Below are 221,516 nucleotides of genomic sequence, written 5' to 3'. Positions count from 1 at the left end.
CAAAGAGCATTCAATGACTCTGCTCACAAGGCATGCAGAAATGTGATAGACCCATGGAGAATGATCTCCCAACAAGTGTTAAGTACAACCGTGGAAAGTGAGCTCACAGTCCTCCAGCTACATCAGACGACAAAAGATGGGGAAGATGGAAATGGAAGCAGAGGCGAATCAATCCTGTCCTTTCTACATCGATTCTTTACTGGTGTCAGTTATGGCAAGGGCACCCGGAGACCTATTTGTGGTGTTTGGCACGTTTCCTGTTTTGACGAATATAGCTTTCAACTCACTGCCTTGACAGGGTTTACCCAGTTCCAATCATTTCTTTGCATAGCTGTTAGAAATCTCTAGAAGCTCCAAAACTCCACAGAAGAGAGAAGGGTGCATCCTTCCAAACATTATTTGCTTCCAGGAGATCATGTATGCTGGGCAAACCCATGGTGGCCACACTGCAGTCGTGTGGGGGACATGCGCCGATTTCTTGTATCCCATCCGTCTATACCTATGGATATTTACTATACCTAGTAAATGTGGTGAGGTTTGCTTGCCACTGTGATGCAGTCAGCGAGACCCCTGACTCGGTCTAGCCTCTCATTTGAAACCAGGACTAGATGGGTCACCAAGTCAGGCTTTATTTGTCATGTGTGCTCCATATCTGAGGCAGGTATTTTGTATCTATAGCCAAGACCCAGAGTTCCAGGCCTCTGACTGACAGGCCTCAAGTCAGCTCGTTTTTGTTTTTGTTTTTTTTGTTTTTTCCTCTGCCTAGAGGAGGATGAATTCCGAGGGTAAAGGAAGGACAATGCAGCTCAGGACGGGAGCTCATAGTCATTGTCAGAACCACATCAGGACCTGGGATAAGGTCCACAGAGGGATCTTGTGGCATTCCACTGGTCCTCAGGCTCTTTGCAACCATATCAGATGGGAGTTAACCAATCAACCGGAATCAGGCAGTGAGAGCCTGGCAGGTGAGTCAGTGACAACATCCTCTAACTAGGGGCAAAGGGCAAAAATTATGTCAAGAAACCAAGCAAAGCCCAACACTGCCCAATAAGGGCAAAGGCCATTCAAGTGGGTTAGCCTTGGAGAGTGATTCTAAAAGAATGCTAGAGGGACCACAGATGATCCAGTTGAGGTGATGGGCTGCTCTAAATATAAATGCGATATAAATATAATTTAGAGCTGGCCATGCAAAGTGGTCCTTCCACTTCATTAGGGAACTCTATTTAGAATTACGAAGTAGAAGGGGATAAATTGGAGAGCCCATGGGGTTTTCTGCACTGTTCAAGCAATCCACGAACTACAACTTTACACAATTCCTTGGAGCTGCTGTGAAGAATTTTAGTTTGTGAAGATCCTCACAGAGCCGTAGCTCCCTATGGACTTGATATACTGCCACAGTATATGGTGTCTTGTTGTTATCCCTAGATATTACTTCACCCAGGAGAGGAGGACTTCCTTCTTCTCATAAGAAGTCATGAGTCCCAAAGCAATGTCATAAATGTCTAGCAACTTCTTGGCCTGAGAACTCAAATGACACCACCCATGTTAGTGCTAGGACTGATGTCCCAAGGGCCAATATATATTACTGGCAGACGATTGTGTAAGGACTTCCTCCCCACTATGCAGTGAGCTCAACCTTTGAGCTGTGCACGCCAATAAATAGTCACCTGTCTCAAACAGGAAAAAGAAACCTGTGCGGGGTGATTGAACTCTGACCTTGCTGGCCAACCTGGATCCCAGGAATGCTGTGCACATTGCCTTGACTCTTGGGTTGGTGTTTTTCTCTTCCTTGTGAAAAGAAAGATTCATTTACAAACTCTGGGTGGTGGTATAGCCTTGCTGGGGAACTGTGGTCATCAAACGCACAGAATTTCCACAGCAGCTTTTCACAATCACCTCCGTTTACTTTTGTTAACCATTTTTCTGTTTGGCCTCCACATTGTGGCCTGTTAGCATCAACAGTTATTAAGTCTTGAGAAGAAGTTCTGAGGAATGGTTTGTGAATTGGAGTTCATCACTAAGCAAGAGGACTGCATACAGATTGAACTTTGAAGGTACTGTCTTTGAGTATCTAGTGGCCTGTTACTTATCATGGGACTTTGCCTAGCCCCAGCCAGCCAGCCTTCCTTTTCAAATTGTAATCTGAAAACTGAAACTCCTGATACACAATGTAGCACATGCATCTAATACAGGATGCAAAGTTACTTCCCAGAAAACACACATTTGGAAAATGCCACCTCATTAGTTTTCTATGTCTCTTGTAACAAATTACCACGAAATTGGTGGCTTCAGACAACACAGGCTGAAATGAAGGTGTCAGTATGGCTGCATTCCTCTCCTGAGCCTTTAGGAGAGAATCTGTTTCCTTGCCTTTTCCAGCTTCCAGAACCACCCACATTTATTGGCTCATGACCCCTTTTCTCCATCGTCAAAGCCAGCAATGTTGCATCTCTGGCCATTCTCCCATAGTCATAGTCACATCTTCCTCTGACTGACTCTCTTCCGTCTTCCTCTTCTTCCACTTCTAAGGATCCTTGTGATTCCACTGGCCCATCCTGACAATCCAGGATAATCTCCTTATTTTCAGATCAGCTAATTAGTAACCTTAATTCTATTTCAACCTCAATTCCTCTTTGTCATGTAACCTAATATACTCACGGGTTCTTAGGATTTGGACATGGACATTTTGGGGACAACTATTATCCCCTGCTGAATTACATCTGGACAATCAGTGGTGAGGAAATGAAAAGGTTTGCTCAGTGTCTATCTTCCCAGCTGGCCTGTATAGAGGGGTCAAACCTTTTCATCTTAAATGAACGTTGTATAGCTGATTTGATTCTCTCCATGAGCTGATGGTTGGGGGAATTTATAACGGAGTGTCCTGTTTAGAGGTCTCGGAGACCTGTGATATCCATACAGAATCCTTTTTGTTGGTGAATGATTTAGTTATTTAACTGACACTTAACACATATATCAGAGCTTTACAAACTAATTTAATTCTTACAACAAACCTATCAAGTGGGTAAAGTTGTTATGTCATCCTCATTTTACAGATAAGGAAACTGAGGCATAGGAAAGCTAAGTAGGGGCTCCTGGGTAGCTCAGCCCATTAAGCATCTGACTCTTGATTCTGGCTCAGGTCATGATCTCACGGTTTGTGAAGTTGAGCCCCGTGTCAGGCTCTGCTCTGACAGTGTGGAACCTGCTTGGGATTCTATCTCTCTCTCTCTCTCCCTGCCCCTCCTCAGCTCTCTCTACCTCTCAAAATAAGTAAATAAACAGTTAAAAAAAAAAAAAAAAAAGAAGAAGAAGAAAGAAAGAAAGGCTAAATTACTTGTCCAAGGTCACGCAGCTAGTATGTGGCAGAAGTGGGACTTGAAGCCAGGCAGTGTCTGTGCGGTCCAGAACCCTTGTTCCTGACCACCATGCCAAGCTGCTTTGTCCTCTTGGTTTCCACCTGTCCCCAGGCCTCTGCTGCCACCAGCTCTGGTAGGTGGCCTTGTGGTCTACAGCAACACCCCCAGCACTGGCTTCTCCCCTTTGCAACTTGCTGCTCATCTCCCTCTGTTCTCAGTGGTGCAGACCCATGATCCTCCCCCGAGCTTTGCCACAGGTAGTCTTGCCCCACCGGGGCAGTCACACAGCAGGCTGTTTGCTCACGATGTGACATCCATGCCATGTGGGAATGGGGACTCAGGAATGCTGAGCCTCAGAGCCTCTCTGCTGACCTAGGCTTGATCACCAGGGTCACTTTGACATAACCTATCCTGCTTTCCTCTAAGACCTGAAGAGGAGGAAAAGCATGATGCCTTTCTGACCTTCCTCTCTCTCCTCTTTCTCCTTCCTACCATCTGACCCGATGGAAAGGGGGTGGGTACTCTCTCACTGCCTTAGAGCTGGCTTAACAGTCCTGGGGGGGGAAGGGGTCTGGGAGCTGGTCCTTCAGGCTTGGCTTTGATTCACTAAGGGAGGAGAATTTGGAAGGATTAAGTCACGGCTAGTTCCTTCAACTACACAACGGGACAACACTTTGAGGCCAAGCCCGTCATAAGTCCCCTGTGTACAGGGGCATTTATTACTCTCTAAACCTAGAACTTTCACGCTTCTTTGCCTGTGTATAGGGAATATGTTTTACACTGTGACCCAGACAAATATGTACATATATATTACAAACAACCAAACCAAAAGCTACACAAACAACACTTATTACTTAGTACAATGCATGTGATCATTTTTAACGTAGTCTTTTTTTTCAGAAAAGGAAGAACACTGGTGGCAGCCCATCATTCCTGTCCCCAGGCAGACTTACTTGCTTCCTTCTCTGGGATCTCACGGTGCCCTGTGTGAAGCTTCTCATGTCACACTGTAATTTACATGTCTTTCTCTCCCACTAGGGAGAGACTTTGTCCCTTTCATCTCCGCATTCCTAGCACGGCTACCAGCAGACATCCAGGAAGTGTTCATCGAAGGAGTGAAGGAAAAAAAGGCCAGTGGTTTCTCTTTTCATGGCACACGTCCCCTAGTTCTGGGGTTGGAGAGCTTGGACCTTGTCAGTGAGAGACCTGGGCTCAGGGTGGGATCCCTGTGGAAGTTAGTTCATATACCTCCCGCAGAATGGACCTCGGTGGGCAAAGAATGAAGACCAGAGACTTTATTTCCCCTCCTTTGATTTTTCTCCGAAGCTGACCTGTTGGCATCCCGGGGCCAGAATGCCTTTGTGTTCTCCTCCACAGTAATTTAATGCCGTAAAACTGACTGCTGCAGACTCAAAAATCCAGGGCACTCGGCGTTTTTGCAAAGCCAGGCTCTAGGAAATATTCCCGTTGCTGAACACATTGGATGTGGTTTAGGTAGCAAAGCAAATGACCTAACAAGGAATATATGTGCTGAGCCTAGTTCCTGTTAAATTAATAGATTCACGTTCTGGCACATCCGCAACCTCACAAGTCATAGCAACCGGATGACGGCATGGCAACACAGCAGCTGTGGCCACTGCACGTGAGAAAAATCAGAGCCGAGTGTCTCTGGAGAGAAAACAGAAATGGGCTCTACGATCGCCAGCTTGTACGTGACTGGCTGAGGCGGGGGTGAGGGGGCAACCACAAGTAGACGCCTGCCCTAGTTAGGGATGCAGGAGTGTAACATCTCTCCCGCTTCATAAAACTTTGTTTTGTGTTTTCAAAGTAAATAATTTGCTCCAGTCAGAGAGGAAATGATGTTGAGAGAGAGATACCATCACGTGGACAGAATGTTCTTTGTAGCCCTGGAAGCAGTGTGGAGGTGATTCTTATCGGGGATTGTCCACGACTTGCTCTTCAGCAGCAGGACCACAAGCCTTTCTTTCTAGTTTTAGACCTGCACTGAAATCACTTACCTCTTCCGGCTGTCAGGCTCCAAAGCCCTTCTTTCCACCTCTTCTTCTAGGACCGAGGTTGGACCCCACCGCCCCTGCGTGTGCTGAGGCCTCAGGACCAGGATAGATGCTCTGAGGAAGAGGAATAGGACACCTGGACAGATGTCGATTCTTGTTCAACAAAAAATATCTGCATGTACTATCAGGATGGTGACGCCCAACGCCAGGGCTGCCTGGGACTCAGCAGCAGCAGCCCACACCCCCTGATCTTGTTTAAATTCAAGGGTGACCCTTGCTCTGCAAAGAGGTGAAGGCTGGGCTGTCTGTTCTTAGGACTCATGTGTTACCCGTAGGTCTGCCCCTTCCTCCATGTTCTGCTTTCCAGGTGAGAGACCAGGAAGCTGGGCAGGGTTGTCATTGGGCCCACACTGACTTCTCTTTTGTTCTGTGAATTAGTTACCTATGGCTGTGTAGCAAATTACTACAAAACACAGCAGCTTAAGATAATAAACATTCAGGAGTGCCTGGGTGGCTCAGTCGGTTAAGCGTCTGACTTTGGCTCAGGGCATGATTTCACAGTTTGTGAGCTCTAGTCCCATGTTGGGCTCTGGGCTGACAACCTGGAACCTGGAGCCTGCTTCAGATTCTGTGTCTCCCTCTCTCTCTCTGCCCCCCCCCCCCCCCCCGTCGTGCTCTGTCTCTCTGTCTCTCTCTTTTAAAAAATAAACAATAACAATTAAAAATTTTTTTTTTTTTTAGTTTTCAATAAGACCACAAACATGTATTACTTTACAGTTTCTGTGGGTCAGGAATCGAGGCAGCTTAGCTGGATGCTTCTTCCTCAAGGGCTCTCGTTGAGGCAGCTGCTGGCTGGGGTTGAAGGTCTCATCTGAAGGCTCGATTAACATAGACGAAGGGGGAAGTATCCCAAGCTAACTTATGTGGTTGTTGGCAGGCCTCAGTTCCTCTTCACAGGGCGGCCTTCGGACATGGCAGCTACTAGCTTCCTTACAGTGAGTGATCCAAGAGAGAGCGAGAGAGAAAGAGGGCACCTAAAATGGAAGCCACAGTTTTTTTATAACCTAATCTCAGCAGAGACATCACGTGATTTTTGCCATATATTATTTGTCGGAATCGAATCAGTTAGTCCAGCTCACACCCAAGGCGAGGGGATTACACAAGGGTGTGAATACCAGGAGGCCGGGGATCACTAGCAGGGGACTGTCTTTGAGACCACCTACCACAGCTTCCACACCGTGGTCCTCCAGCAAATGCCACTCTACAGAGGAAAAGCAATGCATGTGTGTGCATATATAAGTGTCAGGCCTTCACACATTTACACCATCTGCTAATTATTCCTGGGCATGCAGAAATCCTGAATATTCATGAAATTGTGACTGAGAATTCAGAATCACAATCCCGAACAAAGAAATACTCTGCTCTTGTCCTAGCAAATACGGAGTATCACATGGTTGTTTTTAGAAGTCTGGGTGACATATTCGCTCTACTCCCCTTGATTATATCATTGCTTGCCGTAAGGAGAATACACTAAAGAATTACTTCTATCTATCCCAAAACAGAAGTGGGCAATCCCTCCACCATCCCCCCACAATAGTATGATGCAGTAAAAATTTCAGAAAATTGTCATTATTAAGAGTCTAACAATGCATGTGTATTTCTCAAAGCGACACTATTTTTCTTACGTGGTACATTTTGTATTTATAATGTGCCATTAATAATGTCTGGGTAGAAGTCAGAACTAGCACATACGGGCTGAAGTGTGGGGGATTTCACGTTGCTAGGAGAGCCTCATCTGCATACTCCCAGTCTTGGGAGGATGATTCTGCATTTGTGGCTTCCCATTAGATATGAACGCAGAACTGGGGATCATTTCCCAGATGTCACTTTCCATCAGTTTCACATCCATCTTTCTGGACAAAGCCTTTACTCTAGGGTTTCCTATGCTTTAGTAAAAAGATGAAGCATTAGTATGGGAGATTCTATGATCTGGCCAACGTGCTAGTAGAAGCAGCATTTGGGGAAAAAGGGAAAATTGTTGAGCCCCAACCGATGCTTTTGAACCACCTTTAAAAAGCTCCCTGTTTTCCGCAACAAGCTACAATGAAGCTAATGTTTCTGTTATGAAAGCCCTCCACTGCAGTTTCAAATGTCTGCTTTTTTTTTTTTTTAACCACTGCAAGGGCTAACCCGGTTTTCTCTCCAGCTTTGGAGAGAACTCTTCCCTAAAGATTGCTGTTTAACTACTTTGTTGCTATTTATCAGAAACCCAAAAGGTGGCTTTTTGTTGCAGTTTTTAATACGGCGAGCGAACTTATTTTGGGGAACGATAAATTTAAAATGACTTGCCTGATGCTCCTCTTCTCGGGACTCCACCCTACCCTCTAAGTCACTTTTGGCCCGTGATGAAACGCGGAATGCATCAGGCCTCAAAGAGATCTGTGAGTTGAGAGTAAAGGAAGAGGTGGAAATCGCGGGGGAGGATTAGAACAGAAACCATTTTGCAACCCCTACTTGGACGCCGAAATAGCCCCCTGAGGTGTGAGATATGGTAGCCGTCCTGCGCGCCTACAGCGAGTGGAAATGTCGAAGGACGAGCGTGCAGACCTTTGGAGGGAATGTGGGGCGAGGAAACCCGCGTTTGAAGGCCCAGCTTAGGCATTATTTGGCAAAACACAAGAGCATTCTGCTTTCTGACAGCACCTTCTAGCCTCAACGTGAAACTGAAAAACTTTCTCTTCTCCTCCTCCCCCCTTTTGTTTGTGCGGTGGGTGTGTTTCCCCTGGAACCCCAGCTCGCCGGGGTCCCTGAACCCCAACGCCGCCTTCCAGACCCAGCCTGAGAACACAGGTTCGGTCGCAGTTCTTCGGCGCGGAAACGACCCGCAGGGGTGCAAGCTCGGCGGACGACTGGACGCGGGGCCCTGGCAGCCGTGGGCGAGCCGAGCTGGGGAGTCGGCGCCGGGGCAACCGGGGCGCGCAAGAGCCGGGGGCGCGGGCGGGCGGCTGCAGGGCCCGGCGCGCCACCGCGCGAGCTGCTGGGTCACAGCCCGGGCCGCGCCGCCCGCTCCGCGAGGAAGTGACGACTGCGCCGTCCCGAGAGCAACAAAGTTTGAGACTGCGGGCCGCGCTCGCCTGCGCCCAGCGCCCCGCGCCCCTCCGAGCGGCCCCGGGATCGAGCGTGCAGGTGAGCCGTGGGCCGGGCGCCCCCTCTGCCGCCGGGGCGCCGGCGTGGGGCTCGGAAACGCGTGGGATGGGGCTTGGCCCTGCGGGCGGGGATGTGGGGGGCCGGGTTGGGCCCGCCGCGCCGGGCGCTGGGGTGCGGGCGGCGCTGCAGGGGGGAGGGGGGAGGGGAGGGGGGAGGGCGGACGCTCCGTGGCCGGGGTCGGAGGCCCCAGGCTGCGCCCCTGTTGTGGCTGGTTTCCCGCGGGAGTTAAAACAGCCGGGGCTGCAACCGGGCGGCCCGTGTGCTAAAGGAGGGGTGCGGGGAGGGGCTGCCCGCGGCCTGCGTGCGGGGCTAGTCGTCCGCCCAGCGTCCCGCACCCCCAGAGGCTGGGCGCAGCCGTCCCCCAGCCCTGCCCGGTGCTTCCCAGGGGGACGTGTTCTTCCTCTTCGCAGCCTTCGGTGAGGTTGCAGGAAGGAAGTTAAAGAAACTTTCCCCCCACTTTTCTTTTGCTCGGCCCTCCAGTGACGAAGAGCAGAGCAACTCGGACTTTTGGGAAAACAACCCTGCTCCTTTCCAAAAAAGCAAAACCAGAATTGCCCCCAAGCCCCCTTTCAACAAATCGCTCCTGACTCCCCCACTCTTTCTCCTCCCACACCTCGTCCCGAACCTGACAGTAATCCCTAAGGCCTAACACTTTGCAATTTAGCCATAAAAACTGTCAGCACGCCCACGTACATATGTGAATGTTTTCTATATAAAACTCCGAAACCCGCTTCCAGTGGACTCTGTGGCATCTCAGCTCTCTTCTGTTTTCTAAAACTGCTAGGGCTGCAGGATTGTGCTTGTGAACTTTACTGGTGGTTCCCGCCGCCCTCGGTAGCCTCGTGGCGCAGGGCTTTTTAAAGAACAGCTGAGAAGTTTATGACATCCCTGCAAAGTAACTCAGGGCTGGCAGGCCGGCCGGCCGGGCGGGTGGCGGCCAGGCTCCCTGGCTTGGAGACTGCGATTGTAGCAGCGGCGGCCCGGCCGGGGCAGCGGCGGGACGGCGTTGGTGTGCCGGAATGTACGTCGGTGCCGTGGGGACTCCGACATGGGATGTCTAGAGGGTGAATGGTGCAGTTCCTAGCAGCAGCTTCCTGCCGGCCTGTAATTACGGCGTGATTGCACAGTCAGGCATTGTTGGCGTGGATGTTTATACACAGGCTATTGTGCAAGACCTTGGTGGCAGGGAACAAAACGCAGATTTGCATTGCAAATGCCCAGGACAGATCTGGGCTTGATCTGCAGTCACCAAGTTCTTTTTTGGCCTTTAGTCTTAGCTAGGTGATTTATTTCCTTGCCTCTCCCTTAACCTCCAGAGAAGTGAAGGGGACCCAGGAGGGCAGACCCCTCCACTTCCACCTTAGGCAGCCTGAAAACTGTCCCGGGAACTGTGCCCTTATTTGTGTCTGTAGAAAATGTGGGATGACGTCAGCAGGAAAAGGAGATGGGAGATGGCTATCAGCCTCCCTAAACGGGAAAGCAGTTTGAATTAGCAAAATTGCACGGTCGCTTTGGAGTGGGGCCTGGTTGCAAAGAGGACACGTCAGACATGTGTGACTGAGCTGGCGAGCTCGACTTTGAGCCTTGAAGTGTCAGCTGCAGAAACTTAGTAGGTGGGTCCTAATTCCTTTATTGTCTTCTGGGCAAGGGAAAAGTGCTGGGGCTTTGAGACTGTGTGTCTGTGATGGTGTCTGGGGTGGGTGGGGCAGCACCCGCAGGGGGGGTGCCTCAAGGACATTTTCTCCAGGAGAGCCCCCTGGCCCATTTCCTGAGCCCGGTCTGCAGCGCAGAGCAGGATGGGGGTCCTCATACCTCCTGAGCTTCTGCGCTGCAGGAAGGGAGCCAGGCCTGCAAGTGTGGAAAGAAGGCAAACAGGTTCTTGAGGGCCTCAGATGTGCTAACTGTAGTAAGAGGGATGTAAAAAACAGTCAGAAAGCTTGTACAGGATACAACCAGGGCCATTCTGTTCCTACCCCATATCTTTTTTTTTTTTTTAAAGTTTATTTATTTTTGACAGAGAGAGACACAGCATGAGAGGGGGAGGGGCAGAGAGCGGGAGATACAGAATCCGAAGCAGGCTCCAGGCTCTGAGCTGTCAGCACAGATCCTGACGCGGGGCTTGAACTCACGGACCGCGAGATCATGACCTGAGCTGAAGTCGGACGCTCAACCGACTGAGCCACCCAGGCGCCCCTCCTACCCTGTATCTTAACCCACTCTCCCCATGGCGTAGGTGGAGGACTGTCACGGGGCACCTCTCAGCCTTGCACCACGGTGGGGGGGTGCTGTGTGACCCTGTGGCACCGTCCCACCGCAGTGCTGGGGCTGCCTCTCCGCTCAGAGCGCCAGGTACTGATAGCGCGGGCACACTGCAGCTTCCCCATGCCTGGCCTTCTCCCCAACCCAGTAACTGAGTTTCACCTGAAGGAAAAAATGCTGTTTTGCAGCCTCATGCCAGCTGTGTGTCATGGGCACAGTGTCAAGCTGTCAAACCAAAACATTAGGGCACAGTCCCTGGCAGACACCTATGTGCTTCCAGAGACTCGAGGAAAAACATATGAAATCAGGACGTTTCTAGAAAGTCTGGGACGTACAAGCACAATTGCCACAGGGGAATGAGGTTTAGCGCAAAAACACCACCATGGTAGGAGTTCCTGAGTTGCACAACCTTCTGTTCTGGGTACATTTGTGTTTTTACTGAACTTGACTGTCAGGGTTCTGGTTAAGCTGCATCACCCGATGTGGTTGCTTTAGTAGGGACCTACTGGTGCCCAGCGCTAGCCCTGAGGGGCAGAGGAGGGGAGCATTCCCTTCTGACCCCAAAGAAAAGACAGTTTTGAGTTGCAGTACTTAGTGTTAATTTAGAACCTGCAGAGACTGAAGGTGCCCGAAGGACCTTAGGAGTGTGGGCAGGAGAACAGAGGAGAGGGACCCCTTGCAAAGGCCAGAGGAAGAAGGAAGCGGATTTCCTGGAGTTGTGGCCCCACCAGGCGTTAGTTGCCTGCCCACATCTTCAGCTCAACCTGGCTGATTTTTGTGCCTAACTCAGGCCCTTCTCCTGGCTTGCCTGGAGTTGTACATGGCCCAGGGTAGGACCGGAAACATAATCCCGACTTCCTCTCCCACCTTATGTAAATGCTGATTTATGGCCTAAAGTTGCTGCCCAGTTCATGGCCCCTGAGCAGCCCTGCTGCCTCACTATGCACGACGAGGAACAATATTGAAAAAGCTCTGCATCGGAACCCGACAGATTTTAAAAATCATTTTGTTTTAAGAGGAGAAACTGTTGGAGGTAATTAGCAAACTCAGCAACTCTGGCGAAAACCCCCAGGTGCCACTGAGAGAGGCAGATGAAGTCCCTTGCAAGAAGCTGGGCTCAGAATGAAGGCCTTTTATGCTCTCCAGGCCTGATATATATATTTCTGTTCATCTGCCTCCTCCCAGCTGCCTCACTCCCTACACCACAACCCAGTGTTTTGACACCACAACTAACCTCCAAAAGAGGAGGCAGAACACCCCCAGCTAAAAGAGGGCATGCCCGACTCTGAAGAAAGTGCTACAGTTTTCCAGATGCCTGGCAGTTCTGTCCTGCAAATTTGTTTCCTTCTTTAAAATGTTCCCCCCTTCATTTCTCGCACTCAGTGAAGCATCTCTTTGTAAGACCCTTAAACCTTTTTTTTCCTCATCTCCGTGACACAGGGCCTTGCTTTACGGCTTTCTGACTTTCTGCACCAAGTGCTCCTTGAAATATACACAAGGCTTTGCATAAGCCTCGGATAAAAGGCTCTCTGTAATGTCACTTAAGATGCCTGGTTGCAAGAGTCACCCTCTTGCTCAGCAGCCTTCAATGGCTCCCCACTGTCTGCATGGTAAGGATCAAACTTCTAGGCTGGCAGTCAGGGCCTTCCACACAGGGGTCTGGCCTCTGCTGATCTCCTGCCCTAACCCTCTGCTCTGACCCAGTGACCCACTCTGTGTGTTTGTCCAAACTGCTGGTGGCAAGCATTCCTACCTCTCATGCTTCCCTGGAAGCCTGGAATGCTTTTTTCTTCTGTTCTGCTTGGCTCAGAACAGAGAAGCAGAACAGAACAGAGGTTCCTGCTTTCCCTCTAGCCCTGTTCATGTTTCCCTCTTCAAGAACTTCCCCTGTCCCGTCCTGCGGGGCATCCCCCAGGGACTCCAGTAACATCCACTGGGCCTCTGGACTGAAGAAGACCTTGAAACCTGGCCTAAAGGATTTTTAACATTTCCTTTGGCCTTCACTCATACCCTTCATTCAGCTCCTTCAATGTGCCTTTGTGTGGATCACTTTTATCCCTTTTTAACTAAACTGGAAGTCCCTGTTTTAAATCTATTTGTATCTTCAGGGCTGGTGCTCTACTCACAGCAAGTCCCAGTGAATATTTGGTGATGAGGATAAAATGACAACGGCTATCAAATATTGTCCGTTTGTGTGTAGACACACACAGCCACGCCAAGCACCAAGGACCATGTTCCTGGTCTGTATTCTAAACGTTTCCCCAGCCTTGCCTCCTCCTGCCCGTTAGCCTCTCTGGCGCCTCCTGGCTTTGCACTTCATTGTTCTGTTCCATTTCCAGTACCTCTTCCCCATGGGCGCCAGATGGTATCTGTCCAGCTTCCACACTGGCTCCTCCTTGTCCTGATTTGAGCCCCGTTGACCTGCCTGCCCCACAGTGTCCTATGCCTGAACGGCAGCTCTTAGGGAAGAGCATTTGTCATCTGGGTGGCCTGTCCTTCCAAGAGAACCAAACTGTTAGAAGGAGGTGGGGCCAACTCTCAGGCAAGACTTTTGAGGAAGACAGAGAGATGCTTCCCGGTTAGCTGCAGGTCTGTTGTGCACAAAGAGGCATTGAACCTATAAAACTAGGCTAAACTATAAAACTGAGTCTCTGGGAGATCCTGGCTAAACCCTAATATTGGCCTTGACTGGGAGGATTCTGTCTCCACCCAGTTCTCATGTTGTTAACCTCAACCTTGCCATATAAGCTAGATGCCTTCTTTTTGAATTGAGCTACAATTCACAAACCATAAGATGTACTCTATAAAATAGATTCCTTAAAAATTTTGTTTTCTATAAAAATGAAATCTGGTAGATTCTCACTCCCATCCCAACTTTCTATTTAAAAAGGTATAAGTATGGTTGAAAATTCAAAAGAGATGTTGTAGAGTATAAAGTTAGTCTCGAAAGTCATTTCAACATAGAAAAGAGATTGTTGTACATATTATGCCCACATATACAAATGCAATAGAATTAGAGAAATAAATATCTACTTTAACCTTGAGGGAAGGAAGCCCTTCTTAAGAAAGATACAAAGCAGAAGCCATAAGAAAATATTGATAAATTTGATAACCTGAAACTTTGAAAAGATAAATTTCCCAGTCTCTAATGTTCCCATTTTTTCAATCCTTCACTGTCCCTGTCTTAGGCAGCTACAGTTAGTTTGTCATTTTTCAGCCGTGCTTCCAGATGTAGCCTCTGCAGATTAAGGAAAGTATGAATATATAAACAAATTCTGGCATACTATACACAGGGTTCTGCCTTCTGTTTTTCACTCAATGTGTCTTTGAGATTATTCTACAACAACGCACGTAGAGCTGCCTCATTTTTTCCAATGGCTAGTACTCCACTGTAGGAAAATACCCTCATTTAATTAAGTAGTCTCCTACTGGAGAGCATTTGGGCTGCTTCCAGTCTTTTGCAACTACACACAATATTGCAGTTAATAACGAATGGACTTTTAATTGGAAGTTTTGAAGAACATACGTGGGTGAAACTAGAATTGACAAAGAAAACTATTTCTGAAAAGTTATGTGTAAACCACATTTAATAAACCAATAATTTCTAGAATCTGCTGTTTCACTAAACAGTCAACTTTAAGAGCTGACTAGGACTTCAGGGACTGTTTTCATCCAGTCCCTGTTTTATAGTAACTGCAGTAACAGCATCTCAGAGAATCCTGAAGTTAAGCATGTTGGGGCTCCTGGGTGGCTCAGTCGGTTGAGCATCCGACTTCAGCTCAGGTCACGATCTCGCGGTCCGGGAGTTCGAGCCCCGCGTCGGGCTCTGGGCTGATGGCTCAGAGCCTGGAGCCTGCTTCCGATTCTGTGTCTCCCTCTCTCTCTGCCCCCCCCCCCCCCGTTCATGCTCTGTCTCTCTCTCTCTCAAAAATAAATAAGCGTTAAAAAAAAAATAAAAAAAAAAAAAAGAATGTAAAGCTAGGAAGGGCACCTAGAATAACGCTCTCATTTTTAACTAAGATTCAGAGAGGATACGTGGCTTCTCTAAGGTCACACAGCTGCTGAATGGAAGGGTCAGGGCACAAACCCCATATTATTCCATTTCCTTTTGCCATCCTGCATGGATCATCATAATCATTAGTTCCAGCAAGTCTCTCTGTAAGCCAAGGACTCCCATCTCTTCAGTTTCCTTACGGCAGTACACAAAGATATAAAAAGAAGAAACTTACAAACAACAATAAGCAGTGGGAGACGGGAGGTCTTTTGGAAGAGAGTGGGATGTTTTTTGAATAGACTTCTTGCCATTATATTATGTTATTATAATCTTAATTGATCTTAATGGCTATCAACCTGTTGAGTCCCTAAAAACTCCTAACCAGACTCATTTGGTCAATAAGATTACTTAGTATTTTCAAAGCACAGAAAGTGGGTTGAGTTAACACTACAGAAATGGAGGAATTCTCCCAGTTCCTAAGATCCCAGTTCCTAAGATCCCATGAGGGACCCAGGGGAAGGCCCAGGAATGCACTTTTCTCTGGCCTAAGACACTAGCCCTCTAGCCCTCTCTAGCCACTCTCCTCTGTCCCCTCCCCAGTCTCCCTATCACGGGCCATCGTAAGGGGCCTGCAAGGGACATTCCACACGAGCCCATGTCCACTTCCTCTGTGGCTTGCCAATAGCAGGTGTTCTGTGACAACTTAGGAGTCAACAGCCACTCCCAACCCCACTTCCACTTGCACTAGACATGGTGAAAGGCTCAGCATTTCCTCCACCATCTCTCCAGGGAGGCTGTGCTGAACCACCCAGCTGGCATTTAGGATCTGACTTGTCCAGTGACAGAGAAGAAGAAAACCGGCCAGAGCAGTAGCAGAGGTAACTGTGCCCAGTGTGGTTTACAGGGTACTTTCCCTCGCGTTCCTTTTTTTTTTTTTTTTAAAGGTTTATTTTATTTTTGAGGTGGGGGGGAGCACGAGTGGGAGAGACAGAGACAGAATCTTCAACAGGCTCCAGGCTCTGAGCTGTCATCACAGAGCCCAACATGGGGCTCGAACCCATGAACCGGGAGATCGTGGGACCTGAGCTGAAGTTGGACAGCTAACAGACCGAGCCACGCAGGCGCCCCTACCTCACGTTCTTGATTCTTTTACTCACTCGTGCGACATGCATTTATTGAATCCCTACTGTGTGCTCTGTGCTAGGTACTCGGCATGCAGAGATGAAGAAGATCCAGCCTCCCCCTTCAAGGTGTTCATGGTTTGTGAGGGAGACAGACATGTGCAAAAGCCAGAGCAATTAATGACACGCTGTCACTGTCAATGTGCTCAGGGGTCTGCTGGGCTTAGAGGAGGAACTGGTCACTTCTTCCAGGCCAGAGGAGAGAGGAATGTTAAGAAAGGTCCAGGGTGGCCCCGGTGCCTCTCATGGTACCTGTGCTTGGTGAATGCTGTGGAATTAATGAATGAGAAGCTTCCTGGAGGACCTGATTATGAGCGGAGTCCTAAGAAATGAGTAGGCGTCCACCAGGTAGCAAAGAGACTCAGGGCATTCTCGACATGGGGAGCAGCTCAGGCAAGTGCAGTAGAGGCATGACATGGTCCCCTCGGGAACTGCAAGCAGCAGGGTGTGATGGAGCACTGGTGGGACAGAGTGTTGAAAGGGGCAGGCAGGGGCTGGGTCATGTGCCAGCCTTTTGTGTCGGCTAAGAGGTTTGGACCTTAGGTGAGGGCAGTAGGAGCCACAGAGGACTGGCTGTGTGTGTGCGTGCGTGCGTGTGTGTGTGTGTGTGTGTGTGTGTGTGAGAGAGAGAGAGAGAGAGAGAGAGAGAGAGAGAGAGAGATTTTCATTTTGAAAGATCATTCATTCGGCTGTGATGTGGAGGCATGACTGGAGATGGGGAAGATGGGCAGCAAAGAGACCAGTGAGGAGGTCACTGCAGTCATTGGGGCAAGATGGAGGAGTCTAAGCCAGAGTGGTGCAGGAGGGAGGGGCTGGATTAGGAAGGCATCAGGGAGTTGGGTGGACAGGCCGTGAGGACCAATCAAATGTATAGAGCAAGGGAGAAGTTGAAGTGTTTGCTCAGGTTTCTACTTGAGACATAGGAAGAAGAACAGATTTTTGGGGAGAGACAACGAGTCTAATTTCAGACATGTTGAGTTGGAGGTACTCTGGGACATCCGAGAGAGATGTCTAGCGGGCAGTTGGACATACGGGTCTGGGGCAGGAGATCCCCAAGAGATGGCGATGGAGGGTGTTGCCCTCTGTGAATCCTAACTAAGCCATCCCAAATAAACGTCATTTAAGTAAAAACGATGACTTACTGTGTCAACTTCAAGACGAGTTCCAAACCCGATTACCTCCCTTCAACCCCTCTGTCTGTCAGACTTTCTGGAGCAGACATTTGGGGATCCCCGGAACATAGAAGGCACTTGGAGATAGGGAAGCTGACGGCATCATGGAAGCTGATGGCAGCATGGAGAGACACCGTAGGAGGTGAGGGGATCACCATTGAAGAGGCACGGTGTAAAGAAATCAGCAGTAGAGACTGAGAAGGAACCAATGGTGAGGGAGGAAGAACCCCAGGAGAGCACGGTGTCATAGAAGCTGAAGGAAGACAGAACTTTGCATTTGATGAAAACAGGGACCATGATTTTGTGCACCTAGTATGGCATGTGGCACATAGAAAGTTCTCCATAAGTATTTATTAAATTGAGTTGAAATCCATCGACTGTTGGCATCAAGAAAGAGAAGACTGAAAAGAATGATTGACTTGGGAATTAGGGGCTAATGGGGCTGTGCCATGGGGGCTTCTCATTTGGTCTCACCTCCCTGTGAGATTGGCAGGGCGGGCGTCACCTGCCGCAGGGTTGCAGTGGCACTTGCAAGTTCTAGAACCCAGGTTCCTGCCTCCACATCCACCTGGGTAGAGAAATAGGGAGGCATCCAAGGGAGCATCAGCGCCTTTCATTTCTGATATTAATGCCCCAAGCCAGTAGAACCAGGGACAGGGAGGCTGTTAACATTCAGCATTTATGGCATTTGTCCGTATTTGTGACTACTAGGTGGCTGCAGTCCTCTCGGATGTGTGGCTATTTAAGTTAGACTCTTTTCACAGAGAAGACAGAAGCTTGAGTGTAGGTGTTATATTGGGGGGGGGGGGGCAGAGGAAGCATTGTGAACATGGTGGGGCGGTCCAGGTCTCAGGACTCGGCTACATTAAGGAGAAAAAGAATGAACTGGAAGGATACGTGGTGGCTCCCTGAAAGCCTGAAGAACAAAGGCTCAGAAATCAATCGAGACCTGTGGGCAATTGGGTGGCTGGCACCAAAGTGGAGGCATCACTGCTGCCGGCTGAGCTGGACGCTGCCACCCCCTCCGGAGTGAGTTCTGAAGTCTCCTTGCCACTCACTCCACTGGCAGAACCCAGGCTGAGCGTCTGGCTGTCCAGCTCAGGTCCCATGCCCATGTTCTCACTGCTGGGCGGTACTGAAGAATGAGGCCCTGAGGTTCCAGCTTCCCTAGCAGCAGGTGGAACTCTGCCTGCCACCAGGATTCACAGTGACACGTCCCTGAGAGTGGACATGGGAGGGGGAGACGGAGCCTCCCCCTTAGGCCACTGAAAATATCTACATCTTGATCTTAATCTTTCTTGACATTTTTCTGACTCTTTTCGCCTCCAGCTAAACTGCAGGATTCTTACATGCTCCGGAGAACTAAGCACTTCATTAGCGATTGGATTTCTCCTCTGGAGTCTGAATGATTCCAGTGGAAAAGAGAGGTCATCCCAGCATCTGGGTCCTCCCTGCACATTTGATTCCACTTGGAAAACTTCAGCGCTGCCTTGTGAGGACAGAGTCCAAGGCTTGGCTCTCGTTGGCTAACAGGCAGTTACAGCTTGAATTCTGTTTCTCCTCTGGGCTGGGGCAAGACTCTCAGGGCCGTGAGGTATTTGGGAGGTCCAACCTTGCTTCTCAGAGTGGAGGTTGGAGTTCTGGCTTCAGGCTTGGTTTGTGGAGTGACTGAGGTCCCTGGTGCCCAAGCTGTCCAAAGCAACAAGACTGGGCACCTCTCCAGTCCTGAAAATGTCAACCCTGTTGAGATATTCTACCCAGGATCCTGCCTGAGAGAGAGAGAGAGAGAGAGCTAAAGGAGCGAGGGCTTCGTGTGCCGGGGGCTGCTGGGTCTCCTCATCCACACAATGAGAGCATGTTGGGTTAGGGGAGCACTGACTCTCTTCTTATCCTCAAATCCTCCGGTCGTAGCTCTTTGAAGCAAGGGCACCTTGACTGAAATCTTGGTCATTCAGTTCCAATAGCCTTAGACGAAGGAATTAATTTCCTTTAAAAAGAAAAAGGGGCACTGGGGTGGCTCAGTCAGTTGAGCGCCCGACTTTTTTTTTTTTTTTTAATGTTTATTGATTTTTGGAGGAGAGAGAGAGAGAGCACGCGCGTGCGTGCGAGAGAGCATGAGCGGGGGAGGGGCAGAGAGAGAGGGAGACACAGAATCTGAAGCAGGCTCCAGGCTCTGAGCTGTCAGCACAGAGCCCAATGGGGGGTTTGAACCCACCAGCCATGAGATCATGACCTGAGCCGAAGTTGGACCCTTAACCGACTGAGCCCCCCAGGCGCCCCTATTTATCTCTTTTAGTATGAATACGCATATGCTTTGCTGCAGAAATCCAAACTAGTGAGTTTGATTACGGGTGTGCTGCCGCAGCAGACTCTTGATTTTGGCTCGGGTTATGATCTCACGGTTGGTGGGATTGAGCCCCGTGTCGGGCTCTGCACTGACAGTGCAGAGCCTGCTTGGGATTCTCTCTCCCTCTCTCTCTGCCCCTTCCCTGCCCCGTCTCTCAAAATAAATAAATCAACATTAAAAAAAAAAAAAAAAGAAAAAGAAAAATGTAGTTTTGAACTTACTGGGCTCAGGCTGTGATGACTGCCAGCCTTCTAAGAGTCTCTTTCCTGGTGCCTAGAAGTGGGAGCCTGCTGCCTCCACAAAGCTGGATGTATCGTGGGCTAGGTTCTTACACCTGGAGTAGAGGCGATTCCAAGGGGGTCTTGGTCACCAGTGTGGGGTCAGGATGGCCCTTGGGAAGGACAAGCTGGGGTGTCCCTGGCTAGTACTCTGGCAGGAACTAGAGTTGATACTGACTTGTGCATTTTTGTCCCGATGAAATGAAATCGTGTTACGAGCAACACCGAAATGGAAAAGCGGGCTTGAAGGACCTGGTTATTTTACTGAAACACAGCTGTGAACACGTGCCCCCTCTTAAAAACCTTTGAGAGCTGCCAGGTCCTGCAGGAGAAAGCTCGGGATGGCACGCGAGGCCCACTTTGGAGGCCTCGTCCACCCTTCCACCTCTTCTCTTGCCATTCCCTCCGCCCTCCCAGCGTGGCCGGTTGTGTTCTCTCTGCTGCTTAATGCACTTTTGCATTTTGCTCCTCTGTGCCTTGTGTGTTGTTGCTTCCTTTCCCTGGAATGTCCTCCCTGGCCTTTTCCTCCTGGCAGATGCCCACAGGATCCACCAGAAGTCACCTACTTCCCTACCGCTTTCCCGAGCCTCCACCTTAGCGTCGGCAGCGGAACTTCCCCGCGGTAGGACTGGCATCCACTGCAGGTGTGCGTGGCTCCTCGCTGGTGCAGAACTGTGCCTGCACACAGTAGGTGTCCCATGATGGGGCTGGAAGGACAGCCTGAGGGGATGTGAGAGAGCAGTGGGCAGGCCCAGGGCCTGGCGTGGACGTGTGTGGTGGGTGAACTGTTTGTCTACATGGAAGCCTCCCTTTGCACCTACTGGTGGAACCACTGCTTTGGTGGCTTTGCTATTCCACTGAGCCTGCCCACTAGGCCCTGGTGAAGGGTGGGAAGGGGATCTAGGGGCACAAAGCATGGCTTCTGGGTCCCCCTCACCCTGAGAAGGACTCTGAGGAGGCATCTGTGAGAGGAGATGGTTAAAGGTGACACCCTCCTCACTGGTCCCAACCCGTAAGAAAAGGATCAATACCAGCTTCCCTTAGAGGATTCCTTAGTTTCCATGGCTGGCACTGTCTTCTGGCTTTGCACAGGGAAGGAACTAGGGAAAACAAGTCAGCAGACCACGAAAGAAGAGACTGAGGCTCTTTAAAATAAACGCCTTATTTAATCTGGTGACAGGACCAGCCATGGCTCTTCCTGTTGTGGGGGAAGAGGAACAGATCCTCCTGGCTATGATTGCAGCATACAGTGGGAGCCCCAAAGCCGGGACTTGGGGTCTCAGTTTGTCTATGAGAGACTTAAATTACATGTGGTTCTTTCCCGCTGAGAAATTCCACAACAGTTGTCTGGGGTCTGCCACTTAGAGAGCTCCGTGGAGCAGCATCTTCCTGCCACGGCGGACGAGGTGGACTTTCTTTCTTAAAGTTGAACCACCCTTAGGGCTGAGCCCACACGTGCATGGGTCTGCTTGACCAGTGATGGGTGCATGACTTATATTGTTTGCAGAATATGTTTCCAGAACTTAGAAGCACGTAGTATTTCTAAGATGTCATTTAGGAATCCATTGAAATGTGTTTTTGTTCTTGGCTCCTGGGGAGGAGCTTGGGTGTTGGAGTGGGTTTGATGTCTAGGAAAGTACTGGCTTGTTTTGGAAGGGACAGCATGTGGGATTTGCCTTTGTTTCTGCCTCCACGGGACCTGCTCCCCCCTCCTGTCCATCCCAGTTCTCTACCTTCCTACCTACATCTCTCTGTCCTCCTTCGTCATACTCCACAGCAAATTGATTGAGTTACCTCCAACATTCAATCCTAGGATGTGTACTCCAGATGCCAGACCCACTGGGGACTTAGGGAAAGCAGATTTTAAGAGTAGAACTTGATTGCTAGGATTGAGAGATATTGTCAGGAAAACTATCTTGGAAAATAGGCAATCCCAGTAACTCACATACAACAATATATTTTTAAAAAGTAGAACTTGAAGCCGTTAAAAAATGTCAATTTCCTTTTACCTATCAGTATTACTCTTGGCAATTAATTCTAAGGAAATGATTCTAAAGAGGAAAAGAGCTATAGGCATAAAGATATTTATAGCAACATTGTTTAAAATAGCAAAATTAGGCTGTTTAAACAGCCTAAATGTTCCACATGGCTATATAATTCATGAATTCATGACACCTAGATCCAGTGGAATATTGTGCCATTGTTAAATGAATATGAAGGTGATCTTAATTCACAGGAAAATGTTGATGAATTTCGGTGAAAATGGTTTCTGTTTTAACAGGCAAAATTGCACACATACTTCAGTGGGTAAGAACTGATTACATTGGTCATGGTATAAATTGGCATAAGGTAAATACTGGATTTAGGTGAGTGGTTATGAATAGAGTATTTGTGTGTTTGCAATTGTTTTAGTAATGTATGTAATTTATATACTTTTTTTTTTTTTTTTTTTTTTTTTTTTTTTAAAGACCTTAAGGTAGCAAAGACTTTGGATGTGGGTGGGAAGGCCAGGGGGAGGAACCTCCAAGCCTCACATCTGTTACCACGGGGGAAGACAGAACTGCTGTGTCTTATCAGCCACCTGCACTGCAGGGGCTGGAGAATTCAGATTGGCTAACGGAGTCTTTTAGTAATGGAAGGCCTGACTTCACAGACTGACTGTATAACTCTGGGGCTCCCGGCATGGACTCTGCCTGATGCAGGTGACCCCCCCCCCAAGTGGCCTCAGAGCCCCCAGACGATTCTTCACACCTGGTTTTCCAGGGAACCAGCCCCATGAGTATGTGTGGCCCTGAGGCCCGACTCTGAGCCACCCACTCACCTCTAAGCTGCCCGGTCTCAGCCACAGAGGGAGGAGGCCTGTTCTCTCTTCTGCAGTTCCAGCAGGCAGCAGGGAGGGTGTGCTTTGCACACTGAAGCCCTGCCTCACCCAGGTATAGAGCCCTAGTGAGTTAGTGTCTTGGGTGTTTACAGTATTGCACATATTTATTAAAGTACTGAAACTCTGAGTTGCCCTTTATTGCTAGCCTCATAAAGCCCCCCCCCCCACATTTATCCAGTCTACCTCTGGCTTAGCAGTCAGGGCCCTCTGAACCCCCATCTTGCCATGAGCTCTGCTGGGACTCGCAGCTGCAGGTGTGGCCTTGTGGCTGAGCAGCTGACCTTCTTCTGACCACCTTCTCATATCTCTGGCATCTCAGAACCTTGGGACTCCAACACTCCCCCTTGGTTTTGCCTCTCTGCATGCGCGCGCGCGCGCGCGCGTCTGTGTGTGTGTGTGTGTGTGTGTGTGTAGCCATTTCTTCTTAGTGGGGAACTTTCTTGACATGTGGAGTGTCTATTTGGAGGGCCTGCAATCCTCCTTTCCCTGTGACCAGTGTGGTTCAGGGCAGGAAATGGAGACTCCTCGGTGTTGTTTGGAGTCTGAGGTGGGTGGGAGCTGGAGAGCCCTGGGCAGACCTTGTGCGGGCAGGTTGGAGCCTGCTAGAACAGAAGCCACCACAGCAGTGCACGTGTGGAGAGATGTCCAGGCCCTGCTGGGGCCCTGGTGATTTATCTCAAGCACCGATCTGCTAAAACCAAATTCCAGAACTGTCAAAGATTTGGAGTTTCTTTGTTCTGAGATCAGACTAAAGTGGGGCCTTGTGGCTAGAGGTTTGCCAGGGTGAGGGAGAAATTGGACAGCACGTGGGCTCAGGGCTCACCTGGACTCTCATGAGGGGTACTGAGGCCAGTTTCCAGTCTTCCGCCGTGTGTTTGGAGGTGGGGATAAAGAATGTCCACATGCTTCCCTAGAATATTAGGTACATTCCTAGATGCCGTGGTCCCATCTCCACCCCCTACAGCGACCTGGAGCCTGCTCTAATGGGGTCATTGCTGGTGGTGTGTGTATTAATTACCACAGAATCTAAGTAACAAGCTGTCTTCCTGAGCCCAGGACCCAGCAAGTAGGGCTCGTCTCAGTTCCCTAATTTAGAGACCACGTGCATGCCCCAGGGTTGTCAGCAGCTAGACTTCTTGAAGCTTGAAACACATTTCCATAGAAACAATGCTATAAATGGCGATTGGGTTCCTAGGCTAGCCCGCAAAGAGCCCTGGTGTCACCTCTGGAGTTGCTGAAATAAGGTATTAGTAAAATTGAGAGTGAAAACGCAGCACTAAGAGCTAGCACCCAGGACGTTAGAGGTTAAATGGTGTGGGTTTATTTGTGTGATTTTGTTTCTTTAAAGAGAGATGTCGTTCAGAGACCTCCTGGTAAGGGAAGCTCTGGGGCGGGCCCCCTGCCCACAGACATAGCCCTTTCCCTCCCAATTTCCATCCCTTTTTCCTTCCTCATCAAGCTGGCAACCTGGGCCTACCTGCTTCTAGGGAGTTTGGCTGGGGTATTTTTATGGTGACTAAATCCTGTTCAGTGGTCCTTACATCATTGATATCATCATCATCGCCATCACTGTTATTTAAACCATCTTGATCAAGTTAGAATAAACATTACACCTTAGCAATTTATGTTGTTCAGAGTCCTCTTCTGATTGCTGCTAATGTTCCTGGGGATGTTTTAACATAGTTTGTGGGTCCACCTTTACTATTTCCTTGTGCTCATTTTGTCACCGTAGCATGATTTCATCAAGTGTTTTCATCAGATTGTTTCCATGTGCCAGCCTTTTCATGTTTCCTTCTGTTACCATACCACAATCTGAATGGATTTCATTCTTTGGGTCTATATACAGGTGCCATGAGCCTCTCTTGTAAAAACTCCTCTGTGATGGCATTTTAAATTATATTCATGGAATCTGGTCTCCCAACCGTAATTACCTGATCAAGGTCTTCAACTCTTGCAACACCATGCCAAATCACATTCTAGAAAGGTCTGAACAGCTTATAGTGGCCCAGCAATGTCTGTGCAGCTGTTTCCTAATGGCCCTGCCATCAGCAGCTTTCTTGTTTTATTTATTTATTTGCACGTGGACTCCAGGCCATGATGGGTCCTTAATGGTGTTTTAATTTGCATATCTTAAATTGCTGCTGAGATCTGTACATTCTTTCTCTTGACGATTTACTGTTTGTGTTTCCTCATGTGTCAACCTGTGTTCATCTTCCGTGACTGCCGGAACCTCCCCACCTTCTTCCGTCTCCTTAGACTGCTTTCCTATTGGGAGACACAAAACCCTGCCTTCCTCACTCCCTCCCTCCCTCCTGGGTGGGGCTCCACCCCTGGCCTGGGCTAACCCGTCTGCACACCTGCCTGGCTCACCCCCTTGCTGACTGGGACTGATGCTCTGGGCGTGGAGGGAGGAGAAATGGAGAGGGACAGGCACTGGGGGCCCAGTGATGGAAGCTAAAGAGGGGGTAGGTGTGAGACAGGGGCCTGCCTGAGTGGTTCCAAACTAGGTTCATACAGTGACCTCCTTGGAGGGGGCTGCTGGGGAGATTCTGGGAGGAGCCACACACAGGCTGTCAGGGCTGGAGAGGGCATTGGAGTTCATCTGATTCAAGGGGCACCCACTCAAAGGCCCGTAGGGAACAGGGGCGTTCTCAATAGGAAAGGCTGGCTGGGTATAAGAAAACAGCACAAGTGAGGTGGTCAGTGGCCAGGGAAGGGATGGAGAGTTACGGTGTATGAGTCCCACCATGGCTCTGCTCCTACCCCGGTGTTGCTCTCTCATAACGCTATGCTATTCACCTCATTGAGCTACTCTGCTCTGCCTCCAAGAAGGAGGGCTCGATGTGGCCAGTGTTCCAGTCTTTTTCACGACAAACCAGAAATCCTGATTTTTCGTTTAAATCTCCTGATTAGAAAAAATGTTAGTAGCAACTGTAATCCACTTCAGATCAAATGCATTATTATATGGGTCAAATAAAACCTATCTGGGTGTGAGGATGGATTGTGAGCCTCCAGTCTGTAACTCCTCGTTATTCAGCTTCCTTACTGGGAAAACATATAAGTTCAGAGACATCTGCTCATAGAGCAGAGGGAAGGGCTCAGAGAGTCCAGGGATTGAATTCCATCTGTATGACCTTGGAAGAGCTGTTTCACCATTCTGAAAGTCAGCTTTCTTATCTGTATAATGGGGACAGTGGCTTACTCTCTGGGTGCTGGGTGGATCCAGTGGGCTCACATCACATCGAGCATTTAGTAGATCTTCAATAAACATGTTGATAGAGCCTGCATGGGATCATCCAGAAAACTAGAGGAAGAACCAGGCTTGGCACTTTGCCCTCCTGACTCCCAGTCCAGAGCTTGTTCCATATCACGTTGGCCTGCGTCCATGGCAGTTTCTGGAGGCATCTGGAACAGGGGTCCTTCTGATCCCTGGGAAATTGTAAGTCACTTTATGAAAGCTTGATTGCCCGACAGCTACTGAGCTCAGGTAACGGGGTCTCTCAGTTCTGTGGACTTCACCTTGCAGGCTCCAGAACCCAGGAGACTGAGCCTCAGTAGTCGTAGTTGTGGTAGCAGTAGTATTGAACCTAAGAAGCCAGTACTTATAAGCTGCACCATTATTTTATGTACAACTAAGAAAGAGAAAATGCTACTGATTTAACCACGACGTGCTATCACTTACAAGACGCGTCCTGATTTCAGAGATGTTAAATGTGCATTTGGAATGGAAGAAATAGTAATAAAAGTCATAATGATAATGTTACATTTTATTGCTTACATCAAATTCTCACATATATGATTTTTATTTGTGCATTGATCAACAGGCACTTACCGAGCACCCACCATATGTAGGCACTGTGTAAGTGCCAGGGATCCAAAGTGATGAAGACCTAGGCTGTGCTCTGATCCTAGGAGGGAGATAGCTCTGTAAGCAGCACGATGTGTAGAACAATGCATCAGGATGGAGGAAAGATGAACAAGGGCATACCATGGGAGTTTAGGGGAGGGAGTGGCCACTCTGATTCTTAGGAGCAGAGACAGAGACAGTTAGGGGTGCTTGGGATTGACTTAGGAAGTGTCCTTAGGAGGAGGGGAGTGAAGGCTAGCCCAGGCTAGCCCAGGCTAGGGCTGGGGGGGAAGCTATGCAAGGAAGGATGTGTTGCAGCTGGAGCTAGCTTCAGCCAGACCCCACAGGGATCCCAGAAGGGTGAATTGCACCAGCACAGGATTGGTCTCACCTTGAGGCAAGGGGCCTGACCTTTTGGACCCATTCCCCTGCCCCACCCCCTAGTCATTCATTGGCTGCAGTGCTCTCTGGTAACAAAGGCTCCCTTTGATTTTTTTTTTTTATCTTTATTTTTGAGAGAGAGAGACAGAGTGTGAGCAGGGGAGGGACAGAGAGAGAGACACACACACAGAATCCGAAGCAGGCTCCAGGCTCTGAGCTGTCAGCACAGAGCCTGACGTGGGGCCCGAACCCATGAACCGTGAGATCATGACCTGAGCCAAAGTCGGATGCTCAACCCACTGAGCCACCCAGGCACCCCCAAAGGCTCCCTTTGAAAAGGGGGTGGCCAGGGGCGCCTGGGTGGCTCAGTCAGTCAATTAAGCATCTGACTTCGGCTCAGGGCATGATCTCACGGTTCGTGGGTTCGAGCCCCACATCGGGCTCTGTGCTGACAGCTCAGAGCCTGGAGCCTGCTTCGGATTCTGTGTCTCCCTCTTTCTCTCTCCCTTCCTCGCTCTCTCTGTCTCTCTCTGTCTCTCTCAAAAATAAATAAACATTTAAAAAAATTAAAAAAAAAAAAAGAAAAGGGGGTGGCTGTGAGCCCTTAGTAGCCAACACAGGCTTGATAAAGGAGATCTGGGAGGGCTCCTGCAGTATACATTCCAGCGGCCTTCCTCTGCTTAGAGGGATCAAGGAAGGCTTCCTGGAAGAGCTGTCATTAAGCTCAAGTCTAATGGGAGACTGGGGTGTGGGTTTACCTGTGGATGAAGGTGGGGGGAGGAGGAGCATGTGTGAGCTAGCAGGCATCTTGGAGCACTTCAAGTTGCTTGGCTGTGTGGCCCTGGGGCTGGGAAGTAGGGCAGGGCTAGATTGTGCCTGAAGTGTATACACCTAACAGTTTGGCTAACGGTCTCAGCTTTTTGCAGTAGGATGCTGGGAACTGTTGCAAAGGGATGTGATCACTCTGATGGCAGTGCGGATGGTTAAGTGTGCAAGACTAGAAGCAGGGAGATCCATCAGGAGATGAGGGAAGATGATAGCCAACAGTTATAAAAGACTTCATATGTGCCAGATACTGTTAAGCTCTTATCTCCATTTAGCAGATGGAAAAACCAAGTGGTTAAATAACGCGCTGAAGGTCATCAAGCTCACGTGAGGCATGATTTGGATTCAGAGCTCAGCTTTTGCTCTTAACCTGTATTCTCCCATGAACATGAATTTGGGATTCTAGTCCATGATGTATCAGTATTTGTTTTCACTTAAAAATGATGCTCCAAAGCATACCCCATTGCACACACTAGATCTTGTGGGTCCCGTTCCTCCTGGCCCACTGCCACAGGGTGGGGAGGCTGAGCTCCAGAGAACAGCCAGTCAGGGAGTCTGTCTGCGGCTGGCTCTGCGGGAGGCACGGCACTGTGCTCAAAGGAGACCTTTGGGGAGCCGGCAGCCTGGGCTCTGTGAAGAAAGGGTGTTTCTGCCCCCGTGGCCCTGCTGGCCCGCCCTCCCTGGCAGCCACACCTGTTTTGTCCTTCTCCCTGCACCCAGCCAGACGGCTCTCCCAGAGTGACAGCAGCAACTGGGGACATCTGCGGAAGCTCCCTCTCAGGCCTGACAAAGGCTCTCAGAACCTGGCTCGGGCCTGCAAGAGAGAGAGGTGGAGGCGAGGGTAGGTGGGAGGGCTAGAGGCTGCGGACAGCTGTGGGCTGGTGTGGCCCTGCCCCAGAACAGGTGAAGTAAATGTGAACTGAGGAGGTGGGTCCCCTGGGTTTGCAAGGGTGAAAGAGAAGACGGTGCAGGGACTTCTCAGCACACGCTGGTTTCACTTAATGGCTGGGGTGGTTCTGAGCACCCTGTCCTCAGAAAGGACAAAAAGCGGTGAGGAGAAGCCATGGCCGTCAAAAGATTCCGGCTGGGTGGGTGGCGCTGTGGACGAAGTTTGGTGGAAAGGACACAAAGAGGGACTGGGAGAGAAGCCTTGGAAGGACACTCGGATGGAACTCGGTGTCACTGTTGGAAAGCGTCTGGGCAGAGCCCACCCTGAGGCTGGCAGGGGGTGGATCCAAAGGCCTTTTCAGGGGGAAAAAAAATCTTGCCTGAACTAGGTTGTTGAAAGGAAGAAGCTAGTTTTAGAAGGGGACATCGGCTAAAACAGTTAAAATAGTAACACTTGTAACCCCTTATGTGAACATAGCGTGACATAGTCATAAAGCGGGGTTTTTTTTTTGCCCTTGTGATTCTCCCAAGCCCTGAGAAGGTGGGCACTCTTTCACTGTTGACGTAACAAAATTCAGTACATCCGTTATTGGCCAAAAAAGTGAGGCTCAGAGAAGGCGTCGGTTTTCCTAAGATCACACAGGGTGTTAGCTTTAGTTAGGCAGAACCCCAACTCTGTTCTGGTTCACTGTTTTTTTCCACAACCTCTCTTTCTTCTTCTTTTTTTAAAAGTTTATTTACTTATTTTGAGAGAGAGAGCGCATGAGAGAGGCATGGAGAGGAGAGAGAGAGTCCCGAGCAGGCCCTGCGCTGTCAGTGTGAGTCCGTTGTGGGGCTCGAAGCCATGAACCATGAGATCATGACCCAAGCTGAAGTCAAGAGTCAGACGCTTTACCGACTGAGCCACCCAGGTGCTCTAAACAACTTCTCTTTCTTCTGTTGAGACTGTAGGTAAAGAGGTCTTAGAGGTAGTACCTTTACTCTTGCAAAGGGAAAAGGCAACGAAGACATAAGGAACATAAGGAACCCAGTATTGTGGATTTGTGATTTCCCCAACTGTATTCGTACCCTCAGTTCCCCACATTCTAGTAAAGGTTGCTTATTCACTAAAACACATCATGTGTGCTGGCCTCCACAGAAAGATCCTGACACAGAACGGACAGTGGAAAAAGGACAGGAATGCAGCCATGGGGCTTGGGGAGAAAACCTGTTTTTAGATAGTGACTGATGGCAGCAGAAAGTTAATGGAGCTGGGTAGGTGGAGGAAGAACCTGGCTTCCTTGGAAGCTTTTAATTTTTTTCCTTAGCGACACCTTTATTGGAATATAATTCATATACCACAAAATTCACCTTTGGGAAATTTTTTTTTATTTATTTTTTTTAACGTTTATTTATTTTTGAGACAGAGAGAGACAGAGCATGAACGGGGGAGGGGCAGAGAGAGAGGGAGACAGAATCGAAGCAGGCTCCAGGCTCTGAGCCATCAGCCCAGAGCCCGACACGGGGCTCGAACTCACGGACCGCGAGATCGTGACCCGGGCTGAAGTTGGACGCTTAACCGACTGAGCCACCCAGGCGCCCCTGGGAAATTTTTTTTTTAAAGTTTATTTATTTTGAGAGAGACAGAGGCAGTGCGAGTCAGGGAGGGGCAGAGAGAGAGAGAGAGAAAGAATCCTAAGCTGGCTCTGCACTGCCAGCTTCGTGGAGCCCGATGCAGGCCTTGAACCCACAAAACTGTGAGATCATGACCTGAGCTGAAACCAAGAGTTGGACAACTCAACCGACTGAACCACCCAGGCGCCCCCACCTTTGGAAGGTTGTTAATGGTCCCAGAGATGGACATTGCTGATGGCCACTCAGGGCAGTGATGGATCACTCACTCTGAGCTGAGTCCAGAGAGCTGATGCAGTCCCAGGAAGCCTCTGCTTTCACTGGGACTCAGAGTTTGGAATCCTGTCAAGGGTGCTTTATTTCCTGGAGTGTTTCTCAGCAGACGCACTCACTGGGAACTGGAGCTCTGTGCTCCTCTCTTCCCATGCAGTTGGTAAAGGTCCATGGTGGAAAAGAGCCCACTCTATGGGGAAGGTCCTGGAACACGTTCTTTTTTTCTTCTCTAAAGGGCATCCTTCTTGGCTGCCCCAGAGGTTAGATCTTCTAAAACCAAAACTTTCACTTCACATGTCAGTGATTCTGCACTGTCATATCTGCAGCAAAACCGACCTCCAGGGCTTTCTGGAAGAGCTGCAGCTGGCTGTGCACACCCTCCTCTGCCTGCCTGTGGGAGGCAGGCTTCTCCTAATAGGCAGGGGCCATCTGAGACTGCCTGGAGCCCTCCTCTCTTGCACATATGCCCCCTTCCTTCCTCTCTTCTTTCTGAAGTAGCCCGAGTTTGTTAGTGTAGTTGGGTGAAAGGATGTTCTGTTCCAAGATGAGCAGGACCCCTTCAGGTCACTGACTTCTGTTTCTCATGCACCCTGCCACCTTCCCCTACTCCTCCTGCTGCTTCCTGGGCCAGGCCCAGCAGCCGGCAGCAGCAGCAGCAGCAGCAGCAGCAGCAGCAGCAGCAGCGTGGAACAGGGAGGAAGTCCTGGCGCGACAAGGTTGAGTGGGGAGTGCCCTCTGGAGTGGCTCCCACTTACTCCCTGGAGGCTGGGCCCTGGCTCCATGGTGGCAGGCTCTTCTAGGAATGTGTTCCCCAGCTGGGTTTTCTGGTTGGTTGGGAACATCCCTGGGCTGATCTGCACTGGCTCTCAGGGGCTGGCTCAAGGCTGGCTTGAAGCCAGAGTTAGGGGTTAGGGGGAGGGGATGGCCACAAGCCTGCAGAGGAGGCCACAAGCCTCCAGAGTCAGGGGTTAGGGAGGCCCTAGGGGGAGGGATGGGATGGCCACAAGCCTGCAGAGGAAACCTGGCAGCAGTGGGCACTGAACACGAAGTGGCTTTGCTTTTGTTTCCGTCACTTGGATGAGGTGTCAGTGGGGAAGAAGAAATGGGACAAATGGAAAAAACAAAAAGGCTTTACACTGAATCTCTGCCAGGAGTCCTGAAGGTCTAGCCTCTACTTAGGGGCCTGCATACCTGAGCACCCCAGTCCCTCAATGGCTCACTGTCTTCCTCTCGGGGAGATGGGAAGAGGAAGAGAGAAGTGACAGATGATTGGCTTGCCCTGTGATCTTGGGCAAGTCACTGAACCTCTCTGAACCTCAGCGTGCTCATCCATAAAACAAAGGGGGATAAAACCCTCACACACACAGGGTTGTTGAGGAGGCTGTGTGTGGGACGTGCTTTGAGAATTGTCAGGAACAGTACTGTCACATCAGATGCTAAATCCGAGAGCCTGGGCTTTTCTTTGCTGGAGGTGGTTTCCCTGGCTCCTCCATTCACTTTTTACAATCACAGAATCATGGGTTTTAAACTGGAAGGGATTTTAAGAGGTCATCTGATCCAGTCCCTTGGTATAAGTATCTTTATTTTGAAGATAAGTCTGTGTTAAGGTGTCATTATTTTGACATATGTATCCTACTGTGGCACACGAATAAGCCCTTTTCCTCCTGGGTGAGGTGTGAGCTCCAGATGCACACAGGTGCTTCGGCCAGCAAAGGGGTGGCCTAGGAAGAGACAGGAGTGCTTCTTAGGAGGAGGGTGGGGGGGGGGGTAGGTCTCTGTCGTCTGCTTTCTGGCGGCAAAGGCCCTTGCCCTGCAGGCTCAGAGAGGGTGTGAGAATCCCATTCTGCTGCCTCTCCCCTTCTCCCTGAGACAGCAAGAGATTCACTTGCTTCTGAGGACTGGTCACAGGGAGAAGCAGCAGCCAGGAAAGAGTGTATTCTTCAGTGTTTTTTCCTTCAAGGGCAGAGTTCCTTCTGACCCATTTCTTTGGGAAACACAAAACCCCAAAACAAATGGAAAGAATCTCCCTTGGACTTTCTCCTGGCCCTGGAGCTTCAGTTGAATGTGGGGGCCGACAAGAATCTCCAGAGCAGCAGAAATGTTTCTCATCGTCCCACCAGCCAGGGGGCCTGGGCGGTTAGCTGGGAAGGCAGGGGAAATGTGGGCAGGCAGTGAAAAGCTGCCCCAACTGTGCCCTCAGTCGCCAGAGTTAAACCCAGGAGCTCTTCATTACCTAAGCAAGTGGCTCTTTTATAGGGGCTGGGGCCAGTTTCTCAATAACCTTTGTACCACCAGGATCCTGGTGAGCTAAAAGCGAAACTTGGGGAAACTTAATGAAGTGGCCTGGGAGAGGGCTGTGCATGATTTACCGTATCCCAAGCCAGAGTTTTCTTTGTGGAAGAAAGCGACTTGTGTCCTCCCCTAACATCACATACACACTTTCCTGGCAGGCCCGATGGGTTTCCAAGCATTTCGTCACCGTCTCCTTCTGACCTTGGTGTGAAAGGAACGAGCCGCGTGGCCTGTTGGTTCCAGCAAAGCCATCGGGGGCGCCGGCCTGGGCTGAGGGAGGAGGGCGACTCACTCGGGAGTGGAGGTGAGGTCTGCTGGAAATCCCCAGCCCGGACAGCCGCCCGAGGTTTGAAGACGCCTTCTCCGGCCTTATTTGGTCGCAGGAAGTAGGCGGCGCTAGGCCTGCTGGCTGCGAGGCCGACCCGAGACAGTTGTGCTGATGAAGTGGTGGAGCTGGTTCCTGCTCGCCGCCGTGCCGCGCGCGCCGGCCGGCCGCTGGGCGCTCCGCGCTCCCAGCCCGGAGTTGTGCAATCCTTTGTAGCACGCCAGAGAGTCCTCCTCCTTCGCTGTTGCCTCTCGCCCTCTCTCTCTCTCTCTCTTTTTTTTTTCAAGCTGTGAGCTCAACCGATGAGTCAGAGCAGTGCAATCCTGACACTGCATCGCAGGACTGGGGGTGACACGGAGGGAGGGAGAGCGATCGCGAGGCAGACACCGCGGGCGCGGGGTGCGCCGAGGCTCCTGCGCCGTGAGCGAGGGGTGACAGCCCGCGCGTCCCGCCCGGGCCCTGCCAGCAAACTTCCCAGCCTTGGGAGGCGCGGGCTGGCGGAAGCCCTGCGAGCGCCGCGGGGAGGCGACGGCGCCTGTTTGTTTTTAAAATCCGGGAGTGCGTGCAGGCGGCTGGAGCCTGGGAGGCGACCGAAGGCGGCGGCCCGCGGCGGAAAGGGGACAGCCGATGCTGGAGCCCGGGCAGGAGCCGGGTAAGTGGGGTGCTCGGCCGGCGGCCGAGGCCTGCACGCGGCGAGAAGCAGCCCGCCCTGGCGGCGGCGGCGGCCCAGGGACCCCGGAATGCGCGCAGGCGGTGGCGGCGGGGCGCGCGGGCTGCAGCTCTGCAGGCGCGGCCGGGAGCGGGGGCGCGGGACTGCGGGGGGCGCGGCGCGTCAACTTCTGCGGCCTGGGCGGCCGGGGCGGGGTGTGCGTGTGTACGTGCGTTCGCCGCTCCGCAGCCCGCGCGTCCGTGGCCCGCACCGCCACCCCGCAGCTGCGTGTGCTCCGCCAGCCAGCCGTGTTTGTGCAGCTACGCAGCTAGCGCGCGGCCCCCGCCCACCCGGGCGCGGCCCCGGTCGGACCCCCCTCCCCCCACGCCGCCCCGATCCGAGCCGCCGGGTCGGTGGCCGCGCAGGAATACGGCTGCTCCTCCCGCCGGAGAGAAACGTGGTGTCCGCAGGGAGCGGCTTGCGTGACCGAGCTCAGGCCCGGGAGGCGCCGGGAGGGGCTCGCTCGAGCTGCAGGAACTTGGCGCGGGAGCCCCTTCCCCTGGTCCTGCCAGTGTGCACGGCAAAGTGGACCTGGAAGCTGTGCCCGCGCCGGGACTTTAGGGGACAGACGTGCAGGGGCGGCAGGGAGCTGGGGCAAGTGCAGCGGCGGCAGGGAGCTGGGGCAAGTGCAGCAGAGGCCTAAGCTGGAGCGCTTAGGGCGGGCAGGCGGCCTCACCCCGCGCTCCTCTGCGCTGCTGGCGCACCTAAGATCTGTCATCCCTCTCGGCCGCCCCCGCACGCTCGCGCCGCTGCGGCCTGCCGGGCTCTCCGCACACCTCATCGTGTACTGTTTGGGGGTGCCCGTCCGGAACTCGGGGGCCCGGGGTTTGTCTGGACCCTGCACATGGCCGGCTTGGTGGAGGTGGTTTGACTCTCCCCCCCCCCCCCCCCCATCCCAACTCATGCTTACAGGAGCGTGTGCACTAGGTTGCCCCTCTTGAGGGCCCCCATCGAAACAAGCCTCTGGATCAGGGCGTGGTGCCGCCCTGGGGTTTTCAAGCCTCAGCCGCAAGGAAGGCCAGTCTGGAGGAGGTACCTGCCACTCAAAGTGGTGGCCACTGGGTATTCCAGCCCAGCCTCCAGAGCGAGCTGCTGGAAAGATGAAAGGGGAAGTTACTCGCCCCATTTAAAACTTTGTTGGTCACAACTTTGGTGGCAACTTCCTGCTTCCACCATCCCACATCGGATTTGTGTGCCTGCCTGTGGAGCCTGGGTGGGGGGCCGGTGGGATCAGAGAAGAGCTGGCTGGCCAGGGCTGACTGTGGAGGCCACCCAGGCACGTGTGTGCAGGGGATCCCTGTTGGCAGTTGTGGCTGGGGGGAGGGGAAGTCTGGCTGGCTCCAGCAGGGGGAGCCTGGCCTGGTGGCGGCCTGGAGGCCTGGCCTCCTTGTCCAGGCGGCTTCAGGATTGAGACTGGAGGCCTGGTGAAGGTGGAAAAACTGCTGTTCTGAGGAGAAACCTCTCCTCCCTTGTGGGGCCCCGGCTGAGGAGAGGAAGCCACCTGCTTTGCTCCAGAACCTCCCAGGGATGATGTGGCACATGATCAAAGAAATGCACCCTTTCCACAGGTAGTTAGGTAGCTTCAGGACTAAGGGGAAAAAGAGACACCTTCCCAGGTTGAGAATTTACGGGTCCTCTTTTTCCTACTGCTCTGGACGTTGAATAAGAGGGGTGTAAACATTCAATTACTGTGATAAACCATCTCATTGCATGGCCCTGGCCCAGTCTCCATTCTAACTGGATCGATCTCTGGTCTGAGTAGCTCCTAGGGGACAAGGTGGTGAAGAACCTAGAAGGTCCTCCCCCCCGCCCCCCACCACTGTACAGCTTGCTTTGGGACAGTCTGCCCACTGCCAGTGTGGCTTTTCCAAGTAGCAGGCAAAACTCTCACTCTATGCTAGGAGAGGGTGCCCTGGAATGTCCATGGGGATGAGAATTTAACTTTTAAATGTGGGATTTAAAAATAACCCAACTGTTTAGCCCTGTGGGCTGCTGCTTGTAATAAATGGAGAAAAGAAGAAAAAGGAAAAGATACAGTTACAGATTCAGGTAAGGGCTGCCCATGACTGCAGAATCCAGGCAAGGGCTGCCCAGTAGAGCCAGGAAAAAGAGGAGTGGAAGAAGGCGGCCGGGGGGGGGGAGGTGGGGGGGGGGTGGGGGAGGTGGGGGGGGGGTGCCACATGGAGCACAGTGTCTTGGAAGGGGAATGGTCCCAGTCCAGGAATCTGGCCTTGATAGCCCCTCTCCTGCAGTTGGGTGTCCCAGATGGAAACTTTGCTTACTGTGGAGTAGGGATGGCTACAAGTAGCTGGGAGATTCCTGCTGATCCTTTGAGGCCTGTTTCAAATGCCACTTCTTTTGAGTCTTCTCTGAACACTCATTTCCACCTTATGTAGTCATTTGTGTACATTTTGCACCGTGGCGCTCAAAACATAAACTCTGAATCTCTGTCCCGCCTTCAAACAGTTGCAGTGAGGATTCTGAAATGCAGCAAGTACGTTTCAGGATCACCCTAGCCTCTGCTCTAATGTGTGCTACTTACTGTTCTCACAATGCTTGGCTTCCAGTAGGTGTTTAGTATATGTTAGTTGAACAAACGAATGAAAGATCTCCATCAAGAAACTGTGGGCTTGCATGTGGTGGGCCCAGGGAGTCCTGCTGCCGGGACTCATAGTGCACCTTTGGTTTCAAAGGGGTTGGTCCATGAGTGATTCGGGTGCTGGTGAACCCAGTTTCTTGGCCCTGCCCTGCCGCTGGTCTTCTGGCAGACAGAATGTGTCTGGTCATTCTGACCCCAGTGGGACCTCAGGGTGAGAGTGTGAAGCCTCCTGCCTGGGAATCTGCTAACCTGGGCATTTCCTTTGGCCAGGCCAGTTTGGCACCGTGTGTGTGTGTGTGTGTGTGTGTGTGTGTGTGTGTGTGAGTGTGAGCGTGCGCATGCGCGCGCACTCGTGCACGCAGGAAACGCAGCTAGTGGTTGCATTCCGATAGAGGGGTTGCTCCTACACAGTAGAGACTGACTATGTGGGGCTGAACTAAATAAACTGCACGCAGGTCTGGAGCTAGGTGGAGTGTGCTGAAATCTCCACTTACTTAAGGGATCTGCATTTGCATTTGAGACAACATTCAGGATACCCTGAGACTGTGAGCTCATTTTATGAATCAGAAGCATTACAGCATAATTTTGTGTTGGAAACTTCTATTTGGAATCCAGATCACCCTCCCTCCACCCCAACACATGCACACTTACAGGGGCGCTCACAGTCACACACTTGGGAGTGATGACAGTTAGTGGGGCATCAGTTCAGATTCCAGAGCCATCAGGCAAAACTTGTCCACACCCACTTCCGCCCCCATACTCAGATCACCATTCCTGGATGGTGTGGGGACAGTAACCCCGGGCAGTGACTGTGAAGGAAGCCTGGCAGGTGCACAGGGATGAAGACTGGGCAGATGTGGGTTCCTACTCCAGCTTCTTTACTTCCTGTGTGGCTTTGGGCATTGCTTAACTTCCTGAGCCTCAGTTTCCTCACGTGTGAAATGAGGATGATAATAGGGTCGCTGTGAAGTTTAAACAAGATCATGCATGCAAAGTGCCTGGCACACAGTAGGTACTCAACAGATGATGGCTATCATTTCACTGGTTCCCCCCAAGTCCAGCTGTGTGCCTTTTGCTCCTCCCAGGGAAGAGGAAATGAAGTCTGTCCTGCTTGTGGTAGGAGGGCCCTCCTCCAGGGCATTGGGGCTTGTGTGAATGAAGCTCATTTTATAACTCCCTAGGCCGTGAGTATAGCTGTGTGATCCTCCGTCATCTAGACCGGCCCGGATCCTGGTGCCTGTGTGTTTTTGCTAGGGATTCCGTCCCTGCAGCCCAGGGTTAAGGGCTCAGCTTCCCAGAGATCAGATGGTACTCTCAGGAACCTACCCGCCCAGGCCTCAGGCAGAACTGCTCACGTGGGTGGGAGGAAGGCTGCTCTCTCAGCCCAGGAAAAAGTCCCCTTGTCTTTGCTTCACCTGAAGCCTCCCAGTGTGACCTCAGTGGAGGTTTGGGTGGAGCTGAGGGTGGGAGTCGTCCCTCTAAAGAGCGCCTTGGCTCTTTCACCAATTGAAATAGCAGGGGTGGAGTGGGGGAGGGGGGAGACACCAACATATTATATAAGAAGTTGCCACATGTCAAGACAGAGCTGGGGTTTTGCTGGGGCGGGGGTGGGGGTCTCCCCGAGGGACCTGATTGCCTGCTGTGGTTTGCGGGGTGGGGGTGGGGGGCGGATGGGGAGGAGGGGCTGGGGGCCTGAGGCTTCCCTGGCAGTGGTTCTCGCTCTTGCTCTTCCTGGAACGCAGCCCGGTGCTGTGGCCAGCTGGGGAAGGTGCTCCCTGTTCTCTCTGCCTTTCTCTCCAGCCGCAGGGAGCTCGTGGGTTATTTTTTCCAGGCAGTGCTGCTGCTTCCAGGAGTCTCAGGGAGGGGGGAGGGGAGCAACCAGGGCAAGATTTGTCCACACCAGAGCTTGAAGAGGGGGAAGTATACCAGGCTTGCACCCAGAAGGGGGTTCCCTGTGAGGCTGCCCAACTTCTCTGGGGAAATAGGGTCCAGAGAAGAAGGAAAACGGTGAGGGGTTTTGATTCCCAGCTTTTTCCAGCAGTTGGGCAGGCAGAGGCCCCATCCAGCCTGCTGTTGCCAGAATTTGTCAGTTCCTTGAAGGGGAGGGCCCCAGAGCTCAGAATTGCTTACGTGATAACTGGCACCCTGAGAGTGCGTGTACCGCTGGCTTTTCTCCCCCTTTCTTCCCTTCTACCTCCTCCTCCCTCTCCCAGCCTTCTGGCAGCTCCTGGGGAGTGTACCTGACTGCCTGACTGCCGCTCAGATCCCTCTCCCCACCTGATCTTGCTCTGACCTCCCTAGCTGGCACTGGGTCAGAGTCCTGGGCTCCCCAGCTCCCAGGAGTCATCCCAGAGCTGGAAGGAACTTTGGGACATCTAGTCCCAACTCTTTCTGTTTCAAATGGGGAAGCAGAGAGGCAGTGAATTCCTTGAGGTTCCCCTCCATGCCCCCACTCTCACCTGAGGCGGGTAGGAAGAGGAGCTGCCCCAGTGTCCATCCGGCCCCTGGCCCCTGGCCCCTGCCCCTCCCAGTTCGGAAGGTGGGAGGGCTGCTTCGGTGCAGGAAGAGCCCAGAGGAGTACTGTCCCTGCTCCTGGGTGTGGCTGAGTCCCCAGCTGGCTCCATAGTTATTTATTTGTCTGTGTGTGTGTGTGTGTGTGTGTGTTTGAGTTCTGTGGTTGGGAGACTGGATCTGAGTGAAAGCAGAAGTACCCACGCTATGTCAACTATGTGGTGGGCAGATTGGACCTAATAGGGACAGTCAGGAGAGGAAGAAAGGGGGCAGAGGCCCCCTCTGCGCAGTGGCCGCTGTGCTCTTTTTGTCCCTGCATCAGTGCTTGCACACTTGAGCATAAACAGCCCTTCCATGTTGCTAGCAGCTGCCTTTCCTTGCTGGCTTTGGGCAGAAGAGGTGCCAAAAATAACCAGGCGGCACTTCCACTTGTGGGACCTTCACTGTGGTCGCCTTGGGGCAGGCTGACTTGCTCTCTGCAGGCGTCCCTGCTCATTTGTCCTCTGGCCACCCCCTCCCCAGCTTCCCTCAGGTGATGGCACTTTCCCTTTGAATGCTCTTCTTAGAGTGAGCCCAGGAGGGGGGTGGCAGCTCCATTAGGGGCCTGGAAGCTCTGCCAGGTATTATGTGGGGACTCTCGTCTCACCATGTCCCTGCAGGCCCTGCTGGGACAGCTGAGCCCAGGCAAGGCCTGTGCTGGGTGTGCGCCTCCTGGGTCCTTAGGCCAGAGGCCCTGCCTGCCTGCAGAGCCCCATACTATTGCTGGGACCCCTCATCCCCTTGTCCTGCTCATGCTGGCCAGCCCTGCGCTCAACCAGCTGCAGAACTGAGTCGCACCATTCAGTTCCTCCCGAGGTGTTGAAGACTGACAATGATGCTACTCCCGCCCAGCAGAGGGGAAAGGAAAGCACATTTCTTGAGCCTTTACTTTGTGCCGGGCACTCCACGTATATATCAGCCTCATCTAATCCCACAGTAACTATGAGGTGAAGATGGTGTACCCATTTACTGACAGAGAAACAGACCCATAGAGAAGCTGGTGATTGGAGAAGCCCAGGCACATTTTGTCAGACCCTAAAGCCCTGTCTCTTTTTTACCATGCAGCTCACACTCTTCTGGGCTCTTTTCATGTGCAGAGGGAACGGTGTTTTGACCCTTGGAATGAAGGACTGGTGTTGGGAATTCAGGCACCTTTAGACTGGCTGATTAGGGAGATATTCTGAGCTGGGCTGGGAAGGGTGGGGAAGACCCCTCTGAGGCTTCCCTCTCCGAACACTGCACAAGGCAGTCAGAAGCCCAGCCTGAGCCACGAGGCCCTCCTGTGGAGGGCAACAGGCACATGAGGGTCAGCTGTGTGTGTGTGTGTGTGTGTGTGTGTGTGTGTGTGTGTTGGGGGCGGGGGGAGGGAGGTTGCTGGGGGAGTCGTTCATGCATGGGAGGAGTAGAAAGGTTTAGTTTTGGCCTCCCTGAGACCTTCCAAGTGTCTCCTCCTCCCCAAACATGCCAGCCTCTGTAGTCACACCTGACATCGGTTCTAGGACTTGGGTCTCCCTTCCTGGCTGTGAGGTCTGACCCTGGGGTCCATCGTTCCAGCTGGCTTGGCCCAGGTCTCAGAGAATCTGGTTGGTGTGGACTTGGGGCTTGGGCTGGATGCTCTGCTGGTGCCTAGTGCCAAAGGCCTCTGGGTGTATTTCAGGAACAATAAAGAATAAATCAACACAGGAAAAAAAGGCCCCGAAGCAGCTGCTCAGAGACTGGAGAAACGCAAGGAATGTGTGAGCACTTGGCAGAGGCCCTGGATCTTGACCAGGGCCTGAGAAAGGGCGCGGCATTGACTGGATGGTTGGGCAGATGAGGCAGGCGGCTCTGTGCCCACCTTGTAGTTCATCCAAGAGGCCCAGGCAGCCATGATGACATCCCCTCTGCTGACAGCAAGTTTTTGTGCTTCTTGGTCACTAGCAGATATTGGGGAGCCATATTGTCCCCACTCTTTTGCTCCAAACCAGCAAGACACCCCCTCGCTGCCCACCCTGTGCCACCCGGTAGGCCTTGGCCACTTCTGGAGCTGACCACGCAGGAGACCTTGGGCTGATAAGGACACCACACATGCCAGACCCCCCCGTTCTGCCTCCCTGCCGAGGGGGCATGAGCCAAACATCAAGGACCTGGCATTGCCAGGGAGTGCTGAGTGTAACACCTACCTGGGGAGGCCCTGACCACACCTCCACCCAAGGAATCAGCTGCGTGTCCTTGAGCAAGTCACTTCACCTCTTAGTTTTATCAGTCATGAAATAGAGATTTGGACCAATGATCTTTGGAGGGGGTGGGCACTATCTGTCTCCCTTAATTAGTACGTGCAGGCAATAGCCCATATTTAGAAATTCAAGTTCTTGAGAGGAAACCTTTCGGAGAGCCCTGTGCAGAGAGGTGGGTTGCTAGGGCTGGGGCTGATGCTCAGTGCCCTGGGTGGAGGCCATCAGCACTAGTAGGAACCCAGTCACAGAGCTGACTTGACCCAGACTTCAGGGTGCCAGGAAGGGACAGGAGCCTGAGCCCCATTGGGATTTAGGATGTCTGAGAAGCAGGGGAGAGTCAAGTCTTTATTTGTAAAAGGCTGTTTGTCAACTGCGGGTGTGGGGTTGGAGAGTATGGGAGGGGTGTGGCTACCTCTTGAGCAGAAAATGTTGAGCCTTCCACAGGTTGTCCCCTGTGGTGGTGATCACCAGTAGCCTCTTCATCTTCAAAGCCATCCCCTCCCCAGGCCTCTCTCAGCCACCACCTTACCTGACCAGCCATGCTTACAGAACACCATGGTGGTTTTCAGGCCAGCTGGAGCTGCTTCTCCAGGGAGAAGATGTGAGCAGTCCAGAGGCTGCTGCCATCTGTCCCAGCCACTAAGCAAGACGTTGAGCCTGAAGCCCTGGGGAGGAAGTTGGCAAAAAGGACTGTGGGTTCCAGTCCCTGTCTTGCCTCTGTACTCCTGTGGCAAGTGATTTGACCCCTTGGACCTTCAAGTTCCTCATTGAAAAAGGGGGAGAGTACTAATACCTACCTCGTGAAGGTGAAACAGTGCCATGGGCTTAGCACCATGGTAGTGGCACCCTCTGGAAGTGTTGGAGATGGCGATGGTGGTGAAGGAGAAAGCCTTATTTTTTGTGATGTTGGGATTTCACCTTGGCTCCAAGCCTGCTCAGTGTCTTGCCAAAAGGTGTGGCCTAAGTGGAGGCACGAAACATTGTTATTGGAATTCTTGGTTCTGGGCCCTGCTCTGCTTCTGGATGTGCATCTGCAGGCTAATTTCTTTCCTTCTCTGGGCTGCTTTGTGGAACGAGGAATTGGACTGAGTGAACACTGGGCATCCCTTAATATTTGGAATCTGTTCAGCTTCCCCAGCTGGGCCCCGCTTTGCTGGTTGGCTCTGAAGAGAGGCACAAGCCACCTTTCTCCCTGTGGAACGGAGTCTCTTGTTCCAGAGTGAGATCCTACTGACCCTGCAGCTCCCAACTCACCTCTGCTGCCCTGCCCCCTTACCTCAAAACCCCATGGGCTTCCAGGGGTTTAACAGATACCCCCAGTCTTTCGAGGAGCCTGTTTCTGACGGACTAGGGCTGGGATTATGTCTTGGTGGGAGTGTTCTATACTGTGCTCTGCTTAGAAGTGCTCCCAGGAAAAGCAGCAGCTGGGAGGGAGCAAGAGGAAGGGGGGAGGTGCCCATATGAGTGGGGTTCTCCTGTGTAGCATTCCTTCTGAGGCCCACAGCAAGTGTGGAATTGGGATTTTTTTGGAAGAATGATGGGAAGACCAGGGACTTTGAAGGCTGACAACAGGGATTTGAATCTTGCTTCTGCCTTCTTAACGGCAGAGCCTCGGTTTCCCTCTAGAATGCAGACAATCAGATGCCCAGATGGGAAGTTTGTAAGCATGGATTCGGGGTATGTCAAGGGCCTGGCGTGGGGGGAAGTGCTCTATAAATGTTTGCTTCCTTCTTTTGGATATTCTGTAGACAGGCAGGGGGAGTGAAAATATTTGCCTGTGGCCTTTTTCCCCCGGGGAGAAACAGGCTGCATAACAAACTGTTACAGCCCCACAGGCCTCGCCCTCCCACAGCTGTTTTGATTCTGGGGTCAAGCTTGGGGTCAGGTTCAGTGTGTGTCCGGTGTGGGGGATGGGAGGAGGGCTACCCAGGCATTTGCAAAAATCTGAGCTCTGCAGTTTCCTAGGGCTGTGGAGAAGGTGTAGAGACCATGGTCTGAGGGAGTGGCAGTTCTGGGCTGGGAGAACTTGACAAGTTACTTATAACCTTCATTTCCTGTAACTTCCCCAAATTTCCTTCTGTTATTGATTTTTAATCCTATCTCATTTTGATCGGAGAACATGCTTGGTATGGTTTCAACTCTTTTAAATTTATTGAGACTTGTTTTATAGCCTAATTTATGATCTATCCTAGAGACTATTCCATGTGTTCTTGATAAGAATGTGAATTCTGCTGTTGTTGGGTGGAATGTTCTGTAGATATCTGTTAGGTCTAGTTGCTTTATAGTGTTGTAGTCTTCTGTTTCCTGTGGATCTTCTGTTTAGTTGTTCGGTCCATCATTCAAAGTGGAGTATTGAAGTCTGCAGCTAGTATCGTGGAGTTGTCTGTTTCTCCCTAACATGCCAACAGTTTTTGGTTCACGAATATTGGGGACTCTGTTGTTAGGTGCATATATGTTTATAATTGTAATATCCTCTTGATGGCTGGACCCTTTGATCATTATAAAATGCTCTTCTTTGTCTCCAGTTGTCTTAACGTCTATAAGCATAATATTAGCATGGCTGATCCAGCTCTTTGGTTACTGTTTGCATGGTCTATCTTCTGACTTCCTTTTACTTTCAACCTGCCTGTGTCCTTGAATCTAAAGCGTTGTCTCTTGTAAACAGCATATAGTTGGATCAATGGGTTGTTTTTTATTTTTTTAACCCATTTTCCCAACCTCTCCCTTTTAATTGTAGTGTTCAGTCTATTTACATTTAAAATAATTATTGATAAGTTTGGGTTTACGTCTGCCATTTTGCTATTGATTTCTGTCTTGTGTCTTTTTTTGTTTGTTTGTTTCTCTGTTACTCCATTACTGTCCTCTTTTGTGTTAAATAGATATTTTTGAGTGTATCGTCTCTGACTTATAAAATGGGACCAAGAAGAGCGAGGGTTAAATGAGATGTTGCCAGCAATGCATTTAGCACTATGCCTGACAGATAGTATGTGCTCAGTAGACAGGGCATTCATCTGGGCCTCTGGTGCTCTAAGAGCTGTGGTCAGCCCTAGGGCTAACTGAGAGCAAAGTCCATCCAGGGCTCCATGGGACTCCTCCTATCTCCTGGGCAGGGTATGGCCCTCTGGCAGTCAGCTCCTTTAGGAGGGAGGAGCAGTGGGTCCTTGGAAACCACACTGTGCCAGTCCCTGACCCTCTAGTCTTCCCCTACTCCAGCATCTGGGCAACACGTGGGCTGCTTATGAAGCACTGCATATTTCCACGGCCCTCCCCCCGAGGCCTCACCAGACCCGGGAGCCCATCGATCGCTTAGGTAGGTTTGAGAACCACTGCTCTCCATAGCTGGGCAGCAGGGTCTGATAGAGATCTGGTTTGGAGTTGGCAGGCTTGGATTTGAATCCTGGCTCCTCATTTGTGTCCTTAGGCTGTGACCTGGAACAAGGTACTTTTCAGAGCCGACCTTTTCTCATTTCTCAGATGGGAATAGTGGTTACACAAGTGAGCAGTACTCACACACATTGGGCATGTGGTCAGTGCTGGTGGCTAACATGTCATGTGGCAGTTGCTGGTTACAAAGGTGTTTCTTAGTTCTGCCGTGTCCCCCCTGCCCAGCCCAAAGCTCCTAAGTTCCTCAAAGGCAGGAACCAGTGAGCCGCAGCTCCTGGACCAGACACCTGGTGATCTGACAACCAGCCCACTGCACTCTCCATTGGGCCCAGGCCCTGATCCTCCCCAGTCTTGGTGCAGAAACACAAGGAATTGAAGAAGCCTTGTGGGACAGTGGTTACTGTGAATAAGAGCATGAAGATTCAGAAGGGGTGAGAACAGTGTGTGCCAGAGGCTGCCTGCAGGAGGTAGGCCTTGAAGAAAGGTAGATTGTCAGAGTGGAGGCAGGGCTTCCAGGCAGAGGGAACAGCTGCGGCAAAGGCTCAAAGTCAGGGAACTCTCCCCAGGTTACATGTTCCTTGTATTTCTAGCTCCTGCATGGGCCACTGTGCATTATAATCAGTGTGTGTTTCTGTGTCTCTCCTCCATGAGACAGGGAGCTCTGTTCGGGTAGGGACTGTGCCCGTTCTGTGTCTCCCAGAGCCTGGAGGGCTGCACAGGTGTTGCGTATGAGGAGGGGGGGGGGTTGTTAGCTAGGCAGGGTGAGGCCATGCCCCTGTGAGAGAGTTCCTCTGTGTCTTGGCCTGTCTCGGGCAGAGTCTGGCACTGGGGCTCAGACACAGACTCCAGAGGGCTCTGCCCGAGACCTGCTGGGAGCCCTGCCTCTCCAAAGGGAGGGAGGGGTTGGAGCAGCCTCCGGTGGTGTGAGTCCCTTAGGGCATAAATTTATAAGGAGACCAAGGGCCCCACCCATCCCCATGAGGCCCTTTCCAGAGGTTTAGCTATTTAAGGAACTTAAGGGATATTTGCTGTATCTCTTCTGCCAGTTTTTACCTTACTCCCCTGGGATTCCCAAATCCTGTTGGAGGGGATTTTCCTGGGCTGCCTGTGATTATTTGTGGCCCTTGACTAGGAGGAAGGCAGCCAGTCCCCTTAGTGTGGGCAAAATCTGAGCCTGGAGGCTCGATCCTTTCCTGGCTCTGCCTGAGACTCTTTGCTTCCCCCCTATAAAACAGATCTGGTTATCCTGGCCTCTCATGGACATCCTGACTTCCTATGGACTTCCTGAGGGTGTTTGCTGGAAGTAGAGGAGAGGGACAATAAAGGTAGATACCTGAATGAAGCCCTGAGGGTGGCTCAGAAGGCAAAGGAGTCTTCTCTCACACATATCCCTTTAAAAGCATCTCAGTGTTAGCATTTTTTTTTTAATTTTTTTTTTTAACGTTTATTTATTTTTGAGACAGAGAGAGACAGAGCATGAACAGGGGAGGGGCAGAGAGAGAGGGAGACACAGAATCTGAAACAGGCTCCAGGTTCTGAGCTGTCAGCACAGAGCCCGATGCGGGGCTCGAACTCACGGACCGCGAGATCATGACCTGAGCCGAAGTCGGACGCTTAACCGACCAAGCCATCCAGGCGCCCCTCAGTGTTAGCATTTTTATGGTCACAGCTCAGACTGCTGCCAGCTCAAACCCTGGCCAAACCTTCCGAGCCTGACCAGCTTGGTGGCTGAGACCCCTGAGACTCTATGGGCATGGGCTCTGCATTTCAGAGCTGAAGTTGAATCTGGAGAAGTGCTAATCTGGGGACTGTCTGGATGGGGAATGGGCAGAGCATAGGGCCTGCTCTCTCACGCCCCCAGGGGCGTATCAGAGGCAAGTCCTTGTCCCAGTTGCTGGTGTCTCCTTCCTTACTGGTTTGCAAACTCCTTTATAAACAAGACTTATGTGTCCAGGGGGTTGGAGAAATGGGGCCCTTCAGCCTGGTGTGAACTTGCAGTTAGAGCAGGGCATACAGCACAGCAGATGATTGCACTGTGTCCAGAGGGAAGGCTTATGTAGGGCCTGGGCAACTCTAGCTAGCCCAGGATGTCAGTTCCAGACTACTTGCTCAGTGTGGTTGTAGCCACAGGCCCCAGAGTATCTGAGAGAGAACTTTCCAGGATATGAGTGTGGGCTGGAGGGCCAGCTGGGCCATGCTGGGCTCCTCTAAGAAGGGAGGGCTCCTCACCCCCTGGCATCCTAGCCAGATACCTTGGTGTCTTAAGCCCAGCCATGTCAGGGCACGAGGTAAACAGATCCACAGGCTCATGTCTCTGGCTGTGGTCTAGGTAAGGGTGGGAAGCCATGGGGAAAGAAAAATTGGACGGGACAACAGAGGGGCTGGCACTTTCCCAAGTTGACCTGCATGTGGTGTGGGGCAGCAAGTGGCAGTCAAGGGGCAAAGTAGCCTGTGGGCCAGCAATTAGAGAAGAATTTGTGCTCAGATGGGTTGGAGAGGGCCTGAGGCGACTGATGGGATGGGGTGGGATGGGGTTAGGAGGCGGGACCTTTTCACTTCATCTCAGCATCATGGAGATCTCTGATGTGCATCAGGGAGAGAGACTGGAAGTCAGGGCTGGGCGGGAGCCCAGGGTGGACGTGCGGGCCATGAGTCGTGCCTCTGCCCGGGCAGAGCTCTGACTCACCTTGGGCGCAGTCTTGAATGAGCATCCCAAGAGGCAGATACAAGCTAAATGCCAAGGTACAACGGTCTGCAAACTCTGCTCCATGGAGCTTGCAGTCTGCTGGGGACAAAGAAATAGAAATAGGCACCTGGAATTTAGTGTGCTGAGTGTTGGCGGGGGGGGGGTGGCGGGGTGGTTGGGAGGTGTTGTGGGCTCATAGTGAAGCTTCTGGCTAAGCCTTGGGGTGAGGGAGGACTTCCCAGAGGAAGCAGTGTCTCAGACCTGAAGGACAAGTAGGACCTGGCCAGATGAAAGGGTGGAAGGTGTCCTAGGCAGAGGTGCTGCCTGGCCAAAGACCCGGAAGCAAAGCAGGAACAGCACTGAATGACGGCTCAAGCATGGCAGGTTGAGAGAGCTGGCAGGAGCCAAAGTCTGCAAGACTCGTGGGCAGGATAGTTTAGACTTTGTCCTAAGATAGCCTGTCTGGTGCTCTGGGAACTGGCTGGCCTAGAGATTTGGAGCCTTGTTAGATGCTGTATTTAGGTCTGTTTTGCCTTGGTTAGGGATGCATGAGCTCTGACTCCCCGTCTTCCTAGTGCTGACTTGGTGGGGTGGGAAGTGGCCTCGGTTGTAAGAGCAGCAGCGAGGAGTTTTAGCAATAAAGGTCAGGAGGGACTTCCAGTCAACTCTGATCCCTGGGTCAGAGCTGAGCCCCTGCAGCTGCTGGGACAAGCTAGTCCTGGCCTGTGGAACCTTGACTCACAACGGTCTTGTCTCTCAGATGGCAGTATGCAGTATCTCCAGCTTGGGAGTGGCCCTGGTCCCCTCTGCGGGCATGTGGCAGGGCTGGTGAGGGTACTCAGGGAGCTGTATGTGTTCTAGTTGCCCTCCCTGGAGGGTATGGTGTCACCATCAGCATAGAACTCCCAGAGGCCTTTCCAGCACCTTCTCTCACGTGTCTGCAAAATACATATGTGGGTTCAGCACTGTTTCCTTTTCTTGGTGCACATTGCTTTCTTCTATAGAGAAAAAGTGCTTTCCACCACAGATCTTCCTGAAAGCCTCATAGGTTCCTGGTCACTGATGTCAGACTCTTGCCTTGTCTTCTGTCCAGGGGTGTATCACCGGGTCTGGTTAGGGATTGGTTGCAACAGTGCAGTGCCCAGCGGAAAGGAGAGTGAATACAGCCGGGACAGACAACCAGACTGATAAGAGTGGGTTGCACTGTCTGGGGCCCCTTGGTGACTGTGGGTTTCCTTTTGCAGTGTTCCTGCATCCGCTGTTAGAGACCCTGCAGCTGGTCCCAGGGTGAGCTGCCTACAGAGGTTCCTCGTTACACCCTCTTCCCTGCACCTTCAGGGAGTTGGCGCACAGGTCTGCAGCCTTCGGAACAGATGGCGTCCTTCCTCTTCCTCGCTGTGAGGAAGGACAGGCCGACTTCCACCTGAGGAACAGAGAAGTGGGGCTGGGGCACAAGAAATGAGAGGAAGTGGCTCAGTCTTGTCCAGCGTTGCGGGCTGTAATGTACGCGTAGGGTATGAGAGCTGGAAGCCCCACCAGCAGCAGCTAGACCTGAGGCAGGGGTGAGCTTGCAGGGGCTGGAGAGGAGGTTAAAATAACAATGCTTCATGCTTGGGCTTCATGCTGATTTACAGTGCTGTTGTGGGAACTGGACATATGCAGAGCACTTAGGACAGACCTGGCACAGGTGCATTTTATTATCATCATCATCATCATCATCCTACTACTACTACTATTATTACTATTATTACTACTACTTAGGGCCCTGCTAAGTAGTAGTAGACACAAGGCAGTAGACACACCTGCCTTGGTGTGTCCTTTCCCCACCTTCCTCTAGGAGTCCCAGGCATCTTTCACTCTTCTCCTCATCACCCCAGATAATGACCTTTCTGCTCTGTGGGTCCCAGGTCTGGGTCTCTGTGCTTTTGGCACTCTTAGCCTTCCAGTAGGGGTGACGGAAAGGACTCTGCAGAAGCTTCTGGGGTGATTCAGCCTCCCCAGAATTTGCCCCCTTGGTTTCTTATAAGCAAGTTCCCAGCCTAGCTTTAGAAACCTATTGTGGTGTCCTGAGTGATCGTCCTTCATTGCACAGGGTGCAGGGTGGGAGGAGGCAGACCAGCCTCACCAAACAGCTGCTGGTGAGCCAGCGTGGGGCCCAGGGCAGGAGCAGCCCTGCCCTGGAGCATTATTCACAGACTCCGCCTCCACCTCACCCAACCCAGTGTGCAGAGCTTCCCCTCCCCCAGGCTCTGAGTGGCCATCCCCCCGCGCCTGGTGCCTGGTACCCTCCACAAGGTGCACACTCGCACGCACGTACACCCAGGCTCATCTGCCACGTGGGCCTTCCCTTCCTCCAGTCTCCGAGCCCATGCTGTGGCTCAAAGGCAAGAGGGCTGTGACTGGGGTAGGAGAGCAGTCTATGCCTGTAGGACCAGGGGATGCACAAGTGCATGTGAGCACCTGAGGGGTTCTCAGGTCCCCTGGAGGCACATGGACCTTCCAGCTCCCCCTCAGTGCCCTCCCCTCAGCACATTCTTCCTTCCTCTGCCTTGCTTCTGCAGACACATACTTCTAGTTTGTTCTTGCTGCTGGGCGAGGCAGAGCCTGACTCCCGTAGCTAGGACAGTCCCAGCCTGCAGCTTCACCATGGTGCCGGGGGTTATTATTTTCATTGAGGGGGGCCTGGCTTTTGGGTCTTTGCTCTGAATTGGGTTGGCCGTCAGGGAATGAGAGTTTAAAGGCAAAAAAAAAAAAAAAAGGAGTTTGTTCTAAAGCTGGTCCTCTGAGCTCCCACTGCTCCAAATTGTCCCCCTGCTACCAGGGCCAGGACCTCTTGGATGCCCACCTAGTCTCTCTCCCTCCCCAGGCTCGCATAAGTGAAGACAAAGGGGGTGCTAGCGGGAAGAGTCTGTCTGTCTGTCTGTCTCTCTCTCTCTCTCTCTCTCACTTACTTCAGGGCCCAGAGCTGAGAAAGGAAATGGAGGAGGAAGTTCCTCCCCTTCTGGGTGCTGGTGAAAGTGAAAGGCAGGTGGTGGGGGGGCTGGAGTGAGTCACAGCCACTCAGGAGGGGAAGGGCTGGGGAGCTGCGGAAGCCTGTGAACGGGTGATAGGAGGCCTCACACTGCAAGCCTGCTCTTACCGCCCGGCCCTTCTTGGCTGGGTTGATTTCCTGGGAACCCCTGGGACTGCTAACTAGGACCTGGAGCTTCTAGGGTCTGAGGTCTGAGGTTGGTCCGGACCTGCAGATTTATTCCCCAGGGCTTCCTGAGCTCCCCTCCCTTCCCTTCCTGGCCTGACTGGCTCGGGACCAGAATCTCGTGGGGAAGAAGTAGGCCATGTAGCTCCCACCCTCACCAACTTCCCAGGGAGGGGGAAAAAAAAAACCCTCTCTGAAGAAAGACAAAGTCTTTGAAAATACATGTAAGTTATAAAATACTGGTCTTCATTTTGACTGTCCTGTAGCAGGATAAATAGAGCAACGTGTTTTGTTTTGTTTTTTAAATCAAGTTAGAAAATAACCACAGACACTCTGAGCACTCTAACTCACACTATGTCATAGGAAAATTCCTCCAGATCTAAATTCTAGCAATCTGCATCCCCTCAGTATCGTAGTTACTCTAGTCCTTTGATCGGGAGCTCTTTGGCAGTGAAGGAGGAGGGTAGGTGGAGACGGCTACCAGGCTGGATCCTGCCTCCAGCCAGCCAGGGCTGCAAAACAGGTTCTGTGCTGGTTTAGGGAAGGCTCTGGCAGCCACGGTCCCACCCTGCAGCTCCTCCCAGGGGTGGGGCTAGAACTGCACATACCCTTCTAGGGCCTCACCTACCTGCCTCAGTGCAAAGGACGTGAGCCTAGCCCTGGGCCTTGGACTCTGCAAGGACTTGGTGGGCTCCCACCCCGGAGCCACATGGTTAGTTAGGAATGACCCCTGTTGTCTCTACTTCCTGTGCTTGAGATAAGCTCAGAGCATCAAAGGAGGCATTGGCTGCATAAAGCTCCTTCTAGGTCTGGTGGGGAGGCTACTGCATGGACAGATGTGCTCGAGCAACTGGGCAAGGGGAGTCAACTGAGATGGGAGCTCAACGTGGCCTTTGTCACTCCTTTTCCCATCTTGGCTACAGGGGCTCTGACTGGATCTCAGCCCCACTTGTTCCCAGGGTGGTGCCTTTGTGCCGGGTACAGATTACACAACCAAATGCTGCAGGGTGAGGTGGTGGGACACAGAGAGTCACAAAGCGCTGCCTTCTGGTAGTTCCCCCAAGGTTCTGGCTCCTGCCTCACCTGTGCTGCTCTGTGAACTTGGGTCCATCTCTCATACCTGTGCTAACATCCGGGGCATCCTGGGAGGCTATGGCTGACACTGTCCCTATTCTTCTGTCTGCAGGCTCCAGGGTCCTGTGGAACATCATGAACTGGGAAGAGTAGAGGAGCCCAAGAGCCATCCTACAAAGAGCAAGGAAGAGCCAACAGTTCTTTCGCCCTGTGCCTGACCTCACCCCCCAGCACTTTCCCCTCCCCCTGTTCCGCCCCCACTGGCTCCTGGACTAGAGCTGGGCTTCCAGCAGAACATCCCCACAGGGGATGGGCAGCTGGTGAAGTAGGGCTCACTGCCGGGGCCCAGTTGGCCACACCATGAACCTCCAGGCCCAGCCCAAGGCTCAGAACAAACGGAAGCGTTGCCTCTTTGGGGACCAGGAGCCAGCTCCCAAGGAGCAGCCCCCACCCCTGCAGGCCCCACAGCAGCCCCCAGCCCCTCCACAGTCCACCAGAGTGAAGGAGGAGCCTTACTTTGGGCACGAGGGTCCAGCAGGGGCCGCCCCTGTCTCCCAGCCTGTGGAGCTACCCCCTCCGAACAGCCTGGCCCTGCTGAACTCTGTGGTGTATGGTTCCGAGCGGACCACGGCGGCCATGTTGTCCCAGCAGGTGGGCTCGGTCAAGTGGCCCAACTCTGTGATGGCTCCAGGGCGGGGCCCTGAGCGTGGAGGCGGTGGGGGTGTCAGTGACAGTGGCTGGCAGCAGCAGCCAGGCCAGCCTCCACCCCACTCGACATGGAACCGCCACAGCCTGCCCCTCTACAGCGGACCCAAGGGGAGCCCTCATCCTGGCATGGGGGTCTCTACCTACTACAACCACCCCGAGGCACTGAAGCGGGAGAAAGGAGGCGGACCGCAGCTGGACCGCTACGGAAATGCCGTGCGGCCGATGATGCCACAGAAGGTGCAGCTGGAGGTAGGGCGGCCCCAGACGCCCCTGAACTCTTTCCATGTGGCCAAGAAGCCCCCAAACCAGACACTGCCCCTGCAACCTTTCCAGCTGGCGTTCGGCCACCAGGTGAACCGGCAGGTCTTCCGGCAGGGCCCACCGCCCCCCAATCCCGTTGCGGCTTTTCCACCGCAGAAGCAGCCGCAGCAGCAGCAGCCGCAACAGCAGCAGCAGCAACAGGCCGCCCTTCCCCAGATGCAGCTCTTTGAGAACTTCTATCCCATGCAGCAGCCACCCTCTCAGCAGCCCCAGGACTTTGGCCTGCAGCCGGCCGGACCCCTGGGGCAATCCCACCTGGCTCACCACAGCATGGCGCCCTACCCCTTCCCCCCCAACCCTGATATGAACCCAGAACTGCGCAAGGCCCTCCTGCAGGAGTCAGCCCCACAGCCTGTGCTACCTCAGTCCCAGATCGCCTTCCCCCGCCGCTCCCGCCGCCTCTCGAAGGAGGGTGTCCTGCCTTCTGCCCCTCTGGATGTGGCTGGCACCCAGCCTGGACAGGAGCCCACCAGCAACCTATTCCTACATCACTGGCCCCCACAGCAGCCACCACCCGGGCCCTTGGGGCACCCCCATTCTGAAGCTCTGGGATTCCCGCTGGAGCTGAGGGAGTCGCAGTTGCTGTCTGATGGGGAGAGACTGGCACCCAACGGTCGGGAGCGGGAGGCTCCCACGATGGGCAACGAGGAGGGCATGCGGGCAGTGGGCACAGGGGACTGTGGGCAGGTGCTACGGGGTGGGGTGATCCAGAGCACTCGACGGAGGCGCCGGGCATCCCAGGAGGCCAATTTGCTGACCCTGGCCCAGAAGGCAGTGGAGCTGGCCTCACTGCAGAACGCAAAGGTGAGAGTGGCATGGGATGGAGGCCTGGCCTGGCAGAGGGCCGGGTGAGCTGTGTCTGCGGCCAGGGGCAAGCAAGTGACTCCAGGTCTACGGGGTGGTTTTCTTCTTCACTGAAGGAAATGAAAGAACCCATATGCTTCAGGAAGTTCTAAACTCCCTCCATGCAAAGAATCTCTACGTAGGTGCATTCATACCTGAAGGAAAGATGAAAGGTTTGCAGGCAGGAAGGTGCAAAACACTGTCATGGGTTGGCTTCTTCATTGGGCACATGAAGGATTGGGAGTTGAGGAAGGTGAAACCATTGCCAGATCCAGTATCCTAAAATGAGACAGTGGCAGTGGTTTCCACAGGTGATGATACTTGCCAAAATGCATCGAACTGATGACAAATAGGTGCATTTTGTTGTATGTGAATTTTACTGGCAATAAAGTTGATTTAAAAGAAAGGACAGTAACAACAGGGAAGAAGAATGAATAGAATTTGAGCACCTCTCTTGTACGTGGAGTTTCTTACACTTGATCAGAGAAGTAATTTATCATCAAACCCTACGACAGGGTGCTGAGGCCCATGGAGGATTTCCAAGGTTATAAAGCTAAGATAAAGGCCTGGCATCTGACTCCAAAGCCAGTGTTTTCCCCTCCTTCACTGGAGGTTTCAACCCCTCCCCCCCCCTCCCCAACCCCCAATGCCTACAGCAAGGCTGGCATGTCAGAAGCTACAGAACTTGACTTCAGGCAGTTTCCAATGGGGAAAAGATACAAAGACCATCATTACCTTGTAAAAAGTTCCTTGTTTACTTTCTTTTGCAGAGATAAGTTTTTTTGTTTTTGTTTTTTTTTTTTTTAAGTTTTTAAAATTTATTTTGAGAGAGAATGAGTGAGGTAGGGGCAGAGAGAGAGAGGGAGAGAGAATTCCAAGAAGGCTCCACACTGACACAGCACAGAGGCTGACATAAGGCTCGAACTCTTGAACTGTGAGACCATGACCTGAGCCGAAATCAAGAGTCAGAAGCTTAACTGACTGAGCCACCCAGGCGCCCCTGCAGAAATAGGTTTTGAATTTAGATACTATTGCACGTGCCACACACTGTGCAGGTCAAACGAAACACATCTGTAAGCCCCTTGTGGCCCAAGATGGTCATCTGAAGACCGCTGCACCAGGCCAGGATTGGAGGACCTGGCAGAGGGAGGTTATGGAGAGTATTTGGGAGTGTGATGAGAGAAAAGGTATTTAGGGAAAGACCATTGGGAACCATTATGGGTTCCTGAATCAAATGCGACTAGGGGTCCTGGACTTATTAGGACTTATCTTCTAAGTCTTACCTTCATTCCCCCTCCCTCTCCTTCTCCAGGATGCCAATGGCTCTGAGGAGAAGCGGAAAAGTGTGCTGGCTTCAACCACCAAGTGTGGGGTGGAGTTTTCTGAGCCTTCCTTAGCTGCCAAGCGAGCACGAGAGGACAGCGGGATGGTACCCCTCATCATCCCAGTGTCTGTGCCTGTGCGGACTGTGGACCCAACTGAGGCAGCCCAAGCTGGAGGTGTTGATGAGGATGGAAAGGGTCCCGAACAGAACCCCGCTGAACACAAGCCGTCAGTCATTGTCACCCGCAGGCGGTCCACCCGTATTCCTGGGGCTGATGCTCCAGCTCAGGTATGAGGGGGTTCCCCATGCAAACACCTATAGTATCTGTGTGCTCCTGGGGGCCTAGTACCCTATGGGAAAAAAGAGGTCATGGTAGTATAGGAGGGATTCAAGCAACCTGCAAGATACTGTTTATATTTTCCAAGCCAAACTTATGGATAAATGCACTTAGGGGAGACAATGAGACAGTTTTATACTTGAAATTGAGACTGCTTATGAAAATCTAGGATGTGTGAATCTCTTTCATTTTAGGTCAGCAAATTTTCACCTCTAATATGGGTCAGATTTTGTGCTAGGCATTGGGATATAGAGATGTTTACTTGTCCTGTCAGTACAAACATATATATGTTGAAATCTAAGGTTGGGGTTTTATCTATTTTAGTTTTTTGTCAGTATTTGTTTTACACATTTTGATGCAATGCATACTCATTTAGAAGTGGATTAGACACTTCATCATTGTGAAATGTTTCTTTTTATCTTTACTAGTCTTTTTGCATCTTTTTTTTTATTAAGAAGAATTTTTTTTAACGTTTATTCATGTTTTGAGAGACAGAGACAGAGCGTGAGCAGGGGAGGGGCGGAGAGAGAGGGAGACACAGAGTCTGAAGCAGGCTCCAGGCTCTGAGCTGTCAGCACAGAGCCCGACACAGGGCTTGAACTCACTAACTGCAAGATCATGACCTGAGCCGAAGTCGGACGCCTAACTGACTGAGCCACCCAGGCACCCTGTTGCCTCTTTGTTTTTGGTGTTTATTTATTTTGGAGAGAGAGAGAGCACGCGCATGTGCGTGAGTCGTGGAGGGGCAGAGAGAGAGGGAGACAGAGGATCCATAGGAGGCTCTGTGCTGACAGCAGAGAGCCCAATGTGGGGCTTGAACTCACAAACTGTGAGATCATGACCTGAGCCGAAGTCGGACGCTTAACCGACTGAGCCACCCAGGTGCCCCTCTTTTTGCCTCTTAAAATCTACTTTGTGAAATATTTTATTTTATTTCATTCCATTTCAAGAGAGAAAGAGAGAGCATGAGTGGGGGGAAGGGGTGGGGGGGCAGAGAGAGAGGGACAGAGAATCTCAAGCAGCCTCCGAGTTCAAAACATGGAGCTCGAGGGGCGCCTGGGTGGCTCAGTCGGTTAAGCGTCCGACTTCGGCTCAGGTCATGATCTCACGGTCCGTGGGTTCAAGCCCCGCATCGGGCTCTGTGCTGACGGCTCAGAGCCTGGAGCCTGTTTCAGATTCTGTGTCTCCCTCTCTCTGTTACCCTCCCCCGTTCATGCTCTGTCTCTCTCTGTCTCAAAAAGAATAAACGTTAAAAAAAACCAAAAACAAAACATGGAGCTCGATCCCACCAACCATGAGATCATGACCTGAGCCCAAACCAAGACCTGGATGCTTAACTGACTGAGCCACCCAGCTGCTCCTACTTTGTGAAATATTTAGATTTCTTTTGGTTAGTGTTGTGGGGAGAAAGATGCGATGTGTATCTTTTCCATCTTTTTACTTTTAGCGCTTAAGGTGTATCTTTCAAGTGGCATATAATTGGTGTTTGTTATTACCTGTTCTAACAACTTTTGTCTTTTAGAGCATTGATACAGTTTACATTTAATGCAATTACTGATATACTTGGGTTTAAATCTGCTCTCTACTTTTTGCTATTTATTCCATATTGCCTCTTCTGTTCTTCGCTACCTCTCCTTTCTCCCACTTTGGATTGATTGGGTTTGTCATTCCATTTCCCCCCTTTACTAATATATTCTTTATATACTTGTTTATTCCTTATTCTTATTTATTTACTTAATTATTACTCCTTTAGTAATTACCCAAGCAGCCTTTCTTACCTGGATTAATTGGAGGGAACTAAGCCCCACAATAAGGAATTTGAGTGACTAGTTTTGCAATTCACTGGAGGATGGCACATAGCTCGTACCCTTTCTAGATGCACAGGCAAGAAGCTAAGTCATTACATACCGTGAAAACTTACATTAGGCCTTAATTCTCTGGTTGAGAAGAGCTACTAGAGAGTAAAATATGCATTCTTGGCTTATTGAAATCTAATGTAAATTCATATTTTACCTCTTCTAGAACAATGCAAAGTTCTTACAACACTTTAACTCTGTTTTCCACTAATCTCTCACTTATAGAATTATTAACATGTATTTTCATTCTCTAAATATTTTAACATCACCAGGATGGTATAACATCATTGTTTTTGTTAAGTTTTAAATTTTAATCCCAATATAGTTAACATATAGTGTTATATTAGTTTTAGGAATACAGTCTAGTGATTCAACAATTCTATACATTACTCAGTGATAACATTATTGTTTTGTTCAGTTGTTGTCCATTTTAGCCTGAAAGACTTACTGTATGTATTTGTTGTTTTTCATTTCTTCTCATATCTCCAAGCTTCTATCTCAGATCATTTATGTGCTGCTTGAAGAATATCCCTTAGTATTTCCTTTAGTGCAAGTCTGTTAATGATGAAATTTATTAGTCTTTGATTGTCTGAACATGTTTTTATTTCTTCATTTTTGAAGCTGGGTAGAGAATTCTGTTGTTGGTAGTTCTTTTCTCTTAGCACTAAAAGGATATGTCATTCTATAGTCTTCAGACTTCCATTGTAGTTACGGTGTTGGGAAATCACCATTAGCCATATTGTTGCTTCTTTGAATTTAAGCTTTTTTTTTTTTTTTTTAAGTTTTTAAACGTTTATTTATTTTGGAGCGACAGAGTGCAAGTGGGGGAGGGGCAGAGGCAGAGGGAGACACAGAATCCAAAGCAGGCTCCAGGCTCTGAGCTGTGAGCACAGAGCCTGATGTGGGGCTTGAACTCACCAACCGTGAGATCATGACCTGAGCCAAAGTCGGATGCTTAACGAACTGAGCCACCCAGGTGCTCCAAGCTTTTTTTTTTTTTTTATCTTGTTGCTTTTAAACTTTTTTCTTTTTTTTTGGTCATTGGTTTTCACCAGTTTTTGCTGTTATACCTATTGGTTTTCTTTGTGTTTATCCTGTTTAGAATTTGTAGTCTTCCTTAAATATTTCTTCTGTCCTATTTCTTCTCTTCTCTCCTTCTGGGACTCTAGTTACACATTTGTAAGAGTTCTTTACCATATCCCCTATTTTGTCTGTTATGCACTTATCTGTGTTTTCCATTTTTCTCTTAGCCTGGACTATCTTTTAGTTTACATATTCTCTCTTTAGCTGTATCTAATATGTTGTTAAGCCAACTCACTGAGTTCTTATTTCTAGTTATTTTTTTTCAGTTACTGAATTTCTATTTGGTTCATTTTTAGAGTTTCTAATTCTTTGATGAAAACTTCAACCTTTTATTTTATTGCATAACCTAAGCATAGTTTTCTTAAAGTTTATGTCTGATAACTCCATTAATGGGATCCCATGGGTCTCTTTCTGTTACATTACTTCTTGTTTTTAAATCACATTTTGTTCTGTTGTATATCTGGCTAGTTTTAATTGCATGTCAGACATATATGAAAAATTGTTGAAGTAATTAAAGACTCTGGATGTTTTTCTTGTCTTCCAGAGAGGACTTATCTTTGCGTCTGACGGGTAGCAAAGGGCATTAGCAATCCTGAATTATTTTAATTTAATCAGAGATTGAAATGAGATGATTTTAAGTTGGGCATTATTCCACATGTGGACTAATCTATTTCTGATTCACCTTTGTTCTGAGGATATAGCCCTTTGGAGTCCCAATCCAAAGCCTGGGGGATTATCAGGCTCTCCTTCCCTGGCAAGCCCTAAACTCCATTTAGTTGCTCAGCTTCCCACTTACCTCTTCCAGTAATGCACCCACCTCTAGGGAAAGCACAACTCCAGATGCTGGGCTCACTTTTTCACTTTCTTTCATTTCCTGTATCTTGGCTCTTCAGGTCTTTGACAACTTATTTGCTCTCTGATACCTTCAAAAATGTGGTTTTTATATTGAGCCTGAATTTTCTAGTTATCCTCAGCTGGAGAGTTAGCCTGTGATTCTGTCCTCTGTAACAAAAAGGGGAGCTTTAAGATTGTCATGAGCAGCACAGTCTCTACTCTCTGGGGTCTTATTCTCTGGTTGTGATAGAGGTTGGAGGCTAGAGGCCTCAGTTTATCCTGAGGATGGCAGGAAGGAGCCTGAACAACTACACAGCTCAACATACCCATTTCATAGTTGAGGAAATAGGTCCAGAAAAGGCCAGAGACTTACCTATGTTTATACAGCCAAGTAATGACAGAGGTAGCCCTGGAATTTGGATCTCCTGCAACTCCCACCTGTGAGCACTTACACTACACCAGGCTTAGGAAGATGTTTATTTTTTTGGTTACTTTTTTTATTTAGTTATTTGTTTTTCCTTGTACTGTAGATATTTCAATCTTGCACAAAAGTATAGGGAATGGTAAATTGAACCTACATATTTAGCCATCACCCAGTTTTCATGGTTTTCAAAATATAGTCAAATCATTTTTTATTTGTATCTCTACTTTTCCTTACCACTGTTTTTTTTTTTTTTTGAAGCAAATCCCAAACATCATATCATTAAGTTCATAAATATTTAGGTTTATATCTGAAGTACATTATATATAAGATTCCTTCCTTTTTTCCTTCCTTCCTTTAACATAGCCTCAATATTATCACACCTAAAAAAAATGAATACAAAAAATATTGTCAAATATTCAAAATAGTTTAATTCCATTTCCCTTATTACAAAATTACAAATCATTACGGTTAACTGAGTTCATATTGGATTTCTTGTCTAACAAGTTTGGGGCCTTTGGTTCCACTGCATTTTTTTCTGTGCAATCATCTTGTTCCCCTAAGGGAGAAAGAATGAAAAATTTCATTTCTTCCTAGTCTATAGAAAAGGAAAGAGGGCACAAGTGGGTAAAGGACACGGCCAAGACCTCATGGACAGTCAATGCCCTCTGCTGAAAGGTGTTGTGGGAGCTGGACACGGGGAGAGGGGGAAAGCCTACTCTTCCCAGGTCTACTTAGTCAATGTGGCCAACCTCACCTATGGGCCAGCTCTGTACTCAGGGAGATGATCTGGATATTGCTCACCCTCATAGGGTTCCATTCTCTTTTGAGAGGATAGGGATGGAGCAGAGAAAGGCTTCTCTTCCCTTACAGCTCTACCCTCTATTCTACATGGAGACCCATGAGGCATATCGAGCAGGGAGAAGTGTAAGCTAGGAGGGCTAACCTTTGACAGCATTAGTAGGCTGGTCTGTTATCGTAGGACTAATTTTATGAGAAAAAGTGCTGCAAGGACAGGACTGTCTTCTTCCTTTTGTGGTCCCATGCCCAGCTCAGGTCTTGACACATAGTAGGGACCTCCATCTAATATACAGCTTGATAGCAGCCAGTATTTATTGAGTAATTACTACATGTCAGTTACTGTTCTCAGTGATTTCCACATATTAATTCATTTCTCATAGCTAATCCATTTGGTAGGTACTTACTATTCCCATGTTAAAAATGATGATGCACAGAGAAGTTAAGACATTTTAAGTGATAAGTAAAGGGGGTAGAGCCCATTCTAAGCAATCTAGCTGCAGAGCCTGGGCCCTTAACTACTACAGTTCTCTGTCCAATAGCATACTTCACATTAGGTATTGGGAACTATGGCCTGTGGGCCATATCCAGATGTAAGAATAGATTTTACCTTGTATCTTTTTTTTTTTTTTTTTTAACATTTTAAAAGGATTATTTAAAAAGAGTGGGGAAGAGGAGAAGAAGAATATGTAACAGAGACTGGGTGCAGCCCACAAAGCCTACATTTATTATCTGTCCCTTTACAGAAACAGTTTGCTGACCCCTGCCCTAGTGGAGACATTTGGACCTGTTCCCTGTCTCAGGCTTGCGTTGGTGGGTGTGGTGGGCAGGCTAAGTTCGAAAGGTGAGACTGACCAGCAGTGGTCAAGACTTCAGTTTTCCCAGCACATAAGAGTCTGAGCTACCTTGGTTCTGTTTCCTTCTCCAGGCTGATGACATGAATGTCAAGTTGGAAGGGGAACCTTCAGTGCGGAAACCAAAGCAGCGGCCACGGCCTGAGCCCCTGATCATCCCTACCAAGGCGGGCACTTTCATTGCCCCTCCCGTCTACTCCAACATCACCCCATACCAGAGCCACCTGCGCTCTCCTGTCCGCCTAGCTGACCACCCCTCTGAGCGGAGTTTTGAGCTACCCCCCTACACCCCTCCCCCAATCCTCAGTCCTGTGCGGGAAGGCTCCGGCCTCTATTTCAATGCCATCATGTCAACCAGCAGCATCCCAGCCCCTCCTCCCATCACGCCAAAGAGTGCCCATCGCACCCTGCTCCGGTCTAGTGAGTGACCCACCCTCAGGGGCCATGGGGGCAGGGAATGTGGGGAGGGAGGGCAATGGGCAGGAACGAGACTCTGACGATAAGGCTGCTGGGGATTGGCTGGAACACTGGGAAAAGGGGCTCCACTGTCTCTTCTCTGAGAGAGAAAAGGTGGTTGTCTTGGTTCAAGAACAGGCAGGGATGGGGTAGGGGGTATCAGCCCAATTGCTTGGGTTCAAATCCCAATTCTACAATTTACTGTTATGTTCCCTGTGCAAGTCATTGAAACTCTCTGGGCTTCAGTTTCTTTAGTATTTAATTGAGGATATTAGTAGTACTTGGTTGTTGGTGAAATTGCCAATTTAATCTATTTCTGGATCCACAAATAGCAGTTTCCTATGTTCAACCTGATAGCCAACTCACGGGGTTGTGGTGAGGTTCAGAGGCAGCAACAAACGTAAAGCACTTAAAACACCATGCCTGACACATCATGTTTGCTCTTAATATTATGTGGTAGATCCTGCCTCCTGGGGCTCTTAAATAGTTGTTTTGGCCAAGAGCAGACATTTTGGCTGGCCCGGGTGGTGAACTGTTGAAAAATGTGGGCCACTCCACAAAAAGATCCATTTCCTTTGAAAAATGGGATAATCTTATCTCGTAGTGTGGTGGAGGATTAAGTGGGAGTAAACACCTCCAGAGGTAGTAGAACAAGGGTGAAGCCTCCCATCACTAGATTACCCTTTGACCCTAACCTCCCATGCCCTAGCTCTCTGGTGCCCCCTGGTGTCTGTGGGTGAGAAATGGCTCACTCTGGGCTGGCCTTCCATTCCACCCTCCCACGTACCTTCCAAGCTTCTCTCCGTGCCTGGGTTGCGCAGGAAGAAATCACTGTAGAGACCAGACTGGCAACAAAGAGAGGCCTGTCCATCCATGAGCATTTATCGAGTACCTGGGTGTAAAGCATTGAACTGGGTCCTGTGAAGGCTCCAGTAGTGTATGGGACAGCACCGGTCTGTCAGTTCTAAAGAGAGTACAGGGTCATTAGGGAGTTGACATGGAAACCTGGGAGACAGAAAAGCAGAGGTTCTGGGCACAGTGGGATCAACAGCCAGTGAGTGAGGGAGACCCTAACCTCCAAAGCCTGCAGAGCCTACTAGCCTGGGGTGGTGAGAAAGCCTCCAGGAGAGGGTGGGGCTAGAGCTAAGAGCTTGAACCTAGGAAGGAGGTGGGGAGGGCATACTCGGCCCCGGAATGAGTGGTGGAAAGGCCTGGAGGTAGGACCGTGCAGGAAGAGCGAGGAGCCATGAGTAAGCAGTCAGCTAGGTTCCAGGGTCCGGGCAAGGGGGTGGTGGGAGGCATAGATGAAAGGGGAGCTGCATGAGTGAGCCGAGCTGAGGAGTTGCAAGTTGCAAAGGGGGGGAGGTCAGCAAAGGTTTTTGGAGCAAGGGAGTGCCTCCATGTGGGGCACTAAGATTAGTTCAGGAGAAACTGAGGCAGAGAATCCAGCATGGAAGTGAGGAGATATAAACAGGGTTCTCCTTCACTGCCTTGCTAGTGTGCCAAACGTTTCAGCTTCTTTACTAGAGCAAGCATAGTTTAATGTTGGAGCTAATTCTGTAGTATGGGAGCTCCTGGGGCAGGGACCCAGCTTTGGGTGGTGGTAGTAGTAGTAGTAGTAGCTAATATTTATTGAGGGCGAGGCTTTGTGCATGATTTCACTCAGTCCTCGCATTAACCCTAGGAGGTAGGTAGTAATAGCCCCTTGCAGCAGGTGTGAAAACAGAAGCACCCACGTGCTTGGCAAAGTCACAGTTAGTCGTCACAGTTGCAGGCTGAGGAGCCAGGATTCACCGTGCCTGATTTCCAAGTACGAGTCTCTGTGAGTCACTGCCATGGCTCTTGTGCAAACAGAGCAGCCATGTAGGGTGGGGTGGGGGAGGGGCGGCTTGCTGAAGGCAGGAGGGTGCCGTTCACCGATGTGCCTTTTGTCCCATAGATAGCGCTGAAGTCACCCCACCTGTCCTCTCTGTGATGGGAGAGGCCACCCCAGTGAGCATCGAGCCGTAAGTGCAGCCCTTCCTCTGGCCTATGGTACGAGGGTGGCCGATGGGGTCCAGTGCACGCAGGCCCTGTGAGGAAGAGGAGGGTTGTGTGGGGCCCACAGAGGGCTGAACAGCCTCTGAGATTCTGCAACTGGCTCTGGGCTTTACTGTCCCCACCCTAAAGGAAAGGACCAGCTCGGTTTGAATTTGCCTCTGAGTATCGGCAGGGCAGTCCAAGAGACTCTTTCCCTATCTGTAAACTTGAAGCTTCTCCCCTTTCCAACCTCTGGGCCTGGTCTTTCTGGCACTACCAGGTCCTGTTTGCCAGGCTGTTCTCACGGAAGCCAAATTCCTTACACTCAGTTGAGGTCTTGCTGTGCTCAGCGTCTGCGGACTACCCCCTGCATCTTCTCCCATCCCAGAGAGAAAGATTCCCTGTGCCCGCGAGGTGAGGCCTCACTCCCTGCCCTTTCCACCCCTGCAGACGGATCAATGTGGGCTCCCGGTTCCAAGCGGAAATCCCCTCCATAAGGGATCGTGCTCTGGCAGCTGCAGACCCCCACAAGGCCGACTTGGTGTGGCAGCCGTGGGAGGACCTAGAGAGCAGCCGGGAGAAGCAGAGGCAAGGTGAGAGGGAGCCTGCACCAGCAAGTGAAGGTGGGCTGTTGGACAGGTGGGTGGGTTAGGCCCTGAACGAGATTTCTTCTCCTCCCCTCCCACGCTTGCTCCAGTGGAAGACCTGTTGACAGCCGCCTGCTCCAGTATTTTCCCTGGAGCTGGCACCAACCAGGAGCTGGCCCTGCACTGTCTGCATGAGTCCAGGGGAGACATCCTGGTGAGACGATGGCCCTGGTGGGGGGAGGGACCCTGAGGGAGGCTGGCATGGATCCATGTCTGCTGCCCAGGAGCCAGGGCTGCTGGCCTACTGATTGGAGGCAGGCAGGAGGGTCTGACCGGGTTGGGGGTTGTAGGGGCTCCACCGAAGGTAGTCGTAGTTCCAAACTCCAGACTTTGCTGCACAGGGTCCTCTTGTCCACCCTAGTCCCTGATTCTGGGTCAGTGGGTCCCCGCCCTCAGAAAGGCTGTCACTGAGGGCTTTCTCCACCTATGGCTGTCTGTCCTGGGGGCCACATGTTCTCTCTTAAGAGGCCCTTGGCCTGGTTCCTGAGCAGCTCCACCCTCCGTGATCTTGCCATCCTGCCAAACCTCTTGCCCCTCAGCAGTTACACAGGGTAAAAATAAATGCCCACCTTACTACTCAGAGGGTTGAAGAGGCCTTCTGAATTGTGCCTGGCACCTAGGAGGCTCAGCCTACCACTGAGACCCCTGCAAGGCACTGACCTTTTCCTCACTTCCCCTTCAGGAAACGCTGAATAAGCTGCTACTGAAGAAGCCCCTGCGGCCCCATAACCACCCACTGGCAACTTATCACTACACAGGTGAGCCTGGGACCTGGAGCCTCAAGGTCTCAGCATCAGCGGGGCCCAGCTTGGTGCTGAGTCACAGCCCTGGATGGGGTGAGGAGGTTGGGGGCAGATAAGCCAAGAGCCGGAGTGAAAGAACTGACACCAAATATGGGGTAGTTCTCAAGGGGCTTCCTGTGCCCTGAAGGGGCAGAGAGAAAGGCGTGGGCAGGTGGGAGCCCATGCAGGCAAAAAAGTCCATGGCAAGGTGCAAGGGACAGGAATCTGGGGAGTGCCATCCCAATTGGCATCTGGTGCTTGGAACTTAGACAACCCCTGGAGTGCCGTGTCCCATCCTGGGCACTGTGCTTTTAAAGGGACAGTGACCAAATGGCATAATCACAGCAGCCACCGATCCCTGTTGAGTGGTACCTCTTGTGTGTGCAAGGCAGAGCAGCAAGGGTTCCACGTGCATTATCTCCTTGAGTCTGCACCACAACTGGTGAGGTGGCTTGTGTGACCAGGTCCCAGTTCCCAAGTGAGGTGATTGAGGCTCAGAGGCTAGTAAGTGGCAGAAGCAGAAATATGGATCAAGCTCTGAATGGCTGCAGAGACCGTGGACGGATGACTTCACACTTTTCTGCTGGTCACTCACAGTCCCATCCACCTCACTAACCCTGGCTCCCGCTTTGCCTTACAGGTTCTGACCAGTGGAAGATGGCTGAGAGGAAGCTGTTCAACAAGGGCATTGCCATCTATAAGAAGGATTTCTTCCTGGTGCAGCAGCTGGTGAGCTGGGGCTCTGTTTCAGGTGCAAGAGGCAGCCAGGGGCCGGCTGTGTGATTTGGGGCTCCCTCTGCTGGTGGTGGCCCTGCAGTCTCTCTGAAAAAAACAGTCAGGTTAATGCCACTAAGTATTGTCGGAGAGAATTTTCTAAACAAAACAAGGGGAGAAGATTGGGCCTTTCCTCCCCTTGGTTCCGAGTCTTCTTCCCTCATGTTAAGGTAGTATGGCCATGCTGGGGGTGGGGGTGGGGAGGTGGGGGGGGGGGTGGTCTCAGAAGGAGGCCTGAGTGGGCAGACCCAGTGGTGTCAGACTTCAGAGTGTGACTTGCCTGAGGCAGAACAGGAAGAGAAGGAAGGCTGCAGACTGAGGTGAGCCATTTCCCAGGGGGCTGGAGTACTTCAAAAGCCACAATCAGTATGTAGAGGAGAGGTCACCCTAAGATGAGGGGAACTGAGAGCCAACAAGTGACTGTATAACAGACCGGGCTGGGTGGGGGGGGGCCCACTGCCTTCTTCCTGTCAGACCCAGGGCTTCCTTCCAGTAACTCAGCTGACCGAGCAGAGGAGGCCAAGTTGACTTTTCCTAGATTGAATTTATCTTGCCTCTCCCCATGTTCTTCTGGGAGAAGATTGTTTTGCTAATCCAAGTACCTGCATCTTTCCAGCAGCCCTGTCTCATAAAATCTCAGCTGTACAGACCACCGAGGGAATGGGGTTTCCAAGAATGTGCTCTTTCCTCCTGGAATTTAATTGTAGATTGTGTCAGGACAGCTCTGGGGACTGGGCAAAGTGCGGATGAATTCTTCTACAAGGGCCCTGTTGTGAGGACAGTCATTTGCTGGGTTTCAGTAACATTCCATTCCCTGATTGGGCAATATTTCTGCGAAGTACCCGCCTGTGAAATTCACTGTGGTGCCCCTAACGCCTTAATGAGAAGAGCAGACTGTTAGTCACACAGATGATCAGAGAGAATTGACAACAAAAGTGTAAACAGGATCTAATTAGTAAATCTGTGACTTGGCCATTCCTGTGAGATACAGCGTATCTGTTTTCTCCTCAGGCGCAGAGAACTCACTGACCCCTTGGGCTCTGTAGACAGACTTCCCAGCTCCCACTGCAGCCCAGCAGTTGGCAGAGCAGTCTGGGAGCCGGGGGGGAGAAAGGGCAGAGTCAGAGCAAAGAGCCTCTGTGTGTGGGAAATCTGTCCGGAAACTAAACCCAGTAGCCAGATGGATTTGTGAAACGGGAGCACTAGGATTTCAGATCTTGGGAGGCCCTTGGAAGTCATCTTACTTGTGAAGAGACTTGCCTGAGGTCACACATTTAGTGGCAGAGTTAGGAGTGAGACTTAGGCCTTCTGCTTCCTTTTCAGGTTTTTCCAGAGCTTTCTTGTTAGTCTCCCTTGAGTGCCACTCTGATTTAGGACAGTTTAACATTCTTCTATCCTTACTTGTCAGTTGCTGTTCCCTGGGAGGAATGACAGTGTTGCCCAGATTGATGAAGGGAGTCTGTGTTGCCGGGTCTGGGCTGGCTCTGAATGGGGATGGTGTCCAGACTTTTTCACCCTTAACTGTTTACTTTGAAAAATTTGAAACTTACAGAAAAATTGAAAGCATAGTACAGTAAACACCCACGCATTCCTCATTTAGATTTACCAATTGTTAACATTGGTCACACTTGCTTTCCCTCTTTCTCGGTCTATACTTAAATTTATATACACGCTTATTTCATTTCTCTGTGTTTTAACTAGTCATTGAAAGTAAGTTACAAGCGGTCCCTAGGTGGCTCAGTCGGTTGAGCATCCAACTCTTTTTTTTTTTTTTTAATGTTTATTTATTTATTTTGAGAGAGCAAGAGCAGGGAAGGGGCAGAGAGAGAGAGACAGAATCCCAAGCAGGTTCTGCATTGTCAGTGCAGAACCTGATGGGGGGCTCGAATCCATGCACTGTGAGATCATGACCTGAGCCAAAACCACGAGTTGAATGCTTAATCCATTGAGCCACCAGGGTGCCCCAAGTGACAAACTCTTGATTTCGGCTCAGGTCATGATCCCAGAATCTTGGATTGAGACCCATGTTGGGCTCTGTGCTCAGCATGACGCCTGCTTGAGATTCTCTCTCGCCGCCCCCCCCCCCCCCTTTCCCTATACCCCTCTCCCCTGCTCATGCTCTCTTAAAAAAAATTTTTTTAAAGGTATGTTACAGACTTGATCCAAATATCTCTTAAAAACAAGGTTATATATTCTTGCAAAACCATAATACTATTATCATACCCAAGAAATTTAAACTAATAATATTCTCTAATATGCAGTCCCTATTCAAATCTCCCCAGTGGCTCCATGTGGTCCTTTTTGGCTTTTTTTTCCCCCTTCCTAATAGTGCTGAAGTGTTGTTTAATTGAATGTCAGTGGTTTGTTCAGGGAAGGCATTGGAGAAATGCTTGCATTTCTTGGGTTTCTTGAGTTTAGCATTTGGGGAGGAGGGGACATGCATGGATGGGAAAGGCTGGAGAATCTCCAGGCAGATGAGCTGAGCCAGGAACTCTGACCTCAGTTTTGGCTTCAAATCAGATCCAGACCAAGACCGTGGCCCAATGCGTGGAATTCTACTACACCTACAAGAAGCAGGTGAAAATTGGTCGCAACGGGACGCTAACCTTCGGGGATGTGGATACAAGTGACGAGAAGTCGGCCCAGGAAGAGGTTGAAGTGGATATTAAGGTGACTCCCTTCCCAGCCTCAGCTGCTTAGAGTCCTGACTGTGTCTGGGGCCGAGGGCTGAGTTGAGAGCCTGGGGCCAAGCTCTCTGGAAGCCCCTGGAGGGTAAAGAGAGCAAGGCAGTGTCCCTGACAGCCCCAAGGAGCTGATGTCCTGGGCACTGGACCTAGCCCTTTAGGTCCCCCTGTCTGTCTGTCAGCGTCAAGGTAATAATACATTGTGTTGATGCAGAACATTGGGGAATTTTCCCACAATATCTGCATGAGCACTGACCTCCTGTCTCCTCATAGCACACCTCTAATACTGTCGCCCTAACTTGAGGCATTCTTGTACAACCATCATGAATATGTTATCTCTGCATCCTACCACATGTCAACGTTACTGTTTCTACGACATCCGCATACCACCTGGGCTACTACTTCATATTTTTCTTTAAGTCAACTCAGTTTTTACTCAGAAGGGAAATGTTACGTCCCAATCATAAACAGAAAACCAGTACTGTTTGCCGTAGAAGGCACTAGCAAAAGTAAATATATATGAGAGTCAGTGTTGTTAAAATCCAGGTAGATACTGTTACCTGCCAGGGCTCTGAGTCTCAGACCTGACCTTTGGTTAATTAAGTCTGGGGGCTTATTCTGGGGAGTGTGCGACTCTTGATCTTGAGCTCGTGAGTTCGAGCCCCACGTTCAGTGTAGAGATTACTTAAAAATAAAATCTTTAAGGGGCACCTGGATGGCTCAGTCGGTGAAGCATCCAGTTTAAGCTCAGGTTGTGATCTCGTGGTTTGTGAGTTCAAACCCCACGTCGGGCTCTGTGCTGACAGCTCGGAGCCTGGAACCTGCTTTGGATTCTGTGTCTCCCTCTCTTTCTGCCCCTCTCCTGCTTGCGCTCTCTCTCTCGCTCTCAAAAATAAATATTAAAAAAAATCTGAATCACAGGAAAAATTATTAGGGAAGCATTAAATAGAGACAAGCAGAAGTTTAAAAAAAATCTCTAAAAAATAATAATAAAGTCTGGAGAAGTATAAAAGACACATTTAGACCTAACTCAAAACTTTATGTTTGACATAATCAGGATAGAAAAGAGAATGCTATTTAATTCTGTGTCCACATATCCATCTAACATCATGTTGGGGTTATAACTCCATACTTGCTGACATGCTGCATGAAGACAGGGAGTGGTTTGGTCCCTCTTTTACAGACGGGGAAGTGGGCGGAGTTCCCAGAAGCATTACAAAGACAGTTTAGAACTGGAGCTAAGGCTGCTGTCTGCTCTTCCAGACCACCTTGCCGAAGGATGTGTCTGTCTCTTGGACTGGCATGCTCCCTTCCTGCCCCGAGCTCAATCTCAAGTGCTCAGTCTCTTCCTGAGGGCTTTCAGGGCTCAAGACTCCCTCTTCTTTCCCAGGCCGACTATCTGGGGGAGGAGATAGAATTATGTAGTGCAGGAGGCTGGCTGGGCCAGGCCAGGCAAGCAGGATGAGCAGGGACTAGTCGTCCCCGGCTGGGTCAGAATCGGAGCAGTATGGCTGTGTAACTAGAGCTCCAGGCTCACTGCCCTCATTCTTATCCCCCATAGACTTCCCAGAAGTTCCCAAGGATGCCTCTTCCCAGAAGAGAGTCTCCAAGTGAAGAGAGGCTGGAGCCCAAGAGAGAAGCAAAGGAGCCCAGGAAGGAGGGGGAGGAGGAAGTGCCAGAGATCCAGGAGAAGGGAGAGCAGGAAGAGGGGCGAGAGCGAAGCCGGAGGGCAGCGGCTGTCAAAGCCACACAGACACTACAGGCCAATGAGTCGGTAAGTGTGACCTCCACTAGGGGAGCCCAGGGCCAGGAGGAGGGCTGGAGCTGGGCCTGGGGGTGAGGGAGGGAGGGCAGAACAGGAACATGGTGATGATGATCATCGCCATAATGGCAGGAAATGTACTAAGTACCTTATGTTTTTAACTTATTTAATCCTCATAACCCTATGCGGTAGGTACTGTCATTATTCCCATTTTACAGATGAGGAAATGGAGGCCCCTAGATAAGACAGCTGGTAGGTAGCCTGACTCCAAAATTCTGCTCTTAAGTTTTTATACTATACTGCTTCTGTACCTGAGACTGAAGAAGAAGGCTTTGTGAAAACCCAAAAGGTGTGTGGGACGTGGCAGAAGCATCTATGAGTTGTAGCTGTGGCAGGTTCTCCATGAGAGAGCTGTGTCCCTGACAAGAATATCTGACAAGAATGAGCTGAAACATTGGGGTGCCTGGGTGGCTCAGTCGGTTAAGCTTTGGCTCAGGTCATGATCTAGTGGTTCGTGAGTTCCAGCCCCTTATTGGGCTCTGTGCTGTTGGTGTGGAGACTGCTTGGGATTCTCTCTCTTTCCCTTTCCCCCACTTGCATTCTCTCTCTCTCTCTCTCTCTCAAAATAAATAAACTTAAAAAAAAAAAAAGGGCTGAAACAATGAGAATAATAACAATGGCCCCTCTCATAGGTTCTCTGCAAAGTGCCTTCCTTTCCAGTATCTCATTAATTCCTCACAATAACCCCATAAAGTGTTAACCCCTACCTCAAAGATAGACGCAACTGAGTTCAGAGATGATATGTGACTTGCCTGAGTTCCTGCCTGCAGTCCTCGTAGTGAAGTCCTCTGTCCGCCATATCATAGACCAAGAAACAAGACATACCACCAGAGGTGTTCCTTGTCAGGGAGATGTCCCCCCAAAGAGAGTAGGGATTACTATGAGAGCCTTGCAAATTTTTTTGTGTGTTGTACACTTAGGTTTGCAGGAAGACTCCAGACTGTTTGCTCCCTTCTGAGCCTGGGCTGTGCTCTTTCTCCCAGAGCTGTGCTCTATGCGCAAGCTTCATCAAGTCCTGCTGACTTTTGGGAATACTTCCCTAGGAGGGTCAACCCCATGCACGTACTTATGACTCCTAGCGGCCATCTGAGGCTCCCCTAACCCAAGGCCTGTGATTCCTCCCAAGCACCTCTCCAGGTCTGTCCCAGGTGTCCTCCACTCTCCATCATCTGCTTGGCATTTCTCGTGGTGACTCATGCTGTCTGTCCCTTTCACTAGATTTCAAGCTCCCTGAGAGCAGGGGCTCCTGTCTGTCCCCTCTGTATCCCCAGCATATGGCACCGTCACGTGGATTTGAATCTGATTTATGGAATTAAGGCATGAATGGATGGACTAAATGACTGAAGACGTGAAAACATTAATTGAGACACTGAGACCCCCTTCAGATAGATGCATGGAGACGTCTTCTGGCAGCTTGGGCTGTCCCACAGGATTACTGTACCAACAGCTTTGTAAAGATACAGTTGGCCAGGGGCGCCTGGGTGGCTCAGTTGGTTCAGCGTCTGACTTTGGGTCCGGTTATGATCTCGTGGCTCTTGAGTCTGAGTTGTGCATCCGGCTCTGTGCTGACAGCTCAGACCCTGGAGCCTGCTTCAGGTTCCATGTCTCCCTCTCTCTGCCCCTCCCCAGCTTGTGCTGTCTCTCTCTCTCTCTCTCTCTCAAAAATAAATAAACATTAAAAGAAAAAAAAAAAGTTGGCCAAAGACCCAAATGGGCTGGCAAAAAGCAGTGAGTACCTTGTCACTGAAAGGATTCCAGCGGATTCTAGAGGACCGTTTGGCAGGAGCATCTGACCTTTAAGAGCCCTGTGTTCCTGAGATGCCAGAATTCAGGAACCTCTCTTCCCCAGATCTCTCACCTCTCCTTGTTTGATCCTCTCCAGGCCAATGACATCCTCATCCTCCGAAGCCATGAGTCTAATGCCCCTGGCTCTACTGGTGGCCAAGCCGCAGAGAAGCCAAGAGAGGGGGCAGGGAAGTCACGGAGGGCACTACCTTTCTCGGAGAAGAAGAAAAAACCGGAGACATTTAACAAGACCCAGAATCAGGAGAACACTTTCCCTTGTAAAAAGTGTGGCAGGTAAGATGCTAGGCCCTGCCTCCCCGGGGACCCAGCAGGGTGGCCACGGCTGGGGGCCAGGAAGTGTGCTTTCCAGGGGAGCTTTCGCGTTGTCATCTGATTGGCTCCGAGGGTTTCTAGGGCAGTGACGTCACTTGGCAGCTCTTGGAGCAGGGGGTGACAGCACTGGATCCGGAACCCTTCAGTTCCCTAGGTGGAGGGTAGAGCCGGTCGTGTGGCCCAAGCCAGTCAGGCGGGGCCGGGGACCCGCCCGCCACACAGACGCACCCGTGCACGGGCGCGCACACGCACACTGCCCAGACACACGCGCACCCGCACGCACGCTCTCTGGTCTGGTGGTCAGGGGGTGGGGACGGCCCTCTTACTGGAGCCCCTCCTGCCCGGCTGCAGGGTGTTTTACAAGGTGAAGAGCCGCAGCGCCCACATGAAGAGCCACGCAGAACAGGAGAAGAAGGCTGCTGCCCTGAGGCAGAAGGAGAAGGAGGCCGCTGCCGCCGCGGCAACCGCAGCCGCCGCCTCTCCGCACCAGCCCGCGCTGCGCGAGGAGAGCGGCGCGGGTGAGAGGGGCTGACGCCGCCGGGGCTCAGGGGCCCGCCCCTCGCCCTGGACCCCCGGCCCTCCCTGCACCAGCCTGCCCAAGCTCCTGCGAGCACCCTGGAACCTCCAGAGGGAGAGAGGAGAGATCACGTGGACTTTTCTCTGAAGAACAAGACAATAAAATAAACGGCTCTTTTATTTATAAAGGCCCCAGGAGCAGTCGTCTAGGCTGCAGGATCCAGTTCTCTTTGCATTCTGTCTGTCGGAAGTAGTCCTTGCGCGTTCCTCCAACTGCACTGCGAAGGCCCCTGCTGGCTGGGGCTGCCCCTCCGGACGGGCTCCAGCGCCGCTACTGCTGCCTCCCACGCTGGGACCGCTGCTGCCGCGCAGCCTCTTCCGGTCCTCCTGGTTCCCCCTGCTCCCCCTCGGCCACCATGGAGAGCCAAGCAAGCACAAGCTCACCCTCCTTGCAGCATTATTCCCTGCCCCCCCCCCCCCCCCAGAGGACCTCAAAGGCTGCACAGGCCCTGCCCCAAGCCCCAAAAAGAGGAACTCCCCTGGAGGGATTGTGGTGGCCGTCTCCGAGAAGGAGCTCAGCCTGGTACCTGTGCTGTCCCCTACACGACAATGTCCAGGCCTAAGCTGCTCCGGTGACCCTGTCCTCAGGCCACCACCTATGGGAGGAAAGCTACCAGAATGCCTATAGGGCAGAGGACAGGTACCTGTCCCTTTGCTGCTTGCTAGCGGCCTGCTAGGTCTCTGAAGTTTTCTCAGATATTTGGGGAAGGGGCCAGTGTTGGGTCTCAAGCTCTCAGTCTGCTGGAAGGAAGGGAACTGTGCAGAGGGTGGAAGTTGTAGGGTTGGGCTGGAGAGAACTTTTGATAAGCCCTGGCTCTTCCTGCTTCCCACCTTTTTGCCAAACACTTTTGGTCCCCGACGGCTGCTAAGGGGGCTTATTCTGGGCCCAGCCTGTTCCCTCTTGCGGCAGGTTCCTTGCCTGCGTATGTCCTGCCCTTGGCAGCTGCTTCCTCACCCCATCCCACCTGGTCTAGCGTGGATATCCACCACCCAGCCCCCGGTCCTACATGCTGGAGATTTCTGGATCCTTCCCTGGGAGGGGGAGGTCTCCTAACCAGATTGGACAGGAGCCTTCATTCCTCGACTTGTGTCATTTGGGAGCTATTTATTTATTCTTAATATTTAATTTTTAACATCCTCTCAGGGACCAGGGGCCTCTTGCTTTCCAGAGGCCCAAGTGCATTTATCCCAAAATAAGGCACCTTCTTGGCATCCGCCCCCCCCCCCCCCCCATTCCTAAGACCCTAAGGTCCCTCACCTCATTGCTCTGGAAGCTGTTGCCAGTAGGAGTGATTAGTAGCACTGAAAGAGGGTGGAAAGGTGGAAGGTGTCACCAAAGCCACACAAAGACCAGCAGGAGCAAGGGAGATCAAAGGCAGTTCTTATTGCTACCTCTTCTCTGGCTATATTTTCAGATTGCCTGAGGGGATTGACTGGAAGCCAGAATTCTAGTTCTGTTTCTAGTTTGAAGAAGCCATATTTGGCATGGAGTCACTGAAGTGAAGTGCTAGAAGGTTCCAGAGGCCTCCCTTGCCAGTCCCATAGAGGGCTGAGTTATTTTTCTGATCTTGCTACTCAAGTTTAGTTGTGTTAGAAGTTCTAAGTGAATGCAAGTATGTTGCAAGAATGCAGGTCAGCATGTTAGGAAGGAGCCAAAAATTCTACTACTCTTCTTACAAGATAGCCTAAAGGCGCCATGTTGGTAGCTAAGAGTGGGGAGGGAGTTTTGTTTCTGAACTATGCACTAACTGGTGTTTTTCAGCATTGATTTATGCATTAATATGGTTCTTCAGGACCCCAGATATGGGAGCAACATCTTTCTCCCCGCCAGACTCCAGGATCGCTACATAGATCTTCAACTTCCCAGTTAGTTTCCTCCAAAGGCTTCTACAAACTCAATGTCCCAAGATCGCAGAAATCTGGTATACCCTCCAGAAATAGAAGGGTAGCAAATTTAGGCTGCCTGCTAAATCACTTATGTAATAAGAGTGCCTTCGCAGCTTTGCCCCAAAGTGCTACTTATGTTTCCCAAGGTTTTTTCTATTTAAATATAATTTAGTTTCAGGCCCCTCTGTGGACACATGGTAACAGGAACATCCTTCGTTTAGAGTGATTCTCCTCTTCTAAGCTCATAGAAATCAGACTAGGTGAAATGTTGGTGGAGAAAATCAAGGTGGTACCTCTGTATTAATTCCACCAGACCCTGTATTTTAGAAGCGTTCATGCTCCAGGATGGATTTATATCTAGAATATAAGGTGAAAGTTAAGATGTTTAGAGGGCAGATGCAATTGTTCCAAGTGACCTGCCAATAAAGTAGGTGCAGCCATAGGAGCTGGGATAGGTATATCCTTTATGGTGCTTTCTCCCTGTGAACACATTAGGCTCGTCTTGTTTGTTTTTCTTCCTTTTTTCTTCTGTTCAGAGCTGTTTAAGAAGTTAAATGACAAACACCTCCAGCTTTATTATGCCCTCCCCACACCATTTCACATAGCCATTTTCCAGTCTCCATCTACACTTTGCTAAGGGCATGAAATTAACCTAGTGCCTGTGTTCCAGACCGTTTCTGAGGTCTCTTACCCACCCACGGAGTCTGTGCTTCAGTGCACTGGCCTCCATGCCTTCAGCAGCCCCCCTCACAGCTAAGGTACACCCTCATCCCTTCTGCCTCCCCACCTCCACCCCTGGCACAGAGGTCGTGTGCTGCTTATGTCTAAAAGAAATCCCCTATATTTAACTGCCTCAGTGACCTAACCTCTTTCTTCTCATGTGCCAGATGTTAAGATGAAGGAGGAATACAACACATACTCAAGCCTCAGCTGTTTAAATATATTTTCTCTGGGGCTCTCTTTTTTCGAACGGTATTTATTACCAGACTAGCAAGCCTAACTCCTTAGGTTTACAGGAAGTATGCATATTTTTATAAAACAATTGTATGTCCTCCCCATATTTTGCTGTGTTAATATTTGCCTCTAACAGTTTGCAGCTGTTTCACCTTTTCCTTGTTTGTCTCTAAGTTGAAGGCCTTGTTTGGAGGGGACAGCACAGGAACAGCCTTGACAGTCTGTAATTATTGTACAGATATTTTAATAGCATATAAATAAGTATATTCCTTTTATTTTGGGGAAAAAACATCAGACACTGCCTTTTGTGTGTTTGCTGCCTGTGGCACCCTTTTTAAAAGACTGTTACATATTAAAATAGTGTGTATATATATATATATATTACCTCTTTTGCTGTACAGTTGTGATAGACCAGACTGAAGATTTTATTTTTTGTGTGCTTTTTATAAAAAAAAAAAAATAACACACTAAAGTAAATCTTGCGGATGTGATTGTAATGTACCTATGTAACTTATTTACTTTTGAATGTTCTTCTGTATCTTTAAACCTTTTATTAAATAAGGTTTTAAAAATTCAGAGTTGAAGGCTGTGTTCTTTTGGGGAGATTTTCACCATCTGGGATCGACTAAGTAGGCCTTGTTTTGCTTGCAATGTATTACTTGACATTTGGAACCACAAGGATTCTCTTTTCATCAGGTCTTTGTCAGTGATGCCGGAGAGGAAAAATAACACGCTAGTGTTTGCCTGTTTCAAGGATGACTGAATAGACACAGATCTTTTTACATAACTTTAGACAAGAAAAAGTCTCAACTCAGTGTCTCACACAAAAATATGTACACGGCACACTTCCAACGTGTTAGTTTCATTGACCTAAAGTATGGAGGGTACAGAATGCCATCAGGTGGCACAGGGAAGTCGCGGGGCTAAAGATGGTATTTTCCTATGCAGCGGTAGGCCAAGTTTGCCTTGGATGCATTTTCAACAATATCACCTTAACTTCACTCCAGAACTGTATTACCTTTTAAACACGGTGCTTTGTTAGAAAAAAAAAGATCCGGAAAACGTGAAAAAGGAAATGCGCCATCAAAATAACGCCTGGAGACCCTCGCTAGCCCCTTGGCAACCGCTCGACCCCGAGAACCACGGGAACTCGAGGAACTCAGGTAGTCAAGGCCACCGTTGCCATGGTTACGCTCCGCCACGGGGGCGGGGCGGAAGCAGCTCACTGGGCCTGCCCCGCTCCCCACTGCGGCAGTAACGCCTTCGCTGGCTGCGGATCCCAGGACCTGGCAGAGGAGCTGCGCCACACCGCCGCCGCAGCCGGCGCACCGCCACTCCTGCCCGCCCTTGCCTCGCTTCTCGGTCCTCCTGGCGCCTCCGCTGCCCGTGTCGTCGTTCCTCGGCCACCTCGCCGTCTGGAGCCATCACTAGGTCTGCAAAGAAGCCACTTGCGGACTGGCCCCGCCGCCGCCGCCGCCGCGACCTCAGAACAATCTCTTCCTTCGGGGACTGCGCAGCCCTCGTCTGCAAAGCAGCCGCTCCTCGCCCAGCTGAAGGCCGGGCTCCGACCGCGAACGCCGGATCAACAGGGGGAGCAAGCAGCGGGTGCCCGACGCCCCAGCTGCCGAGAGAAAGCGGCCACGCCCCGCGACCACACCCCGGCGCCTCTTCAGCCCCGCGGCTCCAGGCTTCGCCACCCGCCGTCGCTCCTCGCCTTCTGCGCTGCGACACGACACCCTGCCTGCGGGTGGGAGACGCGGGCTGCAGACCCCGACCCGAGACGCAAGATGGCGGCGGACGCGTGACTGACTGCCAGAGCATCCCAGAGGCTTCGCTCGGAGAACCAGCCGAAGGACTGACTTTGCGGGGCAGCGAAAGGACAAGAGGAGGACTCTGGTGTCATTTGTTAATTGTGATCGCGTGAAGCTTGCCTCCCTCGGGCATATTGGGGGGAGTGTCTGCTGCTGTCCTAAGTCCCAGAGCACAGGGAGCCACAGCCTAATCCTTATTTGTAGAGTTGGGGCCCTTGACAGTTGGGAAAATGGCGATGACACTGTTGGAAGACTGGTGCAGGGGGATGGATGTGAACTCCCAGAGAGCCCTGCTGGTCTGGGGGATCCCAGTGAACTGTGATGAGGCTGAAATCGAAGAGACCCTCCAGGCTGCGATGCCCCAGGTGCCCTATCGAGTACTTGGGAGAATGTTTTGGAGGGAAGAGAATGCAAAAGCAGCCTTGTTAGAGCTCACTGGCGCTGTCGATTACGCCGCGATCCCCAGGGAGATGCCGGGTAAAGGAGGGGTCTGGAAAGTGGTCTTTAAACCCCCGACTTCCGATGCTGAATTTTTAGAAAGGCTGCACCTCTTCCTGGCGAGAGAGGGGTGGACCGTGCAAGATGTTGCCCGCGTCCTTGGGTTTCAGAACCCTGCTCCGGCCCCAGGCCCAGATATGCCGGCAGAGATGCTAAACTATATTTTGGATAATGTTATTCAGCCTCTTGTTGAGTCCATATGGTACAAGAAGCTGACGCTGTTCTCTGGGAGGGACATCCCGGGGCCGGGGGAGGAGACCTTTGATCCCTGGCTGGAACACACTAATGAGGTCATAGAGGAGTGGCAGGTGTCTGATGTAGAAAAGAGGCGGCGGTTGATGGAGAGTCTTAGAGGCCCTGCCGCTGATGTCATCCGCATCCTCAAGACTAACAACCCTGCAATAACCACTGCTGAATGCCTGAAGGCCCTTGAGCAGGTGTTTGGGAGCGTCGAGAGCTCTAGGGATGCGCAGGTCAGATTTCTGAACACTTACCAGAACCCGGGAGAAAAGTTATCTGCATATGTCATTCGACTGGAGCCTCTTCTGCAGAAGGTGGTGGAGAAGGGGGCTATAGATAAAGATAACGTGAACCAGGCCCGCCTGGAGCAGGTTATTGCCGGGGCCAACCACAGCGGGGCCATCCGAAGGCAGCTGTGGCTGACGGGGGCTGCGGAAGGGCCTGCCCCTAACCTCTTCCAGTTGCTGGTGCAGATCCGAGAGGAGGAGGCCAAGGAGGAGGAGGAGGAGGCTGAGGCCGCCCTCCTGCAGTTAGGCCTGGAGGGGCACTTCTGAGGCCCAGGAAACAGGCTGTACTGCAGATCTAGATCACAGCTGCTTTCCTTGTCTCCATGCTATCTTACAGGTGTCTCTTAGTAGTAAAGACTTAGCCATGTGCTGGGGGGGAGGGGGTTTGAGAGCAGGGAGGCAGCAGGCCTGGGTATTCATGTAACATTAGTACAATCGTGCAAATGAGCACCCTGAGCTACTTACTATAAGTGAGTCGTACCTAGCTGCAATGCCAGGTAAAGACTTGTGCACCAGTGCTCAGTGCAAGCTGTCGTTGTGGCAATCATCAGTTGTAAAACGTGAATTTGTGACACTTCCCATTGAGGTAATTGTGAAATTGCATGTTCTGATGTTTAGCGCAGGACCTGGCAAACACAAAAAGTGTTCAGTAAAAATGATGAGCCGTTATTACTAATATCGTGAATAGTTCTGTGTTTACAGTAAATTGTTCCTAATTTATATTAATGGAAAGAAATGTGACTTAATTAGATACTACCAGTTATTCAACCATACAAAGCAAATTTCTTATTTTTCATCTTGAAACGTCTGGATCAGTTTAATTGACAAGTGTTCTGAGACTATGGAATGGGGTGTTAGGAAACAATTCTAGAACTGCGTGAATCAATTTTTCTCTGTACAAGATACAGATATAAACTGCATGGGAAGGTTATAAAGAACCAGTTACAGTATCTAGTTCCCCACTTCAACTCTGTCATTGAATAGTAGTTCTTGTTCATGCTGATTCTAAGTGTTCTAAATTTCAAGTTATCAAAATACATGTATATGAATAAAAATATTTTAAAAATTCTATTGTCTTGTTTTTCTGACACATATACAAAATTTAAGTGTAATTAAGCTCTATGGTCTCTTAGGAAGACTTCCCCATGCTGCTAAGAAAATCAGACTTCAATGATTTTATCTTTAAACTTCATGTCATACTATGCGAGTTTAAATTGCAGAACCTTTTGGTATTTTCAACTTTTGCATGTTTTCTACAAGGCAAGTGTTAGAAGGCTAAAAAGACCTACGTAAATATTAACTTACTGTAAAATGTTAGAAATTCCTGAAATGGGGCTCAGGATGTCATCTAGCAATGCTTTCTCTCCCCTTTCTAAATCCTTTTTCAGCTAAAGGTGTTTATTTTGCTGAGGAATAATTCCTCAGCTTAAAATGAAGGTTTCAGATTTATAGCAGCCATTTGATATCAAGAGGGTACAAATAGGGAAACAGTTTAAAAACACGTTTGACTTCAGAGCTTTAGTGACCAAAGGTGTCTTGAGATCCTAGTAAATCCAGAAGTGGTTACATGAGCATAAGAGTTCAGTGGGGTTTTCCCCTAATAACAAGGCTTTAAAATTACAGCCAACCTATTTGACAATCATCAGGTAAAAATTTATTTATAAAGGCTACTACTGGTGTACAAACATTTTTCTGTACACTCATGTCATCTGTTCCACCCTCACACGCTTAACACACACATCTCCAAATGTTTGATTCTCAACAACAGATACGCAAGTCTTTGCTTCCCCCAGTAAACATGTCCTCATTCCTCTACTCCCCAACTCACATAGCTTCCCTCTCCATCGCCATTGGCATGACAGCATGGCACCGGGTACACGCCCCCCTCACTTCTCAGAATGTTATCTGTACACATTCACTCCCACCTTCCCCCTGACACTCTCATAAACACACTCCCTCCTCCCACCACACGCGCACATGCACACACACACAGACCCCCACGGACACAAACACACACACTACAGCAGTCTCCCATCCCAACCATACAATCCTGTTTCTCCACACATGCTCCCACTGCCACCTCACACCAGCCAGCCACATATACACACACATTCTCACTCCACGCAAGTTACGTTCATAACGAAAACAGTGGGTTTCTCTCACCCGATGTCAGAGGCATCCTTCAATGTCTGTACATAGAGATATACCTTCTTATAGCTGCAGAACTGACTGCATTTTAGGAAGGAGGGTTATCACTTCAGATTCTTTTATTATATGTAACGGTTATATATCGACATATACATACATATGTATTTGATTACATATATATGGTACACATGTAAGGATTCTAGATGTCCATCCTTTATTCTAGAAAACTAAAAATAATGAGCTGTTTCTTATCTGAATTAAGGGTTTCTCTTTATAAAAGGCTCAAAAATTAAAATCTGCTTTTTAAAGGAGGACAGCAGCAAGAAACATCCTTAGAACCAAAGAACTGTGGAATAAACAAGTAGAAACTGCACCACAGTCCCATTCTGAGGCCAAAATTATATTTGGTTGATAGCACAGAATATGTGCTGAGACAATGTGTAATGTTACAGCTATTACTAGGCTATCTTGTTTCTTGTGGATCAAAAAGGGGCTGGCCAGTGTCAGGTTATTCCAGACCACAAATCAGGGGCCTATCAATCAACCTTAAACTCGTATACTACCAGTAAGGAGAGGACTAGGAATAGTCCTTCCGGTTCCGGGAAGCACTTTGCAGGATCCCAATCATTTGGAATGGTGCCCAGAGGCCTTCTAGTGAAGACTTACAAACCTGGAAGAGGAGATTATCACTGGTAGTGAACTACAGGGGGAAAAAATGGCATAAAGAAATGAGTCAGGCTCTCTCCCTGTCTCATACACACTCACACAAGCTGTGTCGAATGTTTGATCTAAAGGCCAAATTTCTTCAGAATTGAATGTGATTGGAAGTTCACATGGTTGCTCTATACTAGCTAAAGCTAATGGCCACATAACCAAAAAAAGATACAAATTAATTTTTTTTAGAAAATAACACAATTTATTACTATTTTAAAACAAGTTTCACAAAATAACATTCAGAAACTCAACATTTCTAAATAAGTTAACACAATAAGTTTAGTCATAAAGTCATGCTACAAAATTCCTGCATATAAAAGATTATTATCAAAGTATTAATAGATGTTAAAATGTTCTTTAGAATGGAGTTGGTTCTAGAAGCCAAAGATTCTGGAATGATGCTCGTTATCATGACTGACACCCTGGGAGAAGCAGCTAGCTGTATGTATATTCTCTACCACCAGTCTTTTGATGGGATTGATCCCTCCAGGCAATAGCACCTCAGAGGCAGGTATCCTGCAGATCAAAGAAGCAAAGAACTTCCCACCCTTGTCACATTAGCCACAGCTTAATTTAACCAACATCTAAATTAACTGTTGAAATCTAGACGTGGGAAAGATAACTAACGCACAAAGTTTCTATTCTGAGAAAGAGAATTCTACATGACACATTCCCCAGAGGGATGACTGTCAATGTAGCAGACATGGAAGATGACAACAAGGAGGGAAATAGGGAAATCCAGACTCTGATTATGTCAACAGACAACTATTGCTCAGGTTGGCTTAGAACGAGCAAGGATAAGTCTGATTCTCTAATATCCACATGCAGGCTAGGTATTTACCTATCTGCCCTTTGGGAGTCCTGTCTACCAACATCCAGTTCATAATTTTAAAGTGCAAATCTATGGCAAAATAGTTTACTCTCCCCCATCCCCTTGTTAAATTTGCTAGATCATAATTTGGTTGGCTGGTTCCCCTCTAATCTGCCCAATATGGGAAGTAACTAGAATCCAGTTATGACTTCTCCAAGTGGCAAGTGAAAATGTTTCTTAGGTTAGAAAAAAGTAAGACTCAGTCTCATTTTGACTTTCAGTTTTCTTCCTTTGCAGTCAGTTATAAAAAGGTAGCAACAGAGATTTCGATGTGGGATTTCTAAAAGTTCAGTGATTTTTTTTAAGACATACTCTATTTTTTTTATTGCACCTATTTTATGGTTTTATGAAAAAACCAAAACCAAAACCAAAACCTTATGCTAGAGTGAGGATAAAGGAATATGGTCAAGTTAGCTGTGTCAGAAGCACCAACTCTGCTACACTGAAACTTGTTTTATATTTAATTATTCACAGACATATTAAGCAGCCTAAATAAAGAAAACATGTGCCGAAGGGATTAATTTCAGTTAAAAGATAACTTTCAGTTCAGCAGTTAGTTTTCTCCCTTTACCAACAATTACAATGTAAGGTCCTCACAAACTGACAAACTGCAGTTAAAGAGACACTACTCGTGATCAATACTTTGACACTCCCCACCCCCCAACACACCAATTTTTAAAAGTTAATGATTAAGTCCAACCTTCCTAGACCCTACACTTTTTCCATTAGTCCTAAGAAAAACCCAGGTGGAAGATTCTTGGTCACAGAGATAACTACCTTCAACTCCACTTACACATCACCAATTCTGAGAATAAGTCAACAGTTAAGATTCATTTTTTATTCCTCCTTACTCTACTTCAGACCACTGGTAAAAGAAGAATCTATTCAAGTCAAAATTCTTTTTCCACACAAGAACCACATTTAAGTGTCTAATAACCATACCAAGTAATACCAAGTTAATGACCAATTATCATGACATCCTTCTGATCACATCCAAAATTGGTGTCTACACCAGCTAACTTTCACATATGATTACCAAATTTTTCCAAATTTTATACAATATTTTTCTGTATTTAATGACTGCTAGCGTCTGGAAAATCTATGCATTAGTGGACAATGAACAAACATTTAAAGAATGATCCATTTTCTAAAAGTACACTCAAAATGTTCAAAGATAAAGCAAAATCTATCATAAAGTTGAATTCTGTTATAGTAAGAGAGAGGTAGGTTAACAATCACTGTCCTAAGATAAGCAGGAATACTAAGAAATAAAAGTTGAGACCCTGCTGAAAAATGTAAGTTGAACCTTCCAGCCCTGAGTTTCTAATGTTATATGACAATTATTAAAATGAGCATTACAAAAAAGCAAAACACCAATGACCATTTTCCTTCCATCCATAATTATTAAATACATCACCTTCTCTCATACAACAACTCAGGAGGCATATATGGCTAGAGTGAAAATAAATGCACCTGGACAAAAGGAATGTTAGTATAAAGCACTGGTTCTTAACCAGGGACAAATCTGTTCCTACCCCACTGCCAGAGGGGACAGATGGTAATGTCTGAAGACATTTTTGGTTGTCAGAACGAAACTGGGGATTCTACTGGTATCTAGTGAGTAGAAGCCAGAGATAGTGCTAAACATCCTATAACACACAGGATAACATTATCCAACCCAAAGTGGTAATAGTGCCAACACTGAGAAACTCTGGTCTAAAGGAACAAACTCCTATGAACACAGAACACAAAAACCTTTCAAGGCCTGACCAGGTAATACAGACATAAACTTACAGTTAGGGAACACAGAAAAGTTGAATTCCTTTGCAGACTAAAATCAAGTTACCTGTGGAAAATTAAAATACTGGATGGATTCCAGAGCTCTACCATCATTACAAGAATAGAAAAAATTTAGATGAGCCACTAAAATGGCATAATGCTTTAAACCAAGAGCACAGAGAGAATCCATCCCAATCTCTGAGAACTATCAGTGATTTAAAAATATTAAGAAACAAGGAGAAGCAGAGAAAATGTTTCTATATTATAGAATTCAGAAAACCAAATGCCAACACCATAAGCCATTTTAAGATTCAATATGAAGTTATTCATTCCCTATTATATTCACTTCCAGAGTAACTTTTAGAAAATATATCCATACATAGCAAAATGGCTTCAAGCTTTCCTACTGGATGACATGCAAACTACAAGTGAAGAAGATCATCTTCCCTCCTAGTTTTGAAGATTTAAACATCACCAAGGGGAATACTCATTGCCTACAGTTCACAAAAGAAATACCCAAAGGCTTTGAATGTGTAAGCCAGAGTAAAGATTTCTTCCTATCAGATTATAAGGAAGAACTAAAAGGATGCAAAAAGTGTTGGACTAATTTTTCCTCTTGCTGTTTGTATTCAGAATTGATTGTCAAAGCAGTGGTCCCTTTAGATCAGAGTGACTCAGAGAAATCACGTAATTCCTACTTAAATGATAGCTGAAAATTTCTGAAGCCCAGGGGTATTTATGCAATCACTTAAAACAAACCAAAATGACACTCCCCTCTTTGACTGGTTTTACACAAGTAAATGGGGAAATAAGAATCAGTCTCTGGTTGAGGGACTTTAGGCACAATTTGGCAGAGCGCCTCTAACTTCTTTTCTGAAATCCGTCAGTGATTCAGTCATGGCCTGCTATGGACTTCATCATCATATGGTTACTGACTACTATATCTTGTACTTTCCAAAAAGACTTTTTTTTCTTATATGATAAATTCTAAGCTCTGTCTCCAACTATTGCTTTGCAATTTTAAGGTTAAATCACCTACCATCCTTCATAGAGAAGGCAATCCTTAAAAATATTGCCATTTGCCTGCAATCCCATAATGAAATATCTCTTCTCTTTTCCCTCCACAATCACTTACATAATTCATTTTAAGAGCTGTTTAACTCAGAAACATTCTAAAAATATATTTCGAAATTCTAAATTTAACCTATTGAAAGGTATCAGATGCAGTCTTTAGGTTCTATATCCTTATTTATAGCAATCATTTCTCCCAACGTGAGGGTCAAAAGAACAAAGTTATTAGGGAAAATTTTGACATATATGAATGGCCAACATTTAGGCTAGTAATTCAAACATAACTATTGTTTACATACATTTCCTTATATAACATATAAGGGACTATAAACCAAAAAGTGTGCCTAAAATCAGGTCCACATGAGTAACATGACCACAGTACCAGTTAAAGGAATGATCATGGCAGTCATTTCAACCACTGACCTGGATCACAGAATGGCTGACTGTGCACAGTGACTCAAGTGGCCAGGCATGTAAACACAACCTAAATTCCAGTTGACATTGCACACATTTTTGGAAAAACAACTAAATATAACATGGGCTATAAGGCCCCCAAGATATTAATTTTTCCTTTTTTCACCACAGCTTTTCCAACTGGACTTTGGGAGTCTTGGTTCTAGGGCTGCTCTGCATTTCTTCTAAGAGGAACTCTTCCTGTCACTGTGCTGCCTTTTGAACCAAAGGCATCACATATTTGTGCTTCTGAATCATAAGGACATGGACCTTCAGGAAAGATAGTCTACAGACTCAAAGGTTAAGTATATATATTTAAATGCCTGGTCTAAAAAAAAAAAAAACAACTTAAATTGAATAAAGAACCGTATTTGTTATTCCTTTTTGTTAAAAATGACTAGTCTATAAAAAGTTTCAGTAGATGGGGCCACGAAGTACACAACTGGGACTAAAGACAAAAATTGAAAATCTGAATTTCTAAAAAAAGTACTAGAATATATGAAGTTGGTGTTACTGTTACTATTTGGGGGGAGAAACACTAAATAGGTTTAAAAAAAGATAGGAATGAGAGATTTGTTTTATCTTAATAATCTTTTGCCCCACACAGAATCTTTAAAATAGACAATTATACAAAACTTATCTATTGTTCTTATGACATTTAAATAAGTTAACATGAAGCGGAAAACATGGTGTTAGTTATCTTCTTCCTCGTCCTCTTTAATTACTGGGGTACCTAAAATGAAAAAGAAAATTATTTCTGGTCATTCTAAACAGATTTTTTAAATTCTAAATGAAAATATTGTTCTGTTAACCAGAGACGCTATGAATACCAGGAAGTGTGCCATAATAAAAATAATCTCATAAAATCATCTCTTTGATTTCAAATTATCCAAAAAGCTCCTCAGGAAACTTCTCAAATGGATTAATATAAGTATTTGTGAATATTTAGCTCCCCAAACGCAGAGTTGCAAATAAAAGTGCCTACAGGTGGCAGGCAGAAAAATAAAGCTCTATATACACACTAAAAACTGTATATGTTAAACACAGAGAAATATTCTTCATTTTTCACAATAAAATATGCAATCCCAGTGTTGCCAGAAATCTGAATTTTTATTTTACTCTCCCAAATATTAAACAATGGGAATAAACTTGAAAAAATAAAAATAAGAAGAACCAAAACACAGAAAACAAAACACATCTGCAGGCTATCACTGGGCCAAGAGCCACACATTTCTGAGCACTGGCATTTGAAGCCTGCCCACAATTTGACTCCAGTCCCATGTTCAGTCTTAACTCTTCAGCCACTCACCTTCTGCACCAGCTAAACTGATCAGTTCATGGTCTACCAAACTCATCTTGCACACTCTTATCTCTGGATCCTTGGTCAAGGGTTCCTCCATTTTGGAATGCCCCCTACCAACTCTCCTTCCATCTAAATCCCACCCTTAATTAAAAACCAGCTCCAGGGGCACCTGGGTGGCTCAGTTGCCTAAGTGTCCAACTTCAGCTCAGACGATGATCTCACGGTTTGTGGGTTCGAGCCCCAGGTGGGGCACTGTGCTGACAGTTCAGAGCCTGAAGCCTGTTTTGGATTCTGTGTCTCCCTCTCTCTGCCCCTCCCCTGCTCGCACGCTGTCTCTCTCTGTGTCTCAACAATAAATAAATGTTAAAAAAAATTTTTTTTAAAAAGAACCAACTCCAGTGCCTCTTCCTCTGTGATTCTTGCGAAATGAACATTTATGTTCTTTACAGTAGTGACTAGAGTTTCACCTCTCTGTACTCTGCACAGCATCTTTTCACAGGGGGAGAGTGCATAACATACAAAGTACACAAATTATGTAAGTGTACAAATTGATAAATATGTACAAAATGAACACATCTGGTAACCAGCACCCAGATTAGGTAGAGAACATTATTAGAAACCCCCCCAAAACTTCCTCAAGCCCCCTTCCAGTCACTATCCCCCCACAAAAGGTATATTCTATCCTAATGTCTAACATCATAGGGTATTTGCCTGTTTTTGAAATTGATATGAATGGGATGGTGTAACATGCACTCTGTGTCTGGCTTCTTTTGCTCAACATTATGTTTGCGAGACTCATCTATTTGTGTGAAATCTGTAGTTCATTCATTCTCATTGCTGTTTAATATTACATTGTATGAATATGTCATAATTTATTCTATTGTTGATGGGCATTTGGGTTGTTTCCAATTTATAGCTATTAAAATAGCGCTGCTATGAACATTCTCATACCTATCTTTGGGTTAACAGATATATCCTTTTATTTGGGGTCTGTAGCTAGGAGAAAAAGTGCTGGGTCATAATGGATATGTATGTAGACCTTTTACAGATAATGCCAGTTTTCCAAAGTGGTCATACCAAGTTACATTACTACCTGGCAGGGTCTGAGAGTTCTAGTTGCTCCACATCCCACCAATATTTGGTATTGTCTTTTTCATGTTAGCTTTTTTTTTTTTTTTTTAAGTAGGCTTCATGCCCAGCCACAAAGCCTAATGCAGGACCTGCACTCATGACCCTGAGATTAAGACCTGAGCTGAGACCAAGAGTCGGATGCTTCACCAACTGAGCCACCCTGGCATCCCCATTTTAGCTTTTTAAGATTCCCCAGTTTTGCCTATAAGCGACAGAAAAGAAGCAAAAGTAGGCAAGTTAGCAGCTGTAGCCATCTCTGTCCTGGTATCCTAACTAGCAGGATGGTTCTTTTGGGGCTGTTCAGATTGGTCTGAGGTCAATGCTTGGTCCAAAAGGCTATAATGTGGCTTGGTCTATTCAGGGTCTACGTAAGGGGTCCATGTTTAAGGGAAGGGTTTTACTTCCTGTGTGCAATGCTGAAAGAAATAAGACAAATGACTTCAAATGGTTCTACAATCGAACCAAAAGTGAACATAGAAAAGCTGAAGTCCAAGACTCTAATGTTCCTACCCACTTTTTTCTATTTTATTTTTTAATTGTGAAATATTCATTCATACAAATACAGTGTAAATAATTTAAGGAATAACAAAGCCAGTGATTCTATACCTACTACCAATTTAGGAAAGAGAGCATTACCAGTATTTTAGAAACCTGTTTGCCTCTTCCCAATTATTCCTATACCTCTCCATAAGAGATAATCTGCTGTCATTTTACCCCTAAATATGCATCCAGGAAAAAAAAAAAAGAACATTCTGCATGATTCCACTAATACAAAACTCTAGAAAATTCAAACTAATCTATAGAGACAGAAAGCAACCACTAATTACCTTGGGAAGGATGATGGCAAGGAGCAGGAGGGAAGGATTACAAAGAGGCACAAGGATACTTTTTGGGGTGATACATATGTTCATTATCTTTTCCTCCCCAGCTTTACTGAGATATGACTGAGATAGCATTGTGTAAGTTTAAGGTATAAACATGATAATTTGATATACATATATATTATGAAATGATTACCACAATGTTAATTAATACATCGATCACTTCACATATTTACTTGTGTGTGTGTGTGTGTGTGTGTGTGTGTGTGTGTGTGTGGTGAGAACTTTTAAGATCTACTCTCTTAGCAACTTTCAAGTTGCTATTAAGACAGTATTGTTAACTACAGTCACCATCATATGTTCACTATCTTAATTGTGGTGATGGTTTCAGAGGTGTCTATGTATATCAAAACATATAAAATAATTATCACTTTAAATATGTGCAATTAATTGTGTCAATTATACTTCAAGCAAGCTATTTTTTGGTGTAGGAAAGTAGATAGTTAAGAGCTTTTTACATCAATAATTCTCAACTGGAGGACAGGTGAGCACATACCTAGGGAGGCAATTGGAATCACCTATGAAACTTGTTCAAACTACAGACACCGCTTCACTTTCTCCCTAGAGATTCTAATTTCTTTTTTTTTATGTTTTATTTATTTTTGAAAGCAAGAGAGACAGAGCATGAGTGGGGGAGGGGCAGAGAGAGGGGGAGACACAGAATCCAAAACAGGCTCCAGGCTCTGAGCTGTCAGCACAGAGTCCGACACCGGGCTCGAACTCACAGACCGTGAGATCATGACCTGAGCCAAAGCCAGACGCTTAACCGACTGAACCACCCAGGCTCCCCTCTCCCCAGAGATTCTAAACCATCCCTCCATAGGGGTGCAGTCCCATTTAAGAACAACCACTGCAGTAAGCTGGAATGGATAAAAGAATTGTGTACTGAGGCTTTGAAAGAGTTGGTAAGAGAGAGATGGAGAGACAAAGAATAGGAAGGATAGAATGACAATGCAGCAGGGGTGGTGAAGAGAGAAGAGAAGGTTTGAGGGACAAGGAAGCCTAAACCACAGACAACTAAGCCTTTTGTTTTGGATGTGAATATCAGTATGAGTATGGTGATGAAGAAAGTAGAGCAAATATGTGTGTGGTAAGTGATGATGACAATGATAATGATCATGTAGCTGGATATTACTTATTTGTTTCTTCTAAATATTTTCCTTTCCCTTCTTCAGTCAGGTAGCCTAGTCAGCTCTATGGATCACTGCTTCAGGAGCAATGTCGAAAGCAGAAAAAGACCATCAGACTTACTAGCTTTTGTCTCTGAAAAGCCTAAGAAGATCACTGAGAAGACAATTTGTGAGCAGATGCAGAATGATGTGGAAAAGAAGGAGGGGGATAGGGATTCTCCTCAGATTAGAAAGGTTATTTCTCTGGGTTGGCAGAAAAGAGAGAAATCTGTAGGTACTGGAACATCTGGGATCCTAGTCTGGCTTCCTGATAGCACCGCTAGGAGGAGGTAAGATCCCGAGAAGTCTGGGACTATTATCATTTCTAGTTTTTAGATACAAAAGAACAAGGTTTGATGACATTCATTAACTAGCACAATGACAAAAGTCTACTAAGTGGTAGAATTGGAACTTGAACCTAGTCAGGGATATCTACTGACTTTGACACCTATCTTAAATATTGGTTAACTAAAATTAGGTGTGGGGGGAGGGTATAGAGAGAAAATGACAATTTTGATACAGCTGTGAAAAAGCAACTGCTTACCATTTATGTCTAATTATTCTGCAAAATAATACCCTTGTGACTTGAGAAAAGCCTGGCTTTCTTAAAAGTTTTTGGTCTAGGGATGATCTTACACCAGTCTAAGTATCCCAGGAGTTTTTCATCTCACCCTGGCCCAAACTCAGACTATAAAATTTCCTATGGAATGAAATGGCTTTGGAGATGAGAGACAACCTATCTTTTTTTTCAGTTGTGCTCCTTTTCATAATTCCATGTCACAAATTCAATTCTTATGCTTAGAAATCATTGCCCCAAGCTGGCTCAGGGTCACTCACCATCCAGCTTTTTCAGTTTGGGAACTCTCTTGGTTGCTTCTTCAATCCAGTTCCCCTCCGCAGAATGTTTCTCTTCCAAGGGATTGCCTACAAACACCAGGTCTTCCAGGCACGGCAGTTCGGCCAGCTTCACAAATTCAGCTATAAGTACAAAGAATACATTCCATATGAAAATGGCAAGTTTTCCTGTTATGATTTTTGGGATTGAGGGGTTGAACTCCAGTACCAGTAGCCCTCAGTTTGTGACTATTCAGAACAATTTATTTAAGATTTTGAAAGAAGTAATAAGGCAAGCTATCCCATATGAAGTCTTTCTCTGAAGACAATATGGAAAGGGAGGGAAAAAGAAGACATACTTCCTCAACCTTTATGCTAGGCTACAGGTGGGATAAGAAAAGGAAATGAGGTTCAGAATCACAAAGAACAAACTCTCCAGTGATAGGGCTTCTCTATGCTGTACAGTATGGGTTAAGCCAAACTGCTGTTGTCTCTACCCATTCCCTCATCTGTGAATTTTTTTTTTTTTAATTAATTAGACTTCACACCCAACATGGGGCTTGAACTCATGAGCCTGAGATCAAGGATCACATGCTCTACTGACTGAACCAGCCAGACACACCTAATCTTTGAATTCCTAATGAATTCACACCTCTAGTGAAGAACTCATTACAAAGTTCTATAGTTATTAGCTTATAAACTACTCTTTTCCACTAAGTTGTGAATTCCTTGAAAACAGAGACAGTATCTTATTCAATTATGTATGTTAAGAGCCTGGCATAGTTCATAACACTTAATAGGACTTTAGTAAATGCTGAATGAATAATATATTATAAAAAAGCAAAGTAATATAAATGGCAAATACATCTTCCACGCAAGATTATTAAATTAAACCTGATTCCTTTCAGCCTTTGGACAATAATTTACATTTTTTTCATGATGAATAATAAGACCAGGATCTATTCAGTTATAATCATTCTAAGTAAATATTTAAATGTAAATTTCAAGCATTTAGCATAAATATAGGAACTCCTATAGCTATTTCCCTGTGTGCTTAGAAAGAAATGTCCCCATTTTGCATCTCATTCTGTTTATTTTCTACAATAGGAAGTAGAAGGTTAACAAAGAGCCAGCTTTGGCTTACCCCAGTCTTTCACCAGGTTATTAGACATGTAGAGAATCTTTAATTTCTTCATTACATGGATCCCTTTCAACTTCTCAATAAAATTGTAGGAGATCCACAGTTCTTCTAATGTGTCCCCTACTGCTTCCTGAAAAAGAAAGCAATTTGGTTTATAAGCTTATTTTTCAACTTTTCCTTCTGTCCCCTTTCCTTATAAAAACAATGGCCTTCGAGAGAACCGAAACCCACCTGTTTACGGGCAGAAGAGCTGCAGGTTGTGTGGGAGTTTTTTCTCATAAAGAAAGGCAAATAGAACATTTTCTTCCTCTCTTCAAACTGATCTGAACTAAAATAGCTACTGAAATTACCAAAAGGGGAAACAATAGCACTATTTTATCCACTTTTATTGAATGGCATAGATTTCAAATTATGTCTCTATACATCATATGGTTTGATCCTTATAACATTAAAGATAGGTAAAGCAGGTAATTTGATTTCTATTATAGAGAGATTAAAGGCATTTTCTAAGATCACAATGCTATCAAGTAATAGAGCTAAGTCTAAATTTCAGGGGTTTTGTTTCAATATTTATTATGGAAACTTTCACACATAACAAGTTGAAAGAGTATTACAATGACTATCTATATATGTTCTACCTAGATTCTACCATTAACATTTTACTATCCTTTTCCTATCACATATCTGTCCATCTATCCATCTGCTATCTATCAAGTCCTCTTATTTTTTTGATGTATAAAACTCAGTTTAAAACTCATAGTCTTGAGGTACCTGGGTGGCTTAGTCAGTTAAGCACCTGACTCTTAATTTCGGCTCAGGTCATGATCTCAGGGTTCATGAAACTGAGCCCCAAAGTCGGGCTGACAGTGACAGCATGGAGACTACTTGGGATTTCTCTCCCCGCTCTATCTGCCCCTCCTCCACTCCCGCTTGCATTAGCAAGCTCTCTCTCTCAGAAATAAACATGAAAAAAAAAAAAACACCCATAGTTTTTCCATTACAGTATAAAGATTGTATCATATTGGCTCTTAAATGCTGGATATGATCAATGGTGGTACAAAGATTCTTCCTTCTTTTGTAGACATAAGACATAATGAAATGATTATTTCTTTTTTTAAAAAACAAAAGAATGCTAGGCAGGATCAATTAGATGCTCAATCCCCTCTTAGTCTAAAGAATTTACCTATATCCACATGGTAACATCTAGAATGTGGGGCCTAGGTCTATGTGCTGGTAACTGTCCTTTCAAAGACCATAGAGAGAATAAGTGTACCGGGACAAAGAACCTTAATACATTTTCCATACTGGTGGAACCAGGGGAAGCTGAGAAGGGAGTGGCCTGAATTAGTCTGTGTGTCATTCCAACTCCCACAATTCATCATAGTTTCAACTTTCTGAATAAAAGAAACAATTTCAAAGTAAAAAAAAAAAACAAACCTTTTATATCAGTCCATTCTAGCACTCATATATCAGAACTTAGTGACTTTATCAAACCCTCTCATCTACTATTCTGATATCTTCTCCCAAAGGATCTAATTAATATGTCCTATATAGCTTTCAGAAGAGGGGAATCAGGCATCAGATAATTTAAACTTTATTACATACATTTTAACTCACTGCATCCCCATCCATTTCATGTGTCAAATTTAGAAAGTGTGAGGTAGCAGGGAAAATACTGATTAAACATGGATTAGAAGATTTAGACTCAATTCTGGGTCTGCCGCTTAGTGTTGTTTTACATGTATATATGGGGCTCTTGGTCAATTTCACATAACCAATTTCACCAATTCTCCAAATAGCCAATTTGCTGAATTTACTCTTTCACTGATTTATTGAAAAACTGTTTACTTACAAATTATAGCAATTTGTTTTAGATAGGATAGGATAAGATAAAACAGGATAGAAATTCCTTTAGATAGGATAACTTTTGAAGATGTCTGTGATGTTTTATTCATTCATCTGAGTACTAATTTAGTTTTAGTTTCATTTTTAGCCATTTGGATGTAGCTGTTTTGCCATTGCCAAATTGCAGTGCATTTGGGGACTTTCTTCACTTGGCAATATGACTTTGTGGAATGAGAATTTCTTATGTATACTAACTTACAAATGTACACATTTTGGATGTCCAGAGCGTAGTTCTTTCAATACATTTCAATCTCTTCCACGGTCTTTTGTACTTCCCTAAATGTAAGGATTCCCTAACCACTTTAATTAGATTACTATTTTTATGTGTTCTAATCACTTGAGAAGTGATTAGTGTCTAAAACATGAGGGGCACCTGGGTGGCTCAGTCGGTTAAGTGTCCAATTTCGGCTGAGGGCATAATCTCACAGTTCGTGAGTTCAAGTCCCACTCGGGCTCTGCACTGACAGTGCAGAGCCTGCTTGGGATTCTTTCTCTCTCTCTCTCTCTCTCTCTGCTCTTCTCCCACTTGCATGCTCTCTCTCTCTCTCTCTCTAAAAATAAATAAATAAACTAAAAAAAAAAATGAAACTGATTCTACCAAGATGGACCAACAAATCCAAAGCTGGGATGAAACAGCTGCAGTAAAATTAACACTAAATAAAACCTTAAAGAAAAAATTTAAAGGTGTTGAAACCATTCCAAGCAACACAATTTTTATGTATTTCTAAGAAGGTAATAAAGATAAGATTTTGGTGAAGCAATATGGTGACTATCAATCAGTAAAACCTGGCTAAGTTTGTGTAAATCAGTTCAGTGAAATCTGTCATTCAATAAATAATAAATTGGCCCTTTGGAGAACTGAACATTGAGTAAACAGACATTTAGCAAACTGGTCTGCTTCTGCATATGAACAAATCACTCCTCCTCCTAGTTTTTTACTCTGTAAAAGGAGGAGGTTGGCATATTGAGATACCATCTCACACTCATTAGGATGGCTACTATCAAGCAAACAAAAAATAACAAGTGTTGGCAAGGATATGAAAAAATTGGAACCCTTGTGCATTAGTGGTGGGGATGGGATGTAAAATGGTATAGCTGCTACAGAAAATTGGTGGTTCCTTCAAAAATTAAAAATATATGATCTAGCAATCCCACTTCTGGGCATATACCCAAAAGGATTGGAAGCAGAGTTTTGAAGAGAGATTTGAACACCCATGTTCACAGCAGCATTATTTACAATTGCCAAAAGGTGGAAACAACCAAAGTGATCATTGATGGAGGAAGAGATAAACAAGATATGGTATATACATTCAATGGAATATCATTCATCCTGAGAAAAGAAAGACATTCTGATAAATGTTACAACATGAATGAACCTTGAGGACATTATGCTAAGTGAAATAAGTCAGTCACATGAAGACAAATACCATATGATTCCATTTTCATGGGGTACTTATGGTAATCACATTCAGAGAGACAAAAGGTAGAATGGTGGTGCTAGAGCTGAGGGGATGGGACAAAGGAGTTATTGTTCAATGGGTACAGAGGTGCAGTTTTACCAGCTGAAGAGAGTTGTGGAGATGGACAGCAGTGATGGTTGTACAATGATACAATATACTTAATACCATGGAACTGTACTTAAAAATGGTTACCATGGTAAATTTTATGTTATGTGTATTTTACCACAATAAAAAATAAAGGAACAAAAATGAGAAGGCTAGACAAGAAGTTCTCTAAGATCCCTTTCAGCTATTAAAGTTTATGATTCTTTGAGGTCAACAAACCATTATGAATATTGAAAACAAAAAAAATAAAAAAGTGTCTGTTCTGTAAATAATATTACATTGGAGGTTATAGGAGTGGGAAAGGTTTAAGGGAGTGCTGTAAAACCTCCATTTTGGACCACATAAAATGATGATTATTGTTATTGTTTGCCTTTTGTATAAAGTAATGAATTCAGATATCATAATGTTGCTGAAAGTCTTTAGGAAGATCTGATTCACAAACAGTTAAGAAATGTTTGTAGGCAGTTGATTATAAGCATACAAAAACAAATAGATTTTATATTATAAACAGGAAGTCATTAGAGAGAAATTATTTCATTCATCATAGCAACAAAAACTATAAATTACTTAGGAATACATTTTTATAAGAAGTGTACAGGCCTTACAGGAATTGAAACTAAAATTCTACTTAAAGTTTAGACATAAAAAATCTGAATAAATCTGCCTGTAAGGGAAGCCTCATTATTATAAAGACCTCAATTTTCTCCAATCAATCTATAAATTCAGTGGAATTATAAGACTTCCAGTCTTATATACTTTGCTTTTTTTTTTCACTTAACAACATACCTTGCAAATTATTCCATCCAGCATGTATAGGTAAGTCCTACCTCATTTTTCCTCTTGATATATTTTATTTATTTATTTATATTTATTTAGTTAGCTATTCTACAATTGATATACCCCAAGATTGTTGACGTTTTTTATACAAGCTTTGTTGCAATGAACATACTTGGTCCAACATCTTTGTTCATATATGTGAGGATGAAAAAGTCCTAGATATAGAATAGTTGGTACAAAGTAAATACACATTGAAGACTGTGATAGCTATTGACAAACTTCTGGTCTCAGCAACAATATTTAAAAGTGCCTGTTCACTATACTTGGGCACTTTAGATAACTACCTGAGCCCGAGTATCTTTATTCTGAACTGAGGATTTTTTTAAATCTTTAAATGAGGACATTATCTACTTGTGAATTTCAAATGAAACAATGCATGTAAAGAGTCTGTTACATAGCTAATAAATGTTAACAACAGCAATAATAGTAATAATATTCTCAACAATGGATAATTATTAGGAATATTGATAGCGCCTAGAATGCAATAAGAAAAAATAAAGCCAATAGAAAAATGAGCAATAACTATGTTTGGTCAATTACCAAAAGAGGAAACATATAACAAATATATAGGAGGACATTCAAGGTCACAACCAACTGAAGAAAACAGATTAAAACAACACAATACTCCATTTTTGCCTATCATATTGGCAAATATTAAAAATATGGATTGGGGCACCTGGGTGGCTCAGTTGGTTAAGTGTCTGACTTTGGTTTGGGTCATGATCTCGCAGTTTGTGAGTTCGAGCCCTGCGTCAGGCTCTGTGCTGACAGCTCGAAGCCTGGAGCCTGCTTGGGATTCTGTGCCTCCGTCTCTCTCTCTCTCTCTCTGTCCCTCCCCCACTCACACACTGATTCTCTCCCTCTCTCAAAAATAAATACACACTAAAAAAATCAAAACATATATGGATTAAAGGGGCACCTGAGTGACTTAGTCAGTTGAGCATCCAACTCTTGATTTCAGCTCAGGTCATGATCCTAGGGTTGTGGGATCCAGCCCCACGGTGGGCTCTGCGCTGAGCATGGAGCCTACTTGGGATTCTCTCTCTCTTTCTCTCTTTGTCTCCCACTCCCCATCTCCCCCACTCTCTCTCTCTCCCCAAAAAAGAAATGTAAAAATATGGATTAAAAAATATGGATAAATGGGTATTGAGGGTGGAGGGAATAATCCTCATCCATATACCATAGATGGAAGTAGAAACTAGAATTAGCATTGTGAGAGCAATTTGAGGCACCCATCAAAAATTTAAATGCATGCAAATATCCTCACCATTTCTATTTTTAGCAATCTAGCCTCTATCAACATTCAAATAACTAATGAAGGTTATATGTGTGAAGATGTTCATTGCAACATGATTTGTAACAGCAAAAAAAGAGAGAGAGGCACACCTTCCACAAGAAAATAATCTAAATGCTCAGCAGCATAGGAATAGTTAAATACATTGTTATATAAAAAAGAATGCATTAAATTTGCATGTTTTGACATGGAAGGATATTTATGATATGCTACTGAATGAAAAAGTAGAAAAAATATGGCCTGTATATTATCAGTACAAACATATATAACATATATATACATACATACACATGCACACAGATATCTATAGGTAAAAAGAGGAAAGACTTTCAGTGTATTGCATATATTTATGAATTGCTTGACTTGTTTTTTATAATTAACATGTATTACACTTAGAATTGATAGTTTTTGTAATTAGTAATATATTGAGTCACTCAGTATATTATTTACAGAGTGCCTCTTACATATATCAAGCACTAATGTATATGTTCATGAACAAAACTAAGGTACTCATTAGGATTTGTGTGTGTGTATTTGTGTGTGTGTGTGTGTGTGCATGCGTGTGACATGACAGAAAGAGACAAAGAAAACAAATAAATGAGAATTTCAGATAGTAATAAGAAAGTTGAAAAAAATTATAAGTGGCAAGAGTTTTTGCCCAGAGGGCTACTTTAGATATATGGTAGCTGGAACACTGTTGTGGAAGTGACATCTAAGCTGAAGTGTGAAGGTTAAGAAGGAGTCAGTAATGTAGAAGTCCAAGGTAATAGAGTTTTTAAGGCAAAAGAAATGGGAAGTAGAAAGGTCCTTCAGGTGGGAACAGACTTGGCATGCTCAAGGAGGAGAAAGACCAGTGGCTAGAGATTACCAACTAGGAAGAAGAGTAACATGGAATGACATCTGAAAGGAAGTCAGAGGCCAGATCATATACACAAATGGGCTTGCAATGTATCCCGTCAGTTTTCCTAAGTAGTTTAAAATAGACCCTTTTCCTTCAATTTTACATTCCATGTTTCAGGCAGCTGAACACTGCCTCCTATTTGGCTATTACAGCTGCCTCTGTAATGAGGGGGTGGCTATTTCAGCCTGTGTGGTTTGGGAGGTTACTGTTGAGAAGCACTGCAGTTTCAACCCCACTGGTTCTTGGGAAGCACAAGCTAGGCTTACTGGGGGTGGGGCTGGGAGTGGGGAGAAGGCCAGAGTCATAAAAACATTGGGAATGTTTATAAAATTATTTAACAATATACACTTTTTAAAAAATTATTATCTGTTTGGGAACAAATACAAGAAAAAGACATTAGCTTTGTCATTCCCAAAACTGCCTAATTTTACAATATTGTTTCATCTCAACTTCTCTGCAAGGAAATTCAAATGGCCAAAAAATTCCCTGTCAAAAACTTAAAAAATTTTTAAATGCCCAAGTTTGATAAAGGGAAATGGGAACCCTTATACATTACTGGTAGGAATATAAACTGTTAAAACTTTCCAAAGGGTAACTTGGTAATATGCCACAAAAGCCTTAAAAGAAATTCATACCTTTTGACCCAGCAATTCCATTTCAAGGAATTTATCCAAGGAATTATTCATAGATGTGTGCAATAATATAGCTAAAAGGAGATTCATAATAGCATTGATTATAATAACTCCAAACTGGAAATAAATAATGAGTAATAAGTAACTGATTTAAAAAATTATGGTATATCAGTAAAACAGAATATTATGCTATCATAAAAAAAGGGGTATGGTTGAAAATTATTTTAAAAACTTAAGTTACATCCTCTGATCAAAAACCTCCAGTGGCTTTGTAAGCCATCTGGAAAAAAAAATCTAAAATCTTATCATTACCTGTAAGACCCAATGTAGCCTCGTTCCTGGCTCCCTTTCCAAGCTCACTGAGGGCAATTCCCTACCCTCATTCAACTCTTCTGCTCTAATTCAAGCATATGGAGCAGCTTCAGTTTCAGGACATTTGCACTTGTCCCACTTCAGTCCAAGTACCTGTCCCTTGGTCAGCCCTATAGCTTTTTTCCTCATTTCCTGTCAATCTATGTTCTCGTATATGCCTTGCTTTTCTTCATTGCATTTATCACCACCTGTATTATACAATGTATTGCATATGCATTATACAAATATTTTCTAGACTGTCTACCTCTACTGTAATAGAAGTTCTAGGAGAGCAAGGACTTCATTACATATTCTTCTGTATCCCTAATGCCTAGAACAGTGCCTGGCTTAAAGTAGGCATTCAGGAAATATATTTGAATGATTTTGTTAAATGAATGAATGACATGAAAAAAGTGATTTTTACATATTAAGTAAAAAAAGAGAGCAAAACAATATGTATAGTATGATTTCATTTTCTACATACCCATCAAAGAATAGAAAAAAGACAAGAAAGATATCAATCAAAATGTTAACAATATTTACACTGTCAGTGGCTTATAGGTACTTTTTATAGTTGCTTTTTGATTTTGCAAAGTTTCTGCAATGAACAAATATTACTTGTATATTAAGGGGAAAAGTGCATGCTTTTTTTAAAGAAATAAATAACAACCTACCAGTCCATTTAAGTTCTTTATGTTGTTTCTTCCTAAAGATAATATTCTCAAGTTTTCTGTAGTAGAAAAAAAAAACAATTTTTGTTTATGAGAATCATATTACAACTGTTGTAAATCTAGTAAAATAAAGTGTTAATAACTTTTATATAATAAATATACTGATCTAATGAGTTAGAAAGGCTGTATTAATAAAGTGGTGATCAAGTAGGAAATAACATTGACCTATAATCTAAGGTAAACACTATAATTTCACATCATGACAATATTAAATTTATAAATGGTTAGCTATTTGGAACACATGGTTTTAAATTGCTGGCAAGTGGGGCGCCTGGGTGGTACAGTCGGTTGAGCATCTGACTTTGGCTCAGGTCATGATCTCTCGATTGGTGAATTCGAACCCTGCATCGGGCTCTGTGCTGACAGCTCAGAGCCTGGAGTCTGCTTCAGATTCTGTGTCTCCCTCTCTCTCTGCCCCTCCCCTGCTCACACTCTGTCTCTTTCTCTCAAAAATAAATAAACATTAAAAAAATTAACATAAACAAACAAACAAATAGCTGGCTAGTATAAATATTATAGGGATAAAATAAGACTAAAGAATATTTTAACTTCATCTTTTTTTACGTTTATTTATTTATTTTTGAGAGAGAGAGAGAGCACAAGTGGGGGAAGAACAGAGAGAGAGGGAGAGAGAATCCCAAGCAGGTTCCACACTGTCAGCTTAGAGCCTGATGCAGAGCTCGAACTCATGAACTGTGAAATCATGACCTGAGCCAAAATCAAGAGTCTGACTCAACCGACTGAATCACCTAGGTGCCCCAAGAAGCTCTGAACTTAAAATTTTTGAAGCATATATATATTTCAAATCTACTATAGTATGAAGACTCACGCTAGAAAATAAGAACATATTTATGCATAGCACACCTCACTCCAAAAAGGATTAAAAGTGAAATCAGGGGTGCCTGGGTGGCTCAGTTGGTTAAGCAACTGTTCATGAGTTCAAGCCCTGCATTGGGCTTTAGGCTGCCAGTACACAGCCTGCTTCAGATTCTCTGTCCTCCTCTCTCCCTGCCCCTCCCCTGCTCACATGTGTTCTCTCTCTCTCAAAAAATAAATTTTTTTTAAAAGTGAAATAAAATGAATTAGTATTTTAAAAATCTTTTGCTTGCAATCTTTTAAAAAATTAGGTTGTGATTTGGTTTAAAAATGCTTATTTGTATTTTTTAAAAGGTTGGTTCTATTTATGTATCTATAAGCTATTTCTGGAAGAAAAAAAGAAAGTAGAAACAGTGGTTGCTTTAGGGAACTGAGAGTCTATGGTCAGAGGAAAATTTATTTTCCACTGTACCCTTTTTTGAACTGTTTGCATAAAACCATGTGCATGTATTATTTTTGAAAATAAAAAAAAAGATTCTAGCAAAGCACAGGAAACCTCATTTCTGTTCTAAAAAAACTGCTGATTACTTATTTATAAGTTATACATTTAGTTTTCACAACTTAACCTTCTATAACTATGTTATCCAATATGGTAGTTACTACCCATGTGTGGCTATTTAATTTAAATTAATTAAAATTAAATACAATTTAAAGTTCAGTTTCTCAATCAAACTAGCCACATTTCAGGAGCTTAATAGCTGTATGTGGCTGGTGGCAACTCTATTGGGACAGTGCAGACAGCTCTATTGGACTGTACTGTTCTATGACATCCATAATTCAATGGTTAAGAACAAAAATTCAATTAACTGAGTTCCAATCCCAACTCTCTAAGGAAGCAACCAAACTTCTTTGAATCACAGTTTCATTATACATAAAATGAGGAAATATAATATCTGACTTTTAAGAATATCAAGATTAAATGAGATTAATTGTCTAAAATATTCAACATAATGCTTAATCCATGTACGTACACAATAAATGTGTGTGTGTGTGTGTGTGTGAGAGAGAGAGAGAGAGAGAGAGATCAGACATATATGGCTATATAAACTTTGTTTTAATTTATTTAATTTAATTATTTTATTTTTTTAAACAATGGAATTTTTGTAATGTTTACTTATTTTTAGAGAGAGAGAGTGCGCGCACGTGGGCAAGCAGGGGTGGGGCAGGGATAGAGGAGAGGGGCAGAGATAGAGGGAGAGAGAGAATCCCAAGCAGGCTCTGGGCTGTCAGCACAGAGCCCAACACAGGGCTCAAACCCACAAACCGCAAGACCATGACCTGAACCGAAATCAAGAGTTGGACGCTCAACTGACTGAGCTACCCAGGCACCCCTAATGAATGATTTCAAATTCTGTTATGAGAAACACTTAACTTTCAGGACAAAGTATTTTACGAGTGATCTAATTCATGCAAAATGTTTTAACTGTTGAAACAAGTCCCCTGGTTATGGACTGAATTGTGTCCCCCGACTCCCAAATTCATATGTTGTAGTCCTAACACTCAGTTCCTTAGAATGTGACTGTATTTAGGGGCACCTGGGTGGCTCAGTCGGTTGAGCGTCTGACTTCGGCTCAGGTCACGATCTCATGGTCTGTGAGTTTGAGCCCCGCGTCGGGCTCTGTGCTGACAGCTCAGAGCCTGGAGCCTGCTTCGGATTCTGTGTCTCCCTCTCTCTCTTCCCCTCCCCTGCTCATGCTCTGTCTCTCTCTGTCTCAAAAATAAAAAAACATTAAAAAAAATTTTTTTAAAAGAATGTGACTGTATTTAAAGATAGGGAATTTAAAGAGTGAATTAAAGTAAATGTGATCATTTTAGGTAAAATTCAATGACTGGTACCCTGGGGCACCTGAATGGCTCAGCCAGTTAAGCATCCAACTCAATTTCGGCTCAGGTCATGATCTCACGGTTGGTGGGTTTGCTTGGGATTCCCTCTCTCCTTCTCTCTCTACCCCTACCTCATTCTCTCTCTCTCTCTCTCTCTCTCTCTCTCTCTCAAAATAAATAAATAAATAAACTTAAAAAAAAAAAAGTGCAATATGACTCCTGCCCGTATAAGAATTATAGGAACAGATTAGGACACAGAAGACAGAAACAGAGAAAAGACCTTTAAAGACCAAAGGAGGGACACCTGGATGGCTCAGTTGGTTAAGTGTCTGACTTCAGCTCAGGTCATGATCTCACTGCTTGAGTTTGAGCCCCCCATCGGGCTCTATGCTGACAGCTCAGAGCCTGGAGCCTGCTTCCAATTCTGTGTCTCCCTCTCTCTCTACCCCTCTCCCACTCACGCTCTGTCTCTTTCTCTCAAAAATAAATAAATGTTAAAAAAAATTATAAAGAGGGGAGCCTGGGTGGCTCATTCGGTTAAGTGTCCGACTTCGGCTCAGGTCATGATCTCACAGTTTGTGAGTTCGAGCCCCACTTTGGGCTCTGTGCTGACAGCTCAGAGCCTGGAGCCTGCTTTGGATTCTGTCTCCTTCTCTCTCTGCCCCTCCCCACTTGTGCTTTGTCTCTCAAAAATAAATAAATGTAAAAAAAATTTTTTTTAACTATAAAAAAAAATTAGAAAGAAAAAACAAAAGACCAGAGGAAAAGATGGCCATCCACAAGCCAAGGAGAGAGGAACTCAACCCTCCAAAACCTTGATCTTGGACTTCTCACCTCTACAGCTGTAAGAAAATAAATTTCTGTTGCTTAAGTCATCTAGTCTGTGGAATTTGTTACGACAGCCCTAGCAAATTCATACACCCCATATAACAATATATGTGTGAAAATTAAATATTTAAGAAAATCATATAATCAATTATTCTTTAAAGCTTCTTGATATGGAAAGATCGCCATTTTATTTTGTCTATTCCATGCAGATTGAAAAGCTTATTCAAACAGTTATTCATTCAACACATAACTATTGAGCATCTACAATACACCAGGAACAGCTATAATCACTTGCAGTGATTAAAATATACTATATGATAATACAATAGTGAATAATATAGATAAAAATTCCTGCTGTCATTGAGCTAACAATTTTCCAGATAATAAACTAAATAAGATACTGGGGCACCTATGTGACTCATTCGGTTAAGTGTCCCAAGTCTTGATTTCAGCTCAGGTCATGATCTCACGGTTTGTGAGTTCAAGCTCTGCATTGGGCTCTGCGCTGACAGCGTGGGTCCTGCTTGGGATTCTCTCTCTCTCTCTCTCTCTCTCTCTCTGTCCCTTCCTGACTCTCTATCTTCTCTGAAAATAAATTTAAAAAACTTAAAAAAGAAAGAAAGAAAGATAATAGGTCTTGCATAGGATGTGTGAGAAAGGAGTTAAGAAATTACCAGGGAGTTTGTCCTAAGCAACAGGAAGAATGGAGTTGTTGCTGTCTGAGAAAGACACATAGGAAGTTGGTTTAGCTGGGGCTGGGGAAGGATATCAGTACTCAGTTTCGGAAATGTTAAGTGTGTGATGTCTAGTAGACATCCAATGGAAATACCAGGCAACCGACTGTGCAAATCCGGAGTTCAGAGGAGATGCCTGGGTTAGGGATACAAATGTGGGAACCATCAGCATATAGATGATAAAGCCATGACCTAGATGAGATAATCCAGGGAATAGGTGAAGACAGAACAGAGAAGAGATCCAAGAACTGAGGCCTAGAGCACTCTAATACTTAAAAGTGGGAGACACGAGACTGGGAAGGAGCAGCCAGAAAGACAGGAAGATCAGGAGGGCACAGTGTCCTAGAAGCCAAACATTGAAATTACTTCGAAGAGGAACTAAATCATTCATGTCAAAATATGCTGCTAGGTCAACTAAGATGAAGACTGAGAAACAACCTCAGAAACTGAATATAACAAATATAAAATATATGTAGCTCTTCCAAAGATAGTATCTAAGTTAATATATAAAACTCTCTTTTTTTTAAACACCTTTAAAAAAAAAAATACAGGGAGGAGAGGGAAGATGGTGGCATAGGAGGACTCTGGGCTCACCGCGCGTCCTGCTGATCACTTAGATTCCACCTACACCTGCCTAAATAACCCAGAAAACCGCCAGAGGATTAGCAGAACGGAGTCGCCGGAGCCAAGCGCAGACGAGAGGCCCAGGGAAGAGGGTAGGAAGGGCGGTGAGGCGGTGCGCGCTCCACGGACTGGCGGGAGGGAGCCGGGGCGGAGGGGCGGCTCGCCAGCCAAGCAGAGCCCCCAAGTCTGGCTGGCAAAAGCGGAGGGGCCTGACGGACTGCGTTCCGACGGCAAGCGCGACTTAACGTCTGGGAGGTCATAAGTTACCAGCTCTGCTCAGAAAGCAGGAAGGCTGGAGGACAAAGGGAGGGAGAGCTGCTGAGCCCCCGGACGACAGAGCTCAGTTTGGTGGGGAACAAAGGCGCTTGCCAGCGCCATCTCCCCCGCCCATCCCCCAGCCAAAATCCCAAAGGGAACCAGTTCCTGCCAGGGAACTTGCTCGCTCGGCACAAACGCCCAACCCTGTGCTTCTGCGGAGCCAAACCTCCGGCAGCGGATCTGACTCCCTCCCGCTGCCACAGGTCCCCTCCTGAAGTGGATCACCTAAGGAGAAGCGAGCTAAGCCTGCCCCTCCTGCCCCCGTGCACCTTGCCTACCCACCCCAGCTAATACACCAGATCCCCAGCATCACAAGCCTGGCAGTGTGCAAGTAGCCCAGACGGGCCACGCCACCCCACAGTGAATCCTGCCCCTAGGAGAGGGGAAGAGAAGGCACACACCAGTCTGACTGTGGCCCCAGCAGTGGGCTGGGGGCAGACATCAGGTCGGACTGCGGCCCCGCCCACCAACTCCAGTTATACACCACAGCACAGGGGAAGTGCCCCGCAGGTCCTCACCACTCCAGGGACTATCCAAAATGACCAAGCAGAAGAATTCGCCTCAGAAGAATCTCCAGGAAATAACAACAGCTAATGAACTGATCAAAAAGGATTTAAATAATATAACAGAAAGTGAATTTAGAATAATAGTCATAAAATTAATCACTGGGCTTGAAAACAGTATAGAGGACAGCAGAGAATCTCTTGCTACAGAGATCAAGGGACTAAGGAACAGTCACGAGGAGCTGAAAAGCACTCTAAACGAAATGCAAAACAAAATGGAAACTACAACAGCTCGGATTGAAGAGGCAGAGGAGAGAATAGGTGAACTAGAAGATAAAGTTATGGAAAAAGAGGAAGCTGAGAGAAAGAGAAAAAAAATCCAGGAGTATGAGGGGAAAATTAGAGAACTAAGTGATACACTAAAAAGAAGTAATATACGCATAATTGGTATCCCAGAGGAGGAAGAGAGAGGGAAAGGTGCTGAAGGGGTACTTGAAGAAATTATAGCTGAGAACTTCCCTGAACTGGGGAAGGAAAAAGGCATTGAAATCCAAGAGGCACAGAGAACTCCCTTCAGACGTAACTTGAATCGATCTTCTGCACGACATATCATAGTGAAACTGGCAAAATACAAGGATAAAGAGAAAATTCTGAAAGCAGCAAGGGATAAACGTGCCCTCACATATAAAGGGAGACCTATAAGATCGAGAGATCGTGACTGATCTCTCTTTTGAAACTTGGCCGGCCAGAAAGAATTGGCACGATATCTTCAGTGTGCTAAACAGAAAAAATATGCAGCCGAGAATCCTTTATCCAGCAAGTCTGTCATTTAGAATAGAAGGGGAGATAAAGGTCTTCCCAAACAAACAAAAACTGAAGGAATTTGTCACCACTAAACCAGCCCTACAAGAGATCCTAAGGGGGACCCTGTGAGACAAAGTACCAGAGACATCACTACAAGCATAAAACATACAGACATCACAATGACTCTAAACCCGTATCTTTCTATAATAACACTGAATGTAAATGGATTAAATGCGCCAACCAAGACATAGGGTATCAGAATGGATAAAAAAACAAGACCCATCTATTTGCTGTCTACAAGAGATTCATTTTAGACCTGAGGACACCTTTAGATTGAGAGTGAGGGGATGGAGAACTATTTATCATGCTACTGGAAGCCAAAAGAAAGCTGGAGTAGCCATACTTATATCAGACAAACTAGACTTTAAATTAAAGGCTGTAACAAGAGATGAAGAAGGGCATTATATAATAATTACAGGGTCTATCCATCAGGAAGAGCTAACAATTATAAATGTCTATGCGCCGAATACCGGAGCCCCCAAATATATAAAACAATTACTCATAAACATAAGCAACCTTATTGATAAGAATGTGGTAATTGCAGGGGACTTTAACACCCCACTTACAGAAATGGATAGATCATCTAGACACACGGTCAATAAAGAAACAAGGGCCCTGAATGATACATTGGATCAGATGGACTTGACAGATATATTTAGAACTCTGCATCCCAAAGCAACAGAATATACTTTCTTCTCGAGTGCACATGGAAAGTTCTCCAACATAGATCATATACTGGGTCACAAAACAGCCCTTCATAAGTTTACAAGAATTGAAATTATACCATGCATACTTTCAGACCACAATGCGATGAAGCTTGAAATCAACCACAGGAAAAAGTCTGGAAAACCTCCAAAAGCATGGAGGTTAAAGAACACCCTACTAACGAATGAGTGGGTCAACCAGGCAATTAGAGAAGAAATTAAAAAATATATGGAAACAAACGAAAATGAAAATACAACAATCCAAACGCTTTGGGACGCAGCGAAGGCAGTCCTGAGAGGAAAATACATTGCAATCCAGGCCTATCTCAAGAAACAAGAAAAGTCCCAAATACAAAATCTAACAGCACACCTAAAGGAAATAGAAGCAGAACAGCAAAGGCAGCCTAAACCCAGCAGAAGAAGAGAAATAATAAAGATCAGAGCAGAAATAAACAATATAGAATCTAAAAAAACTGTAGAGCAGATCAACGAAACCAAGAGTTGGTTTTTTGAAAAAATAAACAAAATTGACAAACCTCTAGCCAGGCTTCTCAAAAAGAAAAGGGAGATGACCCAAATAGATAAAATCATGAATGAAAATGGAATTATTACAACCAATCCCTCAGAGATACAAACAATTATCAGGGAATACTATGAAAAATTATATGCAAACAAACTGGACAACCTGGAAGAAATGGACAAATTCCTAAACACCCACACTCTTCCAAAACTCAATCAGGAGGAAATAGAAAGCTTGAACAGACCCATAACCAGCGAAGAAATTGAATCGGTTATCAAAAATCTCCCAACAAATAAGAGTCCAGGACCAGATGGCTTCCCAGGGGAGTTCTACCAGACGTTTAAAGCAGAGATAATACCTATCCTTCTCAAGCTATTCCAAGAAATAGAAAGGGAAGGAAAACTTCCAGACTCATTCTATGAAGCCAGTATTACTTTGATTCCTAAACCAGACAGAGACCCAGTAAAAAAAGAGAACTACAGGCCAATATCCCTGATGAATATGGATGCAAAAATTCTCAATAAGATACTAGCAAATCGAATTCAACGGCATATAAAAAGAATTATTCACCATGATCAAGTGGGATTCATTCCTGGGATGCAGGGCTGGTTCAACATTCGCAAATCAATCAACGTGATACATCACATTAACAAAAAAAAAGAGAAGAACCATATGATCCTGTCAATCGATGCAGAAAAGGCCTTTGACAAAATCCAGCACCTTTCTTAATAAAAACCCTTGAGAAAGTCGGGATAGAAGGAACATACTTAAAGATCATAAAAGCCATTTATGAAAAGCCCACAGCTAACATCACCCTCAATGGGGAAAAACTGAGAGCTTTTTCCCTGAGATCAGGAACACGACAGGGATGCCCACTCTCACCGCTGTTGTTTAACATAGTGCTGGAAGTTCTAGCATCAGCAATCAGACAACAAAAGGAAATCAAAGGCATCAAAATTGGCAAAGACGAAGTCAAGCTTTCGCTTTTTGCAGATGACATGATATTATACATGGAAAATCCGATAGACTCCACCAAAAGTCTGCTAGAACTGATACATGAATTCAGCAAAGTTGCAGGATACAAAATCAATGTACAGAAATCAGTTGCGTTCTTATACACTAACAATGAAGCAACAGAAAGACAAATAAAGAAACTGATCCCATTCACAATTGCACCAAGAAGCATAAAATACCTAGGAATAAATCTAACCAAAGTTGTAAAAGATCTGTATGCTGAAAACTATAGAAAACTTATGAAGGTAATTGAAGAAGATTTAAAGAAATGGAAAGACATTCCGTGCTCATGGATTGGAAGAATAAATATTGTCAAAATGTCAATACTACCCAAAGCTATCTACACATTCAATGCAATCCCAATCAAAATTGCACCAGCATTCTTCTTGAAACTAGAACAAGCAATCCTAAAATTCATATGGAACCACAAAAGGCCCCGAATAGCCAAAGTAATTTTGAAGAAGAAGACCAAAGCAGGAGGCATCACAATCCCAGACTTTAGCCTCTACTACAAAGCTGTCATCATCAAGACAGCATGGTATTGGCACAAAAACAGACACATAGACCAATGGAATAGAATAGAAACCCCAGAACTAGACCCACAAACGTATGGCCAACTCATCTTTGACAAAGCAGGAAAGAACATCCCATGGAAAAAAGACAGTCTCTTTAACAAAAATGGTGCTGGGAGAACTGGACAGCAACATGCAGAAGGTTGAAACTAGACCACTTTCTCACACCATTCACAAAAATAAACTCAAAATGGATAAAGGACCTGAATGTGAGACAGGAAACCATCAAAACCTTAGAGGAGAAAGCAGGAAAAGACCTCTCTGACCTCAGCCATAGCAATCTCTTACACGACACATCCCCAAAGGCAAGGGAATTAAAAGCAAAAGTGAATTACTGGGACCTTATGAAGATAAAAAGCTTCTGCACAGCAAAGGAAACAACCAACCAAACTAAAAGGCAACCAACGGAATGGGAAAAGATATTTGCAAATGACATATCAGACAAAGGGCTAGTATCCAAAATCTATAAAGAGCTCACCAAACTCCACACCCGAAAAACAAATAACCCAGTGAAGAAATGGGCAGAAAACATGAATAGACACTTCTCTAAAGAAGACATCCGGATGGCCAACAGGCACATGAAAAGATGTTCAACGTTGCTCCTTATCAGGGAAATACAAATCAAAACCACACTCAGGTATCACCTCACGCCAGTCAGAGTGGCCAAAATGAACAAATCAGGAGACTATCGATGCTGGAGAGGATGTGGAGAAACGGGAACCCTCTTGCACTGTTGGTGGGAATGCAAATTGGTACAGCCGCTCTGGAAAGCAGTGTGGAGGTTCCTCAGAAAATTAAAAATAGACCTACCCTATGACCCAGCAATAGCACTGCTAGGAATTTATCCAAGGGATACAGGAGTACTGATGCATAGGGGCACTTGTACCCCAATGTTTATAGCAGCACTCTCAACAATAGCCAAATTATGGAAGGAGCCTAAATGTCCATCAACTGATGAATGGATAAAGAAATTGTGGTTTATATACACAATGGAATACTACGTGGCAATGAGAAAAAATGAAATATGGCCTTTTGTAGCAACGTGGATGGAACTGGAGAGTGTGATGCTAAGTGAAATAAGCCATACAGAGAAAGACAGATACCATATGGTTTCACTCTTACGTGGATCCTGAGAAACTTAACAGAAACCCATGGGGGAGGGGAAGGAAAAAAAAAAAAGAGGTTAGAGTGGGAGAGAGCCAAAGCATAAGAGACTGTTAAAAACTGAGAACAAACTGAGGGTTGATGGGGGGTGGGAGGGAGGGGAGGGTGGGTGATGGGTATTGAGGAGGGCACCTTTTGGGATGAGCACTGGGTGTTGTATCGAAACCAATTTGACAATAAATTTCATATATTAAAAATAAATAAATAAATAAATAAATAAATAAATAAATAAAAATAAAAAATAAAAAAATACACACGAAAATGGTGATGGAAAGCTAAAAAGATCTTATTGATTACTGTATAGGGACATAAATTATGGTATCAAAGTTAATAAATTAAATGTTCTGACATAACACAACGATATATGTTTCAGAAGTAGAAGGTGGTACAGAAGTAGAGCACCACTAGAAGGAAAACACTGTTTTTTTCTTCATACAAGAAGAGTCCTGGTGAAAATCAAAAGTGTTAGAAAGTTCTGTGTTTATTTAGTAAACCTAAGGAGAAAAGTATAAGTTTTTACCAAAGATACAAGGCAACAAAATTTATGTTCTAATATTTGGTATGAGATTATTAATATTCATATTGTACAACCTTTTAGTCACAGTTTTCAACATAGTCCAGGTATGCAGTTTTCTAGCCACAGTTTTGCTACAATAAACATAAGTTGTCATTAGGGTTATTCTGCCTTATAAACCCCCTGTTAAATAGGAATCCCTTTTTATTCCAGATCCTGTCATCACAGTTTAACAAGTGAGACTATAGTGCTCATGAAAGGGAAGGGGTGAGAGACAGGCTACAGTCATATATTCAATCCTTCATAGGGATCAGCAGTGTCTTTTTGCTTTATAGTCACAGATGATGTGTATTCCCCAGTGACCGGCTATAGACTATGGAAGTACTATTTGTTGTAAGCACAACTAAAATGAGGTGAATCAAGTATAGCAAATGTATGGTACAAATGCTTATACTGTCTCAATCCATGTCTACATCAGACATCATAACTGATCAAGCTATTCTTTCTACTGAATTTTTGGTACTCTTATTAATTAATTAAATTTTTCTGAGAGTCACTACCAATCGACCAAAGTTAGATTATAAGTTAAAGTCTATTGCCAGCCCTGTACAGAGGTTATCTATTTTCACTATTGTCAGAGTCATGTTTTTAATGAAAAGAAAAGCATGTTATCTGTATTGATAAATAATACATCATCAGGATGCTTGGGTGGCTCAGTTGGTTAGGCATCCGACACTTGATTTCAGTTTATTTATTTGAGAGAGAGAGAGAAAGAGAGCAGGAGAGGAGCAGAGAGAGAAGGAGAGAAAGAGAGAATCCTAAGCAGGCTCTTCACTGCCAGCAAGGAGCCCTCTGCAGGGCTAGAACCCACAAACCATGAGATCATGACCTGACCTGAAACCAAGAGTTGGATGCTTAACCGACTAAGCCACCTGGTGCCCCCCAACTCTTGATTTCAGCTCAGGTCATATCTCAGTGTTTGTGAGATAGAGGCCCACGTCAGGCATGCTGTCAGCATGGAGCCTGCTTGGGATTCTCTCTCTCTCTCTCTCTCTCTCTCTGAAAATAAACTTTAAAAAAATATCATCAATTTAATCTCATTAAAGCAAGTTATTTCAATTATAGACAAAGTGTCTGTATAATTGTTGAATAACACAGGAGTTAGGAATGCCAACCCCCAGGCAGTTGAAAATCTGAGTGTAAATTTTTACTCTCCCAAAACTTAATGACTAATAGCCTGCTATTGAGCAGAAGCCTTGGTCAACAGTCCATTAATGCACATTTTGTATGTTATATGTATTATATATTATATTCTTACAATAAACCTAGAGAAAAGAAAATATTAAGAAAATCATGAAAGAGGGGCGTCTGGGTGGCTCAGTTGGTTAAGCATCTGACTTCGGCTCAGGTTATGATCTCACAGTCTGTGAGTTCAGCCCCACATTGGGCTCTGTGCTGACAGCTCAGAGCCTGGAGCCTGTTTCAGATTCTGTGACTCCCTCTTTCTCTCTCCTCCCCCCCTCATGCTCTGTCTCTCTCTTCTCAAAAATAAAAAAAAAAGTTTAAAAAAAAGAAAATCATAAAAGAAAGAAAATACATTCAAGAATGAAAGGAAAATAAATTTATAGTGCTGTAAAAAAAAAATCAGCATGTAAATAGACCCACACAGTTCAAACCCATGTTGTTCAAGGGTTAATGGTAAAGTGAAACATCTCAAATTGTTTAATGAGTCAGTGAAAAACAAATATACTGAGTCATCTTATGCACAGCTCTAATAGTAAATGCTTCTTCTCCAGGACTACATAAATACTGAATGCCAACTTTGGGTAAGGTCCTGGGAGGAGGATGGAGATTTGGAAGATAAGATAGTAAGATGTGATGTTTACACTCAAGGAGCTCATTATCTGAAGAGACAGAACATATTCTTCACTAACCATAATAATAGCTAATATTTCTTGAGCACTTATATGTACCAGGCACTATTCAAAACACTTTATATATACTAACTCATTTAATCTTCACAATAACTGTATGAAGTGGGTATTTATTATTATAATCCAAGACAGTTATTAATATTCCTAAAGAAAGAGTAATAATGGAGGTGCCTGGGTGGCACTATGAGCACAGAGCCCACATGGAATTCTCTCCCTTTCTCTCTGCCCCTCCTCTGTGCTTTTTCTTGGTCTCTCAAAAATAAATAAATAAACATTTAAAAAAGAGAAAGAATAATTATGACAATCACTAGAGAAGTCTTTAGAGGGAGAAATGACATTTAAACTTGACATTCTTAATCTTAATTTTGTTTTTTGCAGGATTTTCATGTTGAGGAAGGGGCTATTCTCAAAGGAAAAAAGCATTGCATTAACAAATGCACAGTCATAAAAAAGAATGATGTATTCAGGTGTGAATAGGGTGGCACAGATTTTAGATGACTTTGAATGCAACATTAAGGCATTTGGTCTTTACTAGGCAAAGGGGAACCATTAAAGGTCTCTGATCTGGAGGAATGATAATGAAAATAATATAAAAAAACATTTTTTTAAACATTTTATTTTTTGAGAGACAGAGAGAGAGACAGTGTAACCAGGGGAGGGGCAGAGAGAAAGAGAGGGAGACACAGAATCCAAAGCAGGCTCCAGGATCTGAGCTGTCAGCACAGAGCCCCATGCAGGGCTTGAACCCACGGACATGAGTCAGATGTTCAACCGAGTCACCCAGGCGCCCCAAGAATAATATTTTTAGAAAGAAAACCCTGCTATCAATGTTGAATGTCAACTGGGTGAAAGGAGACAAAAAGATCAATTAGGAGGCTATCACAAAAGTCATAAGGCAGTGTTTTTCTCTTTCTTTTCTCTTTTCTTTTCTTTTCTTTTCTTTTTTCTTTTCTTTTCTTCCTACCTTCCTTCCTACCTTCCTTCCTTCCTTCCTTCCTGTCTTTTTCTTTCTTTCTTTCTTTCTTTCTTTCTTTCTTTCTTTCTTTCTTTCTTTCTTTCTTTCTTTCAAGAAAGAGAGCACATAAGCAGGGGAGAGGGGCAGAGGGAAAGAGAGACAGAATCTTAAGCAGGCTCCATGCCCAGCATGGAGCCCAACTTGGGGCTGGATCTCACAACCCTGAGATCATGACCTGATCCAAAGTCAAGAGTCAGATGCTTAGGGGCGCCTGGGTGGCTCAGGTGGTTAGGTGTCCAACTTCGGCTCTCGTGGTTCATGGGTTTGAGTCCTACATCAGGCTCTCTGCTGTCAGCACAGAGCCTGCTTTGGATCCTCTGTTGCCCTTTCTCTCTGCCCCTCCTCAACTTGCACTCTCTCTCTCTCAAAAATAAATAAACATTAAAAAAAAGAAAAAAGAGTCGGATGCTTAACCAACTGAACCACCCAGGCACCCCATGGCAGTGTTTCTCAAACTATAGGTGATATGAAATCAGCTTAATGGGTTGTGACAAGCATTTTTAAAATATGAAATCTTTAAAAAACTTATACTGGAGGGTGCCTGGGGGGCTCAGTTGGTTGAGCATCCGACTTCTCATGGCTCTTGGGTTTGAACCCCGTGTTGGGCTCTGTGCTAACAGCTCAGAACCTGAAGCCCGCTTTGGATTCTGTGTCTCCCTCTCTCTCTCTGCCTCTTCATCATTCATGCTCTCTCTCTCCTTCAAAAATAAACAAACATTAAAAATAATTTAAAAACTTACACTGGAACCTATGCTATAAGGGTAAATATTGTTTTACAAACCTATTCCACTTCACATGTGTATGTATGTATTTGATATGTATGTTCATATGAATATATGTACTGAGTCATGAATTCACATGTATTCCTTACTATGGAAAAGTGGTAAAAAAAAAATGTTTGAAAATACAAGGGGGAGATGATGTGGGTCTTAAATAAAACCATAGCTTCTGGAAATGGAAAAGCAACAAATTATTTAAGAGCTCTCTCAAAGAGTAAACAGGACTCAGTGATGAACTCAGATGTCTTAAGGGAAGTAAAGGAGGAGCATGGTAGGTTAAATAATTCCCCACCAAAAGATACCTAGATCCTAATCCCCGGAACCTGTGAATGTTACCTTGGGGGGGGGGGGGGGCGGGGAGTACTTAGTAGATGTCATCAAGTTAGGGATCTTAGGGAGAATAGCCTTGATTATCCAGGTGTTCCCTAAATGTAATCACACATATCTTCTTAAGAAGGAGGCAGAGAGTGGTGCCTGGGTGGCTCAGTCAGTTGAGCATCCATCTTTGGCTCAGGTCATGATCTTGCAGTTCATGAGTTTCTGCCCCACATTGGGCTTGCTGCTCTCAGTGCATAGCCTGATTTGGATCTTTTGCACCACCCCCTGACCCTCCCCTGCTCATGCTCTCTCTCAAAAATAAATTTAAAAATATTAATAATAAAAAAAGAAGGAGGCAGAGAAATAAATATGTGACACAGATGAAAGAGGAGAAGTCAACATGACCACAGAGGCAGAGATTAGAGTGATGTCCTCACAAGCCAAGGAACGTGGCAGCCATCAGAATCTAAAAGAAACAAGGAACAGATTCTCCCCTAAAGCCTTCAGGCAGTGTGGCTTGGTCAAAACCTTGATTTTGGCCCACTAAAACCAATTTCAGACTTCTGGCCTCCAGAACTGTTTTTGTTCTTGCTGTTGTTTTTCAGAACTATTGTTTTAAACCACCAAGTTTCACCAAACATAGGAAATTAGCAGGAGTCAGAAGCCTTGGCAACTGGGATGGTGGCAACATCATTAACACAGATAAGGAACACAAGAAAAATGATGGTGAGGAATTAAAATTTAAATATAACAAGTATTGGGGCACCTGAGAGGCTAAGTCAGTTAAGACTTTGACTTTTTTTCTTTTGTTTATTTTTGAGAGAGAGACAGAGAATGAGCAGGGGAGGGACAGAGAGAGAGAGAGGGAGACACAGAATCGGAAGCAGGCTCCAGGCTCAGAGTTGTCAGCACAGAGCCCAACGTGGGACACAAATTCACAAACCATGAGATCATGACCTGAGCCGAAGTCAGACACTTAATCGACTAAGCTGCCCAGGCGCCCCAAGCCTCTTACTCTTGGTCCGACTCAGCTCAGGTCATGATCTCACAGTTCATGGGTTCAAGCCCCATGTCTGGCTCTCTGCTAATGGTACAGGACCTGTTTGGGATTCTCTCTCTCTCTTCTTCTTTCTCTGCCCCTTACTCACTCTCTCTCTCTCCAAAATAAATAAATAAACTTAAAAATAAATAAATAAAAAGTTCCAGAATACCACCTGGAATTCTTAAAAAGAAAGAAAGAAAGAAAGAACAAAAGAAAGAAAGAAAGACAGACAAGACAAATTTGAACAAAATACATATAATAAAAAATCTCATTTTTATATTTAATTCTAACTCTATAAAAGCTTTAAAACATCTTTAAAATGTTTAGGTCTTTTGTTCTCTCTGATTTTCTTTGGATAACCAAATTTAAGACACATGGTTTATATATTTTCTCTGTCATCTGACAATTACTGTGGTTAAAACAGGTGCTAGCTTCTGGGATTACATAGTGTCTCTAGAATGTTTATTCCAATAATGAGAAAACCCAAGAACCATCTGTTACTGTGGATCACTTACTTAAGCCATTGAGGTTGGCAATTTTTTCAATGCAGTTTGTAGACAGTGAAAGCTTCCTTGAAAAGAACAAAGGAAAACTTGAATTAATATGAAACAATTTTAAATGATGTATCAGAAAAATAAATAAATGGTTTATCAGAAATTATTCCTCAAGTGCCCATAGAAGATAATATTTAAGTCATATTTTCTTTTTATACTAAATCTTTTTCCCCCTCAGACATGGCATGTATTCTTTCATTTTGAAATCCTCATCCCTTTTTTCTGATCACAAAGTTAATACATATTCATTGCAGAAAATTAAAAAAAAACTTTTTGAAGGTAATTTAGTATTATTTATTAATTTTTTTTAAATGCATGTGTTCTTTGACCTAGTAATTCATTTCTAAGAATAAATCCTACTGAAATACTAATACAATGCCAAAAGATATATAAGCTAGATTATTTATTGTATTATTGTAATAGCAAAAAATAGGGAAAAATCTCTAAACATCTAGCAACTGAGGGATAGATAATGAAAAACTATACTGTCACTAAAACAAATGAAATTAGGCTCCAGATACCAGCTTGGGAAGACATCTATGATATGTGGTCAAGTTAAAAAACCATCTAGCAGAACAAAACATTTTATGTGATCCCTTTTGATAAAAAGCAGAACTATATTATATGCATGTGTGAAGATATTTATCTGCTCATGTGTTAAATCATTCAGAAATGTATGCTGAAGAAGTCATAATGTAATGCTAACCATTCCACAGATATCCCCAGAGATAACTACTTTTAATGGTTTGTATACATTTGTCTAGGTTTTTTCTACTCATAATTTAACTATATAAAAATTTTAAAGGGAGCATAACTACACATTCTTAGTCTTCCTTTCTTGACAAAAGTTTTAATATTTCAGTACATTTCATGCAAAAAATGTAATAAAAGCTAATTTTATTGAACACAACGTGTGCCCAGTATTCGTCTAAGTACTTGTTACATAAACCGGTTTTGTTTGTTTTAACCATCACAACAATCCTGTGAAATAAGTATTATTATTATTATCTGCATTTTACAAGTGAGGAAACTGAGGTACAAAGGTGTTAAGCAATTTGCCTAATATTACACAGCCATAAAGGGGCAGAGCCAAATTTAAAACTCTCCAAAAACTGACTCTAGAACATGTGATCTTATCCTTTATGATTTGACTTGAAAAAGAATTACTCATTTTTTTACAAAAGCAATTACTGTAGTGTAAATTATTGATCAAATCTGTATATTTTCTAGCCATCCCCAATTCCTGACAACTCCCAGTGAAAAATGGAGTGCCTTAAATCTGGGAATATGACTGGGATGAATTCTTTAATTGTTGTTTAGGCAATCTGCCCAAAGAGATTGTCAGCCAAAGTATGAACAGGCTGACTCCTTCCAAGCAGTTCCAAGATAATTTGGTACCAGGTACAAAACCTTCCCAAACATTTGCCTTTGAGATGGCTTTATGATAAAAAGATATTTGACCACTTTGAAACAGTGCTCTTTGGAATCATGCTTTTAAAGCCAAAAAAAAATCTAGGGTGGATTTTCATATAATACACAGTGCTCTTATCATAAAGGACAAGTTGCATACAATAACTAAATATGTTTGCTTCTCCCTTTCATTCCAAAGACAGATATTAGTCTAATGCATGGGTTCACAAATATGCATAGAAGAGTCACTCAAGCTGCTTATTATAGATTCCTAGGTTTCATCAGTAGATACTCTATTTCTATATATTTGGTGTGGGGCTTACCTCCTGCATTAGGAAATTCTTATGTAGGTAGTTAGTGCGCTACATTTAGAAAAACACAGACTAAAGAAATCAGGAAGAATCCCAAGTGATCTATAACAATCTACAGCTCCAACAAGACACTGCAGCCTGAGAGCATGGTCACAAGGTGTCATGGTATAATTGCCTCAAATTATCCACAGAACCTTGCTAAAAAAGTATGTAGAGTATTGAGAAAATAACTTAAGAGGAATTAATATAGGGGTGCCTAGGTGGCTTAGTCAGTTAAGCATCTAACTCTTGATTTCGGCTCAGGTCATGATCTCCTGGTTTGAGCACAACATCAGGCTCTGCACTGACAGCACAGCACAGAGTCTGCTTAGGATTCTTCCCCACTCTTTCCCCACCCATGCTGTCTCAAAATAAATAAATTAATTTTTTAAAAAAAGAGGAATTAATATAGATCTGATACTTAAAGTCATGGGAAAATAGGATTATAAAATGATAAGTATAATTTGATCCCAATAAGGAAAGAAAAATTAGAAGGCTCTGTATCAACATGCTAACACTGATTCTCAAAAGATGGTGCAATTTTGGTTGATATTAATTCCTTTCCTTTGTGCTTTTTATATTTTCTAGATGTTTTAACAATGCATTTTTACAATTGAAAAAATTTAAAGCAGTATCTGTTAGGCCTCTAGTCTGTATAGTACTGACTGGCTAATTTTACAAGAGAAATACTAGCTTTTATAATAAAGTCTTATTGTATTACTTAGTTATTTAGTTTCTCCCAAGAGACAAGAAAAATTCTATTTTCCAGGCACATTATAAAAATTTTACTGAAAAAAAAGTACTATATTGGGGCACCTAGGTGGCTCAGTCAGTTGAGCATCCAACTTCGGCTTAGGTCATGATCTCACAGTTTGTGAGTTTGAGCACCACATCGGGCTTGCTGTTGTCAGAGCAGAGCCTGTTTTGGATCCTCTGTCCCCCTCACTCACTGCCCCTCCCCTGCTGGCACTTTCTATCTGAAAAATAAATAAACATAAAAAAAAAGTACTATATCGTTCAGGGTTACTTTATTACTAGTCCCCCATAAACCAATAATCTTTTATGTTTGGCTTTGCCAAAGGGAGAATTATATTAACCAAACCAACAAACAAAAAGAAACAAAGATCACAGAAAACACTTTTTTTCTAGTTTATGTATGTTAAAAAGGAAGGGGAAAAAACACAAGAGAACTTACTCGCAATTAGCAAGTGTGGACAGAGATGCATCCATCTTCTCTATAGGGGGAATCTGAGCATAAAGCTTTATCTCTTTGGCTTCAGATGGCTTCTGACTGGTTTTCTCTTCCTATGATAAAAATTAATTTGGAAGAAAGTGATCCCTGATTATAATACAGAACTAAAGTCCAGAATTTTGCAAGGCTTTTCAATGTTTATTTCAAAACAATTATCAGAATTTTGTAACTCTGTGCATTCTTTACAGTTCACTTAATGAGATTTACTAACTAACCCTGATCACCAGGCTTTTACATGGCTCATTCAGATAATTGTTAGATTCCAACTGAATGAAAGGAGGAGGAAAGAAAATAACTTTTATTTCTGTAACATTTAAAATTCTTTAAGAGTCTATCAATGAACAAAAACAAAACACGACAACATTTTCTTGGGAAGAATTCCTTGTGGCTAATCACCCTTTTCTTAAATATCAGATTTAGATCTGGAAGATTCAACTATTTTGCATCTCTTCTTGCAAATCTTTTGCTATACATGGTTCAGTCTGAGATAGAACCCCAGATACCAAGAATTTTGGAAGATACCATCTTTACAACACAGCTGAGGTCAAAGCTGTTTGCTCTATAATAATTTACTACTAAATTCTACCTTAGAGGAACTCCTGGGTGGCTCAGTAGGTTGAGTAACCGACTCTGGATTTCAGTTCAGGTCATGATCTCCCGATTCATAAGGAGGTGGGCTCTGTGATGACAAGCTTGGAGCCTGCTTGGGATTCTCTCTCCCTCTCTCTCTGCCCCTCCCCAACTCACAAGTGCACATGTACTCTCTCTCTCTCTCAAAATAAATAATTTTGTTTCAATTTTTAAAAAATTTATTTTGAGAGAGAGAGAGCAAGTGGGGGAGGGGCTGAGAGAGGCAGACAGAGGATCTGAAGCAGGCTCTGTGCTGACAGCAGAGAGCGTGATGCAGGGCTTGAACTCACAAACCATGAGATCATAACATGAGTCACCCAGGCACCCCTAAATAAACTTAAAAAAAGCTTTAAAATAAATTCTACCATAAAGTTTAATTTCAGTACTATGTACACAATTTAAAATTTAATTATCAATATATACTGCATCATAATATTTTCTAAATACCTCAATACTTAAAGTCAGTTCTCTCCAACAAAACAGGAAGCTCCTAAGGTGCAGGGACCATTTCCTTTGCTTTCCTATGTTTTCTATAACATAGTGCAATATAAGACACATAGAGGCTTATTTTTAAAAGTCAAATAATAAGATATCAATACTAGAAAATATACGATCAGTTGAAAAAAAAAGATCTAATACACATCCACTTGGTACTTATTTTTGTGCCATACATTTGTAGGTTAGGGGAACAGAAACACATACCTAATAGACCCTCAATAAATGTTAGATTAATCAGTGAAAGAGTGAGCTTAATGTCTTCAAATAATCTTAAAGTCAAAGATTTATGGCCACAATATGATCTAGAAATAGAACCGACAACCCAAACCAAAAAAGCAATTACTTATTATCATAAGTAAATAAAGTCCTAAAATCTGATTCAAAGAAAATCTAATCTAATAACAAGCCTATTCCATATGTACTTTTTTCTTTAACAAAACAGATTTGGGGCACCTGGGTGGCTCAGTCGGTTAGGTGTCCAACTCTTGATATCAGTTCGGGGTCATGAGTTCAAGCCCTGCATTGGGCTCCATGCTGGACACAGAGCCTTCTTACAATAACAAAAAACAAACAAACAAAACTCCAGATTTTTCATTAACCAAACAGAAATGAATTATTTAATCAATCAATTAATTAATTTAAATGTTTATTTATTTATTTTGAGAGAGAGAGAGAGCATGCAAGTGAGCGTGGGGAAGGGTCAATGAGAGAAGAAGAAACAGGGTCCCACGCAGTCTCCAAGCTTGTCATCACAGAGCCTGATGCAGGGCTCGAACTCATAAACTGTGAGATCATGACCTGAGCTGAAATTGAGAGTTGGATGTTTAACCGGTTGAGCCACCCAGGCACCACCAGAAATGTGGTTTTTAAAGGCAGAGTACAAAGAAGTTTATAAACACTAAAACAAGAATTCAAGAATTTTTTATTCTATCCACCCTATTTTCCCTAGACACCATCTCCTGAAAGACTTTTTATTCAAAGCCTAGCTACAAAAGCAAAAGATGCATTGTTATACAAAAAAACTATTGATAACATTGACAAAAAAGCTATCACAGGGCATAGAAATTGAGGAGCCATCTCTATACTCTGTGGAAAGTATATCTATAATGCTGAATTACTACTGTTCAAACATCTATAATGTTGAATTACAACTGTTCAACATTCTTTATAGAATGTTATATTCAAAATATTTATAGTTTATATTTAATGCATGTTTTTTACAATGCAGTTTCTAATGTTAGTATCTGCTTTAGTATGTTTTCCAGCTTTATTGACATGTAACATTGTATAAGTCTAAGGTGATGATTTGATACATGCATATATTGCAAAATGATAAACACAATAAGATTAGCTAACTCATCTATCACCTCACATAATTTTTTTTTTAGTGCTGAGAACATTTAAGATCTACTCTCTTAGCAACTTTCAAGTATATAATACAATATTATTAACTATAGTCACCATGCTGTATATCAGATGCCTAGAACTTGTCTTATAACTAGAAGTCGTACCCTTTAACCAACATCTCCCCAAGTCCCCCACATGCCAATCCCCAGCAATCAACATTCTATTTTTTGTTTCTGTGCGTTCAGCTTTTTTAGATTTCACATATGAGTGAGATCATAGAGTATGTCTTTCTCTGTCTGACTTATTTCACTTATCATAATGCACTCAAGGTCCATCCATGTTGTCATAAATGGCAGGATTTCCTTTTTGTGGCTGAATAATATTCCATTCTGTATATATATACATTTTTAAATCCATTTATCCACTGATAGACATTTAGGATACTGATAATGATATAACCCACTGATTTTAATCAGATTTTCCCAATTTTGCTAGTATTCATTTATATATGAGTATAAATGCTTTTGTATGTGTGTATTAAGTGTATACAATTTTATCTGTGTAGGTTCATGTACCAACCCCCACAGTCAAAATAGCTAAATAGCTCCAGTACCACAAAGATTCCTTGTATTGAATGATCAGATTTAAATACCTATCCAAAAACTCTCCTTGTATGGTCTCTAGAAGAGGTAAAAATTCATATACTCACCCATCTGGCTAGAGCTTCTTTGATTGTTGTTGCTTTTGCCTTAAAAAGAGAAGAAACAAGAGTGTCTTTATTGGTATGATTTGTTGATTCAACTTTTATGCAGTAATTATTAGCCTTGGCATCTACTATTGAAAAGATTAACTTCTTTCTTTCAGACTTTATAGGCAAACAAGCATGTTTTAATTTCCTGGAATCAGAATGATTTACTTAAATACCTTTCAGAGGTGCACCTGGGTGGCTCAGTCAGTTAAGCATCCAACTTCAGCTAAGGTCATGATCTCATGGTTTGTGGGTTCAAGCCTCACATTGGACTCTGTGCTGAAAGCTCAGAGACTAGAGCCTGCTTCGAATTCTGTGTCTCCCTCTCTGTCTCGGTCTTTCCCCCACTTGCACGCATGCTCTCTCTCTCAAAAATAAATAAATAAACATTAAAAAAAATAAATACTTCTCAGATAAATTAAGGAAATCATGGTGTAATACCCATATACTTCACTCCACTTGCTTTACAAAAAAGATATACCTTTTAACATTTGATATTAAAATATATCTTATTTCACTGATTCTAAGATCTACATCTTTTACATTTTGACATCTTGGAAATTTGGATGCATTTTACAACCAGGAACAATTTACAATTACTGTGGCCAGGTGGCAGTGGTAAATATCTAGAAAAATATTAACCATTTTATTTCATATATTTATATTCCTTTTTATGTTTGTAGAGAATGATATATGATAAAAATTTACATGCCCAAATACAATTAAAAAAATTTTTTAATGTCTATTTATTGATCTTTGAGAGAGAGAGAGAGAGAGAGAGAGAGCGCGCACACAAACAGGGGAGGGGCCAAAAGAGAGATGGAGACACAGAAGCTGAAGCAGGCTCCAGGCTCTGAACCATCAGCACAAAGCTGGACAGGGGGCTCGAACTCACAAACTGTGAGATCACTACCTGAGCCAAAGTCAGATGCTTAACCAACTGAGCCACCCAGGTGCCCCCCAAATATATTTAAAAGAACTCTGTTAATAAGAACAAAATAAAAATTCTAAAGGACAGGAAATTACCTGTCAGGGTTTAATTCCAATTTCTTATTTTTCTTTCTTAGAACATAAAATAATGTTGCACTTTATAATCAATAGTATCTCAGATTCAATTTAATATGACACAACTTTAAATGTGAGAAAAGGAAGACATCCTTTGAATTATTGCTAGAGTTAATTAAAAAAAGAACAAAACCCCAAACAATAACAAAAGGAAAAATGTTAAAGTATAGTTGACCCTTGCACAAGATGAGCATTTAGGGACACCAACCTCTCTCCCTGAACAGTCAAAAATCTGAGTATAACTTTTGACTCCCCCAAAACTTTACTAATAGCCTACTGTTGACCAGAAGCCTTACCAATAACATAAACAGTGGATTAACACATATTTTGTATGTCATATGTATTATATACTATATTCTGACAATAAAGTAAGCTAGAGAAAAGAAAATGTTATTAAGAAAATCATAGGGAAGAGGAAATACATTTATAGTACCACAGTGTATTTAACTGAAAATAATCTACATAAGTGGACCAGTGCAGTGTTGCTCAACATGTATATCCTCACAATGGCATATACATGCCATTATGTCTAGAAAGTAAAGACATAGTAATAAATAGCCCTTGAGTTACAAAGTAAACTATAAATTAAAGTAAAACTAAAGACAAAAAATATTAAAATTTAAGGAATATAACATTTAAAAGGAGACTTACGGCTTCAAATACATTTATTTTTTTTTCAAAATGTATATTTATTTTTGAGAGAGAGAGACAGAGCATGAATGGGGGAGGGGCAGAGAGAGGGAGACCACAGAATCCAAAGCAGGCTCCAGGCTCTGGGCTGTCAGCACAGGGCTCGAACTCATGAACCGTGAGATCATGACCTGAGGTGACGTCAGACACTTAACCAACTGAGCCACCCAGGTGCCCTCAAATACATTTATTAAAATATAAGAGAAAACACTGAGGAGGGCACTTATTGGGATGAGCACTGGGTGTTGTATGTAAGCAATGAATCATAGGAATCTACCCCCAAAACCTAGAGCACACTGTAGACACTTTACGTTAGCCAATTTGACAATAAATTATATTTTAAAAAATAAGAGAAAAATAAGAGACACAAAACAAATATGCTAAGCATTCAAGACATTTCAATAAGCACATCATTGCAAACACAAAGAAAGCTGAAAGAAATACAAAGGAAGAAGTTGATGAAAACAGACCAGAGGAAAAAAAGATGGACATAACTAAAAGTTGGTTCCTAAATTTCTAGCAAGCCTAGCTAAGAAAAAGACAGCTATAGAACAAAAATATAGAATCAGAGGAAATAATATAGATACCATAAAGATTTAAAAGTAAAATACTGGGGCGCTTGGGTGGCTCAGTCAGTTAAGCATCCAACCCTTGATAATGGCTCAAGTCACAATCTCATGGTTCGGTTCATGAGAAAGAGCCCAAGTCTGGCTCTGAACTGACAGTGTGGGGCTTGTTTGGGATTCTCTCTCCCTCTTTCTCTGCCCCTTCCCTGCTCACACACTTTCTCTCTCAAAATAAATAAATAAACATTAAAAAATAAATAAATAAGGGGTGCCTGCTCAGTCAGTTGAGCATCTGACTTTGGCTCAGGTCATGATCTCATGGTTTGTGAGTTCCAGCCCCACATCAGGCTCACTACTGTCAGCACAGAACCTACGTCAGATCCTCTGTCCCCCTGTCTCTACCCCTCCCCAGCTTGCACTCTCTCAAAAATAAACATTTTTAGTAAACAATAAATAAATAAATAAATAAATAAATAAATAAATAAAGTGAAAATAAAATTTTATAAGCAAATATGTGGTAATAAGTTTGAAAACCTAAACAAAGAATGCATATTTAGAAAAAACACAAAAGTGCTGAACTGTCACAGGAAGAATCAGAAAACCTGAATAGGCCAATAACTATTTTAAATGTTAAAAAGATAATCAGGGCACCTGGGTGGCTCAGTCGGTTAAGTGTCCAGCTCAGCTCAGGTCATGATTTCAGGGTTCATGAGTTCGAGTCCCGCATCAGGCTCTGTGCTGACAGCTCAGAGCCCAGAGCCTGCTTCAGATTCTGGGTCTCCCTTGCTCTCTACCCCTCTCCCATTTGCACTCTGTGTGTGTGTGTGTGTGTGTGTGTGTGTGTGTGTGTGTGTCTCTCTCTCTCTCTCTCTCAAAAATAAATAAACATTAAAAGAAATTAAAAAGAAAAAAAAAAGATAATCAAAGGCGCACCTGGGTGGCTCAGTCGGTTACGCATCCGACTTCGGCTCAGGTCAGGATCTCCCAGTTCACGAGTTCAAGCCCCGCATCAGGCTCTGCGCTGACAGCTCAGAGCCTGGAGCTTGCTTCAGATTCTGTGTCTCCCTCCCTTTCTACCCCTCCCCTGATTGCGCTCTCTCTCTCAAAAATAAATAAAAACATTAAAATAAAAAAGATAATCAGAGATTTGCCTTCATTCTCCTTTCCTAAAGCTCCAAGCCTAGATAATTTTACAAGTAAATTCTGCCAAATTTTCAAGGAACAGATATTCCCTGTTATAAAAGTTGTTTCAGAAACCAGAAAAAGAGGGAAAACTGCTAATTTATTTTATAAGGCTAGAATAACCTTGATGCCATAACCAGATAAGGGCTCCTCTTCTCAGCATAGATTTGAAAATCCTAGATACAACAACAGATCTCCAAAGCCAATGGGGAATAATAATCGTGATCAAGAATGGCTAATCCCAGGAGCATAAGGATTGTTTAACAACAAGAAAGCCTATAAATATAATTTACTAAGAGTTAAAGGGAAATTGCCTATCTAATAAAAGCTACATACCAAAAACCTAAAGCAAATGCCATATTTTATGAAGAAATTCATTCATTTTAGCAAATATTTATTATCTACTATGTACCAAACATTCTTTTACATGCTTAGGACGTATCAATGAACAAAACAAAGATTGCTGCTTTCCTGAAACTTACATCTATTGGCAGGAAACAGATGAAAAATAATATATTTAATAAATAAATTATATAGTATATTAGAAAGTGACAGTTATTAAGGAAATTGGCTGCTTAACCAACTGAGACACCCAGGAGCCCCTAGAGTATGTTTATTTTAAATAAGATGGTTAAGGAGAATCACACTGGAAAGATCGAAAAGTATATAATCAGAGGAGGGGTCCGAGATGGCAAAGCAGCATCAAAGTTCTCTGCTTCTCATCCCTGAAATGCAACTAGATCAGCATCAAACCACTTTGCACACCCAGAGAATTAATCTGAGGATTAACACAGCAATCTGCATAACTTAAGCCACAGAACTCGGCAGGTATTCGGGATGGAGAGGTGAACTGGGGAGAGAGAATCTGTGGAGGGTAGGGAGTGGTATTTGCGGAGAGAGGACAGAGAAGGGGGGGGAGAGTACAGGAAAAGCACTCCCCTTGAAAGTAGCTGGAGAGAGGGGCGCCTGGGTGGCGCAGTCGGTTAAGCGTCTGACTTCAGCCAGGTCACGATCTCGCGGTCCGTGAGTTCGAGCCCCGCGTCAGGCTCTGGGCTGATGGCTCAGAGCCTGAAGCCTGTTTCCAATTCTGTGTCTCCCTCTCTCTGTGACCCTCCCCCGTTCATGCTCTGTCTCTCTCTGTCCCAAAAATAAATAAATGTTGAAAAAAAAAATTAAAAAAAAAAAAAAAGAAAGTAGCTGGAGAGAAAGAGAAAGAGTGAAAGCACCCACAAGTACCTAAACAAGAAAAGAAGAGGGAAGAGGGTTTCAATGTCATTAGGATTCTATAAATAGGGCAGAGTAGCATCAGAAATTCTGCAGCCCAATACCTGGAGGTGCTCTGGTGGGAAGGGCAAATCCCCAGAGGCAGGCAGCGAGGTCTGAGCAGTCCATGGGCCACACAGGGAGAAGTGGTTCCCCTGCTACCCTGCTAGGAGGGCATTTGGTAGAGGCCATGCAGTCTGCCCACAGGCAAAGGTCCCAGCAGACCCCCGAGGACATGACTGCTGGTATTGGAACAAAAATGCCAGAGTGTGGTAAAACCTGGTGTGGGTTGTGTGTTGTGATTTACCATAATCCCTGAAACACTGCCACTATGCCATCAGATGAACTTAGACTGGGGCAAACCAGCATCCAGCCACAACCTCTCATCCTCTACAGCAGCATGATCACAAGGAATGTCCCCAGGGGCAAGCAGGCATCCGGCCATTGCTCAGCAAGACCCTTCCTCAGAGGGTTGGAGCAGGTCTAAGCAGCAGGGCCCTCAGAAGTGAGGGGTTTGGAAACACAGCCCCATCTGAGATAAAATTCAGGAGGGAGGTGCCATCTAAGCTGACGGCTTGGACACAGACAGTGTAGAAATAGGGAGTGGATGGAAACCAGAAACAAAGAAGTTGTGCTTGATTGCCAGTAGGGTAGAGCAGAGTTCTGATAGTAGAGACGGAGAAGCTGGATGCCATTTTCACCTCTGACACATGCACACAAACACGTGCACGTGGGCCACACTGATCCGCTCCAGTAAGCTAAGCAGCGCCACCTAGCGGAGAACAGAGTCATTACACCACGACCTGTCCAACTGCACCAACCAAGCCCTAGAGAAACACCATAAGTCTCCACCTGATTAGCGGACGGGCTATAAAGTGCTTCATAGTTTGACTTCTAGGGGAAACCAGATGTAATTTCATTCAGAATTCATTCTGTTCACTGGTCCATCTATTTGGGGTTTTTTTGTTTGTTTTGTGTTTTTTCTTTTCTTTTCTTATTCTTGGATACAGAAAGAGAAAAAAAATATTTTTATTCTCCATTGTTATATAATTAAAAAAATTTTTTTACTACATTTTTTGGAAATTTATTTTTTTATTCTATTTTACCTTCTCCAATTCATTTCATTGTATTTTATTGTATATCTTTTTTTAATTTTTAAATTATTTCTTACTTTTTTCTTTTTCTTTTTCTTTTCTTTTCTTTCCTTTTTTCTCTATGAAATTAAGCTTCTTTCAAGGATCTAGGATCAGCATGTCAAACATACCTAGGATCTAGCTTCCTTTATTTGATTTTTTGGTATTGTTTCTAATCTTTTTAATTTTAATTTTTTATTTTATTAATTCTTTTTCTTCCTCCAAAATGACAAAACTAATTAATTAACCCCAAAAGAAAGAATAGGAAGAAATGACAGTCAGGGACTTATCAACACAGATATAAGCAAGATGTCTGAACTAGAATTAGGAGTCATGATAATAAGAATACCAGCTGGGGTTGAAAAAAAGCATAGAATCCCTTTCTGCAGAGATGAAAGAAGCAAAATCTAGTCAGAATGAAATTAAAAATTCTATAACAGAGATGCAATCTCAAATTGTTGCCATGGCTGCAAGGATGGATGAAGCAGAGCAGCGAATCAGTGACATAGAAGACAAAATTATGGAGAATAATGAAGCAGAAAGAAGAGAGAAACTAAGGCAAAAGAGCACGATATAAGATTTAGAGAACTCAATGACTCACTAAAAAGAAATAACATCCAAATCATAGGAATCCCAGAAGATGAAGAGAGAGAAAAAGGGGTAGAAGGTTTATGTGAGCAAATCATAGCAGAAAACTTTCCTAACCTGGGGATAGACATAGACATTAAAATCCAAGAAACACAGAGAACTCCCATTAGATTCAACGAAAAGGCATATCATCAACAAGGCATATCATAGCCAAATTCACAAAATACACAGATAAGGAAAGAATTATGAAAGCAGCAAGGGGAAAATAGTCCTTAACCTATAAGTGAAGACAGATCAGGTTCACAGCAGACCTATCCACAGAAATTTGGCAGGCCAGAAAGGAGTGGCAGGATATATACAATATGCTGAATCAGAAAAATATGCAGACAAGAGTTCTTTATCCAGACAGGCTGTCATTCAAAATAGGAGAAATAAAGAGTTTCACAGACAAACAAAAACTAAAGGAGTTTATGACCACTAAACTGGCCCTGCAAGGAATTTTAAGGAGGACTCTCTGAGAGGAGAAAAGACAAAACAAAACAAAAAAGACCAAAAGCAACAAAGACTAGAAAGGACCAGAGACCACCACCAGAAACTCCAACTCTATAGGCAACGCAATGGCAATAAATTAATATCTTTCAGTACTCACTCTAAATGTCAATGGTCTAAATGCTCCAATCAAAAGATATAGTGTAACAGAATGGATAAGAAAACAAGATCTGTCTATATGCTGTTTACAAGAGACCCATTTTAGACCTAAAGACACTTTCAGATTGAAAGTAAGGGGATTGAGGGGTACCTGGGTGGCTCAGTCAGATAAGCGTCTGACTTTGGCTCAGGTCATGATCTCACAATTTGTGAGTTCAAGCCCCACTTCAGGCTCTGTGCTGACAGCTCAGAGTCTGGAGCCTGCTTAGGATTCTGTGTCTCATTCTCTCTCTGCCCCTCCCCCACTTGTGCTCTGTCTTTCTCTATCTCTCAAAAAAAATTTTTTTAAATAAAATAAATAAGATATTTTAGGGGCTCTTGGGTGGCTCAGTTGGTTAAGCATCCAACTCTTGATTTCAGCTAAGGTCATGATCTCACAGATAGTGAGATCAAGTACCAAGTCGGGCTCTGCACTGACAGCTCAGAGCCTGCTTGGGATTCTCTCTCTCCCTGCCCCTCCCCTGCTTATGCTGTCTCTCTCAAAATAAATAATTAAAATTTTTTTTAAAAGATATTTTGGGGCACCTGGGTGGCTCAGTTGGTTTAGCATCCGACTTTGGCTCAGATCATGATCTCATAGCTCATGGGTTCAAGCCCCTGGTCAGGCTTTGTGCTAACAGCTCAGAGCCTGGAGGCTGATTCAGATTCAGTCTAGGTATCTCTCTGCCACTCCCCCACTTGCGCACTGCATCTGTCTCTCAAATATAAATAAACATTTTAAAAGTTTTAAAATAAATAAACTTTTAAAAAAGTATATTTTGGGGCACCTAGGTGGCTCAGTCGGTTAAGCTTCCGACTTCATCTCATGTCATGATCTCCCAGTTTGCAGGTTCAAGCTCCACGTTGGGCTCTGTGCTGACAGCTCAGAGCCTGGAGCCTGCTTTGGAGTCTGTGTCTTCCACTCCCTCTACCCACCCCCCCCCCCCAACTCATGCTCAGTCTCTCTCTCTCTGTCTCTCTCTCTCAAAAATGAATAATCATTTTTAAAAAGTTTTTTAAAAATGGTTATTTTTAAAAAGTATTCTCTTTAAGATTCCAATACATCAAAGATACCTACTATCATTCCTACTGTTTAACATGGTATAAGAGATCTTTGTCAATGTTATAATAAAATACAAATTAGAATGATTAAAAGGAGGAAATAAAACTCACTATTGGCAGATGATCATCTACATTAAGAACAGTAGAATAAATTGACAAATATTAGAACAAATGGAGTTCAGTAAGTGAAGAACACTATTGAGAAAGTTAACAGAAAAGTTGTGAGAAGATATTTTCAATATAAAACCAACAAAAGACTAATATCTAGAATGTAGGAGAAACTCCTAAAATTCAGAAACAAAAAGGAAAATTAGAAAAATTTTACAAGAAATATAAACAGAATTCACAGAAACTGAAATCCAAATGACTAACAATATCATGAGGTATTCAAACTCACTGAAAATCAGAGAAATGCAGAATAAAACAATGCGATACTAAAATACATCCTCAGCTTGGCAAAAGTTAGAAATTTGGTGCGAAAAAAGAAGAACTCTCATGCATTGCTAAAGGAAGTAAAAACTAACAGAGCCAAGGGTGCCTGGCTGGATCAGTCCGCAAAGCATGCAGCTATCAATCTCAGGGTGTGAGTTCAAGACCCACATTGGGGGTAGAGCTTACTTAAAAAACAAACCAAACTAGCAGAGCCATTACGGAAAGTAATCCGACAGTGCCTAAGGAAATTAAATATGCACAGGCCCTCTGACTCTGAAATCCCACTCCTGGGTACATTTCCCAGAGAGATCCTTACATGGGCCCATGAAAAAAACACACAGAAGAATACTTTCAAGTTGGAAGCAATCTAGTAGTCTACAAATTGGTTTATAAGGTCACTAATTCCTCTATAGATTGCAGGAGTCAAAAACAGAAATGCCTAAAGGACCAGTGGATAATGGATAAATGGGTAAAAGTGGCCATATAAAGATGTTAACCTTTACTCTAGTTCTAGAAAACAATTGGCAGGTGGGACTTGATTTACCCTAATATCACATTTCTTCAAATATTAAAACTCCATTATTGAAAATAACACCCATGGGGTGCTTGGGTGGCTGATTCGGTTAAGTGTCCGACTCTTGATTTCAGTTCAGGTCATGATCTCATGGTTAGTGAGATCGAGCCCTGTGCCAGGCTCTGTGCTGATGGCGCAGAGCCTGCTTAGGATTCTCTCTCCCTCTCTCTCTGCCCCTCCCCTGTTCACTCACTCTCTCAAATAAACATTTTTTAAAAAACCACCCTTATTTGGGGGCACCTGGGTGGCTCAGTCAGTTAAACATCCGACTTCAGTCCAGGTCATGATCTCATGGTTCATGAGTTCGAGCCCCATGTGGGGCTCTGTGTTGACAGCTCAAAGCCTGGAGCCTCTTTGGATTCTGTGTCTCAGTCTCTCTCTGTTCCTTCCCTGCCTGTGCTCTCTCTGTCTCTCAAAAATAAATAAACATTAAAAAGTTTTAAAGAAAAAACACCCTTATTTTATGTACCAGTAAGAGAGAAAAGATGTTGCCAGGGCTCCTGGGTGGCTCAGTCGGGTGAGTGACAGGCTCTTGATTTCGGCTCAGGTCATGATCCCAGAGTAGTGGGATCAAGCCCCAGGTTGGGCTCCATGCTCAGCTCAGCTTAGCTTAATATTCTCTCTCTCTCCCTCTGCCCCTCTCCTGTACTCTCTTTCTATAAATAAATACATTAAATTAATAAATAAATAAAAGATGTTGCCAATTATATGACACCACCATATTTTAGTAATACAAAAATGGGTGTAAAAATATATCCAATGGGGAAATATGATATTTCTGATTTTTCAGAGAGGCCATAAATCTGGGTTTTGATGTGAAATATGATCATTTAAAGACATTGGAAGCTAGTGTTTTTTAATTAAAAAACCATGTGGGCCTGATTTCTGGAGGGCTCTAGAACCACCAGTTTCCAGTCTCAGCTAGCTTCCTGATTCTCTATTTGAAGATTTTCAATAATTCTCATGGTACATGCTTTCAGAATTATTTAGAGCTGATTATTTCTTCACCTGAACATAAACCTAGGTTCCACGGGTGCCTGAATGGCTCAGTCCATTAAGTGTCAGACTTCAGCTCAGGTCATGATCTTGTGGTTTGTGAGTTCGAGTCCCACATCGGACTCTGCACTGGTGGTGTGGAGCCTGATTGGGATTCTCTCTCTTTCTCTCTCTCAAAATAAATAAACTTAAAACAAAACAAAAACCTAGGTTCCAGAACTTTTTACTGTCTTTGGTAGTGTTTTTCAGCTACATGTCTGTGGAATAAAGTAAGGAAAGCACAGAGAAAACTACTTTTAAAAGAGTAGTATTTAATCTTGTGGTTGAGGGCAGGCATGAATTCGTTATCATTTCAATTTCCTGGGCTCAATTTCTCCCCACTTAAACAGCACTGGAATCACAAAAAGAAGACAACTAATTAAGGATGCCTGGGTGGCTCAGTCTAAGCATGAACTTCATCTCAGGTCACTCAGGTCATGATCTCACAGTTCGGGAGTCATAGTTCGGGAGTTCAAGCCCTGCCTAGCAAGGGCTCTGTGCTGACAGCGCAGAGCCTGGAGCCTGCTTGGAGCGCTGTGTCTCCTTCTCTCTCTGCCCCTCCCCTGCCCCTTGTTAACACTCGGTGTCTCTCTCTCTCTCTCTCAAAAATAAACATTGAAAATAAAAAAGACAACTAATTATACTTATTCTTCATAAACATCTCCATCTGGCAGGACATACATTGCTAAACAGCTCTGACTGGGTCTGTAACCAACCAACAACATTCCTTTTCAAACTACTAGCTGGATCTACCAAATCTGTAAGCAAAACAGTGCATACTTTAAGTAGGAGTTGAGGAACATCAGTAGGTAAAATCACTACTTCGGAAAGAGCTTTGATTGGATAGACCACTGATAGATTTCAAATCCAAGGTAGTGGTACTTCGCTAAATGTGATGGGACACCCTTCAATTTTAGAATCACTTGACGTGCATTGCTGAAATGGACATTCCCGAACCCCATCATATTAAAAATTCATAACGTGCATTCCAACAAGCTCAATCTTGGGCCGCCTATACTTATGCATACTTAAATTTGAGAAACGCTATCCTAATATATTCTATCAGAGTGGGCTTTCCAATGCTACCTAATAACTGCACTTACAGTCATTCAGAGGGCAACTTGGGCACATCACAGGTTAGGAATACTGCTGCACTCGGTGTTACACACATTCCTCTCATAACTAGCTCCCCGAGCCCCGTCTCGCCAGAGAGAAAATTACTTCTATTTACAGAAAAATCCTTATTCACACACTCTGCCTTCCATCACCTTTCCCACTCTCGTCCGCTCTTTTTCGAGCATTTCCTGTCCTTTGCCCTCCTTTTCTCTGTCAGAGTCCGATCATATTAACCCAACCTGCAATCCGCCCCAGGCCGCCCTCACTCCAGACCACCCGGTGGCAGGGCTTCTCTTTCGCCTCAGGCCTCTGATTCCTGAGCTAGCTAGCGTCGGTTACCGGCTTCCTTCCGCTGATCGAGGACCCCCCCCACCCTTAACACGCCACAGTCACCCTTTTCCATTTCCAATCCCTTCTCCTCTTTGGCTACGAGGCCTAGAGGGTACTCACCATTCCGGCCGTTGCTACTGTCACTGCTCTGGTTGCTAGGGCCCGCCGAGGTCAGTGCGCGTGCGCACTTCTCGGAACCCTCCGCGGATCCCAACCCTGGCAGCGGTACTTTCTCCCCGCCCCCCCGGTAGCGTGAGCGGGGCATTGTGGGATGGCGCGGCGGCCGCTTCGGTCCTCCCGCAGGGCTGCAGCTCGTCTCCCGGTCGCTGTGGTGGGGCTGCTGGTGGCCTGCGCGACGTGAGAGCTTAACGGCGCAGAGTGGTCCAGAGATGCTTTTTGCCGAAAGCAATTTCAGCTAATCTGAAGTGATGTACCTGCCTAAGTTTAAAACTTTAAAACCTTGCTATAAAATTCCCTTCCCCTGCAGATTGCCCCTCGCATCCTTCTTTTTATCACCTTCTGTAATTCACCTTGGCATCCGATTGAGACTATATTCAGCAGAATTTCCTCGGTTACCTTCCCCCAGCCCCTCCAGAGGAGAATGAAAGCATAAAATGCTGGTTTTATAAAACCGAAGTGTCTTTGTCCCCTCCCCTCCTCTTATTAAATTAGACAAAAATGGTAAAAATACTGAGTTGCTAAGGGCATGGAGAAATGGGGACGCGTATATACCTGTTTATAATGACACAGCCTTTCTGGAGAGCTGTTGGCAATAGTATAAAAAGCTTTAAAAACGTGTGCACCTCTGTGACCCAGTAGTTCGACTTCTAGGACTTCATCCTGAAGGAATAATCAGACAAGTGCAGAGATTTATGTTCAAGGTTTTAATAGCAGAAAGATAAACAACCCAAATGTAAACAAAAACGAATTGGTATTACTGAACATCCGAATGATGAAATAATATTCTTCCATTAAAAATGCTGCTGAAATGCATCTGCTCACATGCAGGCAGCCATGATGTTTGAATTTAAAATGCAAGTTATCAAACAAAACAGCTGGTATAATCTTCTTAAAAATTGTATACTGAACACACATTTATACATACCTATATCTTAAAGAATATTATGAGGGTCTATTGTTTGCTGCAGATTGAATTGTGTCCCCCCCACCCCCGCAATTCATGGGTTGAAGCTCTAACCCCAATGCGACTGTTTGTGGAAATAGGGACTTTAAGGAGGTAATTTCAGTTAAATGAGGCCATCAGAATGGGGCCCTAATGCAATATAACTAGTGTTGCTATAAGAGGAATAGATACACCAGGAGTGGTGGTCACAGAAGAAAGGCCATCTGAGGACACAGTAAGAAGATGGTCACCTGGAAGCCAACAAAAGAAGCCTCACCAAAAACTAACACTGTAGGCACCTTGATCTTGGAATTCCAGCCTCCAGTACTGTGAGGAAATAAATTTCTGTTGTTTAAGCCACCCAGTCTGTGGTATTTTGTTATGGCAGCCTTAGCAGACTAAAGTGTTCATTTTGCTTATTTTCTGGTTATTCTATAATGTGGCTATTTTAAATTTTGAAAAAACAAATTTCATTTTGAAAAAGGTAATTTAACCATAGTTATTTAAAAATAGGAAAAAGTAAAATGTGTATTAAAGAAAATTAAAATGAATATTTATAACATATGCAGCCTTTTTTCTTGTAGTGTTGTTTTGTTTTTGTTTGTTTGTTTGTTTGAGATCTCCACACCTCTACATGTCTCCAAACTAGAATTTTTCTTGGCTGCCAAAATCTTTGCCAGTTTTGTTGATGGGGTTGAAAGGGGAATCTAATCCTCAAACAGATCTCATAACAGAGTATGCCTCTTACTCAAAACTGTGGATTACATCATAAGGCATTGCATTAATTGTGAAATATCATTAGCAAATTAATTTTATCTTCATACTTGCTCAGAATGTTACTTTTACTTCTTGTCATTGGAGGAGTAAACTTTGACCATGAATATGTTTTATTTACCTCTATATAAACTATTTACCAATATATAAGCAAAAATTTACTGGTCTCTGAAAATTAATTTATAATATCATGCAACATTTCCCATCAAGTACATTTTGAGTTTCAGATTCTCAAAGGTTAAAAACATTCACACAGGGGCGCCTGGGTGGCTCAGTCGGTTGAGCGTCCGACTTCAGCTCAGGTCACGATCTCGCGGTCCGTGAGTTCGAGCCCCGCGTCAGGCTCTGGGCTGATGGCTCAGAGCCTGGAGCCTGCTTCCGATTCTGTGTCTCCTTCTCTCTCTGCCCCTCCCCCGTTCATGCTCTGTCTCTCTCTGTCTCAAAATAAATAAATGTTAAAAAAAAAATTAAAAATAAAATAAAAATTAAAACATTCACACAGGAAAAGAATGAAGAATTATATACTTTGGATCCTTTCTTTGTTCTCTTAAATCCTGGCAAAATAGATCCCAAAAGCTGTTCACCAGAAACTATGGCTTTGGATCTACTTGTTGCTGCAGGCCTAGGAGAAAGATAAGAGAAAGATTAAAAATATTATTGAAACAGTTTCCCCAAATTCAGAAATCACCAGACCCATTGAAAAGGGACAGTAAAATAGTGTGAAATGATAGCAAACCAAATGTTAAGGAAACTTTAATGTTCTAAACAAGAATGTGGGTTGAATAAAAGAAAAATCATCATGTTTAACAGCTGATTAGAGATTGAGCAAAATAGCTAAAAGTTGTATACCCTAAAATAAAATTTTTTAAAAAAAACTTAAAGCCTGAGAGAGTCATTAATTATTTAGGTTATTTATATAGTCAAAAAGTTTATCAGCTCAAATTAGAATGAGCAATGTAGCAATTTTCAATAGTCCACTTCCCAGATTATTATTCTCATTATACTTATTTGGTAAAAAGCCAATTTCTCCCCTATGTTTTTGGTCTGTTTTTTAAAAAACATCATTTAGGGATGTCTAGCTGGCTCAGTAGGAAAAGCATGCAACTTTTGATCTCAGGGTCGTGAGTTTGAGGCCATGTTGGGTGGTAGAGATTACTTAAATAAACCAAACTTAGAAAACAATCTTTTAAAAATCTTACATGAATAACCCCAAAATCTGGAAGTAATACATATAAACACACACACATATATATAAAGTATGACATATGCTTTCTTGTTGATGTTAATAATTTGAAACTTGTATTAATTTTTTTTTTTTTTTTTTAATTTTTAAAATAGGGGCACCTGGGTGGCTCAGTCGGTTAAGCATCCAACTCTTGATTTTTGCTCAGGTCATGATCTCACAGTTGAGACTGAGCCCCACATCAGGTTCCACGCTGACTACATACAGCCTGTTTGGGATTCTCTCCCTCTGCCCCTCCCCCATTAGCACTCTTTCTCTCTCTCAAAATAAATAAACAAACATTTCAAAAACAATTTAAATAGTGGGGGCGCCTGGGTGGCTTAGTCGGTTGAGCATCAGACTTTGGCTCAGGTCATGATCTCTCACTTCGTGGGTTCCAGCCCCACATTGACTGGGCTCTCTGCTGTTAGCGAAGAGCTCGCTTTGGATCGTCTGTTCTCCTCTCTCTGTTCCTCCCCCACTTGCACTTTCTGTCTCTCTCACAATAAATAAATAAACTTAAAAAAAAGTTTTTTAGATAGTGTTACTACTGCAAATTAGGGTGACAATACCTCATCCTCTGCCAAGAAGAGCCCAAAATATAGTTCTGACTGCAAGATCTGCTGATCAACCAAAATCAAACGCTAATAATTAATACCATAATCTTTCTCTCCAATTATGCAGAAGAAAAAAAATTAACTGAATTATGAGAAGGCCAGAATTTTAATATCTTCTAATTCCACACGTATTTTTAAAGTTTAAGATCAAAGCTCAGAACTTGCATTAAAATTATTTTAATAAATTAAGGCTTATCCACAAATTGTAATTACATTTTTGGTGAAGGTGGCGGAAAGTAGAAGGGATGAACTCTGTTTCCCTCAGATAATTACATTGTCTACTTGTGTCAATTATCAACTTGGGAGGAGAAATGGAATGTGCCTATTTTTAAATATATTTTTGAAACAAAGTGTTAAGAAAAGTTTTTTAAAGTACAGAGATAAGGGAATTATAAAGAACTAGTATGTCAGGCACCTTTGTGACTCAGTCGGTTGAGGTCTGACTTCAGCTCAGGTCATGATCTCCTGTTACGTGAGTTCAAGCCCCACATTAGGCTCACTGCTGTCAGCCTGTCAGTGCAGAACCTGCTTCAGATCCCCTGTCCCCCTCTCTCTGCCCCTCCCCTGCTTGCACTCTCCCAAAAAATAAATAAATGTTAAAAAAAAAAAAAGATTCAGTGTTTCTTAGTAATTGCTTGGCAGTTTTAAAGCAAGTAAGTATTTTTGGATTTCTAACTTTCTTTTCCCTTTTTTTTTTAAGTTTTTTATTTTGAGAGAGAGAGAGAGCACACAAGTGTGAGCAGGGAAGGAGCAGAGAGAGAGGGAGAAAGAGAGAGAATCTCAAGCAGGCTCAGCGCCGTCAGCATGGAGCACAATTCCAGGCTCAAACTCACAAACCATGGGATCATGACCTGATCCAAAATCAAGCATCAGACACTTAACTGGCTGAGCCACCCAGGTGCCTCTCTAAGTTTCTTTAAAGATCCTTGAACAGGTGACAATTAGAAAAAAAAAAAAATCAAGACCTGACTAACAACAGAAAGGATTCTGACTTCAGTCTACCACAAATCAGCCTCTGGGTCATCGTGTTAGAATTCAGTCCAGCATCTTATTCTCTTATGAGAAAGTTATCATAACCCAGTCGTTGCTCACCATAAAACCTGGGGCCTATATTCATGTATTCACCCCTGTTTAAAACAGTTTTATAACCTCTGGGACAGATAATAGCAAACTAATTATCATATGCCAGTTTTTTTTTAAAAAAACCTTTGGAAGTACGGGTGACAGGGAGGGTAAGTGAGAAGGCTGGGTAAATGGCAGATTAAAAACTGGTTTTCACTTAGCAATTACCTTGAGTTGAAGCTCAAACCAACCAACCATGGAGAAACATGGATAGTCACCAAAGTTACAGGCTCTGATGAACTTGAAGCAAGTATTTTTACTTCTTTTAAAAGCTTGCAGATGCCCATGAGAGATCTAGATTTCAGTCATTTGTCAAAAATATTCAATCAATCCCTTAAATGGTTCTGCACATATTCTAAACTTAGTTTGTTAGACTTTACCCTAGATGCAAGTGCAAAAATTCCAAGATCTTCTTCCAAGACTCAATCTGAGCGACAGCATGAGCTTTTAGCTGCCCACCTCCCAAAACAGGCACTCCCAACACGGGATCAAGGTATACAGAGAAAAAAGGGCTGTAAGGGGGATCTATTCTGTGGCCGGCGTTAGGATAGCTTAAGAGAGTAAAATTTGTCTTCCCATGCTCTGTGAGATGCTTCACAGCTATGTCAGCATAAACAGAACTCTTCCAATGCCTGTCATCCTCTCCGACTATAAAAAGGAAATGGGCACTGGCTTTTTCAAGGGGGATACGACTTTCCCGGTAGGCTGGATCCAAGGGGTCCTCCAGCGCTTCTTTAACATCATAAGCCCCTGAATCCATGGCAGAGATTTTGTCTAGGTTAAAAGGCAGTCCTGGCAGGATTGATCTACCACATGTAAGGGCAGTAGCTGTGTTAGAGACACAGCCGTTGATGCTCACAACTGCAGCTATATTTGGGAGAAAGCTAGCCATGGAAAATGCCAACTCTGCCCCTTTGCCAGAACCAATCACTCCAATGTTTGGACCTTTAACCTAGATGTTGAAGAAAAAGAAGACAAACAAGGAGGGAAGGAGGGAGGGAGGGAGAGAGAGAAAGAGAGAAAGTATGATTGTTAATGAAGTCACAAAGCACTCAATAAAGAAAAAGCATATAGGTATTCATCAGATAGCTTATTTATTTATCCATTCACGAATTCATTCAACAGGTATTTGTTATAGATATTTTCCAACCCATTAGTACCACCTTCTTTTCACTCTCTCCTGGCCCTAAGGAGTTCATTTTAAACGCATTTCTCTCTACAATCCCACTCACCTTTGGGTGACTTTGCACAAATTTAGCTGCCTCTTCAAAGTAATCTAAATTTAAGTCTTTCATGATTGGAGGTAGATCTTCATAGCCAAAAAATGGCAAAGCCAGAGTAGCAAAACCTCGACAAGCCAGGAGACTAGCTCGAGATTCATTTAATCCTCCATCACCAAACATATCAATCAAACCAGGAAAAGGACCATCTCCTATAAACCAGGAAAGAAGATTAATCTGGGATTAGACAACAGGACATTTAATGGACCATGATACCCAGTTAACATTTTCTAAATCAAATTCTAATTGTACAATTTATATTTTTTCTTTAAAAATGTTTTTATTTTTTAACTTCAAAAACATTTTAATTTTTTTTCTGTTTTGAAACATTCACCTAGGGGTGCCTGGGTGGCTCAGTCAGTTGGGTGTCTGACTCTTGGTTTCGGCTTAGGTTATGATCTCAGTTTGTGGTTCGAGCCCCATGTTGCGTTCTGTGCTGGCAGTGTGGAACCTGCTTGAGATTCTCTCTGCCTCTTCTGAGCTCTCTCTTCTCTCTCTCTCTCAAAATAAATAAATAAACTTTAAAAAAGAAATAAAACATTCACCTATTTGCCTTGAAAAGAAAACATCTGTTTTGGCTGAAATAGTTTTATTCTTGTGGTTGAAATAGATACTTGTTTTGGCTATTTTGAATAAATGTAAAAATGTTTTTACATTTTTCCCTGTGAGATATCACTGGAAAATGGTGAAAAAAATATGAAAATTTGCAAAAAAAGATATGGAAAATGTTTTGGTTTGAACTGTAAATCCTGATTAATCTAAACAAATAATTCTGGCAGTCTTTGAGTTATGAAACTATAATACCTCATTAAAAAGAAATCCGACCAACTAATTTTTGGCAAAGCAGGAAAGAATATCCAATGGAATAAAGACAGTCTCTTCAGCAAGTGGTTCTGGGAAAACTGGACAGTGACATGCAGAAGAATGAACCTGGACCACTTTCTGACACCATACACAAAAATAAACTCAAAATGGATGAAAGACCTAAAGGTAAGACAGGATGCCATCAAAATCCTCGAGGTGAAAGCAAAAACCTCTTTGATCTTGGCTGCAGCAACTTCTTACTAACACGACTCCAGATGCAAGGGAAACAAAAGCAAAAATGAACTATCGGGACCTCATCAAAATAAAAAGCTTCTGCACAGCAATCAGCAAAACTAAAAGGCAACTGACAGAATGGGAGAAGATATTTGCAAACGACATATCAGATAAAGGGTTAGTATTCAAAATCTATAAAGAACTTCTCAAACTCAACACCCAAAAAACAAATAATCCAGTGAAGAAATGGGCAAAAGACATGAATAGACACTTCTCCAAAGAAGACATCCAGATGGCCAACTGATACATGAAAAAATGCTCATCACTCATCATCAGGGAAATACAAATCAAAACCATAATGAGATACCACCTTATACCTGTCAGAATAACTAACATTAGTAACTCAGGCAACAATAGGTGTTGGTGAGGATGCAGAGAAAGAGGATCTCTTTTGCACTGCTGGTGGGAATGCAAACTGGTGCAGCCACTCTGGAAAACAGGATGGAGGTTCCTCAAAAAACTAAAAATAGAACTACCCTATGACCCAGCAATTGCACTACTAGGTATTTATCCAAGGGATACAGTTATACTGTTTCAAAGGGACACATGCACCCCCATGTTTATAGCAGCAATATCAACAATAGCCAAAGTATGGGAAAAGTCCAAATGTCCATTGATGGATGAATGGATAAAGAAGATGTAGTATATGTAAACAATGGAATATTACTCGGCAATCAAAAAGAATGAAATCTTGTCATTTGCAACTATGTGGATGGAACTGGGGGTATTATGCTACGTGAGATTGGTCAGTCAGAGAAAGACAAATGTCATATGACTTCACTCATATGAGGACTTTAGGACACAGAATGGATGAACATAAGGGAAGGGAAGCAAAAATAATATAAAAACAGGGAGAGGGACAAAACAGAAGAGACTCTTAAATATGGAGAATAAACAGAGGGTTGCTAGAGAGGTTGTGGGAAGGGAGATGGGCTAAATGGGTAAGGGGGATTAAGGAATCTACTCCGGAAATCATTGTTGCACTACATGCTAACTAATTTGGATGTAAATTAAAATAATTAAATTAATTAAAAAAAAAAAAAAGGAAATCCACGGGGCACCTGAGTGACTCGGTTGAGCAACAGACTTCGGCTCAGGTCATGATCTCACGGTTCATGAGGTTGAGCCCTGTATCTGGCTCTCCTCTGTCAGCACTGAGCCTGCTTCAGATCCTCTGTCCCTCTCTCTCTCTGCTCCTCCCCTGCTCAAGCTGTCTCAAAAGAATAAATAAATAAACATTAAAAAAAAAGGCAACTTGGGGCACCTGGGTGGCTCAGTCATTTAAGCATCTGACTCTTGATATTGGCTCAGGTCATGATTTTACAGTTCATGAGATCATGCCCTCTGTGCCAACAGGTTGAGATTCTCTCTCTCCCTCTCAAAATAAATAAATAAACTTTTAAAAAATCCAACTTTAAAGGGCCATTTGAGTTCTCAATGAGCTTCAGATACAGAGTTACCTAAATCCCTAACAAAGCCTATGCTATTTTAAAGGTCTAATGATGGTGTAATATAAAATGAACAATATGTGTAGTATAGGGGCCAAGGGCAGGCTGCCCCTAGATGGACCAATTTAGTATAAAGATTATTTTGAGTTTGAAGGGGATCAGGGGAGTTCCACTTAGAATATGCTACTTGGGCATGTGGATTATTTTGAGCTGAAGGCAACTGAGATCCTGTGAGCTCAGAGGAATGATTTTGCTCCTCCCTTAACTACATGGAAAAATCTCAATTGGGGGTCTTTCCCAGAATGAGGGTTATTGCCAGAGATAAATTTTATCTGAGTGGCCACTGTATGGCAGGGCAAAAATCAACTTTCCAAACACCTGTTCATCTTATTGCTCTATGAAATGCATTCCTTCCCTTCAAAGGCTTAGACCCCTAACCTTTTCTCCTTAGTTCAGGATGACATATATACCTCATTTTGCCTGTCTTTGGAATTTCCACGTCTGTATGGATTTCCCATACATACAGAATTAAATTTGATGTTCTCCTGTTAATCTGTCTCCTGTCAATTTGATTCTTAATCCAGCTAGAAGCTAGAAGGACCTTGAAGGGGACAGTAAATTCTTGCTCCCTGGCAGTGGAAAGGGAGTAAAATGTCAAACTATTTTCCTTCTAATGTTGACCTGTTATTTCTCTTTCAACATTCCTTTTGTAGCTTATGTTATTCATTCAACGTTCCAAGAGAAGAATTTCTCAGCCAATTGACTCCTAGTATTTCTCAGATACATTCTTTTGTGTTATTCCAACTAAAAGCGCTAGATAAATTTATAAGAACAAAATAAGAGACAAGAACATTAGAATATAAACTAAACAAGAAATCTAAAATTCCAGTGCCAGAAGCTGTTCCTAAATTTTCAAATCTAGAAATAAGTTAAGGGATATCTGGCCACCAAAGTGAAAGCTAGAGTATACATATTAAGATAGTGATTTTTAGATGGTGGTTTTCTTAACATTTGGATATCTCAGCATATCTTGATCTGCTCTTTTTAAAATTAAATAAATTTCATGCATTTCTGGATTCAAGATTACTTCCAAAATCCCTAAAGCAAGCCATGAAAAAGACAACATACAGTTCCTCAAATTATTCCAGCAATAGATTTTTCCAACCACAGCCTTCAAGATACTAACCTGATTATCACATTAAAATAACTGAGAATTTGTTTATTTTGTTTCAATTGAGAAATTTGATCCTCAGGATGTAAATTTGCTAGGACCTTATAGGATCTTAAAAAACCCCTCCACACCCTCAACTATGAAAATGTTTTTTTTTTTTATGTTTATTTATTCATTTTGAGAGAGAGAGAGAGAGAGAGTGTGTGTGTGTGTGTGTATGCACAGGGGAGGGGCAGAGAGAGGAGAGAATCCTAAGCAGGCTCTTCACTGAGAGGCTGAGAGCCAGATGTGGGGCTCCAACTGGCCAACTGTGAGATCATGACCTGAGAGGAAATCAAGAATCAGATTTTGACCTGAGAGGAAATCAAGAACCAGACGCTTAACTGAACTGAGCCACGCAGGTGTTCCTGAAAATGTTTTAAATCTCTCATTTGAAAGACTCTTAGTTGTTCCTAAGAATCCTGAGATTTGAGAGCAGAAGATAAGCCAGACTGGGCTTTAAAAAAACAAAAACAAAAACAAAAACAAACCAAAACAAAACAAAAAACCAACCTATTTCACTCATTCTCTCCTCAGCCCATGTTACTGTGGAGGTCTGAGTTTGGAGCTCAAAGAATTTGACTGCACCCTGATTTTAGCACCATCTAGCTGTGTGATTTGGTTAAAACACTTTAGGCCTCGGATTACTCATTTACAAAATAAATTGTTCTTTGATCTATGAAATGAGCAACAGAAGTGTCCTCATCATGATGAAGGTCTCTAAGGAATTAGAGTATGTCAGAAAATACAACAAAAAAGTCATCGGTATCCTAAGGTGAAACCAGAATTTAAAAAGTGAACAATATATGTAATAGGGCTTCAGTTATGTTGGGTTTGAGCAGATACCAGTGACCGATAGATTTGTATCCACTATTCTCGTCATTTTTACAAGAAATGATAACTAAAAAAGTTAACACAAAGCTCTGCCTACTAGACAGGTAAACAAATACTTATGGGAGAAACTTTACAACAATGTTATGCTTACTAGAATATGCTTAGTCACAAGTAATAATAGCAGCTGCAGCACTGGGAGTCTGAAGGGTGGGCAGCCTGCAGAAAAGAGGTTCCCGAGCAAATTGCATTTAAATCCCAGTCACCATTTAGCAAAGTGACTGTCCCACCTGGTGTCTAGGCGACAAAATAATTGAGACGCTCGCTCTGTTTTTCAGATGATAAGTTAGCTAGCAAAGCAAGCCGGCTTTCATAAATCATTTTTCCTAAATCCATGCAAAGCCCTCTGCGGAAAAGACCTCACGCACCTGGGGGCAGCAAGAAGACGCCCCGCAGGCGGCCGGCTTGCAGGCGAGCGCGGCTCAGCTCCGGGCTGGAAAACCAGCGCTGCACCTGGGCAGAGGCCAGCGCCGGGCCCAGCGGTACCGCCTGCTGCTGCGGCGCGTGGTGGACGGTCACCTCCACTTTGAGGGGGGTTTTCATCACGCCTCTCGGCATCTGGCTGAAGCAGGGATCCTCCGAGCCGACCGGGGTGAGGCTCCACAGGAGCCCCATGGGCTCCACGCCCGTGAAGTCGCCGCCCAGAGCCCGGTCCCTGGCCAGGTCCAACCCCCCGCGGCCGTCAGCCTCGTAGTGGGCCACCGATCGGAAGAGGCGGCCTCGGTAGCTGACGGCCGACGCCCGAAGGGTCACCCGCTCCCTGGGACCTAAGCCCTCCACTTTAATATCCAGGAGCTCGTCGGCCAGCCCAGTCTTGGGGGTGACGGTCAAGGTCGCAGACTTCTGGGCGAGAAGGGCAGATGTGGACATTGACCTCCGGAGCAGGAGTGGGGTTCCGGGGGTCCGGAGCACGGCATGGACAGTCCTCCACATGGCTCCGGATCTTCGCGGCTTTGACTCAGGCCAAACACACGCGGCCGGGTTCGTGTGGGAGGGACCACGGGGGGGCCTCTCCGCGGGGCCACGCAGGGCAGGCCGGGGCCTGTCCGAATGGGGCGGGGCCGGGCGGCTGAAGCAGGGCAAGAGGGGCGGGGCCGGGGGCGGGGCCCAGTGGGGCCAGAGGTGGCTGAGCGGACCAGAGAACCCGAGCTGGTTGTTCCCGCGCTACTCAGCAAAAGGCTGCAAGAAGGGGCAACTTAGGAGGGCCCGGGGTCGGTCACGGTATTGGGGTCCTTTTAGTAAGACCGCCTAAAAGAGGCAGGAGCTCATCCCCAGCCTACGCTGGACTTGGCGAGAAGGAAAAGTTAAAGGTCTTTTGACAGAAAATCCTCGTCGTTCTTTCTTTAAAATCCCTCTCTGGCCACCTGGGGTCACAATTCCCTAAACCTTGCTGAAGGAGGCTCCGTGTAATAGACTCCTTTCCTTCCCTGAAATTATTTTTGCGGGGATTAAGAAAGACTGCCAAAATTAAAGTTTAAACGTTTTAGATGAGGCAGTACAGATTTATACACTATGGAAATGATCCCTATTGTGGCCTGGCACAAGTAATAAAAACGTATGTTTTTATGTGCAGAAAAACTTACATCATGACTTTTTTTTCCCCGATAAAAAGGTGCTTAATTCACAAAATCATATTTTTCCATTAATACAAATATATGTATGTACATGCAAATAATATGGTTCTGTAAGGGTATACTTTTTTTTTAATTTAATTTGGAGAGAGAGTGGTGGTGAGGCAGAGAGAGAGAGAGGGAGAGAGAGAATCCCAATCAGGCTCTGCACTCTTCGTGCAGAGCCTGATGGAGGTGCTTGAACTCACGAACTGTGAGATCTTGATATGAGCAGAAATCAAAAGTGTCAGAGGCTTAACGGACTAAGCCACCCAGGTGCCCCTGGAAATGTATGCTTCAAGTTAATAACTGTAATTAGCCCTAAGAAAAGCCTGGAATTGGGTAATGAGTTAAGAGGGTTGAATTTTATCTGTATTACTCGAATCTTTTACGATGAAAATGTATTGATATAATTTAAAATGTTTTCCACTGTAGAATTCTATCTTAATTAAAACACGTGTAAAATGAGGTGAATTAATCCAGGTGAAAACATTCCATTAAACTGCTGTGTCAAGGAATATATATATCATATATATTAATATTTTATATAATTATATTATACATTGTATATTATATATTTATATGAATATTAATATTTGTATTAAAAATAACATATTATATAATATATAATATACAATATAATGTGTATTATATTGTATATGTTGTGGTTATATATATATTATATATATATAATATAATATATTGGCTCAGGGCACAGTTGGTGAATTTGAGCTCCACGTCATGCTTTGTGCTGACAGTTCAGAACCTAGAGCCTGCTTTGGATTCTGTGTCTCCATCTCCCTCTCTCTCTACCCCTTCCCCACTCACACTGTCTCTCTCTGTCTCAAAAATAAATAAGCGTTAAAAAAATTTTTTTTTAAAGATCATAACTGTCATGTGTCCTATTATGGCTTCAAAAATATTTGCCACTGAAACTAAATGGCCACTGGACCAAGAATTTCTGCTTTAGAGCCATACAATAACAGTGTGTTCTTTGAAAAGTACTTGTTAAAGTCCCTCTATCTTTGAAGATCTCCAGCTTTAGAAAAACAACCCAAGTGGGGCACCTGGCTGCCTCAGTCTATAGAGCATGCAACTTTTGATCTTGGGCCTGTGAGTTCAAGGCCCACATTGGGCATAGAGATTACTTTTTTTTTAAATATTTTAATTATTTTTGAAGGAGAGAGAGAGCATGAGCAGGGGAAGAGCAGAGAGAGAGGGAGACATAGAATTCAAAGCAGGCTCCAGGCTCTGAGCTGTCAGCACAGAGCCTGATGCGGGGCTCAAACTCACAAACTGTGAGACAATGACCTGAGCCGAAGTTGGGACACTTAACCAACTGAGCCATACAGGCGCCCCTGGGCATAGAGATTACTTAATAATAATAATAATAATAATAATAATAATAATATATATATAAAGAGATTACTTAATTATATACATATATATAAAGAAAAAACTTAAAAAAAAAGAAAAAGAATTCAAGGAATTTTTACTTCTGTCTACAAAATCCAACGTTATAGTGGCCACGAATATTGGATTTTGTGCATCACTGCACATACCACCTGAAAAAACAGAATGCCTTCCACAAGCTTTTATCTTCCAGTGTCCAAAGACCATTTAAAATGAATGTGCATAGGGGCACCTGGTTAAGTGTCGGACTTCGGCTCAGGTCACGATCTCACGGTTCATGAGTTCAAGCCCCACTTCAGGTTCCACATCAACAGTGTGGAGCCTGCTTGCGATTCGCTCTCTCTATGCCCCTCCCGTGCTCATGCGCTCTCTCTCTCAAAATAAATAAACTTTATCAAAAAATTTTTTTAAATATTTATTTATTTTTGAGAGACAGAATGTGAGCAGCGAAGGGACAGAGAGAGAGAAAGGGAGAGGGAGACACAGAATCTGAAGCAGGCTCCAGACTCTGAGCTGTCAACACAGAGCCTGACACTGGGCTTGAACCCACGAACCAAAAGATCATGACCTGAGTAGAAGTTGGACGCTTAACCAACCTGAGCCACCCAAAGCCCCTCAAAATAAACAAACTTAAAAAAAAAGTTTCCTATGTGCTCTGGAAAACCCAATACATGTTGTATGAATTAGATTTTTATTCATAGTATCTGGTCTATGATTACAATGTCACATTTTGCTGGACGGCACAGATTTTTTACCATTGAGATGTTTATGGAAGAAAGTTTGAATTTCCTGCCAGGCATCTACCTGTGCCCTTGACTGTGCCTTTGGCTCACCTCCATGGAGTATTGCTTGGCCTAACACTGTATGCACAGAAGCTCTACAAAGAGGAAAATAAGGTGGTTCAATACAGTGACCAGTTCCTGGGTAGTAGATTATCTGGGGTCTGTCTTTCCCATGGGCTTGTAACCGTTCAGAGGCTATACAAGCATAGAATTCACTCTTCCAGTTATGATCATCCAAGCCAACAAGAAACAGAAAAGGCCCCTGGGCTCTTTCCAATGGAATAATACTTTGATAGTTGAGTTCCTCCAGTGGATTATCCCAAACATCCAAAAAAATTAAACCCCCTGACTCAGTAACTACAAGTTTCCCTGGGTCACTGCCAAGACTGGGAATAAACATATCCTTGTAATGCAGAGGAGATATTGTGTTGGCCACACAGGAATTAATAAGTACAGTGGCTGTGATGCCCTTCAAGAAAGAGGCCATTGAGAGACACAGGTCACCTCCTTTAGAGAAGCCAAGAAGCCCAACACCAGGGCCTTTCACCTGAAAAAGAGAGAACAAGCCTAGAATTTGTAAATGGAGGACATAAACAGTGATTTTATATTCTCTAGATAGCTTTCTTAAATGTCATTTGCTTTCTTTTTTTTATGCAACAATCCACAAAGCTCAAGTGTGTTTTCTAATAAGCAAATCAATTGACTTCCTAGTACACAGGCCTTCCACTAATATTTGTGGCAACTGGGTCAAGAGTAGACACAGAGACCCGTGTACCCCATACTTAAACATGTAAAAGCTATTAAACAAACAAACTATTAAAATATATTATTTTCTTGGGGAGCCTGGGTGGCTCAGTCGGTTGAGCGTCCAATTTCAGCTCAGGTCATGATCTCACGGTCCGTGAGTTTGAACCCCGCAACGGGTCTATGCTGACAGCTCAGAGCCTGGAGCCTGCTTGGGATTCTGTGTCTCCCTCTCTCTCTGCCCCTCCCCCACTCATGCGCCCCCCCCCCGCCTCAAAAATAAATAAACATTAAAAAAATTTTTTTTAATAAAAAAATAAAATATATTATTTTCTCCCACCTTGATAAATATACCTTCATAACAGTTTATAATGTCAGGCTCAAATTTGAAATCTTGGAACTCCTTGAAGTTCTGTACTGGAATGTGGCATGGGGGAGAGCTAGCCCCAGTCCTTGGTCCCTGGCCCCCATTCCTTCTCTTCCCATCCCTGGCTCCATCATGTACCTTGAGGGGCCTCTCACACATGTATATGGACACCCCAGTCTCCATATTTAAGGCCTAGGCGTATTCACATTGACAGACCCTGAGAAAAGACATAGGGCCTGGAAGCAGGATCAGTGCTATGTGGCAAAGAATTCTGGTATTCCAGATCACAAGGGTATGGGGTGTTTGTGTATGTGTGTGTGTGTGTGTGTGTGTGTGTGTGTGTGTGTGTGTATGTAAGGCACATGGGTTCCAGGTGGATACATTCCCTGGGTCCCTTGGACTCCTCACCCTGTGGGCAGGGAGTGTGGCCACCTAAGGCTTCTGTCCAGGACAGAAGCCCCTCTTGCCCAGGTCTAAGGGCAGAACTGATAGGATATATTGGTCTCTTCTTTTTCCCCTGGGGCCTTATCTCCCCTAATAAACCAATAATCACAGTTCAAGGCCATTGAGGTTCTAGCAGCTCTGCTAACAGACCAGTCCCTGAATTCTGACAGATTTAGATCACCCTACAGACCTTGTAGAACATTTTTTAACATTTATTACTTAACATTAGAATATTTGGGTTTCTTTAAATCTAGATAGTTGCAGAGCATGTGTTCCACTTTTAATCACACTAAAATGTTTTGATTATTTTTTACAGTCTTAGATAAGAACTTTTTCTATAAAAACATAATAGCATTATCACATTTAACAAAATTAATGATTCCTTAATAGCATCCAGCACAGTCCCTATTCAAATGTCACCAACTGTCCTAAAAATGTCTCTTAAGAGTCAAACTTTTTCCTCTTTTTAAAAAATTTTTTTTAATGTTTATTTATTTTTGAGGGAAAGAGAGAGACAGAGTGTGAGCGGGCAAGGGGCAGAGAGAGAGAGGGAGACACAGAATCTGAAGCAGGCTCCAGGCTCTGAGTTGTCAGCACAGAGCCTGATGCAGGGCTCAAACTCACGAACTGTGAGATCATGACCTGAGCCGAAGTTGGACGCTCAACCGACTGAGCCACACAGGTGCCCCTACATTAATCTTTCTTTTAAATTAAATTAAATTAAATTAAATTAAATTAAATTAAATTAAATTAAATTAAATTAAATTATTATTTTATTTGAGAGCAAGAGAGAGAGAGAGAGCATGAACAGGGGATGGAGGCAAAAGGAGAGAAAGAGGGAGAACCCCAAGCATGCTCCATGTTCAGTGCAGAGCCCGACATGGGGCTTGATCTCATAACCCTGGGATCATGACCTGAGCTGAAATCAAGAGTTGGACACTCAACTGACTAAGCCACCCAGGTACGCCTACATTAATCTTATAAATGAGAAAAACTGAATACCAGAGAAAGCAGTTGCCTTATTCAGCATTATAAGGCCACTTGGGGGTAGATGGAGAAGCAGAATTTAAGGTTAGAGTTGTCTTAGTACAACTCTTTGAATTATGGTCAAGAATTAAAGGAAAATAGGGGCACCTGGGTGGCTCAGTTGGTTAAGCGTCCAACTTCAGCTCAGGTCATGATCTCACAGTTCATGAGTTCAAGCCCCACGTCGGGCTCTGTGCTGACAGCTCAGAGCCTGGAGCCTGCTTCGGATTCTGTGTCTCCCTCTCTCTCTGACCCTCCCCTGCTCATGCTCTGTCTCTCTCTGTCTCAAAAATAAATAAAACATTAAAAAAAATTTAAAAAACAGACAGGAAAATAAACAGTTCCTTATTAAAGGAAAATAAACAGTTAAGTCTTAGGGATTGGAGAGAGATGGGTGGAAGTGAAATAATAATCCTAATAACTTTGGAAGGAACTTTTGTGTCTCATGACGTATTTCTAGCCCCCAGTGTCCTGGTAGGGTTTTGAGATCCAGTCCTGTGTTGGCTCTACCCTCTCTCCCCTGCATTCAAGCAAACACCAGAACTCACCTTTGGATGCTGCAGCATGAAGTCTATAGCTTCTTCAAAGTACTCCAGGTGCACATCATCCAAATATTCAGGGAGGTCTTCAAATTTGAAATAAGCCAAAGCAAGCACAGCAAAACCATGTCCAGCCAGGAGGCTGGCCCTGTATTCACAAAGGCCACCACCACTCCCAAACAGATCGATGATCCCAGGGAAGGCTCCTGCACCTGGAAAACACCACAGATCATAAGGAGCTTTACACTCTCCAGAGACATTCTGGAGTTTCAGATTTTGGCAGTCAGTGAAGACAAGTTTCTCAAGCAAGGAAGGCTGGGAGTGGAGGAGCACATGGAAAAAAGGACCCTTTTTAAAATGTTGCCTTTTTTTTTTTTTTTTTCCTTTTTAGTAACCTTCAGGGAGAAGGAAGGGGGGGAACAAAATGCTTTATTTTCTCCAGAATTTTTCACCTAATTTTCAAAAATGAAATATATATTTCAAATTACAAGTAGCATATGATGAGATGTACATTTTCCACAAAATCTTCCTCAAAAAAAAAACCTACTTGAGAATGCTTGAAGAACTGTACAATGCTCTACATATATAAGGGGTATTGATATACTCCCCACCTCCTTGCATTCTCTGCTCCAACCTTAAAGAACACTATCCCTAATTATGCTCTGTTCTCTTTGGCCCCTGAAAATGGTATATGCTATTCTCCCCTCTCCACTTTTTATCACCTGGTTGACCTTCAGTTTTCAAATCAAAGTTTAGATCTCCCTTCCCAGAAGACTTCCCAGATCTCCCCCAAGGCTGAGTTGAGTCAGATACCCTTTTATGTCTCCATCAGCACCCTGGGCCTGTATTTCCCTTATCATAGCACTTATCAAGCTTACAGATGCAAGTATAGTTACCTGGGTCCTTTATTAGGCTGTAAGTACAGTGAGGACCACGTCTGACTTTGCTAGCTATCGCATCCCACTATGTAGCATAGTCATTGGCTTAATACATATTTGTTAAATGACTGAACCCTTCTACGTTATTTACAAAAGTCTTTGAGACAGAAAACAAATTTTAAATGGGCCACAAAGTGGACATTGAAATAGTTAACACAAGATTGACTTGACTGAAATATCAGGTGCCAATATGGGTGGTAAAAGGTTTTTGTTTGTTTGTTTGGTTTGTTTTTGGGTGGGTGGGGGGATTCTTACTGATTCAGTCAGTATGATTTATTGAGCTCCTACTATATCCCTGGGCAAGCCTCTAGGAATCTGGACATACAGAGATGTATAAGATCCAATTCCAACCACAGGATTTCAGTTGACTGTGCAACCACTGGCTAAGGTTGTGAATTGCTGACGAGCTGTAAGAATAAAGCAGAGCCTCCTGTTTTGGAGAATTACAGAATTCAGTTTAGGGATTCTCTGAGATATGGCAACTCCAGCATTTCTATACAGGAGGGGTTTCAGTCTGGAATTTGGTTGTAAAAGGTGGGGTAGGGGGTCTTGTTTCTGGGCCCCTTTAACCTAGTAAGCACCTTGTTTTTACTTAGACTAGGGTGTCTCAACCTTAGCACTACAGACATTTTGAGTAAGATATTTCTTTGTTGTGTGGACTGTCCTGTGCATTCTGCATGCTTGGCAGCATCTCTGGCCTCTACCCACTGGATGCCAATAATATCCTCCCCCACCTTTTGGTTGTGACAACAAAAATGTCTCCAGGAGTAGGGGTTAATCAACCCAGATTGAGAATCACCGACAGACTGTTTATGATGGGGGAAGAGGACAATCAGTTTTTGTTTTTTTGTTTTTTTTTTTTTTTTAGGATTACGGGGGACGGCCTCTAGATTAGCTCCCTTGGAAGTTCGACGTGAGAAGAGGCAAAGATCACTCTTGCACAGCAGCATAACTCATTACCTAACACTGGTATTTGAAATACAGCTGCGTGGCTGGCACTTAAAAGAAATGCACTTTGTGAGTATGTTGAATGCACTTTTTAGCATATAGCTCAGTGGCATTCGTCCAACATAAAGGTTATTTGTGTGGAAGGGTGGTGGGTGCCCGGGGTGACGTGGTTTGCCCTGCCTGATCCCCGCGCTGCTCCCACCTGCCCTGTGACCCTGGCCCGGCCATGCCCGCCAGCCACCGAGCAGCCTGTTTTCCCATCTGAGAAATGGGCATGGATAAGATCGCTCATCGCCCTGGGCAGTGGAGAGCCCCAAAGACAGAAACCACTTTTTAGCATACGGGAAGTGGCATGAAATTTAAAGAGGAAAAACTTCCATCCAGAATGTATGACAAGCTCTGGAGTGCGGCGGTAAGTTTAGGAAATGTGGGTCTCAGTTACCAATTCTTTAGAACAGCCTGGGATGCAAGGCACTCACCAGGCGGCAGGAAGAGCGTGCCGCGCACCCGACCCGCGCGCACCGACACCCGCCGCATCCCCGGCCGCAGGAAGTCGCGCTCCAGCACCGCCAGGCCCAGGAGCCGCCCGGCGTCGGGCTCGTGGCCCTCGAGCACCTCCAGCTCCACCGCGAAGGGCGTCTGCACGTCCCGCTTCACCAGCCGCACCAAGGGCTTCTCGGGCTCCAGGGCCCAGAGCAGCCCCATGGGCTCGAGCCCCGTGAAGCTGCCGCCCAGCGCGGGCGCGCGCGCCAGGTCCAGGAGGCCGCCGGCGTCCGCTTGATACCGCGCGCGGGCCCGGAAGAGCGCGCCCTTCTCGTCGCGCAGGGACGCGCGCAGCGTGACGGGCTGTCCCGGGGAGAGGCCGCGCACGGTGATGCGCATGGGCTCGTCCCACGCGCAGCGGCCCGCGGGCTCCAGCGTCACCGTAGCCGCCATCCTGATTATTGCGGAACAGCGAGGCCGTCTCCCCAGAGTCACGTGTCCGGCCGGGAGTCCCTCCACCTCCCGGGGAAGCAATTGCAATTGGAAACTTTGCGATATTCAGATTGGACGCTTGGACACGCTAAGCCGCTGTATGAAGTCAGCTAGAGTTTGTGAAAATCCACTAGTGTCTAATTGGAAGGAAGTATCTGCCAAAATAAGAGTCCATTATTATGCAATCCAGCGCAGTGAGTGTGGAAATAGACGTACCAAGACCGCTGAGATTGGGAAAGATACTAGTAGTTCGGGGAACCTGGAGTTTTATAAAGCATCCCAGGCGATTATAATTCAGATGATCAGTGGAGAAACAGTCCTAATCCTTCCATTGCCTCTCAGTCCTTTACCAAGCCTTTTTCTAGAGTTAAGAGTACCTAGGGTGGCTTCCAGAGCAGGTAGATGTTTCTGGGATGAGATCTACCTGGGTTCCGGTCTGATCCTGCTCCTTAAGAGCCTGGTGATCTTTAGCAAGATATGTAATGAAGCCCCTGAATCCAGTCTCCTTATCTGTAAAAGGTTTATTGTGATGATTACACGGGCTAACGTGTAAAAGCACCGCACTAATCCACCTATAGTGGGTGCTCAGTAAGAGTTTTGCTCTTCATTCGCAAATCTCGACACTGGCAGTGTGAGGGTTGAGTTGTGTCTGAGTTCTGGCAGGAATCAAGTGGCACATTCCAAATGCGTAGTTTGTGGAGAGTTTCATAAAGGGACTATTCCCAAAGGCATTGGCAAGGTTAACAAACAAACAAGGTTGGCGGCAGACCCTTGGGCCTGAAGTCTCAAGGGAGAGGGCTGCCTGGCAGGAGTTGTAGCTATGGTGGTGGGAGGCAGGCAGTCCACTGTGAGATAGTAGGAGTGGAGAGAATAAACACCTTGACCTCACTCTCCTCTTGCCCTTCATATTCCTGAGTGTGTTTCTTTAGCTGAACCCAGCCAATCAGCTCAGCCTACTAGGTTACACAACAGGGTGGATGGAGCATACAGAAGATGCCCAGTGAGGGCAAGCTCAATAAATATTTATAAGCTGAATAAAAAGAAGCCAGAGTAGGTCCCAGATCTCAGAGTTCGGTGAGCTTTGACTACTCTATCTCCCGAGTAACTGCTACAGGGTTTTTTAAACACCTGTTGCTTAAAGAGTTACAGGCTGTGCACAATCTAGGGACACTCAGCTTACAAAGACTTCGTGGGCTGTCACAGCCGCCAGCACAATTGAAATCTGCACTCAGATTTCAGAAAGCCATGGTGAAAGGTGACTTCTCCCTCTCCCTTCCCTGATACACAGGATGCTGTGAAGAGACACAGAAATGGCTCCCAGGCACATGAGGGGAAAGCAGCTAAGGAGGAGGCCTTGCGTTGGTCATTCAAAAGTGCCTTCCTGTAGGGAATTCAGCACGTAGGAACTCCATGGAAGAAATAAGTATTGTACAGGCCAACTGCCAGGGCGGCTTGCTCACAATCTGAAAAACAATCAGCTGCTGTAAGAGAGGAGCGACTTCATACAAATTCCAGTGTTTGTCTAGTGACTTGAAGTAGCTGTAGATTAATACCCCAATATGTGGCATATTATCTCCAATATTAAACATAAAAATTAATTTCTGTGCCCCTATTTTAAGGGTAGGGACTTATGGATAGACAAAAGCCTTTGCCTGATTTAGGGTAGGATCTCTCTGGTTACCCCCAGATAATTACACACCCAGAAATGTTTGTATCTTGTAAAAGGCCCCTGAACTTTTCCATGCTTAATAGCCCACTGACTTTTATTATAAATTCAATATGGAAAGGTTGAGTTTCAGAAAGAATTATTTCAGTGTTTGATCAGTATAGCATCAATGAGTAATTTCACTATCTGAATTAAACTTAGGACACCTGTTTAAATATTGCCTAAACAGATTATGTCAAATGTTAGAGAACTGGAAATATCTTGGAGGCAAGATAAATCATTGGCTGCCAAGTGAGAGCAAACTGCTGTTAATGTCTAAAATGTAAATAAATACATACATACATATATACATATGGGGATCAAAAACAATGCCATAGTAAGATTAATAAAATAACAATCAGAGATGACTGAGAAAGATCTTCCTGTAGAGAAATAGTGTCAACCACAGTTACAGATTCTTTGGGGGTTTTTTATCCTGCGTTGACATCTGAGATCCATTTACTTTTCCAAAAATCCGAGTGAGAGTTAAAGGAGAAAAGGTTGGAGGTGGGATGGGCTCCCAGTTAACTCCAGTATTGGTTATGATTTCACTCATGATCCTGCCTGGGTCTATTTCTTGTTTACAGTTTTTGTGGGACAAGCAAGCTCCAAGTTTCCATTTCTTAGCAGCCAGTATACATCCCATTTGAGTAAGTCCCTTCTCCAAGATAGCGATAACTTAATTTCAATAATACTCTCGTGGTTACACAGTATTGTATCAATGGTAACTTCCTGATTTTGATATTTGTAGTATGGTTATGTAAAATGTTAACATTAAGGGAAGGGGAGGAATTATATAGGGAACCCTGTACTATTTTTGACCCACATTTTTGTGGGTCTAAAATTATTTCAAAATGAAAGGTTTAAACAACAAAGAAAAATATCAGAGAGTGATGAAATCACCAAAAGGGATACCTTTGATCTTCTGTGCCCCACTTGTAGGGTTGGTAAAACCTGTCCACCTCAGATCCTTCCTCCTCCATATCTTTCAACATTTAGTCTTTCCCATTTGATTGAGGTTTCCAGGAACTTGTGTTAATCTCTGATCCTGTGTCTAAAAATCCGCTGAAATACTTGAATATTTCCCTTGTCTAAAGCATCTAGACCTAAGCATATGATTTCTCCGGAGGAATCTGATATTGTAACAAGTCTAGAGAGAAAGGGCATTAGGGCCACATGTCTCCCCTTTGAGGGAGTCTTAAAGGAAAGGCTCCTTACATTCAGAGAGATTCGATTAAACGGAAAGCATAGTTTTCAAAATAAACACTTGCTGTCTGGGTACAAAAACAGCTATACTCTTAGCCTGGTAAGCCTGCTCTTGGCTCAGTTCCCAGAACTTTGAATTACAGAAGTTACCAAGGTGAGTGCTTGCCAGGAGTTTTGCCCTAGTTGGAGCTGTTAGTGGGGAGTTTGAGAGATTAACTCTTTCAGGTGCTATATCATTTACTTTTGTAATTACAAAAAAATTTTTTTTTGAGAGAGAGAGAGAGAGCATGAGTGGGGGAGAGGGGCAGATGAGAAACAGAATTCCAAGCAGGCTCCGTGGTCAGCACAGAGCCAGACACAGGGCTTAATCCCATCACCCTGGGATCATGACTTGAGCCATAATCAAGAGTGAGATGCTCAACCAACTGAGCCACCCAGGGCCCCCCTACTTTTGTAATTGTATTAAATCACTAGTAATCAATGATGAGATAGTTTGACCCAGAAACTATTTTTCGAACAGAATGAAACACTAGTTCACAAAAATACAATTTTAAAATATTTTAAGGAAGCTCTACACCCAACGTGGGGCTTACAACCCCAAGATCAAGAGTTGCATTCTGTACAGACTGAGCCAGGCAGATACCCCCTAAAAATGTATTTTCTATTTGCCAGTTCTCTGGCTATTCACCACCAGCACCATCCGTGCCCTGCAATAGCTCTGCTTATAACCATTTGGAAGAGCAGGATGTAAATCCTTGAGAAAATATGAATGCCAGTTTATTTGCAATGTAGTGAAAGCAGATTATTTGGGCAACTGGGGCAGCCTGCTTCAGGCTGATTCAGATGGTCTCTTTAATTATTCCTAATTCCTTCTGTTATAACTCTTCATGACTGCAGTTATTTTCCAACTTCCCATAAGTAGGATCGTGGTAATCTCCATAAGCTCATCAAACACAGAAACAGAGCATCTAACTCTTAGATATCATATTCAGAGGAGAGCGCTCATTGTGAGACCCTCTCTCCCCCAATTCGGCCTGGTCAATCTGAATGTCCTCTGCCTGATCCTAGTAGCCAATTTAACATAGATTTTCCAGAAGTCCGGTTCTATATTATACTAAGAGCTGGATTTCTTGGTGAGTCAGTAGGTCTCTTCTCAATAGTGTGTCTATTTGTTGGCCCTTGGAAGCCTTCTTCTTTTACCTTTATTACTGGGAAAGTTTGAGGTGATTATGGAGAAGGACTAAATAAATTTGCCCTTCAACATCATGAGGAGAAGTCAGAGAATCTTGTCTCAAGAGACCAGCTGAATGCTCCCTGATGCTCTGATTTCTTGAAAGCCCAGGAGATAGTACTCTCATCCCCTCATCTTTTTACCCTAAGCTTTAAACTCCAAATCTTCTCCCCAAATAGACTTTCCTCTCATAACATCACAGTTTTCTATTTTAATATTGTCATTATAAGTCAGACCCAGGTCCTGCTAGCTGGAATTGTCTTTGCTGCCTAATGTCCTGTCAGTGTTTTTTCCAGGTGCACAACCTAATTCTAGCATACCCCATGGACTACATAGATTTAGACTACATAGTATTGTTTCCACTGGTGGTGCTTTGAATCTGGAGTGTGGTTCCCAAATTGGACATTTGAAATCTCTACCATAGGACCTTGAACTTGTCTAGGAGGTGATAATATCCTTGGATAAAATGAATGGCATGTGCAGGGTCTTAGAAGAATGTTGTATGTTCACATCATCAAGAACAACATGTAAGAACTTGGCCCTACCAGCAAGAATTACTGGGAACTAGTAGAAACCTCAATACTGGCTTATGATACACAGTGACTGTGCAATATTTACTTTAACCAATGCCAAAGTTCATATAGTTCCAGGCTTTGGACATACCTGAGACCAAACAAAAGCTACATCAGAATCCTGGGATTATGAAGAAAATCCAGAAAGTTGATACCTTCATGCAGATTATATATAGTTCATCTTAGAGTGGACAATGCCTTTTCATTTCTTTATGAGCATGAAGTAAGGTAGATATAAAGAAACTGATTGGCATTTCTGTGATTGGTGAAGATCTTAGGGATGGCACAATATAGGAGACACTCTTGATGAACCCCATCATCCCTTCTCATGTCTTTATGTGATTAAAAGTCAAAGGTGTCTGGAATTACAATTGTAGTGGGCAAGATCTTGTACTAGATAGATAGATAGATAGGTAGATAGATAGATAGATAGATAGATAGATAGATAGATAGATAGATAAAGAGAGACAGAGAGATGCAAGACAGTAGAGAACCCCATCATAAGACAAGAGAATCATTCTATAATAAGAGCACCACCCATTCATGTACTTACGAGATTAAAATGGTAAGAAGAGTGCCTCGCTGGCTCAGGCAGTAGAGCATACAACTCTTGAATCTCAGGGTTGTGAGTTTGAGCCCCATGTTGGGTGTAGAGATTACCTAAAAATAAAATCTTAAACAAGCAGCAAAACTAAAAGGCAACCAACAGAATGGGAGAAGATATTTGCAAATGACATATCAGATAAAGGGTTAGTATCCAAAATCTATAAAGAACTTCTCAAACTCAATACCCAAAAAACAAATAATCCAGTAAAGAAATGGGCAAAAGACATGAATAGACACTTCTCCAAAGAAGACATCCAGATGGCCAACTGATACATGAAAAAATGCTCAACATCACTCATCATCAGGGAAATACAAATCAAAACCACAATGAGACACCACCTTACACCTGTCAGAATGGCTAACATTAACAACCCAGACAACAACAGGTGTTGGCAAGGATGAGCAGGAAGAGGATCTCTTTTGCACTGCTGGTGGGAATGCAAACTGGTGCAGCCACTCTGGAAAACAGGATGGAGGTTCCTCAAAAAACTAAAAATAGAACTACCCTATGACCCAGCAATTGCACTACTAGTCATTTATCCAAGGGACACAGGGATAAAGGGACACATGCACCCCTATGTTTATAGCAGCACTATCAACAATAGCCAAAGTATGGAAAGAGCCCAAATGTCCATCGATGGATGAGTGGATAAAGAAGATGTGGTATATATATATATATATATACACATACATACATACATACATACAATGGAGTATTACTCAGCAGTCAAAAAGAATGAAATCTTGTCATTTGCAACTATGTGGATGGAACTGGAGGGTATTATGCTACGTGAGATTGGTCAGTCAGAGAAAGACAAATGTCATATGACTTCACTCATATGAGGACTTCAAGACACAAAACAGATGAATGTAAGGGAAGGAAAACAAAAATAATTAAAAACAGGGAGAGGGACAAAACATAAGAGACTCTTAAATATGGAGAACAAACTGAGGGATACGGGAGGGGTTGTGGGAGGAGGGATGGGCTAAATGGGTAAGGGGCATTAAGGAATCTACTCCTGAAATCATTGTTGCACTATATGCAAACTAATTTGGATGTAAATTAAAAATAAAATAAAATAAAAAGTATTTCTCCAATAAAATAAAATAAAATAAAATAAAATAAAATAAAATAAAATACAATCTTAAGAGACGTGCCTGGGTGGCTCAGTCAGTTAAGCGTCTGACTTTGGCTTAGGTCAGGGTCTTGCCATTCTTGAGTTTGAGCCCCTCATCTGGCTCTCTGCTGTCAGCGATGAGCCTGCTTCAGATCCTCTGTCTCCCTCTCTCTCTGCCCCTGCCCTCAAAAATAAATAAATATTAAAATGAAATAAAATAAAATCTTAAGATAAAATGGAAGAGGTAGGATTTCCTGCTGGCTCAGTCAGTACAGCATATAATTCTTGATATCAGGGTTGTGAGTTTGAGCCCCATGTTGGGTGTTGAGTGTTTATTTTTTAAAAAATAAAATAAAAATTTAGAAAAAAAAAAGATGTAGAGGAATTGCAATGCTAGTGAATGATTTTATGCAGAAGAATCTCAGGAAAACCACAAAAAGACCCAAAGCCTATCAATCTGTAGCACATCACTAATTTATGAGATTATAATGAATATGTGTACAGAATTTAAATTACTGGTCCATATTCATCTGATTAGTAAGGTTTTCCGAAAGAACCAGCATCAGAAAGGAAGTATTACTTACTGAAGACCATTATCTGTTGCTCTTTTTTGAAATGAAACTGGTTTAGTATTTGTATATTGTTGCTGTGGTATGTAAGTATATTGGGTTCAGACCGATTTAAGACATGAAATACACCCAGGGAGTCATCTTAAGCTGTCTTATGTTGGGTAAGAATGGTCAGGGGAAATCAGTCTAGCTAAGAAGATCTCAGTAATAGATTTGAGAAGCTGGGTAAGGAGCTCAGAAAAAGTAGAGACAAGTGACTCTTCTTGAAGTCTATATCATTAACTTCTGTCATAAAAGAGCAAAATGGAAAAATGTAGTAGAAATATAAAGTAGATAGGTTATCGCATATCAGATAAACACTACAGAAGTACATTTGCACCCATCCCTTGGAATAGACCTACACTTCTCCCTTTATGTGAATCAGTTCGGGATGCCTAATGTGGTTCTAAATACTGGTGGGCAACGAAGATGTGCAAGGAACACAGAGGGTCCTAACCTAAGGCAGGCAATTCTTCTGGAGTTTTCTTTCTTTTTAAATCTGTATTGATTTTTTTAAAAGTTAAATGTTGAGTACATCAGAAGAATAATAATTGAAAAATATGTGAGACTTTAAGGAAAAATAATGACCATTATCTAGTAGTCATAAAACATTGTCTTTACTTCTGAAGCCCCTGTGTGCTGCACCCTGATCCCAATCAAAGGTAATCACCATCTTCAATTTTGTGTCTATTAACCTTTTAGCTTTCTTTATAATTTTATCATGTTTATATCTTTGAACAATATTTTTTACTTTGACCAATTTTTGAATCTTACATAATACATTTATTTTTTTTTCTTGATCAAAGTTAAGTTTTTATTTAGCTGAATGCAAATCTTTTTTTTTAATGTTTACTTGTTTATTTTGAGAGTGAGAGAATACATGCTCAGGAACTGAGGAGGGGCAGAGAAGGAGGAAGAGAGAGAATCACCACGCAGGCTCCAACCTGTCAGCACAGAGCCAAACATGGGGCGTGATGTTTAGGAATTTGAGGTTATGATATGAACCGATATCAAGAGTTGGATGCTTAATGGACTGAGCCACCAAGGCACCTCTAAATGCAAATCTTATGAGTATATTCTACTTAAAAGAATAACATCTCTGTGTAGTATGATTTGTAGATCATACCATACAATGTATACTTATTTAAATGTATACTTATTTAAAGTATACAATTCAGTGGTTTTAGTATATTCACAAGGTTGTGCAACCAGCACCACTACTAATTCAAGAACAATTTCATCACCCCAAAAATAAACCCTGTACCCCTTAGCATCACTCTCCATTTCCGCCCAGGTGTCTCCACTCCCAGCCCTAAGCAACCACTTACCTACTATCTGTCTCTATTGATTTGGTTATTCTGGATATTTTTTACAAATGGACTCATACAATAGTGGTCTTTTGTGACCGGCTTCATTCACTTCACATAATGTTTTCAAGGTTTATATTGTAGTATGTATCGGTACTTTATTGCAAGACAATATTCTGTTTTGTGGATATGCTGTACTAAATTTTAATTTTCTGTTGAATGATTTACACTTGGGTTGTATCTGCTTCTTGGCTGTTGTGCATATTGCCAATATTTCTTGGCTATTGTGAATATTTCTGCTGTGAGTACTCATGTGCAAGTTTTTATGCATATGTATATTTTTGCTTTTCTTGGATATAATCTAGGTCTGGAATTGCTGGTCATTGCAATTCTGTATTTAACCCTTTGGAAAAGCCAGACTTTCCAAGTAGCTGCACCATGTACAATCCCAACAGCAGTGTATGAGGGTTCCTCTTCTCCACATCCTCACTAACACTTGTTTTTATCTTTTTTTAAAAAGTAGGTTCTACTCCAACATGGGGCTAGAACTCCCGACCCCACCATCAAGAGTCACATGTTCTACCTACTTAGCCAGCCTGGCGTCGCTCTGTCTATTTTATTATAGCAATTCTAGTGGGTAAGAAGTGGTATCTCATTGTGACTTTAATTTGTATTTTCCTGATGCCTAATGGTACTGAGCATCGTTTCATGTGCTTATTGGCAGTTTGTATATTTTCTTTGGGGAAATGACTATTCATATCATTGACTATTTAAATTCCCTCAGCCTGAAGTTCCACTCACTCTTTCATCTTCAATCAAGTCTCTGCTCAAAGACTACCTATTCGAATATGCCTTCTCTCACCAGTCTTAAATAGATACCTTTTTTTTTTTAATTTTTTTTTCAACGTTTATTTATTTTTGGGACAGAGAGAGACAGAGCATGAACGGGGGAGGGGCACAGAGAGACAGAGCATGAACGGGGGAGGGGCAGAGAGAGAGGAAGACACAGAATCAGAAACAGGCTCCAGGCCCTGAGCCATCAGCCCAGAGCCAGACGCGGGGCTCGAACTCACAGACCGCGAGATGGTGACCTGGCTGAAGTCGGACGCTTAACCGACTGCGCCACCCAGGCGCCCCTAAATAGATATCTCAAATGGCATCACCTCCCTCAGGCTCTCATCTTATATTTTTTATTCTTCACACCATTCATCATTTTATTTTCTTACCTCCAAACTAGAGTAAATGCTTTTGACAGCAAAGACTTCGTTATCTTTGTTCATCTTTGCCAGGAGCTTAGAACATTCCCTGCCACACTGTAGGCTTTCCATAAATATTTGTGGAGTGAAGTGGGATGACTGAAGGCAACAACAGGAGAGAAAAAAAAGCTTTTCTGTTACTTTTGGAGTTCCTTTGAACAAAGGTTGAATAAACACAGGTTTATTTCACCTTGACAAAGTAAATGCCATATTAGTAAGACCTAATATAAATCCATTTGAATATACATAGGAGATATGGAGTTTAAACAGATTGGTTAATATGTTTTCACTCTTATGTGGATCCTGAGAAACTTAACAGAAACCCATGGGGGAGGGGAAGGAAAAAAAATGAGGTTAGAGTGGGAGAGAGCCAAAGCATAAGAGACTCTTAAAAGCTGAGAACAAACTGAGGGTTGATGGGGGGGTGGGAGGGAGGGAAGGATAGGTAATGGGCATTGAACAGGGCATCATTTGGGATGAGCACTGGGTGTTGTATGGAAACTAATTTGACAATAAATTTCATATATTAAAAATAAACAAACAAACAAACATTAAAAAAATAAAAATAAACAGATTGGTTAAACTGACTTTAATTTTCATGGAGATTTTATTTCATTCTTCCTTGTTGAAAAAATTCTTAGAACAACTTTTAACTATCATAATTCTGTTACCTTATATGTTTACTTTATACCCTATACATGTGCCTACTGTCACTTGAGGTTAAGGTGTCCATCTCTTATTTTCTGGAAGGAAGTCAATACTATATATGATCTTATAGCATTTTTTAGAGCACAAGATTGAACACACTAGGAAAATGAACCTGATATCTTGCCCTTTACTGAAATGTATAGTCCAATTACATTTAATGTAATTACTGATCTATTTGAGCTTAAATTATTATTTATTTTCTTTCCTGCTTATTCTATAGTTTTTATCTTCTTTTAGATTTTTAAAAATTATTCCATTTGCCTCCTATATTAGCTTATGGTAATAACTTTCCTGATTTATTAACATTGAATAAAAATTAATATTTGTATCACCTTGTGAAAAATGCAATAACCTCTACTTATTTCCTTCCTACATATGCTATTTAATTCTTTGTGTATTTGAAACCCATAGTATATTATTTGTAAATATTTCTTTAGATTTATCTATATATTTACACTTTTCATTATATTCCATTTCTTCCTTCACCTGCTTGCTTTCCCCTAGAATCATTTTCCTTGTGCTTGAAGAATACTCTTTAGTTTTTCCATTATTGCAGGTAGGCTATATTATCTAAATTCATATTTTTCTAAAAATGATTTTATTTTGATTTCATTAAATTGTTTTCAATAAACTTTATGAACAATACATGCTTCCATACTGCAGTATCTATGTTGCTCGTTATAGGCTTCTAGGTTGTCAGGTATTTTCTGTCATCACATTGAGGATATTATTCCAGTGGTTTCCCTTTCCATTATTGCTGTTTTTAAGTCAGGTGTTAGATCTATTGTTTTTCCTTTGAAGGTTATCTTTTTTCTGTGGCTACTGGTAAGGTGTTTTTTCCCATATTTTTCTTTTTTTATACACATATTTTTAGATTTAGATTCAAATTAGTTAACATATAGTGTAGTATTGGTTTCAGGAGTAGAATTTTGTGATTCAGCACTTACATATAACACCCAGCGCTCATCCCATCAAGTGCCCTCCTTAATGCCTATCAACACATTTAGCCTATCCCCCCCCCCCCCCCCCACACACACACACCTTGCTGGTAAGGTTTTTTGTTTTTTGTTTTTTAATGTTTATTTATTTTGAGAGAGAGAGAGAGAGAGTGCCCTTGCACACACAAGTGGGGGAGGGGCAGAGAGAGAAAGGGAGACAGAATCACAAGCAGGCTCTACACTGTCTGCACAGAGCCCAATGTGGGGCTCAGTCTCACAAACCATGAGATCATGACCTGAGCCCATACCAAAATACAGACTCTTAACCCACTGAACCACCCAGGCGCCCTGCTGGTTAAGTTTCTAATCTTTATCTTTCTTTTCAGTTTTCCTACATAACAAACAATTCTGTGGGAAGACTGCATTTTCCAAAGATCACTGCAACACGAACTCCCATCTCAGATGCTCTTCTAGGAAACTTGCTGTTTTCCTTATCAGGAGATGAGGGTCTATAGCCACTTCTCCTTGCACTTGAGGTCTTTGTGTCCACCTCAAACAACAGAGTACAGTTGAAATGATACTATGTGACTTCCAAAGCTAGATCTTAAAAAATGCCATGTATTTCTGCCATCCTCTCTTGGGAAATTCATTCTTGAACCTGCGGTATTACGCTGTGAGAAAACTCAAGCAGCCTGTGGACATACCTATATATACAGGAATCACAACTGCTTTTAGGACTAGGTGGCAGGTGGAAGCTGGAAGGACTTCAAGAAGCCTAAAGGGCTGCATGGAGACTATTATTGAGTCTCTATTTATAGAGACTCTATATATAGAGTCTCTATATATATACTCTATATAAATAGAGATATTAATAAATATCTCTATTTATTGCTAAAGGAAAGCAATAAAAACTTACTGGAAGCTGAAGGCAAGAATGACACAGTAAGGTGAAAAATGGAAAATATACCTAAATGAATTCAATAATCTGGCTAAGGTGATTTCCCAGCAGAATACCCACAGTGCCACCCGGCTTCTTCTTGCTGCCTGTGATAAAATGCAAGAGGACAAATTAAAGAATGCTCTGTTAAATATGAAGGAAGCAGGACTTGCCAAGTTTGACAATAATACTGTTTCTCCTTCCCAGCCTTCCCATGTGTTAATTAGTCTTTAAGTAAGACAGGACCTCAGATCAAAGTCAAACCTGGAATAGGTCTGTGGAAGATCATTTGTAAAGACCTCAGAGAGATTCAAGGTAGCGCTTCATGGAACATTTCAGACTGACAAAAGGCCCTCTGAAGATTTTAAGGTGTCCCTAGCAGATCCTATCAAATAACAGAGCTTCTACAAATCTTAAGAGTATTATCCTGCAGCATCCTCACAGGAAGCCCCAGGTAGGGAAGTTCTTATCTCAAATAGACTTCTAGCGGTATGTTTTATCTAATAAGGTGAATCTCACTAAGGTTTTTAGGAAACCCACATAGTTCTTAAGAGAATTGTTCTGGTAGAAGTACAAATTTGAACTAAAACAGAAAAAAATGCCCAAAAAAGGGGGAGGGCGGCACCTGGGTGGCTCAGTGAGTTAAACGTCTGACTTTGGCTCAGGTCATGATCTCATGGTCTATGGGTTCAAGCCCTACATCGGGCTCTGTGCTGACAGCTCAGAGCCTGGAGCCTGCTTTGGATTCTGTGTCTCCCTCTCACTCTGCCCCTCCCCTGCTCATGCTCTATCTGACTCTCTCTCAAAAATAAATAAAAATTAAGAAAAAAAAGAACTTTGGACTCCTAATATTTTTCATCTAGGAAGCAGATTGAGGAGGCTTTGTAGTTACTAATTCAAGTTTTCTTATGGAAAATAAAGGTAACTCATGGGGCAGATTTTCAAAAAATGGTTACAATGTTTCCCATCCCACATTCTTCTAGAATCTTGCCACTCCCCTTTTTCAGAGGTGAACTCTATGTTCTCCTTGAACTTGGGTGGGTCTTTGTGACTGCCTTGACCAAGAGAGTAGGGCAAGAGTGATGCCATGTAGCTTCCAAGACTACATCAAAAGAATGGCATGCAATTTTGCCTTGCTCTCTTGGATCCAAGCCCAAGTAGCCAGGGAGAAGGTCCACGAACTGTGAGATAATGACCTGAGCCAAAGTCGGACGCTCAACCGACTGAGCCACCCAGGCGCCCCCATAAGAGACTCTTAAATACTGAGAACAAACTGAGGGTTGATGAGGGGTGGGGGAGAGGGGAAAGTGGGTGATGGGCACTGAGGAGGCACTTGTTGGGGTGACCACTGGGTGTTGTATGGAAACCAACTTGACAATAAATTATATTTAATATAAATAAATAAAAAATAAATAAATAAGGGCATGAGAGTGAGACCCCCCCCCCCCATGATGGAATTAGTGCCCTTCTAAAAAGAGGAAGAGAAACCAGACCTCACTTTCTCTGCCACATGAAAACACAAGGAGAAGTCAGCCATCTGTAAGCCAGATAAAAGCCCTTATCAGGAACTAAATCTGCTGGAACATTGATCTTGGACTTCCCAGCCTCCAGAATGAGATAAGTATCTTCCAGCCTATGGTATTTTGTTACAACAGCCCACGCTAAGACATAGTGCTTCTTGAATTGTGGCTTGATGTCCTTATCAGTTTTGGAAAATTCTCAACCCTTATTTCTTCAAATACATTTATGCAATGCTTTGTAGCCCTGATGTCAGGAAAATGAGGAATGATGCCTCTAAGAATGTCACACTATGATTTTCCAAACTATTCTTTTTTTTAATGTTTATTTATTTTTGAGGGGGGGAGGGGCAGAGAGAGAGAGAGGGACACAGAATCGGAAGCTGATTCCAGGCTCTGAGCTGTCAGCACAGAGCCTGATGCGGAGCTTGAATCTGTGAACTGTGAGATGACCTGAGCCGAAGTCGGATGCTTAACCGACTGAGCCACCCAGGCACCCCTCCAAACTCTATTCTTAAAGCCAGGAAGCAGGAAAATAAGTCACAGTCATTCATCCTTGGAACAGAGCTTAGACTTAACTATTCTTGGGACAGATGCTCCCCTTCTTACCTCAACTCCTCCTCCCAAAGAATTCATCTCTGATATCTGTGAGGAAAAGGTCAGTCTGGCTATCCTCATATCAACACCTCTCTATACAGTTTTGGCCAATGAAAATTCTACACTGCTACCAGTATTTGAACCAGTAGCAAACATTGGATGGCAATTCTCCCAGAGATAAAAAAAAAAGTAACCTAGTATTTATTCAACTTTAAATTTCATCCATAGCTCAAAGTGGTAAATAAAAACCATCTAGAAGAAAACATAAATTTTAACAGGGAATGCTTTTTATTTGTGTGTGTGTGTTGTATACATCTAACTGAATCTTCTGTAATATGCATGTATTACATTAGTAAAATTAATGAAAAAATAATTTATTCAAATTGTTACCTAAAACACATCATTAATACCCATGACATGAATTTAATGTTATCCAGGGGACAACCAATTCACATATGATTATTAAACACCAGAATCTGACCTTGAATTTCTCATGTAGACAACAGACCCAACACATTACAATTTGGGAGAAGCTATATTCTGGGGACCTCCAAGATGTTTGCAGAAAAAGGTTAGAATTTGTTTCCAAGCATCTTCCTGGGCCTTAAAATGAGCCCTGGGCTCCCCACCCCAGAGCACAGGTTTGTTCAGTAATTTATGCACAGAAGCTGGGCACAGGGGGAAGTAAGGAGGCTCAATGTAATGCCCAGTCCCAGGATAAGAGACGATCTTAAGTTTTTCCTTTCCATGGGCCTGTAACCGTTCAGAGGCTATTTGGGCATATAACTCACTCCTCCAGTTATGGTCATCCTGACCCACGATGAAGAGGATGGGCCCTTGGGCCTTCTCAATTGGAATCATGCTGGGGTTCTCATAGCCTCCTACAGTATCATTCCGTGTATCCACAATGTCCAGGAGGCCTGAGAAAGTGACCTTGATTCTCCTCAGATCATAGCCCAATGAAGGGATGCAAGTCTGCTTGTAGTATATAGGTTTGTTTCCACTTAACCCAGATCCATTGATGGAAACTGTGGCTGAGATGTTCTTTAAAAATGAGGCCATGGAGAGACAAATATCAGCCCCTAAAGAAATGCCCAGAAGCCCAATGCCTGGGCCCTTTACCTGGAAGAAAAGAAGAAAGAAGCATCAAGAATGTATCTAATAGAAAAATGTTCTACAATGATGGCAGCATTTTTCGTCAATAGCAGCTCACCTAGTGAGTGTTCATACTTTCAGTCTTAGTGAAGCTGAGGGTAGAGGAAAAATAAGAAGTAGCTGTCCTATTAGAGGTTGACAAAAAAAAAAAAGGAAAGAAAGAAAAGAAAGAAAGAAAGAAAGAAGAAAGAAAGAGAAAGAAAGAAAGGAAGGAAGGAAGGAAGGAAGGAAGGAAGGAAGGAAGGAAGGAAGGAAGGAAGAAAATGGGCATCTGGCTGGGTCAGTGGGTAGAGCACACGACTCTTGATCTTAGGGTCCTGTGTTCAAGCCCCACACTGGGCATAGAGATTAGTTTCAAAAAGTAAATAAATAAAGGTATTACCTATTAAAAGAAAATGGAATGTAACGAGAGATGCTGCTACCTTTAATTTGTGAATTGGCCACAAGAGTATCAACTTCAGCTCAACTTCAACCTCAACCTCTTTCCCATATTAAACATATCTGGCTGAACACATGGCAAACAATTATTATTTTTTTTTCATGGCAATCAAAGATTAACCTCACTGGCAAGTCTGGGAATCATTTACAAATGTTCCAGAGAATCATCCACTAGAGAATGCCCAATCATGGAGCCTGTGAAATTCAGGTCCACATTCAGGTAGGCACAATCAAGTCTCAATGGGCCAAGGTATCTAACTGTGTGGAATCAAGTTCTGTTCTATTAAGTGAAAGATTCATCAAACACCATCTAAATACACTACCAAATAATTAACTCTATAGAAACAAAGTAAGACTTCAGAATCAAATTAAGTAGTTCTTAGCTTCTGAAATGCGTGAGCAAGTTCTGGTCAAAATTTGGGAACACACATAGTAAGTTAAAGATTAAAAAATCAAAATAAAAAGATTCCAGTGAAGGAAACAAACAACAAAACTAAAAGGTAACCTAAGGGATGGGAGAAGATATTTGCAAATTACATATCTTATAAAGGGTAGTATCTAAAATATAGAAAGAATGTATAAAACCCAACATGCAAAAAACCAAATAATCAAATTAATAGATGGGCAGGGGCACCTAGCCAGTTCAGTCAGTAGAGCATATGACTCTTAATCTCAGGGTCCTGAGTTCAAGACCCACAGTGGGCATGGAGCCTACTTAAAAACAGTGAAGGAAGGAAGGAAGGAAGGAAGGAAGGAAGGAAGGAAGGAAGGAAGGAAGGAAGGAGAAAGAAAGAAAGAAAGAAAGAAAGAAAGAAAGAAAGAAAGAAGGAAGGAAAGAAAAATGGGCAGAAGACATGAATAGGCATTTTTTCAGAGAAGACATACACGCCAAAAAAAAAAAAAAAAAAAAAAGAGGAAGACATACAAGCCAACACAGATATGAAAACATGCTCAACATCACTCATCATCAGGGAAATGCAAATCAAAACTATAATGAGATATCACCTCACACCTGTTAGAGTGGCTAAAATCAGTAACACAAGAAACAAGTGTTGGCATGGATGTGGAGAAAAAGGAACACACATATACGGGAATGCAAACTCGTGTACCTACTGTGGAAAACAGTATGGAGGTTCCTCAAAAAGTTAAAAATAGAACTATCCTACAATCCAGTATTTGCACTACTGGGTATTTACCCAAAAAATGCAAAAACATGAATTCAAAGGGATACATGCACCCCTATGTTTACTGCAGCATTGTTTACAATAGCCAAATTAGGAATCAGCCCAAGTACGCATGATAGATGAATGGATAAAAATGTGGTGTGTGTGTGTGTGTGTGTGTGCGTGCGTGCGCGCGCGCATGTGTATGCATGTAGATAGATAGACATAATTGAGCCATAAAAAAGAATGAAATCTTGCCATTTGTAACCCCATGGATAGAACTAGAAAGTATAATGCTAAGTGAAATAAGTCAGTCAGAGAATGACAAATACCATAGAATTTCACTCATAGGTGGAATTTAAAAATCAAAATGAGCAAAGGGAAAAAGAGAGGGAGGGAAATCAACAGACTCTTAACTACAGAGAACAAACTGATGGTTACCAGAGGGGAAGGTGGGTGGAGTTAAATAGGCGCTGGGGATTAAGGCTGCAGTTGTGATGGGCCTTGAATCACTATACTGCACACCTGAAAATAATATAACACTGTATGTTAACTATACTGGAATTAAAATTACAAAACTTAATTAAAGGGGCTCCTGGATGGCTCAGCCAGTTGAGCATCCAACTCTTGATCTTGGCTCAGGTCACGATCTCATGATTTGTGAGTTGGAGCCACACGTTGGGCTCTGTGCTAACAACAGGGAGCCTGCTTGGGATTCTCTTTCTCCCCCTCTCTCTGTCCCTCCCCTGCTTGCTCTCTTTCTCAAAATAAATAAATAAACATTAAAAGAAACTTAATTGAAAAAAGCATGCAAAACTAACAAATTAGAAACCCCATTTGCATAACAAGAGGAATTTTAATGTCCCTGAATAATTCCTTTAAATAAAATCTCACATGGATTTTATGATTAATTCCGCATTACTAAGCCATCTGACAGAGAAAGTGTAAATAGGCACCTAAAGCCAAGGAAGTCTCCAAAAGAAATCTCTGTGAAGGAAGACTAGAGCAGCATCAGGGCACCTGGTACAGGTGAGTGCAAAGTGACACCATCTCTGGATGTATTTCTGGAAAGAATGATACAATAAAGGACATTAGGAGAACCTGGGAGTGTTGAAGCATGTAGCACACGGCTTCTTCAAAGTAGGTCAGGTCTATGCTATCCAATTCCTTGGGAAGATCTTCAAAATTATAATAAGCTAGCGCCAACGTGGCAAAGCCATGACCAGCCAGGAGGCTGGCTCTGTATTCCAACAGGCCCCCTCCAATTCCAAAGATGTCAATGATCCCTGGGAAAGGTCCAGGTCCTAGAGAATAGAATAATATAAAGGAAAGGCATTATACATTTAATGAATTTGTTTTCCTTTTAGAGATCTTTCTAAATTACTTAGTGGGTTCCTATGAATCAAAGGCAAAAATCTGCTCCCCAAGTTACTACTGCAAAGGAACACAAGTACCTTGGAAAGAGGAAAATCTACAAAGTACCTTCTCAGTGATGAGTTTATCCTCCATACGATTCTATAAATTATCTACAAGATTCTAAGAATTTTTGGTTGTCAGGAGAGTAACAAAGTCTGTCATTAATGACTGCAGCATGGAAGGAGGAATTTCATGTTTCAGACAGTGTTGATACACAGTGTCCTGTTAGGGGATTGGACATAAAATTAAGAATCTTGAAATAAAGCTTTATGTTGGGTTGCATCGACCCTTGGCTTTCGTGTGTGTGTGTGTGTGTGTGTGTGTGTGTGTGTGTACTGATATTTCAGATGTCTATCTAGAGAGAGGAAAGAAAAATAAATACCCAGAGATGACTTCAGGTGAGAAAAGCAGGGGAGTCTTAAGTGTGACCTGTGGCACCGAGGGGCATGAAGAAGTGGGGAAAACGCCTAATGCACCCAGGACACTAGAGAAGGATGACATGGCAATCCTTCCTTGATCGTTATCATTTTCCCTAAGACCAGTCGGGTTGATGAGATCTACAGAGTAGTTCTTAATTGCAAGGTGGACAACATGCCTACCCATTTTTTTTTTTTTTTTTTTTTTTTTTACCTTCGGAACAATACCCACCTCATTGAGATATTACGGAGATTAAAAGAGATAATGCCAGCAAAACGCGTAACACAGAGCCCAACATCTCAAAATACACACCCCAGTTTGTGCACTGGTTTAGCAATCATCAGCTTCTCTGTCCTTAGGGACGACCTAAATTCTCCCTAAAGCAGTACCGGAAACCACGGCCACCAGGGCACCCTGTCCCGCGTGCCTAGCACTCACCAGGCGGCAGGAAGAGCGTGCCGCGCACCCGGCCCGCGCGCACCGGCACCCGCCGCATCCCCGGCCGCTGGAAGTCGCGCTCCAGCACCGCCCGGCCCAGGAGCCGCCCGGCGTCGGGCTCGTGGCCCTCGAGCACCTCCAGCTCCACCGCGAAGGGCGTCTGCACGTCCCGCTTCACAAACCGCCAAAAAGGCTTCTCGGGCTCCAAGGCCCAGAGCAGCCCCATGGGCTCGAGCCCCGTGAAGCTGCCGCCCAGCGCGGGCGCGCGCGCCAGGTCCAGGAGGCCGCCGGCGTCCGCTTGATACCGCGCGCGGGCCCGGAAGAGCGCGCCCTTCTCGTCGCGCAGGGACGCGCGCAGCGTGACGGGCTGTCCCGGGGAGAGGCCGCGCACGGTGATGCGCACGGGCTCGTCCCACGCGCAGCGGCCCGCGGGCTCCAGGATCACAGTCGCCATCCCTGCCCCCGTCCGCGTGTAGCGCTCGGCTGCAGTCGCGTCTAGGCCGTGGAGAGCGCGCTGGAGGCCCGAAGGGATCAGGCGTCCCCGGCACCCGACGGTAGGTGGTGGAGCCGCGTCAGGAGGCGTCAGGGCGCTGCAGACCCGTGGACCGCACGCCCGGGACTCGTCTCAAGGAAAAGCAGCAGGTCGTTCTCCGGGGCCTGGGCGGTGCGCGCGCAGGGCGTCCTGAAATCTGGGTGTAGCGTCGAACCCGCCTTCAGAACGCTTGTCTCCCTCTGGCCATTGTCACTTGAAGTGAAAATTGTTGGGTAATTGATTCGTGGTGAAACCATAGCCTAATGAGCTTAGGCAGAATTCCAAAAATTCCAGCCCCTTCAGGGAAAAGGGCTGCTTGGTTTTTTTGGTTTTTTTTGGGGGGGGGGGTGGGTTTTTTTGGTTTTTAATGTTCAGTACATTATAACGTACACACAAAAAGCGCTCAGACCGACCCTAAGAGTCGGAAATTCTCACAACCGGAACGTTCCCGTGTAACCAAGCACACGAATCCAGAAACATCACCAGCACTCCAGCAGCTACCCTCATTCCTGCTCTAAGCACCTCCCCTGCCCCCACAGGTACTCTATCCTACTCCAACAAAATGGGTTATTTTATGGAAATGAATCCTTCCATGCGTCGTCTTTAGTGCTTTCCGCTTTGGCCCAACATGATGTTTTTGAGATTCATGTGTATCGTTAGGCGTGGTTGCAGATGGTCTAGTATCACTGCTTAATGCTATTCCATTTTGTGATAGGAAAGGATTTGTCAATTTTACTATCAATGGGCATTTGATAGTTCTCAGATTGGGACTGTAGTGCTATGAACATTCAAGAACCTATTGTTTGATGGACATATATGTGCTTTTCAGTGAAGTATATACCTAGGAGTGGAATTGCTGTATGGTAGGGAATGCATGGGTTTCAAACTTAGTAGATGCTAAAAGCCAACTTTTTGAATGTGACCCTTGAAGTAGCATAAGGTTCAAAGATGCCCAGCGTTTTATTTATACATATAACAGCTATGCTTTATCAATGCCCAAATGCTTTACATACAAAATTCAGCATGTTCACAAAACACTGGGATTATGTTTCACATATTGCAAAGGAAGAACTTGAGGCTTGGAGAATATGAAGCCACAAAGTTTACTAATAAGTGACAGAGCTTTGACCAATTCCAAATGTGGAGCTCAAAGGTGAGAAGCAGCATGGTGGTGAGGTATAATCAGAGTTCTACCTCTGGCTTCATTAACTAGTTCTGTAGCCTTAGGCAAGTTTTTTTATTTTTCTAGGTCTCAGAGTTCTTGTGTGTAACATGGTAAAAGTCTCTCACAGAGGATGAAACATGATACTGTATGTGAAAGTCTTAGAATGTGTGAAGCAAAATGTAATGTTTGATTTCATAATTGCCAGAGACTGAGCCCATGTGTGTTTCATTTCTCCTGGTCTGCAGGTCATTGCCAAAGGTTTGTATATTGCTTTTTAAACTGCTCTGTACAAGAAAAATCATGGTTCTTTTTTAGAGAAAAAGAATACATTAGAAAAAAATTTAATTATTTATCTTTGCGAGAAAGAGTGAGCAGGGGAGAAGGAGAGAGAGAGAGAGAGAGAGCGAGAGAGAGAGAAGGAATCCCAAGTAGGCTCCACTACAGAGCCCCATGCGGGGCTCAAACTCAGGAACCGCCAGGTCATGACCACAAGATCATGACCTGAGCCAAAATCAAGAGATGGACGCTTAACCAAATGAACCATCCAGGCGTCCCCCAAAATACATATTTTTTGAAACAGATGTAAGCAATACTGAAAAGTTTAAAATGTGAAGTGATAGAATCTCTTCTTCCAGTTCCCCCTTTCCCCGAAAGATGGGTGCATACATCTTAATTTTTTTCTGAATGTTTGCAGTGTGTAAGCATATGGAAGTGTGAACATACTGAATCTATGTTCTGCAACTTGCAGACCTATGTTTTTATTTTTCTGTATATATAGGAATAGAATTGATAGGCCGTATAGTAACTCTATCCTTTTGAGGAGCTGCCAGACTGTTTGCCAAAGTATCTGCACCATTTTACAGTCCCATAGCGGTGCATGAGACTTCCAGTTTCTCCACATCCTTGCCAACACTCATTATTATCTGTCTTTTTCATTATAAACACCCTAATGGGTAATAGTTTCTTTGTACTTTTCATTTGCATTTCCTTGATGGCTAACGATGTCAAGCATCTTGCCATGTACTTATTGACCGTTATATATCTTTGGAGAAATGTCTCTTCAGATCCTTGTCCTTTTTTTTTTTTTAAGTTGGGCTGTCTTTTTATTATTGAGTTGAAAGGGTTTTATATATTCTACATACATGTCCCTTATCAAATATGTGATTGACAAATATTTTTCCCATTCTGTGAGTTGTTCTTTTATTTTTTTTTAAATAAAAAAAATTTTTAAAGTAGGCTCCATGCCCAATGTGGGACTTGAACTCATGACCTTCAGATTAAGAGTCACATGTTCTACCCACTGAGCCAGCCAGGTGCCCCTATTTTTTTAATGGTATCCTTTGATGCATGAAAGTTTTTAGATTTTTTTGGTTATTATTTTTTAAGTAAGCTCTATGCCCATTGTGGGGCTTGAACTCATGACCCCAAGATCAAGAGTTGCATGCTCCACTGACTAAGCTAGTCAGGTGCCCCTACTCCTGTGTTTTCTTCTAAGAGTTCTGTAGTTTTAGCTCTTACATGTAGGTCTTTGATTCATTTAGAATCAATTTATGTATGGTTTGAGTTAGGGATCCAAATTCATTATTTTGCATGTGGATATCCAGTTGTCTCAAGACCATTTGTTGAAAAGATCTTTCTTTCCCCCATTGAATTTTCTCCTCACCCTTGTCAAAAATCAGTTGACTGTAAATATGAGGGTTTATTTCTGGACTCTCAATTCTGTTCCATTGATCTTTATGTCTGTCCTTAGGTGTGTACCACATTGTCTTCATTATTGTTGCTTTGTACTAAGTTTTGAAGTTGGGTATTACGAATCTTACAATTTTACCCTTTTTCAAGATTCTGGGTTCCTTGAATTTCCGTAGGAATTTTAGGATCAACTTGTCAACTTATGCAGAGAAGCCAGCTGGAATTTTGATGGAGATTGCATTGAATCTATAAATCAATTTGCAGTCTGCTAGGGTGACCATAACAAATCCCACAGATTTGTGGTGGCTTGAATGACAGAAATTCATTTCCTATAGTTCTGGAGGATAGAAATTTAGGATGAAGGTATCAGCAAGCTTGTTTCCTTCAGGGGGCTGGGAGGGAAAAATCTGTTTACAGACCTCTCTTTTTGGCTTCTAGATGACCATCTCTGTGTCTTCACATGGTCTTCTCTCATGCATGTTTGTGTCCTAATTTCCTCTTTTTATAAGGACACTAGCCATATTGGATTTGGGCCCATTCATATGGCCCTACTTACTTTAATTACCATTTTAGAGGTCCTATCTCTAGGGTGCATAGATGGCTCAGTTGGTTAAGCTTAGGACTCTTGATTTTGGTTCAGGTCATGATCTCAGAGTCCTGAGATCTGAGATCAAGCCCCACCTCAGGCTTCGCCTCAGGCTCCACTTCATTGGTTTCCACATCGGGCAAGAAGCCTACTTTAAAAAAAAAAAAAGTTACTATTTTAATGGTTACTGTTAAAACTTTAACAGAGTGAAGAGTTACTCTTTGCCTTTCTGTCAGAAAATGACGAAGATCTTGGAATACTTTTAACTCTCATCAACTCTCATATTTTTGTTGCTTTCTGTTTCCATTTATTATCTGCTTTTATTTATTTTATCAGTGCCTTCTTTCCCGTGTTTATATAGCTATATTTTTATCTAAGTTATTGAGATAAATGATTGGTTCTTTTATTTGTTTTTTTAATTTTTATTATATTCCAATGAGTCTATTTGGGCCTGTGCTTTTCTTCTGAATACCAATATGGCTATGTACAGGAGGGTTTGATGTGGACTTTTTCAGTATTGTTTCATCATAATTTTTAACTAGTTTTTAACTTTCTACAGCTCCTTTTTTTTTTAATGTTCATTTATTTTTGAGAGAGAGAGATAGCACACGTATGTGAGTGGATGAGGGGCAGAGAGAGAATCCCAAGGCACCCTGGCACCCCTAACTTTCTACAAACCTTTTTTATCTGAGTTATTTATTTATTTTCTAAATCTGAGTATTTAGAAGGAGTTTTCATTTTAATTGAAAATTTAGGGGCACTTGGATGGCTCAGTTGGTTGAGCATCCAACTTTGGCTCAGCTCATCATCTCCCAGTTTGTGAGTCTGAGCCCCCCTGTTAGCCTGTCAGTGCAGAGCCTCCTTCAGATCCTCTGTCCCCCTCTCTCTGCCCCTCCCCTGCTTGCGCTTTCCCAAAAATAAGTAAATATTAAAAAGAAGTTAAAAATTTTCCCCAAGTAATTTTGTATATTGTAAAAGTCTAAGAGTAGGAAAGAGCTTAAAATGGAAACCAACAATCTTTTTCCCACGCCTCTTCTATCATAAAGTTCCGTGTCCTTCCGGCAATCTCTTTTAAACTGTTTCTATTTTCACTTGCTTTTATGGTTACCTCCATTATACTAGATACTATGCCTATACCTCTATTTCTTAATTTTTACATTTTAGAATTATCTATTGACTCATGAGTGTTCAACGTACTTTCTTCCCCTCTCAGTGTTTGACAGATGTATTATTACTTTTGACTATTCTGTTGATCACTTTTGTAGTTTTAAATACTACATTTAAGTCTTTATTTCTAGTTCCATTGGATCTACGACTTTTTTTTTTTTTAATGTTTATTTATTTTTGAGAGAGAGAGCATACATGCACACGTGAACCGGGGAAGGGCAGAGAGAGAAGGGGACAAAGGATCCAAATCAGGCTGTGCGCTGACAGCAGCAACCCTGATGTGGGGCTGGAACCCACGAACTTTGAGATCATGACCTAGCCAAAGTCAGAGGCTTAACTGACTGAACCACCCAGGTTCTTTTGAAGATATGACTTTTGAAGATAAAGACTTTAGGCAACCTCTATGTTTTCCTTAATGTTTTCTTTCACTTTTTTCTCTCCCAGAGAGCTGTTAATATTCCATGTAGATAACAAATTTCTTGTTAATTTCTGACTAAACACCTTGCTTGGTGTTTATTTAAAAAAATTTTTTTTAACGTTTTTATTTTATTTTTGAGAAGAGAGAGACAGAGTGTGAGTGGGGGAGGAGACAAAAAGAGGGAGACACAGAATCTGAAACAGGCTCCAGGCTCCAAGCTGTCAGCACAGAGCTGGATGCAGAGCTCGAACTCATGGACTGCAAGATCATGACCTGAGCTGAAGTCGGACAATTAACAGACTGAGCCACCCAGGCGCCCCTAAAGAATATATTATAGGGGTGCATGGGTGGCTCAGTCAGTTAAGCATCCAACTCTTGATTTGAACTCAGGTCATGATCTCACAGTTTGTGGGATCAAACCTCACATCAGGCTATGTGCTGACAGTATGGAGCCTGCTTGGGATTCTCTCTCTCCCTCTCTATCTCTCTCTCTGCCCCTCTTCCACTCACACATGCTCTCTTTCTCTCAAAATAAATAAACATTAAAAAAAAGAATATATTGGGGCGCCTGGGTGGCTCAGTCGGTTAGGCGTCTGACTTTGGCTCAGGTAATGATCTCACGGTCCATGAGTTCAAGCCCCACATCAGGCTCTCTGCTGACAGCTCAGAGCCTGGAGCCTGCTTCGGAGTCTGTGCGTCTCTCTCTCTCTGCCCCTCCCCTGCTCATGCCCTGTCTCTCTCTCTGTCTCAAAAATAAATAAAAATATTTATAAAAAAAAATATATATATATATATATATTATAGTCTACATCATTTTTATTCTCAGGATTTTCTTGAACTTTTTTATGTTCTGTACATTGTCAACTTTTATATATATTGTAAGAGTATTTGAGAAAAATATATTGTCTGTTGCAAACAAAGTTCTCTCTTTCTCTAACTAAACAAATTAATTAATTATGTAGTTTAAATCTTCTATATCTTTACTAATTGTTTATCTTAGATCTATTAGTTTCTTAATGGTTGAAACACATAAACGATTATTGGAGAGCTATAAGTTTCTTGTATTTCTAAAATGTTTGCTTTATGTATTTGAAACTTTATTAACTAGGTATATAAATGTGACTCTTCTGTTGTCTTGCTGAATTGCCTATCTTTTTAACACATGGCCACCAAGAATAAACACTATATTTTCACCTCCTTTGCAGCTAAGAGTGAACGTGTAACAAAGTTCTGGCCAATTGTATATAGGCAGAAGTGGAATGTGAAACTTTGGGAAGTTATTCCCAAGGGAGAGGGTGCCCTTCTGCGCTTTTCTTCTTTCTGCTGGTTGGATTTGTATATAATACTAGAGCTGAGGCGGCTAGTTTTCCCTATCTTAGAGAGCAAAATGGAGTCTCCCATGTTAAGCAGGAGCCTGTGTCAAGCAATGATGCAAGCAGTTAAAGGTACTGCACCTATGAGATACAGCCAGGACCTGCATCAGCTGACCACCCAGAACTGATAACAAGCAGCAGTAGAGGAGGTCTGCAGAGACCCAAGATCAATTAAATCCCTTTAAAAAGGGGAAGATTTTTGCAGCAAACTGTCAGACTCTTCAGACATGACCCCTTCATGTCTGACCACTTAAAAAAGGCAGCTGCCACCGAAGGCCCTGCCCAGTTGATCTTGGAACAGAACTGAGATCCTTCACTGCCTGAATGGCAGCAAGTGCTGAGAGCCAACCTGGACCGGACCAAGGCCTTGTCTCCACTGCCTGCCCACAGACTGACTTCATGTTTGGTTCCTTAACTTCCTACACCCTTCTGTTATCCTGTTGTGTTACTTGTCTTATGTTCTGCTCTGTGTGCTTGTAAGAAGCCAAGTTTAATCACATGGTAAAATGTCATTGAGTTTGGAATTCCTGAACCTGCTTTATAATTATGATTTACTTTGCTTTATGATTGAATAAAGCTGACATTGTGGAAAGATCCAAATCATGTGTGCGCTTTCATAGCATGCTCATGATGCTTATATCATGATATGGAGCTACTTAGTGATCATGGTATCTCCCCTACCAGATCACTATGATATTGAAGCCACTTAGTAAAGACAGCAGAGCTTGGGCCCCTGACATTGCAGAAAATAATCCTTGCATTGTGCCGCTTACCTGGAATATTTGTGTGAGAGAAATTAATATCTATGTTGTTTACACCACGGCTTGGGGGATTTTTCTGTCACTAGCAACCATCTCTAACCCTAAATCCTCTTTTTAACTTTTGTGCTGATAGTTGGGTCTCAGCAAGACTCTTAAGACTGATAGGAATTTCTGCTAATTTAGAAAGGAGGTTCAGAGGTTAGGCAGCTAAAGAAATGATAAATTACCCCTTTCATTATGATTGGTGCAGGGAGTTTGGGGCAAACTACTAAGTTAGAAGAAATAGTCCTTACAAGAGATCACCCTCACTTCTGATACCAACTGCAAGTTTGGCATGGGGGAGGGGTCTCAAAACTACCCACAGAGTCAATAATACGCTGGAATGACCCAGAGAACAGCCAGAAAGCTGTTATATTCATATTGTGGTTTATTACAGGAAAAGGTACAGATTAAAATCAGCCAAAGGAAGATGTGTCCAGGGTGTGTGTCCTGGAAGTTTCTATCATGGGGGGGGGGGGGGGGGGAGGGGGGGAGGGGAACAGGCAGAAAGCTATTATATTCATATTGTGTATTATATTCATATTGTGGTTTATTACAGGAAAAAGTACAGATTAAAATCAGCCAAAGGAAGATGTGTCCAGGAAGTTTCTATCATGGGGGCGGGGGGAGGGGCAGAGAGAGAGGGAGACACGGAATCTGAAACAGGCTCCAGGCTCTGAGCTGTCAGCACAGAGCCTGATGCAGGGCTGAAACCCATGAACCGTGAGATCATGACCTGAGCTGAAGTCGGGTGCTTAACCGACTGAGCCACCCAGGTGTCCCAATGTGAGGCCTTTTAATCTGAAGGCTGAAGTTGGCTGCACATACTCACCCTCTAGGCATGTGACCACGTGTACTCTGAGTGTGGGAGGACTTTATACTGTGGCTGTGGGTTTTCTCTTATCCTGAATGTTATTTATTTATTTATTTATTTATTTATTTATTTATTTATATTTATTTGGGGGAGGGGAGGAGCAGAGAAAGAGGGAGAGAGAGAGAATCCCAAGCAGGCCTCACACTGTCAGCACGGAGCCCAACAGGGGACTCGATCTCACAAACCATGGGATCATGACCTGAGCTGAAATCGAGAGTTGGATGTTTAACCAGCTGAACCACCCAGGTGCCCCTTATCCTGAATTCTTAAAGCTAAGTAAACTTTGGGGCACCTGGATGGCCCAGTCAGTTAAGCTTCTGACTTCCTCCACTCAGCTCATGATCTCAAAGTTTGTGAGTTCGAGCCCCGCCTCAGGCTCTGTGCTGACAGCTGAGAGTCTGGAGCCTGCTTCAGATTCTGTGTCTCCCGCTCTCTCTGCCCCTCCCCTGCTCCGCACCCTGTCTCTCTGTCTCTCAAAAATAAATAAAAACGTTTAAAATATAGATAAATAAATAAATAAAGCTAAGTAAAGTTGGTGCTGAGTAAAGCCTATTTGTTTCCTAAATTTGTGTAATCCAAAGCCAAGACGATTGCTATTAAGACAGTGTTTGCTGGACGTGGGGACCTCCCGTTGGGTGGAGACCAGCAGCATAGATGATGAAAGAATTCACCCAAGGCCAAACAAAGGAGGTAGAAGTTTATTGAATACAGTGCAAGGGAGCAGAGGACAGTACAGCAAAGGAGAGACTACGTGCCAGGAGGCAGTGGTGGGGGCTGTCGTTAAGGGGGAAGGTGAGGAGGTATGGGAACCTATGGAATTTAACTTTGGTAACTGTGTCCGAAGGTAAGTAACCCACTGGTCAGCTAGGACTTCTGGTTATTTTGAGGTGGGTTACCGAATGGGCCTATTTGTAGTCAGCCCAGGGGTTATTACCATGGCTCCTTCTACCTTGCTCAGGTTTCTTTTGCTAAAATTGGTTGCCTAGAAGTGGCCTCTACACTGGAATTTTCCATGCCTTAATTTTTTCTTGTACATTTCCCACCTCTTACTGTTTCAGCAAAATTATGAGAGGTTTTTTTAACTCTTCCTTCCAAATTCCTAATTTGGCTATTTAGCCATAGCCATTTTGTTTTTCAGCTTATCTACTGAATTGTTTATCTCAGCAATTATATTTGTAATTTCCTTTTTTTTAAGACTAAAAAAATTTGTTTAATGTTTACTTATTTTTGAGACAATGCAAGACACAAAGTGCAAGCAGGGGAGGGGCAGACAGAGGGAGACACAGAATCTGAAGCAGGCTCCAGGCTCTGAGCTGTCAGCACAAAGCCCGATGTGGGGCTCAAACTCATGAACCGTTGGATCATGACCTGAGCTGAAGTCAGATGCTTAACCAACTGAGCCACTCAGGCGCCCCTTAAGATTTTATTTTTAAGTAATCTCTACACCCAGCATATGGCTCAAACTCACAACCCCTAGATAAGAGTTGCACGCTTCACCAACTGAACCAGCCAGGCACCCCTATATTTGTAATTTCCAATGAATTCTTTGATTCCTTTTTTAAATTGCAATTTTTTCTCATTTTCATGTGAAATATCTTCAAATGCCAAATCTGAGGATGCTGAGAATTTTTTCTAAGTTATATATGGTTCACTGGATCATCTGTGTTTACTTTCGGGTCAGTGGTTCTGTTTGCTCAATGTGGTCCTTGTGATTCGTGCTGCTGGTTTTCCTCATGATCCATTTATATTTATAAACAAAGGATTAGACTAATTGGTATAGGTAGATTGCAAGTTCCCTCAGCAGTTGCAGGAGTCTTTTTCCTCAACAGGCCTCTCTCCTCAACTCCTCAATGGAGAGAGTAAACCCCCAGTTACAAACAGTATGACAGTTATTTCCCAGCCTCCTCTGTAGTTCTGTTGGGTTTGAATGATTAATGATGAGGGAGTGTGAGGCAAGCTGAGGGCAAAGTGCAGGCTAACAGCACCCGCCCTTCCCACATACACATGGGATATGTGTGATATTCCTCAGACACTCCTGGCTACCCAAGAACAAGGGAAAGGAAAGAAAACATGGTTGACTGATAGAGATCACAGTCACGCAGGACGGGAGTTTCCTTCAGTTTATGGATAACTTAGTAAACTGCAAGAAAAGGGCAATCTTATCCATAGCCTAATCTCCAGAAATCTATATAGACTCCATTTCCTGGAGCCCTAATATCACTCTCATTAAGATGTAAGGAGGTTTAAGTGCTTGCCATGGTGATGTGGGAGACAAAGGCAAATGAAAAATTAAATTCCCTTACTGACTACAGCCCAATGACAAGTCCTTGAAACAGGCAGAGTGACCTTCCTCTAGAAGTTCAGCTGCCTTGATGATGACACTTTGCTAGGGGCAATAGGGAATCTGGCTTAACATTATCCTGACCCCCCAGGATTCTGTAAATCTACCTTAACACATAAAAATTCCTTTGGAAACTTCCTTTATCTCAACTCCCCCAAGATATATGCTGGCAGTCATACTCCAAGCTTATGGTTCCCTGATATACATCTGAAGGGTCTCATGACTGAGGTTTTACTAAACGGTAATAAATGGTGTTTTCCTAATAGCAGCTGGACCATCAAGGTCCTGGAAACCTTGCCTCCAAAATATCTTAGAGACTTACTCTATCCCTGACCCCCTCCCCACCTGAAGGCATATAATCAGTTACCCTGTCGCAACCCCAGTGCAGCTCTTTCTGCCCAAGGGTCCTATCCCCGTGCGTTAATAAAATCACCTTTTTGCACGAAAGACGTCTTAAAGATTCTTTCTTGGCTGTCAGCTCCAGACCACCCCATCATCACCCCAAAACACCATCAACTAAGTACTAATGGGATGAGGGCAAAAATTATACACCCTAGGCTGGTCATAAAACACGACTCCTTTTCTCTTTCCTTCACATGGCGATTTTGGAAGCCAACCCAGATGTTCCAAATGGCAGGGCTCCATCATAGAAGCCTGGATCCATAAATCAATGCTTGAATAACAGCTACTTAAGTTTGGTTCCCAACTTGCTTCAAATTGTGAGGATAGTGACAAACCATTGTTGTTTTAAGCCACTGAGATTTCAGTTACCAGGGCATACCTAGCCTAACCTAAATAACTGTTACCATGCCCAGGGCAATTGGTCCAGAGAGTCTTCATGTTCTTTGTGTTTGTTCATTTTGAGTAAGATTTTTTTTTTTTTTTTGGAGCAGTTCATTTTTGAATAGTCTCCCCATATTTGGCCTATGGTTTCTTTCATTCATGTCTATCCCATTTCTTCTGTGTTTTATATTCTAGGAAATCTTTATATTCTCTACACCTTTAAATATCACTCTTTTTTTATTTTCTAAGATTGTTATGGACTTATTTATTTTTTTTTATTTTATTTTAAGTAGGCTTCATACCCAATGTGGGGCTTGAACTCACCACCCCTGAGGTTAAGAGTCATGTGCTGTATGGATGTATGGACTGGGCCAGCCAGGCACCTGTTGGATTTATTCTTTTTTTTTTTTTTTAGTTTTATTTATTTATTTATTTATTTATTTATTTATTTATTTATTTATTTTGAGAGAGAGAGCAAGCATGAGTGAGGGAGGGGCAGAGAGAGAGGGAGATCCTTCCCATGAATTGTGAGATCATGACCTAAGCCAAAACCAAGAGTCAGATGCTTAACTGACTGCACCACCCAGGCACTATGAATTTATTTATTTATTTATTTATTTTAATGTTTTTATTTATTTATGAGAGACAGAGCATGAGCAGGGGAGGGGCAAAGAGAGAGGGAGACACAGAATCTGAAGCAGGCTCCAGGCTCTGAGCTGTCAGCAAAGAGCCTGATGCAGGGTTCGAACTCATGGACTGTGAGATCATGACCTGAGCCGAAGTCGGATGCTTAACCGACTGAGCCACCCAGGCACCACTGGATTTATTGTTTTTTTTAAGTATGTCTTGGGGTGGGGGCCGGGCACCTGGGTGGTGCTGATGGTGCAGAGCCTGCTTGGAATTCTGTCTTTCCTTCTCTCTGTCCCTCTCTCTCTCTCTCTCTCTCTGTCTCTCTCTCAATCTCAAAATAAATAAACAAACAAACAAACAAAAAACTTTTTTTTTTTAATGTGCCTTGGGACACCTGGCTGCTCAGTTGTTGGAATGTGCCACTCCTGATCTCAGGGTCGTGAGCTCTAGCCCCACATTGGGTGTACAGGTTACTTAAAATAAAATCTCAAAAAAAAAAAAAAAGTATTATCTTTCATTTGAAGGGATTTGGAAGAAGAAGAGTGATGAATTTAGTCCATCAAGTTCAGCCAATATTATTTCCTATATTTATTATCAATTTGTATTTTACCTTCTGAGAGCAGTCTTTTTATATCTTTTGGCCAAGTTTCTTATTGGTTCATAGAAGCCCTTTATATATTTCCTGTGTGTTATGTATTATATTTTCTCCCATTCTGTAATTTATCTTTTAATTTTCTTTTGCCGTACCTTCACATTTTATAATGTTCAATCTCTTGGTCTTTTCCTTTAGTGTTAAAAAACAACATTCAACCAAGCAAATTTGAAGATCTAAGTGACCTTATTAATCGTAATTCATGAATTGGGCAGCATTCCATCTAGTAAGTGGAGGGGAGCTGTGAAGAGTTGTACAAAAGGGAAGATTTTTAGAGGGAAAGTGGGGCAAGACTTTATTAGCAAGGTCACCCTTCCTTAGGGAGAGGATCAAGGGGTCTTATTATGCAGATTACCTCATCTTCCTTTGGGGAATGGCTAGGGCCTCAGGACAGATTCCTCAGTAATTGATGCCGACAGAAAATTCTTGACTGACCAGTTAAGACTGTTTATGGGAGAGGTTGGAATTGGGGGTTAAGCCCAGGTTTGGTGATTTGGCCTAAATGACACCATTTTAGGCCTGTGATTTTGTTTTTAACAGTTTCTGGGTTTTGTGTCATGCTAAGGAATACCTTTCCCTATATATGATTATTACATTTTCTCTCTTATATTTTTCCCTAATCTCCTACTTGTATGGCTTTATTTTTTAACAGTTAAACATTTTTAATGTGTTTATTTCCCTTCAATGAGTTAATGAAGGCAGATCACAGGCATACCCAGAGATTTGTCATTCTTCTTTTGTTTGCTTTTAATGTTTATTTTATTTTTGAGAGAGAGCGTGCGAGCGCAGGGCAGGGCCAAAAACGGATGTTTAACAGACTGAGCCACCCTGGTGCCCCAACAGTTAAACTTTTATTCCTTCCAGCATTCAGTTGGTCTTTTAAGAATTCTTTAGACAGGGGTGCCTGGGTGGCCCAGTTGGTTAAGCATCTGACTCTTGGTTTGGGCACAGATTAGGATCTCACGATTTGTGAATTTGCATATGTCTGCCTCTGCTTCCACAGCATGGAGTCTGCTTGGGATTGCTATCTGCCCGCCCCCTCTCTCGAAAATATATAAATAAACATTTTTTAGAAAAAGAATTTTTTAGTCATGTTAGTGACATTATAGTAGTTAAGCTTCTTTTGATTGCAAGTAAGAAAAACAAATTCAAACTGGTTTAAAAGAAATTATGGGAATTATACATTGTAGGGGAGGAAAAATGATTTCTCTCTACCCTTCAAAGTCTCCTAGCTGGTCTAAGAATTAAATTGACGTGAGGAGACAGATTAACAGGAGAGAAAAAACAAAGTTGTATTATGTGCACATGGAAGCCCAATAGTGAAATTCAGACCCAAAGCAATGACCAAGGCAGGCAGTTTTTAAAAAATTATTTTTATGGTAAGCAGTCTTTATACATTTTAGACAAAGATACAGTACATTTGTGAGGAATTAACAGTACAAAAAAAGACTTGTGTTTAGGAACTTAAATTAGTAAGGAATTCTGAACAGAATTTGGGCTAAAGTAGTAAATTAGTAAAAGATAGCAAAGTTGGGGTGGGTGGTGGATGAATTCACCCAAGGCAGAAGAGATAGAAGTTATGGAATACAGTGCAGGAGAGCAGAGGGCTGGACAGCAAAGGAGTGACTGTCTGCCAGGAGGCATTTGGGGAGTGGGAGACAGCCAGCTGAGTTTGTGGGGGAGTGAGGAGGTATGGGAACGTATGGAATTTTCCATTTTTACTACCTGTGCCTGATTATTAAGTAGCCCATCGGTCAACTAGGGTCTATGGGTGTTTTGAGGTGGGTCGCCTAATGGGCCCAGTGGTCACTGTGGACCCTTTTCCTTACTCGGGTTTCCATTGCTCATGTCTACTGCCCAAAAGTGGCCTCTATTGTTGGTTTATACAGCTTTTTCAGCTCTAAATTCCCTATCTCTGGTGATAAGGATGTCTCTTTCCCTTCTGGTACAGGGAGGGTGCCTTTCTCAGGAAAGATTATTTCCTTCTTTCTGGGGGGACAGAGGGAGTTCTGAGTGTCCTTGCACAGGCTGGTTTTTTTTACATAGTTTTAATTAGAAATAATCAATTTGTCATTGTGGTACATTTAGGGGTGTTCTGCCCAGGGCCCCTACAGCATCTATTAGAATGTCCAAAATCCAGAACACTGACAACACAAAACACTAGCAAGGATGTGGAATAACAGGAACTCTCATTCATTGCTCCTGGGAATGCAAAATAGTATAACCACTTGGGAAGACAATTTGGCAGTTTCTTACAAAATTAAACATACTTTACCATATGATCTAGCAACTGTACTCCTTAGTATTTACCCAAAAGAGATAAAAACTTATATCCACACAAAAACCTGCATACAGATATTTATATACCAGCTTGATTCATAATTTGCCAAAGCGTGACGCAACCAAGGTGTCCTTCAGTAGGTAAATGGATAAACAAACTTTGGTACTTCCAGACAATGAAATATTATTCAAAGACTATGAAAAGGCTATGAAAAGACATGGAGGAACTAAATGAAAGAAGCCAAGCTGAAAAGGCTACATACATTATGATTCCAACTCTCTGACATTCTGGAAAAGGCAAACATGGCAAAAAGACCAGTGGTTGCCAGGGGTTGTAGGGGAGGGAGTGGTGAACAGGTGAAACACAGAGGATTTTTAGGGCACTGAAACTATTTTGTATATTATAATGGTGGATTCATGTTATTATACATTTGTCCAAACCCATAGAATGTACAATACCAAGAGTTAAACAATGTAATCTAAGGACAGGTAGTAATAATGGGTCAATGTCATTTCATCAGTTGTAACAAATGTGGAGCTCTAGTGGAAGGTATTGGTATTGGGGGGGAGGGGGGCTGTGCATGTATAAGGGCAGGGGGCATATAGGAAGTCTCTGTACCTTCTTTTCAGTTTTACTGGGAACTTAAAACTGCTCTAAAAAGTCTTTTAAAAAAAAAACAAAATAAGGAAATTTATTGCATGGAAATCAAGAATAAGTCTGGTTTCATATTTGTTTGATCAATAGCTCAGTGATGACACCAAGAACGATTTCTTTCTGTCTGTTCTGCCATTTTGATGTGATAAGGCGGCTGCCAGAATGATTGGGGCTTCAGGCTTCTTCATTCATGTTGAGTGGGAGAGAGAACATTCAGATCTCCAAGTATGTGACCTAAATCACATATTTTCTTCTTTTTTTAAAATGTTTATTTTTGAGACATAGCCCATGCAAGTGCGCGGGGGGAGGGGCAGAGAAAGGGAGACAGAGGATCAGAAGCTGGCTCCACTCTGACAGTAGAGAGCCTGATGTGGGGCTTGAACTCACGAACCATGAGATCATGAGCTGAGCTGAAGTCAGATGCTTAAATGACTAAGCCACGCAGGCACCCCTAAATCACATGCTTTCCCTGGATGGAATGTTGAGATGGGCTTAAACCAAACAGGGACCACCATTATTGCCTTTGCCTCCAGAGTGGAGTTAGCTTTCCCCGAAGCCCATTGCTACAGGGAATGGGTGATGCCTGAATACAAATCAGGAATTCTTCTAAAAGGGAGAGGGGTAGTGTTTGCTGGGTAAGTACTTGACAATATCCTTGAAAGCACTGGAGGAGACCCATTATGGCATTGATGGCCTTTAGAAGTTAGGGTAAGAAGGGAAATTTTTTAAATTTAGAGAAAGAAAATGGGATTGATAGGATTTATGACCATTAATGGAACTAATTAAGGAATCTGGAGGTTGACTTTTAGAAAACTCTTGTGTTTTTAGATTTGAACAAAGAATTTGACATTAGAAAACAGGAAACAAGAAGAAATTAAGCACATAGCAGTGCGAGATAAAAATTCTCCCTTAGTTTCTCTTCGATTCTCAAAATCAAGTGGAGAGGAGAGAAACACAGTGGAAATGAGTCGGGAGAAGGGGTTCAGGGGACGATATCCCAATATGTCCCTTAGGCATACTGATCATTTTGAGCTAAAGGCAATTGAAAAACAGCAGGTGCAAGAAAGGCCCTCATCCCCTCTTCCCCCTGAAACAGAAGATGAAACTCCCAGGTGAGAACCACCCTCCCTATACCAGGAGGAAAGAAATCAGTCTTAATACCAGAAGGAGTCAAGGCTGAGAGAAATCTGCACAAGATCTTATTAAAATACTTCTTTTCCTGGGGCCCCTGGGTGACTCAGTCAGTTAAACATCAGATTCTTTTTCTGATTTTTTTTAGAAGATATTTATTCATTTTTTGAGGAGGGATTGGGCAGAGAGAAAAGGCGACAGAGGATCCAAAGCGGGCTGTGCACTGACAGCAGCGAGCCCAATGTGAGGCTCAAACTCACAAACCTTGAGATCATGACCTGAGCCGAAGTTGGGCACTTAACCAACTGAGCCACACAGGTGCCTCAAATGTCAGATTCCTGATCTCAGTTCAGGTCTTGATTTCAGGGTTGTGAGTTTGAGCCTTGCGCTGGACTTAAAAACCAAAACCAAAACCAAAACAAACAAATAAAAAAAAACTTCTCTTCCTTTAGTTTCCCCATATACTCTACTTTTTCACAATTGCCACTCTGTTCAATCTAGTATGTAAGTACTTGGGTTTTGCCACTTATTTGGGTTGTCCGTTTCTTGTGAAGAGTTCCTTGTACATGTAAAAATCAAATTGGTATGTTTTTCTTTTGTTAATCTGTCTTATGTCAATTTGAATTTTTTATTTTTTTAATTCATTTTTGAGAGAGAGAGAGAGAGAGAGAGAGGGCATAAGCAGGGGAGAGGCAGAGAGAGAGGGAGAGACAGAGTCCCAGGCAGGCTCTGCAATGTCAGTACAGAGTCCAAAGCGGTGCTCAATCCCTCAAACCTTGAGACCATGACCTGAGCCGAAGTCAAGAGTTGGACGCTTAACCAACCCCAGGCGCCCCTGTCTTATGTCAATTTAATTCTCAGGCTCAGGTAGAAACCCTAAGAAGGCAGAGGTGAAGCTTTGCCTCCCTACACAAGTGGGATAAGGTAAACCCACAGGAAATTCCTAGCAGAAGTTTTGTTGATACTAGAATAGTAATGAGTGTCAAAATAGAGCACAAATGAATGTTGCTGAAATGGGGAGTGAGGCAAGAAGTTCGTCAAATTTCTAGAATCAATTCTTGACGACTCCTCAACAAGTATGGAAGATACAATATTCTTGTCAGTAAGATCAACCAGCAGTCTGTCCCAACACTCAGAAGAGCTGATCAAAGAAGTGTTGCCTAGGAATGATGGGTGGCAGATTGCAGGGCTGAAGAAATCATCTACTGTCTACACCAAGCATGGAATAATCTAATTTTTCTTTATTAGTCAGGAAATGAAATAAACTCAATATTCTGTGGTAATATCACCACAAGACCAAAACATAAGGACATAAAAAACATAGATAAAACAGAGACAAAGTATTGGATACGGCTGAACTTTAATGAAAAAGTACAACGTTTTCCATGAGAATCCAAGAAATTACACTGGTTTGACACTTTATGTATCCTTAGAACTCTGGTTTAGCTCCCCCGCCCTACTTTTTTCCACAATTCTCAATTAGTGGCCTACTTTAAAGTTTGCTCTTCCACAAGAATGATTTTTTTTTATTATATATTTAACACCTTTCCATTTTATACTGATTAAATTAGTAATATAGTATTTGATTAGCCAAGTTCCTGCAGACTTTGTGATCCTTAGACTTTTTTGAGATAGGGAATGTTTATTTATGGATCGTTTTCTTTCAGTGATTTTCCAGCATTATTCTGTTGAATGTTTGTAAGAACTTTTTTTTTTTTTCAAGAAAAGTAGATATTCAGAATTTTAAAAAAACAGCTATTGGAATTGAATGTTGGTTATATGGATGTTCTCTTTTATTTAATGGATATTCTTTTTGAACTTATTCATTAGTGGTGTATTCTGTATATTCTGTATATTAGGGAAGATCTATAGTTCTCATCCGATGTCTATCTTTCCTGTGTGTCTCCTTTACTACTGACACAGAACACTTTACTTCTGACACTTCTGGTCGCTAAATGTGTGGAGTGGCGTTTTTTCCTCACACGCGGCAATTTTCTGTGATACAAGCTGAGTATCCTATACCCAGAATTTAATTCAATGCTGACACTATCTACCTAGAGACAGTGTCTGATCTCACAGGTTAAGGGCTCAGTCGCCCAAGGCAGCTCCCCCGCTATTTGACATGCCGATTCCAAGTGGTAGGGCCCCAGGTTACCCACAGATTTGGAGGTTCCCACAACCCTCTCTTCAGGTTCAGTTAATTTGCTAGAGCAGCTCACAGGACTCAGGGAAATGCTTATTTATGTTTACCAGTTTATTACAGGCTATGATAAATGAGATAGATGAGCGGCCAAATGACAAGATACATGGGGCGAGGTCTGGGAGGGTTCTGAACACAGGAGCTACTGTCTCCATAGAGTTGGGGTATGTGTCACTCTCCCAGTGTGGATGGCTTCAACCTGGAAGCTCTAAAAATCTTGGAGCATGTGCCTCTTGATCTCTGAGTCATGAGTTCAAGCCCCACGTGGGGTGTAGAGATTACTTAAATAAATAAAACTTAAAAAAAGTTATAACACATCTTAACTGTAAACCAGTTATTCTGTTCTTTGAGTAATCTGCCACAGTAAATGTAATACTATTGTCATGGAGAACGGGCACTTAGTGTAGTGGCTAGGAATTTAGCTTTCGAGTGGAAAATTATGTTGAAATGCAAAATTATGGACTTAAAATAGTTTAATTTCAAGTGTTTCTTTGGTAGAACTAGATAGATTACATTCTAAAATTGATTGAGGTTATACCTTCTTAACTTCTGTACAGACATAGTAATAAATTCACTTATCCCTTATTTCTGTCCAGGAATACACTCATCCTCAACAGTATCTTTTTTTTTTTTTTTAATTAAAAAAGTGACAAGAGTAACTCAAACATATTAAAGTTATGGAGTTTGAACATTTTTAGCTTCACTTTTACCTTATAAGAGTGTTACTTATTAGTCATAACCTAAAGTGCCAGTGAATTTTTGGGTTGCCTTTTTGTGGGGGTGGGGGGGGTGGTTGCAAAAAAGAGTGCCAAGAAAGGGAAAACATGGAAAAGCGTAACCAAGTTATCCCATGAAAATCATGAAATTTTGTTTTTTTATTTGTAGGCATACCCATAAAATATACAAACTTATTCATTCAGGACAGGTATAGCTATTTGAGATGATATCTTATCATTTATAGCTATGACTGTATCTTTCATATATTATTGAAGCAAGAGTCCTAATGGAGGAACCCTCCCTTTGGAGCCATTTCTTCCCACTTCTCAATTCATGTGAGGCTTACACATCTAGGGAAAATGTTCATGCGGGGTTTTTGTTTGGTTGGTTGGTTTTTCAATGTCAGAATAGTTTTGAAGAGGCAGAAAGAAATTTCTCTTTGGGGGAGATTTCCTTCTGTGAGCCTAAACTTTTTCCACATAGAAGCTCTCCTAGAGAAGGGTCTTTTGGTCTGGAGTACTGTTCATTACCCAAAGAACTTCTGAGAGTATAACCTTTTCTCAGTTGTGTTGCCACAGAGAATCAATCACATTCCAGCTCAGAAACAGAAGCTTCTTGGTGGAGAGTCTCCTTTCTAACCCATCATACACATACAACTTCTTGTCACTTTGTGGACTTGCTAGGGGATGGCATGGACTTCTTTTTTTTTTTTTTTTTTTTTTAATGTTTATTTATTTTAGAGACAGTGAGACAGCACAAGCTGGGAAGGGACAGAGAGAGAGAGAGAGGGAGACACAGAATCTGAAGCAGGCTGCAGGCTCTGAGCTTTCAGCACAGAGCCCAACGTGGGGCTCGAACCCACAGGCATGGCATGGACTTATACAAAAATAAGACCACATTTTGGCTCATGTGGTAATTTCTCCACTTTTTGATCTGATTCATTGTCATTTGCTTTGGAGAAAAAGAAGCATCCTTCAAATCAAATTTATAAATATCCTTGTAACTCTGGCTATCTTACAACTACTCAGTCCAGGTTACCCTGAAGGACACTGCCTTTATTTCTATGAAGCTGTAACTCTATTCATACTTTAGATTTTAATGTAATTAATAATTCATTTTCCAGGAAAGAAACTTAACTCCTCAATCAGATGTACCAGAAGTATTTATACTGTAGTAGGGGAAAAGAGCAGTCCCTCTCACCTTGCTGTGACCATTGGAGCCCATACTAATTCATACTCAACTGATTGGCTGATTCTCATTCATAAATCTGAATAGACTCCATCATTAATGTCTGCATTCTCTTTGTTTCACCTTATATGGGCTCTGTCCATCTTCATAACAAAAAGATAACTGTAATTTATTTTATTTTTATTTTTTTAAGTTTTTATTTTAATTCCAGTTAGTTAACATACAGTCCTATAGTAATTTCAACTGTACAATATAGTAATTCAACAATTCCATACATCACCTGGTGCTCATGACAAGTGCACTCCTTAATCTCCATCCCCCCCACCCAACTCCCCTCTGCTAACCATCAGTTTGTTCTCTATAGTTAAGAGTCTGTTTCTTGATTTGTCTCTTTGTCTTTTTTTCCCCCCTTTGCTCACTTGTTTCTTAAATTCCATATATCAGTGAAATCATACAGTATTTGTCCTTCTCTGACTGACTTCTTTTGCTTAGCATTATACCCTCTAGCGCCATCCATGATGTTGCAAATGGCAAGATTCATTATTTTTTATGGCTATAATATTCCATTGTGTAGACACACACCACATCTTTTTTAGCCATTCATCAATCCATGGACACTTGGGCTGCTTTCATATCTTGGCTATTGTAAATAATGCTGCTATAAACATAGGGGTACATGGATCCCTTTGAATTAGTGTTGTATTTTTTGGGCAAATACCCAGTAGTGTGATTGTGAGGTCGTAAGGTAGTTCTGTTTCTGGCTTTCTGAGGACCCTCCATACTGTTCTCCGTAGCGGCTGCCCAGACTTGCATTCCCACCAACAGTGCACGAGTGTTCCTTTTTCTCCACATCCTTTTCAACGCCTATTGTTTCTTGCGTTGTTGATTTTAGCCATTCTGACGGGTATAAGGTGATATCTCATTGTAGTTTTTATTTGCATTTCCCTGATGGTTAGTGATAATGAACATCTTTTCATGTGTCTGTTGGCCATCTGTATGTCTTCTTTGGAAAAATGCCTGTTCATGTGTTCTGTCCCTTTTTTAATTGGATTATTTGTTTTTCCAGTTTCAAATTTTGTAAGTTCTTTCTGTACTTTGGGTACTAACCCTTTATAAGATATGTCATTTGCAAATATCTTCTCCCATTCTGTAGGTTGCCTTTTAGTTTTGTTGATTGTTTCCTTCACTCTGCAGAAGTTTTTAATTTTTTTTCATAGTTTATTTATGTATTTTAACATTTATTTAGCTTTGAGACAGAGACAGAGCACAAGTGGTGGAGGAGCGAAGAGTGAGGGAGACACAGAATCCCAAGCAGGCTCCAGGCTCTGAGCTGTCAGCACAGAGCCTAACATAGGGCTTGAACTCATGAACAGTGAGATATTGACCTGAGCCAAAGTCTGATGCCCAGCCGACTGAGCCACCCAGGTGCCCCTATTTATTTTGAGAGAGAGAGAGGGTAGGGGAGGGACAGAGAAAGAGGGGGAGAGAGAGAGAGAGAGAGAGAGAGAGAGAGAGAGAGAGAGAGAGAGAAAGAGAGAGAGAGAACCCCAGGGAGGCTCTGCACCATCAGTACAGAGCTTGATGCAGGGCTCGAACTCACGAATCATGAGATCATGACCTGAGCTGATGTCTGATGCTCAACCCACTGAGCCACCCAAGCACCCCAGAAGCTTTTATTTTGATGTAGTCTCAATAGTTTATTTTTGCTTTTGTTTCCCTTGCCTCAGGAGACATATCAAGAAAAAAAAAAGTTGCTATGGCTCACGTCAGAGAGGTTACTGCCTGTGTTGTCTTCTAGGACTTTTATGGTTTCAGGTCTCACATTAAGGATTTTAATCCATTTTTGTGTGTGGTGTAAGAAAGTGGTCCAGTTTCATTCTTTTGTATGTTGCTGTCCAGTTTTCCCAACACCCTTTGCTGAAGAGACTGTCCTTCCTGTTGGATGTTGTTTCCTGCTTTGCCAAAGATTAATTGACCCTATAGTTGTGTGTTTATTTCCGGGTTTTCTAATCTGTTCTATTAATCTATGTGTCTGTTTTGGTGCCAGTACCATACTGTTTTGATCACTACAGCTTTGTAATATGACTTAAAGTCTGGAATTGTGATGTCTCCAGCTTTGCTTTTTTTTCCTCAAGACTTCTTTGACTATTTGGGATCTTTTGTGGTTCCATACAAATTTTAGGATTGTTTGTTCTAACTCTGTGAAAAATGCTGTTGGTATTTTGAGAGGGATTTCATTAAATGTGTAGATTGCTTTGGGTAGTATAGACATTTTAACAATATTTGTTCTTCCAACCCATGAGCATGTAATATCTTTCCATTTCCTTGTGCCATCTTCAATTTCTTTTCATCAGTGTTTTATAGTTTTCAGAGTACAGGTCTCTTAACCACTTTAGTTAAGTATTCCTAGGTATCTTATTATTTTTGGTGCAATTATAAATGGGATTACTTTTTTTTTTTATTTTTTTAATGTTTATTTTTGAGAGAGAGAGAGACAGAATGCAAGCCAGGGAGATTCAGAGAAAGAGAGGGAGACACAGAATCTGAAGCAGGTTCCAGGCTCTGAGCTGTCAACACAGAGCCCGACATGGGGCTCGAACTAGCGAAATGATGACCTGAGCTGAAGTCGGACACTTAACCGACTGACTGAGCCACCCAGCTGCCCCAAGTGGGATTACTTTCTTAATTTCCCTTTCTGCTGCTTCATTTTTAGTGTATAGAAATGCAACAGATTTCTGTATATTGATTTTGTATCCTATGACTACTGAATTTGTTTCTCAGTTCTAGCAGTTTTTTGTGGCGTCTTTAGGGTTTTCTATATATAGTATCATTTCATCTGCAAATAATGCAAGTTTTACTTCCTTTTTTAAATGTTTATTTATTTTTGACACAGAGAGAGAGAGACAGAACATGAGTGGGAGAGAGGCAGAGGGGGAGACACAGAATCTGAAGCAGGCTCCAGGCTCCGAGCTGTCAGCACAGAGCCCAGGGCTCGAACCTATGAACCCTGAGATCATGACCTGAGATAAAGTTGGATGCTTAACTGACTGAGCCACCCAGGTGCCCTGGATTTCTTTCTCTTTATTCTTTCTACATTTATTAGTGGTTTTGATATATGGTTACCATTAGGTTTGTATGTTACCTCTTCTGCATATAGCAGTCTATATTAAGTTGATGACTACTTAAATATGAACTCATTCTATTTTCATCTCCTTCCCACATTTTAGGTATTTTAGATTTTTTATTATATTTTACATCCTTTTATTTTGTGAGTTCCTTGACTGATTTTTTACAGAAATATTCATATTTACTGCTTTGGGGTTTCCTACCTTTATACTGACACTTTGGTCTCTCCTTTCCACTTAGAGCCCCCTTTAATATTTCTTGCAAGTCTGGTTAGGTGGTCACGAGCTCCTTTAGTTTTTGTTTGTCTGAGAAACTATCTCTCCTTCTATTCTTTTTTTTTTTTTTTTAATGTTTATTTTTGAGGGAGAGAGACTACTAGTGGGGGAGGGGCAAAACGCAAGGTCATGACCTGAGCTAAAGTTCGATGCTGAGCTCACTTAGCCACCCAGGTTCCCCTCTCTCCTTCTACTCTGAATGATAGCCTTACTGGATAGAATATTCTATGCTGCAGATTTTTCCCATTTAGCGCTTTGAATATATCAAGCCACTCCCTTCTGGCTTGCAAAGCTTCTGTAAAAAATTTCCTGCTAGTCTTATGGGTTTTCCCTTGTATGTTACTGGCTTCATTTGTCTTGCTACTTTTTTTTTTTCTTTATCACTATATTTGTCAGTTTAATTACAACATATTTTGGTGTGGGTCTACTTTTGTTGATTCTTTTTAAGGTTTATTTATTTTGAGAGAGTGTGTGTGAGCCCATGTGCATAGGTGGGGGAGGGGTAGAGAGAGAGGGAGAGAGAATCCCAAGTGGGCTCCACACTGAGGGCTCAGTGCTGAGCCCAGTGCAGGGCTCAGACCCACAAACCATAAGATCGTGACCTAAGCAGAAATCAAGAGTCAGACACTGAACTAACTGAGCCACCTAGGAGCCCCTGCTTTTGTTGATTTTGATGGACATTCTCTGTGCCTCCTGGATCTGGACATCTGTTTCCTTCCCCAGATTAGGGAAGTTTTTAGCTATTATTTCTTCAAATAAATATTCTGCTCCTTTTCCTCTATCTTCACTAGGGACTCCTATGATACTAATGTTATTATATTTCATGGAATCACTGAGTTCCCTGTCTATTCTCATTTTGCATAATTCTTTTTTCTCCCTTTTGTTCAGGCTGATTACTTTCCATTACTCTGTCTTCTAGGTCACTATAATTCATTCCTCTGCTTTTTCCATCCTGATGCTCATTCTATCAAGCATGCTTCTCATTTCATTTAATGAGCCCCTTATTTCTGCTGTTATTCCTTAACCTCTGTGATAAGGATATCACTCATGTCTTCTATTCGTTTCTCAAGTCCAGTGAGTATCTTTATGATCATTTCTTTAAATTCTCTATCAGATATGTTACTTATATCCATTTCAGTTAGATTTCTGGCCATGGCCTTGTCCTGTTCTTTCATTTGGGATAAATTTCTCTTTCTCCTCATTTTCTCTGCCTCTCTGTGTCTGTTTCTATTAAGAAAGTCAGCTATATTTTTTGTTCTTGAAAGTAGCGACTTTATGAAGAAGAGGTCCCAGAACCTGGCACTTCAGGAGAGTATTCTATGTGTGTTGCTTAAGCCCTGCTGTTGTGTGAGTCACTTTTCCTTTCAGTGCAGTTGTCTGCACTGACTCTGCCTGTTGGGGCTGTGCTTGCTCTGTGTAGTGTTAGTGGGACCCAGGCAGGCCAGCTCTGAGGGGGCATGCCCCCTGGGGAACTTGCGAGTGGGCAGCAGAGGTACCAAAATTTTGCTGTGCCGCTAGTCCTGTGTGAGATCCCCCGAAGCACTGTGAAGCCCTGTGGCAACTGGGGGCCAGGTGCTAGGGTGGCTGGGGTGAGAGACTGGGCATCACGCACAGCAATGGTTGGACACGGCTGGGTGCGGTTGGGGGCATGTAGTGGCAGCTGTGCACCCCATAGCTGGGAGCAGCCCACATTGTGGCTGGGCATTGTACACCAGCTGGAGGCAGCTCAGGGCAGCAGCTGTGCACCCTGTGGCTGGGCAGGACTGGAGTGCAGTTTTAACAAAATATGCCCTGAATCCAGGGCCAAGGAGGCAGGCTTGGAGTGGGCAAGTGCCCAGGAGAACTCATGGGCCTGGCACACTGCTAGCAGGTTAGGTAGCAAGTGCCTGTGCAGCCCTGCCTCCACGAAGGCCCTGTATTTATGCTGGGGGTGGGAGAAGGAAATGGTGCCTGCCAGCTCCCTTGTTTTCCAAGTCCCCCAACATGCTACGAAATCAGTATGAACCTATCTGTCTCCTATTTGCTGCCCCCCCCCCCACTCGGCCATTGTATAAACTGCTGTATTTACATTGCCTGTCTGCGCAGGCTGCTGTCTCTTTAGGGGTGCGAGCCAACTATCACTCACCCTCCTGGCTTGCCCGGGGCTGAGTCGGCTGACTTGTAAAGCTCTAGGCTCCAAGTCCCACTCATTGTACAAACTCAAGGAATTCATCCCCTCTGTTTTTAAAAGCCAAATGTTACGGGGATTGGTGCAAGCCTGTTTTTCTGCCGTCTCTGGGCACACAGCTCCCTCCCTACTGTGGGCAGCCTCCCTCTGCCTTTCTGACCTTCCTAACCTTTCAGATGCAGCTTCTCTGCATTTAGTTGTGGGTTAGTTCTGCCATCTCAGGATGGCTGTCCGGTTTATTAACTTGGATATGGATGATACCTAGTTGTAAACGTGTGACGGGGTGATCTCAGGGTCCTCTTACTCTACCTTCTTCCCCTCACTGATAACTGGTCTAGTTCGCATAGAGAAAAATCTCACTTTACAGGGATTTTTTAAAAAATCTTTTTTTTAAGTTTATTTATTTATTTTGAGAAAAAGAGAGAGTGAGAGAGCATGAGCAGGGGAGGGGCAGAGACAGAGAGAGGGAGAGGATCCCCAAGCAGGCTCTGAGCTATCAGCACAGAGCCCGACTCGACGCTCGAACTCACGAACTGTTAGCTTATGATCTGAGCAGAAATCAAGAGTTAACGTTTAATTGACTGACCCACCCAGGCGCCCCTAAAAAAAATTCTTATTGAGGATTGTAGAATTTGGCACTGAGACAGGCTACCCCATAAAACCAAGTCAGAGTTACAAGGTACCATTGATTGTCAAAGATATTGATTAAACAAACAAGATAGGCATTATTTATGATTTAAAAAAACAATCAGCATGTATATTTCTACTACAGTAGTATAAAGAGGAATTGTAGATCATTCTTCTTAACACTATCAAGATAAACAGACTTCATAAAGCTAGAATACAGTGTATTTTGTTAAGAAAGGCACAAGAATGGGGCGCCTGGGTGGCGCAGTTAAGCGTCCGACTTCAGCCAGGTCACGATCTTGCGGTACGTGAGTTCGAGCCCCGCGTCAGGCTCTGGGCTGATGGCTCAGAGCCTGGAGCCTGTTTCCGATTCTGTGTCTCCCTCTCTCTCTGCCCCTCCCCCGTTCATGCTCTGTCTCTCTCTGTCCCAAAAATAAATAAACGTTGAAAAAAAAATTTTTTTTTTTAAAAAGAAAGGCACAAGAAGGTGCACGTGGGTGGCTCAGACGGTTAAGTGTCAGACTCTTGATCTCAGCTTAAGTCTTGATCTCAGGGTCGTGAGTTCAAGCCCCGCACTGGGCTCCACACTGGGCATGGAGTCTACTTTAAAAAAAAAAAACAAAAAAGGCAGAAGAAGCTCTATTAGCTTACAAATCACAAATCTTACCGATTTATGCAGTCATCTGAACAATGTTTCAAACTATTTGAAACGCCTATAAGACAAAGAGCTTTTATATCTATGAAAAGTCAAATATGTAATCTTACAGCATTAGAAAAAAATTCCTAACTTTTTAAAAGCAAAACGTTAGTTGATTAGTGACTATACAAAGATGCTTGGAAATAAATTAACTTTGCAACTTGTTTTTCCTTGAAACTATAAACTTGCTGACCTAGAATCTTTTGTGGTTGTTGTTATTTATTTTGAGAGAGACAGAGACAGTGCAAGTGGGGGAGGGGCAGAGAGAGCGAGACAAGCAGGCTGTGTGCTGACAGTGCAGAGCCCAAAGTGGAGCTCAGACTCACAAAACTGTGAGATCATGACCTGAGCCAGAACCAAGAGTTGGACATTTAAGCGACTCAGCCACCCAGGCGCTCCTAGAATCTTCTTTTAAACTACACAGAACCTATTCATTATCCCTAAAGGATAAACTTGTATTTCCAGCCTTACTCTTTCTTAACAGGGAAGTCTTCTACATCCCAAGGAAATGGTCTGAGATCTACACAGAAATGAATTTACAAAGCTAATCATCACAACACTAATCATTACAGCTAAACTGTTTTAAAATTTTTAAAGCTCATTTATTTTGAGAGAGAGAGAGAGAGAGAGACAGCGCGCGAGCACGAATGGGCAGGGGCAGAGAGAGATGGGGAGAGAGTGTGCTCGGGCACTGTCAGTGCAGAGCCCAACTTTGGGCTGGAAACTCATGGGCTGGAACTCATGAACCGTGAGATGAACCTGAACTCATGAACCTGAGCCGAAATGGAGTTGGACCCTCAGCTGACTGGGCAATCCAGGTGCCCTCCAGCTAAACTATTTTTTAAACCGAGATGTCCAAAAATAGAAAACTGCTTAGGTCATTATAGATTATGAAATCTTGTCAACATATTTGGTATGGTGTGTGCTCATTGTATGATGTTAGGTCATACAATGGAAAGCAGTGGAAAGCAGGACATACAGTGGAAAGCAGGACAAAAATCTATACACACGATAAAGTATGAATACACACACATATGTAGAAAAAAAACTGGAAGGAAATGAAGCAAAATTTTAATTGTGCTTCCTTTTTTAAATACTTAAAACTTTTATTTTAAAATAGTTTTTAATTTACAGAAAAGGTCCAAAATAAGAGAGCTTCTGGATATGCAACACCCAGTTTTGTTAGCATTTTATATCACTAAGGCGCATTTGTCACAACTAATGAACCAACGGATATATCATTATTAACTAAACTCCATACTGTGCCCGTATTTCCTTAGTTTTTCCCTAATGTCGTTTTTTTGTTCAAGCACCCTATCTAGGATACCATATTACATTAGTCATTGTGGTGTCTAAATGAGGTGTCTCTCGATCCGAGAGGGGCCCCCAAATGTGGGGTGACAATCAGTTGGAAGCTGGTGGTGCAGGAGGTAAAATAATTCACCTGAGGCAGAACAAAGGGCGTAGATGTTTAATGAATACAGGGCAAGTGGGCTGCAGGCAGGACAGCAAAGGAGAGGTGTCTGCAAAGGCAGTGGGTGGGCTCTGTTTTTAAAGGGGGAAGATGAGGAGGGACAGTGATGTATGGAATTCTCCCTTTTTGGTAACTGTGCCCAGTTATAAGTAGCCCATTGGTTTCTGTGCTGACAGCTCAGAGCCTGGAGCCTGCTTCAGATTCTGTGTCTCCCCCCTCGCTGCCCCTCCCCCACTCATGCTCTTTCTCTCCTCCAAAAATAAACATTACAAAAAAAAACTTTAAAAAAAAAGGTAGCGCATTGGTTAGTTAGGGTTTGTGGATTTTTGAGGTGGGTCGCCTGATGGGCCTGTCTGTATTCAGCCAGGTGAATAAGGGCTCTGGGCCCTTTCTGCATCCCATTGCTCAAGCCTGTTTGCCTAAAAGCCACTTCTACAGTCATGTCTCCTTAGCTGCTTCTTGGCTGATGGTTTCTCAGACTTTCTTTGTTTTTCACGATCTTGACAGTTTTGAGTATTTTGGTGAGGTCTTTTGCGGAATGTCCCTTAATTCGGGCTTGCTTGATACTTGAGACTAGGGTTATGGGTTCTTGGGAGGAAGACAGCGGACTTAAAGTGCCACTTTCAACACATCAGTCACATCAAGCGTACGTGGTATCAACACAGTTTATCACTGATGTTTACCTGGGTAAGGTAGCATTTGTCAAGCTTCCTCATCACAAAATTACTCCCTGTCCCCCTTTCCATCCTGTACACTTTGGTAGTGAGTAACTAAGTACAGCTGCCTGCCTTTTGACTTCTTCATAGTTTTCAGTATTTTCTGGATTTCTAGAATAAACATACATTACCTTTAAAAAAAGGCCAATAACCCCCAATTTTAAGTCCTACCTGTAGTTCAAGTCCCATCTGAAATGCCACTTCTCTTAAGTCCTCCCCACCTCTCTACCATGTTGGAGGTGGTTTGTCTCATCCTTATATAATACCATCTCCATGGCACTTTTATTCTGTTTCACCTCTACACTAAAATGTTACTTCCCCCACTTGTTTATACCTCCATCTTATTTCAGAAGGGATTAAAGGAGGGTCTCTTCACCTCCCCATGTCTGTGCTCTAAGGCCCAGTCAAGGAACATGGTCATCCACACTGTTTTTTTTTTAAGTTTATTTATTTTGAGAGAGACAGAGAGTGCAAGTGGGGAGAGGGGCAGAGAGGGGGAAAATCTCAAGCAGGCTCCACACTGTCAGCACAGAGCCCAATGTGGGGCTGGAACTCACAAACCACAAGATCACAACCTGAGCTGAAATCAAGAGTTGGATCCTTGAACGACTGAGCCACCCGGGTGTCCCTGGCCATCCACACTCTTAACATCTTCTTGTTTCTGTCCTGAGGCTTTTTCAGGAACCTGCTCCACAATCTCTGAGGATGCTAAGTATTCCAGCATGATGAACAAGGGAAGAGATTGCCTTGGAGAGTATAGTTAAACCAGTCTGGTTTTTCTTGCCCACGTGCTTAGGAAGGCATGCAGAAAGCACAATCAGCAGTGCAGAGAAAGCTACCTACCTGCTATTACATTCCTGGGCATGGGTGGAAGAGGCATCCCTCAGCCCACTGAGGTTAGTGGGGACTAGAAACTATATAAGCAGCACATTTTCTTCATGTGAAAAAAAGAAAACAAAATCGAGTCTTTCATCGCTTTTTGCTTCTTTATTTTTTTCAAAGTTTACTTATTTGAAGGAAAGAGAGAGAGCCCACACGCACCCACAAGAGGGGGAGGGAGGGGCAGAGAGAGAGACAGAGAGAGAGAGCATCTCAAGCAGGTTCCACAGCTAGTGAAGTGCCTGATGCAGGGCTTGATCCCACAACTGAGAGATCATGAAAATCAAGAGTCGGGTGCTTAACTGACTGAGCCACCCAGGCATCCTGCTTTTTATTTCTTTTAGTTCTCAATTTTCTTCTATTTTAGTCCTGACTTGGCAGAGCCAGAAACCACAAGCCTCAAGTTAGCACCCTTACTAGAGTTTTTCAAAATGACATTTTATTTATTTAGGTGCTATCTGAATCTGAGGCAGCATTCTCAGTAATGTAGCGATTTAGAAAAATTCAATGAAAAAACAGAAGAGAAAGGGATATATAAATAATATAAATCATAATCCATATTAAGAAAAAAAGATCATGTTGCCATGTTTACATCTTAATAATCTTCCTTTCCTCAGGGCACCTGGGTGGCTCAGTCGGTTGAGCATCTGATTTTGGCTCAGGTCATGGTCTCACGGTTTGTGAGTTTGAGCCCTGCTTTGGACTCTGTGCCTCCCTCTCAAAAATGAATAAACATTTTTAAAAAGTTTTAATAATCTTCCTTTTCTTTTTCTATAATTGTAAATATATTTCCATGTCTGTGTGGATTTCCTGTACATATGCTATTTAATTTGATTTTCTCCTATTAATCTGTCTTATGTCAATATGCTTCTTAGTCCAGCTAGAAGGACTTATGACAGGACAGGAATTCTTGCTCCCCGACAGTGGAGACAAGGCTGAGAGCACTGAAAGGAAACAGCAACTTTATCTGTAATGTCCCAGTTTTAAACTTTAATAAAAGTTGCTTATACTTAAGGCTCTCTTTTCATTCCTGACATTGTTTGTATGGAGACTTGTTGCGGACTTTGAGTCTGGAGTTCTCTCTTGTCCAGCAAGAGAGTGGATGCAGAATTAAATGTGAGAGAGGCTAATGTCTGGGAGGAGACAAGAGCCCTGAGTAAGGATCTTTGCTCTGTTTTTATTAGGATCAGAACGCTTACAAATGTGATGAACATGCAGAAAGAGACCATGAAACCATGAACATTAACTCATATGTGTGAGAGAAAGGGGGTTTCAAAGATATGTAGTGTTAAGGGTTTGGGTCAATAATAAACAAAATCTTTTCTGCTGAGCAGATGGTTGTTTACACAGGCATGAGGCGCTGTGTCTGTTTATCTTAACTTGCCTAAGGGAGAAGACAGATACAGCAGGCTACCTCAGGGTCAACAAGGCACCTTTCTTTGGCCAATTAGCTCCACTCTGGGCAGCTTCACCCTGCTGCTGTCTATAGCCCTGTTGACCTATTCTGGACATTCCTTCCTGTGAAAGCAGCTTTCTGCTTTTGTGCTATGATGGGAGTGCTTTTCCCTGTTGACCTAATCTTGGACGCTTTCATTCTGTGGCTTCCCATTCTTATGCTTTTGTACTATGCTGGAGGCGCTTTCGCCCTGTTTACCTTTTCTTGGATACTTTCATCCTAAACCTTGTTAACCCATTGGTGCAAGCTCAGGGAATTCCTAAACTTATTCCCCACAGAGACTATTTTTAACAGTAATGTTATTTAAAGAGAACGGAATAAAAACCCAAAAGCGTTAGCATAATACCTCAGATGAACTGACTTTAACGGATACTTTTTAGCATATATTGGTCTCACACTCACAACCTTCAAATACTGGGTTATGTTTTCAAGAGAGTCTGCCTAACTTTCCCCCACCCAAGTGTTTGTGGAAGAAAGTCTGGAGCTGCTTCCAAGCATCCACCTGGGCCATGGCATGAGCCCTGGGCTCCCCTCCCCAGATGACAGGACCACCCACCAAGGTGTGTAGGGAAGCCTGGCACAAGGGGAAGTAAGGAGGCTCAATATAGTGCCCTGCCCCAGGGTAACAGATGATTTGCGGCTTTTCCTTACCATGGGCCTGTAAGCGCTTAGAGGCCTCATTAGCATAGAATTCACTCTTCCAGTTGTGGTCATCCAGACCTACTAGGAACAGGAAGGCATTCTCAGCCCTTTCCACAGGAATGAAACTCTTCTGGTCAGGTCCCTCCAAAGGGCTGTTCAGCACATCCAGAATGTCTGCCAAGCCGTCTCTGGTCAGCTTGATGCGACTTTGCTCGAAGCCCACAGGAGGCAAAGTTTCATCCTTGTAGTGTAAGGTTCCCCCCACATTGGCCACAGAGCCATTGATTATGACGGCGGCGGTGATGCCTTTCAGGAACGAGGCCATGGAGAGGCAGAGATCACCTCCTTTGGAACTCCCAAGCAGCCCAACTCCCGGACCCTTTACCTGAGAAAAGAACAGAGGAGAGAGGAGAACGAGTCCATGAACAGTGCAGCATGATCTGTAGTGCTTGGAACTGGATACCAGGCAGAACTGAGTCAGAATCTGGGCTCTACCATTTGCCAATTTTACAACCTTGGGGTATTTACTTTTCTCCTCTCTGTCTTTTTTTCTACAGTCTCTCCATCATCATTCTTGGGTGACTTCAACAACCATGTGGAGGACAGAGTAAATACTTTGGCTTCTCAGTTCCTTGACCTCAAACTTAAACAATGTTTTTTTCCCTACCCTGTCTCAGCCATCCACTCCCACTGTCATAACCTAAACTGAGTCATCATCAGTGAGTAGTTCATCTCTAAAACCTCAGCTTTAAGCATTCCACTCTCTGATCACCATCTTCAATAATTCCAGGCTAACCATTCTTGTACCACCCATTTCCACCTCTCGGTGGCCTTGACTGCCACTGTTGTTGTAACTATCAGTATGTCTCTTGTGTTCTTACTTGCCTCTCACTTACTTCAGATTTCAAGCTTCTTTGTTATTATCACTTCCTTGTAACCACCCTTAACTCTAAGATCTCTCTGCCTTTGGTCATACTTTCCTGGGAAAACACTAACCTTGGTTAAACCCCCCTATTCACTTCCTCCAGGCCTGTATTTGTGCAAGTGAACACTGCTGGAAAAAAACTACACATTTATGCTGACAGAGCTTACTTTCATTTCATGACCACAAATTTCCGATAAGCATCCATATTTCCCATCTATCCTGCCACATTTCACTTATGTGCACTTCCCACTTCTGTAAAAGACTGTGTCACACCTCCTACCTCCTCAAGCCCCTTAACCTTTAACCTTGTTTCTTTCACTTTCAGCTCTTCTACTTGGTGGAGAAAATAAATAGCCCAGTAGGAACTGCTCCTCATTTTCCCCTGCGAGATCTACTTAGTGCCATGTGAACTCAAGCTCAACCTTCTCTTCTGTTTCCAAAGAAGCATCTCTGTGCTTATCAAAGGCCCCCTGCTGCTTGTACTTGGGATCTCCTCCACTCTCATTCTCAAGGACTTCACTCCTACAATTACATCATCTCCCTCTCCTCTTTCATAACTTTCTTCTCAAATGGCCCATTCCCATCAGTGTACTTAAATGCTCTAGTATCTCTTCCATTTTCACAACAGTCCCTCCACCTCACATCCACTCTGCCCTAGTTTTCTACTCTCTTTTACAGCAAAATTTGTGGAGACAAAATTGTCTATAGCTGTTCTTCTCGTCTTCCCTTTTCTACCTAATCCCCTCAGGGTAGCTTGGGTTTGCACTATTCCACAAGGACTGCTCTTGCCACAGTTACCAAAATCTTCTATTACAAGTGGCCATTTGAGGGGCGCCTGGGTGGCTCCAGAATTAAGGATCCAACTCTTGATCTCAGCTCAGGTCATGATCTCAGGGTCCTGAGTTTAAGCCCCACATCGGGCTGTGTGCTGAGCGTGGGGCCTGATTAAGTCTCTCTCTCTCTCAACAAATGACTAAACTTAAAAAGAAAAACAACCCAAAACAAACAAAAAACCAAATGGCCATTTGAGTCACCTGTCAACAGCAGTCTTTTTTTTCCTTATGACTTCTCCAATAGCACCCTTGACTGGTTTCAACCATTTACTCCTCATAAAAGAAAAGTACTAGGAATTAAAGGATATGTTATTACCATCCCAATTTTTCGGAGGAAAGGGAGGCCCCAAGGTCATGGAACTAGTTACTAGTTGGTGAAATCAAACTTACATTTAACTTTAACTTTTGTCTGTCTACATCTTGTGCTGGTGCCATTACACCCTATCACCTTTTCTAAGAGTTCCACAGCTTCCCATCCACTGTGAGCTCTGAACTGTAAAATAAGTAAGGTGTATCTTCTGATCCTCTGATACTCTGAACCTATAAAGCCCTCAAAGCACTTCCTAATAACTAGCTTCTTTGGCGGCCCAGTTCTTCATTTAATACTGTGTTCTCAGAAGGGCCACAAAGAAGGGAGCATTGTTAGACACAAACATTTAACCTGCGGCCTTCTGGAGATAAGTAATTACCTTCCCCTTTCCCTCTCCTTCCTGTATCGAACTTAGGGTTCTCACATGTGTTTGAGCTGAATATAATAAACTACAAAATACTGGAATTTAAAATTCCAAGCCGAAGAAGAACATCTTTAGTAGCAGAATATATGATAACATATAATTGCAGACAAACTGTCTACATGGAGTAACTATAAATGGTAATGTGTGTTGGGTACTGGGAGTAGCTGTTGTGAATTTGTCAAGTTGTATCAAAACCAAGAGCAGTCAGGAGAACACCTGATACACAGATCACAAAACCTAGAGACATTCCAACCTCAGGATGATCCAGCAGGTAGTTCACAGCTTCTTCAAAGTACTCCAGGTGGAGGGTCTCTATGCCCTGGGGGAGGTCTTCATAGTTATAATAAGCCAGAGCCATCACAGCAAAACCCTTGCCAGCCAGCAGACAAGCTCGATATTCCGGAAGGCCACCTCCAACTCCAAAAATGTCCACAATCCCAGGGAAGGGCCCAGGTTCTTTGGAAGAAGCAAAACACAAAACTGAACTATTTCTTAAACTCTTTGCAGTGGTGTCAAAAGCCATGTGTTGTCTACTTGGTGATGTCAAACTTTTCTATTGACAATCAGAAATGTTAGAAGACCTCTGGCCTTCAAAGATCCAGACAGTGGCACAGGCTCAATCCACATTTCCCCTATGCCCAGAGCTTCAAAGCCCCATAGATTTTTTACAGTAAGTATGCATCACTTTTCTAATTAAAAATAATTTACAAGTAGACAATGAAAACAGCAAAACCACTGCCCACTGCCCCCCCAAAAGTGACAATGCCAAATGCCAGAGAACATGTAGAGCAAGTGGAACCCTCATACATTGACGGTGGAAATGCAAAACAATACAGCCACTTTGGAAAACAGTTGAGCAATTTCTTATAAAGGTAAACATATACTTGATCATATGATTTAACAATCTCACTCCTAGGTGCTTACCCAAGAGAAATGAAAATTGGTGTTCATACAAAAACTTGTATGCAACAGTTTGCAGTGACTTTATTCATAATCTCTAAAGACTTGAAACCCAGCCTGAAAACCCCAGTCCTTCAACTGTTGAATGAATAAAACTGAAGTATACCCATAGAATGGAGTACTACTAAGAAACAAGAAGAAACGATTGGATATATGGAGCATGAATGAATCTCAAATGCATTAAACTAGACTCTGTTTATGGGACATTTTCACCATTTACACAAAAAGTTTGTACTTAACATGCAAAATCTGAAAAAATGATAAGGCAAACACTTTACACCCAACACCTTAAGAAATAACTCAGTACTAACTATCCAAGCCCCGAGTATCTGTGTGCCCCTTCTCTCCCTTTTCACTATGCTGAATTTTATCATTCTCTTATTTTTCTTTACAGTATTACCACTTATACATGTACCTTAAACAGTATTTTATCTTGCCTATTTTTTGAGTTTTATTTATCTGAATGGAATGATATTGAATGTGTTCTTCTGGGACTTCATTGTTTCACTCAGTACTCTTTTGAAATTCATCCATGTTGATTTTTTTTTTTTTTTTTTTAGGGAAACAGCTTCTTTCCTTTCCTTTCCTTCCTTTCTTCCTTTCGAGAGAGTGCAGGAGGGCGGGGGGAGGGGGGCGGAGAGAGAGAATCCCAAGCAGTCAGCGCAGAGGCGTTGCTAACCCACCAAGCCTGAGATTATGACCTGAGCTAAAACCAAGAGTCAGACGCTTAATGGACTGAGTCACCCAGGCTCCCTATACCAATTTTCTTAACCTTGATATACTGTGGGAGTTAGAAGCAAACTTGCTATACTGAGAAACTATTTTAAAAGCCGTTAAAGACTTGGAACTACCTATAAAATGTTTTTGTTTTTACTTACAACTGTCTTTTCCATTTCCTTATGATGTCTTCTAACTGACCTCTAAGTTTTGGAGCAACAGAGCCACCTCCCCAGGCAGGGTACACTTTAACGTCCCCACAGACCTCTGCAATGTTGGGAGTTACATCCTTACTCTTGGTAGACGTGCAGGAGACCAGAGAAAGGCAGACAGGACAGCCTGGGAAGCAACGCACTCACCAGGCGGCAGGAAGAGCGTGCCGCGCACCCGGCCCGCGCGCACCGGCACCCGCCGCATCCCCGGCCGCTGGAAGTCGCGCTCCAGCACCGCCCGGCCCAGGAGCCGCCCGGCGTCGGGCTCGTGGCCCTCGAGCACCTCCAGCTCCACCGCGACGGGCGTCTGCACGTCCCGCTTCACCAGCCGCACCAAGGGCTTCTCGGGCTCCAGGGCCCAGAGCAGCCCCATGGGCTCGAGCCCCGTGAAGCTGCCGCCCAGCGCGGGCGCGCGCGCCAGGTCCAGGAGGCCGCCGTCGTCCGCTTGGTACCGCGCGCGGGCCCGGAAGAGCGCGCCCTTCTCGTCGCGCAGGGACGCGCGCAGCGTGACGGGCTGTCCCGGCGCGAGGCCGCGCACCGCGATGTGCACGGGCTCGTCCCAGCCGCAGCGGCCCGCGGGCTCCAGGCGCCAGGTCGCTGTCCTCCGGGCAGGTGCCCACGAGACCCGGCCACCAGACCATAGCTTTGGAGAGCCTGGCAGCTGACCCCATCGGCGGAGTCCAGAAGCTCGCAGTATAGCCGCAGAGGAGGCCACCATTTTGTGTTTTGACTTTTGACCTTGTTTCAATGAACGCCGTGGAGAAAGTTTGAAACCAGTAGAGACCCTCTAGTGGCAGGCTGCCTCAGCTGCATGCTGAGAGCCCTGTGCGGCCAAGGAGGACGCCAAATTGAGCTTGGAGGGCCAGACTCTTGCACATCAGGTCAGTAGCTTACTTGTTAAAAAAAAAAAGCCAAAGCGGCGCCTGAGTGGCTCAGTCGGTTAAGCATACGACTTGGGATCAGGTCATGATCTCACAGCTCCTGATTTTGTCCCAAGTCTGGTTCTATGCTGACAGCTCAGAGCTTGGAGCCTACTTCAGACTGTCTCCTTCTCTCTCTCTGCCCCTCCCCGGCTGGCGCGCTCTCTCTCTCTCTCTCTCAAATATAAATAAACAAATAAAAAATAAAAGAAAGAGAGAAAATAGATATACATGAACTTGCTTTATATACTGAAAAACCTGCACTTTTTATGTGGGATAAGAATTTCCTAGTTCTGCTTCTCATAAGCTTTTTGGCTTGTGCAGTGTTGGCTGCACAGGGGCTGGCTGCTGGCTGTCAATGGCCAAGACGAGTGCAGGCCTGGAATTGAGTCTTATCAATTTGTTGACTGATTCACTCCCATTAATAATTATAGGGCGTTTCACTAAAAGTGTGCATCATGGTGTTTTGCTTGTATATTTACCTGTGTATATGCTTATCTTCTACACTATCCTACATTTTAGGGGCCTGGAGTCTTACTAGCTGTGTGACCTCAACCTCATTCCTTACAGGTGTAAAAATAGCCAGTTGAGATTATACTGCATTGTCAAGTTGCTGTATTTAGGCAAACGTGATCTCTTTCTCATCCGGGACATTTCACCTTTTCCCCACTTTTTTTTTTTTGAAGTCAAGTCTTTAAAAATTTTTTTCATGTTTATTTTTGAGAGAGAGAGAGAAAGAGAGCTAGAGCACGAGTGGGGGAGGGGCAGAGAGCAGGAGATACAGAATCCCAAGCAGGCTCCAGGCTGACAGCACAGAGCCCCATGTGGGGTTCAAACCCACAAACCGCAAGAGCATGACCTGAGTGTAAGTCAGATGAGACACTCCACCGACTGACCCACCCAGGCTCCCCTCCCCACTTTTTCATAAAATCCACCCAGGAGTGGATATTTCATTAAACTTAACTTCAGGCCCTTTCCAAGGCCTTGTATTTGATTTTACATTCATGATTTTTCATATCCTTTTTATTAGAGAAACTTGCAAATTGTGTAAGCTTATTTCAAGCCCACAATTTGTGTTTGCCACTGCTCCCAATAAGGCCACCCAAGGACTTTTTACTTAGTTTCGAATGTTCTTCTGTCGTGCTGGTCATTAATCATGCAACTCCCTATAGCTCTAATTACTTTTGCACTGGTTCTGTGGGATATTTCAGTGTATTTTGGGCACAGAAACTAAAGAAAGTAAATAATAATAGCTAGCTCTTAATCCTTACAAGAACCTTATGAGAAAATTAAGGCCTGGAGAGGTGAAATGATTTGCTAAAGATCAAGCAACTAGATATACTGGGATTTATATCTCTGCAATCAGATTCCAGAGTCTGTGCTCTAAATCATTATGCTTTAAATGTCTTTTTTTTTTTTAAGTTTATTTTGGGAGCGCACACACAAGCACGAGGGGAGGGCAGAGGGAGAGACAGAATCCCAAGCAGGCTCAACTTGGAGCCTGATGTGGGGCATGATCCCATCACTGTGAGATCATGACCTAGGCTGAAATCAAGGTGGACCCTTAACCAACTGAGCCACCCAGGCGTCCTGTATTTTGGGTAGTTTTAATTTTCTTCTTTGTCCATAATTTCTATCAGAAATAACATGGCTTTTATAATTAAACAGTATTTTTTAAATTGTATATAGCAACATAAAATGTGCCATTTTAACCATTTTGTTTTAAGTGGGCTTCATGCCCAGAGCAGGGCCCAAACCCGTGACCTGGAGATCAAGACCCAAGCAGAGGGGTGCCTGGTGGCTCAGTTGGTTGAGTGTCTGACTTCAGCTCAGGTCATGATACCATGTCTGTGGGTTCAAGGCCCACATCAGGCTCTGTGCTGACTGCTCAGAGCCTGGAGTCTGTTTTGGATTCTGTGTCTCCCTCTCTCTCTGCCCCTCCCCTGCTCACACTCTCTGTCTCTCAAAAAATAAAATGTTAAAAAAAATTAAATAACAAAAAGACCAATAGTTGGACACCCAATGGACAGAGCCCAGGCACCCTCATTTTAACCATTTTTAAGTGTATAGTTAAATACACTCACATTGTTGTGCAACCATCACCACTGTCCATCTCCAGAACTTTTTCATCACCCAAACTGAAAACCCCCCACAGCCCCTGGAAACCACTTTCTGTCTCTAGGAATTTGATTGCTCTAGTTACCTCATATAAGTGGAATCATTCAGTATGTGTCCCTTTGTGTCTGCTTATTTCAGTTAGTGTGTCTTTCAGGTCCATCCACATATGTAGCATGTATCAGAAATTCCTTCTTTTTTAACGCTGAATAATATTCTGCTGCATGTATGCAACGCATTTTGTTTATCCATCTACTGATGGATATGGGGTTGTTTTCACATTTACTATTGTGAATGTACTGCTATGAACATGAGTGTACAAATACCTGTATAAGAGCCCCTGTTTTCAATTCTTTTGGGTATATACGCAGAAGTAGTAGGATTGCTGGATCACATGGTAATTCTGTTTAATTAAAAAAAATTTTTTTAACATTTATTTCTTTTTGAGAGACAGAGACAGAATGTGAGCAGGGGAGGGGCAGAGAGAAAGGGAGACACAGAACCCAAAGTGGGCTAGCTCCAGGCTCCTTGCTGGCAGCCAAGAGCCGGACATGGGGCTCGAACTCATGAACTGTAAGATCATGACCTGAACCGAAGTTGAACCAACTGAGCCACCCAGGCGCCCCTGTTTTAATTTTTTAAAGTGTTTTTATTTATTTTTAAGAGACAGGGACAGAATGTGAGCAAGGGCAGGGCAGAGAGGGAGACACACAATCCGAAGCGGGCTCCAGGCTCGGAGCTGTCAGCAAAGAGCCCAGCGCGGGGCTAGAAATCACGAACCGTGAGATCATGACCTGAGTCGAAGTCAGGTGCTTAACTGACTGAGCTACCCAGGTGCCCAAATTCTGTTTAATTTTTTTTAAGTCTTTCAGTCTTTTCATCTCAGAGACCATGTCTTTTCACCCTTTTGTAAGGGTCCCAGGGTCTGAGCACAGCTTGAGCCCGGGCACTGAAGTGAGTGCTCATTTTCTCACTTGGTAGTGCTCATTTCTCTCAGTGGTAACCACCTGGATAGCATGGCCCCAGGTCAACACAACAGACAGAACCTTATGCCCAGAAATCTTCCCTACCGTCAGGACAAATTAGTTCTGTAAAGGAACTCCTGAAGACTAGTATTCTGGAAGTCTGGAATTTTACTATTAGAAATAGAGGATTTGAAGAATCCCTTTGTAAAAATAGTGTCATCAGCTGATAATCTAGCCAGGATTTGGGGACCAGGGGAGATGGAATTCAACTATGTGAAGGAAGGGGATTCAGTGGGGGGTGGTGATGAAAGGGGAACAGAAAAGACCCCAAAGACAGACCCATTCTACTTTACGGTTTGTTCTATCAGCCTAGTGATCTTCATGCCAGAGCTGGGTGTTCATGTGTTCACTGCTTTGCCTTTTCTCAGCAGTACTTATGAAGCCTAGTGGGGGAAAAAATTGAGCAGCACACATCTAGGGGTTTATTTTCAAAGGATGACTAAGGAATCCATTGTGGCATCAATCAATAAATACAAGGCAATTTCCCGAAGTTGTTTACAAAAGGAAATTAAATAAATAGTCGAAGATACCACTGATTGAACCTGCAAATTCTGTGAGTAGACTCATGGAATTGTAAAGAGGTGGTTGCCTGGTAACCAATATAAACAGCTTTGGAACCTAAGAAACTACAGAAGGTTTAAGATGCTTTTTGATGACTGTGTTGTAGGAGGCCATTTTGAAGGTAATTTCAAAACACTTCTATTTTACCAGTACCTGAAAAGAGTTTTCGTCAGCTGAATGATATAAGACAGCCTGAAGTAGTTGAAAAGATTTTGATTAGGCGTCAAAAGGGTATTACTTCAGGTATCAACCACTACTGTGATCTTAGTCATGTTTTTCCTCTCTGGGCCTCAGTTTTGATATTTGCAAGATATAAGAGTTGGAACAGAGTCATCTTTCTGGCAGTTACCTTAGTAATCTCAGCAGTCGGCAGTATATCTGTGTGAGTACATGGCAAGGAATAGTAATTAGAAAGTAGAGGGGAAAAAAATGAAGGAACTTTCTGATGAAAAAGAGGCAGCAGAGAGAGTGGTGTGAGTCAAGCCAAGTTGAGGCTGTGTTCCCTGATCCTGCTCTCCCCACCACCAAGCTTCTTTCAAATATCCCAAATATAGCTCTTGGGGGGGCGCCTGGGTGGCTCAGTCAGTTGAGCGGCCGACTTCAGCTCAGGTCATGATCTCGCGGTCCGTGAGTTCGAGCCCCGCGTCGGGCTCTGTGCTGACAGCTCGGAGCCTGGAGCCTGTTTCAGATTCTGTGTCTCCCTCTCTCTGACCCTCCCCTGTTCATGCTCTGTCTCTCCCTGTCTCAAAAATAAATAAAACGTTAAAAAAAAATTAGCTCTTGGGGCTATGGCTTCTCTCAATTTAATGTGTATGAACACCTGTGAGAGCTGGTTAAAATACAGATTTCTAGGCCTCACTTGCAGCCTACTCAATCAATATTCTGGGGTGTAGCACACAGGATTCCTCATTTTTAAAAATTTTTTAACGTTTATTTTTGAGACAGAGACAGAGCATGAGCAAGGTATTACTCCTTTTGACACGAATCATTCAGCCCACTTTAATTATTTCTGGAGAATAAAGGTACCAGACCAGGAGGTGAGGGTAGGGGAAAATTTGGAACCTCTGAGATATCACTCATTTTGAATCTGGATTCTTCTATTAGGTTTTACTTGGAGGCACGTGGCCTAGCCCTTCCAGCCCCACTCCTGCCTGTCTAGCCTGGTTCTGAGAGGCACAGAGATAATGTTGCTGTTTACCAGATTGTGGGGCCTGGTCTGCAGTTATCCCAGGTTTGACTACAGGATGCCATGTATTCAATTTCTTATGCTCTCAGTATACAAAGGCACCTGGACCTGCCACCCTGTTTTGTTTTGTTTTAAAGTAGGCTCCATGCCCAACGTGGGGCTCGAACTCATGGCCCTGAGATCAAGAGTCGCATGCTCTACTGGCTATGCCAGCCAGGCTCCCCCTGCTTTTGGTTCTTAAGGGGATGTTTGTGCCCCAGTGTTGGTCTAGGTAACATTTAAGTTTGGATAATATGGAGCCTCCAAACTCCATTCATAGGTTTTTTTCTTCCCTCTCTATCTACCTTCTCTTTTAATTGCCTAGGGCCCCAATAATCCTAACCTGTTCCCTAAGTGCCCAATGCACCATCTAACTGTGGGACCCCAGAGACTTGCCTTCTGGCGGCAATAGTCCATACTGTAAATCAGTTAACAGTTCCTCTTAGTTGTGTAATACTTTGAAGCTTGCAAAAAAAACCCTTTCATACTTGCTCCTTAATTTTGAGCTTCATATCTACACCAAATTAGGTATCAAACTCTATTTTCAGATTGGCAAACTGAGACAAACTAGAGATATTAAATCACATCCCCAAGGTAACATGGCTGGGAAGTGCAGAACTTGGCCTTACACTTGTCTTCTGACCCAGTGTCCATCTAGGACAAGTCGCTTTTGACAAAACCCTTCAACATTTTGTCCTGTCCTCATTTCTTTTCAAAACACATCAGGTATTATTCCTCTTTTCACCAATCTGCCTTATTAGATGAGAATAACTATCCCTTGAGAATTTACAAAAAATGGCAATGCTAACATGGTATTCTCTCTGGGATGCTGGCACTGTAACCAAAGATTCTGTGTGTCACAGGCCAAAGAGTGTATATATATGTATTTTGGGACATCCAAAATCATTCCATATAGTCATCTTGGGGCAAAACTGGTCCTTATCTGTTTTTCAGGTGTTTAGGATCAAATGCCTCCTATCGTAGGAGCAAGATATTGACACACTGACGTGTTAAGAATGATAAAATGTTCTATTAGGCAATACACAAGGCACAAGAACACTAATATTGTTTTCATCTAACAATTCATCTTCAACCAGTAAGAGTAGGCACTGTCAGGAAAAGTATCACTTGTGACCACCTTCTAACCTTGCCATAACTTTTTTACATTAACTTATAAAATACTCAGTGCCCTCATGGCCATGTTGCCTTCATGGTTGTGAAGAGATGGAACAACTAAATTTAGTCTTATGTGCAAAAAATCCTGGCGGGATATCATATTAATCACGTATGACTTAATTTGAGTGACATCTAGATAACAGCAGGCTCTTAACAAAAAGAAGTACACCAATAGGTCAGATTTCATACACAGAAGAAAGTAAAAATAATCAATCAATCATCATCATCATCATCATCATCAATCAAGCCCTGGGAAGCCAATGTGGCATGGAGGTGAAGTGCTCTTAAGTTGGAATCTGGCAACTAGGTTTAAAACCTGGCTCTTCTTCTTATGGCCTGTGTGACCTGAAGCAATTTACTTAACCACTCTGAGCTTCAACTTCTTCCCATTCACATTCAAGACTGTAATATCTTCCCCATGTAAAGCCCTTAGCAAATTGTAGGCACACCTCATTTTATTGTGCTTTACCTTAATGCAATTCACAGAGATTGCATTTTTTACAAATTGAAGGTTTGTGGCAACCCTGTGTCTATCACTTCCATTTTTTTCAACAGCATTTGTTTACTCTGTGTTTCTGTGTCACATTTTGGTAATTCTTGCAATACTTCAGACTTTTTCATTATTATTGTATTTGTTATGGTGATCTCTGATCATGACTCACTGAAAGCACAGATGATGGTTAGCATTTTTTAATTAAGGTATGAACATATTTTTTAAGTTTATTTATTTATTTTGAGAGAGAGAAAGAGAAAGAGAGCAAGTGGGGGAAGGGCAGAAACAGAGAGAATCTCAAGCAGGCTCTGTCAGCGCAGAGCCTGATGCGGGGCTCAAACTCATGAACCGTAAGATCATGACCTGAGCCCAAATCGGACGCCTCGCCAGTTGAGCCACCCAGGCGCCCCTGAACGTTGTTTATTAACATAATGCTATTGCATACTCAGTCAATTAAAATTTAACTTTTACATGCACTTGGGAAACCAAAAAATCCATTAGACTCACTTTTATTATGATATTTGCTTGACTGCAGTGGTCTGGAAAAAAACCCACAATATCTCTGAGGTACATCTGTACTCCATTATTGTCAATTATCATTATTAGATGAAGGAATTCAGAAGGAAAATTTTTTTAATGTTTGTTTATGTATTTTTATGGGAGGGGCAGAAAGAGAGGGAGCATCCCAAGCAGGCTCTACGCTGTCAGCGCAGAGCCTGACGTGGGGTTCAAATTCGTGAAAACAGATCATGACCTGAGCCAAAATCGAGTCCAACACTTAACTGAATGAGCCACTCAGGTGCCCCCAGAAGGAAAAAAATTAAAAAAAAAATTTTTTTTTTAAAGTTTATTTACCTTGAGAGAGACAGAGACCGTGCAAGTCAGGGAGGGGCAGAGAGAGAGGAACAGAGAGAATCCCAAGCAGGCTCCACACTGCCAGCATAGAGCCCAACGCGGGGCTCAAATTCACAAAACCGTGAGATCATGGCCTGAGCTGAAACCAAAAGTCAGAGACGCTTAACTGACCAAGCCACTCAAGCACCCCGGAAGGAAAATTTTTAAAAAAGCAGTAAATGTAGGCTAGCTAAAACATGGAAACAGCTTGCCCCAGTAATTAAGGAGGAGGTGATTTCGCTACTTGGTGAAATACCCTGTAGCTGTTAGACACTTTAACAGTGAGGATTATGTAGTAAGATGGTAAAGTACTGGGGGCTTTGGAAGGACAGCAGAGACAGAAGACATGATCCTTGGACAGTACAGTTAGCCGAATATTTAACAATGTGAGGTGTCACAGGATTGAGAGTTAAAATTACTGGTACAGAATCAGTGAATTGTACACCTGAAACTAATGCTGTATGTTAACTATACTGGAACTAAAAACACAGATAAGAAACTGGTACAGAGTAGGAGTGATTTATAAATTTGTGTGGGACATGGAGGCCTGGATAAGGTCAAGAAAGTTGTGGAGCAGGTAGGAACTGACCTAGGCCTGGAAGAATGGACAGAATTTGTCAAGGATGGAGTGTGCTAACACACACAGTGGGCACAGAAGGAAGCTCCACTCTGTGGAGGGAGCGATGGGTGGAGATGAGCTAAGAGACTCAAGAGGTTACAGTCGGACAAGGT

The 221,516-nt window shown here is 43.9% G+C and overlaps 7 protein-coding genes and 1 non-coding gene across 15 annotated transcripts; 3 read left to right on the top strand and 5 right to left on the bottom strand.

Moving 5' to 3' along the window:
- Positions 1 to 1,262: 1,262 nt before the first annotated feature.
- On the bottom strand, positions 1,263 to 33,467 carry LOC128316176 (translation initiation factor IF-2-like). The gene is made up of 9 exons (XM_053225103.1): positions 33,461 to 33,467; positions 33,100 to 33,216; positions 31,123 to 31,218; positions 18,308 to 18,402; positions 17,659 to 17,752; positions 10,391 to 10,479; positions 7,124 to 9,144; positions 6,142 to 6,405; positions 1,263 to 5,485 (listed from the first exon to the last, which is right to left on the bottom strand). The coding sequence occupies exons 1-7, from the start codon at positions 33,465 to 33,467 to the stop codon at positions 8,026 to 8,028; spliced, it is 1,617 nt and encodes a 538-aa protein (XP_053081078.1). The 3' UTR covers positions 1,263 to 5,485; positions 6,142 to 6,405; positions 7,124 to 8,025.
- MIDEAS (mitotic deacetylase associated SANT domain protein) lies at positions 8,414 to 76,218 on the top strand. Of its 4 annotated transcripts, none has more exons than XM_053224684.1 (14): positions 8,414 to 8,557; positions 15,621 to 15,709; positions 51,659 to 53,379; positions 54,731 to 55,030; positions 61,000 to 61,345; positions 63,321 to 63,387; positions 63,851 to 63,993; positions 64,098 to 64,201; positions 64,730 to 64,805; positions 65,470 to 65,558; positions 68,124 to 68,273; positions 69,849 to 70,061; positions 71,992 to 72,188; positions 72,579 to 76,218. In XM_053224684.1, the coding sequence occupies exons 3-14, from the start codon at positions 51,907 to 51,909 to the stop codon at positions 72,757 to 72,759; spliced, it is 3,339 nt and encodes a 1,112-aa protein (XP_053080659.1). In that variant the 5' UTR covers positions 8,414 to 8,557; positions 15,621 to 15,709; positions 51,659 to 51,906; the 3' UTR covers positions 72,760 to 76,218. The 4 variants fall into 4 exon arrangements, with proteins under 4 accessions (XP_053080659.1, XP_026921915.2, XP_053080658.1 ...); XM_053224683.1 differs by lacking the exon at positions 15,621 to 15,709 and adding an exon at positions 48,521 to 48,563 and having other exon boundaries at positions 8,456 to 8,557; XM_027066114.2 differs by lacking the exon at positions 15,621 to 15,709.
- Positions 76,219 to 76,926: 708 nt separating this feature from the next.
- Positions 76,927 to 79,549, top strand: PNMA1 (PNMA family member 1). Its single transcript, XM_015071673.3, has one exon. It carries the CDS (start codon positions 77,686 to 77,688, stop codon positions 78,745 to 78,747), a length of 1,062 nt encoding a protein of 353 aa, XP_014927159.2. The 5' UTR covers positions 76,927 to 77,685; the 3' UTR covers positions 78,748 to 79,549.
- A 6,078-nt stretch (positions 79,550 to 85,627) lies between these two features.
- On the bottom strand, positions 85,628 to 147,860 carry DNAL1 (dynein axonemal light chain 1). Of its 5 annotated transcripts, XM_027066112.2 has the most exons (10): positions 139,877 to 140,147; positions 137,273 to 137,369; positions 135,583 to 135,690; positions 123,089 to 123,127; positions 119,848 to 119,957; positions 116,854 to 116,909; positions 100,135 to 100,190; positions 91,979 to 92,105; positions 90,838 to 90,978; positions 85,628 to 86,249 (listed from the first exon to the last, which is right to left on the bottom strand). In XM_027066112.2, the coding sequence occupies exons 1-10, from the start codon at positions 139,993 to 139,995 to the stop codon at positions 86,209 to 86,211; spliced, it is 894 nt and encodes a 297-aa protein (XP_026921913.1). In that variant the 5' UTR covers positions 139,996 to 140,147; the 3' UTR covers positions 85,628 to 86,208. The 5 variants fall into 5 exon arrangements, 4 of the variants coding, with proteins under 4 accessions (XP_026921913.1, XP_014927160.1, XP_053080668.1 ...); XM_015071674.3 differs by lacking the exons at positions 135,583 to 135,690; positions 137,273 to 137,369; positions 139,877 to 140,147 and adding an exon at positions 134,971 to 135,082; XR_008299510.1 differs by lacking the exons at positions 85,628 to 86,249; positions 90,838 to 90,978; positions 91,979 to 92,105; ... (3 more) ...; positions 123,089 to 123,127; positions 139,877 to 140,147 and adding exons at positions 140,941 to 141,140; positions 146,004 to 147,860 and having other exon boundaries at positions 135,585 to 135,690.
- A 1,470-nt stretch (positions 147,861 to 149,330) lies between these two features.
- On the bottom strand, positions 149,331 to 155,733 carry ACOT6 (acyl-CoA thioesterase 6). Its single transcript, XM_027066109.2, has 3 exons — positions 154,926 to 155,733; positions 152,570 to 152,772; positions 149,331 to 149,987 (listed from the first exon to the last, which is right to left on the bottom strand). Exons 1-3 carry the CDS (start codon positions 155,380 to 155,382, stop codon positions 149,382 to 149,384), a joined length of 1,266 nt encoding a protein of 421 aa, XP_026921910.2. The 5' UTR covers positions 155,383 to 155,733; the 3' UTR covers positions 149,331 to 149,381.
- Positions 155,734 to 169,996: 14,263 nt separating this feature from the next.
- LOC106974367 (peroxisomal succinyl-coenzyme A thioesterase) lies at positions 169,997 to 175,479 on the bottom strand. The gene is made up of 3 exons (XM_015071575.3): positions 174,755 to 175,479; positions 173,585 to 173,787; positions 169,997 to 170,849 (listed from the first exon to the last, which is right to left on the bottom strand). The coding sequence occupies exons 1-3, from the start codon at positions 175,206 to 175,208 to the stop codon at positions 170,244 to 170,246; spliced, it is 1,263 nt and encodes a 420-aa protein (XP_014927061.2). The 5' UTR covers positions 175,209 to 175,479; the 3' UTR covers positions 169,997 to 170,243.
- On the top strand, positions 170,902 to 170,972 carry LOC113601678 (small nucleolar RNA SNORD56). Its single transcript, XR_003422963.1, has one exon. It is a non-coding gene; the product is annotated as a small nucleolar RNA SNORD56 (small nucleolar RNA).
- Positions 175,480 to 205,979: 30,500 nt separating the features above from the next.
- Positions 205,980 to 213,093, bottom strand: LOC106974368 (acyl-coenzyme A thioesterase 1). Its single transcript, XM_027066108.2, has 3 exons — positions 212,523 to 213,093; positions 210,740 to 210,942; positions 205,980 to 208,379 (listed from the first exon to the last, which is right to left on the bottom strand). The coding sequence occupies exons 1-3, from the start codon at positions 213,091 to 213,093 to the stop codon at positions 207,780 to 207,782; spliced, it is 1,374 nt and encodes a 457-aa protein (XP_026921909.1). The 3' UTR covers positions 205,980 to 207,779.
- Between the last annotated feature and the right edge of the window lie 8,423 nt (positions 213,094 to 221,516).

The sequence above is a fragment of the Acinonyx jubatus genome, chromosome B3, assembly GCF_027475565.1.
Source record: "Acinonyx jubatus isolate Ajub_Pintada_27869175 chromosome B3, VMU_Ajub_asm_v1.0, whole genome shotgun sequence".
In the NCBI taxonomy this organism is placed as follows: Eukaryota; Metazoa; Chordata; class Mammalia; order Carnivora; family Felidae; genus Acinonyx; species Acinonyx jubatus.
Note: the sequence above shows the minus strand (reverse complement) of the source record. Positions and strands in the feature narration are given on the sequence as shown.

Excerpts from the sequence above, each read along its gene's own strand:
- PNMA1 (XM_015071673.3), top strand. The coding sequence starts at position 77,686 with ATGGCGATGACACTGTTGGAAGACTGGTGCAGGGGGATGGATGTGAAC.
- LOC106974367 (XM_015071575.3), bottom strand. The coding sequence starts at position 175,208 with ATGGCGACTGTGATCCTGGAGCCCGCGGGCCGCTGCGCGTGGGACGAG. Across the intron at positions 173,788-174,754 it reads CACGCTCTTCCTGCCGCCTG|GACCTGGACCTTTCCCAGGG; the intron begins GTGAGTGCTAGG and ends TCTATTCTCTAG. Across the intron at positions 170,850-173,584 it reads ACATGCTTCAACACTCCCAG|GTAAAGGGCCCAGGCATTGG; the intron begins GTTCTCCTAATG and ends CTTTTCTTCCAG.
- MIDEAS (XM_027066114.2), top strand. The coding sequence starts at position 51,907 with ATGAACCTCCAGGCCCAGCCCAAGGCTCAGAACAAACGGAAGCGTTGC. Across the intron at positions 64,806-65,469 it reads GGCAACTTATCACTACACAG|GTTCTGACCAGTGGAAGATG; the intron begins GTGAGCCTGGGA and ends TTTGCCTTACAG. Across the intron at positions 68,274-69,848 it reads AGGTTGAAGTGGATATTAAG|ACTTCCCAGAAGTTCCCAAG; the intron begins GTGACTCCCTTC and ends TATCCCCCATAG.
- DNAL1 (XM_053224692.1), bottom strand. The coding sequence starts at position 146,568 with ATGTGGAGGACTGTCCATGCCGTGCTCCGGACCCCCGGAACCCCACTC. Across the intron at positions 141,141-146,003 it reads CGTCTTCTTGCTGCCCCCAG|GAGATGGTCCTTTTCCTGGT; the intron begins GTGCGTGAGGTC and ends CCTGGTTTATAG. Across the intron at positions 140,661-140,940 it reads TTGTGCAAAGTCACCCAAAG|GTTAAAGGTCCAAACATTGG; the intron begins GTGAGTGGGATT and ends TTCAACATCTAG.
- LOC128316176 (XM_053225103.1), bottom strand. Across the intron at positions 31,219-33,099 it reads GACCTCACCTCCACTCCCGA|GACTTCCTCCCTGTTCCACG; the intron begins GTGAGTCGCCCT and ends TTGTCGCGCCAG. Across the intron at positions 9,145-10,390 it reads GCAGCGCAGAAGCTCAGGAG|GGGGCTTGGGGGCAATTCTG; the intron begins GTATGAGGACCC and ends ATTTGTTGAAAG.
- LOC106974368 (XM_027066108.2), bottom strand. The coding sequence starts at position 213,093 with ATGGTGGCCTCCTCTGCGGCTATACTGCGAGCTTCTGGACTCCGCCGA. Across the intron at positions 210,943-212,522 it reads CACGCTCTTCCTGCCGCCTG|AACCTGGGCCCTTCCCTGGG; the intron begins GTGAGTGCGTTG and ends CTTCTTCCAAAG. Across the intron at positions 208,380-210,739 it reads ACCTGCTGGATCATCCTGAG|GTAAAGGGTCCGGGAGTTGG; the intron begins GTTGGAATGTCT and ends TTCTTTTCTCAG.
- ACOT6 (XM_027066109.2), bottom strand. The coding sequence starts at position 155,382 with ATGGCGGCTACGGTGACGCTGGAGCCCGCGGGCCGCTGCGCGTGGGAC. Across the intron at positions 152,773-154,925 it reads CACGCTCTTCCTGCCGCCTG|GTGCAGGAGCCTTCCCTGGG; the intron begins GTGAGTGCCTTG and ends GGTGTTTTCCAG. Across the intron at positions 149,988-152,569 it reads TCATGCTGCAGCATCCAAAG|GTGAAAGGCCCTGGTGTTGG; the intron begins GTGAGTTCTGGT and ends TCTCTTTTTCAG.